At 47.2% G+C, this 238,449-nt stretch overlaps 6 protein-coding genes and 1 long non-coding RNA gene across 37 annotated transcripts in view; 4 read left to right on the top strand and 3 right to left on the bottom strand.

The window, feature by feature from the left end:
- The first annotated feature begins 697 nt into the window (after window positions 1-697).
- LOC111840183 (double-stranded RNA-specific editase B2-like) lies at window positions 698-78,732 on the top strand. The gene is made up of 10 exons (XM_023804730.2): window positions 698-1,051; window positions 42,630-42,704; window positions 44,340-45,196; window positions 60,255-60,369; window positions 64,279-64,447; window positions 64,972-65,120; window positions 66,442-66,610; window positions 70,377-70,558; window positions 74,062-74,243; window positions 74,942-78,732. Exons 1-10 carry the CDS (start codon window positions 949-951, stop codon window positions 75,116-75,118), a joined length of 2,178 nt encoding a protein of 725 aa, XP_023660498.2. The 5' UTR covers window positions 698-948; the 3' UTR covers window positions 75,119-78,732.
- LOC111840185 (uncharacterized) lies at window positions 37,789-42,732 on the bottom strand. Its single transcript, XR_002837330.2, has 4 exons — window positions 42,252-42,732; window positions 41,453-41,548; window positions 38,394-38,498; window positions 37,789-38,288 (listed from the first exon to the last, which is right to left on the bottom strand). It is a non-coding gene; the product is annotated as an uncharacterized lncRNA (long non-coding RNA).
- A 441-nt stretch (window positions 78,733-79,173) lies between the features above and the next one.
- On the bottom strand, window positions 79,174-97,743 carry LOC111840184 (WD repeat-containing protein 37-like). Of its 9 annotated transcripts, none has more exons than XM_023804731.2 (16): window positions 97,570-97,743; window positions 96,112-96,313; window positions 94,105-94,152; window positions 93,204-93,300; window positions 92,828-92,923; window positions 92,262-92,326; window positions 91,807-91,914; window positions 88,930-89,065; window positions 88,373-88,444; window positions 87,957-88,001; window positions 87,255-87,331; window positions 86,434-86,668; window positions 86,032-86,173; window positions 82,067-82,201; window positions 81,627-81,741; window positions 79,174-81,250 (listed from the first exon to the last, which is right to left on the bottom strand). In XM_023804731.2, exons 2-16 carry the CDS (start codon window positions 96,256-96,258, stop codon window positions 81,119-81,121), a joined length of 1,650 nt encoding a protein of 549 aa, XP_023660499.2. In that variant the 5' UTR covers window positions 96,259-96,313; window positions 97,570-97,743; the 3' UTR covers window positions 79,174-81,118. The 9 variants fall into 9 exon arrangements, with proteins under 9 accessions (XP_023660499.2, XP_023660500.2, XP_072566962.1 ...); XM_023804732.2 differs by having other exon boundaries at window positions 91,834-91,914; XM_072710861.1 differs by having other exon boundaries at window positions 96,112-96,245; window positions 97,570-97,742.
- A 1,370-nt stretch (window positions 97,744-99,113) lies between these two features.
- LOC111840234 (isopentenyl-diphosphate Delta-isomerase 1-like) lies at window positions 99,114-101,846 on the top strand. 2 transcript variants are annotated; one of them, XM_023804871.1, is made up of 5 exons: window positions 99,114-99,269; window positions 99,376-99,528; window positions 100,485-100,577; window positions 100,708-100,838; window positions 101,230-101,846. In XM_023804871.1, exons 2-5 carry the CDS (start codon window positions 99,387-99,389, stop codon window positions 101,545-101,547), a joined length of 684 nt encoding a protein of 227 aa, XP_023660639.1. In that variant the 5' UTR covers window positions 99,114-99,269; window positions 99,376-99,386; the 3' UTR covers window positions 101,548-101,846. The 2 variants fall into 2 exon arrangements, with proteins under 2 accessions (XP_023660639.1, XP_023660640.1); XM_023804872.1 differs by having other exon boundaries at window positions 99,167-99,183.
- Window positions 101,847-102,275: 429 nt separating this feature from the next.
- On the bottom strand, window positions 102,276-108,161 carry gtpbp4 (GTP binding protein 4). Its single transcript, XM_023804870.2, has 17 exons — window positions 108,024-108,161; window positions 107,524-107,694; window positions 107,247-107,350; window positions 106,980-107,116; window positions 106,430-106,530; window positions 106,099-106,191; window positions 105,390-105,581; window positions 105,237-105,302; window positions 105,037-105,126; window positions 104,842-104,952; window positions 104,648-104,725; window positions 104,433-104,484; window positions 104,245-104,345; window positions 103,832-104,029; window positions 103,646-103,711; window positions 103,414-103,557; window positions 102,276-102,813 (listed from the first exon to the last, which is right to left on the bottom strand). The coding sequence occupies exons 1-17, from the start codon at window positions 108,069-108,071 to the stop codon at window positions 102,661-102,663; spliced, it is 1,905 nt and encodes a 634-aa protein (XP_023660638.2). The 5' UTR covers window positions 108,072-108,161; the 3' UTR covers window positions 102,276-102,660.
- Window positions 108,162-109,902: 1,741 nt separating this feature from the next.
- larp4b (La ribonucleoprotein 4B) lies at window positions 109,903-139,083 on the top strand. 6 transcript variants are annotated; one of them, XM_023804864.2, is made up of 18 exons: window positions 109,905-110,270; window positions 110,357-110,397; window positions 117,094-117,211; window positions 126,529-126,676; window positions 127,009-127,182; window positions 127,631-127,712; window positions 128,458-128,594; window positions 129,957-130,060; window positions 131,050-131,160; window positions 131,425-131,478; window positions 131,771-131,983; window positions 132,106-132,212; window positions 132,313-132,576; window positions 132,947-132,992; window positions 133,281-133,448; window positions 134,176-134,312; window positions 134,398-134,509; window positions 134,767-139,083. In XM_023804864.2, exons 3-18 carry the CDS (start codon window positions 117,131-117,133, stop codon window positions 135,046-135,048), a joined length of 2,220 nt encoding a protein of 739 aa, XP_023660632.1. In that variant the 5' UTR covers window positions 109,905-110,270; window positions 110,357-110,397; window positions 117,094-117,130; the 3' UTR covers window positions 135,049-139,083. The 6 variants fall into 6 exon arrangements, with proteins under 6 accessions (XP_023660634.1, XP_023660632.1, XP_023660633.1 ...); XM_023804863.2 differs by having other exon boundaries at window positions 109,906-110,270; window positions 110,342-110,397; XM_023804866.2 differs by lacking the exon at window positions 110,357-110,397 and having other exon boundaries at window positions 109,903-110,059.
- An 8,868-nt stretch (window positions 139,084-147,951) lies between these two features.
- Window positions 147,952-238,449, top strand: part of LOC111840224 (disco-interacting protein 2 homolog C-like) — a 112,781-nt gene continuing 22,283 nt past the window's right edge. For 3 of the 17 annotated variants that reach the window (XM_072710851.1, XM_072710848.1, XM_072710843.1), the window contains exons 1-22: window positions 163,236-163,508; window positions 196,443-196,514; window positions 202,897-203,004; window positions 210,746-210,895; window positions 214,967-215,173; window positions 216,301-216,423; window positions 219,214-219,348; window positions 219,980-220,099; window positions 220,287-220,484; window positions 224,597-224,688; window positions 228,127-228,237; window positions 230,793-230,916; window positions 231,116-231,225; window positions 232,815-232,917; window positions 233,611-233,675; window positions 234,262-234,355; window positions 235,028-235,147; window positions 235,402-235,516; window positions 236,568-236,707; window positions 236,932-237,068; window positions 237,450-237,658; window positions 237,903-238,017. In XM_072710851.1, the coding sequence (XP_072566952.1) occupies window positions 163,385-163,508; window positions 196,443-196,514; window positions 202,897-203,004; window positions 210,746-210,895; window positions 214,967-215,173; window positions 216,301-216,423; window positions 219,214-219,348; window positions 219,980-220,099; window positions 220,287-220,484; window positions 224,597-224,688; window positions 228,127-228,237; window positions 230,793-230,916; window positions 231,116-231,225; window positions 232,815-232,917; window positions 233,611-233,675; window positions 234,262-234,355; window positions 235,028-235,147; window positions 235,402-235,516; window positions 236,568-236,707; window positions 236,932-237,068; window positions 237,450-237,658; window positions 237,903-238,017 (2,772 nt within the window). In that variant the 5' untranslated portion in view covers window positions 163,236-163,384. Of the gene's footprint in view, window positions 148,425-163,234; window positions 163,509-190,477; window positions 190,533-196,442; window positions 196,515-202,896; window positions 203,005-210,745; window positions 210,896-214,966; window positions 215,174-216,300; window positions 216,424-219,213; window positions 219,349-219,979; window positions 220,100-220,286; window positions 220,485-224,596; window positions 224,689-228,126; window positions 228,250-230,792; window positions 230,917-231,115; window positions 231,226-232,814; window positions 232,918-233,610; window positions 233,676-234,261; window positions 234,356-235,027; window positions 235,148-235,401; window positions 235,517-236,567; window positions 236,708-236,931; window positions 237,069-237,449; window positions 237,659-237,902; window positions 238,018-238,449 lie in introns of those variants that run through there. The other 14 variants (XM_072710847.1, XM_072710842.1, XM_072710841.1 and 11 more) reach the window with 11 other exon arrangements.

The following is a 238,449-nucleotide window of genomic DNA, read 5'->3' as shown; positions in this document are numbered from 1 at the left end:
GTGTTCCAGCCATCGCCTTGGATAAAAGCGTTTGCTAAATAAATAAATGCAAATCACGGAAAATGATGCCATATTGTTGCCAACTTAAGGACCTGGTTAACAGTGGTACTCAAGTTAGCGGTCCATCTTTGTATCCCATCCTATGTAGGCCTAAACACAGCCCTGGTAGTCAGCACATAAAGGTTTGTGGCTATTGGTTTACCAGCTATAAGTTACAAATGTTCATTACTCTCTGCTTTTGTGTAATATGTCTCCCTACATAACGGAACAACAACCTTCCTCATGAATAACCCATTAAAAACTTTTTTTTTCTTTTTTTGTAATTTAAAGTTATTGTAATATTGTTATTGTATGGCAGGGATACTGCAATATTGGATAACTTACTTTTACAGTGGGTTGGTGTGACATGCAGTACGTTTCATATCATGGATCGATTACATCTTACATTATACTGTAATAGCCTACATGAATACAAGACATTTCATTTAAGAAACATAATAGCAGATGTAATACTTTTTTATCCGTTCAATTTCGCGTATTTTCAGCCTCAGTGTAGGAGCTGAGTTTGCAAAGTGACGGTGGGAATCGAAGGGCTGGACGGGTGTGTGTGTGTGTCGGGGGGTTTGGCACGTGTGAGGGAGGGTGATGGCTCGGGTTGGTAGTACTGGTGCTGATGTCACAACTTGGAGCTCGTCATGATCTGGTCTAATTAGAATGAGCGGCGACGGGGAGATCGGCTCCCTGCATACCGGCGCTGAAGGAGCTCCGTGCGTCAAAAGAGATCCAAAGGCGAAAGAAAGGTCCGGGTAGGATCGCCGCGGAGAGAAAGTGCCCGACGGAGCGCTGACACTCCCCACACAGACTCCCAGGCAAGACAGACGCAGCTACACAACTCTTCGTGAGGAAAGGGGGGAAGCGGATCATCTGAATTCAAACAGTGCCGCTTGCATGGCATCCACTCTGGGAAACGGCACTCGCAGCCCGGGACATCCGGGCGCCCAGCTGAAACGGAGGCTGAAACGCAGAAGGAGAAGACGCTCTAAGAGAAAAGGTAACTTTTAGGCTAAAAATGAAACGTCGGCCCTATCGGTGCAAGACTTAAAGTGATCTTCCAATATTCTTATTGACATTGAGAAATGTGTTAGCTGAAAATCTGCTTATAGGCAAGTGGAATGAACCTATTGCTACTGTATACGTTTGGGAGTTTTTTTAACTAATCTTTTGAAGTATGGACTTAAATGATTTTTAAATTAAACTATGTACGGAATCAGGTGCGTTACAGCTGCTCGTGGAACCTGAATCCGAAGCGCTTTGCTGGATCGACGTATATCTGTTCTGCACATTGTTCACATACATACTGGGCTTTTTATACGAAATTGCGAAAAACAATTGGTGAAATACGGCCACTTTGTGTTTTTGTAGTACAGTCAAGAATGGGAAGTTCTGTCTAGAATCGTGTAATTTTATTTAAGAAATGACTGAGTTAGCGCAAGTAGCGCGAGACAGTACTTGATTGTTCTCCGTCATGTACTTCGCGTTGTTCTACCGTGTAATGTAAACTTTTCATTTCGCGACGACTCCGAAACGTATGAGATAAAGGACTTATGAATATTAATACGTGCATTTCGGTTCACATCTCCTTTATTTGTGTCAATTCTGTACTATATATCGGTCTTTATATTATGGTTTTTATATTGTGATGTCATATGAACGGGTTTATAAGTAACAGTCTTCATTTGCGTCCTCTTCTGCCCTACTGATTAGTTGTTCCTCAGTTATTAACCAGCGCTTATTGATTTGTTTGGAAAGGAATTTCTTTTCCTCTTTTTTAAGGAAATCGAAATTAGTTGCGCGAGAATGTTATTTGTGAAGCCGAGAGTAATATCGAGGTAAAGCAAAACCAGTATTGTTTAATCGTATGGTTATTTAACTTAATGCAGCGAACGGACGGAGCAGTCTCGGTAAAATATTCCTTGGCTATAAGGTATAGGTGCGTAACCGGGCGTTCGCAGGCATGAAAAATCTCACTCCTCTTCAAAGATTTGTTTGTAATGGAGATTTTTATTAATTCAGTTATAAACGGCAGCTAATTAGGTATACAAGTATTTTGTATCCACTTTTACAAAATCACCACCTGTGGTCTTGAAAACTGGTGAAATTAAGAACTGGTGAAATTAAGGTCGCGCAACAGAATGACTTTTTTTGTTGCTGGGGCTCCCAGTACACGAGAAACACCGCGCGCACGGATGGAAAACACCCAAAGGGCCGCAGTAATAATAATAATAACCGTTTAAGGACACTGAATAAGATATCGGCAAAATATTTTGAGTAAAAGAGACGAAGTGTTCGCATAGTATTAAGTCTGGATGTGAGTGTCAAAAGCGGCGTTTACGTGCAGTTTATTGGGCAATTTATCGGTGCATTCTGGTTTGTTTCAGAAGCAACTAAGTTGATTCGGGGGAAGTTTTTGAAGGGAAAGAAATTAGCTTCTTTTGTGAAATGATATTCGGAAATTCATATTCATATACGTGCAAGTGGCGGTTATGGCGGGCAACCAGGAGCGAAATATCCCAGGCCCGCCGAGTTTGAGCCATATAAAACACCTTCGCATCTCACACAGGTAGCCTTATTGAACAGTAAAATGTAGCATTCAGCTTGAATGCTACATGGGCGGCTCTGGGGCATGTATTTAGAGCTTTTCTGTGCATATCCCCGGCTTGCAAATGGTAATACGCAGTGCTGACTTTTCCTTTTCATGGATGAACACTAACCAGGCAGAAACAAACGCCATCAATTGTTACGGAACGCGGGGAACAAGGACCGAGGAAACAGGTGAACTCGGGGTTTAATCAAACAGGCAGACAAGCAGGACCAAACGACAACACAACGTCAATGACCAGACTGAGGAAACATACTCGAACGCGAACTGAAACACATCAGACTAATTAACAACAATGAGAAACAGCTGGTAACACGGGGATTCCACACGAGGTGACGTGGCACACGGGAGGATCGGGCGAGCAGGGCATGATAATTAATAACTCAAGGTAGCCTAATTTTAGATTAATTTCGCATTCTTCCTGATATGGGTAAATCCATTATTATTATTATCAAGAACGATCATTCCGAATACTGCGTCTTCCCACAAATAGGCCTATTTGTGACCGTGCTTTGCAAAATGTGAGTGTTAAAGTTCAACGCTGGATGTTACAGTAACACTCTCAGCGCTAAATTAAGGCATTCCTCCTTTGAGAACAGGGCAGCTTAGTGCATTCGAGGTTTTCAACAACTGTACGATGATTTTCCCATTGATTTCATTCGATTTACGTGAAGGCCCGTTCTTAATTGTCACGTAAAAAATAAGAAGGCGTAAAATCTGGGACATAGCTCATAAACGATGTATGCCTTCATCTTTGCAGCCTCTGTTTTCTCCTGGCATAAACATCAGCTCCTAAAAGGTCACGATGCGACGGGAGAGTCGCCGATGAAGAGGCGGAAAAGCCCGAGGGCGACGCGTGTTAACTGGCGCTGATTTATGTGGTGAATTTCAGACATCGTCAGCGTCCCCCAGAGGCCGTTTACTGCAAGCATGTTTCCAATAGCACAAGCCTATTTCTCTTGTGCAGCTTCAGAATGTGAGACTATATGGGGGACCGTAAACTTAATTGCAGGTTTTATGCAAACCCCGGAGCTGATTGGGCCAGTTAGCAATTATAGGGGGTATAATTCAGAAGACATATAGGTCTAACCATGCCATGTCGTCGGAAGGACAAAGAACGTATTTTAAGGACAAAGATTTAGCACAAATATAAATCTCTTCTTCGAAATCCCATAATAGATTAACTAAGGTTTGCGTAAGTGAATATGTGCTGTAAAATACTATAGGTTATATATTTATATATTTTTTAAATGCTGAAAATATGTTATCACGCGTTATTCATCTGCTCTGCTAAATTTGGAGTGGAAAATCATTTTTTGTGCATTAAATATCTATAGCATATAATTTGTGAGCTTGCTTTAAATTACGAGCCAAACTGATACACGCTTATTCTCCAGAGTTTCAGCCCAGACTGGTTTGCTGAAGCTTTGGTGCTTTCAGTACCAACCAGGCGTCCGCTGAGCCCCGCCTGCATCCCGTGGGCGCGCAGAGTATCACTCAGAGCCTGACAGTTTTGACAGCGGCGAGGAGCCGTTTTTCATTATCGTGATTATTATTACTACTGCCACCGAGGAAATAGATGTTCTACAGATCAGTTATGCTAATTTAGGTCAACAGCCCCCAAGGGGATCCAAGTCCAAATTGCTTCTGTTGGCTCTATAGCTATCATTCAGGAAAAACGGACGAAAACGAATGACTTTTGAAAGGTTTTTTTTTTTTGGAATTCCGCAGTTAACAAATACATTAATGAGAATATTGTTAGAAACAGGCGTTGGGCGAGAAAAGAAAACTTGAACCCATGATTTTGTATACTTTGGAGGATGATTTCCTAAATAATTTTTCGGTATTAGCTATTTCACAGATCGTTCATGTTGTGTTTTCAAACACCAGCTGGCGTTTTTGCGGATTTTCAGGAGAGCGGAGAGGTGGAAACATAAGAACATAAGAAATTTACAAACGAGAGACGCCTTTACCGTGGTGCGCCAGAGAACAAGGAGACCTCAGCTCACGGTCTGTTTAATTCCCCTTTTAACGTTCACACAGGCAATGCATCAAAGGGCTGGCAGGGGGGTCGCAGTGCGTCTCCCGAGTGCCACATAATTTATGTAGCAATTACGCTAACGGGGGTTCGCGGGACTCCCAGGAAGCTGGAGGTCCGGGGAATCGCGTTGCCAAGCAATCGTGCGGTAAAGCCCAGAATCGCGGTATCATCGTGCTGCAGCAAACAGCATCACACCCCCCACCCACCCCAAATGTGCTAAAGGGCGAACGGAAAATTCAGCCCAACCTTTAGTTTTCCTCACTTGATGATCTGCTTCTGCCTGATAGCAGCGCTTGCGGCTGAAATCATAAATCGCTCTTCTATTCATGCCGGGAGACGTTTGTGAACAGCTATAACTCAGATATGCAAAAAGAAAAAGGTTGGTATGTGGGAAGGGATGGATGTTTTGGGCAGCAGTCAGGTGGGAGATAAGCTCTTATATTTACCTGTAATTAACTGAGAATTGTTTAAAGTTGGGGAAGGGTTCAGAAGCGATGGGCCGGTTCTTGTGGGTTCTGTGCCTCTATTTCTTTTAAGTCCAGTTTCTCAGACAATAAAGGTGCCCAATAAAATCGCCCGGTTCCAACCTGCAAAGAGCAAGGTGTTTGACAGGCAGGCTGCAGAACTTTTAGGGCAAGTGAGACGGTGAAGAATAAGGACGCCCGAGGTGAAGTTGCGGCCCAGTCCAAGGAGAAACTCCGCAGCTGCACCATAAGAGAGGTACTTAACCTTGAACTGCTCCTGTAAAATGTCCAGCCATAAAAACGAGTAAAAAAAAAAAAAAAAAAAATGTAATTCACATAGGAGCAACCTGCCAACTGGAGAAGTAAAAATACTCCGAGTTTGAATCCTGTTGTGCAGAAGTATATGTTCTATATAAATCTGGCTTCAGGTTGTGTGGAAGGTAGCTGTGTGTTAGGGGTTTGACTGCAGGTCTCTGCCTATGCTCTGATTGTCTCCGTCAGCTCAAAGATGCCCCGTCCGGCACGTAATATGGAGGGGAGGGGAGGGGGGGGGTGGCTGAGGGTGCCTGAGCAGCTGCTCTTTTACCGTAAACAATTGAAATCCCCCCCCCTGCTCCCTTTTGAGGTTCTAAATGCCCCTTTTCAACAACTGATGGTCAGACAAAAATCCCCCCCCCCCACACACACACAGGCCGGCAAAACATACCTAGTGCCTGACCCTCGAAACATTTCTGCACGGCCCAGACGCCTGTAGTGTGTGATTATATATGATTGGGGGCCGTTTTATTAGTTGACCCAACCTCTTGTGCTCGGTGTCGCCTGGGACAAGATCCAACCCTGTACTGGAGAAACAGTTGGAATATGGATCGTAAAAAAAGTCTATTTCAGCTGTTTCTGTGAAATAACTTGCAAACACCCACTTAAACCCTTGAAAATACTGATATGTACTTATTGCTGAAGCTGATAAAGTTTTACCTTCCATTCTGACAACCAGCCCGGTAAGGTTTCTGCTAAAAACGACTAATTGAAGTCAAAGGTTGGCAGTGAGTGTCACGCTTGGCTCTAGCTCTGTATGGCGCCAGGCTGCATTGAGACTGGGAATGCCTGTTTCCGGTTTATTTCATTCACAACCAGAAAAATTGTAGCTGCGGGGGAAATATGGTTTATTAATACGAAGTGTTGACTGTTCTCCCAGGGCAGGGCGCTGCTGAAATGCCCTGAAATGGCATAACTTTATAAATTAGCATAATTTCTAATTATCTTCTAATAGCTCCTCTTGGCTGTTGGAGACTCTGCACTTGAATTCCCGCGTAAAGTTCAGTGGGGGAAAAACAAATTTCATGACTCAAATGCCTCAGACACGCAGATGTTCTGGTTGTCATGCTCCTCGTTTCAGAAAGGTCCACATCTCACCCAGAGAAACTAAGGGGAATTCAAACAGAATGAAATTAGATATTATGCGAAATATGTAAATATCAACTTTTATAGAGTTCTGAGTACTTCATTAACCCAACAGGAAATGTCGAGATTATATGTAATTACTCCTAATTATTCAATCAGAAGCACTTAATTGGTTTCTGGTGTGGGAAAGGTTTTCCAGTGAGGATTCCTTGTTATCAGTTTTCTTTGGAGAAACCTATTTTAAAAATATGATTTATGTAATCCTTAGTATACAGTCTTCCTTTGTATTTGTGGTGCCTTCCAAAAAATTCTCTTAGCCTGAAATACTTGGAAGGCATGTACCAAAGTGGGCCCATGTCACCCATAATGTGACATCATGGTAATAACCTTACGCCAGACGGAGAAATTTAAAAGCATTTTCAGCATTTTAATGAAGTGGCACTTCAAAAAACCTTGAGAACTTAAATTGCAGTGTCTGGTCTTTTGTGTTGGCAAAGATCAGGTGTGTGTGTGTGTGTGTGTGTGTGTGTGTATGTGTATGTGTGTGCGCGTGTGCACCCCTCTTGCATAGTCTCACGCAGCAATAAAAACACAGATCTTTCAAAAGATGTCATTAAATCCACACCTCTGAACCCTCTTCTGGATTAGCACAAAACAGTCTCCCTTTTTGCTTCTCGAGCGAGTACCAGCTCACTGACAGCCTTCCGAGGGTCCGTACGCATTTCTCGGGATAATTGAGTTTCCTCTTAGAGAGTGGTCTATTGTGAACTGAATTGAAGGCCATTACTGACAGGCGTGCGCGCAATGCAACCCACGCTTTATCCAACTATCATATTTAAATCGACAAGGAGTTCTGTTGCCATGACCCTGGGGTCCCAATTAAGGAGTCTGACACTTCTGGGCACTGTGGACTTTATTATAATTTAATCCCTTTGCCCTCAGAAAAAAAAAATAAAAAAAATGCAGGTGCTTCTCAGCAAATCAGAGCAATTGAAAACAGCCGGATTCCCTGATTCGCTTGAAACTCTCCGCGGGTAGTAGATACTACAATTTTTAATTGTAATCTGATTTTCCTTTCAGTGCTTTTGTTCCATTTAATGACCTGCTTCTCCGTCTTCAGGAGACATTTCTGAGCCTTGGATATCTGCTACAGTAAACCTGTATTCGGGGGAAACATTCATGCTAGAGTGTAAGACCAGATGCCCATAATGATCCGTGTAATCTGTGCCCCGGTCCCTCTTGGAGAGGTAGGCCTGGGGGTGGTTATTTGAACCCGGGCACAGCATGCATCCAGTGTTATCGCTAATCGTGCTCGAGTACGGAACACAAACATGACAGCAATGCAGCTGACACAGGCAGGCACACATGTACGCTATATCTCTATCGGACCCAGAAGGAACAGATCGGTTAGGCTGTACAGATTGCATCGTTTTTTTTTTTGTTGCAAAACTGCATTGTGAAAAATAATGACGCGTACAGATCTGGTAACGACAAACATGGCAGGATCACTTTGGTCTTCGGCTGAGGTGCAGCGTCTGGTGGAAATTTGCCTGACGAGAGTATCGGGGAACAACCGGGTGCAGCACACAAAATATTTGGTAAAATGTGGGACTGTCGTCTTATTTGTGCGGCAAGAATAAATAAAAATGGCTGTGCTTCATACTAAATGAATCTATAAGAGTGTTATGTGTTATCACACCCAAAACAACCCGAAATAAGCCACAAAATAGGGGCATTAATCATGAACTCCGTTTTGCAGAACGATGGTGCTTTTCTTCCTGTGTTTTCTTCACCACAAAAAGTCGAATGGGGGTGTGCATGAATGTTATGTGCAAGAATGCGAGGGCAGAATGTGAGCGCAGACCAACAGAGGCGAGGGGAGGGGGGACAATCGCGCTCAGGCACAGCATGAGGCAACCAGGCCAAGTGTGAGTATACAGTACATGAGTATGTGTGAGTATACATGAGTATGTGTGAGTATACGTGAGTATGTGTGAGTATACATGAGTATGTGTGAGTATACGTGAGTATGCCCTTAAACATCTACGCAGGTTATCACATGACCACCAATGTGTGACATGCCCCACCTCTGACACAAACAGCCTGGCAGAATTTCATTGGCTCTCTTTGAGTAGAACATTACAGTTTCGGCTATTCTTTCAGCCAGCTATGTAACGGTGCTTTTCCACTGGCGTACTAATAATAATGGATAATTCCATTTCTTCCTTGTCTCTGTGCGTTTCAACCATGTTGTCATATGACGGTGACGCAACCAGCTTGGTTTAGTCACACTTTTGGCCCTTGCTGGTTAGCAGGGCCATGCCAGCGTGGCTACGACTCGGTTCTTGGTGGTAGTGGAAATGCACCATAAGGGGTTAAGTTTCGAATAAGTTAGGAGCATATTACTGTAGAGATGCTCTTCGGGCCACAGAAGTATTTGAATCTTAGCTAATCCACTACAAACGGCAGTTATTTCCTGTCTGGAATAATTGTTCTGGGTGTGCAATAGATGGGGATTAACAGAGATCGATGGGAAGTGTTTAAACACTCACCGAAACGCCGATAGTGGTAAACGGAGGGAGCGTTTGAAAAATAATATCTGCAGACCAATAATCACTCGGCAGCCAGTAAAGTGCGTGGCGGATACCTTTCATTTCCAGCTATTTGCGGTCTGAAAAAATTTATTGACTGCTAAAAATGTCCTTTGCAGGCCCATGGAGGTCTTCAGATCGCTATCGCTGGAAAGAAGGCGAGTGCGTCAGACGAAAGCAAACAACTGGTGTCGTTTGTCGGCGTGGGGGTTTGTGGGGAGGTGGCTTCGGATAGTGCTGGGAGCCTCATGCCTCCATGGAGGGGGGTCTGCATCCAGTAGGGGTGGGGGTTTGTGCTTTCTCTCTCTCTCTGCCTGCATCGGTTTCTGTCTGCAGTCCCAAGACATATGGTTATGTGCAGGACCAGGTTTGTTGTTTCTGGGGGCCCGTTCAAAAAAAATCACTTCGGGGCCACTCCTAGTGTAGTGACTGCTTGTGGTCAACAGGGGGCCTCCACCTCTTGGGGGCCATACACAAATGCATGGTTTGAGTGGTGGTAAACTGGCTGTGCCCCATGATGGGCCGGTATTCCCTCCAGGTATTTGCCCGCCTCTCATCCTCAGCATTCTGGATTAGGCTTCTGTGATCCCGTGACGGAGTGATGTACATCAATGTCAGAGCTCGCCGCCTGTCCACGTGCGGATGAACACCCCACTCGAGATAAACGAGCAGGCAGCCTTTGATCGCACCCTGGTGTCTCACGCCTTGTTTACACCTTCTGCCAGGAGCTCTGAAGCGAGGCGCGCGTCTCACGTTGTCAACGCCGCAATTAGCAATTTTCTAATTAGGCAGACAATTGAGTAGACAAACAGCCTCTTTTTTTTTTTAAGCGGGATGCACTTGTGTTGAATGTAGTCCTCTTAGCAAGTATGCTAAGATCTTTTCAAGGCAATTGCTCCCCATTCACGGCGCAATTTTGTCCTTGAAAAGAAATATAATGAAAATATAATCATTGTGTGTTTCCATAGTGTTCACGTTTAACGAAACGCTGCTAAGCTTTGGTGTCTAAGTTAAAATGCATACTTCCGCATAATACAGAATTGGAAATTAATTAGCGGGTGGCTCGGTGGGTAGCATTTTAGCTTAATACCCAAAGTGTTGGCTGTTTGTGTGGCTCTCTATTTATGTTTCTTCACTGTGGTAAAACGTGTTACTTTTCAGCCTGTGGGGACATTTTTCAGGTCCTCACAATCCATCCATCCATTCATCCATCTTCTATACCTGCTTGTCTTATTCAGGGTCACGGCAGTCTGTAGCCTTTCCCAGAGGCTATTGGTACAAGGCAGGGGACAACAGTTTAACATTAGAACATATGCAAATTGTCAGGTCAGGTCAGGTTGGGGAGCAAGCGCTGATGCAGCGCGTTGCCGCACCCACCACACAGCGAAACTCCTTGGGATCCCAACTGGCGACCCCCCAAGGAGACACACAGTCCAGTCCCACCCTCCGGAAATACCCATCCATCTGCCACAGCCAGGTGTTACGTGGGCGTCCCCTCGGCCCGGTCCTGCCGCTCGGGTCCTCAGCAATGAGGGTCCTGCGACCCAGATCACCCTCAGGGAAACGCGCCACATGGCCGTAGTGCCGTAACTGACGCTCCCTCACAATGCAGGTAATGAGCCTCATTCGGGTCTCCTCTGCAACCGCTCGTTTGACACAAATTCACAAAAAATTAACAGTAACACAGTAAAAAATAAACAAGAATTTTTCTTGTTCTCCAAAAAGTTATTGCTACCTTGTTGGATCACTAGATGAACACCACTAATGTCCCCAAACCTCTCCTCAGGGGCACCGCAGCCATTCCATGGACTCCACCGGCTCAATCAATTAATTAACTTAATTTGTTAAATAACTCTTATAATTGATTAGTCACCCAAGGTGGGGTTGTAGTCGAGTCAAAAAGTACATGGGTATATTGAGTAGTTGCTACAATTACTGGCTTCACTTCAGGAGAGGTTTTGAAATTGCTAAGCTGACAACCTGTGACATGTTGTAATAAATAAATAATCATGAAATTTTTGTACAGTGTTGGACATGTGGTCCGTTGATTTGGCGCTTCTGAGCTGGCAGTAGAGTGCAGTGGTGAGTACCCTGCGATGGACTGGCTTCCTGTGTAGAGTGCAGTGGTGAGTACCCTGCGATGGACTGGCTTCCTGTGTAGAGTGCAGTGGTGAGTACCCTGCGATGGACTGGCTTCCTGTGTAGCGTGCAGTGGTGAGTACCCTGCGATGGACTGGCTTCCTGTGTAGAGTGCAGTGGTGAGTACCCTGCGATGGACTGGCTTCCTGTGTAGCGTGCAGTGGTGAGTACCCTGCGATGGACTGGCTTCCTGTGTAGAGTGCAGTGGTGAATACCCTGCGATGGTCTGGCTTCCTGTGTAGAGTGCAGTGGTGAGTACCCTGCGATGGACTGGCTTCCTGTGTAGCGTGCAGTGGTGAATACCCTGCGATGGACTGGCTTCCTGTGTAGCGTGCAGTGGTGAGTACCCTGCGATGGACTGGCTTCCTGTGTAGAGTGCAGTGGTGAGTACCCTGCGATGGACTGGCTTCCTGTGTAGAGTGCAGTGGTGAGTACCCTGCGATGGACTGGCTTCCTGTGTAGAGTGCAGTGGTGAGTACCCTGCGATGGACTGGCTTCCTGTGTAGAGTGCAGTGGTGAGTACCCTGCGATGGACTGGCTTCCTGTGTAGAGTGCAGTGGTGAGTACCCTGCGATGGACTGGCTTCCTGTGTAGCGTGCAGTGGTGAGTACCCTGCGATGGACTGGCTTCCTGTGTAGAGTGCAGTGGTGAGTACCCTGCGATGGACTGGCTTCCTGTGTAGCGTGCAGTGGTGAGTACCCTGCGATGGACTGGCTTCCTGTGTAGAGTGCAGTGGTGAGTACCCAGCGATGGTCTGGCTTCCTGTGTAGAGTGCAGTGGTGAATACCCTGCGATGGACTGGCTTCCTGTGTAGCGTGCAGTGGTGAGTACCCTGCGATGGACTGGCTTCCTGTGTAGCGTGCAGTGGTGAGTACCCTGCGATGGACTGGCTTCCTGTGTAGCGTGCAGTGGTGAGTACCCTGCGATGGACTGGCTTCCTGTGTAGAGTGCAGTGGTGAGTACCCTGCGATGGTCTGGCTTCCTGTGTAGAGTGCAGTGGTGAGTACCCTGCGATGGACTGGCTTCCTGTGTAGCGTGCAGTGGTGAATACCCTGCGATGGACTGGCTTCCTGTGTAGCGTGCAGTGGTGAGTACCCTGCGATGGACTGGCTTCCTGTGTAGCGTGCAGTGGTGAATACCCTGCGATGGACTGGCTTCCTGTGTAGCGTGCAGTGGTGAGTACCCTGCGATGGACTGGCTTCCTGTGTAGCGTGCAGTGGTGAATACCCTGCGATGGACTGGCTTCCTGTGTAGAGTGCAGTGGTGAGTACCCTGCGATGGACTGGCTTCCTGTGTAGCGTGCAGTGGTGAGTACCCTGCGATGGACTGGCTACCTGTGTAGCGTGCAGTGGTGAGTACCCTGCGATGGACTGGCTTCATCTGTAAATAACGGTAATTCTGCCGAACACAGGGGAATAGGGTGCGGTCGGGACGGGTGTGTTCACGGCCCTTCCTGCGGACTGTGTCTATCGCATCCTGGCTGGGCGGTCGGTCCAGTCCTGTGGTCCATCTCCCGTTTCTTCTCCACAGAGCCATCACTCGGCCGTGAGTTCCAGGTGAATGGGGGCTCTATTCAGTCAGTCCACAACCCCCCCCCCCCCCCCATGAGCACAAATGGCAAATTTCTTGTTAGGGCAAGAATGGGAGAGAGACACCAAACTGAGTGGGGACATCCCAGCAAGCTGGATGAGCTACACTGATGCAGGGCAACTTTCTCCAATTCAGGAGGGGCAACCACACAGCACAGATTGCCCCTCTTCACAGGGCACCCTGACGGACCACGTATTTTTGAAAGAGACCTGCAGGCACCACACATGCGGCGCCAGGGACGAGACTCAAACCCACAGCCTTGACAGTGCAAGCCTGCAGTGTTCGTTGCTGTGAGCCGCTGTGCTGCAGCAGCCAAGCGCTTCGCCGTCTAATCCCGACACTCCCAGGCTGATCCCTCCGCTCGTCTGCCCAGCTTAGACTAAGATCCTGCGATCCTCCCGTACAGACGGATCTGCCCCATGCGGCGGTTCAGAACAAATACCCCAAATCCCGAGCCTGCCTCTTTAACCAGCTCCCCCCCCCCCCCAAAATGTTTATGTAAAGAAATCTCCCCCCACCCTAGCCCCCCTTCACCATATGACATCCCCCTCATCCATCCAGTAGAGTTCACAGCAGCTTCAGGAACCAGGTCTGGTCCCAGATACGAGTGTTCCATCCTGGGGCCCCATGTTCTGGAGGGCCCCTCTTGCCGGGCCCCTGGTTTCTCCCGTGTAGCTGTCTGTCGCCGCCCCGCACGGAAGATGGTGGAATAAACGAAGAGCTTGACCGGGAATCCAAGGACAATCTATTTATTTTCACACTTCGGTTCCAGACCAAGACGCCGGGGGGGGTGGTTGGGCAGGCCTGGATCTCCGGAGCGGAAAGTGGGACAGGCAGGCCGACGGGGACCCAGATCCATGTCATAGCGCTTTACCTCCGGGCTCCAACGGGGGGGGGGGGGGGGGCTGCTGGACCCCCAGAAGGCACCTCAGTCTGACGTGACTCGCGGCCTGAGGGGTCACAGAGGTCACGGACCTCCCCCTGCTCAAGATGACCTACGACCTTTCACGACCACGCAAGCAGTGAGGAGGAGATGGCCGTCCCCCCTCAGCTGTTGCGGATCCCATTCTCTAGCACCTTCGGCCCAATGGGAGCAGCCCGTGACCAGGGCTATATCACATGATCTTCCACCGCTCATCTGCCGTTCCTGACCAGTGAGGACGAGCTGCAGCCCGTCGCTAACAAGGCACGAATCAACGTCTAGATTGCATTCGGCACCTGGAGAAAAGTTAGCTTACGTTTTGTGTTTATTTAGCTACAGGTACTTCTGTCCAAAGTGAAGGAAAGCAGATACTGTAGCATATGACAAGCTTACAGCTGTCAAGGGGCTGCTTGTAATTGAGTTTGGGGGGGGGGGGGGCAGACTGCAGCCTCGAGCTGAGCTTCCAGTGAGGGACGAGGGATTTGCTAAGCTGACAACCTGTGGCAGTACTAAATAAATAATCATGAAATAATCATAGTTTTGGACCAAGAGGAAGATCATGTAAACACCATTTTCTTTGACTGCCAATGATTTTTGCACAGTATTGGACATGTGGTTCATTGATGCAATGAGCATCTCACAGAAATGTAAGCTCCTTGTATTACAGCAAAGATAGGCAATCATATCCAGAAAGGGCTATTATGTGTATGTGGGTTTTTGCTGCAACTCCCTAATTATATCACTAAATAGAGGTCTGATTGGCTGAGGAGTCCTCACACCTGGGTTTGAACAGCAGACCTAAATGTTACCCCAAAAACCTGCATGCAATCTTCTCCTATGAGGAGAAGATTCCCCCCCTATATTACAGGATTCATTAAATATTCAGCATAATGATCAAATCCCACCCAGGATCAAATCAATGGACCAAACATGTAAGTTACAAGCAGTAGGGTTTGAACCATCACAAAAACACCCATTTGACCTCGAGTCCACTGCATTAACCCAGTGTTTCCCAATACGGTCCTTGGGGATCCACAGGCAGTGCATGTTTTTGCTCCCTTCCAGAGCAGGAAAGGAACAAAAACATGGACTGTCTGACAGGGAGCTGGGAGGGAGCAAAAATATGGACTGTATGGCAGGGAGCTGGAAGGGAGCAAAAACATGGACTGTCTGGGAGGGAGCAAAAACATGGACTGTCTGGCATGGAGCTGGAAGGGAGCAAAAACATGGACCGTCTGTGGATCCTCGAGGACCGGATTGGGAAACACTGACCTAAACACTCCACCATCCAGGAACACCACCACCCACAAAATCACACGCAGGCCCATGAGCGATGTGACGCTGACCACCTCTGGCCGTGGGACCCCCCCTTATGCTGTATCTGCTGCGGCCGCATCTAAGATCATGCAGTAAGGGATGAGCATATTCCTGAAGAATCTAATATGGACACCAGACTCAGCTGCCAGTGTTGGGCTCCGTAATGTTCTTCCACGGTCATTCTGGGGGGTGGTAAGAGCAGGATGGTCACACTGTCGGGCATCATCATCATATACCGCAGGGACAGTGACTGGGTCAGAGCCGCGCTCGGGACGGGCTGATCTGTGACGGCTCCCTGCACTCGGGATTCATTCCAGCGTCCGAGCTTTTGGAGAGAGCAGACTGTGAAGGTGCCCTCCGGTGCAGCTGAGAGAGCTGCCCTTGGCCTCAGTGTTCCCCCCCCCACACACACACACACACACACACACACACACTTTGATTAGCTAATATTTCAGTTGGGGGGGGGGGGGTTGCAAAGCAGCCTCAAGCTGAGAATTTGTCAGTGGTTGTGTCTGCAGCAGGAGGCCTGAAGTTTGGAAGAAGGTGATCCCCTACATCTCTCAGGTATCTGCCTGACCTATGACCTCCCTGTGATCCCCTACATCTCTCAGGTTTTCTGCCTGACCTATGACCTCCCTGTGATCCCCTACATCTCTCAGGTATCTGCCTGACCTATGACCTCCCTGTGATCCCCTACATCTCTCAGGTTTTCTGCCTGACCTATGACCTCCCTGTGATCCCCTACATCTCTCAGGTGTCTGCCTGACCTATGACCTCCCTGTGATCCCCTACATCTCTCAGGTTTTCTGCCTGACCTATGACCTCCCTGTGATCCCCTACATCTCTCAGGTGTCTGTCTGACCTATGACCTCCCTGTGATCCCCTACATCTCTCAGGTTTTCTGCCTGACCTATGACCTCCCTGTGATCCCCTACATCTCTCAGGTTTTCTGCCTGACCTATGACCTCCCTGTGATCCCCTACATCTCTCAGGTATCTGCCTGACCTATGACCTCCCTGTGATCCCCTACATCTCTCAGGTATCTGCCTGACCTATGACCTCCCTGTGATCCCCTACATCTCTCAGGTATCTGCCTGACCTATGACCTCCCTGTGATCCCCTACATCTCTCAGGTTTTCTGTCTGACCTATGACCTCCCTGTGATCCCCTACATCTCTCAGGTATCTGCCTGACCTATGACCTCCCTGTGATCCCCTACATCTCTCAGGTTTTCTGCCTGACCTATGACCTCCCTGTGATCCCCTACATCTCTCAGGTGTCTGTCTGACCTATGACCTCCCTGTGATCCCCTACATCTCTCAGGTTTTCTGCCTGACCTATGACCTCCCTGTGATCCCCTACATCTCTCAGGTGTCTGCCTGACCTATGACCTCCCTGTGATCCTCGCCCATACCAGGGTAGTTTCTCAGTACCAAGAACGCAAAGACCGTACTTGTAGTCTTGCCAAGACCGGTCTTGCTAACTCGCTTCCCAGTTACAAACTTGGGGTGCAATGAATCATGGGATTGGTCTGGTTCAGCAAGGATGCAGCTCATGCGAACTTGATATTTGGGGTGGGGGGGGTTTTACCATCCTCTGTGCTTCTATTCCTGAGTATTGAAACTAGTCTTCGGCAATGGAAGACAATGTAAAACAGATACAAGAGAACACAAGTACAGTCAAGTATGCATATATAGAAACGCCCCTAGCTCATCTTCTGACATCTTCCCAGCGGAAACTCAAGTCCTCTCCTCTTTCCTTCGCGAATCTGTTCGTGTCTCCCTCAACTCCAACGCATCCATGCTCAGGTAACCAAGGAGACGCATCCCTCCCATGCCTTCGATAAGCCTAGCGATGTCGCCTCTTCCCGGCAGCGATGCCGGGCAATCTGCATGTTTTCCATCACTCTCGGTTTGTTCAGGCCTTGACATTTCCATTCTCTTGGACTGAGTCCTGGTCAGCATCTCTGCCCCACCAGGATAAACGGCCCCCTCCAGGATGTACCCAGGACTTCTGGGAAAGTTTTTCCTGGTGGCATGAGGGAAAAGGGGACTAAGCACCAATCAAGCACAAGGGATTCAGTCACGCTGACCTGACACCTGCCCTCGCTCACCTCGACTCCAAACGGCGGCCAATCACCTGGGAGATGACGCAGCCAGGAGAGGGACCCGCCGGGGGAGGGGGCAGTAACTTAGCCAGCTAGGAGGAGGAAAACAAAGAGGGGCCAGTTGAACAGTCCCATTCTCTGGTACCTTCAGGCCTTCCCCGCCCAATCAGATCCCGAATTTAGGGGGGAGGCGGCCCGCAGGCTGAAGCCATTCATGAAAATGCTGCTATGGAAATGTAAGAACTCGGGCCGGAGCTGACGGGCGAGAGGTTACTCACTGAAGCAGAAGATGGGCCAATTGTGCAGGACTGGAGGCGGCCAGCAGGTTTCCAGGGTTGTGGGTTCAGAGCCCACCTTCTCCCCGTGTCACAGGGATTTCCTGCAGGAGCATTGGTCTTCTCTCACCGTCCAGGTTGATGCAGTCAGGGTAATTGGCTTTCCAGAGTTATATTCTCACACCCCATAGCAGAAGTTAGTAACAAAAAAAGTCATCTGGTACCGCATGTTATCTGATTTGTATTGGCGTACTTTTGCCCGCTGCGCTCCCAGCATCCAGAAACACGGTCCAGATTGCGAGAATCCACAGGTGTCCCGTGATTGTTGGGGGGGGTGTCAGGGTGGGCGGGGCACCACATCATTAGTGGGGAAGGGGTGAGATCCAAGCTTAGCGCCTTTCCGTTGACATGCCAAGTCACACCAGGGCGGGTGGTGATGTGCCACCCCGGTGACCCCCCCCCCCCGGGGGCCTGACGTGCTGACGCCCGCGGGGGGCCGTGTGAGGAATTCGCTTCACGCCGCCTCGACCCACCAGATATCCAGAGCGAGACTGTGGCTGCTCGGGAACCAATCGGAGACATTTAAGCTCAGTCCCTGACCAATTAGCACCCTCTCTGAAGCCTTTCCAAGGGGAGCGGTGACCCAGCCAGTTACATGGCACCAGTTCTGGCACTGCAAGTGGAAATTCGGTCCCAGCAGATTTGCATGATTTCTTGTAATTCCAGTTAACCACCCTTCCATCCATTCTCCACAGCTGCTTATCCAGTACAGGGTCACAGTCAATGCAGAGACTGTCCCAGGGAACCTGGGAAGGAGAGCAGCAGATTTCAGGGCATCTTCATTAGATGAGTGTGCAGCTGAACCTGCCATGTCCAGGTGCATTTTAGAGGCTAAACATCAGCTGCGTGATATTTCTGATTTTACATCCCTGGCAGGCTGCCACAGTCGAGTGGGATGGGGGAGGGGATCGGCAGGTGGAAGGATCCGAGTGGCTGAGGGCCTGCTGTGGTTATGACAACAAAAACAAATTGATGTGAAGATCTTGTTATGTTTCATAAGAGGCTTTCTGGCTCATGACACAGCATTCTGTTGGACACATAAAATGATGTAATCTAAAATGATTAAATTATGCCTTGATATCCTTTTATTTTAAATCGCAGCAAGTTCTGCGGACTGAATTTGATGGACATGAATGTGAAAAATGACAACAACAAAAAAAGTAAGACATCATGTCTACAAACCAACAGGGACGACTTAAAATATGTAGTTTTATTCCTCAGTGAACATCAAACACTGAGCGTTCAAAACAGCCCAAATTAATGTGCAAACAGCACTAAAAAAAAGCAAAGTGATGTGTAAAAATAGGAGCTGTGACGTTTGGCGTTTTTAGAAATGTTCCTCGAGTATAGAGCTGCTTGTGTGGTGCATGTCACAGCCTGGGGGGCATGGGTGGGTGGGGGCAGAGGGGGGCAATGGGCTGTCATATGCCATTAATCTTGACTGGCTCCCTCCCCGAGGACAGCAGTTCGCTATCATGCGAGTTGTGTGGGGTCAAGTGCGACCAGGCTTCGGTGTTGAAGCCCCCCTCCACCCCCTCCCAAAAGTGGGGAGCAGGAATTGTGCGTTTCAGAAGAGCTGTATGCAGAAGAAGCCAGCCCCCACCCACATCCTCTGAGCCTCAGGCCGTACATGTTGGGTGGGCGCCAAGTGACATCATCCTGTACCAAAACCCAGCGGGGGTGTTTACCACCAGTCAAACCACACATTTGGGTGGGCCCCTGGAGCCGACTCCCCCTTCTGGCCACAAACAGTCGCTACACTACATTTTAGTGTATTGTAAGTATTCCTTATTTAGGAGATGTAGAACCAGGAGGGTCTGCTAACAAATTAGCTAACTAAAATCTTCTGACTCTACTGTCTAGCTATTTATTTTGGGTCTGAAGCATCTTCTGTTGGCCTGGAGCCAGGTTTCAGTAAAGGCCAGGGGGTGTTTAGCTTCAGTGCACCCAACCCCTGTATCCCGCTTGGTATCTCTCTCTTTTCCCTGCTGTTTCCCCCCTGGCGTGTTAAAAAAAAAACTTCCCCATCCACTCCCCACATGCCCCTGTCAAACGGATTTGTGTTTGAGAGATACTGTAAAATTGCGTTTTTAAGAAGTTCCCTCGGAGCGGGAACGCGGTAATTAGCATTTCGGGCACCGCGCGGCCGCGATGGGCTGTGAAGAGGCATGCAGACGGTGTCTGCTCGGGGCTGATCCGGAACATTCCGCCTAGGGGCTCGCCTTCATTGGCACGCTGGGAGCCAGTTTTGTTAGCTTTTGGGGAGTCCGACCAGGATGCACCTCTCTGAATCAGACAGCCAGCCTCCATGCATCCTGACAAGTGACAGGAGTCCCTCAATTCTGGCTGATCAGGACACTTTCCCTGCATGGCTGGGCTATTGAAATAAATCGTCCTTTGTTGATTTTTTTCCCATCCTGTCTTCCAGCTTCAGACTTAATTCGTTATTGTTCTTCGCCATTCAAAGGACATAATTGTTCTGCAGACAGCGACAGTTATTGTTCCCCTGTCAACTTTTCTAGCTGTTCGATATTGGGGGGGTGTTTGGTTAAACCCCCTTTTCTAATGACAATGGGTGGATTCCTGTCACAACCAGCAGTCAAAGCCCATAAGTTAATACTTATTTATTGACTTTCAGAACTAGCCGAATCCAAAAGCGGGCCCCCTGAACAAGACCGTCCAACCACGATGCCAGCTTTTCTGACTGACGGTCCCTGACACCAATAGAAAGCACACTGCAGGAAACGGTAAACCAATCAGATTAGGGGCTGCTGACTGGATGGACAGCTCCAGGATGAGATGTATGACAAACAGACTCGACCATGGAATATGGGGGAGACCCAGGAAGAGGAACCAGAGCACAGTAAAAATGAAATATAGCTGAAATGCTAAGACAGCCACAACAAATCCAAAAAGGGGGCCAGTTGCACTCCACTCAAATCAGACGTTTGTGGCTAACCAAAGCTGCTAACTAACTAATCCAAGTTAACTAAAACCAGGAAACAAAAAACTCACACCCCAAACCTCAAAACCAGTGACAAAATACCAACAACCCTATGATATAACTCTGACAGACTGGGGTGTACCCAGAAATTTTGAGCCCCTTGACAAAATGTCCAATTTTTCCATATGATTTTACGTATTCAAGGGCACCTGTCAAGTGCTGGGCCCCCTGAATCTTCCAGGGAATCCCTGCCCCTCCAACACCCCTACTGAGAGGTAAAATTCCACAAACCCAGAAAATGGACTCCGAACCAAACAATACACTTAGGCTGCGTCCACATGCAAGCGGCGAGCCGTACGGCGCTGGACGGGTGAACATTACGTCGTGAAATGAATGAAGGAGAGCTTGCTCTAAAAGTAAGTGTGATTGTAAAGTGTTTTTCAGCTTGAAACAGAATGAGCTACGTTGTTGGTTTACACCAAAGAAGGCTCTTGCTCTTGGGTTGAAAACAAGCAAAGGTTAAAAAAGCTCACGATGGGTTCATGAGACTTTACTCTCAATAAACGACACTAAAGGTGAATTTAATTTGGTGAGGGAACTTCGTATGTATGGTGAGGGTTGGTGCATTTTTTCTGAATTAAGTCTCTATTTGACTTTAACCGTTTCATGCATGGCGTCCACATTTGTGGACAGTTAAATTAACTCCATTTTGGGTTATTTTCTCATGAAATAGTTCTCCAAAGCCATTGTGGGCAGTATCAGTATATCCATAGCAATATTGAAACAGTAATAGTAACTATCTTGTATAACAAATTTTCTTTGATTGCTGACACCCTGAAACCAAGATATCTGATGGTGGGATCCATGCATGTTATGCTTCAGGCATATCTGTGAAAAACTTCTATTCAAAGAGGACAAGTTGAGTAAAAAAAAAAATATTAGTATGCAAACATAACTGTGATGAACATTTGTGTCTAAATTTTAAGTAAAATAACATCTTTATAACTCAAAAACCAACTGTCTATGTATGTGGACGTCATACAACACTGGAATCACATTACTTTCATTCTTGTTTGTGTAACTTGGTATTTTATCTATTGTATTTTTCCAAATATGATTAACTTGTAAATTAGCCGGGCGGCATGGTGGTGTAGTGGTTCGCACTGTTGCTTCACACCTCTGGGACCTGGGTTCGAGTCTTTGCTTGGGTCACATGTGTGTGGAGTTTGCATGTTCTCCCCATGTCATCGTGGGGTTTTCTCTGGGTACCCTGGGTTCCCCCCACAGTCCAAAGACATGCTGAGGCTGATTGGAGTTACTAAGTTGCCCATAGGTGTGAATGTGTGAGTGAATGGTGTGTGAGTGTGCCCTGTGATGGGCTGGCCCCCCGTCCTGGGTTGTTTCCCACCTCGTGCCCATTGCTTCTGGGAGAGGCTCTGGACCCCCCCGTGACATAGAAGGATAAGTGGTTTGGAAAATGGATGGGTTTAAATTAGCTTATACTAAAATTAAACAGAGAATGTTTAAGTTTGAAAGTCTGTTAGAATGTTCATATTTGTATAACTCACTTCATTCAATCTGACCTGGGAACTTGTTTTTATTTTATCAGCAGTGGATGTGTTCTCACATTTACTTCACTGTTGCAAAGTTTCCACATACATTTCACCACACTTCAGAATATGATTTTGAGGTTGCCCTCTCTGTTGTCTTAGCACTGCTGCCTCATAGCAAGAAGGTCCTGGGTTGGGTGCCTGGGTTTGGTGCCTGGGTTGGGTGCCTGGGTTTGGTGCCTGGGTTTGGTGCCTGGGTTGGGTGCCTGGGTTTGGTGCCTGGGTTTGGTGCCTGGGTTTGGTGCCTGGGTTTGGTGCCTGGGTTTGGTGCCTGGGTTTGGTGCCTGGGTTGGGTGCCTGGGTTTGGTGCCTGGGTTTGGTGTAGGACCTTTCTGTGTGGAGTTTGCATGTTCTTCCCATTTCTGCCAGGCCCTTTGGTCTCCTCCCACAGTCTGAAAAGTGTGCACTAGGGGTGTGCAAAGCAGCCGGTATTTGTATCTGTATTTGTATTTGTTGAGGGGGGAAAATATTTGTATTTGTATTCAAGTAAAATTCAAAATAGGCGTAAAATTTACGTTATAGTGTAAGTATTCTTTAATTATATCCATTATAATAATTATGGATATGCAATAGACAGAGTAACTTAAACGTACCATATAACTCCTACAAGTGCATACAATTCGACACAACTACACAAGCATTGTTTTAACCTTTTTAACCGAACGTTAACGTTACTCTGTCAACAGCCTATTGTCTAAATTACCGAGCTAACAGAGCTACGTAAACAGAGCGAACATGAGAGCACCTGACTGCAGACGTCAATAATGCAGCGTAATGGAATAATCTCCCGATCAAACTCCGCTTCCCGAAAGTTATAAACTGCCTCCGGAACCCAGTTAAGGTACAAAAATCTGTTCAACAAAAATAGTGATAGTTAAGTCTTTTTTCGCTCAGCCGAGCCTTCTCTGTTGCTGTGTGGAGCAGCCTGTGTCAGTCACCTCTTTTCCTTCCCCCACCCCCGACTCCTGAACGTCACTCACTCACTCATCCGGGCATGCACTGCGGTCTCATGAGGAAACGCAGCTTTTTGATATAAAGTTTTTCTTGTTCCCGAATACAAATATTTTTTAAAGTATTAGTTCGAAATAAGTATTCGTAAAAAACACGTTACTTGTGCCTTTACGAATAGCGTATTCGGGTTCGGCTCCACCCCTAGTGTGCACGATAGGTTATTTGGCGACTCTAAGTTGGGCCCCGTGAGTGTGTGCACCCTGTGGTGTGTTGGTGACTGCCCAGGGGTGGTTCCTGCCTGCACCCGCGGTTTGGTTTCCAACTTGCTGAACCTACCCGCCCCAAACCGAAGATTATATCTGATTGGATGCTGCTTTTGCTAGAGGTCAAAGTTCAATCGATTTGAACTTTGAGCGGCACGCCGAAGTGGTAAAATCCGGGAAGCGCTGCTTTCCCCATTGACAATCGCCTGGGCAATGCCAGGTCACATGGGCCGCGCCCGTCTCCATGATGAAACGCAGTGCAGGCGTAACGCTTCCCACATGTGCTGGGGACCTGGGGCTGTGTGTCTAAGCACCAGCACAATGTAGAGGATCCCCTGTACTTCAGCACTAAGGCAAATCTCAGCCATTTCTGTCACATCCTGAACTGTTTGAGCTGATGGGGATTCTGCTTTCACATGTCATTATACAGTAAGTGCAGTGACATTAAGGGGCCAAGTAAGTCCAGGAGCAGGAGTTCATAGAGGAGGTTTCTGGGCTAGAAAACCTCAGTCAGAAACCTGATCGCATCCTCACGTGGCTCATTGGGACGGGGACCTGATCGCATCCTCACGTGGCTCATTGGGACGGGGACCTGATCGCATCCTCACGTGGCTCATTGGGACGGGGACCTGATCGCATCCTCACGTGGCTCATTGGGACGGGGACCTGATCGCATCCTCACGTGGCTCATTGGGACGGGGACCTGATCGCATCCTCACGTGGCTCATTGGGACGGGGACCTGATCGCATCCTCACGTGGCTCATTGGGACGGGGACCTGATCGCATCCTCACGTGGCTCATTGGGACGGGGACCTGATCGCATCCTCACGTGGCTCATTGGGACGGGGACCTGATCGCATCCTCACGTGGCTCATTGGGACGGGGACCTGATCGCATCCACACGTGGCCCATTGGGACGGGGACCTGATCGCATCCTCACGTGGCTCATTGGGACGGGGACCTGATCGCATCCTCACTTGGCCCATTGGGACGGGGACCTGATCGCATCCTCACGTGGCTCATTGGGACGGGGACCTGATCGCATCCTCACTTGGCCCATTGGGACGGGGACCTGATCATATCCTCACATGGCTCTGCAGGACTCTGTGGTTAATTAATACATAAGTAATACCATAATACTACATTATTTGTGTCCCGTCAAGTAAAGTGTTTCCGACATTTCATCAATAAAGTTACAACCACAGTTTCCCTGTTAGGTGCCTTAGTGACAGACACACTGGTGACAAAAAGTGACAGCAGACACATCATGAGGTGTTGACGCCTGATTGATGCCTCTTTTTCTTTCTCTCTCTCTCTCTCTCTCTCTCTCTCTCTCTCTCTCTCTCTCTCTCTCTCTCTCTCTCTCCCTCTTTCTCCAGAGGTGCGCCACTCTCGCATTTTGCCCCATAATTCTCCCGCCGGTTCTCACTCTCCTCGCACATTTCCGCCGACATTCCATTTTATCATGAAACGGCCCAACGATTCGCTCCGCTGTGGAATGCAATTTTTACTCCATCTTTTTTTTTTCCCCAGGAAACGGGAAATGTGCTGTAATTTATATTTTCAGTATACAATCAGCTTAGGGGAGAAATTCTATAAAGGAAACGGGGCAAGAAGAAATCTATTATCATGTTATGATGGGGGGCAGGGGCATGGGTGGGGGGGGGGGGGGCAGGTGACGATGTAGAGACATTACACACAAACTGCATTTTCATTTTCTGTACCTACGGACGGGTAGCTATTAAATAGCAGCACATTACATTATGCAAATAAAGCGAATAAATGAATCAGGTGCCATAAACCCGGTCCGTAGATCATTCCCCCCCGGACTCTCTGTCTCTCTGCCGTCTCTCGGCCTCCTTCCTTTTTATCGTCCTCTCCGCTTTCCACGCCTCGTAAACGTAATTAGCGCCTGACCCGCGCGCCTCCGACGCCAGCTGCGGAAAACAAACAATCAGATTAAAAATACGACGACGCGGCCCGCTTCGCCGTCCCGGGTCGGCTCATTAGCCAGCCCACCAAAGCGGGTCTCCCCGGCCTTCCCCTGTGCGGCGCTTGCCTGACCCCCCCGTTCCATCGCGCCGGTGCAGTCAGCGACCGGCTCACTGTCATAAACGGAAAGCAGGCCCTTAATTCGGTTTTGATCTGGCCGAATCTGCCACCGGGCTCCCTGCCATTTCTAACGACCCGCTCCCTAAAGACCTAAGACTCCGCGCTCACCTTCTGTTCCCAGCATGATGCTTTCTTCTTCCCACACTTCCCTCAGCAGCTCCTCAGACTCCATGCTAACATGCTAACAATGTGCTGATCCATGGGCGTCCTGGGGGGGGGGGTCGGAGCCCTGTGAAGCTTTACTTCTTTCCCTGTTCCACCACAAATGATTCGGCTCCAGAGCCGGCCCTCCGGGACTGGAGTTTGACACCCCTGCTAATCAGCCCATCAGCCCTGAAGAAGCTCAGCAATGGATAAGGAATTTGTGGTTGTACAGCCTCCTGAGATGTCAGGACACTCAGAGTCATTGCCGGTCAAAGTTCACGTAGGGTCGCCAACTCTCACGCATCTGGCGTGACGCATCTAAACCTAAAATTAGCTACATCAGAAGCATTGCGGTAGTTTGCAGACATTACAGACTATTTACAAGCCAATACAGCTGTTACATACACATAAATGCGTGTGCAGACTTGTCTCGAATTGAAAATCTCACACCAGCCAGCTGACCAAAGCTGGCGACTCTGCTCACGTGGAGAACCTCACCAATGCATAGCTGTTTTGAGAGGGCCCCAGGGCTTGTAGGGGTGCGAGGAGCATGTAGCAAAAATCGGGAACTAAGCGAAACTGGTTGGCTAAATCGGCGCCGTTCACCAGAAGGGCGAATGTGTGAGAATCGCTCTGGATGGTGAAAGAATGGGGGCAGATTTCCATTAGAAACTCGTGACAGGAATGGGAGAATGATTGGCTCTTTTATTTCAGACGGGATAAAAAGAACCAAGCATTCAACCAAGGAGTAAGTGAACTGAAAAAGCACAAGCCACCCAGTCACCTGACCTCCCCCACCAAGATGGCCACGCCCTCTGCCTCACGCCCTCCTACTTATTATCACAAATGCAGAAACTTCAGGATCGGACCAATGAAGAGGATCAGGAGGGGGGTTTCCAGCGGCAGTTCAGTCCGCCACTTTATGGCCACTCCCACCCTGCACCAGATCAGATACCTCCCCGACAGACAGTGTTTGAGGAGTGTGTGGGGGGGGGGGGGGGTGTGTATGTGCTGGAGGCAGCCCCCAGCGACCCTGGAGAATCCTCCAGGAGCTGAGTTTTATCTGCAGGGTGAGTTTCTGTGAGATGTTATTGAGGAATAATCCAGGTGGCATTACTGAGGCAGGGATCGCCTGTTCCATCCCATCTTATTGCACTTCATACTAGTATATACCCAAAGGGGTGCGTGTGGCCTGGTTTGGACCGTCGGAGCCCCAGCCACGGATCACGTCACCACGCCGCCGTCGACCCAACGTCCGTTCTTTTCCGGCCAGTTGCCGAGACAGTCGATCAGGCTGACCCACTCGGTGCCGAGAACAAACCGGCTTTTGTTTCCGGACAGGCGCTCGCTCGCTCTGCCGAACGAGGCGTCCCTTTTTTGTGCGACAAGAAAAGGGGTTTGACTGCTAGCTGCTCAATTGATGACGTCCCGGAGAGAAAAAAACAGAGGATTGTTAGAAGTGGCTTCTATAGCGAAACAGGCTGAATAACGCTCTTTTATAACAAGACAGCGTTTTTTACAGTCTTTTATTTGCGGGGGTGGATGTGCAGAGTGTAGCGATGGGGAGATAATGGTCCGCTAGCTTCGTATGAAAGCGGAACAGGTGTTTAAACAAGTAAGGAAGTAAATGTTATTCATCACGGCGCATTCACCCGTCCGTTCCGGAAAGCGGTAAACAGGTGGCCATAAAGAGAGGCCTAAACTGCTTAAACGTAACGGCTCGGGAATTAGAGGAGCCGATCTGCACAGGACGCGGAGTCGTGCCGTGTGGGGAAACACGCGGGGTGTGCTTTACGGGCGATTCGGGACGCCGGTACCCTACAGCGCTACTCTCCTAAAAACAGCCCTAGAATTATCGTCCGGAATTCCTCGCCACTATTTAATAAGCCGGAATCACCCCCTCCCCCCCTTTTTTTTTTTTTTTTTTAAACACAATTCAAATATTTAGTATCTGTGAGGATGTTCTGCAGAGGGTGCAATAAAACGAGATGAACGGCCTTCCGCGATGGCGCGTGGCCTCGACGTGACATAAATCCAGTGGATGCAGCCTTCGCCTGACGACAGGGCGCCACCCGATCTATCACAGGCCCGCTCCTTTATGGCGACTGCGTAACCTTGTAAAAAATGTAATTCGGGACGTTGATGGAGAGCGCCGAAACTCAATAATGTATGAGGTTTTCAAAATTTAGTAGAATTCGATGATGTGGCTGCAAGAAAAAAAATATATAACGGATGGTGTATATATGTCACCGGGAACATGGTACTTTTTCCTTATAATTGATTTGGTCGGCTGGTCCTGTTTTTTTCCTCAGGGGGGGCGGAGGGTGATTGATGATTTTGCCTCCACGTAGATCCCCTTTTCCGAAACGCCTTTCCCGGATTTTGTTTTGTTGCTTCCTTGCCGAAAGGACTTTTTAAATGCTTTTAATGTACTTTGAAACGTTATGTCATTACCAGAGGCAACATTAGCACGTCGCACCTAATGATGCCGACACTAACCAAACAGCTTGACATTACTATGTTTGTTCTGTACATGCATCTAAGTATGGAAAAGGAGCCGTTTCAGTCGCGGCGAGCGATTGATCAGCCTGAACCAGGCTAATGCTGTCCTAATCATCCCGGGTCGGCCGGGTCAGGGACGGTGCATTTATGCGATGCGTCGCAGTCCATCACATTAATTCAGGGCTGCCATTTCATTCTCATTAGCTGAAATCCCAACCGCTGCTAAATAACTCGGGTAAACAGTGACAGGCTGGCTTGTTTGTCCGTATAGCGTTTGAAGTCAGGTTATGTTTACCCATATGAAACGCCGGGCCTACTCTAACTGTGCGTCACTGGCAGATGTGTTTATAGAACTGGGGTTCGACTCTGTGGGTAGCGCTGTCAGCTTGCACCTGGGGGGGTTGAGATTTAAGTCCCGCCCCTACTCGAAGTGGGTGGAGTTTGCATGTTCTCCCTGAGATGGGCAGGACTCATTTAGGCACTTCTGTTTCCTCCAGTAATCCAAAAAAATGTAGCTTGGTGAATTCTAGAGCCAATCCCAGTCAGCATAGGGCACAAGGCTGAGGTATAGCCTGGATGGGAGTCCAGACATCTTGGTGAATTGATGTCTCTAAGTTGCTCTTTGTGTGTGTGTGTGTGTGTGTGTGTGTGTGTGTGTGTGTGTGTGTGTGTGTGTGTGTGTGTGTGTGTGTGTGTGTGTATGCGCGCACCCTGTGATGGACTGGCATCCTGTCCGGGGTCTCTCGTGCCCCGTGCTGCCGTGGATAGGTTCCAGGCTCACTGAATAAGAAGATGTGGAGGATGATGGATGGGTTCGAATCCTTCCATTTTGAAACTCTCTCGCACAGACACGGTGTTTAATTTAGGGACATTCATGCTGCTAATCGTCGTTTTCATGGATCCGTGGACAAAGTGTGACGATTAAGTCATAAATCTGCCTGAATTTTCTGACATTTCTTTCCATTTTTTTCATCACTTTGAAAATAGGTGGCTTTACATGCGCAGAAAATTATACATTTGGCTCAGGGACGCGTCGGCAGGCTCATCTTGCTACTCAAGCGTCCCGTCTCTGCAAACTCGTGTGAGGACAGCTCAAGGTGTCTTCAGATCTGAGCTTACTGTACTCATCAATATCTTTTAAACTTCAGTATAACTATCAATCCATCCGCCATACTGCTTTTCCAGTGCAAGGAACCTATCACAGAATTCACAGGGAACACCCTGTTCTGGATGCCAGCCCATCACAGATTTTCCATGCATTTTAGGTTGATTTTACTTTTCCAGTAAAAGTGATGGTCATTATAGTGACTGGTGAAAGGCTCCTTTTCATTTTGCATTCAGTCTTTTATGGGTTCATGGCCATTTAAATGTATAACCTGAATCTAGTATCCTCAGTCATGTAGAGAAATTCCTGGATTTTTAAGATGAAGTTATTGCAGTATGAACTGTAGCCACCAAAGCTCCTAGTCACTCAAGGACTGTCCAAATCACTTCTGGAGTGCTGGTTGGCCCCAGGCGGTCACATGGTCTGCCTCGGGGCCATGTGGGGAGTGCTGGTTGGCCCCAAGTGATCACATGGTCTGCTCAGGGGTCATGTGACTGCCTTTGGGAACTGCATGCAGTACTTTCATCTGAATGGCTGGGATGGCAAAATTAAAATCCGTAAATCAGAGGCGCACATCGTTCCCAGAGCGTCTCTGATATCGCCTGATGTCACCGTGGCCTGCCGATTCTAAAGCAGTCTCTCCTGACAGAACCCTGGAACATCACAAAACAACGATGAGGCTGCACTTCCAGAAGTTTCTGAGCAGCGTGTTCACACAATCACTATCCCAGTACTGATTATGCTTTAATAATGCTGTCAAAGGTACCTTTACCTATGATTTGCAATCTTGTGTCTCTCATGAAAGGTTCTTGTGTTTTTATCTTTAAGGGCTCACACAGATCACAGTATACAGCTGTATACAGATTTTACTGAACAGTTTAGGTTACAGTCCAACTGAGATATAGCTGGCAAGTCCAGTTCTCTTTATCACATACTGAAGAAGAGGAACAAACCATGACTGTCCCCAGCAGATTCAGTCCTCTACCCATCCATCCATCCATCCATCCATCCATCCACGCATGTTCTTATTTGTTTTATATTTGTAATGTTTCATATTATATCGCCCTTTTCTTTTTTTCTGCATTGTTTGTTTGTTTGTTTATTTGTGTTGTAAAGCACTTTTGCCGGCAAGCTCTATTCAAATAAATCATCATCATCATCATCATCTACCCTTCATCTATCATCTATCTGCCATCCATTCATCCATCTTCCACCCATCCATCCATCCATGTATGTATCCATATTCCAACCACTTACCCAGTACTCGGCAAGAATCAGGAGAGTTTGGAGTCTGTCCCGGCAAAGCACACAAGACAGAAGCAGATATTTAAACCAGTTAAAATATAGTGGAACAGAAGGCAGGGCTTGTAAAGGATTATATAGCGCCTTTCTGCCAGACACAAGCAGACCTTTCAGCTTAGAGAGCTGCGTGCCAGCAGTGGTCTGGTTTGGGTTTCGGCCGTCCTCCCCTTAACATCTCAGAAGCTCACAATCAAAGCCGCCGACCGGGAGCGTGAGGACTCCCGCGGCGCGCGGAGATGCAGCGCCCCATCGCCTCCGCTCATTTGGTCTCCTTAACGATCATCGGGAGTCCGGAGGAGAAGCCAGGCAGGCTCCTCGGTGTCCTGCCGAGACAGACGCCCACCCCCCTGCGGCCGCCCGCTTTGGCCTCGGGCAGGACAGACGCCCACGGCCCGCGAGCCACCCCGGGACCCGCGATACGCGTGATGAGCTCGGGTGCTTAGCCAGCCATGATCAAAGTATGAGGGGAGTCAGCATTGTGAGGTTTCTGGAAGTTTCTGGGGATGAACAGAAACCCAGTATAAAAAAACGCATTAATGTTTACTTGTCATGGCCCCACAGGATTGGGGAGGTAATTATTGGGACTGGAGGTGGAAATGTGATTGAAAGACTTGGGTGTGTATCTTATATAGGTCCTGATGTGGCCAAAACCCAGGCTGGTCAGTTCATTGTACTAGTGTTGGGGGTGGGAATTGGAAAGGGGGGGTGGAGTGTGGCCAATCTTCCCAAGGCCTGATGGGAGGCCGGCACGCTGTCATTCTGCGGGCCATATACAAGCGTAAAAACAAAAACATATCTTTTTTTCCCCACCATAAACGAAAAGGTCTCATTCATCTCCATGTCATGTAAAGGTCTTATGAAAGGAATACTCTTAAAATCCATTCAAAACACCCGATGACGTGATTTTTTCCAGACAGTAAGAAATATCAAAATGCATATTTTATGAAAGTCTATGGTGTTGATGAAGCGGTGACATGTGACCCAGAAGAGAGGCAGCCGATTGGACGATAGACACTGGACCCCTGTTCTCCATCCTGTCACTGCGCACAAGGCTGCAGTGCATAAACTGCAGTGCGTTTCCCACCAGAGCAACTTCTCTGCACGTCCCCCTGAAAACAGAAACAAAGCTTTGGGTCGTTTCACATGACACTTTTCATCCTGACTCATTTTATTAACAGATGTGACCTATTCATGTATATTTTATTAATGTTTACCTGCTTATAAAACATTAATAATACCCACACATGCATGAATTCTTACATCTACCAGAGGATCTGTGACAGCCATGTAAAATATTGATTGGAGGAGCCATATCTTCACATACGTGTTACTCCAATACATATTTAAACTGAATATATTCATTATATATACTTGTGTCTATTATTCAGTCATTTTAGCAGCGTGTAAGGTGCTACGGATCTCTCCGGACCTTTACTGTCCCCTTGACGTGATTTTTTTCCTGCCAGTAAGAAATATCAAAATGCATATTTTATGAAAGTCTATGATGTTGATGAAGCGGTGACATGTGACCCAGATAAGAGGCAGCCGATTGGACGATAGACACTGGACCCCTGTTCTACGGATATCTCCGGACCTTTACTGTCCCCTTGACCGTCTCGGTTCTTTTGAAGCAGACAGCGATATAGATGAAACGGCACGTTGTAAACACACAGTTTTTTCTAGGAGATTCCGCCTCTGTTTCCATTCCTGGCATAACCGTGGGCGATTTGCCTCAGTGCCAATCCCTTCTGGAAACCAGCCAGCTCGGCACACCTTGGGCGCCCGCCCCCATGATGCCCAATTATTATCCCGTTATCGGCGACATCGGAGAGTCGTATCGGTATTTTTGAGTGAATGCAGTGAAATTCCTCAACACTCTCACTGCTGTCATTTCGGCCCGATTGGATCTCGGAATAAGGAACCTCTGGGCTCTGGCCCAACTATAGTCATATCTTCTCTGTCTCAGGATTTCTGTCCGGCTGAGTGACGTATAGCGACTGTCAAAAATACTGGAGGATTTAAATTATATCCACAATACAGGCCTGCAAGGGTTAATATACAATACTGCAGCATCTATCTTTCCAGGGGGCCTAGGCTGGCCCGGTGGGAGGGGGTCCCCTTGATAGATTTTAGCGAATAAAGGATTGGGGTGGTGGGGGCTTCTCCTTTCATAGGGGTCACTGATCAGGCCTTAGGCAGCTGGTTTGCCTATGCCGAGATCCGGCTCCGACTGTGCAAGTCTCAGGCAGTCAAAGATAATGATGTTAAAATGATCTTCACGCTGGTGTAAAACTGCCATGTCTGTCAAAGTGTGTCAGCTTAGCCATTTCAAATCCTCCCCAAAAGTCACCCCAGCATCTGCAGCAGCCGTCCACATACACCTGCATACCGTGTTTGGCTAATCAATACCTCATTGACTTATTTAACTAAGTTGATTAATTGATTTAGCTGGTGGTGAAATTTAATGTGTGCATGCACTGGCTGAGGTGCCGCTGGGGAGAAGTTTGGGAACTGAGCAAATATACATAAATAGCCTTAAACATTTTACTTGACTCTGCCTAAGACTTTTTCATAGTATTCTACATTATTGGTGATGAAGGAAGGATCTATACAGTTTTTTATTGCTTTGATTTAGCTTGATTTATCTTCAGTTTACATCGCAAACCGTCTTCCTGCGTATTGGCTGTTACGGTATCTTGTGCGAGGGCTGACGGCCCCTGATTTGCTGTCAGATTGCTTCTCCTGCTGGTAACGCTGCAGGCACGCTCTCGGACAGCCGTGGCCCTCCGCCCGTCTCCTCCACATTGGGGCCTAATCCACACGCTAATGCCCGTGTAATCCGCGGGCTGTCGATTGGCATCCGGGCAGTAGCGTAGGCTCTGTCACCAGCTCAGGGGCGGTGAGGAGAGATGCAGGGCGAGGTCCGCGCTGCCTCTGACAGAGGAAACACGCTGTTTATCCAGGAGATCAGGGCAAAAGACGGCCTCTTTAGAGAGAGGTTACCGAGAGTGATGATGATGATACTGATGAAGCTCAATGTGGACATTCCACCTGAGTGTTAATAAAGCTGCTGTAGTCTTATTCAGTTCTTACTTTATTAAAAGCTGTTGTGTAGATGTGTAGTTGTTGTGTAGATGTGTAGTTGTTGTGTAGATGTGTAGTTGTGTAGCTCCAGCTCCAGGATGCTCACGGGAGTTTTACTTACACAAAAATGTTCTGAGGGTAGAACGAAATAAATGATTGGTTCAGAGAGATAACCAATCAGATTGTAGAGGAGGTGGGTCCAAGACTTCTGCCTCCTCTACTACAATCTGATTGATTATCTCTCAGAACCAAGCCTTTTTCGCTCATTCTTCAGAACATTTTTGTGTAAGTAAAACTGCCACAATCTCCAGTTCTACTTCCCCTTGTAACTGGGCATTCATTGGACGATCAACCCAGGCACACTTATATCCAGTTGAGCTATTTGCCTCATTTGTATGTTGCTGTGGACAAAAGCTTCTGCTTTATATGTAAATGCAAATGTAATGTAATGTGAATGTAAGTGTAACATAAATGGCATTGCAGGTGAGTTCTGGCCAGACCTAACTTGAGTGGGTTCTGACTAACACTAGAGCCCAAATCACGGCAGTTCCCTTGGACACCGGAATGAATCAGAGCAGGCCCGAGCCGTAAAAGAAAAATTGTAAAAATGCTCAAGGTTTAGATGATCCCTTTTCTCTTAACCTATGATTGCATGAAAAGCCACCATAAAGATTTACATAAAGTTATTTGTCAGCCAGCCCGAGCGACGCGATCGAGCGCTCTTGTTTACTTATATCATCTGCCGTGTGATTAATTTCCTTCTCCGGAGGCGCTGATGTCATCATTAAAGCGTGGCGTCTGATTAGCTGCCGCTCACTGGCATGGCTCTGCTTTGGGGGGGGGGGAGCGTGTCGTACCTCAGGGTTTTCAGGCGAACACTGGCAGCTTATTAGCCGTCGCATGTGTGAATCACACCTCAGGTCATTCTGCGACTGCGCCTTGTTGTACTAAAAAGGCTGTTTGGAGCGATACCACAGGTATGCATCCGACGTAGAATTTAGCAGGAAACGGAAGCTTAACGTAGGGAAAGATCCCGGCTGGGATCCCAGTGCATCACTTGGCACACAGGAGGAAATGCAGCGACATCGGTTCAGCTGACGGCATATTTTCCTGGATTGTGGAAGGAGACCAAGCTGCCCTGCAGTTTCCCTGCTCCACATACAGAGAGCAGAGGCGAGATTCGACCCCCCCAACCCTGGATACGTGAGATGATGGTGTCACCCACTGAGCAGTCCTTTAAGCAATCGGTCAAACACGAATCCATTCCCGTCTTTAAGAAATCCGGGTATTGTGGGACGTTAATGCTCTACCTCAGCCTCCTTCCTGGGAGTACAGGGCTGGCCGTTCCCCTCCCGCTCCTCCGCCAGCTGTCTGGACAGGGGGTCACATTCGGCAAAGTCACCCCAGGCTCCGTATCAGGGGCGGCCGATCGATCCGCGGAGCGAAGCACTAATAAAGCAAGTGTACGAGCGCCTGTGCTACTTCTGGGCCGGCGAGGAGAGCGGGGCGGGTCTCACCGGATGCGGGAGCGGCGAGGCAGGGGCACGGAGATCACATTCCATTAGTGCTGCACCACTGAGCTGATCTTTAAGGTGACGGGGAGAATGACATCATCTGCCGCGCATCTGCGCATGCCCGCAGCTCGTCGTTCTGGGTCGTAATTGAACCCCCCCGAGGTGCCCACTGAATCCTCACCCCCCCTCGTCGGTCTCGGGCTGTGCAGCATCTCTCTTATGCCCATTATATCTGCTGCCACACAGAGCTGGAGGGCGACGCTCCACCAGGGGGCATACTTGTGAAGTGGCAGCAAAGGGGAACCTAGCGTGAAGTATTTCGACGCAGCCCATCCCCCCCCCCCACTCCCCCCGCCAAACAGAATGGCCTGATCTGTGAGGACAGCATTTGTGGCTGGACACAGAGGTCACCGGCCACAGCTACCGATGCCAGGCTGTTTAGCGATGTAGCCTTTGACGGGGTCGCCGGGGCGCTAAGCCTGGCTTGATGTAATGAACTTAAGAACCAAAAGAATCCTTGGGGGTCTACCTTTGTGGTCTACCTTTGTGGTCTACCTCAAGGAGAAAACCATAGATAAAAAGCCACATCATGATGATATTACTGCTTTACTATAGATACACTGCATTTTCTAAGGAAATAAAGTATATTCTTCATATTAAGACACAGAGTGATCTCATTATATAGATACAATATATACATATTTTTACCAGTAGGTATATGCAGGGGCATTTCTGGCTATTGAAAAGATCAGGGGCCTAGTGAAGTTTACCTGGGACTTCATTTTTATTTATTAAAAAAATAAAATAAAATCAAATTTAAAAAAAGGACCCGTCTCCCTGTAAACTCGTGTACGGACAGTTCCTTGGTGGTGCGGCGTAATTGTTCCGCTGTCATTTTCATCCATCCAGCCCTCTGACCTGCATGTTTTGTATCGCTTCATTAGTACCTGCTTCTTCCATCCTGGTTTTGGACTTCAGGACGGCATTTGACTTCTTTATATCACCGGCTGAAAACAAACATCCACGTCGTTAATTGCCGCCGTCTCCGTCCGCATCTCCAGGGCTCATTAGACCCCCGCCGGTGTACATTCTGGTGCGTTTCTTTCTTTTGAAGCGTCTTCAAATCGTCGCATTTACTGTGAGATTTTGTAATCTGTATAAGCACAAATTGTGCTTATTGCCGTCGCTGGGTTCTCATGGCACTGTACCTGCCAATCAGAGCCTGCAGAAAGCTGCTTAGTCACATCCCTGCACTTTTTGATGCTGTAACTTATTTACTTCCCTTATTTACTTCCTTATCCTTGTCTGTGCCATGCTCTGCTGTTTTTGTGACCATCACAGACGGCTAAGTGGCAATCTGACCAGAAGGCCTATGGCAAAAGCCACCAGCGGGACACTAAGGTGCATTTCTCTCTCTCCACATTGAGCCAATTATTTTCACGGTTTAGGAAAGCTGTTTGTCTGGTCAAAGGTGTCAGGCAGACCTGCCTGTATGTGAGTGAGTCAGAGAGGAGGCTCTGCTTGTTATTTCCTCCTAACACTCAGCACCGGGTAGAAGTTCCTTTCTGCAGTTTTATTCTCATTTATGCGCCCGACACCTTGAGCACATCTCGATTAGGTGCAGTCATATTTATAGGATCCGTATTCGTTAGGGAGTCATATTAGTAATTAGTTAAAAATGGCGCTGAAGTGCCAAAACAGGAGAGGGATGTGCTCGACGGTCTGTGGAACAGTGAAAAAAGCAAGAGAGAGGGAAGTTAGTTTGTAAAATTGAGGAATCTGAGATCGTACCTTGGAGCTCAGGTTCCGCAGCGCCAGGTGTGAGGGTATGAGCTCCAGTATAGCTGCATCTCCACATCAGGAGCTCACAGCTCCAAATGAGCACCATCTGACGTGGTACCTGGACACGTTTTTAGGCAGACAGATTCTGGGTGAAACTTCACACTTACGATCGTTTCCACCTGCCTCACGTTTAGCAGAGAGCTCCCTCCAGTGACCGTGAGGTGCTCTTTAAGTTTGGAAACTGTTTCCAGAAACTTCTCCGACTTTAACGAGAAGCAGCTGGAATGAGATCGTCTTCTAGGGTTCCAGTTGTCTAAGCTGTGCCTGCATACCAATAGACCTCTGGCTTGTAGCATGTCTTCTGTGGACTTTGTGTGTGCCCACCTAATTTCCCTGCTATGGAATTTAGTTTGAAATTTCTATTTTTATATTCATTTTACATTTAACGGATTCATGGCAGACAGTCTGGGAAGCCGAGTGGTTTGGTAATGCTCTGGACTGCAATGGCTGCCCGGCGAGCAGGGACCTGGGTTCAGTTCCCAGTTTAGGAACTGAACTTGCAACCGGTCACCTCTGGCCTGCTGAATGCCTCGACCTGAGGGAGATCCCGGCGCTGGTTGAGGTTGGGGTGAGAGCTGACATCCTCCCACCCCCACCTGCACTTCTCAACCCAGATAAAGGTTGGGGTGGTGATCCGGAGACAGGCATCATGGCGTGTGGAGATTGGGGCAGGGTTTGTGGAGGTGGAGCTGTGGGTTTCATCCTCCCTCATAAGCTCTCATCCAGCAGAGACATTGGAGTTTGGGGGGAAAAGCACACAATGTATCTTATTATACCTAATTAATAACAGAGGAAGTTTAACAATAAGCCAGGGAGACTGACTAAGAAATATCATGAAGTGCCAGGAAGCTTCAGTTACAGTCATTGTTTAATCATTTCCGGCTGGGATACAGAACAGACCCACACACAGAGATGGGAGGGCTGATGGGCATTTTCTTTGGGATCTGGTGGTTTTTACCATACAGGGAGAGAGGGAGGAAGTCAAAGGACCGCCAGCCTGGCTAATGTGAAAGGGGAACAGGCAGGTAAGGTTTTGGAGGTATCGATGTGGTCAGAGAATCTGGGAGTGGTCTGAGCCACCAGGGCCACGATCAAAAGTCCTTTTCATATGGTCAGAAATTGTCTGCAGGTTAATGAAGGGCCTTGATCCCACCCCAAGCTGTCCACACCCTCCTAATGTCCTATGGATGAAGTGCGTGAATCCTTCCTGCGAGTTAACCCTTGCAAGGTTGCTGGACCGGATGGCGGATGGCATCCCCTCAGCTGGCTGGAGTGTTCATCGAAATTTTCAACCACTCCCTCACCCTGTCTGTTGTTCCTGCCTGCTTCAAGATGTATAACATTGTCTCTGTACCAAAGACCAGAAGGAAAACCTGTCTTAATGACTGCCGCCCCGTTGCCCTGTGACCCCCATCGTCAGCATGGGCTCCAAGAGACAGGTCAGAGACTTCACCTGCTTCCCCCTGCTGGCTACCTTGGACCCGTTACAGTTCGCCTATTTGCCGAACAGATCCGCGGTGAAGCCATAACTCTGTCTCTGCACACCGTCCTCTTCCACCTGGAAAGGAGGGACACGTGTGTAAGAATGCTGCTTGTGACCAGTTTCCTCCAAGCTCAACAGGAAGCTCCAAGCTCTCGGCCCGGAGAGCTGACTGTGCAGCTGGATCCTGGACTTCCAGTCAGATCGGTGCCAGGTGGTCAGATTGGGCGATATCACTTCCTCAACACGGGAGCCCCCCAGGGATGTGTGCTGAGTCCTCCCCTGTACACCCTGTATACCCACGATTGTGTGGCCACAAACAGCTCCAAAGTCATCGTAAAGTTTGCAGCTGACATGATGGTGGTGGATCTCATCTCCAACAGCGACAAGCCCGGTTACAGAGAGGATGGTGCCAGCAAAATTACCTCACAATCAACTTGTCAAGAGCTGATATCAGGAGCTGATAGTGGACTTCATGAAGCAGGGAGGAGTATACACCCCCATCTCCATCAACAGGACCACTGTGGAGAGGGTCAGCAGCTTTAAGATCCTTAGTGGATCTTAGAGGACCTCACATGGAAAGTGCACATCACCGAGGCAGTGAAGAAGGCACAGCAATGCTTCTATGACCTCAGGAGGCTGAAAAGGTTTGGCCTGAGCCCCCGCATCCTCAGGACGTTCTACACATGCACTATTGAGAGACTCATAACTGGATGCTTCACTGCCTGGTATTGATGCTGCACTGTTCTAGCTCCTCTAGCAACCGCTCATTCGACATCAGTGAATGTCAAACCAGTGGTACCCAAGGATTCTCTGAAGAGACACAATACTGAAGGAGTCCAGTCTTCATCTCAGCTCACTGGATAGCATCCATTTCTCACAGCCATACCGCAAGACAGTAGGAGCACCAGGGCTCTAAAGACTTGGACCTTCGTCCTCTTGCAAAGATATCGGGAGCGCTACACACCCCTTTCCGGTGACCTCATGACCCCCCATGCTCTTCAAATCCGTCTGCTGACTTCATAGGAAGAGTCACCAGAGACATGAATGTCGCTGCCGAGGTAAATAAGTCTCTCGACAAGGTCGACATTCTCCCTGCAGACAGACACACTACTGATGGCTGTGCCCAAGAAGTCATTAAATGCCTGGATCTTGGTCTTTATCCAGGACACCTGCAATCCCAGACACTCAGACTTCTCGCTCAGTCTCTCGAGAGCCCCAATCAGAGCCTCCACTGACTCCACTAAGATCACGGCATCGTCAGCAAAGTCAAGATCAGTAAATCCTTCTTCACCAAGCTGCCCAACGCATGAGCCCCACAGCCACTGTACCCCACGTCCCTGCCCAACACCCAGTCCATACAAGCACTGAACAGAGTAGGAGCAAGAACACATCCCTGGTGAACCCCAGAATCTACTGGGAAGAACCCAGAGGTTCTCCCTCCACTCTGCACAGCACTCACAGTACCAGTGTGCAGGCTGGCCATGACATCCAGTAACTTCGGGGGGATCCCTCGAAGTCTCAGAATGTCCCACAAGGCAACTCGAACAACTGATTTGAGCGCTTTACGTAAATCGACAAAGGCTGCAAAGAACCTCTGCCGATATTCACACTTGTGCTTGATGAGAACCCTCAGTGCAAAGATACGGTCGATGACTTCTTAGGTATAAAACCGGACTACTCCGGTCGCTGACAGGCAAGCAAGTGATCACAGATCCTGTTAAGGATGACCCTGGCAAGGACCTTACCCGGCACTATAAGCAGTGTTGTTCCCCTGTAGTTGCCGCAATCTAGGCGATCACCCTTCCCTTTCCAGATAGGGACCACAAGTCCCATTTTCCAGTCAGTTGGGATGACGCCTGACTCCCAAATGGAAGCAAAGATTGGCTGCAATGCCAGGAGGACAGCCTTACCACCAGCCTGGAGAAGTTCACCCTGGATACCACAGATCCCTGCGGCCTTCCCTACCCCCAGCTGATTCACCACCTCATTTCAGTGAGATTGAGTGGTTCACAGCTGATCCTCCAATCAGCTTTGAGAACCGTAGTACCCAAAGATGTCCAACATCCCTTAAACAACTGCTCAAAGTAGCCGGCCCAGCAGGTCACAACTGCAATGTCATCCGTAAGGACCGTCCCGGAGGAAACCCACTAAAATCATCAAAGACCCCAGTCAACCCAGCCACACTCTGCTCACCCTACTACCGTCAAGCAGATGCTACTGCATCATCAAGAGCCCGACCAGCAGACTCCGGAACAGTTTCTTCCACCAGGTCACCAGGATGCTGAACTCCAAATGATATCAGCCATCCCCAGGTCACCACCCCCACTCCCCTCTGCACTAGTGAATGCCTCTGGTTCACTAAACTGTAGTGCAGAATTACACCTACAGTCTGTCTGCCCCATGGCATACTGTATGCATACCATATTTATGCTGTGTTGCATGTGTGCGTTGTAGTGTGTATACTGTTGCATTTATGCATATGTCGAGTTGTATATTGTTGTACAGTTGTTGTGTGTAGTCTTTATGTACAGTACAGTTGCACAGATGTTTTTTGTACAGTATGCATTTATTTAATGTACTGTACTGCAAATAGGAATTTGTGACCGAAGACTTTCAGTCACTAGTTCAGCCATTCTAGTGATGTGACAATAAAAGTGATTTTATTGTAACAGATGATTGTTTCACTATTTTGCTGTAAAAAACATATTTTTAAAGTAAATATTACTTCCCACACGTTTGTGAAGCAGATGAAATGCTGATGACAAGTACTATTTTATTGCTGGAGTATTATTTCAGAGTATTTAATGTCCAGCTCTCTTTGGTTACTTTTAATTTAATTGTGCTTTTGCGTCTCCCCCTGAGAGAGACTCAGAAATTTGTAGCACAGGGTGGATGCCCCCCTCCCCTCCCCTGGCCAGAACAGCTGGACCTTTCCTGTCATTGGCTCAGTAAATGAAGCCCCATGTGACAGGGACAGGAACCATAAGGGTCTATAAAGTGTTTCAGAGAAACTCTGAGCCGCCACTTACCCGTACTTCTCACGCAAGTTCTTGGAGTGTGTTCATAATGACTCAAGTATAATAGATGGAGCAGGCTGATTTTTCTCAACATTTCATCTTTCCACACTGAGAAAGAGGTGAAGGTGATAATGCGTCAGTGATGTAGAAGGTTTTCTTTTGCATCTATTAGTGAAGCTGCTTGGTTTTCATTTCATTTTTTTTTTTTTTTTTACAGTTTAACGCTGAATTTCCCTCTAATTCGTATCCTTCTTTCGCACGAAAAGAGATGGTTTCAGGTGGAACCTGCATGAAACGCTGCTTGAATTATCTCTGAATAACACCCATGCTCTGCATGGGATTGGCTGAGGACAGTGCTGCCATTTAGCTCTGGGACTTTAGAAGGAATCTTTTTTACGGAAAATATATAGAAAACAGCATATAATGACTTTTAAAACCTGAAATATACCCTGGGCTAGCAGAGTAATTCTAAAACTGAGTTTATATAAAAACATACAGACACACGTGCACAGATGCACGAACATATCTATATATAGAGCGTATTTGCATTATTACACGTAATTTTTACATATAAATCCCGCAGGCGGTGTTACGTGTAGTCTTTACAGTTATTTCAGACAGTATTTTATGCAGTTTTATATGTAATTCCCACAGGCGATACTACATGTAGGGAGTATTACGTGTAGTTTTTACATGTTCCTGTTACAGGCAGCATCACATGTAGTTTAAACACGTAGTTCTCATAGGCAGTATTACCATAAGCGGAGTTTGGTGTTAGTGTTTGGGGGGGGGGGACCTGCATATTGCTTACCTTATGTGTTAACGCACGTAACTTAATATTTTGTCTACGTATAGCGTACCAACAAACTGCTTATGCAAAGGTGCAGAGCGCCAGCGCCAGTGTAATGCTGGTTTTGCAAAATTATTGCAATTTCGCTTCAGGCGACTGGGGGGGGCGGCAGTGCCCCAAACTCTGCCCATGAGTGTTACTGTTACATGCAGTTTTGCAGTCACAGTTTTTCGGTTAGAGTGACAGCTGGCAAGAGCCCGTGGTTAGCTCCACGTCGAGGTCGCTGTCCGTGCCCCTCGCGCCGTAACCATCACACTCCAAACCCTTCTCCAGCTGAATGGGATCCCATCAAGTTCAGCGTCCGGCTCACGGTCCTTCTTCACTCCTATTGACTTTCAGAAAAGATGGGCGGGGTTTCGGCTTTCAAGCTGCTGCTGACGGAAACAGCGCGCGCAGAGGACGAGGACAGTTTGAGTAAGTTCCTGTCCCGCCATTTCACACCGCGCCGAGGTAGCGAAGTGGCGCGCGACACCTTTCACGAGCCTTCTAAATTTTTTAATCTTATTAAAAACTGAGCTCGACGAAGTTCATTCGTGTGGAAAGTGTCCCCTGGCACTGTATTTGTATTGTATGTAATGTAATTACTGTTGCTTAAAGAAATTCCTTTTTTATTCAGTTTCAATTAAACCCAGTAAAAGCCCGTCACGGAGGCTGTGTAATTACTTTCACAAGCTGGTGAGGTTCACGGTCGACGTGCTTCATGTCGCTAATTTAATAGCGATTTTTAAAATCACGTGTGCTGTGTTTGTGTAGCTTTATGCGTCGTTTCGGAAGCAAACTCTTAAGGAAATGTTGTAGTTTGCCTTAAGGGCATAGAAAAATGTCTTCTCTGTGATAAAAAAAATATTTGTATTCTTGTTAAATTATCTACCTTTTTAGGTAATCCTTAATGTGTTACGTGTTGGATTTTCAGACATCCAACCTTAGGCATATTGATTTCAGAAAGGCGGATGAGGGACAACCGGGAGGCGGGGTGCTGGCTAGTCTCGGATGGTATTAGGGTAATAACGTTCAGGAATACCCCCTGGGTGACTGCCCCTTTCGAAAATACCCCGTCCCCTGGCAAATTTTATCTGGAAGTACCAGAATAGCTTTGATTTTTAAAATACCGTCAAAATATCGTATATCAGAGTATGAGGTCTGGACGGCATGACAGTATTTAAAAAAAAAAAACATGCTGCACAAGCCTTAATGCTGGCTGGGGGTGTTTCGATAAAATATGCCGGCAGGGGGGAGAGGGTACTGATGTCAAGATCTGCCGACCGGGGCTAGGGGGTGGAGGTAAAATTTGACGACCGGATGGGGTTGGGATGTGACAATAAAGTTTATTGTCGGCTAACATTACTGCTAACAGCTAGAGTTCTGGGACACTGAGCATCACTCTTGGGTGTCGGGGAGCTGCTGTCAATTTGCAGGAGACTCCTACTGCTTCCGAGAGAGGTGGGATGTCTCCATGATCCCATTTACTGACTTAGCACTTAGACAATGGATGGATAGATAGATAATTGGACTGAAGAATTAGTAGTACATTGATACTAGTTAAGTGCATTTCTATAGGTAACAGTCATTGTAGGGCCTCCCAAAACCTGCAACATTTTGCATTCATTTTTAAATACTAAATTAGCTTTTTACATCTGTGTGCCCTTCGTATAGTCCTGGAAGAAATAGAAATGCTGAACTCCTAGCATCTGAATTGTGTTCATCAAAGCTATGACCTCGTCACCGACCGAAAGTAAACAGTGCAGATTACAAACCAAGGACAGTACAGATGAGGCTGACCTCGGGATCTCTGCTCTGCCATTAATGGAATGGATACTTCACCTTTCCATCTATCCTTCATAAGTGCTTATTTAGTACAAGGTCGTGGTCGAGCCTGGAGCTTGTCCCAGGTGCAAGGTATGAGGCAAGGGACACCCTGGACAAGATGCCAGTACATCACTGGACACACTTTCACAGACTTATGCACATAATCTTGGGCAATTTTAGACACTGAAGTCACCAAATTGTGTGATTATTATAATCCTGTTTTTTTCCTGTTAATCCTAATAGGTACCAGCAGTGGGGAGGTGAAGGAGAACCGGGACACTGGAAACCTGGATGAGTGCCCCATTGGCCCAAGGTGCTGCCAGTCATTCTTCAGCCCTGACACTACCAGAGGCGGGACTTCCGGTTTGAAAAGGAAACAGCCTCTTGAGGAAGGAAATGGCCGGCGCCTGCGAAAGCCCGAGCCGGTCCGCAGGAAGCAGTCATGGTCCGTCTTGCCGAAGAATGCCTTGGTGCATCTGAATGAGCTCCGACCGGGCTTACAGTACCAGATGCTGGCCCAGACAGGTCCCCGGCATGCTCCTGTGTTCTCCGTCACCGTGGAGGTGAATGGGCTGGCATTCAAGGGCACTGGGGCCACGAAGAAGGCAGCCAAAATGCGGGCAGCTGAGCTGGCCCTCGGGTCGTTCATCCAGTTCCCCAATGCCTCCCAGGCCCACCTGACGATGGCCGGTGCGGAGCAGTCCCCGGTGGACTTCACCTCAGACCGGGCTGCAGACTACTTGGGCATCCTGTTCAAGGAGTTTGAGCCATCAGCTCACAGTGACAGGGCCCCCGAGCTCCGGAACCGGCAGGCAGCACCGCAGACGGGCTACAAGAGCCCAGTGGCACTGCTGAATGAGCTGCGGCCAGGCCTGCGGTACCTGTGCCTCGCGGGTGGTGCCGAGGCTGGCCGGGTCCACCGCCGCTTTGTCATGGCGCTCAGGGTGGACGGTAGAACGTTTGAGGGCTCGGGCCGCAGCAAGAGGCTGGCAAAGAGCCGGGCGGCCCTGTCAGCCCTTCGGAGCGTCTTTGGCTTGGGGCTGCCACCCAGCTGGGGGGGCATCGGGGAGCCTGGCAGGAAGCACCCCCACTTACCCCAGGTGAGCCCAGGAAACAGGCTGGACTACGGAGTTCAGAGGCAGGGCCAAATTAACGAGGACTCTCCTCCCAGAATCCTACTCTCAGTGCTGCCTTAGGGCTGGTTTCTACCTATTGCGTTCTTGGGCACTCATACCTCCTCTGCCACTGCACCTGGCCACTGCACCTGGCCACTGCATACTTTGACTCTGGGCTGCGGTAGCATTGTAGAGCAAAGGTGCTCTTTTTTTTAACTTTTTTTTTTAATTATTATGCAACCTAACACAGAAACAGGGTAAGTCATAGCAGTGGGAGACAGTGAAGGGGGAGGCAAAAATAGGGAGAGAAAAACATTCACACAATTAACCACAGTAAGAGGATTACTAAACATAAAATATAATAAAATCTAATGTATTTACCATATGCACACCTATATGCAAAGGTAAGGGTCATGTCATAAAGCAAGTGATTGTGAGTAAAATCAACAATGAGTCAATAAACAAACAAATAAGGACATAATAATAATCATAATAATGATATGTTTGTGAACTAATGTGTGAGCAAAGGTGCTCTTAAGTCACATTTATGAAGAATGGTATAGATGTTATATTAAAAACAGATATTTTACTAAAATTAACTGTGAATTATGTAGTTACATTTCTACATCCTTACAAATGTATGTGGCATTTCTATTACCAAAAGATGTATTTCATTTTAGTTTGTAGCCATCTGGGTGTCTTTTTATTCCCTGAGGAGGGAGAGAGGAACCATATTAATACCAGTATTTGCAGACTTCCTCGGCCATCCTCTCTTTGAATCTGCGAGCCATGTTTGCTGTCAGCCTGAGCAGAGAGGGTAGGAAAGGTGTTTGTCGTTCATGGTTTTGGTTTATTCACGCGTTGGCCCTGAACAAAATGGGAATATTTCTGGAGCTTGCCAAAAGAAACTCACCGAAACTTGCGCAAGACACATAAGCCAAAGCTGAAAATGATTTGGATCACATAAAATACTCTTTCTTTACAAGGGAGAAACAAAAAGTATAGGCAAGTTACCCTTTAATGTCGGTAACTATGAGCAAATGAGCATAACAGTTATTCTCTACATAGTCTTCCTGCAGATCAGTGCACTTCTTGTATCATTCCACTAACTTTTTTCATCTGCACCCGAATCCTGGTCTGCACTGCTTCTTTAACCTCATCATCAGAGGTGGACCTGTGGCCACGTAGAGCTTTTTTTTAAATGGACCAAACATGTGATAGTCGCATGGTGCTAGATCAAGGTTGTCAGGGTGATGTGGAGGATGTTCCAACCACAGCTGTTGCATTACCTCCACCGTTGCGTGAAAAGAGGCTCCACGCGGTTGCCGGTACTTCTCTGAAGATGAGGTTACGAAAGTGGACCTGGATTCTGGAGCAGCTGAAAAGCTTCTCCTCCCAAGGAATGAAGAAGTTGGTGGACGATGCAAGAAGCGCATCAACCTGCAGGGAACCTATGTGAAGAAGTGATGTAACTCATGTTTATTTGCTCACAGGTACCGGTATTGAAGACTAAGTTGCCTTTAATTTTTGATTCTCCTTCAGATTAAAAGTTATTCTTGGCAAATCAAAATGCGCATCTTTGTCACTGCAACCAGCCTCACTCACGTTATCTGTCTCTGACCACATTTCTCACAGTAACTTTTAAACCTTTCTTTTCCGTTAATGAATTCAAGCATTATTTACGAATTTTCACATTTGTGCGGATCATCTGTCCCTAACCCTTGTGAATATGAAGGCATGACTCTACAGTCTTTGGTCCAACCTCTTCTCTGATTTCCTGCTAGAGTTTTTTTCTTTAATGAACGATTGAGGTGTTCCACAGAATGGACTGTCCATGTTGTTTCGATTTCTGAGCAGCTGGCTCTCAGACATGGTTTTTGCACCTGACTTCTGTGACAATTGCGTCGCAACAGCTGTATATGCTGTGGTGTGTCCACATCCACAGTAGGTTTAAACCAGCCTTAAGGAAGTTTCGGGCATTGCTGGAGGGGTGGGGGGAGCAGCTAGTCAAACTGTTTAACCCCTCCTGAGACCAGTGACCAGTTAGCCCCAACCCCAGTGATCCCTATTTTAGGGTACAAGGATGAATAACAATGTCAGTCTGCTGTTTTGTTATTATAAATGCTGCAGTGTGTAGACTTCATGTGATGTCTCAGAGATGAACGTGATATGTAAAAATTTAAGAAAAGCCTATCATTTTTGGGAAAGTGTTTTATTAATAGAAAAAATTACCGTTCCATTGCACTAACCAAGAAAGAGAAGCCCTCAGATCAGATATATGTCGGCATGTTTATGAAGGAGCGCCACAGTTTGGCTGTGCTAAAGCGTCTCCCTCCTTGTGTGACTCCGCAGTCTATTAACATTCATTCACAGGAGGAGCACACGGCCGACAGCCCTGCAAACTAATGCCACCCTCCACTGAGAAGCATGCAGGGAAATAAACTAGCTCCCAACATTCAGAAATGACTCTCAAACTTCTCTGCGTTTCTTGGGAACTTCAGCAAGCCTTCATCTAAACTCCTAACTTTATGGCTAGCAAGCCAACATCAGGCTTTTGGTGTAATATATCAAATAACCAAGTTAATTGTTATAACTGTAAATGCAGCAATGGGTCTTTAGCACCACTCAAACCACGTATTTGCGTAGGGCCTCCTGTTGGCCACGGACAGCTACTACGCCACCCGAAAATTAAATAAATGCAATCCTCATCTAGGAGATTCCGAAGCAGCAGACTCACTAGCTATTTATTTAGTTTTTGAAACATCTGGGAGGAGTGGGGTGCAATTATGATTGGGGCCCCATAAAAATCAAATGTGCCCCTGAGTAAATGTAGACTTTTAAACAGAAAAGTTTCCCGGTCATTCTTATGTACGCCCTAAGACAGGGCTATTGAAATCGCAGTCCTTAAAGGCTGAGCACTGTAAATAATTACCAGATATAGCTTTCATTCACCTGTGAGCCAGGTGTGAAGCCTTTGTGCCGAATCAGAATCAGTAATTATTAAACTAACTAGCTGGGAGATCTGAAAACAAGGCCAAGATTTGGTATCGAGGACCAGATTTGAGGGGCCCTGCCCTAAGTGATACTAGATTGCATGAAAAATATCTGCGTTACTGGTTTTTGTGACGGGAACCCAAAGATCTTGCCCTTTTTCACTCGCAAATCTTCCATTTACTAGTCATTTTAAGACTTGTTGCCTTCTCTAGTTTGCCCAGGGGTTGCTCTGAAAAGAATTTCAAAAGCCAAACACAACAACAGCTGCTTCCTGGGGGCTGAGCCCCGAAAGGGGTTGTTGGGGGGCATGGGGGACTTGTCCTCCATTTCCGATTGTCTTTTTCGTGTTCTCCAGACCTTCAAACTCAAAGACAGTAAAACAGTAAGATACCATGAAATAACAGAAAGAAACAAATCAATTTCAGACAAGAGGGATTGTACCTGTATTGTGAAATAGGAGATCCAGTCTGTGATGGCGTAAAATTGCTAGGTAACTGGCGACGAGGATGTAAAAGATATCCCCTCATATCTGTTCCGTCTGCTGAACAGCTCGGCTCGGCTTTAAGTCACAGCAGAGTTATGCTCAGATTTAAGGCAGACAGGAAGTCAGACCAAAGAGAATTCTGTATTAAAGGTTCATACAGAGACTTACTGCTGCGAGGATGACAGTCTTTGATGGATTTTGATACATTTTAAAACCACTTGTGCCACAATTATTGTATAAAATGATGTGTACATGACATTAAATATACAGGCAGTGACTGAATAAGCTTCATATAGAATGAAGTGTTAAAGAATAAAGTGTTATAAAGGTCTTTGTACTGTAATACAAATGAGTCTTTCTGCAGCATAAGAGCCGTATTATACATTTTGTTCTAAGAAAAGCTGAGACAACAGCCCAGAGCGAATACTGATGAGGACATGGTAAGAGGAGCCAATCAGAGTCCCTCAGGCGACAGGCACACCATCAGAGATCATGCATTGAAATAGAGGCCACATTTAACAATCGTCACATATGAGCAAAGGAGACAAAGAAACAAAGAGAAATTATTTGTATTTATTATTATCACTACACATAGTCCCCAGGTTACAAAGGAGATCTGTTCCCTTTGACGCTTTTAAAGTTAAATTTGTAGGTAAGTCGGAATAATAATAATACAGTAGGACCTACATATCTGTAGTAGTAGTAGTAACAATAATAATATAATAATAATAAGGGTGGCATGTTGGTGCAGTGGGTAGTACTGTTGCCTCACACCTCTGGGGCCAAGTCAACACTATGTCTCCATGTGTGTGGAGTTTGCGGATTCTCCCCATGTCGCCGTGGGGTTTCCTCCAGGGGCCGGTTTACCCCACATAGTCCAAAAACATGCTGAGGTTAATCGCAGTTACCAGATTGCCCATAGGTGTGCATGTGGTTTTTGGTGGGGGTATCCCATAGTGGAAAAAATAACAAATAAATTATAAGGTGAGTAATGCAGTGCAGGTGGTTTAAATAAGGTAGGACTATGTCTTGTAAACATGAAAGCTGTGTGATTTATTGGGGGTGGAACAGCAGAATTATGAGTCAAAGACAGTGGGAGGAAGTGAAGTGTGCCAAGGCTGGCCTCCCATTTAGCTGGGTGAAAGTGCAGAATTCTAGCTCTTGTCATAGTAGCAGTAGCATTTAACATTAGTCTCTGTCTTTGTTTATTATCTTATGGTGGATTAGCGTTGCGATAACCTGAAGCAGCTTGCGTAGCTAGTTTTTCTGTCAGTCTTTTATACAGCTAGATTCCCTTACAGCTGATGAGAGCAGCCCAGCAGAGATGAACTGGCATACGGGCAGGTTCTCATCCTCCGTGCTAAGCGGGACACCTTCATTAAAAGGTGTAGTGCAGAGAGAGAGAGTTTTCCACAAAAAAGACATTTTCTTCCAAACAGATTGCAGTTGAAGTAAGTGAGAGGTTGAAGACTGTGATGCATTATTCAGATGTCTAGTCTGGGAGGTATGAATGTGATAAAAATGGAAGCAACAACATCCTTCGCTGGATGGAAACATTTTCTGTAGGTTTCTGTGTATATTGCAATTGTCTGTGTGGGTGAGTACATATTTAAAATCTCCATCATCCATTCAAGCCCTAGAAAAAATGTTCCCTTGTGTTTTTATTACAGAAGAACTGTCGGGGTATTGATAAAGGTAAGCTCTAGAAGCGTTTATGAAGTGTGTTTTTGGGTGCAGATTAACTATTTAAGATTGGAAGATGGAGGAGGATGATTTTATTAGCGCCCTGAGGTGAACTTAACAGATACTGGTCGTTTGGCTCTCTGACTTAAATGAGATCATACAGCTGTGAGAGGCAGGCCGTCTCTAATCCACACATCGAAGTTGGTTTAAATTCAATACAATTAGTTGTATTGTGTAGGGGGGGGGCTTTTCCCCTCGCCCGGCTTCACTCCTCCTCCAGAATGTCCATACCCTCCCCATCTCACAAAACCATGAACAGGTCATTGTTCATTTGATGCCGACCTAAACACAGTATCCTAAGCCTACAATCTAACCCCTCAACCCAAAGTGTCAATTAAAAACAAGGAGCGACCCCTGGCCCAATCAGAGAAGGCAACTAGTATTTATATCCTGGCACGTCAAGGTTGTAGTACTTTATGTGGGTGATTTGGTGGAAAACGGGAAATCTGACATGCACGTGTTAGGGACTTTGACACTGTGCTAGAATGACTGATTCCTCCATGTGCAAAATAATTACACAAGAGCTTAGTTAGCTGTGTGATTATAAGGAACAAGATGCTTTTCAGTCCCATCAAAAAGTTTGGCCAGAAGCTGTTTCGGCTTCTCTTTAAAGCCTTTTTTTTTTTTTTAAAGGAAATTTTCCATCTCCACCTAGCGCCCCACATGCTGTTTAATAGATACTGGCAAATTACAGAATCAAATTAAGTCATTCATTAGCAGGGGAAAACCAACAAATTATTGTAAACTGAGAGGTGTGGACCCATGATGAGCTTGCTAGTGGATGATTTGTTATTATGGAGCTCAGAGGTTGATTGTGAGGCTTTAGTTATGTTGAAATGGTAAGTGACCTCATGAAATGTAAATTCTGGGTACAGAGGCATCCTTCCATCTTTTAAATAAGCAGCAAAGTCTGATGTTGGTTTTATCAAAGTAATGTATGAGAATGACACCAAGGTGAGGCTGCATGGAAAAAATGCATGCATTTCAAATGAGGACATTACATAAGAACAGTCCTAGATAAACATGTGCCTCTGGTTTATCGCCTGTGGCCTATAGGCTGTGACCTGAGACTGGTCTGTAGGAATGCCACCTTTGGCTGTGGTTTGGCAAATGTGGCCTGAGTCTAAAGTCTGACGTGTGTCTACGGGTCCCAGAAATGTCACTTGGGTCAGTGGATTGTAGGATGTGACCTGTGTCAGTAGATTGTAGGATATGACCTGTGTCACTGGATTATAGGATGTGACATGTGTCAGAAGATTGGAGGATGTGACCTGTGTCAGTAGATTGTAGGATATGACCTGTGTCACTGGATTATAGGATGTGACCTGTGTCAGAAGATTGGAGGATGTGACCTGTGTCAGTAGATTGTAGGATATGACCTGTGTCAGTGGATTATAGGATATGACCTGTGTCACTGGATTATAGGATGTGACCTGTGTCAGAAGATTGGAGGATGTGACCTGTGTCAGTAGATTGTAGGATATGACCTGTGTCAGTGGATTATAGGATGTGACCTGTGTCAGTAGATTGTAGGATATGACCTGTGTCAGTCGTTTGTAGGATGTGACCTGTGTCAGAGGATTGGAGGATGTGACCTGTGTCAGTAGTTTGTAGGATGTGACCCGTGTCAGTAGTTTTTAGAAGGTCACCTGTGTCGGTGGTTAATAGGATGTCATCATAGCTTCATGGAAACACGCAGGATCCCTTCAGCTCTTCACTACATCCCAGGAGTAACCCCTACCTAGCCCTCTTGAATGCCCCTGAAATTTCAGGGATCTCAGAGGCAGACCAGAGAGACTGTGGTGACAAGGTGCGACTCTCTGCCTCGGCCTGCCGGCCCCTCAGCTACGCTCCACATGGCTCCACCTCCGGTTTGCTGCCCCCGTTAGCAGGGGCTGCTCCCAGATGGATCTGACAAAGTCAGATGTGGCCATTTTAGGTGCATCTATTTTTACTTGCACTCATGTCCCATGGAGTTTTCCTCTAAACAGGGCATTTAAAGGATTTTCTAATGTGAATGCTGAGGATGGACTAATTTATTGAGGCTGTTTTTTTTTTTTTTTTTTTTTCCTTTACGGACATCAAGGTGACCCTCAATCTGCAAGCAAGCAATTCTTCTGACTTCTTTCAGGTGGATACACGAGTGCCCTTTTTCCTGTTACGGGATCACATATATCGAGAAGAGGACTACCTTAAGCTGATATCCATAAGTGCATTGTCATGGGCTACACGACAGGCCTTCAACTGATAAAAACATCCAGATATTCTGCAATCTCTCAGCTGCTTATCCTGAATAGAGTCACAAGGAGGGCATGGGGCCTATCGTAGGCAGCATAAGGCACAAAGCAGGGGTACAGCCTGCATCACAGGGCACAGTCACTGTGGGCAACGCATGAACACAGGCTCCTCTATCGTCATGTCCTTGGGTGGCTTAAGCAAACCCATGCATTATGGGAAGAGTATGCAAGCTGCACACACACAGGGCAGCGGCAGGATTCAAACCACCGCCCCTGCAAGCGTGAGCTGACAGTGCCGCCCGTCACCTCTCAAAAACGCTGCCATAAAAATAAACATTTATAAGGATATCATTTTTGTTTATTTGGAATATTTAGCATTTTGTTCGTTTTTTATATACTGTACATGTTGTATACTGGATGCTGGAATCCAGAATGAGCCATAAGGCCAGTTACAGGAAGTGATGTCGCCATGAAAAGGGTAATGACACTCATAGAATCCCCTCTGTGTAGGGTCACGCTTTGGACCAGATGGGGAGAAGAGGCGGAGCACACATACGTGACTATCCCAATAGGAAGTCTCCCCCACCTCCAAAACAGCCCCACGGCGCCTGACGTTCCAGCCCTGATTTATGACTCATTACTTCTGCACCACTTTTTTTTTCTTAGGGCAGCTTATTTTGTAGGTTTTTCCCCTCAGGACCGTGTGATTTGAGCGTGTTCTTAAATGAATGTGCATCGCACTCACTTTTAAAAGCTGCTGTGTGTAAACGCCACACGCCAGCTGCTCCGGCGTCGGATCACGGACCAGGAACCCCTTCGGGTAGGGACACACAGTCATCACCCCCCTGTCTTTTGCATAGACGGCTAGGGGGCTGGGATTTTGGAGGCGAAGGTGATATTTTTCACCAAGTAATGCCCGAATCCAGCATTGGGACTGCTCCAATCAGAATCATGCCATCCTGAGATTTTTAGCACACAGTGAATCTGGCTAATGTCCGATTAGCTCTCGTGGGTCCATGGTGTCACTGTGTTCTTTGTGTATAGGGGTCAAAATTGAAGAAGTTTCCTCTTGGTGTTGTCAAAGGGCTGTGTCAGTAATTTACTGTGACATCTAGTCATATCAGCAAAATTTTAAAATATGACGGTGGGGGCGTAGATGTTCCCAGGTGGGTGACGGGTCCATCCATTCATCTGTCTCCAATTACCTTTAATACAAACCTGATTGCTGTTTTGTCTCTTAGCCAGAATACACACCAAGACATTGACACCCTTTACTCAAACCTGCCCTTTTCATCTTCCTGTGCTCATTTCTTCTGCTGCCTTCTGATGTCTTTCATTCACACTGTTTCCTTAAATCCAGCCGCACTCACAGATTCCCATTCCTGTGGCTCTTTTCTGAGTCTTAGCCAGAATAGCCTTCCCGATAAAGCTCTGTTAAGCTGGGGGAACAATGGCCGATGGCGCGGATTGCCGGTGGATCGTCTCGGAGCGCCAGCTGCACACAGGGAATCCTCGGCGTGCGTCGGCTGCCACGCGGAGTGCCTGATTGATTTTCCCACCGAGCACACTCTCGCTTGCTTCCTGCCGTCACACGGCACTCCCGAATCTGTCCTCGGCCCGAAACACACCCCGTAATCGAGTGGCGGTGACGGCACCGGGCAGAAAGAGCGATGCGCTCTCGCAAGGCGGAATGAATCATGGATGGGCGGTTGGGAGTCGGCGTTCTTCATCACTGCGTCCCAGGAATCTGTGCATGTGATGTGCAAGATTTAATCATTAACAGCTTGTCAGCTTGCATGGGAGCAGATTACATTTATAAGTGATACAAACCGTTAATCCTTACATCTCATTTGCATTAAGTTCTGTCAACAGAGCAAAAATAACACAGGGATAGTCATATATTTGCCGTAAAATTTCTGCAGTGTACGCTCACTTTTAGGATGGCGCCTCCATGGATTCTCGAACCTCCAGGTTTTGGGTTCGATTCCCTGTCTGTGGATTTTGTATGTTCTCCCTGGATTTGCACCAGTTTCCTCAGGCTACTCCATCTTTCTCCGGCTATCCAAAAACATGCAGTTAGATTAATTGGACTGGCATCCCATGCAGGGTGTCCCCCGCCTCATGTCCTGTGCTTCCTGGGCGTGGCTCCAGGCTCACCGTGACCCTGTACTACATAAACGTTTACTCAATGTCTTGCCATAAATTATTCCAAGTGCAGTAATAATGCTCATCTGCACAAGAGGAAAGCAGTACAGGAGAATGGCCGCACTCCAGCCAATAGAAATAAAATCTCTAGGGTTATGTGAACAGGAAGTGATGTCAGATGTAAAATGTGCTACATTCAGTACATTATTCCAACATGTGAGTCATCTTTCAGTCAAACAACTAAGAAGTTGGACTAATAAAGAGAAATATGGCTCATTTGCTCAGTGACTTGCAGATCTTCAGAAATAAACATGCAGTCAGCACTGTTAATGACGCATTAGTCTCATTACCTGCCAAACGGCATTCTGGGAGACGGAGGATAGGTTCCACTCCGCTCCCGTTGCATAGCCAGATGTCCTGTCCACTGAGACTCCAGGAGTGACGTGCTACGGCGGTCAGAGGCGACGCCAGACTGAGGCAGTGGCTCTTGTGCTTCTGATGGTTTTTAGAGATGTATCATGGCTGAAGAGGCAGCTGTTGCCTGGGAAGACTTTGAAAATATGATTCATACCAGCGTCCAGGTCCAGCGGAGTATAAAATTACTGTCTGAGACCTGCACACTTTCTAGAGGTGGATGGAAATAGCAAAACTAAAACCCTGAAAGAACGTGTATTTACATTTACAGTGGTACCTCAGAACTCGAACTTAATCCGTTCAGAACTCCGGATCGAATCCTAAAAAGTTCGAGTTCTGATCGAATTTTCCTCATAAGAAATAATGGAAAACCAATTAATTGGTTCCCCGCCCCAAAAAATTATATCGAAATATGTTTTTTTTTTTTAGCATTTAAACACTGTTTAAATGAACCGTATAAAACAAGAAGAGCATATACTGTACTAAACACATCTAAGCACATTTATCAAAACAGTAATTTTTAAAGTAAGAAGATAAATGTGTCCTGCCCCAATCGTCCGCTCCTTCCGTGTGCCACGCCCCCTCGTTAACCCCATGCGGAATCCCCATGTGATCAGCTGTTTCTGGTTGTTGTCATTAGTCCTCTGTATTTAGTCCGCATTTCAGTTTATTTCCCCAGTCCGGTCATTGTATTGTCCGTCTGCGTTTTGCCTGCCTTACCTGTAATTAAACCCCGTATTCCCCGATACCCTGACATCTGCGCCTTTTGTCTCCGTTCTGTCCCCGCTCGGCACGACAATATTATTATAATTAAATGTATTAATGGTTTATTATTAATACTAAAATAATTAATAAGAAATCTTTATTTTAAAATGTTTTTTATTATAATAATTACTGTTACTGTCTATCATTGTCTAAATGTATTTTTACTGTCTAAATATATGTATTCAGCTAGTGTAAACATGCACGATGCTATCACAGCGAATGCGAGGCTGAAACTGAAGCGTTACCCTTTGTTTCCGCTGAGAGACGTGCCACGTGACTCATTTCCCCATGTGTACAAGTTATCTTCGGTCGGCGTTCACGGTTTGACTTCTGAGATTCAGATCGAGTTCTAGGTTGGTTTGACTTTTAAGAAACTCGAGTTATAATGAGTTCGAGAACTGAGGTACCACTGTATTTTTTATTGTCCAAAGTGATGTATATGTGAGGCAAATAGCACATTACAAACATACATACTGTCACAGGGTCTACTAGAGATAAGTTTCTACTGAATACCCAGTTACATGTGTAAGCAGCACTGGAGCAGGACTATGCAAAATTAGTTAGGTGATAGAAAACGCTGATAATTCTGATCCAACAACTGGCATTATCTGGGTTCAACCGGGTTTATCATTGTGCCAGTTAATGAGCCCAGTATCACCAATGTTCATGGTATCACCACTAAGCTCTTGTTGGGGACCGTGTCACACTTCTTGCCTTATGGCGCTTTTCCACTGCCTCCAAGAACTGAGCCATACCTGAACCGTGCTAAGAACTGGCGGTTTTCCATTGTAAGAGCAGGGCCAAAAGCATGACCTAACCGACCTAGTTGCATCACCACCATCTGATTGGTCAAAATACACAGAGGTATCAGTGTTCTGCACGCAGATTATTTGAAGGAAAAAAGCGTGTATTCTGTGTACTATGTGTCTCACAGTGTCTGAGACATCATTAGGGCCCTCTGATCAGAGGTTAAGCAAGAGAATCGCATGGCTTTGTTATTTCGCAAGAGGGTATGATGGGTCATCCCACTGTCAAAATGAGACTTTGTTTTTTAATGTTTTTTTTACCACACTGATGTCAGTACCTGCAATAGCACTTAGCTCTTCTGTAGCTCCCTAATTAGTCCACAGTCCTAAATCCCTACAGCAGTTCACATGTCAAGAAGACAGAGTTATTCTGGCCTAACTAATTATTTACTTGCAGGAATGATTAAGTATTTTCAGCAACAGCTAATAAATAACTGACCAAACTCCTGATTTTCAACCACTGGGTGAGTTCTTCTGCAATCAGACGAGGCTGGAGGACGTGGTCGCCTGTGCGGGAATGATCTATCCTGTCAGATCTTCGCTCGTTCTGATCAGCCATAGCTCTGGTGGCCATCTCACTCTGCGAACGTGAAAAACGATGGGACTGACCACTTTCCAGCCCTTCACTCTGCCAGGGGGTGGGGGTTGTGGGGGGAAGAGATCAGAGACTCATTCCCTGAAGGGGCACTATTAAGAACGCGGAGAATTAATCGTTAAACGCCCCTACAAAGAGACGTGTGACCTGGCCTGGTTTTCATGCCAGCCCTGCAGCGCTGGTGAGCTGCGATAACGCCGCCGCAGCCAGAGGCTCACGACTGCATTTCCGGAGCTTTCCGAGAAGCGGTTAACTCAAGGCCCCAAATGCCACATTACTCGCTAGGAACAATAAATACTGTTAATTGGAAGTAAATCTTGCCATGCGCCATTTTATCCGCTGCCTGCAGGAGGGGCTGTTATGTATTTTTATACATTCTACCATGGTGTGAAGATTGTCTGCATATCTACAATGGCCCCTCATTTCCGTCTGTATAATGGCAGAAATCTTCATTCAATTCAGCAATGAGCCCTACTTAAAGCACAGTGTTATGGAAGCAGTTAATTCATATTAAATAAGAGAATGAAAATTAAATTTAGTGCGTAATAGCAGAGCATATTGTTAAATGAATCCTGGATTCAATTGTGTATAAAGTTTAAGGATTTCCTCTCAAAATGTGAATACCTTGCACTGTTCCACTAATGAAAAACATGCAGTTGGAGGAAGGAATTAACTGAGGAATTAATTCAGGTGTGGCTGTGTCCTGCTGGAAGATAGCCCCTTGTGCCAGGCTAGAATATGTTTGAAAGCCCCATCTGTGTTTTTCTCAGATCAGTTTGTACTCCATCTGCAATATTCCCGTTAACTCCGGGTCAGAGTTTGTCCAAGGACAGATCCTACCTGACATTTGCATCTGAGCAAAATATTGACTTTGTTGTGAAAGCAGAGCTGCTGCCTGTGATGTTTGGCTTCTAACATTACCCTAGAAATTAAGTCTGGGAGCTCCAGGGTTACCTTAGCAATAAACACCTATTTTCAGAGTCACTTAAGAAATTAATACAGAGTGGTTCAGAGTCTCTTTAGAAATAAACACTGAATTGCTCAGAGTCATTGTAGAAATGAACACAAGGGGTTCAGAGTCTCTTTAGAAAGAAACACTGAATTGTTCAGAGTCATTGTAGAAATGAACACAAGGGGTTCAGAGTCTCTTTAGAAATAAACACTGAATTGTTCAGAGTCATTGTAGAAATGAGCACAAGGGGTTCAGAGTCTCTTTAGAAATAAACACTGAATTGCTCAGAGTCATTGTAGAAATGAACACAAGGGGTTCAGAGTCTCTTTAGAAAATAAACACTGAATTGTTCAGAGTCATTGTAGAAATGAACACAAGGGGTTAAGAGTCTCTTTAGAAAATAAACACTGATGGGTTCAGGGTCCTTCACACATTCAAACTGAAGGGTTCAGAGTTACTTAAGAAATAAATACTGAATTGCTCAGAGTCACTTTAGAAATAAACACTGAGTGGGAGTCACTTTAGAAATAGACTCTGAGGGGGTCAGAGTCACTTTAGAAATAAACACTGTAGGGTTCAGGGTCACTTTAGAAATAAACACTCAGGGCTTTAAAAGCAATTTGGCAACGAACACAGAATAACCTTAGAAATTAACACAAAGTTTCTAACCCCTGGAGGTTGTCATTCTCTGTCTGACCTGTATGTGGATTGAATTTCATTTTCTTCCCCTTCCCTGCATTATTAAAAAGCAGAACAACAAATATGTACATAAGCTGCAGGGGCACACACAGCAATGCCGCGAGTGACCAATCACACGGCACAGCTCCGCCGCGAGTGACCAATCACACGGCACAGCTCAGCCGCGAGTGACCACGCGGCACAGCTCCGCCGCGAGTGACCAATCACGCGGGCACAGCTCCGCCGCGAGTGACCAATCACGCGGCACAGCTCCGCCGCGAGTGACCAATCACGCGGCATTCCTCCTTCCCCCACGACAGGACGGGGAAGATGCCACCTCTGCCGAATTGCCTTCCACTTAACGGACATCCAAACAAAGCAAATGACAGCAGCTGACACCTGGCCGAAAAGTCTTGGCCCACCACACCGAACGCGGCCCCAAATACAGCACTGAGCAGCTGAGCGAAATTCTCTCTCAGACAGACTCATACAAGCACATAGACAGTGATGGCACTTGGGTCTCTGTGTGCGTCGTTGCCTTGGAGATGTAGGGGAACCTCGGCCCACCTTATGGTCACCTGACAGTACCATGCCAGTCGTTAGAGAGACCAGACCCTGACTCACATTCAGATTCATCATCGCATCACAGTTTGCGCAACGTAGACAGTGAGTGAAGTGCTTATGTTCCGAGCTCCAAGCAGCGATTCACAGTCGGAGTACGCAGGAGTACACATTAATGATGCATTCTGACAAATGAGTAGGAACAGACAATACATATAAGTAGGATGTAGAAGAGGTACTGCTATCTTTTTACTGTTTCCATTTAAGAGCTCTGTGTGCATCAGAAGCGTGGCTCTGTCTACAACAAGGGTCACAAACTGCAGTCCTGGTGGGCCGGAGCCCTGTGTAGCTTAGTTCCTTCCCTGTTCCACCTCAAACGATTCAGCTCAAGAGCCGTGTGGTAATTAGCACAAGGAGCTGAATCAGGTGTGTTAAATGAGGGGAAACCCAAAAATGTGCAGGGCTCCGGCCCCCCAGGACTGGAGTTTGACACACCTGGTCTTGAACATAGAAATGCTCATAAAGTGGATGTAAAGGGAGCAGATGATCCTGCAGGGGGTGGGGGGGGGGATGGGAGGGGCCGAACACGGACAGACCGTGGGGGGGGGGGGTGGGGGTGTGAGTGTGTGATGAGGAGCGGAGGAGTAAAGGGCTGATTGTGTCTTGCAGGGCTTTGCCGAGTCAATATTCCACTTGGTGGCAGAGAAATACAGCGAGCTGGCAGGCAGCTGCACCCCCTTGCATGCGCCTCGCAAAGTCTTGGCAGGCATCGTACTGACCAGAGGTATGGGCTCATTTCATTCACTTTTCCATACAGCCAGAGGGGCGGCCGACAGGTTAGGGTCCCCTCCCTCGCCCCTCCCCCCACCCCTCCCGCTAACAGAGGGCGCAATACCTAATAAATATGTGTTTAAATGATCTTTTTAAAATCACGAAGGTGCAAACAGCTGCAAAAGTTTGCCCCTGCTGCACGCCTTCCCTCTGAACGCTGACCTTTGACCTTGGGGCGTCGAACGAGTAAATATTTCTCTGTGCGGCCTTGACATAACGTAAATATGAATGAGTGCTGCAAGGCCTTGTGTCGGTAGGTAGCATTGTGAATGGCGGGATTGAGTGTAGGCCTTTGAGAAGCGACTTTGGAACGCACTATGGTGTATCCATATCAGCCTGGAACAGGGTTTAGCCGTCCCTATAACTGATGCAAGCCTGGGTTTGAGAGCAAGTTAATCCTTGCAGTTTAACGCAGGCATGGGCAATCTTGCTAATTGGGGAGATTTGTCTTACTTCCATGCGGCTTGGCGGTGTCCTTGAGAATGGCCTTATCGTATGTTTTGGAATCGTTTTGGTTTTGGATGGCGCCCCCCCCTCCCCGCTCCTTTGAGAGAGAGAATTGACGGGTCCGCTCTGTCTTCAAACCGGCCAGGCCCGCCTTGATCTAACCCAGTTACTGATGTTCCCCCCGGCGGCCGCCGATTGGTCTGTTTGTTTCGGTAATGGGGGCGTTATCTTCACATAGCCAGCTGCGCGGCCGCCGGCGAACGCGGTGGGCGCCAGAACTCGACGGCAAGCGGGGTTCTGAGGAACGGGCCCCCCCCCCCCCCCAGGCTCCTGTGGCTGCTGATGGAATCAAAACGGAGTGATGCATCATGGGAAATAATTCATCTGGGAGATAAGGGCCTGTGCTTGTGCTGAGCTCTTTATCCACAATAAAATGGAATTAAACAGATAAGTTAAATATATAAGTACATAAAATGAAATAGGCCTACTTTAAGATACAAATCTGTAATAGATGGTAGAGACCGTGTTATTTCCAGTTAAATAGGCAGTTTTGTTCAGGCATAAATGTGTGTTTTGGTCTAGCTGCTGTTTTAATGTCTGATTCTTTACAATTGAACACCTTATATTTCAAAATGTAGCAATAAATTGGTTTGTGTTCAATGCCTAACAGTATGAAAGTGTCATAAAACAGCCCCCAGAGAGGTCAGGGAGCCATCATCTCAGGTCTCGTCAGCAGCAAATCAGCGGGGAGACAGAGGGCTTCTGTTCTCTCCAGAATATCTCCTGGGTCCCCGGCACAGCCTGGCGTTCACACCTGACCTCCACTTCACTTCCTATCCTCATCTTGTGAGCCAATCAGAAGTCTGCTTTCGGCTCCTCTAATCAGCATCGGCTCTGCTGAATACCAGCCTCTGCCTCCTGTAGGGTGCCCGGACCCCACCATTTACTGCATTTGAGAGTCTGATACTGCATCGGGATGTTGCAGAGCGCAGTGGCACTTCCGAGAGCCTCTTTTCCCTTTGAGAGTGACCTGAGAGGTCGACCAATCCCCTCGGTCTCTGCGTCCGAGGCTCCCCCTGTCTGTTCTCTATCTGGAACATCCAGGTTCTGTGTTTTTTAAGGATCGGCCCACACCAGAGCTGAATAATCTCAATTTCACGCAGAATTAAACAACTGGAATGTTTCCAGCTGGCATCCTGTCCCGAGTGTCCCCCGCCTTGCGCCCCGTGTTGTCTGGGACGGGCACCGGGCACCGGGCACCGGGCACCCGCAGTGACCTCACTGGATAAATGGTTAGAAGATAGATGGATCGGGTGGAAAATTTTCTCCTGCTCCTCAGCAAGCAACTTAGGAGACGACGGAAGGAGTTTCTGTTCCATTTGTCGGCCAGATGAATAAAACGGGCAGGGAATATCGAAGGGGGCGCCTTTGTTTACGGCTTTGCCGCGGAAAGGAAATCACTGCTTGGAGAAATAACAGGGGGGTGGTACTGGCATGGCTTTCAGCGGAGCCCCAGCAATGAATAAATCTTCCAGGCCCAGGCTTGCATCTTGGGGAGGGGGGGGGTTAGTCTCATTGTGAACTGGCACCCTGCTAAAGTCCCGCTGATGGATGGTGTTAGCGGGTCTCCTGGAGCAGCGTGCGCGGCCGCTACGCCCCGACTCGGGGCTCGTTACTCACAGCCTGTCACGCAGTTCATCCAGACCACAGGCAGGGGGCCTCGTTAAGCACACGTGCATTACGGGGCCGCGGAACCGCGCGAAAGGGCTAATGCCGCTGTCCCGACTCCTATCATAATGCAGCCTTTGTATTATCAAAAGGCATCAAGTGCCATGAAGAAGAATGTGACGAGTTGAATGGAATCAGAAATAGAATCGGAATGTGAAAAGTGGACGGAATCACAATAAGAAAGAATTTTGATTCGTGTGTTTCAGATTACTTGTTTTTCTGAGGTTTCCATTGTCCTTTGTTAATATCCAGGGTGAGACGTCCCTAGAGAGAGTGTCTAATGAAAGGTATCAGAGGAAAGGTATGAGAGGGTCTCACCTTTCACCTCAGCGCAGAACCCTCAGACAGAGCCTGCAGAAATTAAAGATCATAGGGTACATAACCCCCCGCAAGGTGTGACAGACTCCTGAACATTGAGTTCTGGGAGGAGATAGAAATCCTCACTAGAATTGAACTTGCTTAACAATGCTTGGTCCCACAGGATTTGCAATAAATCCTGCAGAAGTGGGTCTTCGCTTCGCTCATGCTGTGGCCTTTAATGCCAGTCAGACTCCACAAAAGGCCTCTTTCATATGAGTGTCTTACTTGCCGATAGTATATCAGAACCCTGGACCAGCCCGCCTAAGATAGTTAATCAGCTTAAACCAAAGAGAAGCAAGTGGGTAAATTAAACATTAAACCACGAGACTTTGGGTAAACAAAAGATTGGATTTTTCTCCCTAAACCTTTACGGTAATAAAATATTACACTGTTTGTAGTTTTACAGCGGAACAATTATTTACACACATTTTTTTTTCCAGTTACCCTGCAGATTTAACAAGGACTGAGTCGCCGTTCCTCTCTGAGGGCCGCGTGTCTTCATAAAAACATTAGTCTTCATTAGTGCCATGTCACTGCCAGACGGAGGTCAGCGGGCTAGATCCTGAAAAGCCTCAAATCTACAGGGTCCAGCTTTCAGAAATACAATTTAATTAATGTCTGGCCGACACCTGAGATATCAGGTGAGCTGAGTCACTGTCCAAATAATGACTCCAATAAACCAGCTGAAAAGAGCAGCACAGCCGGCCGCCCGGGGAGCAGCCAGTGTCCAGTGAATAAAAATAAGCCCAAACCCAGTTTGCAGTGCCTGCTGATATTACCACCCTTATAAACAGCCGCCTTCGCAAACACCAAGGAGCATGCTGCCTTCATTGAGTCCCCCCCCCCGCCTCACCACTGTATTACTCAGATTATGAGCAAATTGTTGTTCTTGGCGACGGACCTGTGAGCCTGCAATCATCCACTGAACCTTTTATACTGAACCTTTTATCCAGCCTGGGTCTAATCCAGCTGGTTTTTGTGTTCCTTCAGGATTGGTGAATCTTTCTGTCAGTCACTTGCTCTGAGCTGAGGCACACAAAGCTGACATACTCATTGTTTATGGTTTAGACTGGTCCCGGGGCTTTTGCCTCAATCGCGACTCAGGTCTCAGGTACCCCCCCCGTAGCCAGTCCATGATTTTGTTCTGTTTTTGTTCTGTTCCAGTGAGCTGGGATGTTGCTGCCCCCTTTAATAGGCAACTCTGGTGCAGAAAGCGAACAGTAGGGGGCTCCACTCATTCACCAGACCTATGAGACAAGGTCCTCACTCTGTCGCCGCATGTCACCACAATGCTTTTTTGGTGTCTTCGCTCCCGTGTACCTCTCAGGATTAGATCTCCGACGGGCCCAAGTGGTAGCCATAGCGACCGGCACAAAGTGCCTCAACGGTGAATACATCAGTGACCAGGGGCTCGTGGTGAACGACTGTCACGCCGAAATAGTCGCGCGGAGGGCGTTTCTCCGATTCTTGTACTCGCAGCTAGAGCTCCTTCTCAGGTAAGGCATACGTGTTCCCGAAGCACGTTACCTTTACTCATCCATGTAAATCACTCTTATTTCCATTTTGAAAGTTCAGCAAAGGTGTGTCAGGTAGAAAATTCATTAAGAGGCACCAGGCACGGGGACGTCAATCACTCTCTTATCATACACACCCTCGTCTTTCACCAATTTCTGTACGGCCTAATTATTCTTTAATTAAGACTACCACGTTAGGTTAATGAATCCAATGTGATATATTAATTAACCTACCTAAGTGAGGAAATCCAGCCCTTCAGGTGATTACAGGTGAAATTGCAGCAGATATTTACTATACAGTTTGCAGGACTGACAGAGAGAAGCAGCAATGCTTTACCACTTCTGACTGTGTTCTTAGCCACTGCACCCCCTGCTGCTGGTCCTTAGAGTATGCAGTTATCCATCCCAGGACAAGCAAGAATCACATCTAGTTAAAATCAGCTTGAATAAAATAAAATAAACACTGTACTCATTCTATCTTGTCTGTTTTTCTTGTATGCAAAAAGCAAGCGACAGGAGGACAAGGAGAGATCGATCTTCATGTGGCGTCAGGAGGGGTACCGGCTCCGGGAAAGCGTCATGTTCCATATGTACATCAGCACGTCACCCTGCGGCGATGCCCGGCTCAACTCGCCCTATGAGACCACGGCGGACCGTAAGGAGGGCGCAGGGGGTGTGTTGGGGGGGGCGCCGGGCCAACTCTCAGTGCGAAACCCCAGACCCCCTCAGTCTGGTGGTCCGTCACACGGGAATACTGTGTTTGCTGCATCGTTCACAAAGCAGAAACAGTCCTCATCTCTGTTCCCCGTTGCCGCTTTGCTCTCTGCGACTCACTGAGCTGCTCTTGTCATTTCTGTTTTCTTGTTGTCCCCATTTTTTTTGTGTGTTTGTTAGCGAGATCTTGACAGATCTCGTATCTTCGGCACGGCACCTTCTGCATCTTTTCCTGGGGAAAAAGGAACACGAAGTCTGTGGATAAGGATGTTTTGTAAAAGCCGGGCTTTACCTGTCTGGCAGTCACACTTTAAACACATCTTTGAATCGGCGAGGAGGCGTCGGAGATCTTCTCAGTCTCGCTAGAGCATTTGGGACCTAACTTTAGAGACGCATTCGGCCGCACAGTCAGCTCAGAACTGCATACGCGTTCACCGATTGATACAGCTGAATACTGTAGTGCAAAAAATCCAGGCTGAATTCCTATCTCGGAGCTTCAGCAGCAATACCCACTGGGATACAACTTAACAACCTTCAGGTCAGAAGTCCAAATGTTAAACCAGCTGGGCTTTACCAATAAGCTTCAGCATGTAGCTCCTCGGGTTTGTTTACCCTGAAGCAGATGAGGTGACCTTCCATCCCAGTATACCTTAGTGACCAGGCTTTGGTGTCCATGCTTGGTGTTCAACCCACCCCATTTACTTTGGGTTATACAGCCTCATTCCCTTCCTGCTCCGCCCCACAGCATTGCATTAGCTTACACATGAGAGCTTTTCAGTTCCGAAGAGCATTTGTTAAATCAGGGGTGTCCGACCCCGATTCTCAGGGGGCTGGTGCTCTCAGCCTTTCCTTCCAGCTGCACACCGGAGCACTTGACTGAATGAATTACCGCACTAATTGAACTAATTTCGCCTACTCTCTCTGCGCGGACATTGTTAGCACCCCGTGGCTCCTAAGGATGGAGACAGAGCACCAGAGGTGTATTCTAATATGTAGAAATATTAGTTCCTGAGCCTTAAAGTTAACGTGTTTCAATTGAACAAATTTTCGGCCTCGTATGTCGTATGTCGACGCAAAATGAAGATCTAATTTAAAATCCCCAGCTTACTGAATCTGGAAAACCATTTGTCAGGGATCAGTAGAGGGACATTTGGATGGTGCTTTTTCTCAAGACTGTAGGGCTGAAATGCTGCACCTGGCGTTTCTGATTGGACGATGCTCCTGTTCATGTCTCTTCATGTCATCCAATCCCCGGCCTGCAGCGCATCGGCAGCTGCGCCCGGTGAGGAGGTGCCGTGCCCATCTGCGGACAAAGGTGGAGTCCGGCGAGGGCACGCTGCCCGGGCGTTCCCGCCAGGCCGCCCAAACGTGGGACGGGGTCCTGCAGGGCGAACCTCTAGCCACCATGTCGTGCACCGACAAGATTGCAAGGTAAGCAGGCAGGATGGTGGGTGGAGCCAGTGCGGATGTGGAACGGGGTCAAGGAGCAGGCAACTTGACTAGTAACCAGATGACTGTGGGCTTTCAAATCCTGGGATATAGATGCAGAATCCTGGAAGAGAGACCACACCGTCTTTTGAAAATTACCGTAAATCCTCTAATCAAAGAGCATGGGCACATTTTCAGGATGTGTAGAATGTGACATTTTGTCTGGGGAAGGAATTTTCTAAGTAAATTCCAGGGAAAAATCCAGCACACTGTCCAAACTAACCAAGTGTCTCTCTGCGTGTTGGCATAGGGATGAACGATGTTTTCAGTACACATGCTGACCGCTTTCCCACCTCCCACCTCCCGGGGGGGGGGGTGAAATGGCTCTTTGTTGGAAAAAGATTTGACTTTTCAGTGACATTTCAGCAGTGGAAAGGCTGTAAAATGTATTGATCAAAGGTTTAGCTTTATTAAGGGATTTACCTTTTATTAAAGACTAGTCAGAGCTGATCTCTGTTTAAATAGTGCCTTATTATGAGGGACAGAGGGAATTAGGACAGGGTGTGGAAGGTGTCTGTGGGCCATATATGGACCAGAGGTGTTAGTATGGTGTTCTTAACTAGTTGGGAGGCTTTTAGAATCTTCATCTTATTGAAGTAACCCAATAATTCTAAGGGAAAGTCCTAAAATCCTGGTCTAATTAACTTGGGGGAAGTGCAACGTTTGGAAAACCACGTCAGCCTTTGTGTCGCATGGGGTTTGTGTCACTTAGGAACCTTCCTGTCCCAGAGTTTGGTGACAGGGAAACTTTAATTTTTTTCTTATTAGTTTTAGTTAGTTATAAAAGTGTTTTTTATTAATTTTTATTTGTATTTTAAATATATATTTCAATTTAGTTTTTATGTATTTTAGTTTCAGGTAAAGTTTTAGTAATTCTATTTCTAGGGATATACTAGCTATTTTAGAGAATCCTACATGAATACACAGTGCAGAGTATGTACTAATGTCTTCAAAATGTGCAGAACATGTTCCAGGTATTATTGATGGGCATTAAAGACAAGCACATCAGCTAAATTGTATTACGAAATGGCAACAGAAAGTGCTTTATGTTTGCTTTATTTAATTTGTTAGTTTCAGAAGTGATATTTATCATTTCAATCAGTTGTAGTTTTTTTTATGTTATTCTCGTATCTTATTTTATTTCAGTTTCGCAGAATGTTTTGTTGTAGTCGTAGTGTTGGTTTTCGTTAAAGCTAATAGCCCGGATGGTGATTCTCGGCACCGTGCAGCCCGACCGATGAGCGAGATGCTGCTGGGGCTGAGCCTAGGAGACTGGGGGGCAGGGGTGTGCTTCCCAAACTGTGGCCGCACGTCTCTGAACAGCAGGGTTCCGCTTTTAGGGTGCCATAGCTCTTCAAAGAGCCCTTATTGTGACGGACAAGCAGCGGCAGGTGGTGCAGCTAGTGCGTTTCAACTATGGTAGCCCTAAAACCAGAACTTAACATGTCCTGCTGCTGTGCCACCGTTTGTCCTGCCGTCCGAAGCAGCACCATCACCTGCCTGCCAGAACCTGCCTGCCATCACCTGCCTGCCAGCACCTGCCTGCCATCACCTGCCTGCCATCACCTGCCTGCCATCACCTGCCTACCAGCACCTGCCTACCATCACCTGCCTGCCAGCACCTGCCTGCCAGCACCTGCCTGCCATCACCTGCCTGCCATCACCCGCCTACCAGCACCCGCCTGCCATCACCCGCCTGCCATCACCCGCCTGCCATCACCTGCCTGCCATCACCTGCCTGCCAGCACCTGCCTGCCATCACCTACCTACCAGCACCTGCCTGCCATCACCTGCCTGCTCTCACCTGCCTACCAGCACCTGCCTACCAGCACCTGCCTGCCATCACCTGCCTGCCCTCACCTGCCTACCAGCACCTGCCTGCCATCACCTGCCTGCCAGCACCTTCCTGCCAGCGCCTGTCTGCCATCACCTGCCTACCATCACCTGCCTGCCATCACCTTCCTGCCATCACCTGCCTACCAGCACCTGCCTGCCAGCACCTGCCTGCCATCACCTGCCTGCCATCACCTGCCTGCCAGCACCTGCCTGCCATCACCTGCCTGCCATCACCTGCCTACCAGCACCTGCCTGCCATCACCTGCCTGCCATCACCTGCCTACCAGCACCTGCCTGCCATCACCCGCCTGCCATCACCAGCCTGCCATCACCCGCCTGCCATCACCCGCCTACCAACACCCGCCTGCCTTCACCTGCCTGCCAGCACCTACCTGCCATCGCCTGCCTGCCATCACCCGCCTGCCATCACCCGCCTACCAACACCCGCCTGCCCTCACCTGCCTGCCAGCACCTACCTGCCATCGCCTGCCTGCCAGCACCTGCCTGCCAGCACCTGCCTGCCATCACCTGCCTGCCAGCACCTGCCTGCCAGCACCTGCCTGCCATCACCCGCCTACCAACACCCGCCTGCCCTCACCTGCCTGCCAGCACCTACCTGCCATCGCCTGCCTGCTATCACCTGCCTGCCAGCACCTGCCTGCCAGCACCTGCCTGCCAGCACCTACCTGCCATCGCCTGCCTGCCAGCACCTGCCTGCCAGCACCTGCCTGCCAGCACCTGCCTGCCAGCACCTGCCTACAAGCACCTGCCTGCCATCACCTGCCTGCCATCACCTGCCTGCCAGCACCTGCCTGCCAGCACCTTCCTGCCATCACCTGCCTGCCATCACCTGCCTGCCCTCTATGTTTAAACTCACATCTTAAAAATTATGCTTTATAAATTAGGATTTTGCCATCTTTATCATTTGACTCCCTGCCAACCCCTGGAGGATGAGCTCCCCCTCTGAGTCTGGCTCCTCCCAAGGTCTCTTCCTTGCCACTGTCACCTCTGCCTTGCTCTCTGGGGACTTCGGGCAGGGATAATGTAAAGAGCTTTGAGACAGTGTAATGTTGTGAAAATGCACTATAAAAATGCAAATTAATTTGTTTTTCTTTAAACGGTTAAATCCATAGAAATATGTGAATAAATGTCAGCTGTTTTAGTGGCTATAAAATAGGATGTTGTATAGCTAATTAAACAAATCAGAAACCGACATGTTTTGTATTGTAGGTACAACATTGTTTAAAGGTTCTGCAAAACTAAACCGTAGGTTTAAGCAACACACAAACTAAGGATTTCATGTAGCCTTACAAAAACTCCACTCGGGGTACATCAGGCATGTTATCCGATAAGATACGGTACTCGCCAAAGGCAAGATGATCGGTTTTCCGCACAATAGAGTTTGACCGTCTAGATCAGGGGTCTCCAACTCCGGTCCTGGGGAGCTACCGTCCAGTAGGTTTTCTATCCTACCCGGCTTCTGATGAGCCACACCTGTTCTCAGGTAAATACCAGGAGCAGGTGTGGCTCATCAGAAGCCAAGTAGGATAGAAAACCTACTGGATAGTAGCTCTCCAGGACCGGAGTTGGAGACCCCTGGTCTAGATTATCTCAAAAATGCAGTTGGCAAGCAGATGGCCCCAAGTGTTCCTGGGTAATGTAGTATGTAAGTTCAGTAGCTGGACGGCCCTTTGATGGATTTTTTTTTTCTCCTACTGATGAATGCAGCACATGTTTGATGCTTTTAACTATAAATACCCTCTCAAGGGTATAAGTGCTGCTCCCTGTGCAGGTTGAACCTAGATCCATTTAATTTAAAGTAGAGCTCCTTGACTGCCAGCCTAAATACCCTGAGCCGTGGTTGTCTCCACAGGTGGAATGTTCTCGGCCTCCAGGGGGCGCTGCTCTCCCGTCTGGTGGAGCCAGTGTACCTGCACAGCCTGACGGTGGGCAGCCTACTGCACGTGGGCCACCTATCCCGTGCTACGGCTCAGCGGCAGGAGAGGCTCGGTCCCCTGGCCGCCCCGTACCGACGCCACCGGCCCCTTCTCAGCTGTGAGTCACCTGCTCCCCGCGCTGCCTCCTGCTTTGCCCAGCCTCAGTCCCCATGGCTATCAACCCCTGCTGACATTACTTTTGTTTCCAGCCTCAGCACTTAATCATTTCACTAAAGCAGTGCTTCCCAATCCGGTCCTTGGGAATCCACATCCAGTCCATGCTTTTGCTTGCTCCGAACTCCCTGCCAAACAGTGCACGTTTTTGTTCGGGAACTGGGAGGAGCAAAAACGTGGACTGCCTCTGTATCCCCAAGGACCGGATTGGGAAATACTGCAGTAAAGCCATTATTCAACTATTCAGCCATTTTATCCCATGTTAGTTGTTAAAGAGGACCAATAAAAATGTGTTTGCTAAATGCAAATGCAATAAGATTGTGGTTAGAGAAAACATCAGCACAAGTACACTCACATTGTATACTCGTGCTAGCATTTATATCCTCACACTAGCATACAAACATGTGCATTAGTATACATATACTCACAACAGCTTATACATTGTCCACTCACATTAGCATATGTGCCCTCTCAATAGCATATATATACTCACATCCACACGCTCACATTAGCGTATTTACAGCTGTGTTAGTATGAGTTCTTTTACTCTTACACTATACATATCAGTATAGGTACAGTTGCATTGTACATATCAGCATACATACACTGTACATATCAGCATACACATACACAGTACGTATTAGAATAGGCACACGTACACTGTACGTATTAGCATAGGTAGACTTACACTGTACGTGTCAGCATAAGTACACTTGCACTGTACGTCTCAGCATAAGTACACTTGCACTGTACGTCTCAGCATAAGTACACCTGCACTGTATGTATCAGCATATGTATATGTACAATGTGCGTTTAAGCATAAGCACACTTACACTGTACGTATTAGCACAGGTATACTTAAACTGTGCGTATCAGCTTATATATATGTACACTGTACGTATTAGCATAGGCACACTTACACTGTACGTATTAACATAGGCACACTTACACTGTACATATTAGCATAGGCACACTTACACTGTACGTATTAGCATAGGCACACTTACACTGTACGTATTAACATAGGCACACTTACACTGTACGTATTAGCACAGGTATACTTAAACTGTGCGTATCAGCTTATATATATGTACACTGTACGTATTAGCATAGGCACACTTACACTGTACGTATTAACATAGGCACACTTACACTGTACGTATTAACATAGGCACACTTACACTGTACGTATCAGCATAGGCACACTTACACTGTACGTATTAACATAGGCACACTTACACTGTACGTATTAGCACAGGTATACTTAAACTGTGCGTATCAGCTTATATATATGTACACTGTACGTATTAGCATAGGCACACTTACACTGTACGTATTAACATAGGCACACTTACACTGTACGTATTAACATAGGCACACTTACACTGTACGTATCAGCATAGGCACACTTACACTGTACGTATTAACATAGGCACACTTACACTGTACGTATTAGCACAGGTATACTTAAACTGTGCGTATCAGCTTATATATATGTACACTGTACGTATTAGCATAGGCACACTTACACTGTACGTATTAACATAGGCACACTTACACTGTACATATTAGCATAGGCACACTTACACTGTACGTATTAGCATAGGCACACTTACACTGTACGTATTAACATAGGCACACTTACACTGTACGTATTAGCACAGGTATACTTAAACTGTGCGTATCAGCTTATATATATGTACACTGTACGTATTAGCATAGGCACACTTACACTGTACGTATTAACATAGGCACACTTACACTGTACGTATTAACATAGGCACACTTACACTGTACGTATCAGCATAGGCACACTTACACTGTACGTATTAACATAGGCACACTTACACTGTACGTATTAGCACAGGTATACTTAAACTGTGCGTATCAGCTTATATATATGTACACTGTACGTATTAGCATAGGCACACTTACACTGTACGTATTAACATAGGCACACTTACACTGTACATATTAGCATAGGCACACTTACACTGTACGTATTAGCATAGGCACACTTACACTGTACGTATTAACATAGGCACACTTACACTATACGTATTAGCACAGGTATGCTTAAACTGTGCGTATCAGCTTATATATATGTACACTGTACGTATTAACATAGGCACACTTACACTGTACGTATTAGCATAGGCACACTTACACTGTACGTATTAACATAGGCACACTTACACTGTACGTATTAGCATAGGCACACTTACACTGTACGTATTAACATAGGCACACTTACACTGTACGTATTAGCATAGGCACACTTACACTGTACGTATTAACATAGGCACACTTACACTGTACGTATTAGCACAGGTATGCTTAAACTGTGCGTATCAGCTTATATATATGTACACTGTACGTATTAACATAGGCACACTTACACTGTACGTATTAGCATAGGCACACTTACACTGTACGTATTAACATAGGCACACTTACACTGTACGTATTAGCATAGGCACACTTACACTGTACGTATTAGCATAGGCACACTTACACTGTACGTATTAACATAGGCACACTTACACTGTACGTATTAGCATAGGCACACTTACACTGTACGTATTAACATAGGCACACTTACACTGTACGTATTAGCATAGGCACACTTACACTGTACGTATTAACATAGGCACACTTACACTGTACGTATTAGCATAGGCACACTTACACTGTACGTATTAGCATAGGCACACTTACACTGTACGTATTAGCATAGGCACACTTACACTGTACGTATTAACATAGGCACACTTACACTGTACGTATTAGCATAGGCACACTTGCACTGTACGTATCAGCACAGGTATACTTACATTGTACTCTCACCGCCATTGAAATGCCCAGCGTGACCCTAGCTATCTGAATGAAAATTTTTTTAAAATTCAGAGCAATTTTTGTGGACATTAGGCCCCCTTGCAGCAGAGGTGGGAGTTTGGTCACTGCACATGACCTCAGACGCAGATGCGGCCGGGGTGTCTGCCAGCGGCCTCCGCAATCAAAGCGCACTCCGTCAGGGGTGACGCGTGCTCAACTGGAGATACGAGTAATTGCATGGCAAGATAATCGCGATTAAAATTTAATTATCATCCTGATGAAGACTATTTAAAAAGCAGCATTAGACAGATTAAAATTGCCCAGTCGTCCGTAATCACACATTTTTGAATGAGGTAAAAACAACCACAGTAGAAATTAAGTCAATTTTAACCAAACTGTGCCACTCGTGCATAGAAATCAAATGATGCTCCCAGAATAACGAATGTCAAGACAGCAGGTGGCGACGTGGCTCAGGTGCTGTCAGAGATTGTGTCACACTTACCATGAAATCTCAACCACTGCTTGGTATTAGCCTTCTTATTAGCCTTTAGCGAGCTTTGGATATTAACGTCCGCTAACAATTAGTCAAGCTGACATAATCACGTCTCGCAGGTCTTGGCCGCAGCCCCCCCCGGCAGCCGGGGAAGCCTCCCAGTTCCAGCCTGAACTGGACGATCGGCGACACCCAGCCGGAGGTGCTGAATGCCTCCAGGGGCACCAGGGCCCCCTCGGGGGCCCCCTCTCGGATCTGTAAACGGGCCCTCTTCTCCCGCTGGGCGAGGTTGCTCCACAAGGTGAGATCACTGGGTTGATGCCACCTGAGCTGGCCATGCCCGGCCCAGCCCTCAGGTCCTGGAGCACCAAACCCAGCAGAGCTCGGCAGAATGCAGCACTCAGCCTTTACAGAACTTTGAGTCGAAACAATAAAATCAGTCATCCTAATCACCCCCCCCCCCCCCCCCCAGTGCTCGTACGATACACCCCCAGCCACAGGGATCACTACACCAAGTATTTTACAGAAAAATAGCAGGTCAACTCATTTCTAGTGACTTGCGGGCCTTTCGCGTCTTACATCTTAATCTCTGGCTGCTTTGAAGCCTATTATTAGAGTTTATTTTCTTAGCTGGAGAACAGTGTGCTTTAATTTGCATAATGGAAACATACGGTGCGGGCCGCAGATCCCCGCGGTCGCCAGCCATTCCCGCTTTGTGATGACGCCCGCCGAAAAGCCGTTTCCCACAGAAAAAACACTCCCTTCGCCCTGCACCGCACACCAGATTAAAGATGCTAATCATTTTCCATTCCTTTACCCATTTACCTTCTTCGTTGCTATGAGGGAAATGTGCTAAGGCAGATAGGCTGTTAATTTGCTGATGAAATTCAAATCGCAGCTGGGGGGAGGGGAGATCACGCAGGTCTGCCGTTTTCTTGCTCTGCTGTGTATTTAGTCGTTGATAGCTCGTCGGCTGCACTCTGTCCCCGCTCCTTGCAGCTGCCTGGACCTGGAGCAGGCGGAACGACGGAGCCGCTGGTGTATGGAGAGGCTAAGCAGAGGGCAGGCCTCTACCAGAAGGTCAAGCAGAGGTGGTTCAGGGTCCTGCATGAGGCTGGCCTCGGGACTTGGGTACGGAAGCCCCCGGAGCAGGACCACTTCCTGGTGTGCGTGTGAGCATGGATGGGGGGGGGGGGGGTGAAGGTTTACATTCAGCCAACCCCCCCCTACTTCTCCTACACCGCTGCCAGTCCAGTCTCCCATGGGCTGGTGAAGTATGAGCTAAGATGCGTGACAATTACCCGCAATTAGAAAGAAAACCCAGCGCCAACCAAGCAAACTGCACAGAATATGGGCTGCAGAGAAACTCTGAAATGAGATGGTGGAGACGGGGACATTGTGAGACAGGCTAACACTGAAATGAAATGGCATTAGAGGCTTTATGAGACAGGCTAACACTGAAATGAAATGACACATAGAGGCATTGTCAGACAGGCTAACACTGAAATGAAATGGCACATAGAGGCATTGTGAGACAGGCTAACACTGAAATGAAATGGCACATAGAGGCATTGTGAGACAGGCTAACACTGAAATGAAATGACACATAGATGCATTGTGAGACAGGCTAACACTGAAATGAACTGACACATAGAGGCATTGTGAGACAGGCTAATACTGAAATGAAATGACACATAGATGCATTGTGAGACAGGCTAATACTGAAATGAAATGACACACTGCATGAAATGAAATACTGAAATGAAATGACAATGCATTGTGAGACAGGCTAACACTGAAATGAAATGGCACATAGACACATTGTGAGACAGGCTAACACTGAAATAAAGTGACAGACGCATTGTGAGACAGGCTAACACAAATGAAATGACACATAGATGCATTGTGAGACAGGCTAACACTGAAATGAAATGACACATAGATGCATTGTGAGACAGGCTAACACTGAAATGAAATGACACATAGATGCATTGTGAGACAGGCTAACACTGAAATGAACTGACATATAGAGGCATTGTGAGACAGGCTAACAATGAAATGAAATAACACATAGAGGCATTGTGATACAGGCTAATACTGACAGGAAACAGTAGACACAAACAGGCATTGTGAGACAAGCTGACACTGAAATAACACTGATTAGTACACTATTATTGCACTGAACTACTTAGTGCAGGTAGACTAAAGCTGTGCTCAGTCAGCCAAGTGGCATGAAATGTGACATTCTGACATTCAATTTTCCCCTCACTGCTCCCCGCCCCAGTCTCACTCAGAAAATAGGGGCAGATCTTTGCACCAAGGAAACAAATTTTGCACCGGCCTTGTATCCAGAACAAAACCCAAGAGTATAAAATCACATCAACCCGGTGCATTAATGGCGCCATTCAGTGCCCCCGAAAGTCGAGCCACATCATCTGCCGTCATCGCCTTTCTGTGGTACACCATGTTTCTTTAGCAGAGAGCACTCTTGGGATGGCCGTTATTCACGGCCCCCCCGCCCCCCGCGCCGCTTCGCCTCTAAAAGATGAGTGGGTCTCCTTAAGCATGGAGCTTATAAAACACCCAGTGTCAGGCGAAGCGAGTGACTCTTTAGCGTGCAGATAATGGGTATTACATGACCTGTAACAGCTTTGCCCCGGGCATAACCCGCGAGCTGGCCCACAGTAGGCACTGCCAGATGGAGGCAGCCATTTTGCAATTACCGTTAGCAAAGCCTATAAAAGTATATGAAAATTTTAATTACAAACAGTCTCGACGGCGGGAGCAGTGTTGTGATACATGGGCAGTACTGCCACCCCCCATCCCCACCTTAAACTTGTGAGCGAGATTACTTTTCCACCAGAAGCCTCAGACTGGTGTGTGTTTAACATTTAGTGCCAGTGGGCCTGACGTCTGGGCTCAGCCAGGCGGCCCAGGCAGGTCGCTGCGAGAGGCTTTGGGAGTCGTCAGAATTCACGACCAAAGCTAAAAGCTAAGCGCGTCTTGGAGAGCAAGATGGGGTCGGCTAAAAGAGAAGTGTCACCGTCTCTGTAATAGTACAAATCACTGAAAGACAACTGGTAATGTCTGGGAATGTTTGTGTACTACAGAGATAGTCTCCAAATATTGTCTCAGTTAAACCGCTATCTCTATAGTAAACAAACATTCCCTGGCATTCCCAGTTATTTCAATATTCATCATCTTCATCCATCCATCTTCTGTAACCACTTGTCCTGTTCAGGGTCACAGGAGGTTCAGAGCCTATGGACACAAGGCGGGGAACAACCCAGGATGGGGTGTCGACCCATGTCAGAATGCACTCACACACCTATGGGCAATTTGGCAACTCCAGTGAACCTCAGCATGTTTTTGGATTGGGGGAGGGGAGATAATGCAAATTCCATACATGTGGAAATATGGCAAAGACTTGAACCCTGTTCCAAGAGGTGTAAGGGCACAGTGCTAACCACTGCACCACCATGCCATCATCGTCATTGTTATAATCAAACATCTATCCCAAGTTTTCTATGACAACTTTGACAAGTTTGAAGCTTTACATATTTAACATGGAAGCTTTTACTCATAAACTTTTCTCTTTATTAGGATCCACAAAAGCATATTTAAGGCACCTCAGCCATGTCAGTGGTAGATATTGCTCAAACAGGAGTAGGGTTTATGTTGGGTTTATAATTTTGTATCTTAAGGGACAGTGACATCTAGTGGTCAGAAATTACATCTGCACTCAGACAAGTGCTTAAATCAGGGGTGGGCAATCGTATCCGCAAAGGGCCAGTGTCTATGCAGGTTTTTGGGATAACCTGTAGGTCAGCTGTTCAAACCCAGGTGTGAGGACTCTTCAGCCAATCAGTCGAATTTAGTGACCTAATTAGGGAGTTGCAGCGAAAACCTGCATATCCAATGGCCCTTTCTGGATAAGATTGCCCACCCCTGGCTTAGATCCACAAAGCAACCCATCTGCCCAAGAGGCAACTTAGTCTTTTACCATGAGGATAAGGTCAGGTCCCTAAAGGTGGTTTATCAAGCATCCAGCCTAATAAATAACTAAACTAATGTGCCACGAAAAAATCTTCCACTGGCATTTTTTAAGGAAAAAGACGAGTGTCACAGGTGTCACTTGACTAGCTGAGAACAGACATATTTGTTCAACTTTGAAGTGTCATCCTCACTCTGTCTTAAAACGCAGGTAAACGTGTAACTTACCCCGAGAGTGCAGCTCTCCGAATTCAGCCATGAAAGGCCATTCATTTCGTGCGGGAAAAACAATCACCAAATCACATGTCTAGGAGATTTATTCTGAGAATGAGTACAGAAAACCACTTGTGTTTCAAGGTGAACTTGCCTCAGAAATTCATGTATATAATGTGGATCTTTCCACTTGGCACCAAACCAGTTTTCATGTCACCCACTACGCTGGAATCCGTTCCGGATTTCCGTTCCCGTTCTTGTATTTGGACACCATGCAGATAATAGTGCGCGGTGATGAAACTTCACCAGGATGACACCGGATTCCACTGCACTGAAACCCCGAATCACAAGTGACTTTGTCTGATCCAGCCTGGTTACAGCAAGCAGCCCCTCATGCTTTGTGCATGAAAGTAATATATGTGTAAATAATTACATTTGAACGGTCTAATCAGAGCTGTGTTCCTAGCATTTGTTTATAAGACATAAAAAAAGAATACAGATGTAAAATATGTATAGTGAACTTCTGTACATTATCAATTGTTTTTTTTTTTGTCCTAGTAAATAAAAATTGTGAATTTAGTGAATGCCTGCCGATTTCTGCCTGCGTTGATCATTTGCACTAAAACAGACATGTGAGCAGAACATCCATCCAGAGCAAACAGGAATGATTTTCTACAGATTCGTGTTGATAAGGTAAATAAAAGTCAACAAATATGTCAGACAAACTAGCAAGTCTCAACCACAATGGCTAAAGATCCGCGGAATCCAGGTCTTGGACTGATATTCTTATTAACACAGGGATGCTGGGCATGTCATAACTTTGTAGTAATAAATGTAAAATATCATACGTCTGATTTCTGATGAATTGCTGTCAAATATGCAAATGTGCAGGGAGACAGGGTAGTGGGGGCAAGCCCTTCTTATGTGGGACTGCTCATGATTATGTCATTTCCTGTCTTCCTAAAGATGTTTTCTTGCCTTAACTGGCTAAACGTAAGCTGGCCCAAGTACAAGAATCAAGAGACTTCAAGTGACATTTTATTTGATTAGCCAAGCTTCTGGTGATCATGTGATCCTTCCTCCTAAATGCTGTTCTTAAACTGACTGAGAGGCAAACAGCATAACATTCCCTGCACTCACAGACAGAACATTTCCAGGGGAAAATATTTAATGTGTCCAGAGACATACAGACATCCATGTGTTGCTGGACTGTGGCTACAATGGGAACAACACTGAACGGGCAGTCCAAACGAAATACACACGAAAACCTGAGTATGAAAATATCTTCACCCAGTCAGCATTCAACAGGGAACAAGGTAAATGTTCAGATTCACAACTGCTACAAGAGTATACAGCATGCAGAACTCACAGCTACAAACAGCAGCTTGTGAGAGACATAACCTTGTATCTAATGTCATCCTGATTACAAATACAATATAAAAGCACATTCCCAGACTCAAATACCTCCACACCCATCTTTCTTTAAAACATACAAGGCTTACAAAACACATTTTTTGTAACATTATAATGGAGCGGAGGAACTGTGCACATCATTGAAAAATGACAAAGATCAACTTAGACCTTGTAAAGTTTCATATAAATGGTCATAAAAATGCAGTAAACAGCACATAAACCCAATAAAATACTGACAGAAAATGACAGCAAACCAAACTTGTGAAATAAAACGTGTCTAAACACAAAAAAAAAAACAGCATTGAAAAGCCTCTGCGCGCTTTTCATTCAGCTCAAAGAGCAGATATTTACACAGCTGCTAATCCCGCAAAACCAGCGGAGATTTGATTACGAGGGACTGTCACAGCTCACCAAGACTACACTGACTGTCACCTTCACAAACACATGCATATATCAAGAGACGACAAAATTATTCCTAAGGCTAACTGATACGACAGGTGCGATGCATATTTGGGGCTTTTCCCCTTCAAACATTTTCTGTGTATTAAAAATAAATATATATTTATATATTGCCTCAGTGTCCGGTTAATATCTCTTCAGAATGTTACAGCAGAATATTACTACGTCTCCTTGAATGAGAACTGTACAAAGTGACCTCAGCGATGTTACTGTGACGGATGTGTTTAATACAGACCTCTCTTTACAGAAGCATGTTGAAAGACACTAAAGCTACACAGAAAAGTTCCGGCCGTCACCGCGACGATACCCAAGTACACTGTTCACAGGCGTAGCAGTGGGGGGGGGGCCCCAGTGAGTGGAGGGAGAAGAACAGGACTCACACCATCTGGTCAGAATGTCGCTGTGGTTCAGTTAGCATCCAAAGCATTTTTTTCCCTTTCAAGTAAATCAAAGATGTAACACCATAGACACACTCAGCAGCGGTGAGTCTGCTGAAGTAGTTGCATTATATACCACCCTGTTACGCCAAGGTGGGTCCTCACTAACTATCCACACCAGACCACACATTTGTTGGTTCCTCAACGCTTGAGCGAGGAGGTGACTACTAGCTATCCGGTCCAATTCTCCCCTGCAGGGGGAGCTGTGGAGTCTACCGCCACATAAGCTCAGGCCAGGCGTCTCGTAACAGAAGCCGCGTAACGGGTCGCCTACCATGAAACTGTGACGCCGATTGCTGCGATACTGTCGGGGACCCAGCGGCGAGCCCGGGATCCTGCTGGCACTGCGGTGCACAGTCTGGATGCACAGTGCGTGGAAATTCAGGACAGACTGTGCCGCACAGCACCAGCGCAACGAAGACCACGACTCTGTACAGAGCATCCGAGCCGTCGTTTAATGTCATCATCATCATCATCAGCTGATCTGCTTTCTAGAAAAATACACCCTCATACAACATTCTACCACTCTTTTCAACAGTAGACAAAGAAAAAAAAAAGATATTGAATGAAAACAAAGGTGCAGAAGTTCTCGCATTCGGGCAAGTTCTAATCAAGGCAGCGGGGCAGGGAGTCCTCTCTCCTGTGATCCCGGGCCAGCGTCTCACTTCTCCTGCAGCAGAGCCGGGATGTTGATGTTCCAGCCAATGGCCTGTCGGTCAAAGCCGCAGGTGAACAGGTTGCAGGAGGGGTTGTCCTCGCTCCAGGCGGTGCAGCACACCATGCGTCGGTGCCCCTGGGGGAGACAGCAGATTGTCAGAACCTGCCCTGATGCTGCACTCCATGCCCTACATGCCCTACATGCAAGCTCCAAAAGCTGGTCCTCTGTAAGACAGCACAAGAGGAACTGAGGACTTAGACAAGAGGTGTTTGTGTTCAGGAGGAATTTCCAGGGTCTGGAACGTTTCAGTGGATAAGTGGCTTTAAAACCTCAGCTGAAATCTTAAAACCTCTATCAGTGTTTCCCAATCCAGTCCTTGGAAACCCTCACACAGTCCACGTTTTTGTTCCCTCCCAGCTCCTGGTAGAGTCACCCCACCACGTGGGCACCGGCCAATGAGGAGTGAGCGTCTGACGGCATGTTTTATCTGCGCAGGGAAGGGCCCAGTTACCTGTCGGTTACTGCGGGGCAGGCGGGCCAATCGGACTCCAGCCATGTCGAAGAGCCTGACCTGCCGATTGTCGTGTGGGAGGGCAATGAGCCGCTGTCCCACAGAGACACTGATCCTGCAAACATAGGAGCATTTCAAAAAACCTGAACTACGCTAAAAAGCAGGACAATACTCAAGATGAAGCAAAAACACATTTAAATGTAAAAAAAAACATAGGGCATTTTATGGCATTGTTAAAATACCAAGAGCATCCTCACACACAGTGATCTGCATATGCACACTGGGATTATGTACACCGAGATTAACCCGGAATTATGCAAACCAAGATTAACCCAAGATTATGCACACCGGGATTAGGCATTCCAGGATTATGACACTGAGATTATGCACACCAGGATTAAGTACACCGGGATCACGCGCACTGGGAACGGTGTCCTCACCGGTTAACGGCGGAGTCAGTGCGGATGGTTGCTATTGGAGACCTCATGTTCTTCAGATCCCACACCTTCACGGTGCGATCATCGCTGCCTGAGACCACGTTGTCGCTCATTGTGAAGACGGCAGATGTCACAGTGCTGTGGCACAGACATAAAGCGTCGTGATTTGGCGCTGTGATTTCACAGAAAATAATCCCAAGAAACATTTACAAGATTGACATAGAACAGGGTTCATACACTTTTTGATCAACAAATCTCCATGACTTTTCCATGACTTCTCCAGGACTGCAAGCTAAATTTCAAAGAAACATTTTTTGTTCAACCCATTCAGGAAAGGTTATGTGATCATCATCGCATGATGCCATTAAAAACATTTACTTTGCGTAGAGGAACCAGCTGTTATGACCTCACATTAATCCTTTGGATATGGATGTACCTTCCACTGCTTCTCTCTTGTTCAGACACACGCTATCAAAAAAGTCAAGCATAGTTTAAATTTCCATCTGGTCTAATAATTGTGAGCTGAACAATTACTAACCAACTATACTATCTTTTCTAGCTAACACCAGATAGAAAGTCATTCATTTATTCCTTATATTTACAATAACAAGAAACAATCAATAGTTGTAAATGTTAGTGCGAAGACAAATTATTTGTGCGCATAAACGCGATTTTACGCATCATAAAAGTAAGAACAAAATAATGTTAACTTGAAGCATACCCAACATGTTATAGAATGTGTAAAGTTGAAATATCAGACATAATAATAATGCTATAAACCAGGAGTATTCAACTAAAATTTATAGAGGTCCAGTTAGAGAAAAAATCTTGAAGCAAAGGTCCGGAAGATCATAATGTCTAACTATTTAATAGTGTGATATATATTTAAGTAGCCTATTAGTTGCATCAACATTGTATGTAATCAGTACCTGACTGTCAATCAAATTAATTCAGTACAATTCAAAAACGTTTTGACATTATTTATTGTCACGTAAACTTCGGCCAGCTGGCTGGAGTGAGATTTTCAATTCGAGATGTCTGCACACACGTAAGTTCTTACCTTGTAAATAGTCTGGTTTTGTATTTAACCGTGTAAATACACCTTTGACGTAGTTAATTTTAGGTTTTATAATGGAATAATATAGATTTGCCGTAAGATTTCCAGCATGAGTCTGAAAGCGTGTCATGCCAGATGCTTGAGATTTGGCAACCCTGAAAACATAAATTTTTTGTTTCACATGAGTTTATTTATATAACAGATAACATTACTTTATACATATGTTAAAATGCAGAAACTTCAACGAACATGAAATCAACGATAAACTATGTTTATTTATCCAACTTGTTATATAATATATATTGTATTTGAAAACTTTTCAGCTTCACGATTTCAGGAGAGCGCAGCCACTCTGTTAGGAACATGAAAGGCACATTAGCGCAGACAAAGGCTGCATACGTCTTGCTTGGCGGTCAAAGGCGTTTGACGTTCATTGGCGTGGGAAACGGCGGTTCTACTGCTAAACCTCTACCCGAAAAGACTACAAACGCTGCGCCGGTTAAAATAAAAGCGCCCCGTCAGGTTTTAAATAATAACTAAATGTTTTGGCTGTCGGTCCGGGTCCGTATGGGACAGCTTCTGGGTCCGGACCCGGACCGCGGTCCGCCTGTTAGTGACCTCTGCTATAAACGAATAATGCCGCATGTAAACATGCAGCGAGGAAGGTGTGTGTCGTAACTGTTAGCACCTGCGTAGAAATCCATCCATCCATCCATCCATTTTCTGGAACTGCTCATCCTGGTCAGGGTCACGGGTGCAAGGCAGGGAACGACCCAGGACTGGGTGCCAACCCATCGCAGGGCACACTCACACACCAGTCACTCACACACTGGGAGAAACAGGAGCCCCCACACAGGGAGAACATGCAAACACCACACACATGGAACCCCAGCAGAGACTCGAACCCGGGTCCCAGAGGTGTGAGGCAACAGTGCTACCCACTGCACCACCACGCCGCCCATGTGGGGAACTATAAGATAATAAAGACTTTATACCTATTGTCAAAGTGTAATTTTATATATTAAATATGTTCCTTCCAGTAACCACTGGAATGACTCTCACCTATAAGATGTTGGGTACACTCCAAGATAATATTGTTTCTAACACAGGATATTTTGGCAGGCAGAGGTCTATAGCGTCTCCTAGAGGGCATCAGCTAGAAGAGGTAGTGAGCAGGGAGAGAGTTGTCAGAGATTTGTTTTCTTTGCCCTTCTCATAGTACGATTGTGATAAAGTGACTCAGCTAATGGTTGGGAGGGGCAATAATCGGATGATTTATTGCCAATACGCTGGAGCTTTTTGCATGCGACTGAGCTACAGTACCGAACTGTTATGGATGAAGTCAGCATGCTCTCAGTTATGCCAGTGTAAAACTGAAGGAGACGACTTCATTTTACTTTGAACTTTTTGAGCTGCCTCTGCTGACCTTATTTGGTAATGTGGCCCGCGCTGATGTTCCATTTAAGAGTATTGCCCACGCGAGTGCTAAGATATTTGAATGTGTCGGTGATAGTTATGGGCTATCTTGAAATGTATATGGGGCTTTTGGGGAGGGGAGGGGGGGGTCTATGACTGAAATCTATAATGATTTCTTGCGTTTCAGATGTGTTGAGCTGGAGGCTGTTGCTTGGCACCAGGAGACTGCTTGGGCTACCTAGACTACCTGGGCTATCATGTCTGCACACATACACACCAAAAGCAATGACATTTTGATCACATTTAAAGATTTTTACTCACTGTATACCATGCCAGATAAAAGCCTCCTTGGAGGACAATATTAGTTTAACAGGAACATGCGTGAACTTGTAAACTCCAAGGAGCCGTTTAATTTTCCTAGTTTATAAACTGTAATACTCCACATTTATAAACTTAATCTCTGGTTGTCTTCTTAAAAGCATTATTTGTTTATATATCAGTTTCTGGGCTGAAATGTCTTGAACAGGCCACCAACATGAACGATGACCTTCCATCACCACCCATTATGGGTAAAATGTATTTTTTTAATCTATGATAGTTTATCGCATTAAGGATAATATTTTGAATATTAAAAACCCCATGGCAAAAAAAGTATAATTAGCTTCAAAAAAGCTACACTGACATCCATGGAAAATAAACTACTTATACTTCAAAATATACTACTTATACTTCAAAAAAAAAAAAAAAAAACACTGTGATGAGATTACTACAATTTCACTTAGATCTTAATATAATCCTTCCATGGCATGTTTTAATAAATAAAATTGGAAGAAAATCATCTCTAAACTACCAAGGGAAAGAATGCTGTCACTCATTGCACTGATGGTTCCCAAGGTCACTGGCCCTGAACCTACGAGATGGTTTTTTTTCCATTCATCCATCTTGCATGACATCACATCCAGTACAAGGTCATGGAGAGCCTGGAACCCATTGTAGGGAACTCTGGGAACAAGGCTCTGGGTGGGAATGCCAGTCCATCACAGGGAACACACACACACACACACACACACACACACACAGGTTTGTAATTATAACTTTGTAGGGACTCTCCATTTGTTTCTATGGTGAAAACTAATAGATCTTTGTGGGGACCATTTTAAAATAACAGCTTTTTATTGCATTGTGGGGGACATTTGGTCCCCACAATGTCATATAAACCTAATCCACACACACACACACACACACACACACACACACCCTACAAACAATTCTGAGAGACAGACTCACCTAACCACATGCTTAGGAACCGTAAGAGGAAAAAACCGCAAAATATGCAAACTCCTCACAGAGAGGCAGGGTGGGTTTAAAACGCCCCACCCCGGGGGTGTGAAGTAACTGCCATCCAGCGAGGCAGCGTATTACGCCCTAAGAAGTCCCTCCCCCTTCCTAAACCGGTATGCAGTATCTACCAAGGTCCCGGGGGTGGTGAACTCACTCTGTGTGTCCCTGGAAGACGTTGACAGAGTGGATGGAAGGATCCCTGAAGTCCCACAGCCGGAAGGTGGTGTCCCGGGAGGAGGTGACTACCAGGCGCTGGGTAGGGTGGGTGCAGCAGTGCGTCAGCTCCTGGTCATGCCCTGGAACAAAGACACAAGCCCGAGAAGCTCTTTGGTTCCGTCAGCCTTAATCCCCTTCTCCATTCTCCTCTTACTTTTATGTTAATGGCTCAGCGGCACTTGAAGCTCCATTTTTCAAATTACCGCGATTCTGCCCTTACAGCCGCAAACTACCTTTTCCGGCTTTCCCAGAATCAGATAACGCTCCCGAACGCTTCCCTTGACCGCCCCCAGTTGCTAGGCGACGGCTCGCTCCATCGCGAGCCTGTCCCATCCCGTACCCGTCAGCGAGTGGACCAGCTCGGACGTTTCCACGTCGTACAGGTTGGCGGCCCGGTCCCAGGAGGCGGTGACCGCCTGCTTGCCCCCCACCAGCCAGTCGGCGCAGATCACCACGCCCTGGTGGCTCCTGAGCGTGGCGGAGGCCAGCCGCAGCGTGGGACACTCGCTGGGGCCGTCGGGGTCCCCCTCCACCTCATCTTTGTCTGAGAAGTCAACCTCCTCATCGCAGGGCGCCTGACAGAGGATGGAGTCCGCAATCAGAGGCCACATCACACAGCCACATCCACAATAATCCACATCCACAATAATCCACATCCACAATAATCCACATCCACATGCTGATAAATTCTGGGTGAATTTCAATACCAGGAACACAAAGGCATGGACATATTTTTCCTTTTTTAACTAGATTATGCTCGAAAGAGAGACTTCAGACTGTAGGGATTCCAAAAGCCCAGGGAACGTTTATATGCAGGCTCTGTTCCCTTCACCTACAGCCCATGACTGTGAAGATGTGGGGTTTCTTTAAAAAGATGGAAATTGCCCAGAGGGGCCCTGGAGACTGAAGCGTTGTACATCTGCTGGATCGGGTCCAGTGGATAGTTCAGGTCCAGGAAATATAAATCCAGACCAAGATTTAGTTTCAGCCAACTAGTTGAATCCTCTGGGACTGTGACTCTTTATACTCAAGTGGTCGGTCGAAACAAAACCTTGGTCTGGATTTGTACTCTCTGAACCTGAACTTTCAACCTCTGCTGGATGGTATCGTTTAGCACGGCGCCGTCGGCTTGGAAAAGGCCAGCCAGCCCCAGACACTCACGCTGACTTCCGGCACGGGGGCGGCCATGGGCAGCTGCACCATGTACCTCCAGATGTGAGCCGTCTGGTCCCCCGAGGCTGTGAAAGGAGGCACAGATGGGCCCAGAACCAAGGCAAAGGGGCAAGACCCAGCTCACAACTCCCTTATGGGCGTACGGCAGGTACAGGAGGGTACGGCAATCCTGAACACCAATATTAGCAGATTTTAGAACATAAACCACATAAACAGAATATTGCTAGAGATTAGAAATGTTTATTCTGAGGGCGAAGGGAGTCAGAAACACTGACAGTAATGGAGACAAACTCCACCACCGTTAAAAACCCAGAAGAACGAAAGGGACCAAACTTTTTCTTTAAATGGGGTTTACAGTAATGAGAGTGTTTCCTGACCGAAGGCGGGGCCTGTCGTTAGACGTGACTCATGACACTGGTATGACATATAAAACACAGCTGGGCAAAATGCCAACAAAACAGGTGGAGTCAGCTACAGAGAGAGCAACCTCGTTTGTGTAGCGGTGAAAATCTTTGCTTGTGTCCAGAAGGCCATGGGTTCGAATCCCATTACTGTTAGGCCCTGGGACGAAGCCTTCAATCCCAACTGCTGCAGTAGAGCTCAGCACTGGCCAATCCTACTCTCTGATCCCTCACCTGTACATTACTTTTTGTACAAAAGAATCTGCTAAATGCAGAAATGCTCTCATACCTGTTAGAGCCATCTGCTCAGTGGGATGAAACTTAATTGAGTTCACTGCAAGAAAAAAAAATCATAATATTATTAAATAAAATATAAACATATGTATTTTACAGTGGAAAAAATGACATGGGAACATTAAACATGAATTCAGAATACAGTGATTCTGGACATGATACATCTTCTAACAAAACAGGCGAGATCTGATGGAACCAAGTTGGACTGGATTCAAAGCTCCAATCACACTGGATTCAAAGCCCCGATAACACTGGATTCACTGGATTTAAAGCTCCGATGAATCTGGATTCACAGCTCTGATCACACTGGATTCTCCTTCGAAGATGTGTACCACCAAAGCGACATGATGCCGCGGCTTCAGACCAGATGGGGCCCTTGGTGTCGGCTGTCGCAGTGAGGCGGCGTCTCACCTGAGCCGGCGTGGCCGACGTATTTCAGGAGGCACTTCCCCGTCTCGATGCTCCACAGCATGGCACTGTGGTCTGAGAAGCAGCGCAACCAGATTTCAGACGGCATGTATTACAGAAACAGCTGTTGTCTTTGCCCTCAGTCAACATTTATGGATATTTAAAGCGACCATTACACAGCCTTCACATCTGTATTATATGCTTGTATATAATAAAAATAGATTCCATGCTTAATTTAAGCATTATATTCAAGTCATCACCAGCAAGGTCAAGGGACAAGAGAAAAAAAGCCACTTTATGGGAAACACGGTATTTTAAGAGATATTTTTAAACACTTTTTCTGTAATTCGTACAAGACATACACAATGAGTGTCGTTTTGTGTAACAGCAGGTATTCTTTGAGAATTGATATGTGGGATAGAAAATACCCTCCAGTTCTAGAATGTCCTATATCTATATTATATTTTATATATGGAAGAGAACTTATTGATCATCACTCACAAATATGGACACACACGGAGGGTTGTAGGGGGGGGGGGGGTGGAGGGCTGTCCTCCTACCTGCCGAGGCGGTGCCCAGGACCACGGGCGCAGTGCGGGTAACGCCGACATCCCAAATCCCGTCGCGGTGACCCACATACTCCCGCACCAGCTGACACACGGCCCGGCTGGTGGTGGCCTTGAAGCTGGACACGATCTGGGTGGTGGAGGGGGAAGAGAGAGATAATCAAGCCATCACACACAGACCTTCCAGGCTTGAAACAGAGCTGCGTGGAGGGTGGGGGGGGGGGGGGGGGGGTGACAGTGAGGGGACAAAAGCAGAGCCAGCAGTGACAGGGAGTGACTAAATCGCCTAGTGACGAATGCGGCCATCTATAAGCTTGCTAAAACGGAACAAACCAAAAATCTATAACATTCAAAAACAGCCTTAGTCTTTCCATTATAACCACAGCTTGACACAGTTGGAAATAAAGATCCTTTTATATTTCTGCAATCAAAAGAAACCACTTAAAAGTACTTTAGGCCGGAATATCGGTGCAGCTTCAAATCAATCTCACAGTAACGAAGGCCAGCGGAGGATCGAGAAAGATCATCTGCCAATCAGGTATCTTAACAAGACTTTAAGGCTTTATAACATATAAAAATGGGCCTTGCTTTACGGGAGCCCTGCTGCTTTCTGGGAGTGGCAGTACGGGAACAATTGGTGGCCATTTTCCCCTGGATCTTCTCATTCATATCACCTCACGTTCACCTCAGAAAACTATTACCCAATAATACAAATACCACGTTTTAAAATGTTTCTCTTTTTTTATTCCCCAAAATAAACATTAAGGCCAATCATACATTTTTATTTTTTATAAAGGAAAGTATTCATTTTGTTAATTATACTGAAGTAATCTGCAATTATGGACAATGGCTACAACTGCTAAGTAAACGGAGAGGGAAAACTACAAAACTACAAGCGACAAGCAATCAAACTGCCTACAAAACAACAACAATAATTTCCAACTTTGGAACTTGTGAATTTCCAGCTGTGATATTAAGGGGTGGGGGTGGGGTGGGGTGGGGAGCAGGTGGTTTACAGAAAAGCTTTTTAGCAGTCAGTCGTGTCTGTAAACAACAAAGCAAAATTTGCCAAAGTAAAATTAGAAAGCCAGTCTTGATTGGCAGCGAAAACATTTTAAATGGTCACGCAATCCCAAACCAGTAGCGCCCACTGGGATCTATCACTATTCCTGAGAAACTTACAAGAAAATTGGCTGATAATTATTCGCTTCTATTTTTTCACTGCGATTATTTTCACTGCAATCAACACATGAGGTGGTATTGCCTTCCAGAAATTTCCTCTGGCCCTTAGCCTCCCAGAGACTGTGGGCTGCGCGGCACTGGGCCTCTTGGCCAAATGCAGCTGTACAGTGTCAGGAAACCTTCGGACGAGGCAAGGAAACTCCACCCACGGATTCAGGGCCTCAGCCAGAAAGGGACTGTTAGCCTCAGATAACATACTGTTAGAAAATCTATTACGGAAATTAGATTAAAAAAATAATAATAATAAAAAAATACGTGTGTCATCATTATTCAGTGGTTGCGGTGCTTTAAGGTCACGTCATAATCCACACATCAATATCCTGTTTAATGCAGTCTGAAAATAACTAAATGAGTGTAAATACGTGTATCCTCAGAAAGACACTTCTCCCCGGAACTCTGCACAAACCGTTTCTCAACATTATGAAGTTTAGTTGGAGGACAATTTGGCTAAAATTCACATTGTGGGGGTGGTGGGTTGCAGAGGACACCATGTTTATGAAAGTGGAGGCAGACACAGAGATGATGTCAAAGAAAAGTGTTTATGGGCAGGAAATAGGTAAAAAATAAATAAATAAATAAAACAAACAAAAACTTTGGGCTTTGAATCAGATGGGGTCAGAGTAGTGTGACTGTACATATATGACCGTACAAATTGAAAATTACATTTTCAATTTAATACAACAATGCTTATTTTGCAAACTAAAAAGCAACCCCTCTTCTGACACATTTAAGTAAAAGACCCCCCCCCCCACTCTGAAAAACAACACCACCACACCCTTAAGACGCGAGTACGTCTCAAGCACTATGGGAGGACACCAGGACAGAGACACCACTTAGACACGTGGCGGATGCAGCGGACCCATTTCAATGTAACCGTGGCAACACGAGCTACATTAAGCTGCTGAAACGGACAGAAGGGTTAAACATGGCAAAGCACGACTAGCTCTGCTGCTAGTTATTCACGCTACCTATAACTGGCCCAGAGTTTGAGATCACCACATCAATAAGCCATATTCTTGCTTGTTTTGCACCAATGACAAGTTCAGCCGGAAAAATTAATAATATAATATAAATAATATTAATGCTAGACTTAATAGTTTCCTATGAAGATACTATTCAAACTTCCAGACAGAATAACATTTTGTTCCCTTGCATTCCCTTGGGTTCCTTTTAATGTATTAATAAACTCTCAGCAGAGGTGAAAACAGCAAAAATGTGACTCGTCTGGTCTGTTTCAAACAGCCGTCCAGAACAGACCCCGCTGTGCTAATTCACAGTGAGCTGCAGAGCTCCTCTCAGGGAACCGCGACCATGAGACGGGCACCCAAGCGCTTCCCCCGGAAACACGCCTGTCCCCGGGGGGCCGCGCCAGACCCCCGCTCCCAGGGTGAGCTTCCCCGAAGCCGTCCTCAATGTTCGGGGCCAGCTGCGAGTCTGAAAAAGCTGCGGATTCAGAAGCTACATATTGGCTAAGCTAGACAAATTCTGGATTAGAAGCTTTGGTTATGATCATTTTAAAATGTGTCAAAAAAAAAAATGTATTCAAAACATATAAATCTTCAAGAGTCTTAGATTAAAAAAAAAAAAAAGGAGTAACAACAAGCCCACTGTAGAGCCGGTCATGCATACTGGTACACGGGGAAGACGATCCGTTACCCATGAGTCACCCCACAACTCCCAGTTTCCCACACTGAAGTTGCGTGGTCCACCTACTTTGCCATGGAAAGAATGTGATCGCTATATCACGGGTGAAAGAAGAGAGCAGTGTAAATCCACAGGCAGCGTATAGCAGTTTAAATCCACATGCCCAGTGTATTTAAGTCATCAGTCATCAGTTCCGTGCGTATTCTCGCATTGTAGAGAGCTAGCTAACTCATCAACGATCTGGCAGCACTGCCAGACACGTCATTTCAGGAGGCGATATTTCTAAAGGCATCCAGAAACACAGTCCGCCTTCGTCTTTGCGAACGCAATGTTAATAATACCGATATTTTAAAGGAGACGCGATCGCAGACATATATCGACGGGGTCATTTCTAACTCGATTCAGTGCGCCGACTGACAGGCGATCACGGTCGTCTTTACCTTGCTTGTGGATGCTTTGTACGTGGTCTTCAGTTTCTGAGAGAGCTGGCTGGTGCTGTGACTCGCTGTGCGTTAGAAAAGTGTGAGAGAAAATCGACAAAAAAAGGGGGGGGGGGCAGGAGAAGACATTTAGCAGCAACTCAGGTAGTTTCCTAAGCCATAACTACACAAAGTACAGGAAATTGATACATACTGAAAAACAGGGAGGTATTCCACAAAGCAGGATTTCCCAGTTAGCTGGATAACTTAAGCCAAAACGTGAAAAACTATCCAATAGGAAGCACGGCAAGTGACATTCCTACTGGAAAATCCTAACATTTGGCTCAAGTTATCTGGTTAATGAAGATATCCTGGGTGGTGTTCCACAAAGCAGGATTTCTTGCTTAGTCTGATAACTTGTCAGATTTAAGGCAGTCTGAGCTAAATGTTAGTGAACAACGATAAAGTCAATTTAACCCCCCCTCCCCCCCCCCCGATGTTCTCTAACAAAAACATAGATACATGCTGAAGAAAATAATTCTTGTACTGAAATCAGCACAATACTTAAAAAGGTTTTCGTGTCAAACCTTTCGTTTTCAAAGCGCCCTTGGTCAGGTCTCCCCCATCGACAGTTTGTCCATCCGCTGACAGTCTGTCGTTCAGCGTATCGATTTCCCGGCGCACTGTGGGGCAAGAAAACTGTTGCTGTTAACCGCTAACTGCTAACCGCTAAGTATCACCCAACTGCAATCCAGCCGGAGGTGTCAACAAACAGAATGCAAGTCTGGAGTTTTGCGGTCAGACATTTCCACCCCTAAACGCAACAGAATATTCCCTCGCAGAGGTTCGGCAAAACTGGTCCCACGGCAGACCAAGCTCACAGACCCTCAACTGTCTAGTTCAGCTCACGGTTTAAAGATCAGAACCCAAATGAATGATGTGTGGCGTCACACTCGTACTCACACTCGATGTTTTCAATGTAGAGGTTTTCAAACTCTCTCTCGATCTGGCCGAAGAGATCCAGAAGATTGCTTCGGACAGACATGGGTAGCTTAGAATCCTAAAGACACCAAGATTCAAGTTGGTTCGTAAGACTGGCTTCTTTAGGTACCGGGACAGGTCAGGTAAAGTGGGTGATGAATAGATGTTAATATGTACGTATTAAGTGAAAAGATTAATAAAACATTCGAAATACATTCGGGTTGATTCCTGACTCGTCTGCAAAACATAATCTGCTTCAAACAATATGTGCTGTGCATCACATAGAGGGCAAAATATATATAATAACAGAAAGAAAAACTAACTCGGATACAAATATTAACATGCAAATACATAAGCCATAAATATGACAGTTATAACCCAACTGGAACACCAGAATCTATAAAGTCTCCCGGGAAAGAAAGATAAGCACAGGAAAACACGAAGCCTCTTAGTCGCCAAAGGTGAGCATTGACATGAGGAAAATGCACTGATCCATTTTCAATAACCACTGCAATTAGGGCTACAGACCCTCTCATGGATAGCTTTTCACAAAATTCAAAGTACACTTTAGACTAAAGGTCAGCCGTAGCAGTAGCAACCATATGATTTGACGGTCATAATTGTATGTATGGTTTTAGTATTTTAACTCAAATTAATCCGGAGGAAAATATACTCTGGATGTTTTCTTTCTCCATATTGAACAGCATACTGCATATAAATAAAATGTTCACCATTTGTAGACAAGAATAACACAAAAACTTGGATATGCCATTCTATCTTCTGCAAGGCCAAAAAGAAAAAAATAATATTAAATCATACCAACAAGTGCAAGAACAACTGACATTCAATGGGCAACTTCAGCTTTTCTGAAGACTCATCTTACCTCCATTCTGAGGGGTAAGTTGTTCCCGGAATATTGTATTCCAGTGGGCTAGAAATATTCAAAAAATATTTAAAAAGCCTGAATGACAATTGCAAAAAGAAATGGCAGACATTCGGGTTGACTCCTGAGTTTGCGCTGGGTTACAGGAAACCTGATTCAGGGACAGATGGCGAGACCTTATCCTAACCCTAACCCTAACCCTGTCTGAACCAAAACATAACCTGGCTGGCGGCAGTGAGAGCCCAGCTCGGGATTTCACAGAGGCATTTGTTCACGCCAAGTTTCGACTGCCACTGTGTTTAAAATGATGGCCAGAGACCTAATGCAGATGGAGAGCAGCAATTCGGGATACTGATCCGTCACAGAGATCAATACCATCCGACACTAAAAATACCACTTGATGAGTCTTGAATTTAAGGACAGTTTAAAGCTAATTTGGCAAAATTAACATTACACAAATCTGCAGGTGCCTCACATTCATTAACTACTCTAAATTTTACAAGTAAAGAAGCAGAAGATGGACTGCTACACTAATTAGTGTGCAACACTCAAAAATCAATACCTCCCCAAATAACTATAACATCATCCAACCGCGACACAAAATTATAATAAAACAGTTGTCAAACGATCACCCACAAGGTGAACTATTCCAACAAAGCCTTCTCTTCAGTAGGTAAAGATTCCAGTAAAACAAATATGGACAATAACCTGTAGAGACCACACACACAATCTCCAGTAATTCCTCTTCAGTATGTTTATAATTCCTTCTGAAGGAAGAGCTCATTTCAAGGTTACAGGGCGTTGAAAAGAGGATGAGAAGGATGAGCAGTTGTAAGCGGAAAAGCGAACAAACAAAGACACAAGAAAAAGGCTCCAGGCGATCTTTGGGGTGAAGTTTGAAGATTTGCAGTATTTGCGACATACAGCCATTTAAAAGTGACGCAATCCACGTCATGGGCTGGATTCTGAGCCGCCTCAGCCAGAAAATCACAGGTTTATTAATTACATTGACAGCTGGGTGTTTACTGAGCCATTAAATGGTAAATACCACAGCTGCGGGATCATCAGAAGCTGCCTCGCTGCCTTTTTAGTGACCTGGGACTAATTCTCTGCCACCCATCTAGGCATCATCCCCACTTATGCCAACCTTACCCATAACGACAATCAATGACTGCTTAAAATAACACATTTTATAATATGGTCAAAGAACGTTAGTATTATTGTTCTAGATTAATAAATATCATTACCTAAACACGTCCCAGAATGAGGGGCTTGCCTGGCTGAAAGTTATGATATTCAGAAATACAGATCAGTTCCATTTAGCAAGCGATACATCCCTTGTCCAAGGAAGTAAAACGGTTGCCATGGCCACAATAATGGACATGTCATCATTTTAGGGCAAGATGCAATCATTGTGAAAAGACCCAACTGTGCAATATCATGCCCCATTCCCGTCAATATGTTTGTAATTACAGCTTAATTCAGCTGCCATCTTACAAGAATTTAGAAAATAAAATAAACTGATCATACTTCTGATCGCATGCTTCATGATTTCATGGCTATTCCACTTCACAGAGGTTGATAAAAGACAATCTGAACTGAATCTAAAGAAAACTTTTGCATCAGTTCATGTATTTCAATCCATAACCTTTTTAAGATCAGGAATAATTTTCAAAGCGTATATGTGATTTTTCCAAGGCATTTGCAGCATCAGTCTCATTAGTACCCTGTACACAAAATGAGGTTTCTTCAAGTAGTTACCATTGCTTTTGGCAATCACTTCAGAATATAGCAGGGAGGCTATTCTGGGAACGCTTTTGGCTATTGATGACCAAATGTCCTGGCAGCCTTATCGCCAATGAGCCAGAGTCTATATAAAAAATAACGTTATAATAACCAGCTAACCAGTAACCGCTGTTGCTGGCAAATGCTCCAAATCCCTCTGATCCCAAAGCACATCTAAAAACACAATCATGTACCCCAGCGGCGCTGCGCTCAGGCTCCCACCTGCGCGTCCACGGCGTCCCTCAGCGTCCCCGGACGCTCCTGCTCCGTGCTGTTGGTCCTGCGGATGGAGAGGCTGTGCGACTTGCGCTTCTGCTTGGCTCTGCGGACGCCCCCGCCGCCCCCCGCGCTCCCACCTTCAACGGGCATAACTCCTCAGCGCCGGCCTCCGCAAAAAGCAGAGAAACAAACTCCTACGCCCAAACTACAACACATGACAATGTTCCGTCATCCTTCTTTCGTTTTGTCTAATGAACCAGTGACAAAAACAAAATCCTTCGCTTCTATTGAGAAGAGAATACAGCACATCTGTTAACGGAATTCAAATGCCCACCTACAGACAGGGATACATCACCTCTTACGACACAACTTTATACAGGTTTTCAGAAACACCGTTGCACAATTATATATAGTGATGATGATTACATATTTCCTTATATATTGCCAATGGTGATGGGAAACAAAGTTGCTATAACTATTCTGCTAATACTACCTCTAGATGAAATACAGTGATGATCTTCAGCATTACAGATCCAAATAAGGGGAAAAAACGTTTCCGTAGAAATCTTATTATACTATACTATAAAAAAAAGACTCCCTTTGTGTCCCGTGTTCCCTTCTCCTAGCCCTAGTTGTCCTGTCCTCCCCAATCCCTCCTTCCCTTTCACTTTGTTGCGCTCCAACCCTAGACTGGACCGTAACAGATGTGACAACCATTTTGTGACGCTGAATATCAGCGTCTGGGAGCGTATGCATATACCTGTCAGTAAATGTCAATTATCCAAGCAGTTCCATGGTTCCTAACGTATCACTGGGTAAATAAACGGATTACTCTCTTGCCTCATAAGACGCAACATGCAGCAATGTTTTCGGTAAATGTTGCTCACATTTGCTAATTAGCTTGGCTGTGGCTGGAAATGCTCTCATTTAAGGTCATAAAAGCTGCGCGATCAATTACTACATTAGAGCTCCCATTCTAATATCTAGCGGAGCTAAGTGGTAGAAACACACGTCAATGCTAACCCAATGTAAACACACACAGATCTAAGGCCATGTCATTTTAAATAATTCTCATATCACTGGTTGACTCGACTAAATATTCTACCAGTTAAACAGCTGACGTAACACAAATTGTACCGATGTATTAAATTAGTACACAACCGCTTAAACAATTAACAAGATGTGCCTTTCAACTTAGTGCACAAATGCATGGTTATTTTCAACATCACCAGGTTACAACAGTATGATTACCAAAAGTACTGTTAGGTTATATAATTCCACATAATAATTAACCATGAAACCGAATGTGCATGAAATGTGTCAGGAGGACGATCTGCAATTCAACAATGTCACCTGCAGTTTCAAAATCCGAGTCATCGTCTTCCATACCCCTTAAGTACATAATGTCCCACTAGGACACAGCAAAACAAAGGACGGGTCATCAGCAAATTACAACCTTACCGTTAAACCCCGATCTAAAATACTGTCTTGGTGGCTGCAGAAAAATAAAAAGTCAAGTGTGTCCTTCGGGTAGGCATTCTGCGATTGCAATGGTACGCCATCTCCCGTTTTGACGTTACTTTTCCACCCGTGTCAGCGCGACTTGCCCTCTATGTCACGTGACGTGCATCTGTGTCATGTGACCGGCCCTCCAGTCATCCGCGCACAGACGTCATAAATATATAAGTCGGCTGCGCGGCACTTGCGGTTTGTCTTTCAGTTTTAATGTGTGCGGTGAGGTTATGAAACGAAGACAGTGATTAAATGTAACAAATTGTATCCATGTATTTCTTATACATATGGATTAAACGTTTTATATATATGAAGGATATCGAGATTTGTTGAAATGTGGATGAAACTGCAGTCTCAAACTTTTATCGCTACCTTTTTAGAATCCTCTTGAATTCGAATTACCGTCACCTTTGATAAAGATTAACAGAAAGACCATGTTTACAGAAATGCACATTAAATCGTTAACATATTTGTACCGGCCGATATTTGTTGAAATCCTCATAGCGATCCGATATGGCAATTTTTTTGGTCGATGTTGACGTCCGCCATTTAAACTTAATACTGAAAGTTAGCAGCACCAGAGCTAATGACATATCTACTAAAATGACAGCGATAACTGCATAAGATGAAATGGCATTTTCCGTACTGAGGGACGAGGGATTTCGTCGGCTCATGCATCTCAAGGAACAGTGGAGCCCGATCCGAAAATAGAAATCAACTCGAGTCCAAAACAGGACGGCATCTACTAACTAGTTGTTTCACTGTGGTATGAAAAGTAACAAAGTTTACATATTTGACATTTTTCTGTAAAGCAAAATACAAGTGAGGAAACCATGAAGCCACCAGTATCCTTTGACCCGCAGATTGTATAGGTGTTAAACCCATGACCTTGCTTCTTAACCCGCCCGCTAAAGCTGGCCTGCATTGTCTGGACATCAACCCCAAGTCAGTTGTTTGGAATGCAACTTTGCTAGCCACTGGACAACAAAGATTATTAAGTAACATTAATCACCTTTGGGGCAGACAATCACCTCGACACTTGCAAATCGTTGTTAAATGTAAACCACCCAATAAAACACTCATCGTAGGAAACTCAATCCCGATTGACTACACACACGCTTGTTGTCCATATAACCTTGTCCACTGCTTATAGATCACAATCTATGGAGCACATGTTGGAAAGTGTATTCAAGAAAAGTTTTATGCAAGATACCACAATAATGATTATTTACGTTTGACAAGCTGTACATGATGTTGCTGCCTGACAGACAGGTTTTTCAAAGACGTTGAAATGAATCAAATTATATCTAAATGTGTTTTGCATGTTTGTTATATCTTCACAAATTGTATTGCATATCTGATTTCTGATACTGGTCCCGTTGTCAAAGAACAAGGGACGTTACCGACGATGGCGCCATCCGTAAGTGTCTATGGTCCGATGACGTGTTTTAAATCCTGTTCGGTTTGATTGGTGCGCTCTTTGGGTCTGACGATCCCACGCTGCGCGAAGGAGGTACTAGGTATGGTGTCCGACAAGGGACAAACCTAAAAACCATACCCGAGGTAAAACAGTTCACTTCGAGAAATTTAAAGATCGTGCACCAAAAGCATAGTTTACGTCGTGTCTTTAAATACGTACCCCTGCCCAGGTAATCAAGGAATCAGACGGAAATAAATTAATCAAAATTGCCTGTATTCTTTTACGACATCACGAAGTGTTTGCGTGACCATATTGGGATCCTGTTGTTTTGCAAGGACCGACAAAGATGCCAGAAACAAGCACAGATAACTTGGACGAGAAGCAGGTCCAGCTTCTCTCGGAGATGTGTATACTGATCGATGAAAACGACCACAAAATTGGAGCTGACACCAAGAAAAACTGCCACCTGAACTCAAACATTGAGAAAGGTAACGTCTTTTCCAAAATAAAGTTTAGTTTACTCGGTTGACGTGAATAATCACTTTATATTTTGTTTCCTGAAGAGGAAACAAAACTCGTATAGTATCCCGTAAAATTGATATCCGTGATCAAATAATAAAGAAATTCACAACCACTTTAATCATAACGACCGGTCAGAATAAATGCATGCACCAGACAAGAACCAATATACATTCTACATAATATCATTCTGGCTCAACTCAACAAATGGTCCACGCCATTTAACCGTTTTGTGGAATCTTGTTTGCCCCAGGGCCAATATTTAAAATCCATAATTCCTCCAGCCTTCCTCATATTCAGATCCTCATCCATCCAGTTCTAGGTTTCCTTTACAACATATAAAACACAAGTGTTTTCGGTTTTAAGGGTTTTGTTGAGTATACGGGTTTAGTATTTGGTTTAAGGGTTTTATTGACCATTTGAAGCTCAATAAATCCATTAAAACAGAAACCACTATTCTGTTTTTTTATATGTTGTAAAGGGAACCCAAAACTTTTAGATGACAATTATGAAAGTGACTATATTTACTACCCTTGAGATTCCGGGCCTCTTGGCAGTTTAAAGAGAATTTTGTTACATGCAACAACCTAATTAAATACATATTTGGAATTGGGCCAAAGACTTGTATATCCACGATTTTTTTCCCCCACGTGCCATCTGAAAATGGCCGACCAAGCATTTTTGCAAATGAAGGAAAATATTTAATTTCAAGCAAGTGCAACTCCTGACCTATATGAGATTGGCCAGAAAAAAAAATTTTTTTTCGTATTGGCCCAGGGGCAACCAGAATGCCACAAAATTGTTAAATTCTGAGATGGTCGAGTGTGGCCAATACCAAATACTTGAGTTAAGCCAGAGAACCCCGGGGAGGGTATTCTGAAAAAAGAAATCGAATGAATAAAACGAACGTTTGTTTCAATTTAAGGTTTATTGCATCGCGCATTTAGCGTGTTCCTGTTTAACAGTGAAGACAAACTGCTTCTCCAGCAAAGATCTGACGCCAAAATCACCTTTCCAGGTAGGTGCTTATACAATAAACACCGTTTATGGTGTCACCTGTATCACTTGTACTACAGTGCACTAAATCGAGGAGTGTATATCACCATTCTTGGTCTAAACAGCTTTTAATTACCTTATTTTTTTTACAGGGTTATTCACCAACACGTGTTGTAGCCACCCCCTGCACGACACTAGCGAGCTGGAAGAGCAGGACGCGATTGGCGTTCGGCGTGCCGCTCAGAGACGCCTCAACGCGGAGATGGGCATTCCCACGGACCAGGTAAAACGATCACGCTCGTGGGAGATCTCATTGGTTGGACCCACCTTCTCTACAATCGGACTGGTTATCTCTGAACCAATCATTTTTCATTCTGAGGGCAGAACATTTTTTTTTTGTTCAAGTAAAACTACCATGAGCAAAAAAGACACTGGTATTCAAGGTCAGAAGTGCCCCATCTTATTGCGGTGTGTGCGACAACACACTTAACACTTTTTTTAACAAAGCCAATATTACCATTAAAAGTGCAATTTCAGCCCGGTACGTAAATAGATCTGGAACAGAGCAATTGATTATAACCATGAGTAAGCTTTGACCAAATATGGTTTTTAAAGTATTTTCCATGTATATTTAGGCTTAATTTCTTTTCTTGACAAATTTCCGTTGCCTTTAGGTTCCTCCGGAATATATGTCCTACCTAACGAGAATACACTACAAGGCACAGTCAAATGGAATCTGGGGAGAGCATGAGATCGACTACATCTTGTTCATACAAAAGGACGTTGATCTGACGCCAGATCCCAATGAGGTTAAAAGCCACTGTTACGTCTCTAAGGAGGAGCTTAAAGACATGCTGGAGAAGGCAAAGAATGACAAACTGGAATTCACTCCCTGGTTTAAGCTTATTGCAGAGACTTTCCTATTCAAGTGGTGGGATAATCTTCATAATCTAAAGCAATTCATGGATCATGACACAATCCATCGTATGTAGTAAGGCTACAAACTGTGATATGGCTGCTGTCGTAATTGTACCAATGTGATCTTAATCTCATTTCTCGAAGTAAAGTGCCTGTAAGTGAAATCAAGACCAATTGTATAGAGAACTTTTTCAATAGATCAACAGGGTTAATTTGTTTTCCCCCTCCAAGAATAGAAAATGGACTACCCCAGGGCCGTCTTCCACAGCCTAAGACTCGAGGCTGGGGGAAGATCAATGTGCATCCCCTATATTTTCTGTAACTGTTTACCTTGGTACAAATTAAATGAACAAAAAGCTTGGTTTTGTGCAAAGCCATTGCCATCATCTTGGTTTTTTTTCCTCTACTTGAGTTTTTGGTTCCAGCTTTTTCATTTTCTGTGTTTTTGAATTATTCTGTCTTAATGTTGTAATGTATCACAAAGATTGTTAAACCACTTGGGGTTTCAGCCCCAATTGCCCAGGTTCATGACGCACCTGATCATGTGTCTTTCAGACCCATGAAACTGATTCCAGGTGACTCTAGAACCGTGTTTCTCAACCTGGTCGTCAGGGACCGCCTGATGGTCTACATTTGTGTCCCACCCCTGCTCCTGGAAACGGGGGCTAGCTGGGGGTCCCTGAGAATCAGTCTGAGAAACACCAATCTAACATCCTTCCCTTACACGTCTGGGTGCTCTTTCCACGTTTCAACCCCATTCACACGGTACCATGAGTCATACTGTCAGTTACTTGCAAGACTATTAAGGCAGTATAGGTTCTGATTTTAATACAGGGAGACCAGACAGTCTGATGGCCCACCGTTCAAAGGGAGAAGAGTCAAAGCAACCAGTGACAAAGAAACAAGACTGAATCTGGTGTAGGGCTAACATTAGCTCCAGGGCAGCTAAAGCAGAACTGCAGCAACGTCCTCACATCCTGTGCTATCACTGATAACGGTAAATATGTCTGTATTTACAAAAACACTTTTCCAACAGAGATCCCATTTCCACAAAACATCCACTAAAGAACAGTTAAATTGTATGCAAAGGACAGGCAAATGAGGTATAGGTTTGCCAGAGTGGGGCAGCCTTCGTTCAGCTAAGCTCTGCCCTTGGCCGTCGACAGTGGCTATCAGCGCCCCGGGGGTTAGCGGCGGTCGGTGGACCCAGACTTCCTCTTTCCAGCCAGAAGGTGTTTGGGCTTCAGGTCGAACACGTGACGGTCTGCCTCTCCCTTCTTCCCCATGCGGTTCATGTCTTTCTGGGAGTTTTTCATCATCATCTTCACCTTCTTCAACATCTAATAAGACACAAAATTGCCTCTAAAAATGTGTCTACGGCAGAGAAATTTAACTACAGTAAATGCAGCAAGTTCAATTGCCCGCTAGTTTGACAGTTACAATTTTTCATTGTAATGCTTTCACCCATATCAATTACCAAAAATGAATTAAACGTAAGAACATAAGTCATTTACAAACGAGCGGAGGCCATTCAGCCCATCAAGGTCGTTTAGGGAGAACGCAACTAATAGCTCGGAGTTGTTTAAATCAGAGCTAGATAAGATTTTAAGGAAGCCAAGGTTTTTAGCTTGCACTACATAAGACCTGTATGTCATATAGCTTGTGTTTACTGCATTTGATGTACTTTAATACTATTTTTAGATTTGGTAAAATTATTTACTGTAATCTGCCATTCAGGCTGGCCACAAGCCAATCACAGAAATGCTGACTTGTAAATCAGGAAGTAAACCACGAATAAGTAAACTGGCTCTGCAAGAAGATAGTTCATTAAAAACCCATCCGATTAATGATCACTAAAACCAACACTACACGGGTATTTTGGTGCATCCATCGTGAGCCCTTCACCAACCGGAGCGCCCGGGCAGAGCCCTGGAGCTTACCTTTGCGTCACGGACACCTGACGCATCCCGGGGGGGCCGGGAGGCACTCTGGCTGCGCGTGCGGGACAAGGGTGGAGCAGACGGCTCACGTTTACGCTTCCTGGTGGTGCTCCTGGACCGGCGAGCCTGGGCGACGTAATGGCTCTGAAAGGCGCCGGGAGAAGACGCGGCGGCGTTAGATCCCTGCTCGCGTCGACGCGGCAAACATCACGCCCGATTGTGAGGAACTTACATCGTCTTTGGCTTCCATCTCCAGGCCCAGGTCAGACATTTCCTTTTCAAGAGTTTTCCTTTCAACCTGGAATATCAAAATGTATTAATTGTGTGTGTGGGATGGGGGGTAATCAAATCAATCATAATAGAAAGGACTCCTTGGGTTGGGTTGGGTTGGGTTGGGTTGGGGTGGGTGGGGGCTGACCTTCTTAGCAGTCCTGGGCATCCTGGGTCCATGCACATCCTTCTCTATGGACTGCATGAACTTCAGCTTCTTCTTCTCCTTGATCTGCTTGGCCAGCTGCCGGATCTCCTTCATCTCGTCGTCCTCGCTCTCCTCATCGCTGTTATACTCCCCTGCCTGTACCTTCAGCTCCTCTTCCTTCTCCAGCTCCACCAGGTGCTGTTTGGGGACGGGGGGGGGGGGGAGGGAGGGTGACAGGGTTAGAAGGGAATGGAGATGCTGCCTTGTTCGGGGGAGGGGGGATGTTGTGCTGTCCAACCATGCATCTTGTGGTCTGGCTCACGCTCTAAGTGACACCATGCCTGAGTCATTGTACAACAGTCATCCAAGGTCACATACGGGGGAAAGCGGCATTCCCACTGCACTGGACTCACCTTCATTATTTCCGGATCGATGTAATCGGCTATGTTGTGTCCCTCCCATACCTCCGGGATCTTGTCGCTTTTCTCATCCTTATTCATCAGATCCCAGTATTCTGAAACAGAGATGAGTCGGCCATCATTACAGTTATAAAAACAAGGACTGAATAGCTTTTTAGGCATTTAATAGAAGCGATACTCACTTTGAAGGTCCAAGACATAGTCATCACCTAGTTCAACCTCCAGGTCCCTCTCCTGAGACAAAGCAATTGGCTACATGTCACATGGTGTCCTAAAAGCTTAATGATTCGCTCACCGAAGACTTAAACTACATACTATAGCACTGCAAGGCTGAGACGGCAGATCACATTTCTGGAGAATCTCTCCTTTCTAAATTCTTCGTTGTCGTTCATCTTACCAGCTTGCGTTTCGGAGCGTCCACTTCCATGGCCTTCCGGCGGGTCAGGGCTCCCTCGGGAATGAATGGAGGCCGATCCTGTAAGGTGACGGGAGATGTTTTAGCTCGTCGCAGAAAAGCTGCTTCACGCACAACCCAGACAACAAGTATCTGTCGCATTAACTGTCCACAGTTGAAGGTGTCGCAGGACTCACCTTTTCGTCCCTCTTGGCCGGCATGGCCAAATGGAGCCTGTTGAGGACGTCATGCACCTTCTTCCCCTTCATCTTCGTATCGACGCGATGGGCCAGCAGTCTGTCGCACGCCTGAAGGTTAAGAAGGGGTGGTTTGGATGGAGGTCTGTCTAATTAGCGCCAACTGACAAGACCTGGACGAAAACAGGGCCTGACCTCAGTTTTGACTTGCATGACGCCTTCCTCTGTGAGCGTGCTAGTCTCAATGACGGGAATGCCGTCCGCAACAAGGTCAGAAAAGATTTTCTGCAAAGAAAGAGGACGACGACAGTCAGTGACATCGTGATAAGAGCCATCAAAATGCAGGTAGCAAGGAAACTAGGACTGTTGTTGAAGACGACGATCAAAATACAGACCTGATTCTCCTCTGAGAGCTCAGTGATCTTCTTCACGTCACACTTATTGGCCACGATAGTCAAAGGCTGCAAGCCACACAAAATAAATGCGATTAAAAAAAGACCTTGAATTAGCCCTCAGAAGGACGACGCCAACAACACGCGGCAGGCCACCTTGTTGGCGAACAGCGGGCGAATGTTCTCGAACAGCTTGAGCTGCTGCTCCAGGTTGTGGCCGCACTGCTCCGACACGTCCATCACGTAGAGCACGGCCGAGCGCAGGTGGGCCAGCGCCGTGATGGCCTGCATCTCGATGGTGTTCCTCTCCTCCAATGGGTGATCCAGGATCCCAGGAGTGTCCACCACCTGCAATCACAGAACCAATGCAGAGCCTCCTAACACGTTCCCAGAACCAAAAAACCTCAATGTCTTGTGCAATTAAAAAAAAAAAAAACAGTATAGATATACACAGTAGCAGGGAATTCATTGCTTGTCAAACTGAAGGGTGAATCTCAACATGCATACTTGACTGTACTCATGTACCCATCTTACATCATCTTCCATTGCCGAAGACCAGTTCCAATACTAAGAACACAAGTACAGAGGACGGTAAAAATCCCCGGATGTTGGTCTTGCAACGCCCCAAATATCAAGGACACATTGGTTGCATCCTCAGCAAACGAGACCAATCCCATGATTCATTGTGGCCCAAGATTGCACTTAGAAGGCATGTTAGCAAGACCAGTCTTGCCAAGACCCCAAGTATGGTCCTTGCGTTCTTGGTAATGAGATTCACCCGAAGATCTCAGCCATTCAATAATTCTACTTTTGAGGAAGTCTAGTTTCATACTCTGAAATTTCTACGCTACTCTGCAACACAAACCTGCCAGCGTAGGTACTTGTAGTCCATGTGGCCAACAAACAGGGACTTGGTGGTGAAAGCATACGGCTGCACTTCCACGTCAGCTCTGGTGACCTGCTCAAGAAAAACCGACCATCAGCACAGAAACACCAACCGGCTTATGAGGCCGGATCTTTGCAGCGTTACTGGGGGCATCTACAGCCCAATGTGGGCAGGGCCCACTCAGCATTTCCCTCACAGTCTCTCAGGCTTGACACAGCCCCCCCCCCACAAACAGACAGGAAGCTTCACTGTATAACAGTGATGGATGGGCATCAACCAGAGAGAAAGAAGCTAGAGGAATCGTGCCCACCTTATTGATGAAGCTCGACTTGCCCACGTTGGGGTACCCGCACAGAAGCAGGGTCCTGGTGTTGGGGTCGATGGTGGGCAGGCGGGAGAGATGCTGCCGTACTGTGGGGAGGGGGGGGCAGAGGGAGAGCGGGGCAAAGCTGTTACCACCAAGGGGGCGGTGCCCTGACGGGACTCGGTTTTAAAGCTTGACTGAGGGAACCGCGCAGGAATTCCAAAGCACTCGCGCTTCCGTACGTGCGCAAATAGCAAAGTTTCACGTCAATTCAAGCGCATCACTTGTTTAATTCCAAACACAGCAACACGTGAAGTCAATAAACGACAGACAGGAAAGAATATAATAAAGGTAATCCCTCCATCATGCTGACGATGGAAAAATCATTCAAATAACTGGCAGCAATTCATGACAAATGTTTAAACGTAAATAGTATGAAAATGGGATCGTTAGACTGCAACCCTGAGCTGCTCCTCCAACCTGGACCACTGGCCACATGATGTGCTGTGTAAATCAGGGCAGCCCCCACGCCATGTGATCGCACTCAAACCCCCACCTTGCTCCAGGTACTCCAAACTCTGCTTCTGCCTCTTCATGATGGTGCACATGCGACCCAAGGCGGCCCGCTTCAGCTGCTTGCAGCGGTACAGGGAGTCTCCGTACTTCATGAGGCGAACATAGTCCTTGGCGACACTACGGACAAGATGTTTGGTCACGCCCGAAGACAAGCTTGGGTTTAAGAAAAACGAACCACGAAAATAACCAAGCTAAAGACACAGGGAGAAATTACAGGACTGGGCAAATAAATAAACATACTCCTTACTTGTCAATCAGGTTCTTGGCTATATTTATCTGTCCCAGGGCCAACTTGTAGTGGTCCTTGTCATACAAAACGTTCATCAGGTCTGCATAAAATGGGTGGACGTCCTGAGGGCAGAAACACAGAAAATCATCATGACAAAAGCTATTTTAAAAAGTACTATTACAGACACCAATTTAATTTTGTAATATTTAATCTGAACTTTTCAAAATCCAACTGCTTACACATACAATCTTCCAACTGCTCTTTCATACACAATTACATTTTTTTGTACACTTACATCAAGCTTTGGGAAGTCCGTCAAGATCTGAGAGAGTCGATCGTGGTAATTCTGCTGAGTAAATTTGACTTTTCTCATGTAAAAATGCCTGATGCGGTGGATCTGATAGTGCTTGTGGACGACTGTTGGCGTTTTCCTCTGGGTTTTGGATAATGTGAGGTCTATGAAGTCCTGGATGGGGGAAAACGTGCGTATTTATCCTAAATACGACAAAACGCTATATAATACAAAATCATAATTCTTCCTATGTACGCAAGCGTCTGTTGTCATGTCATGTAATTACCCTCCGCAATCTGTCATGAAAGAAGTACAACAGCATAATGTCAGCTGTTAAGCTAGACACCCTTTTAAAATCTGGCCGATCATAAACACGTGTTGAGGCAGCGGAGAGAGAAACGTCCACAAAGATTTTCTCCATTAGATAAAAACATTTTTTCACAAATTGAGTTACCCTTTCCATGACAAACACAAAAAACGCAACAATAGGACTGTATAGATACCTTTGCGGTGGGAACCACCATAATTTTCTTGAAATTGTAGAGTGCCATCTTTGCTGAGCACACTGATCAGCTCCACGGCGGCACGGGAAAGGATCGGTGAGCGGTGACGTCAGCATGAGTCGATGCGGCCAAGAAGGCATCCTGAGAAATCAGCACGGTCGGTAATTTTTATATACTGCCCCCTCCAGGTCAATGCCGGGGTGGTACATTCATACGCGAGGGGCAAAGGCAAAAGCTAATCCAATATCAAACGCATAAAAACTGTAAGAGATTTGTGTTTTTCAAAAGCGTGGACATTTTTTCGTGAATGTCAAAATTCTGTATTTTAAAACTTCTCATTTTTGTACACACGGTTTGCGGAAACAATTTACTATGCTTCCTGATAATGACTTGGTGTGGCTGCTTATAACCCAGTTCCGTAGGAGGAAGCAGACAGCCTGGCTGTCTTTTAATTCTTATCGTCCCCTAAAATATCCTGCCATGCATTAACTTTCTGTCTACCTCCCACTGCTTCTAGGGACATGCCTAAATTTCTTCCTAAGGTAATTAGATTTTGGGCGCTTTCTAATTCTAGAAGTGTCGCTCTACCAGATAGTTTATGTGAACTGATTGACTATTTACTATTTTTATATAATTCATTGAAAAGACATTGTACATAAGCACCCAGAGTCTAAATCTCGTTATTATATGCCGCAGCATTGTATTTTGAAATACCCCCGACTTATCGGACATAACGACTATGTGTGAAATTACAATACAGTATACGATATAAGATAAAGTGATAAATTACTGTACTGGTACTAGATCATAGAATATTGACAGATTAGCGGCATTATGACTCTACTCCCATCTTCATGACCAATGCTAAACTTTAATACCTGTTTCTTAATAATGTCCCTTTATTGTTGACCTGACCCACATAAGAGCTTTCAAGACATTAATGGTAGGTCTCCTTTGTATCCTTTTGTCTTGAGTATGGGGTACTTCCCATTTTGAGAGCCAGGGCGCAGGAACTCAAGGGACAGGACGCGCCCCCCACCTCAAAATCGGCAATTTTTAAATTGGCTTCATTTCCCCCGCCCCCAATAAACATGCCTTTGCATATAAATCATTAATTTGTGCTCCCCCACTATCAAACTGTCCCCAACGCCGTTGGTTGAAAGACTCATATAATACCCTTACTTATTTATTTAAAGCTTGCCTATGATGGAGCGTTCATGATTATTGCTTTCTACTTTTTCTGTTTAAAAGTTTGTTCCTTTATAAGCAACCTTTCACAATACCTGTAGATGTGTATTGTAGACGTTTGGTAAAACCCAACTAATGCTTTGAAGTAGGCTGAAAAATGGTGGCTTTAACACATGTTCCTATTTTTTAATTGCATGGATCATTCTACTGGAGACTTCAACCTATGCCTGGAAAAGTGACAGGTTTCCGCCAAAATTACAACGTAATAGAACAGATAATGTCGCGTACAGTCGGTGGAACAGCGCAATTCCATCAAGTACCATACTAACACTATCCTACGGTTAAAAATAAGGCAGTGTCGCCGAACATGATGTGTTACTCACAAAAGTCCCTTATTAGAATTAGCTGTAATTAAGAAAATTGACAGAACGGACGTACTATCGATGTTTCTAGTTTAGTGCAACCTTGTCACTAATGATAGTAAAAATGGAACAAAAATTAAAATTGCATATTTTATTCTAACTCCCAATGACTATGAAAATCGACCCACCGACTGAGAGTAGCGATGAATCTATTGGCTATATAACAATAAATAAAGTTTCGGACCCTAGAACGAGGTTTGGCGGCTGCAACCAATCATCAGTCGCGCTGCGGTCACGAGTGAGGGCGCAGTCCTGCAGTCTGAGCCAACCGGGAGGTCCGCTGTACGGGCAGGGAGGCGGGAGCTGCGCGAGACTCTGCTGTGACTGAACAAAGTGTGCGATGGTGGCCGCGCTCCGGGTGGGAGAGCAGTGCTACGATTCGCCCCCTTTTCGTTGGTCTTGCTAGTCGTTTCGCCGAGGCTGGTGGTACGTACGCGCGACGAGGAGACGGGTGGCCGGTCGTTGTGTTTGTTTTCGTTCTCTGACTCAAAGAAGAAGAGCAACAATAACAGCGACGGCGACGACGACGGCGGCGACGACGACACAGTCGTATTTTGGTTTTAACCGCGCTGAGGGAACAAACCCAAACTTCGTGTCCGTTGGCCGGTCGCCGTCTTAAAATCTGTTTTGCTTTTAGGTAAGAGCAGAAGTTAGTGATCCATTTCGAGGTGTTTATTTAACACGAATAAAGTAGGGTTTTTTTTTTAGCTGGTGTATTTTCAGCCCGGGAACCGTAAAGGCCCGGTCACTGCAGCGCTGTGCAGGTGAGTAAAGCGCCGTGTAGCATGTTAGCTAAGCTAAGCTAAGGGGGTATTTTCTGAGTATGTGGTTAAATTCTGGTGCCATGAATCTAGCCTTAGATATGGTGACTTATTTACTTAATCCGTAGTTAAATTCTCGAATTGTAAGGGTTGGCTAAGATAACGAAACGTTTTCACTTCGTTTGTAGTTAAATACTTGCGTTGTGAGGCTAGGCTAAGACCTCGAGATGTATTTGCTCAGTGTGTAGTTAAATACTGTTGTTATGAGGCTGGCCGAATATATATCGAGATGTATTTGCTCAGTAAGTAGTTAAATAACAGGATTGTGAGGCTAGGCTATTATTGATGAATTTATACAATATGTGGTTAAATATTGGCGTTAATGCTAAGATACTACGACGGATTTACTCCCTCAGTAATTAAATATTGGTGTTTTGTTGCTAAGATCAATGTAGATTTACTTAGCCTATAATTTAATACTGGTGATACGAGAATAAGATGTAGTTATAGTCGCGAGTGACAACCATATGGCTTGGGGACTGAGAAACACAGAGGTTGCCATCTTCCGAAGGGTGCTGTAGGCGTCTATATTCCAGATAGCCAGGACCGGAGGAGCATCGCAGGTGCAGTGTGAGCTGATGTGTGCTGCATCCTAGATTAATACCTCGTCACTTCGTGTCAAATAGTCTCGATGCGCAGGGTCATGCTTTCATTGATTACAGTTTATAATTAATTATCTTAGGAAGTTTCAGCTACCCACAGACCTGCACTGCGTCTCTGGCTTCTTAAAACTTTATTTATCTTGCTCTAAAATAGTTTTTGAATGGTTCGTAATGATCAGCAGCACTTTTTTTATTGATATTGCACGTCAATAGCATTTGTAATTCATAAAACTCCTCGGCATCATCTCGAAAGTGTCACCGTCACTCTTGAGACAGCTTCGATTTTTACATTTCCTTTAGCATAACACAGATTACTCAGATGCCTGGATAATCAGGTTAAGGCCAGTTGACTTAGCACATACTTTTAATCCATATGCTTATCTGGTTCGCAAGAGGCCTGGCCAGACTATTTACAGTTTATTAACAGCTGACTGCAGCTCTGTTCCATGATGTTCTTTAACGTAGTGTTTGTGTTCTAAGTAATTGAAGATTTTCTTTTCTCTAGGGTACCTGACCTCTTGCCTTTTGACATTTGAATGTGCTTAATCTTCATCCTTTCCTCTATACCAAAGCAGACTATACTTGCAGTTCAGGCAATATCATCATGCAGGATGCTAATAGACTGGTGTATTTGTGTGATTCTCTGTTCATGTATGTAGTTAAATCAGGGAAAGTTAGACATTTAGCTGTCAGTGTCAATTACTATATATTTTTCACAGTTACGGCAGGAAACTGCGGTTGTGGCAGTGTTTTTGGTCCCTTTGATGCACCACATTGTATGTGCCAACACTATACTTAAAGGCATGGTGAACTGTTGGAAGTATCACAGTTTTTGTCTGCAACTTTATATCCTATTTGTTGACTTTTTATTAACTTTTTGAAGTTATGTTTTTGTTTCATTTATCCTTTGTAGACAACATCATGACACTGTCTGATGTTTGTAATGAGGCTGGAACTTTTCCTGGTGTTTAAGAAACTTGTATTTGTGTCTCTATGTGTAATATATTTTTTAACCAACTGACTGCTAGGGTCCATACCATGCATAGGACAAGTGGGTATGGAAGTTGGATAGATGACTGCTTGGCATGTATAATCGGATTTGAGGTGTCTACATGGCTTCATCTTTCTTGCCCCCTTTAGCCATAAATCCGCAAAGCTAAACATAACCTGCTGTTTGTTTGTGATCTATACCTTGTTTCATGTGGGGATCTCTACTGCACCTTGCCAATAAATAATATCGCCAAGAATTAACCTTGTGCTGTATTGATCTGAGTTTCCCTGGCCTTCAGTCATGTACCCTGAATTGTGCTTTCTTAGTACTTCTCGTCATTTTCTGTAGCATTTCAAGATTTGTTTGTAGCATGTTAAATGTCAACAAAGAGCCAATTAATTTTAATTTCATGAATGCTTGGCAGTGCTTTAACATTTTATTCATATTGTGTGCATGTTGTAATGATCTTGGTTAGAGAAACTCAAACTAGGCCCTTTCCAGGAAAATATCGCTGTCACTGCCTTTCACGTAATGTACCAGCCCATTTAACTTTTTTCCATACTACAATTTTGGTGTCTTGTTAAACAAATGCACCCGTGCCCAGAGACAGGAGGGAAAAAAAGCTTTGTGACCAAGGATTGGAGTACTCATTTTCTGGATTGAGCCAATAAAATCATCGATAAGAACATGTTGGAGATTGATGGTCCATGATATTCCTCTACCATGGGCTGTCTGAGCCGCCTTTCTCCTATTGCTAGTTGATGAATTTAGACAGTTTGTTTTGGAAAGTATGAAGCAACATGCTCTTAACACGCTTGCACCCAGACTCCTGAATCTAGAGGACGCATTGAAGTTCTTAAAACTGACTAGTGACTGACAGTACCCACTAAAGTCATCCCCTGGGTTTCAAAACCCCATTTCTTTAGCGCTTACTTTGCTTAAGTGTTTGCTGCACAAATTTTGCAAGGAATTGGAAATACTGGGACAATTTTGAAGTGGCATAAACTAGGGCTGCACAATTGTTTTTTATGATTAATCTTGATTCATACCTCTTTCATTTCTATATTACGATGGTTCTTCTGCATTGTATTATATCAGTTGGATTAAATCAAAACTACTTTTCACCAGAGAGTCTCAAGAATCCCATAATTCTGCATTCTCTTTACAGGATGCTTTTCCACCACACCAGGTACCTTACTTTTGGTTCATCAAAAAGGTACCAAAAGTACGGTACTTCAAGGTGGTTTTCCACTGGCGTAAAAACCGGTGCCGGCACTGAATAACCTCACAATGCGTGGCGGGATATTTTGTATTAAATTCGAAAAATGGCTCTTGTATATTGTAGTGCTGGTCGTTGTGCGATATTAATAACAAGATTGTGCGTTGTGCACATGCAATTCTTCGTTCGCCTGTGAGCTAGATTAAGATAAGGCTCTTTCTTTCTTTCAGTTCTGTAAACGAACATTTAAAGTAGGGGGTGTTTAGGTTCCTCTGTTAAAGGAAAGAAAATTAAGTTTCACAATTTTAATTATTTTTCCTTTTCAAGATTATCTAGTATATGTTTAAAAATCAGTTTAAAGTTTACCTCTGCTGCGTTTGCATGAGCACTGTTTTGGTTACTCTAATTCAGCGGTGGCTAATCATATCCGCAAAGGGCCGGTGTGTGTGCAGGTTTTTGGGACAACCTCTAGGTCAGCTGTTCAAACCCAGTTGTGAGGACTCTTCAGCCAATCAGTCCTCTAATTAGTAATCTAATTAGGGAGTTGCAGCGAAAACCCGCACACACACCGGCCCTTTGTGGATATGATTGGCCACCACTGCCCTAATTGAATGGCCAGTTGAGCGTTTCCTTTCTGTTGTCAGAAGTTGATATGCCAGTCCTGGGTCAATCTTATGTTTGGCGCAGTCATGTTTTGTTGTTTCCCTTTGCCGTTTAATGAGTGAAATTTTTTTTTTTAAATTTAAGAAAAAAAAGTTTAGATAATTGCGATCTCAATTCTAAGCAAAAGAATTGCGATTCACACGCAGAATAACTGCAATGCAAATGTGTCTTAACGAAGACCTTTGGGTTTGACACTCAACCAATAATGCGAGGTTAGCCATACTTATGTGTGCCATTTAGCTTCTTGGAGTAGCCAGTCTGTTGTTGTCATGTGCGCTTAAATTATTTTGCTTAATTTACTTTCTACAATTCCTCTATGTCAAAATATTAATAATTGCTGCTAAAACAAAAGCTCGGCCTGCCATTTAACTGCATCATCTTACATAATACAAAACATATTCAACTTATTATTTTTGGGGAACGTGGTGTGTTTTGAGTGGCGCTCAACGCACCACATGGTCAATGAGTGAGTCAAACAGCAGGACAAGAATGATTTTCAGAGCGTGCTGGTAGAGCTCATGCAAAAGCAGTAAACTTTATAATTAACATTGCACATCATGCAAGTCTGTTAGGGCTGTTGCATGCAGCTGTTTTTGTGTGTGTGGAGTTTGAACATTCTTGCCATGTGGGTGTGGCTTTTTGAATATCTTTCACTCTTCAGGAACGTGAAATTTAAATGCTTTAAATTGACCGTATGAGTGATCCTGCTTTGCGCCGAAAGCAGTGTGTATTTTATATTATATTACATTAGATTAGTAATTGGTAGATTACTCGATTATTGATATAATCGAGAGTGACAGCCCTAGTTTGTTCATTTGCCCAGGTAAACATGTCACACATTCCCGGAGTATGAAGCTGTTTTTAAACTGAATTAATATACATTAAAATGAGTATTAGAACTGGCTGTATAATTTCCTTGATTTAAAAAAAAAATGATGTTAAATTCTCTTCTGGAAGGAATAAAATTACATTGGGGCAGAAGCTTGATAAATATCGTCCTGTTGTTATTCTTTTGGTACATGCACACCTGCAAAAAACTGAGAACTGAGGTCTATAAGTGCCCCTGTTTCTGTTGCGCTTCTACAACCTAATTGTGGTGAGCGCATTAAAACTCTTGGAGGCACTATTCAAGAACCAAAGGAAGGAAGGCCTGCCCAGTTTTGATTTAAATGAAATAAATGGGGTAGAATACAGTAAAAGTTCCTGATTGGTTTATTACAGTTCTGTGTAAAGAAGATCATAAACTGCAGCGTCATGCCCTACAAGGTCCATGACATAATCTGCCTTTTGCAGGTTTAAATTAGTTAGCTCCATTTCAGAGAAATGGGCATCTGTTCATGTATGGATTTACTTTTGCACACAAAATGCAGGTCATATTGTTTATCAAAATGGCTGCGATTAAAAGTTTAAAGTGCAAATCTGCATCCTGGGCGGCCTTTATGGGGTTTGATTGCTTGACACTGATTTACACTCTTGGCTCAAACACTGAATTTCTTCCATAAAAGGTACAACAGCAATTTCTTATTGCATGTTGGCTGCGGAGAACTTCACAGAAAACTTCTATAAACCATTTGTGTTATGTAAATATCTTGCCAAAGAGTACCAGAAATTTTTTAAATAAATATGTCTGGGAATGAAGTCGCAGATTCAGTGTCATAATCCGCATAGCCATGCTGTTCTTTTTTCTGCTTTGTGTCTAAACACAAAGCCTCATGTCAGAGACAGGCTTTCAATTGTGTGGGGATTATCACTTCACAAACGGGCCATGTGAAGGGGGGGGGGGCTCTTTTCAGTAGTGTGGTGTTGGGGAAAATATATCTGTGTGGCAAATTGTTGTCGACTGTTTTCTTCATGTACACACTATAATACTACTCAGAAATTAATTTGTTCACACCCTCCCATATGAATTTGAATTAATATGAACATATGAACTGCGGTGCCAAGTGGCATTCATTTCAGCTGGTTTATTTCGTTATGTAATGTAATACTACGACATCCTATATGGATTGCGGACCCAGTGAGAATGCTTACTTGCTTTGTAACTTGGGAGGCTGCGGTGTTTTTCAAGTATATTGACCCTCCGATTCAGAATAGGTCCTCAGTAGGTGAATGAATCACAAATTGATTAAAATAAATATTTAACAAAAACACAGTAGCCACTTACTACCACAAAAAAGGATCCGGATTTGGCTCTTTGTGACAAGCCTGTGCTTTTCCAAGAAATTAAGGTAGATTTTATTTTTTTATATACAGTGGTACCTCAGAACTCGAATTTAATCCGTTCAGAACTCTGGATCGAATCCTAAAAAGTTTGAGGTGTGATCGAATTTTCCCCATAAGAAATAATGGAAAACCAATTAATTGGTTCCCGGCCCCAAAAAATGACACCTAAATTTTTTTTTGCATTTAAACACAAAATGAACCGGATAAAACAAGAAGAGCATATACTGTACTAAACACATCTAAGCACGTTTATCAAAACAGTAATTTGTAAAGTAAGAAAATAAATGTATCCAAACAATGTGTAAAGTTAAAAAAAACAATGTGTCCTGCCCCGATCGTCCTCTCCTTCTGTGTGCCACGTGGAATCCCCATGTGATCAGCTGTTTCTGGTTGTTGTCATTAGTCCTCTGTATTTCGTTCGCGTTTCAGTTTGTTTCCCCAGTACGGTCATTGTATTGTCCATCTGCGTTTTGCATGCCTTACCTGTAATTAAACCCGTATTCCCCAATACCCTGACGCCTGCACCTTTGTCTCCGCTCCGTCCCCGCTCGGTATGGCAATATTATGATAATTAAATGTATAATGGTTTATTATTAATATTAAAATAATAAGAAATCTTTATTTAAAAATTATTTTATTATATATTACTGTTTCTGCTGAGAGACGTGCCACGTGACTCATTTCCCCGTGCATACAAGTTCTTAGGTCGGCATTTACGGTTTGAATTCTGAGATTCAGATTGAGCTCTAGGTAATTATTTCTAACTTTTAAGAATTCGAGTTCTAATGAGTTTGAGAACTGAGGTACCACTGTATATATAAAAAATAAGCATAACGCTGATTACTATATTGCCTAAACTGGTTAGTCATGAGTAGAATTCGTGTAGATGGATGAGCTCCTCTGTATTTGTTTCTCACGTTGTGGTCCTCTCTTTTTCACAGCTTGCTTCTCTCCAAGGAGCCAGGAAGCAGACGGCCCATGACTTCTGACCAGGACGCCAAAGTTGTAGCTGAACCACAGGTGCAGCGAGTCCAGGAAGCTAAAGAAAACGCTCATTTGGTGAGTTGGCTCTTCTGTCCTCTTTGGGTGCTAGATGCTTCTTGTAATCAGTCAGAAGACAGGGCTTGGAAGCGTTCTAGGCCCCCTTATCTAGTGTTTCAACAGGGCCCCCTTGGGGACATGATCCTATTTTGCAAGTAGTTTTGGCTGCTCTAAGATTGTGTAGAACAGCAGTCAGTCAAGAGCTTATTTCCTCCTTCAGAAGGTGATTTACTGCAGTTGGAAGCAGTCTTGCTCCAGGTCTTCTCTGGAACAATTATAGGTACCTAGAATGTATGAAAATTGCGCAAATCGGCACAGAGTATATTCACCTGTTTCTTTTAAATGATGGATGCATTTGTAGCTTTGCAGTGTCTAGTAGATATTTTTCCTTTTGTTTTGTGAAGCCTTAGATTTCTAAAGCCAATCCCTTGGTCATCAGTGTTAATAATTTTCAGATATCCAGTGATGAAAGTGCATTGGAGCAAATTCTTTGTACAAAATATGATTGATGCATTTTGTGATTTTTTTTTTTTTTTTTTTAAATGTGCTTTTCAGTTTTTTCTTCTGAAATGTTTTTCATTCAGGTTGAAGTATAATTCAGGCCTCATAAATATTTTAAGAATTTTAAGAAGGCAACTTTAAGAAGGAATGGACAGTAACTTTGTTACAAGCAGGTCCTTGTGCCAATCTGGGCACAGTCTTGTGACATCGCTGCCCATGTGAGTGCATGACTCTGGCATCAAGAATCAGAAGCCCTCTGTGGAAAGTCTTTGCTGTGAGGAACTAATATGGGTGGGTGGGGGGAGAAGACAAAAGCTTAGATACAAAAAATTTGATCAGCTTTTCCTTCCGGTAAGACGTTTATTATTGGAGCCCTGGACAGTCCACATGAGTGGACGAGTCCTGCCATGACCGCATTCCACAGCTGTTTTCTGCATGAAGGTCTTGCGTGTGGATGGGTGTCTCTTTCTGGAGGTGAGGCACTGTGACTTGAGTTTCAGCGCAGATTGTGAGGGACGCCTGCTTTCATGAAGCTGCTCTACCGGCAGTTTTTCAGAGAGCTGACCAATCACACGAGCATTATGAATGGAAGTTCATAGTTGTCCTGGAAATGCAGGCCAGAATCTGGGCTGTAATGTAAGAGTACCTGATCCTGCCAAAAAATGACGGAAAACAAATGTAGGTAATGGTGTAACTTTATTAAGGCTTAACACGAGGACGTCATTGTCTTCAATCAGGGATATTTAATATGATTATTAATCAAAATCAGAATCAGATTTCACTTTATTGGCCCGGTACAACTACAGACAACATATAAGAACAAAGAGCATAAATTAAGCAAAATAGGTAAGCAGAAATAAAGAATGAATGAATAAAATACACAGTGGACAGTGCAAGCTGTACAATTAAATATACAATTAATTAGTGACTAAAATGATGGAAATAGATGTGGAATAAGTGTCATGTCATGCTTTCAGACAGGATAAAGTGTCAGATAAGATAAAGTAAATGTCATTGTAACAAAACTACGGCATTAATGTTTGCACCGAATGCAACATCATATCTTGCCACTAGTTACTTGCATAAAATTTGAGTAGTACAATGATGTGCTCCAGTCCGCTTTAAGGTAGTATACTACATAGTCACTGTGGTTTAAAGGATTTCTGTGTCATGTCAGAGGCCATTAGAAAAACTGGTGTAATAATGGACACGTTTACGACGCCTAGCCCTGAGTTTTATTACGCAATACTTTTGACAGGCGATGTCAAATAAATGAAAAACTATACAATGGAGATTTGGAAACGGCATAGATCGCAACCAACGAACTCTATACACATTGTAGTAGTTCATTGGAATCTGATTGAGAGTGGATGGAAACGATTTGTGCAGGGTTGTTGATGTATAACACACAATAGGCACATATGACAGGCTCATCCTAAATTATCTTCAGTGTGACCGCATGGTGTTGCTGAGGACCTTCCCATTTACACAAAACACAACTAACTGTCCTAGAGGGGAAGTCCTCAGAACGTGACCGCTCATAACAAATCTGGAAGCACCGGTTATACAATCCTACTGTTGTTTCCTGTCGGGGAGGGATCTTCAACTGCAAGTCCTTTGGGAGGGTGTTGGCCTTCACAGGAGAATGTTATGAACTAGAATATACCAGATTCCCAAGGACTGACCAGATCAGCCTAGAGGAATGTTCTGGCTATTTTTAGATATGCTTTGTCTATATTTTGGTATGTTTCTATTGGGGCTGCTGCGATTAGTTGATGTAGTTGATGACGTCGACATTAAAAATGCGTCTCAATATTTTAAATGCTTCCACGCTTCGATTTATTATAGCAAATGTTTTCCTTTAATATCACTAAGTAATTATGGGGGTAGTTCAGAAAGGTGGTTTTACACAGTGAAAAGTGTGATGGCATATCACGGCGGTACTAGCGATATGCAGGAGCACCGCAAGAGAGAACGCAGGCGCTATTCTAGACCACCAGAATAGGCAAAACCACCATGTTGTCTATCCATGTTTATTAACCATTGGTACGGAGAGCTTTTTAATATCTTTTGTCCTTGTCGCTGCTAAGTACGCTCGTTAATAAAGCCATAACGTTGTCTGCTTGCTATATTAGAATCTCCAGTGAATTGGTGTTTATGAAAACGTATAGGCTAAAATCTGGTCATATTCTATGTTGCCAGTGTGTGCGTTCGCACATTTTGACTTGTTGGGACCAGTGTCATTATCGTAAACTAAAAAGGAAACGAAAACGGACACAAAAAAATAATCCGTGAACTGAGATAAAAATGAAAACCATATTTGCAAAAAAAAAAAATGTCGGACGTTAATCTGCAAAAGTACCGTCACACCACCAACATGTTTTTACTTTGTTTAACCACAGTAATTTCCTCTTTTGTCGTAACTTCAATGCTTATTGGTTGTGTTGCATGTGGTGTGTTGCAATAACCGAATTCATTAAGCATGAGGATCCGCCAAATTTATACAGATTACTAACTTATGGGCATCACAATACGCATCTCATTAATATTTTAAGGCATACTTCTAATCTGCTCATCGAATTGTGGGTAAAAAATAATATTCATATAGTGGCGAAAAAATGGCGTGCATTATCTAAATGGCATACAGTTTGTTAAAATTAATTTTTATTAAATGGTCAAATTGATTTTCTGGAGAAAAAATAAGATTAATCGACCAGTCAATAAAATAATCGATAGATTAATCTATAGAAGTTAGTGGCAGCCCAAGTTGCTATACATATTGTAACCGTTTTACTAATATTCCTTTACTATACAGTTTTACTAGTTACGTGTACTCGCATACATATTTCTATATTTTTCCGAAATTCAATACCAAAATTCAATGCCGTACCAGTCCTCCTTTCCTTCATGGCAAGTTTTGAAATAGAACACTGGCACTTAATCACAGATACCTGTGGGTAAAATGGAAAGCGGATCATTGACTTTTAGAGTACACGGTAGGCTGACTCCGCTCAGTCATGCAGCAGGTAACGTTAGCCCAAGTGTAAGAGGTGTATCTCTGAAGAAGAGCTGGTTTCTTGGAGAGTGGCCTAATTTGCTCCTACGCTTGTTTGATGGGGAAACGCGCAAGTTCCTCTGTATGCTTTGTACATGATACAGGTCCATTTGTGGGCAGACATCATGAAATGCCAACATTCATCAGACGACAGTGGCGGGCAGATAGGGAAGGATAAACCAGGCAAAGTTTCCTGAGTAACTCGTCCAACAGCTGCTGAGAATTTCTTTTATTGGGTCGACTAGTGCGGGGGAAAAAAATGTTTTTAAATAAATTCCATTGCCCATAGAAGAACTAAAATTTAACAGCACCTAATAAAAATGAAAACCATATTTACAAAAATAAAACAATAATCCAAAACATTATGACTACCCTCACGTGAAGTGAGTATATTTTGTAAAAACAGTGCGAGTGTCATGGTCTGGGATTAAATAGATGCAAGCTATCGTCCAGTACTCATGGTCGTCATGTTCACTGCAGAAGAAATGGGGCAAAGATGAAGATCTGAGTGACTTTGAAAAGGGCCAAATTATTATTGTCAGAGCATCTCCAAAGCAGTGAGTCTTGTAAGGTGCTCAGTCAGCCATGGTGAATTCCTACTGCCAAGACTCATCAATGTTAGACGTGAATTGAGTCTGTGCCTTGTGGTACAAACCAACAGAAAGGCCGCTGTGGCACAAATAGCAGATCATTTTGATGATCACAGGAGTAATGTATCCCAACACAATGCATCGAGCCCTGCTGTGTAAGGGGTTATGTAACCATGGATCGTACTTTTCAGTGCAACACATCCCAAAGATGCTCGACACATCTGGCCATTCATGCAATGCAACTGAAAACAGGGCCTTTAGGTCCAGTTTCAGCACTTCTGTGCCTATTGAAGGCGCTTACAGTGGTGGACAAGGGCACTGTATGGTCGGCTGCCCCATTGCCCACATAGCCCCATGTGCAGAGGGCTCCATGCCCTGTGTGTTCTGACACATCACTCCCATGTACCAGACGTGATAGTGATAGCCTTTGTCCACATCATGCCGAGTCGTGGCCAAAATGTGGTCAATTGGCTGAACATCACGCAGAAGAATTTCGAGGAATCCAACATGAAACCGAAGTAAATTTATTCCAGGGGAAAAACAGATCCATTCATGAATATGATTTAATGGGGAACTTGGGTGACCATGGCAATAGATTTGTTTTTTGTTTTTTTTGTCACTGAAACATGTTTGGATTATTGTCCTGCTAAATAATTAAACCACACCCGTTTTTGGCTATTTGGAAGCCAAATTTTGATTTTAAGTCTCCTTTTACTTTATGGAGTCCATGATACCATGTGCCAAGGTTCTTGGGACCTTCACACATCCACCATCGTACTTAACAGAGGAGATTCAGTTTCTTTTTTGAATAATTATCCATCTTTTTACACCAAGTCCTCCTTGACGGTTTGTTGCCAAAAAAGCCCAATTTTGGTCTCATCTAGAACCCAGTTCCAGTCAAAATTTCAGTAGTATCTAGAGAATTCCAGGTGCTTATGTTTATGGTGTAATGTAACACTTTCTCCTGACATAACATAATTGTAATTTTGGACATTTGGTTAACTCCAAGGTGTTACCATCTTGTGCAGTCTTCTCCAACTCTGATCTTTGCAGAAAATTTTGCTTCTGTGAAGAATTATTCATGTGTGTGGGAGTGAAGTACACTGACAGAATCATTATATATTATATGGACAAAAGTATTGGGACACACGTCTTAATCATTGAATTCATGTTTCATTCAGACCCATTGCCACAGGTCTATAAAATCAAGCGCCTAGTCATGCAGTCAGGTTAACAAACATGTGGGGAAGAATGGGTCATTCTGAAGAGCTCAGTGAATCCAAGTGTGGCACTGTCAATGATGCCTCCTTTGCAATAAGTCAGTTTGTGAAATTAGGCCTCTTAATTCCAGTGAAGGGAAGTCTTAATGCTTCAGCATACCAAGACATTTTGGACAATTCCATTTTTCTAACTTTGTGGGAACAATTTGGGGACTGATGCACAAAGCAAGGTCTGTAAAGACTTGGTTGGGTGAGTTTGGTGTGGAAGATATTGACTGGCTCGCACAGAACCCTGACCTCCACCCCGTCAAACACCTTCGCGATGAACTAGAGCGGAATTCACGGGCTTTACGTTTAACATCAGTGCCTGACCCCACAAATGGTTTTCTGGGTAAATGGGCAAAAATTCCCACAGACACACTCCATAATCTTGTGAAAAGCCTCCCCAGAATATTGGCAAGTGTTATAGCTGCAAAGGGGGGGGGGGCAACTCCATAATGATGGCTATGGATTTAGACTGGGGTGTCATAAAACTTCCTGTGGGTGTATTGGCCAGGTGCATTCATCCATTTATTGTATTTCCGATCATTTTGCACAAAATATTGCCCTTGTATTGGATTTGGACATTCTCAGGTGTATAGATGTTTGTTTTTTTCTTTCTTTCTTTAGCTGTTGCTTGGTTTATGAAGCTCAACGGTCTCATTGCATTTCTGTGTTCTCTACTCGTACTCATGTTGATGAATACAATAATCGAATTTGGCCTCCGTGTTACTTGATTCATACCGCAGCGAAGGAATGGACGATCACTCAAAAGTTCAGGTGAACACAATAAAGTAGTAAAGTAAATATAAATGGGAACATCCTTCAGTTACATTTTTTCATTAGGATTCCTAGGCGGAGCCGCTAATTGTGGAAATTTTGTTCAATCTTTTTTCCATAAGTGTACTTTTTTTCCTGGAAAGTTAATTCTGTAAAAATGATGGGAGCTGTATTTTGATTTGTATTGCTGACTTTTTTTGTGGATATATGCACTTTTCTGCACATGATGACACGGTAAAGACTAAAATTACATATGACTGCGTGTCAAACCATCGGGATGGAAAGTTCTAGTGATGGATTTGGGTTAGTGGTGTTTGGACACAAAAACATGTCTTTTGACCGTAAGACATCCTACACATGTGGGATGCATGAGAAATGCCCAGAGCCAATGTCGCGTTTAAGTTTGATAGGAATGCTACTGTCATCTGAATGCTTAGGGAGCAACCGTCCACCTTCTCAGGAAGGTGTTAAGACACTAAATGAAAACAGCAATGTCTGCATGTTGCGCAGGACTGCAGTTGAAATTAGATGTGTGTTTTATCCGTTAACATATCGGGATCAGCTAATGTTCGTAGAAAAAAAGAAATGAGTTGTGGGTCCGATGTGTCATTGTTGGTTGATATAGTCGGCCGATATTTCAACTTCATGAATATTAAAAGCTAGAGATGACAGAGCTAAAGACACATAATTACTAAAATGAGGGAGATGATTGCAATCGATCAGCCATTTTCCATAGTGGTGGACGAGCAATTCTGTCGCCTCATGCACCACTTAAAAACCACACTATAGTCGCCCAAGTGGGCATCATCTTGCTGATACCTCAGTATGTGATATGGTTGCCACATACATTCACGAGATCTCATGAAATGTTACCGACATCAGTTTCACTCCAGATCTGTGGAGCTCAGTGGTTGGCAGGTTATCGGTGTCGGTAATATTATACGAAAAGATATTGGCTATCGGTAACGGCCAAAATTTTCACATAATTGCACCACACTAAGTACAGGCTTGCTGAAGGTGTTGTGCGAGAGGTATTACTAGTTGGGAGGACTGGTGAGGTGATGCTGAAGTCTGCGTGTCTGGTGATAAGTTCCTGCTGTGAGTGTGAAGGCATCTTTTGAAACTGTGTAGCCATGCCGTACTGGGGACTCTCCTGCCCTCAGCCTCAGAGGAGGACAGGGAAAAACATTGACAGTAGGTGGCGCTGCTGAGCTTGCAGCTGAAGGGGAGACTGTATGCAGAGCTAGTCGGGAGGATAGCAGGTGATGGGGATGCCTGGTGAACTAATGGCACACATTCAGACAGGTCTCAGATGTTAGAATTAGTGTCAGAATATAACCAGGACTGAAAAGATAAGGAAGGAAGTCTCTACTTCTCTGTCAGAAAAGTGGTGGTTATTTAGGGGGGGGGGGGGTTCAGGAGTGGAGGTGTAGATAAGATGGGTAATACTTCCTACACAAGCATTGTCACATTGTCCTTTGTAGGTGAAATAGACCCCATGTTGATGGTAGTCTGATGTAGTCAGCAGTACTTTCTGTAGCTGAAATAGCTTTATACATACTCTGGCCATTAGGTGGTGCTGCTGAGCTCTGAAGGCATTGACTGGCAATAAGCCACTGCAAATACTGAGCCCAGCACAAAAGAATTAACTGCCCTTTAATTTCAGTATATTCAATGGGCATTAAACGAAATACGATCCTGACACACACAACGCAAATAAAAGCAGTCTTGCAAACTGGCATATACCGTCAGCATTCACTGTGGCGCACCACAGAATGTAAAGCGCTAGCAGTATTCCAGCCAGGCTGCCAGTCCTTCTCCTCTGTTCACACTGAGGCTCTGCTTGCTTTTCTCCAGCCAATGAAACTTTCGCATCAGGGTGTCCTCACAGTTACCTTTATTAGGAGGATCGTAACAATGAACAGAACTCGTACTATTGCCTTTATAGCTTTGGGTGCTGTATTTGGCCCCAGAAGCCATTGTATGCAAGGCTGACCAGTATTCCGACCAAACATCTCCAGTGTATTTTAACTGTCTAGTTCAGCTTTACCTCACTCTGGAATATGTCAGGGTATAACCATTGGAAATACAAGCCTAACTGCTTGTAAAATGTATTTTCATCCTCAGTTTTGGTGAGACAATTACATCAACATGCTAATTGTTTGCTCCTAGGTTTGCATGTGTGGTTAATATTACTGCCCAAGCCCTATTTAAAATTTTAATAACATGTTTACTAAGCTTTGCTGCATTCAGTCTTTTTTTGGTTGTTTCGCTATCTGATGGTCATATGACTGCTGCTTATCAAGCCATTTAACCTCAATCCCTTCCTGTTATATAAGTGGCTTATACATTTTTAAATGCTGTACATTTTGTGTAATCAGTGCCTTATGGTCTTTAGAGCTGTTATGTAGCGTAATGTTTCATGGTAGAGGTGGCTGACCTTTCCAAAAAAAATCGTATCTTTATATAATGCACACTCTGGATCCATGATCCAAATTGCAATCTTTGTTCCCAATTTTGAAATGTACTGTAAAAAATACCCAGACTCCAGCAAGTGTAAGGACTTGCCTATCGGTGCATTTAAAACACAGTATTGCATTAAAGACACCGTTTTCTAAATGGTCATTAATTTTGATTTTGAATTTAGTGATCAGTGGTCATTGTTGACACACCACAGCACACCGTGCACGACAACGAAAGGTGTCCTCTGCATTTAATCCATATGTGACATCGTGACATAGCAGGGGGCAGCTAAAAGTTATCCTAAGTTTTATATTATTTTAAATATTAAAGTTATCAGATGCTTCTTTTCAAAGCGGCTGAATAGATTTGCTGTATTACCTCTGGAAGCGCCGACTGTGGCCAAAGTTTACCGATAACTTTGCTTCCTCAGCCGCCGTGTCCAAAGCTCACAGGGAATTGTTTTTCAAATACATCACACATGAAAGGGATCTGAGGTAGACATGTGATGCAATTTGGCCAGTCAGCGCGGCCATCTAGTAGGAAGTCATTCATTTGTGAATGAAGCGCGATCCAAAGTGTAACTAACCCGGTCTGTGCTACCTGCCCAATTTCTACCTCACACATCTGCACCGCCTTGCATTTTACTGTATTGATTTGACTTTTTTCTGGTCTGTCTTGTTGTGACAGGAGTGCCCCAAGGTTTCTGATCTTAACCCCAATGCAAAAGTGTGGGCAAGTCATGTGCTTAACTTGGACGGCAGTGGGGCGGCGGACGCCGATGCTGTAAAGACATGGAAGGAGCCCCCCAGTAGAGCAGCGGACCCTCGTCCAGCAGGTATGCAGCATTTAAGGGTTTAACCATCGCCACCATGAGCCTGTGCACGTTCGTGATGAGGTCATCGATATGCTCTTCACAACCTTCATGATTTCTTTCAATTAGCTGTCACACAGAACCAGATACAATTAATTGGTTGATTTCAGCCCTGCACTCGGGCCTTCTAAATTGGACTGTGTTGCCAGCATGACATTTTCTAATCAGTAATCCTTTCTTCAGGGCTACTCTGTTGTCATTCCTCTAAATTCGCATTCGAGCTGCATCCGCACCGGGTACTCGCTCTTTCTTCATTGCTTGCTGCTTTGTCGATTGTGAACAGTGCAATGTTTTAGCAGGTTTTGACATGGGGGAGGACGGTTGCACGTGTGAAGAGCAGCTGTCACCGGAGCAGAAGGAGCCACCCCCCCGTGGCTTAACGGACACTACCGACGTTGCCCCTGTCCCATCCGAGTGCCCGGACTCTGTTTACACGGAGTTCCAGCCTGCTAGTAATCCAAGCATTATGGGTAAGGACATTCAGGATGAGCACTGTTGTGTCTTATGACAGTTATCTGGCCGTTAGGGCTTTTCCATTAATGCCTTCGATTAAGTGGTGAAATAGGCGACTTCATGGTGTATTGTGTGTATTTGAAGCACAAGTTTTCATGCTACAGAGTTTGTCAGGTGGGTGACTGTCACATCTGCTGACTTACTTTATGTTTTCACAGCGTGGCAGACATCCAGTACAAACAGTGTGTCCATTTTGTTGAAACGGGAGCTCAAAGCAAATAAGCCCAGCTCTATGTAAAGGGAGCCATAATTTAGCGGACCCTTATGCTAGCAGAACTTTAACCCACTTCGCCATCTAGTCAATATGAAAATAGTGAAGTTTAACTGCGTGACGTTTTGAGGTTCTCTTTGGGGAAGTGATTTATGAACAGGGTAAGTTGAGACTCTCGTCGTCTACTTGGTCAGGCGGGAACCATCCACACGATGAAGGCCAGCAGGAGGACCTTTTGGAGCAGCTGAAGAAGACCCTGGAGTTCTGCCTGTCTCGGCAAGTGACCCATCACCTACAGTCCCAGGATTTCCTGGGAGAGTTAGCAGAATAGACACAAACACGTCAGGTTTTTAGCTTGTGGTCAAAGGTGGATTCATAAGCCTCGTCGTCAGTGCAGCCAGACTAGTGCCGTATAATAGACTAAAAGAGATGCTTGTCATTAAAACCTCTGCTGCTCGTTCTGTCGGACTTGGGTGATGATTAGTTAGCCCTTTCTGCTCTTCGACGGGGTGGTGGGTGCCCACTTCAAAGCGGGCGTGTGTCGCACATGTGGGAGAATGTCGGTGCCCACATGCCAGGGCCTGGGGATGTGAAAGCAGCACAGTCACACGCCGGCAGCCAGCGACGGTGCTCACCTTAGCGTCGGCTACAGTCCTAACAGCGAGCGACGCCCCTTCACTTTCCTTCCTGCGATTGTATATCAATAACCTATATTTTAAAAGCCAAATATAGAGTACAGTTTGATCCAAGGGTTTTTACTCTCTCCTGAAAAAGAAATAGCTTCCAGTTTGAAGCGTTCAGACGCACAAAGGGGCTGTCTGGGCTGCGTTAACCTCCAGCTCTTGAGAAATGCGAAGTATAGCTGCACAACAATGCCACACTCATTGCGTCGGTCTTTTTGGCGTCTGTGGGAGGTGTTTTGTAAATGCGAGCTTTATTTAAACACTGAAGAATGTGGCAGTGGGTGTTATGGGGAGGGCTCGGAGGGTGAATTTTCTGTTCTGTATCCTGCTTACGGCAGAGAGAACCTGGCCAGCGACATGTACCTCATCTCCCAGATGGACAGTGACCAGTATGTGCCAATCATGACTGTAGCAAACCTGGACCAGGTGAAGAAGCTGAGCGCGGACACCGATCTGATCGTTCAGGTTCTAAGGTGTAAGTATGATCGCTTTGTTTTTCGAGCAGCCAACTCGAAAATACCATTTTACTGTGAATATTCTCGTACCTTATTGTGAATGCATTTTGCTGGAAAAAAAAAGTAATGATTTGCTGGGATCCCGCGTTCACTTTTGAATGGTACCAGTAGAGCTAGGTCCGGCACACAAGCAAAAATGTAGGCTCCCCTTTTGCACAAAGCTCTGTTTCAGAAATGCATGGGGTGCTCTCCTCCACCACCCAGCTGTAGCAGATTACGGTGGGCTTTCCGCAGTCAATAGCTAGCCGTTGTTTTCTCTATCAGCTTTGTGATATGGCCAGTATGGGGAAGGACACTCGCCATTCTGAAACCAGTGATGTGTTGGTCGTAACTGCCAAAGCTGTAATGATCAGCATGGAAGACATGAGAGAGCTGCGTGTCCTTTCAGCTTGGTCGCGGTACAACCAGTGCCGGTATACATTTGGGTGTGCCCAGTTTGTACAAGACTCCCAGGAAGCTATTTAGTGATAAGTCATTTTTTAGAGTCCAGGCTTATTTGTGGCATTATACTGCAAAACCTGTTTATCTGTTTAGGCGGAATAGTAATTAGCGTTAAAAGGGCAGTTCACACCAAAACCGAAAAAAAGATGTTTTAGAGGGGCTTTATTGCTATCTATCCATCTAGGATGTTCTGCTGGGAGTTGCCTAGTTTGGGAGATATTGGCTGTAGAAATGTTGAGCTTCTCTCGAATGTAATAGGAGAATTCTGTGGTAATTATAGCGCCAGAAAAATACATTTGAAAAATTCAACAGCAATATCTCTTACCAGAAATCATGACCCAGTTATTGAAGATACACATAGACTTTGTAGTGAGCGGTTTAATGTAGGAACTATTTTCTTCTACCAAACTCCAGTCGTATCACTGCACAGAAGACATCGCCCGGGATCTTCTGCGCAGTGATACGATCGGTGTGTGGAGTTTGGTAGAATAAAATAGTTCATATTTTAAACCGCTCACCACAAAGTCTGTGGATTCTCTCCAGTATCTGGGTCATGATTTCTGGTAAGAGACATTGCTGCTGAATTTTTTTAATGTATTTTTCTGGAGTTTTAATCAGCACAGAAAGAATGCCGTTCACTGCCATTATATTCAAGAGATGTCTGACGTCTGATGGCCGTTATCTTCAAAATTAACCAACTCCCAAAACAACATGCTAGAACGACAGATAGCACTAAATCCCCTCTAAAACGCACATTTTGTCAGTTTTGGGGCGAACTGCCACTTTAATAGCATCAGTCTTTCTCATGTCTGACTTCAGAGTGCATGCAAGGAGTGAATCATGGTGTAATTGATGATCTGCATTAACTCATCCAACTTTAGCTCTGCCTCTGGTCCAAGTGGACGAGAAGGGGGAGAGAGTTCGGCCTAACCAGAACCGCTGCATCGTCATCCTCAGAGAAGTCCCAGAGTCAACACCCATGGAGGCAAGTACCCCCCCCCACCCATACACTGGGCGTGTCCTTGATGATGCTGTGCTGGAAGGGAACCCCTGTGCCTCGGGCGCCCGGCTCGGGGGGGAACCCCTGTGCCTCGGGCGCCCGGCTCGGGGGGGAACCCCTGTGCCTCGCATTCCAGGCCTGTTCATATTCCCTTCTTGGTCACAACAGTTACTTATTTAATACATTTCTGGTGGTGTCGTTAATTCTCTGCTAGGTTCGTCATGCTGATCTTGTCGTAGCAGGTTGCTCTGTATCTAATCACTTTTATTGGCGCGTAGGACCATCTGTGGCTCCTGGATTAGATGGTTTCGCTGTTGTTCGATCAGCCCTTGCTTTGGTCTCATTTTTCTGCAGGCGCAGGGCACACATTGATTAACACAAGCTGAAAACATCTGATAATCTGACAGTAGTTATTTTCACTTCCATTTATTTATGGTTTTTAACATCCATTCATTCCTTAATGCAGAATAATCCTGATACTTGCGTATGTCTTGACGCATCATTTATTGGACAGTGTTTCATCAGCTGGACATCGTTGTTGTTTCGTTGTGATTGTTGTTCACCTCCATGGCTCAGTCACCCTAGTTCCGCTTCATTGGTGGCATTTTGCTGCTAGTCCCGCCTCTTTTTATTCGCGGTCCCTCATAGCAGCCATTTCCTGTCTGGCTTCCTGTTAATTTTGACCTTGTGGGATGAAATGTCCCCAAAGCTTTTGGTGCCTTGAATGAGGTTTCTGGGAACCAGATTCCTCGAGTATTGTAATTAAGCAGCTTGTCATGCACGCCGCACTGTAATTAAAGACCCCCGCCGTCATGTGGGGACAAGCTTGGATTTCACGACGAGCAGGATTTGTCTGAGATATTCTGCGCTGCTCTGGCTCACAGAGAGAGATAAAGATCAAAGATGAACCCGACTTAAAAGCAGAACTCTGTTCAATAGAAACCTTGCGTGTTACTCTTTTGTTTTTGTGACAGGAGGTCGAAGCTCTTTTCAAGGGCGAGAACTTGCCCAGATTCATCAACTGTGAGTTTGCCTACAACGACAACTGGTTCATTACCTTCGAGTCAGAAGCTGATGCCCAGCAGGTAGGTGTCCTGATCAGTCGTGGGCGTCGTGTCCCATGTGGCCATTGTAACTACAGCCACAGACAAGCATCCACCCATCCATCCACCCATCCACCCACCCACCCATCCATCCATCCATCCATCCATCCACCCATCTGTCAATCTTCCAACCACTTATCTTGGCCATAGTTGTTAGAAAGACACACAAACTATATAACAAAATAAATGCAATGTTAAGCTTGGGTGCTCAGGAAGTAATTACATGTTTATCATTTAATCATCTAGGCATATCGTTATCTACGAGAAGAAGTCAAAACGTTTCAAGGGAAGCCTATTAAGGTAAATTCAGCCCGACATTCACAGTGTTGTCGTTCACACAGTAAGCTACATTGTATTATTCATTTAGCATCACTAGTTAAACTGTAATAAGCTTCTCAAAATGATCAGATTTGTTTTTACGGATGTCTGTGGTTATCTGTTTAAGTCTGAGGAGGTCGATGACACTTTAAGTGTCGTCATTCGTGAGCATCTTTAGCGATGTATCTGGGAAGGGTCGTCTGGTCTGTTACCCCGTGTCCCACGTTTTGCCCGTGTCTCACGTTTTCCCCCGTGTCCCGTCTCACGCCCCCAGGCACGGATAAAAGCGAAGGCGATCGCCATCAACACTTTTGTGCCAAAGAATGGTTACCGACCCGTGGAGGTGAACCCTTACGTCCAGCAGCGCTACACCTCCTTCTACGTGCCTACAGTCTATGGTCCTCCCCCACACTTCCCTCTCTACAGCCTGATGACCCCCCAGGCGTGGGCCAGCGCTCACACACCCGGCTTCATAGACCCCACGCTGGTGGGTGCTTCTACCACTTCCTGACCCGTAGGGGGAAGGAGTTTTCCTTTACTGAAAGTCATTTATTCTCAGGACTAAGTGAATCGGATGAACTGCAGTTTTTGACGGTGTATGTTCTGTAGGTAACACCGTTCCATAATACCGGCTTCATCAACGGGTTCGCAGCCTCTCAGAGTTTCAAGCCGGCTGCGTCTCCCCTGTCGGTCAGACAGTACTCTCCCAGGAACAGGTCGGAGGACCGCATCCGCCATCCATTCTCTTTTAAAAAGACTTTTCTTTGGTTGTCCGGTATTGGTGATTGGTGACGGTGTTTTCCTCCTCACCGTCAGGGCCCACAGCAAGCCGCACTCTCGGCCAACGCTGGGGGGGATGGACCGCGGCACGGGGCTCCTCGACAGCCCCGCCGTCTTCGGCTTCCCCGGCGATCACGTCCTAAACGGGGCGCGCGCCCCCTCTGCCCGCTCGCCGATCCAGAGCCGCACGCGGCTGCAGCCAGGCTTCGGCTACCCACGGCGGGGCATCGGCACGGGCCGGGTGGAACCCGTCACCGCGGACTACTCCCTGGGCCTGGGCCTGGAGCTGGCCAGGGGCAGGTACGGGCCTAGGCACCAGGACCAAGCGGTGTTTGGAGGAGGGTTATGCGTGTTGAGTTTTTGTGCGTTCTTGGATTGCACAGCATGACTCAAAAATGAGGCTCTATTAAATTGTTGAGCTCCACATTAGACCCAGGAAACAAACACGAACAGCACGGCTATTAAATGCTTTTTAAATAAGTATCAATGGGCAGTTTGGTAGCAGGTTCCCTCCAAGCCGTTTCTGTGTTATTAGAGCTCTCATTACTATTAGTGTGTGTTTGGGCACACAGGAGCTTTACTGGGGGGCTGAATGCAAATAAACATTCTAAATGAGCTGAACTGCACATCAATGCATTATTAAAAATGTTTTTTTTTTTTTCCCTTAAAGGAAAAATATCTACGGTTATAGGAAAAAGAGGGACGACAAGTTTACAGTAAGTATGAAGCGTCTGGATTTTGTGTTCAAGTTTGCAGATTTGATTTTCCAAATTGTTTATGTCTAGTTTTCTCCTGAAAAATGTTCATCTGCTCCTCTGGCCAGTTAGGGATCATTTATGTATATGCAGCTGTGATGTGTACAGAGGCAGAGTAGGTGATTGTACGCCATGGGCTGCGAGGAGAGTCCGTCCGCTCCTGGGGTCTCCTCCTCCAGCCCTCGGGGGGGGGGCTTCTGTTAGGTCTTCCCTTAGGATTCAGTAGAGCTCTCACCCCTGTCCGTGCAGAGAGCGACGACTCTGTCGCCCCCACCTCCTCAGAAGCCGCCGTCGCCGAGCTTCGAGCTGGGCCTGTCCAGCTTCCCGCCCCTCCCTGGAGCCGCGGGACACCTCAAGGCTACAGAGACGCTGGAAGGCAGGCTGTCCGACTTGGGGATCGGCTCCACCAAGGACAAGGTCAGGCGCCGCGTCCTTTTCTATTGTGTTTAGGCTCACTGAGAGTGGAGCCATAGCAACCTTACCGTAATGTTTGGAAAAGATCTGGCCCCAATCCCCTCATTTATTTTTAACGACGTCATACATGATATATCCTCCTCATTAATCTCCACCGTTGCCCATCCTCATCCTAACAGGCCCATCCACAACTCCAGGCCTCTGCACAATCTTGGCCGTAAAAAGTTTATGATTGTTGCAACGCGCTATTTTTATATTTGATATTCGCCCATAAAACAGGCAAAATGGCAGCCAACAAAAGCTGTGTTGTAATTGGTCAGCACAGGTGGCCTGTGTAACCTGTGCATATTCAGTTAATGTGCACAGCAGGAAAACAGCTGGACTGTCAATGCTTGTGTGCTTTGAATTATTATTATTATTATTATTATTATTATTCTTATTGATCAATCCCAGTGGGGAAATTGTCTTTTTGCCTTCCCCCACCGGCCATGAGGGCCAGCCATCCATAGGGACACCCAGGGAGCTGGGGGTTAAGGGCCTTGCTCAAGCAGCTACCGATGTGTTGTGGTCGGGTTGGAACCAACAACCTTCCAATCACAGGCACCGAGGCTTATCCCACTGAGCCACACAGTGAGGTTCATATGTTGCCACCAGGGACCCCAGAGTGTCCCCCCCCCCCCCCCCGTCCTGGCCGCGACGGTGCCGTGATCCTGCCTCTGCTCTCTTTCAGATTGTGAACATCGATGCCGGTACCAACACTGTCCCGTCTGGCATTCCCAAAGACCCGCTGGAGGTGCCGGCCCCCTGCCCCCCGCTCAGCTTCCAGGGCTCGCCGCCCTCGCCGCCGCTGCCCCCGCACTCCCCCCAGTGAGTCCCCCTTCCACCCCGGATCTTTCCTCCCCGCCAGCTTCCGCTCCAGCGTAATGACGCCGCCAACCTCTGATCCCAACAGCGAGCTGAAGCCGCAGGAGGCGAAGCAGAAGGAAACGCTGCCCCCAGTGGAGAGACTGACTGCCACCCTCACCACGGCCAGCAAGTCTGTCCAAGTGAACGGAGCCGCGACTGTGAGTGTGTCACGCCGTCTGCAGGCCGCACGTCGATATCGATATTAATGTCAAAGCCTGGTGACCCATGTACGGTGACAGTGTCTCGTTAATTGTCACATACACTGTTTATTTGGGTTGATTACTATCCGCTTGCATGTGAAATTCCCGTCTTCCTCGCGATGTCCGAGTGCCACCTGCAGCTGGGGAATCCTGGGGGGGGGGGGCGCAAGGGCACGTGCCGTCCCTGACACTGCGCCCCTCCTGTACCGAAACAGGAGCTCCGAAAGCCAAGCTACGCTGAAATTTGCCAGAGGGCGAAAGACACTCAGACACTACAGCCTGCGAGGGATCCCAGGCCAGACGAGAAGAAGCTCCCCGACGCAGCCAGCGAGAGGGCGGAGCCCAGATACAAGGAGGGATGCCCCGCCAGGACGACGCCCAACCGGCCCAGAGACGCCAAGCGACCCGTGGGGTCACGCCCCCCTCTGCCCCCAGCATCTCAGGGTGGAGACGGAGTCCCGACCAAGACCTCCGCCCCGCCCCCGAAACCTCTGTAATGATGCTGACGGTGGGGCAGGGGGGGGGGTGTTTGTGGGGGCAGGAGGCGCTATTTGATGTGTCCCTGGGAACAGACAGGCAGACAGGAAGTGTTGCAAGAGTGTGTTACTGTAACGTTTTCCAGACCTTTTCTCTGTTCAGAGGTTAGCGGGATTCATCGCTGGGTGCTTTTTTTTCTTTTTTCCTCCTTCTGTAACTGTCCCCCCCCCTTTACCATCTCCCCTTCCTGTTCAGTCCTGGAGTTGAAAACTGGCACATCTCGCTGCCCCGCAAAGAGACAGGCCCCAAGGAAAGCAGAGCCTGCGGAGGTTAGTGAGGTGCCAGCAGCGGGCAGGCGGGTCGCTTGAGGGACGCCGGCCCTGGCTGAGCTCACATGGGCCCTGATTCCGCGCCAGTTACCGGGGCTTGTCTGGCGTCTCGTACTGTTTTTCTTACTGTTTTATGTGCAGCTTTGGCAGTGTAGTAGTTCTGGCTGACTTGGGTGATGATATTGTTATTATTATTATTGTTATTATTGCTCATCAGACCTTTTTGCCAGCTTAAGTCCCCTCATTCAGATGCCAGCAGAGGTTTGTTGCACTGGTTGTCTGTGGGATAACTGAGGGAAGCCCCCTGCTTTGTCATCGAACGCTGGTTGTTTTTAGAGCACCATGGGTGTGTCCGCCACGCCCCGCCCCCATCACATGCTCAGCAGGTGAGCGCACGTTTGCGTGGTCTCTGAGACTGATGATATCAGGTTCCGTAGAAACCAGCTGCATTTCCACTCGGCTAGGGCTCTGGCTCTCGGGGAGTGGGCATCGCTGAGCCGGCAGGTGTTCCTGGAGCCCGAAACACACCTTAGCTCAATGATGGTTTTACTCTTCGCTCTTTGAAGGGTTCATTAACATACGGTGGTTTTCTTCAGTTGCAGGACCCTAACTTTTATTTTTATTTAGATATGGTGCTAGTGGTAATCTCCAGAGATTACTCCAATTAGTCTGGTACTGTATTTAGAAACTTGATCTATGTTAACTAAACTTTTGCACTATTTAATTTCCGTGGTGATTTAATTTCCATTACAATTTCAGTAATTTTTTTTTTTTTTCCCAGCTCAAAAAGGGATTGACTGGTGAAATGTTTTCAGGGTGGTTGATGGCTTGAGGACATCTTGACCCTAATGTGCATCCCATGTGAGATACGGTGTCCTGCGAAAGCCATGTATCTAACTTATCTATTTACCAATTAAAGCAACCTGTTGACTCTCAATGCATAGATTTGAGACAGGAGGAAGTTGGCGAAAGGGTGCAGCTCTGTTTACCGACGGAGGTCCTGTTGTTGCCCTCTCAGCCTCCAGAAGACTTACACCGGTGTTCTGCTTCCACCTGCCGCATTAAAGTTCCGTCACTCTGCCTCCTAATTTCTCGCTTCCACATCTTAGTTCTGCTGTTAGGAATCATTCTGAAGGCAAATGCAAATGTAAAGCCCTGACATTGAGAGTGACTGATACGTTCTTCAGAAATGCCGCTTTTACACGCTCAGCTTGTCGACGAGCGTGTATCTTATAGGTAATTGTGGGTTTTCCTGCGCGCCCCGCCCCGCCCCTCTCGCCCGACTCTCATAGCTCCATGTTTTGCGGGTTTGCATAACGAGTGCTTCTCCATTGACGTTTTGTGCTTGGCATCACATTGACGTCTTCCTGAAATGAGGAAATCTGCTTTTGGAACATGAGGACGTCGTCCTAGAGAATCACAAGTCATAATTGTCATTGTTCATTGTTCATTATTCATTATTATATTAATTATTATTACTACAACTACTATTATTGTGGAATTCCTTGGGTTGCTAGAGCATAGAATTGAATTAAGTCTGAAGGACTGAAATGCACTAGGGGGAGCAGCGTAGCTGTGAATGTGTATTTGTATGGTGTTGGTCACTATCATACGCCACACGATTCACAGTCTTTTACTGCTTATTCCACTGAATATATCAGTTTTTTTTTCTTTTTAAGATGAAACGAGAAGCGCATCTAAATACATGTAAAACATAGTTTCCATCCAGTGTTTTGAAAACTTGAATTTTATTTAAACTTGAAAAACTTTGCCTTAACTTTTTTATATGAGAGAGCTTATAGTTCGGTTTTGAACCCCAAACGGGTTTCTGGGAGTGACATGGATGCTCTGTGAGGCTCACAAGTCTCACTTGGTCTCAAAAAAAAAAAAAGTACAAATCTAGCAGCAAATTACATTTTTGTAATATACATGAAAAAACATATTTGATTTTTTTTCTGTTTAGTTTCCAATATCTATTTTCAGTTTTTGAGAAATAAATCCTGTAAATGCAAGTAGTTAATACTGTATTAAATATGTGCACTTGAGTGTGTTTGCTTGTAAATTTGTAAATAATCAGAAAAATATGAGGTACCTTAAAGTGATTAAAAAATATATATATTGATATTGTTGAAATATTAATGTTGCTCTTCAGCTGGACGTAGATTAAAACGTAATGTTTTTTTTTCCCCTTTTGGTTTATTTGTTTTCGTTTTTCTGGAGGGTGGAGCCGTCTGCCTTCACGTTGTCATGTGCCCTGAAAGTATGATTGTAATTTTTAATTGGTGTTGCCATTCCACATTGTCAGTTCTCTGCACGCGGATTGCAGGAAGTACCCCGCTCCCCCATCATTGTAACTCTGAGGATTGTAATTTCTTTTTTTTCTTCAATTTTTATTATTTTTTTTTATTGCTATTATGATTTTTTTTTTTTTTTTTTTGCACGAGCTGAACTTTTATTTTTTGGACCTGGGGTCCGTGCCATACTGGACCTGCATCGCGATTGGCATCTGTACGTCACCGACTACCGGAAAGCACATCGTTAAAGCACAGCACTCTGAGATCGTCTCTCCTACCGTCTCCTAGCTTGCGTCCTGACAGCGCACACTGTACCAAACCTGTAACCTCATGGGAAAGTGAAAGGTAGTGATGCTGTAATCGTGTAACCATATGCCTGGGGAGAAGGCACGTCGCCCCGTGGCCGCCTGGACGACTGCCCCCTGTCCCTGTGCCATTCATTCCTCCACTGCGGCAGCTTGGTGCACGCACACTTAAAGCTGCCATGGTTTTGGGTATCCATCGTAATTCCAGCGCTGGATCAATGACAAGAGCAGAGCTGCTACCAGGACTAAGGAGGATGTGATCGTTGTGTGTGACTGGCAGGTGTCAGGCGGATGTCACCTCTGCCGACAGTTTGCCTGTCCTAAGAAGTAGATGTGGATTTTTTTTCTTTCCCCCCCCCCCCCCCCCCTGTTTGGTGCGTGTGGGTGTGTGCGTGTGCCTGTGTATGTGTAAGAAGGTGAACACTGAATTCCATATTATTTGTGTTAACTTACATGCAAAAAGTCACTGACAGAGTTGGGATACAAGTCAGCAGAAAAATAATTACATTTTTTATTGGCAAGAAGATTAAAGATGTGATATTTTTCCAGGAGCAATTTGCCTTGTAATGAAGCTGGTCTTGCGCTGGTTTAGTGCTCTCCCAGCGGTGGTCATGTAGGCCGCGGAATGGAGGGAGTCGGGTTGGTTTGTGATTGGCTTAAAGTTCGGGGGCATGTTTGGACTATGATTGGCAGCCTGGAGTCCCTCCCGATGACACTTGCCACTGGACCACTGGGATTTTTTTTCCACCTGGTTTCAGCACCATTCGGCCCATTAAAGGACCCTTTAAGTCAGTCTTACCGCAGGTCACGGTGCCACAGACGTACCTGCTGGTCAAAACTGCTGTCGGCCGTTTCATGCAGATGGGCTTCCTGTGTTCAGCGTAACATAGTACACTAACAGCAGTGGACAATCGACCAATGGGAGAAGCCGCAGCGGGCTTTTTGGTTTGTGTGTGTTTTTTTTTTTTTTGTTTTTTTTCCTCCCCCCTCACTACCCCTCCTCATCCACCAACTGGAATCAAGCATACATGTCTTAAGTTTCTTTTGTGTTATGATGTAAATTGTATAATTTCGGGGGGGAAAATGTAGCTTACTGAAAGAAATAAAGATTTAGGCACTGTTACCAACTCCTGTGTGTCTGCCTTGTCCATCATGTGCCGGATATTTGGTTATTGGAGTCTGTTGCCTCCGGGCCTGGATCCATAGGGGGAAAGCTGTTGGTCTGTTAGGGTCCTTGTCAGAAGGACTGTAGGATGTGGGTCTGCTCCCTGGGTCTAGGGGCAAGCTAGACATGCAGGTGATTCGCTTTAGCTTGGCCAAAAGGGGTAAAGGGAGGTAATTTCCAAATCGGCGGTGACTTCGTATTTATTCATGAAATTCATTAAGCTCATTTCTGCTCATTTCCTGAGAAAGTAATTGATCATTAATTATCCATCCCTCTCCCGAGGTAAGTATCCCAAAGCTGGCAGCCCCTCAACTCTGCGAGCCCCCAGAAGACGGAGATGTCCAGTTTGTCTTTTGTGTGGACTGGATTGATGTCCGGCTCTTCACTCGGGTGCAATGACAGCCCAGGTAAGCCTTGGGGATCTGAGTTGACTGACCCTAAGGAGATTGTGTGAGCTGCAGTTTGTGGGCTCCATTCCTGCTGGTTCAGAAACTGCAGGAGTCTGACTGGGCATGACTTTCAAATAAGGATGCTAACTGAAGGCTGCATTTGAACAGCACAACAGCATCCGAATACTTATTTTAATTTTATCTTTCCTAGCTCATGACTAGAACAGTGCCATTCAAACTTTTTCTTTTCTTGACAAGGCCACTCTAGGGCTGATATGTTTGGCCCTGAACACACACAGACAGACAGACCCCGAATAAACTTTAATTAAATAAAACAAAATAAAATTTTATCATATAATGTGTTTACATGTGTACTGTTTCTGGAGGTCGCGATTCTGAAATGGGTCTGTCTCTGCCTCAAGCCCACCCCCCTCCCCGATTCTCTCTCGTTTTTTATTTTTATTTTTCCTTCACCTGAATCCCCCCCCGCCCCTATTTTAACTGCCTGTTAAACTCATACTAAGTGGGGACATGTATCACAACACAGGATTTCTTGCTTCGCCAGAAAATTTGTCAGATTTAAGGTACCTCGGTTTAAATATACTTACTTCCTTCACTCACATTTGGCCCAGACTACCTTAAATTCGACAAGTTAACTGGCTAAACGAGAAATCCTGCTTTGTGATACAGGCCCCTGGTCAGTCTGATTCTCCCTATTCCAGGACTACCCATTATTTATGGTTGATTTTGGACAACAATGCTTATTCATGCTGAAAAACGAGTAAATAGATCTTTTCATTCAGGGAGCAGGAGAATAAAGGTGCGGTGTTGTGTTTCGCTTTAGGCCTGCCTGCAGGACGTCAGCAATGTTCTGAGAGACACGTGGGTCTTACACAAGTGATGTGATAAACCTTTTGCGTCACCAGAAGCTGTTGACATCCTAAATCTGTTGGTTACATGATACCATTTTCCATGGGCTAAGATAGAGCTTTTGGCCATTAAGCTTGTGACTTCTGAATGAGTGTAGAAATATCAACTGGCCAGTGGAAACGAAAGGCACAATAAGCTACGTGTACAGAAAATCGCTTATGCAATAATGTGGTTTGGCCACAAGATGGCAATATTAACATCCAGAGGAAAATTTGAACAGGTCGGTCGCATTCAGTGCATTTGCGTTGTTCTTCATTAATACTGCAGCATTGAGCAATAGCTTCGATCAAGTGCATAAGTGTACTTTTTTTTCTGGAACTCGTTCTGTTTTTTCCATTCATATACGGAAAATTCCGTTTGCACGCCAAATGGTGAAAGAACTAAGAAGCAAACAACCGATAATATTGCGTCATCTTACGGAAATAGTCATATTTAGGCCGCTGTTGGATTGGTTTTCTAGCTATTATATCAATGTGAAGACAAGACGGATACTTAATAGAATAAAAGTCTTCTGTGAGTAACCAATGATATGAGTCGATAGGAATCCAGACTGACGGGAGTCAGTGTTTTCCCCAGTCTGACAGCAGTGAGTTCTGTTTGCTTGTTTGTTCCTGGTGGCTCTGTGTGGATAACAGATGTTCCAGGTGCTCGGAGGATGTAGCTTTTTCATTTTTGTGGACAGATGGTTGCCACGGAGAGCGGAAGGGGTTAATGCTGAGGCAGGTTCACTAAAACTGCCGTGACACACGCGTCCTGGTCACCTGTGCATGACCTCATTTGGCGTCCTCGTTAAGGAATAATAGTGATCCTCAGTAGGTTCACCTTGACCTGCACTGGAACTCTACCCAGGGTGCACCGCGCTGCATGCCCCGCATCTCCCTCAGTCTCGCTCCATAACCAGATCCTGAAGTGTAATCTGAGCTGCAGGGTACGGACAAATAGTCACCTTCCATCTCACTCTTATATTCGTTGACATCAATCTAGAAGCAGGTGTCTTTAATAGGCACATCAGATCAATTAGTTAAACACAGCCAGATGTCGCGTGTATCAGGTGTCGGACGTCCAGCTGAGCAGAGGAGCGGGAAATGAACGCAGCTCGTAAACACGGTGCTGGACGCACTGTTCGCGACGCAGAATAATCAATAGCGGAGGATGTGGACATGCGATCTGGGTGTGCCATGTATACACAAATAAAGGTGTATAATATGTCTATTTTTCCGGTCCCGGTGGGGGGGGGGGGGGGCTGGCAGTGATACCTTTAAATAAGGGGCCTGTAAAATATCCAGCTCTATAATAAAGTGCAACTGAGTGAAAGTATTTCCTGAAGCAGGGGTTTGTTAACCTTTCATAAATCAGGTACCCCCCCCCCCCCCCCAAATTACAATAGACCACAGCTAGAGCCCCCTCCAACACTAATGAGACTTCTCATAAGTAGCTAACACGGAAAGGTTTTCGCATTGCAAAAACTGCACGATTATGCCGACATTTCATCAACCGACGATACATTTTTGCAGACCTCCCTGGGGCTACTGCTCAGACCCCAGGCTGAAAACCGCAACCCGAGGCAATTAAAGGTGAGTGCAAATCTGAATGTGGGGAGCTGGTCTGTGAGGAATAAAGGCCATTCAGATATCTACTAAATATTACTGGACATAACATTTCCACTGGACGCTACTATTTCTCACTAGGACCAATAAAGTCCATCTTAATCCTAACACAATGTTGAAAACAGCAGTGCTCATTTTATATGTTAATTTCTCATATTTCGCATTGCAAAAGTCTTAGGTAGTCAATATATATATATATATATATATATATATATATATATATGTTTAAGTCATCTTTATGTTGGTGTAAATCTTTGATGATATGAAAAGTGCGTCAGCTTAGCCATTTCAAAAGCTCTCGGAAGGTAACCCCGGTATTTACATTAGTCGTCCGATACACAAATGTTTTTTGTTTTTGTTTTTTTGATTACCGCTAGCACACCTTATTTGGCTAATCAATTTCTGATTGGCTTTTTAAACTAATTACTTAAGACAGCTGAGGAGATGTTTGGGACCTGAAGCAGTGACTTTTTGGAGAACAGAAGAAACTTTTCGTAGCTTTTTTTATTGTTACTGCTAATTTGCATATGTTCTAATGTTACATTGTGCATTTTTTGGGCGAATATGAACTTACTACCCAGATAAGCAGCTGTAACCTGCCCAAGACTAGTACAGTATTGTGTGTGTGTGTGTATAACTGTCTTTGTGTACGACATATGAGTTCATTAAATCTGTCACATCTATATAAAAAGCACAGAGGTGATGTGAACCTTCAGAAGCTCGCCTTTCACCTCAGCCGCCGTGTGTCTGTGTCGCGCACGGCACCTGCAGCAGCACCTGCTTATCATCGAGCGGTTTATTGACCATGAATATGGCCTCCAGCCACCCAATAGCGACGCTCCAGTTTTCCACATGGATTCTGGGTAATCCCATCATTACAATCCGGACACTGGGACCTGAGTCCATTACATTTTTGGAGTCATTTCTCGGTCTAGAGTCACTGGGAGGGTAGTTTTGCTTTAGCGTACGCTTAAATGTAATCTAAAATAGAATTAAACGGCTCCATTCTCCCACTCCTATACATTATCGTCAGATTACTCTCAGATGTTTTCCCTGAGGTTGAAGTCTATCTGTGGGCACAAGCAGCATCAGTCTTCCCATTGATAGTTTCTATAGCAACGTGAACATCTTTGGGATTTCTCTGGCTCCTTTGTTTTGCACTATTATATAGTGACTGTTCAGCCTCAGCTGCCGATTTTGTTTTTCCTTCCTCTCCCCTCCTGTCCTCATTTGAAGAGTAGAGCTTTGCTTCTATTTGATTTGACAGGTAGTATCTCTGCAATTTTGCTGAGCAGAAATTGAAAGCTTTTTCCACTGTAAAAAGTAGTATTGCTGACCTGCTATGTGGCATTATATCTCTGTTTAAAAAAAAAAATGGAAAAATTGTATCCATCTATCTTCCAACCAGTTATCCTAGTTAGCGTCACCGGGGGAGGGGGTGGGGCTGTTGCAGGTATATCCTCGATGGGATGCCAGTCCATCGCAGAGCACACACACCTACATGCTCACACGCCACAGTTATGCACTATGGAGAGCTGGATGCCCCCACCCTGAATGGGAGTATATAAGTCCCCCTTACCATGTGTATTTCTGCATCCAGTGGTGCTTAAGAGACCCACCCAGTATCCCCCTGCTTCCCCTCCCCTGTCCTCTCCTTCCTGTGCCAGGCATCTGCTAATCCACAGTCCCCTGAATGGGTTTGTAGCCACTCTGTGTGGAACGCAGGACTAACGGCCCTTCAGCCAGCTAGGAGATGAGACCAGGAGGCTTGATGTAAGGAGATCCCCCGAACCTGTAATCCTGGGTATGTACAAACATGCACCAATGCAACGTTTAAGAAAGCTCAAAACTGTCTTGAAATCTCGAATTCCTCGAAATAGCTGCTGTATTCCTCCTCTAACAAGGTTACAGCCGGAAATCACCCAACACGTCCTGCCAGCGCTTCTGCAGTGATTGCCGTAGCTGTAGGGCGCCATGCGCCTGCTTTGTCTTTCAATCTCCCGTTTGGTTCATCACAGTCGAGTTTTAAGGGCAGGTCAGGTCTTTAGTTTGCCTCCTTCGCCTTCCTTCTGTGGCAGGTAGTTCTTGCACAATTTTCAGGCGTGTTTTGTTTTTAAATTTCTGAAGAATGCGGGACTGGCGTGCCTCTGAATCATGCTGCGACAGCAACACTGGCTGAGGTCCCCATGGGTTTGGTCAGGATCACCACCTCTGTCGCCAGGAAAACAGCCTGAGACCAAGACACTGCTTCCCTCATGCCGAACACGTGTGAACCACACATGCCGAACACGTGTGCACGCAAACAAACAGCAGCTGGACTTAAATATTCCAAGTGTTGAGTCATTAAGCCATAAATCAGATTCTACTTCCACAAGCATGTATGGTTTACAACATAGATAATTATGGTTTCAAGCAGACACACTCAAACGTTTGCCTAGTTTTGTACATATTAATATTTAATATACAGTTAAAATCTGGACACATTTGCATTCATGCATTTCTCTCTATTTTAGCTGTGTTATTCACCTTATAGTACAAGACCTCGAGATAATGTAGTAATACATATAAAATATTACAACGACCAAGAGAAGTGTTTCAACATCTCAAAATTTTCACAAATTTTAGCCCCCTTTTGGCTTTGATGACAGCATTGCAGACTCTTGGCGTTCTTTCAAGCAGCTTCCAGATGTAGCCACCTGGGATGCTTCTCCTACCGTCCTGAAGGAGTTTCCACAAGTTATGGGCTCGCGTTGGCTACCTTACTCTTCTACTTCGATCCAACTCATCCCTAACCTGCTGTGTAGGGTTTAGGTCGGGGGATTGTGGGGTGGGACATCTGTCACAGAACCCCATCAATTTCCTCGCTCACAGGATAATAGTTATACTCCATAGATACTACCACATAAACAAATTATTATGAAAAACAAATTATTTTCAGTAGGCGTGTCCAGACTTTTGACTGTTACTGTGTGTATGATGTCTGTGTGTGTAAATCAAAATTAGATATAAGCAACTTTTTAAAAACTACTTTTAGGTGAAGGGATTTGTAGTAGATAAAATATAAAGTAGGTCTCTGCTGTCATTTTAAACAAAATCGGCAGATTCCATCAGTAGATATGGAACATTCTCTGTCACGCTCTGTAAATCGCTTCTGAGCTGAAGGTGCGAGTCACATGTGAGGAGGGGGGCCTCCTGTCGTGATCTGAGGGCAAAGTGGTGCCCTCAGATAATGCCTGCATAAAAATAGGTGCCTGCTCCCTCAGAGGCAACCGCTAACTGGGGGGGGGGAGAAAGATCAGCAGGCCCACACCCCCCAGAAGGTGACTGTTTATTACCCTATGCGTAGGAGGGGGGGGGCTCTGGGCTGCCTGCTGTCCCAAGGGATCCGCTCCCAGTTCATAAAGAAAGGCTCCCTGTTCACCGTGTCTGAGGAACAAGCATCTGGCCAGATGTTACCCTAAATACTGTTAGTGTATTTTATTTAGACTAACTGCTCTTCAAAGTTGAGTATTATAGGGAAGAAAATCAAAAGAGACTCCTGGATCTTCTGACATATGGTGGAAACCATTCACAAATCTCAGTCTGAATACTCAGATCTCAATATAAAGTTCTTTTTTCCACTATATGTTATGCACAATATTTGAACCCTATTTTATTTATTTATTTTTAAATCAATGCTAGTCCATCCCTTGAGATTTATACGAACGTTCTGCACATCTTTTCCAGCCTGTCTGGTTATGGTCCCGTTTCCCTTCACCTAATCCTCTTAGTCGCGCGTGTTGTAGCGGCTACTGCTAATCCAGATTTGGTCCTGTTGCGAGCCCCCGACAGAGACGGGGAGAGAGCTTGTATCGCATTAGTAACGCCGGTGGCGTCCAGGGGATTTCAGCGCAGCAGCTCTATCGATGCTGACAATGCACAAAGCTCGTGGTTTTGCCAAGGTGTGCGCGAACAATCACCATGGCAGCGATATAGTTTTCGAAGGAAGATTTAAAGTCCACATCTGCACACTTCCTGCTGGCGCGGTGTTGAATATTGTTTGAGAAACGCAGCTTTTAGAATGAGCTGCGTCGAAAATGCTTCAATATACTTTGTATCAGTTATGTTTACTATTTCGATCTCTGCAAATAATATCTTACTTTTATTACAGTATACAAGATACCGTTGAAACACAATAGCAGTTCCACCCAGTGTTTATAACGTGAAATCTTACTGCCAGCGGCCGAGCCCATTAGATCACACGTACTTCCATGTTTCTGTTCAGCTTCTGCTTTTACCATCACTCATCTCACCTGCGGCGATGCCGGCCCGGTCACACATTTTACACGCTAAGCCTGACGGCTCACGCCTCATTAATAAAAGCCCGATCTTTGTGGAACACGGCCTCTCGAATGTACTGGTTTGGACTGGAAAAACCCGGTGCCCGATGAGGTGATCTGGGTGAAGAGATGCCAAGGTCAGGGGCCAAACAAACATATCAGAGAAGCTTTTTCCAAAAAGCCAAACTGTGGTCAGGGCACATTGATTCACAGACATTTTACGATTACCTGCACAAACCTGAGCTTAACCCAGGAGCACTCACTCCTGCCTCATGCATTCTAGAACAGCATGAAAGCAAGGTTTGCCTAACAAGGGTGAGAAACTAGTCCAGACATTAGTCCTTCGATAGCTCCTTAATCGGTACACTGAGCCTGCAGCCCATCCCAGGAGGAACGGGGAATGAAGCCATAGACACCCAGGATGGGATGCCAATCCACCCCAGGGCTCATGCGGACTCAATCCATCCATCCATCGCCTCTACCTGCTTGTCCTATGCATGAGCACCGGGTCCAGAGCCTGTCCCAGAAGCTACAGCTAGATGCAAGGGAATAACCCAAGATGGGACACCAATCCATCTCAGGGCGCAAGTGCACTCACACTATATGCACAATATAGAGGCACCAATTTACCTGCACTGCATGCATTTGGACTAAAGGCCGCAACCTGTGATCTAGAACACTGTTTCCCGATCCGGTTCTTGGGGAGCCACAGACGGTCCGCGTTTTTGCTCCCTCCCAGCTGCTGGTAGGGAGCAAAAATGTGGGCTGTCTGGCAGGGAGCTCAGAGGTAACAAAAACGCGGACCAACTGAGGACCGGACTGGGAAACACTGATGCAGAGAAAAGCCCTATGAACATGGTAAGAACATGGAAGCTACACACGCAGAGCCAAAGGCAGGGATCGATCCCTGGAGGTCTGAAGCTGGAACACAGAGCCAATCAAATGTAACCAAATTATTTAGCTGGGTAATGAATGAGGAGGTTTGGATAAATCTCAAGGTGCTCAATAATGTGAAACCTACCGCATCTACAGTCCCAGCAAATAAGCTAATAAATGCAAAGGCTTGTCCACGAGAAAGCTTGTTATTTGAATATATAGTATATTAAGCAGTGTGTGTCATCCAAAGGGCCATAAATAGTTTATATTTGACATTTTATTCTTTCACCCATTTACAATACGTCAACCGTACATCTACCGACCATTTGGGACCATAGAAAAATCGATTAATTGAACCATTAATTGTTCTTAAAGTACATAATCATTCAATCAATAACAAAATCCAACAGAAGCTCAATAATAAGTTAATATGAATGCAAATACCCATACTAAGCAATCATCTGGACTTCTGCTGTGAAAAGGGGCAGTAAATGTTTCGTGTATTATGTCAGAGTTTGACAATGAATAGTCCAATTAAACATAAAAAAATCCTTCGAAAAGGGAGCCACACAGTAAACCAGACTGGGCTGGAAGAAAGACACGGGCTTTTTAGTCAGAAGGGTTTCTTTTGTATTCACGCATCCCCGCACAGCCTGTAGTACCCAAAGAGCGTTTATACCCTGGCGTAAGCCGCCTTAAAGCCAAGTGGACGGCGTCGTCCTGCCCCTCCCGACGGGGCAAGCGAGAGGGAATAACTAGCGCCCCCTTGTGGTCGTGGAGGAGGCGTGTGGACGCGATCACGTGAGTGGGATCGAGGGACAAAAAAGAAAAAAAAAGGCAGAGGCAAAGATGTAGCGGCGAGTCTCTCCGCGGCACTGACAGCCTGGGATTACAGCAGCGCTCCTCACGGAGGGACACAGTCATGGCGGGGCTCCACTGACGGGCGGCAAGACGACCCTCCGCCTTCTTCGCTTCCGTCAGTCCGAGCGCCGATCTTCGGTTCGCCCCTTAACACAGCAGCCCAGCGGGGGAAAGACAGGACCGAAGGACTGGGCTCTGAATAAAAGGAAAATCTCTCTCAGTTGAGTGATTTCTTTAAGAGAATGGCGGACCGTGATACATTACCCCTTCCACTGGAGGTGAGAGCCAGACTTGCCGAGCTCGAACTGGAATTATCAGAAGGTAAGGATCAAACACATCTTAATTATTTCCCTTTTTCCTCTTTCATTGCTTCTCTTTCTGGGAATATTAAAGGGACGCCTGTATGCGCGGCTCTTTCATTGCCGTGCGCAGTAAACCGGAGATCTGCAGCGATTTTTTTTTGTTGTATTATGTGCATGATCTCAAACCCGCCGTCGTGTTGCTCATGTCTTGACGCCTTGAAATCAGATCATTGGCGGTGAGCATGAGAGCAATCGGTGCTGTGCGTGACCTTGAATGTAACGCCGGTTGCCGCCGATCGGATCCCCGTTACGCGCTGACTGATGGGGCGACAGTGCGGGGTCGCGACGCGGAAAAGTGCCCGCCTTGATGTTTCAGTCGCGATTGGCGACCGGGACCTGTGCTTAACCCTAAATTATAAACTGACCGTAGTCCAGGAATCAGAAGTACACTCTGAGGCTCGGGGATACAGCCTTTTATCCGATCCCTTATTTCTATCTCTCTCTTTGTTTCTTTTTTAAAAGCAAAGCCCGAAATAAAATGTAACAAAACCCAGGCGTGTTATTTGCGATGCGTGATCCGCGGGGGATTTCTGCAGTTACTTTTTCCCAGAGCCGTTTTAAGGCTGTGGGCGTGCGGGGCGCTCCGCTGGTTCTCTGCAGAACTGGACCATTTAAGGGAAAAAAGTACTTTCATCAACACGGCCAGTGGCACCGGTACTGGCCACTGAGCCGTCTGATCCATGAGCGCTGGTTGTCCTCGCAAAGCCGGAAAATTTGTTTTTGAGTCAAAAAGGGGGATCAGAAAAAGTCTCCCACTCGTTAGCGAATGTACGTGCGGCGGGGTGGCGTGGCTGTTAACGCGGGGGGACCGAGTCCGATCGGCCGCGCTTCTCATTCCGGTGCTGGGGCTTCGGCTTCAGTGAGCCGGGGTCAACTTCCTTTGAAAGTGAAAAATTGCCATTAAAATCCAGGACGGCGCGCTCCGTTTCTGCAAGTTAAGAACCCATTCGCGTCGGTTTTTGTGGATTGCAGGATTTTTTTTTTTATTATTTGTTTTTGTTTGTTGTCGCTTTTCCCTTCCTGTGCTTGTTTTTAAGACACTAATGTTTGACGGCACGGTCACTCATAGATAAATCACACAGCAATGACTGTGAAGTTATAGTCAAATCGCTGTAAAACGTAGCACAAAGGCTCGGATTTTTCTGTAATCAAAGCGGTAATGAGGTGATTGTCATGGTGAGACTCACTAGATTTAAATGATGCTTCTAGCCGACTTTGGATGATGACCCGATACCTTTCCAGGTCTGGATGCAGAGCCGGTACCCTGTGTAACTGTACCTGTTACCTGCACCGTTTCCTGCACGAGGCTCCATCGTGCTTCTCGTACCATGGATTCCATTAATGCCACCATGTCCTGAAGTAGAGAGGCTCGGACACCTGTTATGCTGGATTGACCATGAGGAATGTTGTCCTGGGTGCAGAAGAACCCTGTGATTCATCACACCTCACCTGCAGTAACAGCCATGCTTAATGGCTGCAATTTACCCTGAAACCTATGAGTAGAATATAGTAACAGCTAATCAAGGAGGTGTCTGTTGGAAAGTCAGACAAAGTCAGCTGGTTGAAAAGGTGTGCAACCACTTTCAATTCTTCAAATTTAGGATTTCATGCTAAGCTTATGGCTGTGTCGAAACCATGGCAGTGACATCATCGCCTCAGTATTAATCTCCTGACCAGTGGCGACTCGCCGGTCTGATTTATTCACACGCAGGACAAGCGTTCTCGTTGTCATGTGGACCCCTGCTGATCTGTGCTGACCCCCCCCCCCCCCCCGCAGACTCCTCATTTGACGCCTTAAATATGGCTCCACGCCACAGCTTTCCATCGCCGTTACGAGGAAGACCGTCATCCTCTGTCGTGCGCGGGGCCTGGGATGCGGCGGTAATGGACACGGGCTGATTGAATACTTAGGACTAGGAGGGGAAAAGGCCAAGCGGAAGTTTCCGGGTTCTTGCCGAAGTCGCCGAGACTGACGGCTTACTGTGGCCTGGCAGGAAGCCACACATCAAACGTGAAATGTGTTGGTGAGCAAACGGGCACATATGCAGTGACGAAAAGATGATTTTGAATCCCCCTAAAAATCTGCTTCCACCCCCTGGTCGGCCAAATATAATGACCCCCCCCCACCGATCAGCGAAGTCCACCAAAGAGGACCACCCCCCAATCCACCCTGCCTCCAGCCCCCTTGGTTGACAAGAACTTCAGAAGTGGGCCCCTCCATGTTCGGGGCCCTGTCTCCGGCAGAGCGCGGCCCCCACGTTTAAGCGCGGCCATGTGCGCGGAGACACACGGCCTCCCGTTGCTGTTTACGATCTGCGGCCCCGGGGCAGGGCAGGTTTTCCCAACGCTTCGCTTGAAGTACACGTCCTTGGCCGAAGCGGTCTTTGACAAGGTAGTCTGAAACAGGAGACGGCCTGTTTTCATCTGACGATGGGTTCCTTTATAAAAAGGCCCAGATGTAAAATTATCCTCCCTCCCCCGCAAACTCCCAGGCTGGGGAACATTCTGGCCAGCACCTTGGGGTATTATACTACAAGAGCTGCTAGCCTTAAGACTGCTAGTATTTATTTGGAGAAATTAAGTCTCATTGGATTAGATAAAAAACACAGGATGTGATGTACCGGTGAGGCAGTGGCCAGGTCCCCCGTCCAGCTCCTGTCACTCCCTGCCCCTCGATTCCTGTCCATGTTAAATGAGCGCCACCAACAGGTCGGGATATGGAACTGCACCATTTTGTTTGCTAGAAGGCAAACATAACCTCAAATGATCCCAATCCACAATTGCACTACCCTCGATTGACGTTACCGGCAGGACATTAGTTCATTCTCTGTTGCCTGTGCTCTGGGATTTTGACAGATCGCCATTGTTTTTTTTTTAATCATTATTTTTTTTTAAGAGGTAAAGCGCGTCCAAATCCCAGCGCGGTGTGCGGAAGTGTCAGCAGCACAGCATATGGCAGCGTGGACATTCGGGGCCCTTAGGATGCTGGAGCGCGGGGCCCCTGGAGCCGGCCTGGCCGACGGCCACGATCAGGGGGTCTGTGCCGACCCCCGTGCCAAATGTGACCGAGTTTGTGTCAGAAGCCTGTCGCTTTAAAGCTTCATTTACTGACGTCCTCGTGTCTGCGCACGGCGGAACGCGAGAACCGGCCTCTCTATAAGAGCTTATAAATTTAACCTTTTAAAACAAAATCACAGATCACGCCATCCTTTTATTTCTGAAACTGTCTGAATTTGACACAATAGCGCAGGGTCAATAACAAACATCAATCAGAATAAATACAAATCCGTATACATATTCGCAGCATCAGTAATTCTGTAATTTCATTAACTGGAATGAGGTCGTCTTGTCTTTGTTACCAATAGTAACAGCTCCCCCAAAAAGCATGAATATGAAAATGGGATGTGTGTAATGTTATACTTTTTGGTCCATACAGTGCTGGCATCTGTTAAAGTGCGTGAAGTATGATGTGTAAATCGAGATTTGTGTAATGTGAGGTGTCTGACCTGCAGTCGGGGGGAATCCTGGGATGTTGTCCAGGCTGACCTGGTACGTACAGTGGAAGGTCACACCTGAGGTCTGGCTATGACAGTAATGGAACGATGTCCTCCCCCCTCCCACGGCACGGCGATGCCATGCCGTCGCTCGGCCGCTGCGTCCGCAGTGACCTTCGCGCGCCATCCGTCTCCGTGTCGGACGCAGTGACGTTCCGCGGGATCTGCTGGAAGTGCCAGTCTGGATGTGTTAAAGCGATCAGCCAGTCTCAGGCCGCCGGGGGATGGATAGTTATACCGCTTTCCTTTCCGTTTGATTGCCTTTTTTGTTTCTTTAATTGCTCTCCACGCTAATGGGAGGCGTACAGACTACAGCTGGTTGTTGGTTCCATTTTATCTCCTCCTCCTTTTTGAAGCTACCACGTTTCACCTTAAAATACCGCGGTTATGCCCTGATCTCCAGTGTCCGCTCGCAGCTCTTTCTCGTTCCTGGAATAGCAGTCCCTTCCGCTGTCCCTCTCACGCACCCGGGGGCCACACGCGCCGGTGCCAGCGATAGCTGACGCTCTCTGAGAACTCCCGTGACCTTGCTTCCTGTGGGGGCCCTGTGGCAGGGGGGGGGCACGCTCGTCACATGTTGGCTTGCCGGGGTGCCGTTAGCATTTAGGGTCTGTTCCAGCCAGCTCCAAACCCCCCAGTCCCCTAGGAGAGGGCATATGTACAGTTGCAAAGCCACCCCTGGTGTCCCACGTGCCTTGGCCAGAGATCACAGGAAGCCGACCGCTAGCTATGACCTAGTAGTTTGCTGTCATTGGCTCGAGCTGGGATCTAGCGGCTCACTGTCGTTGGCTGGAGTTGGGATCTAGTGGCTTGCTGTCATTGGGCGAAGCTAACAGTTAGCGGTTCGCTATCATTGGCCGGAGCTTGGAGCTAGCGGCTCGCCGTCATTGGTCAGAGCTGGGAGGTAGCGGCTTGCCGTCATTGGTCGGAGCTGGGAGCTAGCGGCTCGCCGTCATTGGTCGGAGCTGATATGAAGGGGCTGCTATTGGCCTTAGCTGGCAGGGAGTTCATCGCTTTCATTCATGGGCACGGCAGCAGATAATACCAGCTTTACTCCTGTTTAGATAAAAGACCTTTTATTAGTTAAATGTAACATTCAACATGCCCTGTACAGTTCATGTCCAGCTCACTAATCTTCCAGAACGACGTTCCTCATAGTCTTGCAGTGTGGGTGTTACGGACTGTCGGATGTCTGGGTCGCTGGAAACCCGGAGCGTGTTTGTGGAACCCCGCTGTCCTGTCTCAGAACATTCAGGGGATCAGTGCTGCCAACGAGGACGTTTGAGGTGTTTCAAGACGCCATTCCTTTAATTTTTGTTGTCCTCGGTATGCCGGTTCTTCGTGTGTGTGTGTGTGTGTATATTTTTTGCTGATTGGGCCCTATGTGTGGATCCAGCCCAGCCAATCACAGGCTGACTTATTAGCATGTTTGCTGTAAATCAAGTTGACAGATGTGGGAAGCGACAAGCAGACAGCAGAACATGTTAAATATGAAGGCCGGTGATAAACTATTTATAAAGACAGGCTGCTGTTTCACTGTTGGGATGTGTGCCCCCCCCTCCCTGGGTGTGGCTCCTAGTGCATGATGGGTACCAAGACCAGAAAACCAGACAGAATGTTCTAACCCTGGTGCCAAATATGATTTATTATTCTACTGCGTTACATTATTAATTTAACAGATGCTCGTGCCCAGAGGAACTGACATGTTTTACAGCCTAACCCATTGTCAAAATTGGTTATTACAAGAATAGGGTGGCTTTTTCAGATATCTATAGACAGTCCTAAATTTCAAATGAATCCGGATTCTGCCGCTGTAGGTGTGGCTTTCGCACGAACGTTTTAATTGGCTGGGAGGGCATCACATGACAGTCAGGACCACATTCAGTTATAGCCCAGTTATTCAATGGAGGAAGCAGGAAATATTTACCAAGTCAAATCATATTAACTCATAATCCCTTTATAAATTTTTTTTTAGGTTAATCGTTGACAGTTTTTTTTTTTCTCCAAATCCAAAGTTGACACATAGTAGCAGAGAATCTCTATCCTGAGAAGTTCTCCAGCACGCAGGCTGGGCCGAGCCGGCCCGGGAGTTTGGCCAGGACACCACCGGTGCCATCTGCCCAGAGCAGCTTGCAAACGTGGCCTGGAGCTGCTGACATCATCGCCGGGCGGCGCCGAGGGAGGCGGCCGGGGTGGGTGGCGTTTCGCTGAGCTTGCGTCATGATGCCAGGCGGGCGGGCAGATAGACGCCGTAGCCTGCTTTTCGGCGGATCGTTCTTATGAATAAATAAATCAGTCCGACCCAAATCGAATTTATCGGGGGCTTTCGGGCGTGCAGACGGCAGGCCTTCACTAACTCTGACCCGGGAAATAGACGATGTACGCGGAGGGTTTTAATATGATGTTATGATGCTTTTAAATCGGACGTTGCGCGGAAGGGGGTGGCGGAGGGTTCCGGGCTTCATAAGGACAGGTGGACGGTCCATGTCGAGGGAGGGAGAAGGGACATATCTGCCCCCCCGGCTCATATTTCGACCCCCCCCTCCTGCTGGATCTAGGACTCTCCCGATGTCCTCACGGTCAATGACACTCTCTCGTGTTATGGTGTCCCGTAGCCCTCGCGGCGCACGGCCTAATGAATACTGACCCCGCCCTCTATTTAACTGCTTTGTTGACTGTGTCTTTTTTACAAGGTGTTGGACTTGCTAACCTCCCTGGGGGCCGGGGGGGGGGGGGGGGAGGGGAGGAGATGCTCAGTCCAGGTCCGGTTGGGCTGGTTGGATCATAAAACACCTCGGGTGGTCTTTGTCATGTGTTGTGCAGTAATTAACCACTTAAACACAAGTTCTGATGTCAGGTTTAAGGATCAGAATTTTCTGACTCCAGGCTGTGGACTATAACACCCAGTGCAGTGCAGTGCAGTGCAGTGCAGTGTATATAATCTGCTTTCCTAATGCAGCTGCATTCAGCTGAAAGACTGCCAGTCTGTATCGCTGATTGAACCTTATTGAGTGTTTATTCTGCAGCTTTTATGGAAGTTATTGCTTATTGATGCAATGCCGACGCACGCGGTCCCCTGTCAGCAGCCATTGTGTCTGAATGAACTGAACCGACGCAAACGAGGTGGAGGCTAATCAAATGCAGTTTCCTGTTTTCCCTCACATAGGCGGTGGAGTGCGACTCAGGTGTGTCTGAGTGCTTAAAGATTTCAGAAAGTGTTGGCTTTCTTATTTGTGGAAACTCAGTCCAACTGTTTACTCCAGCACATAAGAGTTCCAGGATTCTTACTGGGAGCCCTCACCTAGCGTGTGCCCTGCCTGGCGTGTCCTGGTGTGAGCCTGCCGTGTGCCTGGTGTGTCCTGGTGTGAGCCCCGGGCCCAACGTTGTCCTGTATTTGATATGCGACTATGCGGTCACTGTTTTCCAACGAGGGGAATCCTTAGAGCTGCCTTCATACCCCTAGTCAAACAGTTAGACTGCGGATGTGAAGATGATTTTAATAGCACCGTACGGCTCCGTCGGCCATGTTCTTGTTTGCTTTGGCTTTGTTTGCATAGAGGTGTATTTCGTGACTGACGGTTGGTTAGGAATATGCGTGCGGTTAAGGGGAGATTGCCGCACGAAACTGTCATCACACACCCTGTGTGGCTTGCAAAATTTTCACAGGTCAATGCCAACCAGTGTAGGCCGACCTAAGCCTGAGTGTGGGATTGATGGATTTATGCGGTTTTCCCTGTTTTAAAATTCACTTTCCACCTCAGGTGAGAAACGCCAGATAAAGCCGATGATGGACAGTTGTATGAATCCACCTCCGTGCTTTCGGCAGAGACCTGGGCCTGAACCCAGGCTGATGCGGACCTCTTAAGAGGCAGACCCCGTCTGTCAGTAAGCGAGAGCCTGTCGTTTTGCTGTTCCTCCGCATTCATGTGATATAGACAATGAAAACAATGCTGAGTGCATTAAGATGAACGTTTCTGGCAGATCCAGGCTGGTGCGGGCGGGGAGGAGAGCGACGGCCGGCCGGCCGGCCGGCCGGATCGGAAGCTTGTCTCTGGGGGAGGGCCGGGAGTCACTTGCCTGAGGGTGGCGAGTTTTGAGCTTTTCGGGGTTTACATTAAGACCTGCGGGCAGGCTCTCTGTTAGTAAACAGTCAGAGTAGGGAGATGGCGGTAGTGATGGTCCTTTGTGACTGTACGCCTGTAAAGCTTGCAGGAACATATTACTGGCTCGAGACAGACAATGTAAAAGAGATCTTCCTGTTCCTTGTAAGGGACACTTGTCTGTCCGTGCTGAAGGTGTGAAATTTTGGAGACGTGGGGCTGTCTTGGGTAAATCAAAAGTTACGGACCTAGCCTGAAGTGACCTTTGTCACTCTGGGGTTTGTCGCCGTGCCAGGCAGGAACGTTAAGATCTGGTTTTACAGTATGCAAGATAGTATCTTCACCTGTGTAAACAGTGGGGAGAATGCTAGCGTTGTGGTTGGGGGGGGGAGGAAGTCCAGAGGTGGAAAGTTCAGGTCCAGAAAGTAAAACTCCAGACCAAGATTCTGTTTCAACCAACTAGATGAGTTTAAAGAGTCTCAGTCACAGTCACAGTCACAGAGAACTCAACTGGTTCTGTCAAATCTAACCCCCACAGTCATGGTCCCAAGCAGCAACTAGCATTGTAATACAGCAGAAGGTCTTGTATTGTTAATATAGTCTTATTGCCATCAGACGTCTGATGTTTGAGTTTGATGAAAAAAGCAGGATGAAATCGCTGGCCTGTCTGTATGTGACACTCCAGAAAGATCACTCTCGATGTGTTGATATATGGTGTGTTTTATGAAGCGTAGTGACAACAGATGGAAATACTTAGATATTGAGAGTATCTTGTGGCCTACTCTTGTTTTTTTTTGTTTTGTTTTGATGGTGGGATCTACACAAGCTTTAGGGTTGTTACATCTCAGAGATGTAGTTGTGATTTAAGTCCCTGCTGTGGTGGTGGCTCTGACATGGAGTCCGGAAGTCAGTGATTTGACTGATTGGCATTGTGCCTTTCAGTTAATTGTCATTTCATGTGATTGCGTTAGTTTATAACAGATGAGAGATAATTAATCAGTTGCATACATTTAGACTTGAGTAAAAAAAAAAAAACACCTCTATTGCTGATGAGCAGAAGTTAAGGGGGATATCGTAGCGACAGGAGGTGAAATCCACTAATCCGCGGATAAAATGGAGTATAATACTTCTGTAGGAACAGCCGCTTTTGATCTGCAAAATGTCCTTTGAAAGGAGTTCAGCAGAATCCGGGAGACTTTGCGTTTGAGCGTCGCGGATTTCGCTCATCCGGGAGAAGCCCTCGTCCCACTGAAATGTAACCGGCCAGGTTTCCGGTCCCGATCCCACCGGGATAGAGACCCGATCGTGCGCTGGCTTTGATGGGGAGCGGATCCGTTGTGTGAGGACGGGGCTGCGAACCCGACGGCGAACTACCTTACCGTGCTGCACGACCCGGGTCACAAACCTCTACCAGAGTGCTTCCTTTGTACCAGAGAACCATGACGGGAGATCGAACACATCTTGGGGAAGAAAACGTGTCTCAGGCAGGCGAAGGGAGCCGCAGAGAGCGCCCTGCTCAGGTGACCGTGATGGACCTTTTGAGACTTATCTAGGTGTGATAAACCGTATAAGACACACCAGTATGACAAAGGTTAGGGCTGCAGTGGTGCAGTTTAGGATTAGGGGGGAGCGACCCAGAAACAGGACTGATAATCATGCGTGACAGGTGCGTAAGATGCCGTAATATGAGGGAAACGCTCAATCCTGAAGGGATTCTGTCTCTATGTATAAAAACCCAAAGCTGTGATCGATGCAGGTACCCAGGAGTAACTGGGACGAGATGGTTTAATAACTGACCTTTGCCTTTTACTGAACGTACGCACAATACGGACATTTTTAAAAGGAACACTTCACCTGTACACCTGTGTTTAAGTACTTTTGCTTATATATAACGTGCATTCAGAACACGATCTCCGGCTCGATTACCCGGCCAGTTATGTTTGCGCTCACATGGTCCCAGCAAACCGCATTTTATTCGCTTTCTTTCCGCGAAAGCGGCTGTTTGGGCGGCTTTTCCAGCGGCTCGCCTCGGACCCGAGGCTTCCCAGGCTCTGTAAGTACACAGGTGTGAATTAATGCCGGTGAATCCGTCTTCACACTTTAATGGATTTGCTGTTTCCCCCTTGGCTTCTCTAATCCCTAGAGGATTCTCATAATTATACATTATTTCATTTTGGCTTTGTGCCCCCAAACTGTGTAACTATCCTCCCTTCAAACCTTATATGTACTTTTATACCGTCCCACATGACACACGAGGATATAATGGCGTATTTCAAAATCATTCAATGAAAAATTAACATCATGTTCATTATTTACACGCGGAATAACTTTGAAATCGGCTAATATTACCGGATCTTCTAGATTCTTGTTTCCAAAAGCAAAAAAGAGGTAACTGATGATACTCTGAGTCACGGTAAATGGGGAAATTTCATCTCTAGTATGCGATGAACAACGTCTCATTTAATCTTCACCATCAATGCCACACAAAATTGTTTTTGATAAGAAATGTTACGTCAGGCTTTTAGTGTCCTGCGTTCAGGGGAAATTCAATTTGACCCCTCAGCTGCTTTTGCTATCAGTTGTGAGGTTTGTCAGAAATTCTCCGTCTTTCTTCCCATTTGCACTCTTTCTTTTCCTTGCTAGTGTCTCACCACTCTGACTGTTATGTATGATCCGCCCTCAGACGGCAGCTGTAAAACCTGCATTGACAGATTTATCTTTTAACAATGTCACTCTTCTGCTGTTTGTAACCTAACCTCAGTTAAAATTAATTTGCTTTGCTTAAAGCAATAAGACGGGCAATTTTGCCTTTTCTTGACAATAATGAATAGAGCATTTTTACACTGCAAAAAATTTTCAGGGACAATCTCAGCCCAGCCGTGGTTTTTGGGCTGTAATTATTTGACGGCCGCATGTTTTGTGCATCTTTTTAATGGGTGCATTGATTATATGTTTAATAGATACACAAGCAGGAGGTGGTCTGGGCCGGGGAGCAATGGTGGTCCTTTGTGATGTTTATAATCCTGTCCTTGGGCAGACGTTCACTGACTGTTTTGTATTCGCTATGAAATTCACAAGCCGCTCTGGAACGAACAGGATGAACTGGAGCCAATCAGAGGCAGGCTGGGCATGTGTGTGGGCGGAGCTTGCTTACAGCGATCCCGGATGGTCACCATGACGACCCCCTCGTACCGACTTCTGGCTTTTTGGGTTTGCGTTTGGTTGGGGAGCAGAGGTAGAACCTTTCGAGGTTCGACGACGGGCAGGATCCCGGCTGTTAAGCAGTTAATCGGCCGCTTATTAAGCCGCTATTGGTTAACTGCCAGTTATTATTTATAGATGGAGGGCTGTGGGCAGTCAATAACGTAATTTCCCGTGGAGACATTCCCATTCTCACGCAGCAACCCTGGGATCGCGCTCCGGCCAGGCGCCGCGCCCCCAAATCGGGAGCGCAATTAAAAAAATGTGCTGCGAGAAGAGCGTTTGCACGGCATCTGCAAGCCCCGGGTCCTTCGTCTTTCCAGTGAGGCGGCGTGATTCGCCTGCTTTCATTCCCCCCCCCCCACCACCACTTCGCTGCCCCTCAGAAGAAAACAGATGTTTGGTTATGAGCGAATCCAAAGAATGAATCACAGTTTTGTCATGGGCCTGCATGCGAGCCAGAAATGCCTGTTTATTTCTCTCTTGGTTCCCTTTCTTGTTTTGTCCCCCCCCCCCCCCCCTTTTTTTTTCTCTGAGCTTATCGTCTGGGACTTGGTGTGTAGGTCTTGGTCCTGGAGTTAGCGTTTCCCTCCCCAGCAGCTGGCAAATCCTCCAGGGTCGGCTTCTTCCTCTCTTTATGGAGACAGCTCTTTGATGTTGGATTCTGGCCGGCTAATTATTTGATCTAATTTACGTTTTCAGCCCTCGTGCGATAATGGCAGACTGAAGCTGTCGTGTTTTGGCAGAGGAGGTGTTTCGCTGGTGCTGGATTGTGGGGGTGGGGTGGGGGGGGGGGGAGGAGCCAATTCTGGCAGATTATGACGGCTGTGATTTCATAATTGCTTAGCGGGCCGTGAGTATTTTTAGCTTCTCCTTAATCATGTGACCTTCTGTGGCTGTCCAGTGGAGGGCTGGAGCGAGCAGACGTGGTTATAGCAGCTTATTGGCTGTGACACAGGTGTACGGGCGGGGGGCAGGGGGCGGGGGGCGGACCCCTCTACACAGTCACAGTGTTGCATGCTTTCCCTGGCTGGATGTTTTTAATGAAGGCATTTGGCTCTAGGGTACAACAGCAGGCCGCCAGCGGGCCCGGCCTCTCGCATTTCTTTTTTTATTCGGGAGTAAACACATGCCGAGGTCTGCGCTGAGGGCATTCGGCGGACTCGGTCCCCTTCAGCTCTCCGTTCTTACTGTACTGTTTGTTATTACAGTGGATTTTTTATGTTTATGGATTTGAGTGTGGACTCATTACTTTAAAGTGTATTTATTGCCTTCTGCTGGATGAGCCGGCGTGTGTTTGACTGTCCTTCCTCTAGGCAGCTGAGTAACGGTTGGGGGGGGGGGGGTGCTATTCGAGTGACCTTAATGACATTAAGCCGAGTCATTGCCTTCAGACCTCTCTGTGCTAAATCTTCACCCGGGTTGACAGCCTCCTTGATGTCACCGACTCTCCCGGCAACGCGACACCGTGAGGCCTGCGGTTGCCACGGCGCCCACCCCTGACCCAAACTCAGTCACGGTTGGATGTTGACCCGGCGCTTGCCTTGAAAGTTCAGAGGTTACGAGTTGACAGCAGGAGAAGAGAAACCGCTACATGCTAAAAATGATTTTGTTTGCCTTGCCCGGTAGCCCGGGGATCCAGCACAGTCATGCGGCATGTGGTGAACGGGACAGTCGGGCAGATAAATGGGCGCAGGGGAGATGGTTTCTCGATCCGGGAAAGACCCTCTTTGGGCAGAAAGCGCAGGGTGGGCGGGAAGGCGGAGCGCTAACGCATGTCTAACCTGCCGCAGTGCTGTGCCTAGCGTGACGAAATTGCCGACGTGTTCGTCCGCCGGGACACAAATCCCAAAGGATCCCTCTCTCTTCCTGCCATCTTCATCGCTCTGTACTCTCCCACAGACCAGAATAAATATGTCGTATCAGGGGTTTGCAGCCTACATGGAGCTGCTGTTTCTCTTTGTATGTCAGCTTGCCGCGGCACACGCTGGCGTCACCGGTCCCCGAAATCACCACGGCGACTTCATGGGAATGTGACCCGGTGCCTTCGGTAAACCGTGAAAGGCCTCTCGGCTGGTTCAGAGGCCGCCGGACGCTTTGCTGTGCACGGTGGAGGATTTGTGGTGACGGCTCTTCTCGCGTTCCTCCATGGTCTGTCTGACCTTCTGCTGGAGACGCGGCCCGGCTGTGTGCGAATGACTCTTCTTATCCAATATGGCCGCCTGCTGCTTTGCGCCTGAGCACAGAAAGGGAAGAAAACCAGGGGGTGTATACAGGGGCTGAGCTGGAGGCCCATCCGAAAGCTGATTGGCCCCTGGAGTTCCCCTCCCCCTGCCACTCACAGATTCAAAGCATATCATTGGGTAAGGATTTGGTTGACCACTCTATGTGAAATATGGCCCCTTTTAGGCCCCCCACCTTAAAAAAATCCTCGAATGCTCCATGCTGTATGATAACGGCTAATCTTTAGGAGCGTAGAGCTGGTGTCATTTGCCCTGGGGAGCTGGGGTTAGCATTGTGGCTAGCCGTGGAGGACTTGTGGATTAGCTGTGTCTTGTCATTGGAGCCAGTGGGGTTGCAGAGGTGCCTCTAGCCATTGAGAGCTGAGGGTTAGCGCCACTGCTAAAGAGCTGAATGCTAGCAGTATAGCTCCTTGTTGAGGGGTCGAAGTGGTTATTGTAGGCCGAAAGTTAACGGTGTGGCTAGTTGAAATGAGGGTTAGTTCTGTGACTAGTCTTTCGAGGGATACTGCTAGTGGCACTTCGCTTGGGCCGCTTGGTTACCCGGCCGCCCCTCTGGTCACATGGCCCAGTGACACTTGTTGGGCTAATGCTAATATCCCCCCTTCAGCTGTGTGGGAATGGTACGGTCCAGGGGATGGTGACTTTTTGTTAAGGGGTAGCTTGGGATAGGAATGTACCATTCGCTGACAAAATGAAAGGATAATAAAAGAGAGAGAAAAGTAACCAAATCTTTCCTGCCTTCTGGTAATCTGGTTATATATTGTGCACGCGGCTCAACCGGACATAAATGTCAGCGGCTGCGGCACAGATTCTAAAATTTAATTATTTTGCATTTTCCACATTCTTCCGTCGTGGCGTCACAGCTGCATTCCCCCCCCCGGTGACCGTCAGGAGCAGCTGTCACCGACACTGCCTTTCCCGCCGCGGCGGACTGGGTGGATCCCAGCGTGTGTGCGGGGTGACCGTGTCCCTGTGAGCGTGTGCGGGGCTGGTGAATAACCGCGTCGTGACGACTTCCTCTTTTGGGTATTCGGCGTGTTTAATTATTGAGCCGAGACCGCCCGGGGCAGTGGCCGGACCCGCGCACCCTTTGATGACCTGGCTGACAATGCCGCCTATTCATAAACGCTCCTATATGAAAATGCGGCAGAGGGAGGGGCCTAGTTAAAGAGTGACCTTGTGAGTCTCGCGCCCCGTCGCTTTGCGAGTGTCTTTGGCCTAAACTCTGTGGGTCGATGTCCCATTGATTTCAGGAAGATTTAAAATATATCTTTAATAGACTTGTTAACACTTTTGTAAAGAATTTTCTGGGTATTTATATATATTATGTTCTTAAATTTTATTTCTTCCTGCATGTTATTCATTTTCACCCTTGTATTTTTTTGTCTATACATATATTTCGTATTTGTGATTTGTTGATAGTATTTAATCTGTGTAATTAGCTAATATGGCCTGTTTCATTGAATAAGCAAATGACTTTTGATTACAGAAAGCTTGCTGGACTTTACTTTAGGTGGTAATATTTACTTTATCTTTTTGTCAAATTTGGTGATGGAACTTTTTTGGATGTACAAGTGGCTTTTAACCTCGGCAGCTGAACCTTGGGGGAAATGGGATGATTGGATGTAATTGAGTAAATTATAATTTAAAAAAACCGGGTGGAATCCGCTGGTGGTTCTGGGGCGGATGTTTTGGGACTGAGAAGGTCGTGAGTGATTTCTCAGGATTGGTGTTGTTCGTCAGAGGACCTTCAGGCCAGAGGAGCTGGTACAGGGATCGAACTGGAGAGGATCAGATATTATTACTGTCATTTAAAGCCTAATGGTTAAATCTGCCAAGAAGTTAGCAGATATTTATTATGGTGCAGCGCGGTCGGGGATTAGAGTGTGTTACAGAGTTCGTTTACTGAGGTCTGAGCATCGATGTCAGAGTTTAGGGACTAAAGGTGGGTGTAAATAATGACAATGTCAGAAATGACCTTTCTGGTGTTTAGTAGTCTTCTGTATAAAGTTGTGTTTACCGTCTAGCTGAGTATGAATCTCTGTGGGCTATTGTAGAGTGTGTGTTAATGTACAGCGAACGTACCGTAGTATTACCGTGCGGCAGGAGAGTGGCGATGCGTTTCTTCACGTGGGGGGGCTAGCTATCTGCCTGCCAGCCATCCACGGCTCTGGGTTTGCATGCGGCTAATATCTCATAGCACGCGGCTAATAGTTCGTAGCGCGTAGCATTGCTGATTAATGTATCTGCGATGTGTTCAGGAGGACCAATTAGGGGTGTCCTCCTGCCATCGAACGCTTCCCCAGGTGTGTTCCTCTGTAACGGAGCCAGGTTTGAATGTGCCGGGGTTCCCCCTGGATGGGGGATGCCCCATCTACCGATGCGGGGGCCGCAGCGCCATGTTGGCTGAGGGTTGCCTTTTGTGGCTTTCCGTAGCAGATTGATTTTATTGGCAGGCTAGCATGGTGAGAAGTCTAACTATCCGCAATTACTGCTGACTTATGGGCTCAAGTCAAATCTGTTATCGCAGAACATCAGGGACGGAATGACTTTCGGCGGTGTTTCGTGGTGCGCGTGGGCCACTTTTATCATTTGAGTTGTTGTTGAAAATATTCATAAATATTTAAAAAAAAAAAAAATGCTTATTTTCACTAGCTGCCGTTGCCTTGGTGACAGCAGGAGTCATTCTGCCCCGAAAATTCCACACTGGGACGGGCTCAGGAAAGTCCCTTGCTGTCTGCCAGCTCCGGGCTTCGGTCGCGTGTCAGCTGAGCGCATTTTTGGACGGGGTGCTCAGGTCTTGTCCTGGATACTTCCTGCTCCCGATGTACCTGTTGCGAAAACTCGAGTCCCGGCAGCGTTCAGGCTCCAGAGTGCTTCATGCTCCCACTTTGCAAAGCCTGCCGATCGGAAACCGCTCTGCGCCGCCATAAATTCACCTCTGACGTCAATAAGATTTTTAAGGGACTTCCAGAATACCAATCCCATACCGGTCCGCAGCCAGAATTCTACGGGGCTGAAGAACGCTGGGGCTTTGGGGGAGGGGTTAGAAAATTTATATATTTTAAAGTCAGACCCCCACCCCTCTCGGTTGCCAGTTTTTCCACGTGTGTGAAATTTTTGCCGGTCCACGGTCATCGATGGTTGCTGAGCCGCTACTCTAGTTGCCGACATCCGTGTTTAAAGGTTTTGTTTGTGCTCAGGGGTTTGGCTTCCATGCCCTGGTTTAGTCCCATTAAGACGTTCTCAGTCAGATGCTCTCTTGGGTTTTTCTCTCCGCTACTCCTGCTTGGATGCTCTTTCGGGACTTGGTCCCAAGACGCAAGCTACTTGTCACTGTAGAATATATGTAACGACAAGTAATTCTCTGTTGCTTGTGATGAAAAGAAACTAAGTAGCGTATTAACGTTAATCATTTCCGCGCCGTCACTGGGGGAAACCCAGTCTGTCTGTGTAGCACGGGGGCGACCAAGACAAGGAGGAGCGTTGGGTCGTGTCCAGCAATGAGCCGTGTCTTCTCCCCAATATTTAAGGTGTACACTATGTGATGGACCTTCGTCATGTGACTAGGGTCACAATGAATTGGTGGAATTAGAAAGAGACCCCCTGGAAGCACCAAATGAGACATTCTGGAAGTGGATGGTCAATCACGGGGCTCCAGACCAGAACTTTGTTTCAACCGACCAGTTGAGTTCTCTGTGACTGTGGCTCTTTATACTCAATTGGTTGGTTGAAACAAAACCTTGGTCTGGATTTTTACTTTGCTGGACCTGAAATCTCCACCTCTGGTCCATGGCTTGGTTTGTCATTTCATGCTTGGCTAATTTTATAATGAACAGTCTCCACATATGTTAGTGGTGCCCCCCTCCCTTGCCGTGGAGGCAGGGTGTGGCTGTTTGATTGACAGAGGACAATCCTGCTTAGCAATTATTAGTCTGTCTGTAAATAGAAAGTTAGAAAAGGGTTCACTCGGCCGGAAGGTGCTAGAGAAGGTTCTGGGCAACTGCTGGCTCTGCTTTGTGGCTGCTCTGGATCCCCCCCCCCACACCAATCCCGGCGACTAAAGTTCATCTTCTCACGACCCCTGAAGGGTTGGGGTTTGGAGGGGGCAGCCAGGGGTCAGCACTTGCATCCCGAATCCGTGGTGGCCGCATCTCCCTTAGCATGTACCGAGCGAGACATTCCTGAAGCCGGTGACACCCCGGCGTGGCTGGAACCGAACCGCTGACCTTAGTGTGGCCCCCGGAAAGCCCCCAGTGAAGCTTCCAGCAAGCTTTAAATGGCTCAGTGTTGCAGACCCTCTGAGATGTGGCCGTTCGTCAGTCGGACTCACAGGCTGTCATTCATTACATTAGCATATGCTTTCCTCTTTCTCTCTGTAAGTGTTTGGTTGAGGGCGACGGTTGGTTCATGGCTTTTTTTTTTGAAGGACTAAATTGTGCTCTGCAGAGGAGCCAAATGGAATAAACCTCCTGATGTCTGTTTTTCCCTGTGGGTAATTTGCTAATGCCCGCACATCTCCTGAAAATGCTTTTCGCAGGAGTGCGGTAAACTACTCAAGGTCTAAATTTGGGTTTCCATCATCCTTCATTTTTGGGTCACTCGTCCTGTTCCCTGAAAGGTTCTTGGTCGAAATCGCGACTGACCCCAGGTCAATGTGAACGTTGAGCCTCTCAGAAAGTTGTTTTGGGGGTTGGCAGACATAAGAGGCGAGGAGGATTGACACAGCAACTGAATTGGAAATTGCTGTTTCAATGCCAGAAATACCAGGATGACTAGAGAGAGCTTCTTAGCCTCTCTTTTCCAGCTATGCCTTCATTATCAGTGTAGAAGTGCCGTGTCAGTCTGTCTCCCGGCGGCTTGATGGATGTTCTAGGTTTTTTTTCCAGCCGCTAGCTCCTAATTCCTCAGGCTCCTCGGACGTAAGATGGATGGTGGAGCCAATTTTACAATCCGCAAAGAACATTTATACCTCAGCTCTCCTGATTTACGACAATAAGACCCCTTCAATTCCTGCTTTACTCATCCCTAGCAACAGGTGACAGGGTGGATAAAGACATAGACGTGGCCCAAGCATACTATGCAGCTAGCTAAAATCGTCTGCATATAAAATTGTTGCAAAAAAAAAAAATTTAATTGAACGATTTTCAAATTAATGAAAAATTTGTAGCAGAATCCCTCTTGAATTGGGATCATTGTAGTTATCCCTGTTCTGACTTTATTCTCAGTTTTTGCTGGTGTCTCTTAATTATTAATTACGCGCAATTTGTGAAATGATATGAAATGTGGAAATTAAGAACGACACCTTCCGTAGCCGTAAATGCAGTTGCTAGGCGACCTCATCGTTCTGTAATTGGGGGGGGGGGGAGTTGCACTTTCAGGTTCCTAGCAAAGTACTGGGCAGTGTCGTTCTCCGCAAGTGTGCCGGTTTGTCCTCTGCTGCCGTTTGTGGGCTCTGATTGGTGGATGGGGGTTTCTCTCGTCTCCATGGCTGCGGTGTCCTGCCGGCTGCGCAGATTTGCTAGTTAACTCCTGGGCTAATTAAGTGATCCCGTGTGCTTCTCATTTTCTTTTGCAAATGACCGTCTCTTGTATTTAATGCACGTCTCTCGCGCTCGCGGCGGGTTTCCGCACGCACCCCCCCCCCGCCTGCGTCTGGTGCCGCCTGCTTTATCCACTCTTCTCTTTATAGGGCGACTCGTCTGCTGAATTTCAATCTGCCGCTTGGGGAGTCGGCCTTCAGTCGCGCGTGTTGGGGACCTGCGTGCTCTGCGAACAGCGCGAAGGCCGTGAATGGGTGGGTCTCTCTGATCGCGTTGCGACGGCTCCGCTTCTGCTCTGCGTGCGGAATTTGCACTCGCTCCCTATCGTGGGTTTTCTCCAGGTTGTCCTAGAGTCGTAAGATATACAGCTAGCGCCCCTTGTGTGTGTGAGTGTCTCCATGTATGTGTCCTGCAATGGACGGCCCCCCCCCCCCCCGTTCAGAATGTTCCCCAGCCCCGCGTTGCCTGGGATGGGCTCCAGACCCGGTTCAGGATAAGCAGCTGGAAGCTGTTTCATGCAGTTGTGAAATGGGGTTTTCATACAGATTCCTGTAAAGCGGCGTCTCTCAATCCGGTCCATGTTTTCCTCCCTCCCAGCATCTCTGTCTGTGGGTCCCCAAGGACTGGATTGGGAAACACAATGGTCGTAGTGTTTGTCTCTTGCTTTCTAGAGCTCACCAATCCCTGTTACTAAGATGTCGAGTAAATTGCTTGATATTCTGTAATTCCTCCCCGGTCTCCAGTGGATGCCTGAAGGGCTGATTACTCGCCCCCCCCCATCAGACCATCCGCTGACTCGGACTCCTGCGGAGGTCGATCAGTCAGTCAGGCTGAACATCTAGCTGCTTCAAGAATGTTTCGGCCCAACTCCCCCTCGCAAGCCCCCCCATATCACCCTGTATCCGACCTCTCCGTCAAACATCCATCGTAAACCCCGCCCGGCTTCTGTGCTTCACGACACCGGTACCCATCCCTGGAACGGCTCTCCTCACACACCTCAGCTAACCGTCCGTCAGTACGCCGCTAATACTAACTAATGCTCAAATAACAGTTCTTCTCAGAACCCAGCGTCACTGTTTTGAGGCCACTCTCATTAATTGGATTATTTCCGAAGCTTCATTTTCGAAATCGCGGAGAGCCTTTTCATGGTAATAGACACTCGTACACGGCGTGCTCCAAACCCACGCCCTGGCCCTGTCTGATCTACCCCATAATAAGCCACAGCTGGCATGTATACTAACTTTTTCTTTTTTTTGAGTGATCCCTACACTTCCATCGGCGTGACAACAGCCATTCACGCCTCCCTCCACCCTTTGTTAATCCTGACGCTTATCAGCGCTCGGCATAATGGCCGCTGGTCCTTTCTAACATTCAGGCTGGAGCCGTCAAGAGGTTTATTTGAAGATGGTGATATTGGATTGAATTGCCACCGCTGACATGGGGGTGGGGGTTGCGGGGGATTGTTATAGAACAGTCAGACTGCCTCCGCTGTGTTGTGTTTCGGCGTCAATACGGAAAATCATGTGGAAGCCCCCCCCCCCGAGTAACAAGCAGTATTCAGTACTTTACCAAGCATCTCTGTGATGTTCCTAGTGCACACCGACATTTGCATGGCTGGGGGGGGGGGAGGTTAATGTGTGACATCCCAGAAGGTCCCTGGGGATGTTACATTTCGGTAAGGGACATGAGCCCCTTTCTCCCCGTGACCCCCGGCCCTTGTTGGGTCTTGTGCAGAATCGATATCAGCCCCTTATCAGCCATGCCCTCCTGCCTCCAGCGAATCGGGCCTCGGAAGGTCAACGCGGCTGCCGGACTGGCTCTGCTCCGATGTCACGCTCACCTTCGGCTTGGTGCAGGATCAGCCCCCGTGGGGGGGGGGGGGGGGGCTGAATTAATGAGCGGGATGGTTCTCGGTCCGCTTCATCGTTCTATTTTGTCTTTTGCTGAATGTTCCATCGCCTCAGCCCATTTTATCTCTCCGTGTTCAGGATGCTTTTCCAGCTTTGCATTAAGATTCTGAAGAAAACAAAGCTCCTCCTCTTTTTTTAATATGTTTTATTTTTAACAACGCTGTGTGTATCCTATTGATCACGCATCCACGCCCCCATGTTAACAGGAAGTGCTGCTGGGTGTTTTCTGTCCTCTGATAGGCTCGCTCCCATGTGACGCCCCCCCCCCCCCCCCCTTTGCCGGGAGTGTTAAGGAATCACAGATCGCATCGCCTTCTGGAGTTCCCCCCTGCCCCACCCCGAAGAGATGAACATTCCATCGTTTCGACTCCGGACCTTCTAAAAATACCCCCCCCACTTGTGATAATGGTGCTTTATTTATAGGAGAGTGCCGTTTTCGGGGGGCAAAGAATGCCTTGTCGCCTGGTCGCTTCCTGTTGGTATTGGTGACCTGAAGTGACACTGTGTGGTGTATGTGTGATTAAAATCGGAGGCTGTCTGTTTTACTGCGTGACCTTACCTTGTTCTCCCCGTGTTTCGCTTGTCGTCCCCCCCCCCCCCCCCGTTTCCAAGGAAACTCACTGTTGAGGTTCGCCAGTGGCTGTATGTTGCCTTTGGTGGATGAGCGTGTAGATGTCAGGGTCTATGATGGACTGGTTCTGGGTTATTCTGGCCATGAACACAGGCCAGTGATGATCTGGTATCCAGTGAAGCTGAGTACGGTAGAAACCTGGATCGCTCGTCCCGATTTCTACCCCCTCCCCCCCAATCTGGAATGGACCAGTCCACAATCCCCCCCCATCAGCAGTTTAAAGGAATAACCCTCATTCTGATTTCTAAACGACATAGCCTATAACGGGACGAAGGTTATTCAGTACAAATGAGCATCATTTGTAAACGTGGTCACTCTGCTCTTTGGCTGAACCTCGGCAAACCCGCACTGGTCTATATTAAACCACCCTGCACTGCTTTGTTGTAAATCCCCCGCTAATTATGGCAACACAGTTAATTGTAGAAACGTATGATTGTGACTTGCAGGATTAATGGGGCTTTCAAACATGTCTGTTCAGCGATTTTCCAGTACAGTAGCTAATTAAGTATGACATTAAAATAGACTTACGGAGTGGAATTCAGAATCTGTGGTGGGCGGGGCTACTGGGTGCTGTCAATCACTGTCAGATGTTACCTATTGGCTGTTACTTTGGTTCCTGTTTGCAGTGATTGACAGCACTAAAACCCACCCACTAGGCCCCGTCGCCCCATTTCTCCCATCAACGGTTCTGAAAATGAATGAGCAACATTTATTTATTTCATGGTGAGATGTAAGATGCAAAATCGTGTTTCGTGTTTGTTCGATTCTGGCTGAAGAGTGTTTCTTTGGTCGTCTGAAAAAGTAGTCGGGTCTCGTGACTGCTCATGGGACCGGCGCGGTCCTGCCCCACGAGCGAGACTGCCGGCGCATTTGGGCCTTGTGACTCAGCTGTTCCCATATTTCATTTTCAACACCTCGTCTGTGTCCTGGTAACAAATAAAAGAGAAACACTCTGGGCCTCTCGGTCCGCAGCTCGGGGAGTCTGAGTTACGTAGCTAGACAGCTGAATCCGCTAGGAGTAGCGGCAGGCCTCCAACCATCAAGCCTCCGTCCTGTGGAAGGATCTGCACTGTGACCTACACTGAGGACTGACTGCTCCAGCCACCCCAGTAGGCGCTTGCTCCCGGTGGACTAAAATGGGCAAAATGGCTGGCTGGTCTCACTCTTGCCAGATCGGACTCGAGATTTGAGGGATGGTGGAAATCCGCCTAACAGAAACAGAGTTATGCATAGGGGTGGGGTTTCTAGGACGATGTTAGCTTGGCAAAGGGAGCCAGTTTCAAATATTTCCAAAGGTTTTATGGATGCTTTTAATATATATATTTGACCTGAAGCTGAACTTCACTAAACTTTATAAGGCTTAGGGATTAGAGGCAGGGATGACGAGCCACATAGATTTGTATTAAATTTGAAATTAATAAATGGAATTAATAAGTGTTTAACGTCCCGGGGGATGAAATGTGCCCGGCCTTCGTTGAGCTGTGGGAGCCGCTGCCAGGCCTGGCCTGGATCATGGCTGCCGCTGCTGGTTCTGAACCTCGGCCTGTTTGTATGCCTGCTTTCAATGGGCGTATGTCCAAATACTGTGAGGGCGAATCTACAGGTCTGAGGAACCGTGGTGTTAGATCGCTAACCATATACAGTGTCAGTCAAAACCCCGCCTAACCCTAACCCCCCCCCCCCCAGTTAGCCATTGAGGAAGGTCCTTAACCCCAACTGCCCCAGGGGCTGGCTGACCCTACTGTCTCCTCCATGCCAGGTCCATGAGGTGCCTCCTGGGATGCTCTTCTAGCTGTCCTGAAGGAGCTCCCACACATGCTGAGCAATCATTGGCCGCTTTTCCACCACTCTCTGGTCAGACTCCTCCAAAACCATCTCTGCCATGTTTAGGTCAGGTGGCCCGGTCATGTGATGCGACACTATCATTTCCTTTGTAGGCGCCTTGGCGTGTCCAAACTCTTCACTGGTACTGTAGATCCTTGAAACTGTTGTCAGTCCATTTGAGCGGCCAGCTTGGTTGGCTGCCTCTGAAGCTAGGTCCCTCCTACCCTGGGGCTCCCACAGTGCCAGTGGCCAGGAACTGCTTGGCATGTGTCGAGTGCTTGGGCAGGCATGACGGATGGACCCTCATTCCAGACTGCAGCCGGATCGGCTGGGGGTCTTTGTCTGCAGCGAAAAGACGTTTAGACCCAGGCTCAGATCCACACCAACGCCTTTCAGGAAGGTTCCACCATCTGCCTTTTTTCCATTCTTTCCAAAACGCTCCCTTTGGAAGACTCGTAGGCTTGTGCTTAATTGATTCCCATTCCCCTAGCACGGCAGCTGCAGATATCTTACGGAAATGAAGACCCGTGTGAAGCCTCGAGCGTGTCCCACTCTTGCTCTGGCTGCTCTGCGGTCTTGTCCGGCGTGTCGGGCGTCTGCCTCGACCTGGCTGACCTTTATGCTCCTAATTCCCGCCTTTGCGAGGGTGCCAGGGAAGAGGCTTTTCTGACGGCACCATGCACCAATCGACTGATCCTTCTCCTAAACCAGTCCCGGGTTCCGGCCTGATCTGTAAGGCGTTTTCGGATGAGATGGAGTCCGGCGAGGTCCTGTGGTGCACCGAGTTATTTTTAGTAGAGGGAGGCCAGCAGAGTTTGCGTTTATTCCCTCGCAGGTCTAGGTGGAAAATGTGCTGTAGGAATGTGATAAACGGAACAGAAGCCAAAATAATGGCAAGTTAGTCTGTGGAGTTTGGTGATTAAGAAAGACTTGTTTAACTGTAGCATTGAATTGATAAAATTCTGAACGTGTTTGCTTTCCATTTGTGGTCTATCCCCATATGATTACCGCGCGAATAAGAATCCCAGACAAATCTCAGAATTGCCGTTAGGTGTTACCGAAGGAAATTTTCGAATTTCGTCCGCCGAGGCCAGGCAGTGTGCCGGTTGCCTGGGCAACTGTTGCCGAGTGTTTGCGCAAGCTGAGTGAAGGGCTCGCGTTCACCTGACGGTAAGGGCGGCGCCGGGACGGCCCTTTGTGCGGCGGAAGCCGGAACCACCGCAGGAGGCGAGGTCTCCGTCGAAGCCTCCAGACCTCCCTTTCAGGCTGAACACCAGGAGCTGAATGTCAGTGGGAAAGATATCTGACCTCTCATCAGGAAAGAGAGGAAGGAACTCTGTCTTTTCCCCCTGCGGAGCAACCTAGAGACTGGCACGGTTCCTGAAGCAGCTGGGTACCTAAATTAACATCCATCCATGCACTCATCCATCCATCATCTATCTTCTAAGCGCTTTATTATTATTATTATTATTATTATTATTATTATTTATTAACGACACTCCGCTATAAATGCTCTTTCCTCCACCAGCATCTCCTCCAGGCTGCCTCCTCCCTCCTGCCGTGTTCCCTGTTTTCTGGGACAGACTCCAGGCCCCTCATGACTAGATAAACGGTTATGGAAGATGGACAGGAGATACACAAGTATCTGTGTTTTACATAACCAGACGGGGCGCACTTTGAAGACCAGGGGGGCTGTGCCGTGGGGGGGGGGGGGGGCGGCAGCAGTTAAATGGCCCCGTGTCGTTCAGCACAGGGCATGGGTGTGAACAGCAGATGATGGGGTGGGGGGGTGCTTCCGGAGCGCCCTGTGCATAGTAACGGCGCAGGTTAATAGCCGCGTCTGTGTGATGGACACGGGAATTAAAAGTGCTTCACCTTCAGCCGGGTGGATAAAGCGTTTGTGTGTGTGTGTGTGTGTGTGTGTGTGTGTGTGTGTGTGTGTGTGTGTGTGCAGCGGCGTCGGAGCCCACGGAGAGCCAGGCTCCTGCCAGCGCTGTCAGAATCGCCACACTTTCCCGAGTCGAATGAAAAGTTGCAGATTCTCTCTTTTTTTTTTCTCCTTTGTTTTTCCTTTTGAGACCTTTTTCACTTTCTGACAGGATTCAGGTTCGTGAAATAACAATGTGGTGGAAGTACCTTTCAGATGAAAGGTCGGGGGGGGGGGGGGGGGGGGGGCAAATGCCTTCCTTAAAGTTGTAGGCGGTGGGTGTGTTGGTGGTAGTGGGGGGGGAGGGGGGGTCACACTTTTCCAGTGATGAGCAGGAAGAGCGATGACATCACTGAGGCTGTAATGACACCCACATCACGTGACGGGCGTCAGAAGAGTTTAGCTGCCCTGTTAAAGGCCAGGGTGGTGCTCAATTAGCCAAACCACAGGGAGTCTGCTTTGGGGTTAAAGGTCGTCCGGCTCTGAGCCTGTTAAAGTCTCCCCAGTTACCATTTCGTACTACCCGGGGGGCTTAATTCTCCCTCACACTTTGTAAGAGACACGTGTTTCGGAGATATTTACTGTGACTAAGCATGAATTTCATGTCTGCTTTAGAACAGTGAGACTTACAATAGCACAATCATTAGTTACAATTATTTAGGCAGAATTACTAGGGTTTGCTGTGGGTTTAGAAACTAGATATCAAGTCGCTTCATGGATTAGGAGATCTACAACATATTTCAGGCCATCTTGAATGGTCCAAAACAGAGTTGCAGATATCTTGAAATGATTCACGGATATCAGCGTATTTAAGGGAATCTTAAATATTTACGCGCTTTAAATGGACCAGAAGAGCTTCCCAAACATCTCGAAGTAAGAATAGATGTCTTATAGGGTACGCCCCTTTATCACAAAAATAGCACAAAATGAGATTGTAATTTGCATAGATGCCTCTGGGTCTTTTTCATGAAATTGCGAGTGACTCTTCGAGTTTACGTGCTGCATGAGTGATGTAGAAAAAAATAGTTGACCGGCTTCTGTGAGGCGTCTACGTGCCCGTGCTGATTATCGCTAAAGCCTCCCAGCTGTGTTGGGGCATTCTCTTTCAGGTTTTTTTTCCAATGTTTGCCTTTTTATTTATTTATTTTTTAATCTCAGCCTTTGATTTTTTTTTTTCCCCCCATCCGGGGCTCCTCATCAGGGGTACTTGATGTTTAACAAGATGTAGGAATACAAGAGAACGAACCACCTCTGAAGGAGCCTTTGAAGTGGGCGGGTCTCTCACACACATGCACCCATAGGTCGGGACCACCTCGGCTCACCCATGTCAGCTGACCTGGCGTAAGCCAATCACGGGAAAGTTGGTTGCTCCTGTTTGTGGCTGCTGGTTCTGAACTGGGATAGTGTGTATCAGAAGCAGGTGCCCCGTTCTTCACCTTCTCATTGGAAATGGCAGTTTTGTGTCAATTTTCCAGTTTTCAACTATCAGTTTAATTGTCTCTTACTATGTTTGCTTGTTGGTTTCTGAAGTGCGACCTGTGAATTTTTATCATTTGTATTGTATGTATATTTCTTTCTTGCTTTTTGCCAAAACATTGTGACTATGTTTGTTTTAGATAGATAGATAGATAGATAGATAGATACTTTATTAATCCTGGAGGAATTTTTAATGGTTTAGTGAATATTTGACTGTCTAAATAAACTACAGAATATAAAATATAACTTTTTCTAGTGTATAATCACTATATACTTACAGTTTAGGGGTCAGGTAAAAATTCTATGCTTCAAGCTTTAGGGATCTGAAATCCATTAAGTAAACCGTGTTTACACAGATCTTATAGGCTGTACTCAGTCGGTTTACCTTAAATTTGCCTTGTTTCAATGACTTCAAGCGAGCCAAGTCTCTCTGTATCATTCACAGATGTCTCAACATGGCCGCCTGACCCCGTGAGCCAGATCGGCACTTTGCCCAACCGTGGCCCCTCTGTGTTTGGGTCTTAGTCACGTTCCGACCCGACTTGATCTCCGAAACGCTTGCTGTGCCGTGTGGGGTCCTATGGGACAGACTGCGAGGCCACACTGGAAGCATGGTGATTTCGGACCTCCGGAGCCCCCACGGGGAGACATGGTTGCTGTTGCCATAGCAATCATGTCGTTTGGACGCGATCCGAATCTCTGTGAGGAGGCTGCCTGACCCATGTGTGCTTAGGGGTTGGATCCTTCTGGGGTCTGCGTGACTGGTCAATGGTGTCACGGTCGGCGTCGGTTCTGGCCCCAGCTTCCACATACGTGTGTGTGTGTGTGGTTGGTGGTACTCTGGGTGTGGGGGATGCAACATGACACTAGAGGTCCATGGTGAGTATGAGTTTTATGTAACAGAACTGCTTTGGTTGAATCTACAATTTTAGAAAAGTAAGCACACGTCAGCAAATCCTGTGTCCCTCGGTCTGCGTTGTTGGTTCTTGTGATGTCTGTGCTTGGTTGCCGGGTGTCTTGGAGGGGGTGTGTCTGGTCTGAGCTGAGCAGACAACACGCAGATTGGGGGAGTGGAGGTTTTCGGAGGGCAGTACTTTGTGGATGTTCTAACTGGTTCTAAATCGGGGTCCGTCTTTGCTCAGTGCCTGTTGTTGCAGGGCCATTGACCTTCGGCGACCTTGAACACTGGCAGCTGGTACCAGATCCGTTAATGTAAAACTCTTTCGTTGGCCACGGTTTGCCACGCGGGCGGCGACCTTTAAAGGCCAAGCACTGGCCCCCGCGGCCGCTGACGGTCAGCCGTCAGCCTGCGTCGCGAGCCTCGTGGGCACGGAACCACCTCACCCCGTAGCCGGCCGGGCCTCCGCATCTCTCCGACTCCATCCCATCATCGCCGCGACCTTTAAACTCCTCCCGTCACCTGCCGATTGGCCGCCCTCTCTTACTAAATGTTACTGGCACTGTGTAATTACAGCTCGGGGAAGTATGACTGGGTGGCTTTGATTGGCGTGGGGTTTCCGGGGGATTCCTCCTCCCCTTTGGGCGCCGCTGCTGCCGGTGGACGGACTCATTCCTCCGCTTGGGGGCCCGGAGCATCCATCTTGTCTTCTATTATTCAGTTGGCAAAGGTGACATGGGGGGGGGGGGGGTGGAGTTTAACATCTGCAGCCCATTTCATGGACAGCTGCGGGGGGGGGTGGGTGGAATTATACCCATAGGCTCGCTGCTTTTGTTCAAGAAGAGAGCGGCAGCTCAGATTGACATTGTCTCTTTTTTTTTAAATTTTTTTTTTTTAGCAATGTAGCTAATGCTACCTGACAGCCTGGATTACTGTAGGGAGTCACTTGTGCATCGAAGCGACAGGGGGGGGGGGGGCTCCCGAAGGTCACCATGGCATGAGGAGGCAGCTGGAGATGGCGGTGGGGGGAATGGATCCTTTTTCATCCATAACTGAGTCCTCTCTGTCTGCCCAGCCTGGCTGCTGCCCTCGGCTGTCCCGGGGGAGGGGGGGAGGGGTGAGGTGGCATGAAGGGGGCGGGGCAAGGCCTGATGACAGCTGCTAACGACTACAATCTGGTGATTGTAGGACAGGGGATTGCCAGGGGCTTTGGTGTCATGTGACGTGACAGTCGCCCTGTGACGCCAGACTTCTAAAGACACCCCAGTGTGAAGGAGCCACCCTCGCTGGTCATGTGACTCCAGAATGCCTCAGATTATCGGAATGCTGCTGGTTGAGCCAGAGGGTCTTTTTGATATTTTTTTTTTTTATGTTTTTATACTGATCTTAAACATCTTATTTAGATTTTTGACTGTTTGTAGCAATTCATAATTATTAATGAACTTTTAACATTTTTAATTGCTCAGTCTGTTTTACTGTCCATCCGCTCACCATTAATATAGCCCACGTTGCTGTCATAGCATTAAAGGTCAATGTAACTAACTGCTGTTGAACATAGTCTTTTCCCTGAATTATCATGAGACATTGGACACTAGGGGCAAAACACAAGGACTCTGTGTAGCCCTGCCACCCCCTGGGTGTGAAATGGTGAGTTTTGAGTCAGTTTGGAAGTGGGTTGGATGCCCTCAGACCTTCAGGTCAGACATATGACCTCCAGATGTCTACCATCAACTTGGAAAGGTAGACGGACAAGCTGCCTTTAACTCCGGATCCCTTTTCTCACTAAGGAGAAACACACTCTCACACACGCATAAGGGAGACAGAACGGTAACCCCCCCCCCCCCACACACACACACTAAAAATAGCATGCCTCATCCCCAGTGAAAGATTGATGGCGCCGTGGTTTGGCCGCACTCCTCTGGCAGACTGTTGCGTGAGATTCGGTTCGTCTTTCCGGAGCAGGGGTCGGCTCTTCCAGCAGTGGCGGGTGTCGGGGGCTTGGACCCGTTTATTTTGAAGGACTTGCTCCGGGATCGTTCCTCTAGCGAGCGGAATCGATATCCCGGGAAGCCAAACCGCGGGTCATAACTCTCGTCGCGCTACCTCTCGTCCGAATGCAGAATTCTGAGGGCCAATTACACGTGAAACTGTTTCATGTTCATTAACCCGTGCGAGTAATGCATCCATGGTCTCCATCTCGAATAAAATGTAACTGAATGTCAGTGCTACATTTTAACACCTGATTCTCAATTTGTTTTCTAGCGTCGAGGTTCTATTCCCTGATTGGCAGACAAATTAAAAAGAGAATAGTTTAAAAGTCCTGATTGGTGCCTCACTGTGATGTACAGTATATAGGACGACAGGAGGCTGTAGTTCCATTCTTATTCATGCCAGTGACTCATAGGCCATTAGAGAGCAGAAAACGCAGGGATGTCGGACTCCTCCAAACATTCCCCAATGCGTTTTTCTTTAAACTGCTCCTGAGCAATTTGTCAGAGAGGTCATATAAATTACTCACCCGAGCAGGATAGTTATATCAGATGAGAGGCACATGAAGAAGGAAATTGTTATGTGGGAATAGATTTGTTGTCGGTGCCACTGAGCTCTGCCAGCATGAAGAGATAAAACGGGAAATTTATTTTAATATAATTTATTGATGTTTCAGGGAGATTTTTTTTCTCCGCTCGGATGTTCTCCACATCTTAAGCAGCGACTCGCAGGTGACTGGTCCTGGTGTAGAAGACTTTTCAGCCAGTGTGGTCAGTCGGCTCAATGCAGTTTTACTTGTACAAATGCACAGTGACAGTGCAGAATGAAAAAATTATTCAACCAATCGGATGTCTTGGTCCTGCCTGCTCTAGTTGCTTGGACCCATCTCTTCTACAATCTGATTGGTTATCTCTCCGCACCAGTCATTTTTCATTCTGCCCTCAGGACATCTTTGTGTAAGTAAAACTCCCACGAGCAGTTAGTCGCATTTTTATGCTGTTTTAGGTTCACATGCTTGGGTATCGCCACCATGGAATATACAGGAGTGCTAATCTGGCCTTCAGCGTTTGAGTTATGGTCTGCTTTCTTGTTTGGCTTTGTCGAAATCGTTACCATTTTTAATTGCTTCCCCTGTTGTTTTAAGCACATGTCATATATTGAGTTAAATGTACCCCAGGACTAGCAAGATCAACATCACTTGATCCTACCTTGTAGACTTCAGACTTTATTGCTCTCAGGAGCCCATCTGTTCTTATTGGCCACGGCCAAGAGGAATGTTAGTGCTGTCGATCAACACTTGCGCCACCTTTGTGGATCTGTAATGGACTGTATCTGTAACTCCTGCATGTGTCACACCCTACCTGTGTTACCTGAATCCACCTTGGCACCAGGAGCAGCAGCCCCCCAACTTCATGCAATATCACACAATCGCAGTATCGCACAATCGCAGTATCGCACAATCGCAGTATCGCACAATCGCAGTATCGCACAATCGCAGTATCGCACAATCGCAGTATCACACAATCGCAATTAAAATATTCATTGCTGTTCTTGGATGAGGATAAGATGTTGTGTAAAGTGTTTCCTAGCGTCGGTCTGGAGCAGTTTAGGGTTTTATTCAGGTACTAGAGCAGGTTCTGTGGTCACAAGTTCAGGTTCTTCATTGAATTCATTGAGCTGCACCTATGAGGTGGTAGAACCTGGATTGACAGAGCTCTTTTTTCCAACACTTATCAAATCCTATGAAATCGCTTTTGTCCCTCCCCCAGTCCCACCCACTCTGCTCCATGGGAGCCAGGCCACGCCTCCCAGCTGACCTGCAGGATATCCAATCATCTACAGCCTTTTGTTTGTTTTCGGGCTTGCCGGCCAATGGCATCGGCAGAGGTGCCTTTCCAGCGAGAGTCTTCATTTTCATTCCTGTCAAACAGCCCTCAGTTACTGGATTTAGTCCTGGCTGCTCTGAGACATGGAAGACCAGCCTTTAACCTTTGCTGGCAGAGTGGGAAACGCATATGGAGATAGATTCGGGTTTTATTTTATCAGCAGAAAATCCTTAGGGATGATAAGGGTGTATGTGACATACTGCGTGTTTGTTTTTGTGGTTTTGCTCATGTCTGCCTGTTCAATGTTTACATACTTCTTGAATCGGGATGACTGTGCTGCCCATATAAATGAGTCGTTTTCTGTGTAAATGCAGTCTCCTGTTCGTACCGTTTTTTTTTTTGAGGCGACATGGTTTTGACAAGACCCCTCACTCGCATTCCGACTTCCTCCTGCTCTTGTTCTTCGAACCTGGAGAAGTCCCGGTTAGATGGATCGAGTCCTCGTACCGCTCCTCATCGAGTCCAGATGTGCGACTTAAAGCGTGTCTCTCTGCAGCGGGACATCTGGAAAAGCTCATGCGGACCTGGCAGATGTTGCACGGGGCGGAGCGTTTAGCAGAGTGCACGACTGGGCCTTCTGAGCGTGAGACGTTGCCCTCTTTGCTGTTTTTGATGTCCCTGCCGTCGTTCTTGGTTATCCCATCACACCGACACGCTGCCCCGGTCTTCTACCGCTCACCCTTTCTGTTGCGTGTCCCGGAATGTCTGCAAGTGCAGCGGGGCGTGAATGATGCTGATCTGCTCGTATTCCCTGGGGCTCTACGCTGGCATGCTGCTTGACTGCGAGTCAGGAGGTTTTTGTCACAAGTGTTGGGGACAGAGTCGCGGACATGGGACAGGTGCTGGAGTGCAGCGTGCATCTGGTGTCTGCGGACACCCTCAGGATTCAGATATGAGTCGAAAGATGACGGTGAAATGTGGGTTTAATTATTAAAGGGATCGCTGCATTCAGGCACCATGCTTTTGGGACTCTCCGTATGTCTGATAACAACAGTTTAATAAAGTTTAATATAATATGAGGGCTTTCGAATGTGGAGGTGACATCGATGGGATCGTGACACAACTTATGCTGCCACAAGGGGTTTTATTTGCCTATTGTTCTCAAAGTGACTGCAGCACTGCAGTCATGAGTGGAATGAAATATGACCCCTTCCAATATGGTGTAAGTATCCAGCAGCCATCGGGCTGCAGAGGGGTGGTCGTTGGGGGTCAGCTGACCTAACCTCGTGTGTTCTAGGGGGTGACGTGGGCAGTCGGGGAATTCATGGCACGGGGTCTGAGATGCCCCCCTGCGGGTACTTCCCCCTGGGTGAGACCCTCCCGACTGCTGGCTTCCTGTTCTGGCTGTGAAGCAGGACTCGATACAGCGAGAGTAGGGCCCCCCCCCCCCCACCCTGAAGGTGTGTTCCTGAGTGCGGGGGGCAGGCAGCTGTGGGCTTTCTGAATAATAACTATCAGTGGGAGCAATTTTTTTATTTTTTTTTTCTCTTCAGTCTAGGTTTCAGGGTTTTATGACGATTTGCTCTGTCCTGAAAGTGAATCCCTCATCTGTAATGCAAGGCGGGGGGGCTTGAGAGCATATGTGCATAGGGAGGAGCATGGGAGTGAACAGCTGAAGTTCTTCAGGAATTGCTCCGGTAATCCCGTTATTTAACCCGAGTGAAAGCTTTTATGGCTGCGCCAGTGGCCCTAATGACCATGCAGCTAGGGGGCTCCAACCCCGCCCCCCCACGATCGATGGAGGTGGTACGCTCCGCAGACAGATTAAACCTGCCAGCTCTGGTGCTCTAAGTGACAGAGCTTCTCTCAATTTTAAGTGGGGTTGGTCTGAAACACTTACAGTCATTGCCTCAGAGTGACAAGGTGGTTTTCTTTACATGGTAGCAAGGCTGCTCGACATCACATTGCGATGTAACCGCAGTTATATGGCGCATGTGCAATAATCACCAGGGCTTTAGATGACGGGTGAAACATTTGTCCGGATGCCGGCTTTTCAGAACCTTACGGATGTTTACTTATGCCCACAGTTTGGTAAGCAGATTAGTAGTGTGTCGGAAAGATTAACGAGATGCATATTGTAATGCCCAAAAATGAACAATCTGTATGAATTCCGCATATCCTTATGTTTATTAAATTCGGTTCGCAGAGCATGCAACATGCTACTGTCTCGGTAAATCGTTGAAGTGTTGAAGTGTTGGTGAAGGAAGGGACAGCTCAGCAGCTATATCTTTTGAAAGAGGAGATATTGTGGATAAACAAGGTTAAAAAGGATATTGGTGTTGTGGCGGTACTTTTTGCAGTTTAAAGTTCGACGCATTTATTCAACATAATGATACACCGAATTTATACAGATTGCTAACTTCTGGCTGTCACCATACATTATTACACATTAATATACATTAATATTTTGCACGTACTAATCTGCTTGCCAGATTGTGGGTGTAAGTAAATGTCCGTATAGTACTGAAAATATGGCATCCGGACAAATGTTTCACCAGACATCTAAAGCCCTGATGATTATTGTGCATGCACCATATAATCGCGGGTACAGAGCGATGTGATATAGGTCAGAGTACGGAGCTCAATTTGTCAAAATATGGGACACTTAGCATGGAGGAATGTGGTTTGGGTTGTGGTTGATGACTGATTCTGCTGCTTTGTTTGTGGGATCAGCCTTCACCCCCGATCCTGCCGTTCGAGCCGTTCATGTTTTCTCCAGCGGACCTGCTACGCTATTCCCGTGCCAGTCTTTGTTGCTCAGTGACAGAAGTGTTAGTCCAAGGCGATGCCATCCCATGTGAACCTAGAGGTAATAATGGAACATCACATGGGGCAAGAATAGCTGACAGGATGGCAATGAGTTACACCAAGCAGCTGCTGTTAGGCGGACTGATCTGCTACATAGACTCACCATACAGGGGTATATTTCCCAAAAGCGTAGTTGCTAATAACATTAGCAACTTACATAGTTGTAACCATGCAAATGAATGGTTCCACCTATGTAAGTTGCTATTGGCAGCATTTGGGAAATGTACACCAGTTTGGGAGTCGTCATAGAGACCAGGTATACAGATGGATACCTGTCAAAAAGACCTGCCATTGAGATCAAGGGCTTTTATAGTTACCTGCCATACAGATGGATACCTGCCACTGAGGCCAAGAACTTTCATAGAGATCAACCTTACATATAGTTATTGGTCATTGAGGCTGGGAACTTTCAGAGAAACCGGCCTTACAGATAGATACCTGTCAGAAAGACCTGCCATTGAAGCAGAGACCTGCTGGGGAATGGTATAAGTACCAACCATGCCATACAGACAAAGACCTGTTGTGATGGCCACAGCCATAAAGTGAGGATTCTTTTTGGTCAGTGTTCTTCCAGGTAGGTGGGAACTCTCACCCTCCCCAGACTGAGTAGACATGGTGGCCTGCATGTCCCGATGTGACGAGGCCTGTCCCCAAAACCTTGTGGAAGTGAGCAGATTGACTAGAGCCCTGTTCAGCATTGTGCCGTGATGAAAGCTGGGCCCAGAATCGCCCGTGTACAGATCCGCACGATGAGAACCTGCCGATCTACTTTCATTCGTTCTGTGAGTCTCAAGATACTTTTGAATATGGAGGATACTGGTTTCTTCCCTATCGGTCATGCCTTACATTGCTTCTAACGATGGGGGTGGTCACTCTGGATTGGGGACGGGGGGGGGGGGGGGTTCTGCGTTCCCCAGGGGCCTGATCCGTGACCCGTCACACAAATTGAGCCTTTGCTGGCGAAACCCAACCTCCATTATTTTAAGGGGCATCCGACAAGGGCTTGTCTCTCTCAGTGGGGGGGGGACACTCGCTCTGGCAGCCTGGCAGCTCCGTCGCTGTGGTTGTGGGTCACGTGACCAGTTTAATGTAATTTATGAGCTTAGCAGATGCATTTGTCATAAAGCCCCTGGGGGGGGATGGAAGGTCAGCAAGCTGTGCAAGTTCCTGTCTAGAGTTTAGGGCCTTGTTTGTTTTGCTAAAGGAGTCTATCTATCTATCTCTCTATCTATCTATCTCTCTATCTATCTCTCTATCTATCTATCTCTCTATCTATCTATCTCTCTATCTATCTATCTATCTCTCTATCTATCTATCTATCTCTCTATCTCTCTCTCTCTCATCTTTTTGCGTCCTGCGGGAGACTAACCTGTCTGGTGTCTTACTGACAATGGTCACCTAATCCATTTTCCCTGCTGCTTTTAGAGTGGAGGGTCACCATGAGTCTGGGGGTCATCTCCGCTAGGGCCAGGGGACGCCCTGGAAAATGTCAGACCATTGCAGAGAGCACACACATGCATGCAAACTATGGATGGTGTAGGAGCACCAGCTGATCTAAACACATGGGAAACCGGAGTACCTGGAGAAATCTTACACGAGCACAGACTCTACACACGCAGAGCCAGCGGTGGGAATCGAACCCCCAGCCTTGGGGACGTGCAGCTATAGTGCCGCCTGTTATACATCCTTGGACGCCTTGTCATTTCGGCAGTATGTGTGGATTATTTCCCAACCATAAATTGCACTGCCTCAACCCCCTCCCCACTCCCCCCACATACACACACAGAGAACTGTGTAGCATGACGAGTGTGATTGAAAAGAGAATATACGACTTTTAAATCACCGTAATGTCGCTCTAGGCTGCCGGGGGGAGTCGAGCAAGAAGTATATCCTGGTGAGCGAGAAAATGGTCTGAGAGAAACGCTGGAAGAGGTGCAGATACTGGGGAGATGGAGAAAGCCCTGAATTCTGTCCAAGATACGTAGCGTGAGGAGGCGACGGGTCGAACTTAGATGCAGTCACTTCAGTTCCTGGGGGCTTCTTGAAATCATTCACCTTTTGTGCGTGTTCCACATGCCGTTTTTACATGCAACGTTCCAGTGAGCTCTGCAATGGGAATGGCCAGTGGGCTGGGTGATGAGGCCTGGATCGGGGAGGGGGGGGAGTGGGAAGGGAGGGGTAGCAAAAACCTCAAGGATATTCGAGGTATTTCCTATTCTGTAGCTCTGATGGCAGGACCTCGAGGAAGTCATCTGACAGATGCACGGTGCCTAAAAAGAGAGAAAAACACTTGTCACAGTTGGATAATGACATTGGGGGGGGGGGGGGGGGGGGTTGCTTCTTGTTTGTAGTATTTTAAACAGCGTGGTAGCACAGTCTCCCCCCACCACATCCCAAACGGACCGAGGGGAAGCACGTTTAGTCGCAGTTGATTTTGTCAACATCGATCACCCCGACTGCAAGCTATAAAAGCAGGAGTGGCGGTCTTTGGCTGATTTGAAGTCCAGTGCTGAGAAGGTTTCTCATGGAAACCTTCTGGTTGTCAAGCCAAATAGAATAAAGGTGCTCAAAATATCAGCACTTTGTGATACTTTTGTCAGGGTGGCGGCAAATTCTTGACTACGTGTTTATGTTTAAAGTCCATTTTCAGCAGGTTTGCTAAAGTCGACTTTTTTGAGGATCATTTTGTGGAAACATTTTCCCTTTAGGGGTTCGTGGTTATTTGTGGGCCAAACAAACAGATGCTCCTAGTTAAATAAAATCAGACTCCACTTCTGGTAATCTGACTGCCAACTGGTTTCTCTTCATGGACATGTTTTATTCTTTTAATTTTGTTTTTAATTGAGTAGATTCTTTTGTTGTGTGGCGCTTTAAAGCAATAACAACATGTATATTTTTCCAAAGTGGCGTTGAATCCCCATAAAGCTGTTACCCCATCTCCCAAGCTTCCAGAGCCCCCCTGAAACCCCGACCCCTCTGAACTAACCCACTCTGCAGTTCTATGCTTTGACCCTAATTTTTGGGAACTGATCTCCTCTACATATTTTTTGTTACCCTTTTGCAGGCCTGTGCAAGGGAACTATCAATATGTGAAAGATTAGAACGGGAGTTTTTGAAGGGATGTTGGGAATCGTACTGATGCACCTGGAACCTAATCCCATATAACCTCTCAGCTCTGTTTCTGAACTTACCGCGTCTGTCGCTCCTCGTTGCCACCTGCTGGTCAGGTTTGACTCGCGGGTTAATCTCCCTAATGGAAAGCTCTTTTAATCCAGGGGATCATTTGCGATTTGAATGTGGACTAGAAAGGCAATCCCTCGAACAACACTGTTGAATTGTCACGATGGGCGGGTCCTCGCATTTTGCCAGCAGGGGGGCGGTCCCTCATCGCCGAGGGGTGTGGCTGCAGGTCACTGATTGACATTGCGCCGCAGGGTTAGCCGGTTCACCGGAAAAGAGAGGGGTTTGGATCAGCGGTGGCAGGTTTCTCTTCTTACAAGCAGGTCATGTTCATAAAAATAAATTACCAAACAGATGCTTGGAACCTTGTGACAGGAAGGGAGCCTTAGCAGGGACTGGTGCCAAATGCTTTGCTCGATGTCACTTCCTGTAACCCCAGTGGCATTTCCTAGGTTTCATTCGTGAGGAACTCTTTGGAAAAGGAAGTGATATTTTTTTCAGGTCCTCACATACCAAGCATAGTTGTCCTGAAATGATCCGGTGCTCGCGTTCTGGTCCCAGTTGCTGGCCCATATGGTCTTAGCAGCACCCGGCTCTGTGTGCTGAAAGCTCATGACTGTGGGGCCCAGCCCTGCCTGCTGGTCATATCATACATTATGAGGGATGGTGTTCCTTTTCACATGACTCCGGGGCGCCGCCCTGCTGGTGACATTAGACATTACATGGGGTGGTTTTCCTTTTCACTTTTTCCCTTTTGCTCTCCCTCTGTCACTCTCTCCATCTCACTCTCTCTCCCTCTCTCTGACTCTTTCTCTCCCTCATTGTCTCTTCTTCTTTCTCTGCTTTTCTGTCACTCTCTCTCCCTCTCGTCTCTCACGCTCTTTTTCTCTCCCTCCCTCCTTTCTTTTTTGTTTAAATGGATCATCTCAAATGCCAAATCTGCAATGATAAATATTGTGCGGGCTGAGCCCCCTGGTGCCTTCCTGAGCTCCTGCCTGCCCAGATCACACTTCCTGCACGCGCGCCCCCCGTGCAATGTGTGTGCGTACCCCGTCCTCTCCCCATCTGCATTAAACTCGACATCCCTCCTCCCCAGCATGCGGCCGCTTCCCGTTCAGAGAGGGCTTTCTGAGGGCTTCCTACAGTCACTTCCTCATGGCGCTCAGGTGTTTACAAAGCCAGCGTCGCCAGACGGGGTCCTGTCTGCAGGAGCGGACGCCCAAGCTGGCCACGAGTATCCCTGTGCGATGCATAATGGCCCATTGCAGCATGTAATAATTAAAGTATGCATAATTAATACAGCTGACATGCAAGAATTATGGAACTGATTATTTTGGGTTAGTAAATGAACACCGATGCAAAGCCGCTTGTATTATTTCTGTTGGAGTGTTTGGATTAGGCTAGTTTCAGAGGTTCTTGATAGTTATTATATAATGATTTTGCCCAAGAAATCATATGACTGGGAAAAATAGGAGAATAACTCTGTAACCTGTTAGCCTTTATGTTCAATACAAGCACCAAAACAACAGTTGACCTAGAGCAATATTTGAATAGTCTCGATTGTTTCTGATTGGATGGCTGACTGGAGCTCTCCACTCTGATTGGACCTGTAGCTTAATAATGCTTATATTTAAAGCAGAGCTTGATTTCCTTCAGTTCGCTCTGTGGAATAGGGCTGAAACGGCCCTGGGCTGATGGAAACCAGGCAAAACAATTAACTTAAAACAACAAAGGATACCTCCGGGACACCTGCCGTAAAACACGACAAATTTTACGCTTTCCCTTTGCCGTGTTTTCTGTGTCGTTAAACTGTTTCACTTAATTAATGCTACATTTTCTATATAAGGATGGAATATGTTTTAAAATATTAATGATCACTATTTAAAAACAGATTAACGACATCTGGAAGTGATACAGATGCGAATGGGACAAGGCATTCGTTAAAGAGCGTAGCTAATGTGTCTGTTTTTATTTAAATGAGAGCAGGCCTTCCACACGTTGGACTGTGAGCGTTAATATACGTCATTAGCCATGTGTTAAAACATGTACAGAGACCTGTTATTCTTCACTTTGGATGTGTGTTATAATATATATAATAATATTTACACAAATTCACCTCTGGAGGCAGATCTTCTGCCAGCCGCTCGCGTAGCATTGCGCTTCGCCCATCAGCAGTAAGGCTTCATGTTTACAGCCGAAGCCCCAGGACCTGCTATCCTGTTAGTGGGTTTCAGTTTTGCTGTCTTTGAGAGCTTTCCAAGCATTTCGCTCACCAAAACACATCTGTAGCTGACTTCCTCCACGAACCATGTTGTGTCCCCCTGGGTAGCACTGTGGCTTCATGACTCCAGATTTGAGGGTCTAAAGTTTGTCTCCTTTTTGTCTTTGAGCATCGAATATATGTGTGTGTGTGGCTTATGTATGTACTATCTAATGTCCCTACAATGTAGTAAAAACTTGCCATGTTGGTGTTATGGAGACAAGTTTTTCAGTCCCCTTAAGGGGAAAATGAATTGTATAAAAATCTGTGACTAAAAAACTAAAAATGCCCAAAGTCTTGTGTTTTGTTTGGTTACTTATGGTTAAGGTTAGGGCTGGGTAGGGGTTAAGGTTGTCATTTTGGAATATTAGGGTTTTTCCCATAGAAATGAATGGAGAGTCCCCACAAAGAACTGAATGCAAATGTGTGTGTGTGTGTGTATCTGTGTGTGTGTGTCTGTCTGTCTGTGTGTATGTGTGTCTGTCTGTGTATGGTGTGTGTGTGTCACTCTGTCTGTGTGTGTGTGTGTGTCACTCTGTCTGCCTGTCTGTCTGTGTATGGTGTGTGTGTGTGTGTGTGTGTGTGTGTCTGTCTATCTGTGTATGGTGTCTGTGTATGGTGTGTGTGTGTGTGTGTCACTCTCTGTCTGTGTGTGTGTGTCTGTCTGTATGTGTGTGTGTGTGTGTGTGTGTGGTATCACTAAATCGGCAATAGTGTGACTGTGTATCCTTTGATGGACTGGGATTTTGTTCAGGCTGTTCCCTAACTTCCCGGCCCCTGTACTGGATAAGCAATTCTGCAGGTGTTACTCAGGCAGGGCAGGCCTTCCCTCCCAAGTACAGCAGCAGTGTATCTGCTTGCCCTGAGGGCTCAGCCCAGTACTCAAAGGTTGCTTGGATCTTTTGCATATTTTTGCATTGAAGTTGCTGATTATAGCACCTAAAATTTGCTTCCACTTCCATCTGGCTCTATGGCGTTGGACCTCAGCACCTATATGACTCATAGTAGGTTATCACGTCCACCTGCTATTTCCCATAACTGCGTTCCCTGAGGCAGGGGACCCACAGGCTGGGCTGCCTGTCCATCACAGGGCTCAGGCAACACTAAGCAGTTCATAGATTACAGCCGAACGAGTGTTTTTGGGCCACAGAGTGAAACTGAAGTTATTGCATTAAGCCCAGTTGACATGTGAAGAGTATGCAGACTCCACACATACAGGTGGGATTCGAACCCACAACTCTGTAGGCCGGGTCTGCAGTGTCACCACACCACCCTTTGGTTAATACTAGAGGTCGATCAATGTGGGTTTTTTGTGACCCATACTGTTTTTTTTTTGGGGGGGGGGGTGGATTTGAGGAAGAGCGGAAAAATAACAAATGAGCAACACAGCTGCTTAGCTTCAAATATTTAACATTAATAACACGCAAAAACAATCATTGAAGTGTTACACTTCAAACAAGGACATGCAGCATTTTAAAAGCGATTTGATGGTATCTCTGGCATTTTATGTTTCAGCTTCTGACAAAAGTAACAATGTTTCGAAAGTGAGATCGTTTCAGCTCTGGCGATGATATTCATCAACTGAAACTGATGTTACGCGGGTAATATTTAGGACTCTTACATTTTGGTTGCCGTGCAGGTTCACCACTGTCGTCGCTGATAAGACACGCTACGGCACCGAGGAAGTGAGTAATCCACGAGGCCGTGCCCAACCATCACTATATCGGCCGTGTAATCTCATTAACTGGCCGATGCCGTAAAATGCTTAAAAATCTGCAGTTTTTTTTTCTTTTTCATTTCAGGCCGATTTATTGGTCGACCTCTACAAGGTAATATCCTACCTCCCATTTGTGGCCTGTGGTCCTGCTTTTCAGCTCTGGCTTGTGTTTAAATAAAAGCACAGATCAGAGCTTGTTAAGTCTTCTCCTAGCTGTAGTGTGTTTCAGTAAGATGTGACTGAACTATGGGCATCTTAAATTTGTTTCTACGGGTGGTTAATATTCAGCAGCAGATGCTCACTAATGATCGAGGCCACCTTAGTGTCTCTCGCTGGTTTTTGTGGCCCCTGTGCCCTCCGGGAAGATGAGACAGTCCACGCATCCCCCTGACTGTCAAATAATGAAATAAATAAAGCAGACCGCTGGTTTCTTTGTTTCCCCAGTATCCATAAGCGACGTGTTCGGGCATGTTGGGCGGACCGTTCCACTTCTCTGCTGTTGGGGGTGACGCTTGTTATAACCCAAGCATGTGACCTAATGGTTTATTCCAAAGAAAGGCAACGGGGAGGCAGCATCCAGTTTAATTAGCAGGCCAGAGTCGGGGGGGGGAGCGGGACAGGGGCGAGGGAGGATGTCGCTTTCAGATCCTCTGCTAGGAATCCGTGGGTGTGTCTTTGCGAATGCAAATCAGCCCGTTATCCTCTGACACGTTGCCCACGCGCTGGGATCGCTGCCATTCGCCCTAAAGCGCAAGAGGACAACGGCAGCGAGCCGCAGCTAGGAAGGCCTTCCTGCATTGTTTTTTTTTATTATTATATATATATATATATAAAAAGAAGTTGTGTTAATTCCAGGGGAGCATTGGCACACGTGTGACCAGGAGCTCTCGCCTTACCACCGTGGGAACCAGACGTGCTCGGTGAGTTTTGGGGCGAGGAGATGTTTCAGTTGTATGATACATGGATACAGAAGGAACCATGATGCGAGATCAGAGGTGGATGTTTCAGGTCCAGAATGTAAAAATACAGAGTAAGATTTTGTTTAAGTCAACTAGTTGTGTAAAAAGAGTCAGAGGACTCAACTGGTTGGTTATAACAAAATCTTGTTCTGGATTTTTACTTTCTGGACCTGAACTGTCCATCTCTGCTGTTGATGCATGTTTGGCTGTCCTGGATGTCTTCAAACGTCCTTGGGTTTGGACGTGCTTTGCAGGGAATAGCGGAGAACTTGTTTACTGAATGACGCTCCCGTCCTGATAGCGTACCTTTCGCAACCGGCCGATCTGTGGTACCCCGGTGGCTAGTTGACCAGAAGTCAGTTCCTTAGGAAGATTCATTGAGTGTACGGCATGGTCACATTTCCCCCCCAGAACCGGATGAAGTTCCGAATCGGATCGGGTTTCCCGTCGCTTGCGGTTTGCAGGAATTGGACGACTCCTCCAGCCGCACTGTCCATCAGCACCAGCGCCCTGGACATCCGTTGGCCTGAATTAGAGGGAATATTGTCATCTGGGTGGAATTGAGTATTTTTGGCATCAGCTTCTCAGATTAGAGCGGACGGGGCCTGTCCAGACAAGCTCGGTCCCAGATGTCCCAAGTGGGCCCTAGTGTATCTGGGACCCGTCCCAGCAGGTTTGGATCCAACACTTTTCAGCCAGTGCCGCTGCTATGGACGGTCTCTCCACCCCTCTGTGCCGAGGGAGAAGGGAAACGCGAGTGTTTATACAACAACACCCATCCACCTGCAACACAAGTGTTCATTTTCTAGATTGATTTATCAGGTTCTGAAATGGGGGGGGGGGGGTCCTGTTTCTTTCAGCCCGTGTGGCACCTTAATCTGGGTGACAGCGATGTGGGCGGGAGTGTGACTGAAATGGAGTCGCTGAATTTGCATTTTGTAATATGCAAAGAGAACATTGTTTAGATCCGGGGTATATTATGATGGACTGCGGCTGTCGCGCCTAAGAAAACAGCCGCATTGCTCGCCGTCGGCTGCACAAAGGCGACGCTGAAATCTCACACATCTGTCAGTCTTCGGTGCCATTTTCTTCACATCCTCTTTTCAGATTTGATTGAAATCGCTGTGGATTGATTTTAAATAGACTATTTATCTATTTTGGTGTCAGCTGTCAACCATCAGTCTTTATTTGGAGCTCCACCCTAATGTAATTTTTCTTTTTTTTCGTCCTTTCCCCCACCCCGTTTAATTACAAATTAGCCTGTTGGTGACAAAATTGAATTGAATGACAAAAACCTAAAGGATTCACAACACGATGTAGTTTGTGCAAATCCAGATAAGCTTGCAAAAGGCACAAGATCACAGAAACTCACAATACCTGTAATTTGCAAGCTTAAATTAGTGTATTAATGCATTGTTACCATTGTCATAATTACAGGTGTGTGAATTATTCATCTTATAATAAAAAAATAAAGAATAGAATCCCTTAGGCAGGTTTTAAAAGCATATGCGTGCTAATCAACGCAAGCACAGTTAAAACCTTGGATTATCACATAAACCCGGGGAATATGATGGAGGAAGGGTTTAAACTGCCTCTCATTTACTCCCCTACCCATTATAATCAGCAGGGAGGCACAGTCTTCCCTCCTGTTTTTAATGGGTTTTACTTTCTAGCTGCCCACAGTAGAAGCCCATTCGCTGTAGGGGTGCTCCGCAGAGAATTAAGAAATGGAATTCTGGAAGTTTCGCATTCCGCAGGAAAGAAGTGGATGGAATTTTAGGGGCAAAGTACTCTACGGGGAAGAAAGGAACAGAATTTTGGGGAGCGGAGTCGCTCCACGGAGCAGAAAGGAACAGAATTTTGGGGAGCGGAGTCGCTCCACGGAGCAGAAAGGAACAGAATTCTCGGGAGCGGAGTCGCTCCACAGAGCAGAAAGGAACAGAATTCTCGGGAGTAGAGTCGCTCCACAGAGCAGAAAGGAACAGAACTCTGGGAGTTGGTGTACCATGTAGAAGAAAGGAACAGGATTCTGTAAGCTTTGGGGCAAAAGTAAAAGGCAAAAGCAGCCCTGCACAGAATCTTCCCGAGTTCACAGCTGAACTTCCATACACTTCATCATCTTCTTTACCATAGCAACCCGAACGTCCTTCTCAGCGGTACAGCAGTGATTTTTCTCCTTTGGGATTTGAGGGGACCATCTCTTGGTGTGAAGTCTGCTTCTGCCCCCAGGATAGCCCACAGTGTTGCTGGGTAACAGCTGTACCTTCGGGTATTTTAGCCCAGCAGCAGAAGAGGTCAGGCAGAAAGGTGTTTCATCACCGCAAATCTGAATGTCGTAATCTGTCCCTCCGTATTTCACGCCATCCTTTGCATATTCTGTATGTTGTTGTGAATGTTGTTTACTTGTGGTCACATGGTCTGATCCCCTTTTGGTTCTGCATTACAGCGCAGGTATCACGATTATAGAATCGCGGTAATCGTGTAGCAACCGTGGGGATTAAGTCTAAAAAGGTGTGATCAGGTGAAGACTTTAAAAACGACTTGTCAGGTTTAAGTACAGATGGGTCCAGCATGTCTGTGATCGAGGCATTAAATCATTTACATCATGCAGAAATCTCTCGCTTACGAGGGTCTGCCTGGTCATGCATATTTTAATATTAAGCACTTAAGTACTCAGCTCTTCAATATTGTGCTAATTATTACTTAAAGTGCTTCTGAGGCATGAACGTTGTTGAGTGGCGCATGTACATGCTGATAGACGTTACAGAGCTACCTTTTAATGACTTTTTAATAAATTAAAATGTTTAACTTCTGATTATTGTGCCAGTTAAATCCATTTTTTTTCCCCCCTGGGTCCAATGTTCTGTTACAGAGAACCTAAAGCCAGAGGAAACTCAGTCAGGGATGTCTGACACGCACAGGTGCGACTTCCTGCGGCGCTAGTGATCACGTCATGTGACCAGCCCCCCCCCCCCGCTGGCCCCAGGTGTCCGTCTGCGTTTTTAATCACGGATGATGTGTCATTTTTAAATTAGGCCGTGCTTTGAGAGATCCACGTCCTACGGGTTTCAGATGTTTTACTGCTTTCAATTTTGTAGTAAGATGAAGTGCTGTTAGGGGTGATTCTGAGGGACTTGGCGTCCTGCAAAATGTTCTTTAGCCCCTTCCCTCCCAAAATAAATATGCTAATAGATGTATTAGTGTTCCTCTTCATTTTCATTAAAATCAGACCCCCCCCCCCCAGGAAAGCCTTAGCCCCCTCTCTTTCATAAATCTCTAGTGATGCGGCCTTTGAGTCCACATCAGAAGGAGTGATTCACTCCTTCCGGCTCCTTCCGTCTTGTTTTTGGAACTCCACCCGCATTCTAGGGCGCCGTTCCACGCACGGGTTCAAGATACGGTGACTGGACCCTGCGTGTCAGATTTGGGTGGGCTCCCGTGGGGGGGTGGGGGCTTGTCGCATGGGGCTGCGGCCCAGCGGCGTAGGAGGGAAGCGTGAACCATCCTTACTTCTTCTCATTCCCCCCCCCCCCCCCCCCCCCCCAACCCTCTCGGAGGCTGTACGGCAGTTGCAGGCTTTACGCAGAAGCCAAGCCCCCCCTGTTGCTGACAGAAAGCTAAATAAACGCCCGAGAGAGGTAACAACAGGCGATTCCTGTTTGTAGGATGGCACCCCCGGTATTTGCTGTTACTCAGAGATTGAGAGTATAAGTCATTGGGTTTCTTGGTGGGGTGGGGGCATGGTTACCATCCAAACACTAAAACTGTGGAAACGGTGGTGCCCCCCCCCAACACTCCTGCAGCTGCTTAAATAAAGTTTTCAGGCCCCCGCTAAGCCCCAGCCTCCGTGGCCCTGGCTGGGTGCCGGCTCTCCTGCCCGCGACTCTAATTAACTCCGTGACACTCGTCACCTCTTCCTCACCACCGGCGGCCTCTGTTTTGCAGACATGCATCTATTGGAGTTATTTTCATTTATTTCAAAGGACACTTTTACCCAGAGTGACTTTCACGATACATCAGCCTTTACCCACTTATACAATGGGATCTTCACTGACGCATATTAATGTGCAATTGCAGGATATACTTGGGACTGAACCAAAAACCTCCTGCAGCGTTGCACTCATTGGGAGGGCGGGGGGGGGGGGTCACACTCTGCCTCTTCACATTTACTGGGGGGTGGGGGGGCGGACAGGTGCTTTTAGCGGGCAAAGGGTAATTTAGCGATATGAGGGATTGTAAGTTACAATAAATAAGTACATTTCCATTTAAAAAATACCCCAAATTCATGAACCTAGTTGGCCTCAGGTACTGTGGTCTGTTGCAGAGTATAAAGAGTTACAGTCACAGAGTACTCAGCTGGGTGGTTGAAACGAAACCTTGGTCTGGATTTATGCTTTCTGGACCTGAACTTACCACCTCTGTCTGTAATGGATTACTTTTGTGAGTAACTTCCCCAACACTGGAAATAACACATATATTGTGTGTGTGCGTGTTCAGCAGTTCTGTGGTCTGCCATGTCTCCAGTTAAATCTGTCCCTGCATTCAGCGCCAACCTGGAAAACGCAGCTCAAAGTTTCCAGCGGGAAGATCGTTTGCGGCCTTTTTTAATGACATAAAGCCCTGAGTTCAGCTGTCGCCTGAACGCGGGAAGGGGGTCAGCCGATGATCTCAGAGCCACGTGCCATTTAAGTGGTGCTTTGGAAGCATTCAGGAATGTTTCAGTCTGGCTCTGCCTCTGTCCTGCAGCGCTGCGGCCAACACTGCGCGGCTTTTGTGTTACTTCTGCTGTTGTTGCTTCGGTAATTACCTGACTTGGTTATCACCTCACCTGTAAACCAGGCGCTAATTACTAACTGCACTCTGACAGACGGCACTGTGGCGCCTGAGGGCCAGAGCTGCTGATTGGTTGGCCGTAGAAGCTTCTAGAATATCCTAAGCTCTTTGGGAATTCGTGCGGGCTGATCTGTACCTACTTTGGGCTCCACCTAAACCCCCACCTGCAGGGGTCCTTGTTCTCCCCGGTTTTTCCACCCCAGGCCAGTTTGGGCTGACTCTCCACTGGGGTTGCAAAATTCTGGGAATTTTCCCATTAATTCTTATATATTCCTGTTAATTCTCATGGAAAGTTGCCAATATAAAATAGTTCCAAAATTTTCCATCTTAACTTCCCACGGAATGGAAAGTTTCTGGGAACTTTCCTCAAGTTTTCTACCCCTCTGAAACCCTACTCTTCACCCTGTGAGGTCACTTCCTCTTTGTCCTGACAGTCCGGCAGGAGGGGGCAGAGCATACCCACTCCCCAGCAGTGATGGCGGAATAATGGCTACCTCAGCGTACACTGACCATCCCCGCCAACTCCCACCGTTAATGATCCATCACTAGCAGTTAACCTCCGACTCCCATCTTTGTTTCACGTTTCAGGAACAAGTTTGAATTTTTTTATTTATTTGCTATCTCACACCCAGCGCCAAGAGTAATTATGATCAGTTATTTCATTACCTAGAGCAATTTACAGCCATGAAATGATTAGGGGGGGAAATGAATGATTCATTAATCCTAATTAGTATTATGGATATGAATTCATACTGTTATCTGAGAGGCACAAATGAACCAAGTTAGCATCAGTATATCTAGTTTATTTGAAGAAGTGTAAAACAGTTGTGTGTCTTATAACCGTTTGGAGGTCCCCTGTGTGGGTTAGAGCCCGTCTTGGGCATGAGAAGGGTTTCGGGACCAGGTGTGTATGGGGTGGGGCCACAAGGGCACTGGGCCCAAGTTTATTGGCCTTAAAAAGTGAGGGGTGGGTCCTCCTGCCGTGCGACACTGGCTTCCTGCCTCTAATGGCACTTTTCTTTTGTCTCTCTGTACCAGGTGACATCACACAGAAAGGCTATGAGAAGAAGAGGGCGAAATTAATCGGGGCTTATCTGCCACACCCTCCAGGTAAGGTGTCAGGGGGGGTGTTCTGTCATCGTGGGCCAGAGAGAGTGGGCCAGCTCCCATATCCAGTGATACACCTGGGACCTCTCCAGGCTGGGGGGCCAGATCGAAGGGGGGGCTACTTAGGTCAGCGCAGTAGTTCTCAGTCCTGTTCCTGCCCCCCCTGCCAGGATGTTTTCATTCCAACCCACACTGCTTTCAACCTGCCACATTAATTATTGGCCTATTAGGACCATATAAGCCTGATCCAGGTGGGGTTGGAATGAAAACATTCTGGTAGGAGGGGCAGCAGGAACAGGACTGAGAACCACTGGATCAGAGGAAGATCAGGGTTTAGCCTGAGAAAACATAATGGTAATGTTTGATTTTCGAAGTGATGTAATTAAAGAGGCCGGGCTCTGTCCGCCTGCCCATCTTCATTCAAGTAAGAGAGGTTTTTTTTTAATTCCTTTTCAGGGGTATAATTTGGTTCGCTTTTTAGGCCTTGGGCAGATTGTCACAGGGTAGATTCTTGTCTCCTCAGCTTAGGAATTTATTAACCTAATAAGTTAATAAGTAAAGGTCTATGACTGTGGCTATTATTGCATTTCCTGTTTCGGTGCCGTTTCAGTCCCCTGGACAGGATGGATGTCAGACTGGACTCTATAGCGTGTCTATTTGCAGCTCAGAGGCTTTACTGTTTTGACGAGGATTATTTTTAAAAGTCCTATAGTTGGGGACAGGAGAATCTGAGTTTGACCTCGACTAGCCGCCTGAAATGGGGCCTGGTGATTTTGCCGTGTTGTTTACATTAAGAGTGGGTTCTCTGGGTACATCCAGGGAGTTTTTAAGAAATTAGATATCCGGTTGTCTGAATGGGTAAAATTAAGTTGCTTTGCATGAAAGCGCAGGCTGATCGGGAGATGAATATTCATTGGGTCTTAATTACATAGTCCCTCTCCAAGTGGGCAGATTTTTTCCCAGAATCCTCGAGGCTGTCTAAAGCTCCTTTGTGTAGGAACTACAATGAAAAGCGCATTCGAGAGCTTTTGTAAGGGGTGGGTGGTTCTGTCAAGGCGCATTTGCTGCGAGATTACTCTAAGGTTTCAGTCCTGGTGGGGGGAGGAATACAGGTCTGCGTGGAGGCAGCTCCCTCGTGGTCAGAGAACATTCTGGAAGCGAGGGTGCTTGTAGCTGCTTGGCCTTCTGACTTCTCAGGATGCACCAAGGGGGGGTTTGTGTTGATGGTCCCCCCCCCCAGAGGATTTCCAAACGCACGGGACCGACAGCTTGTGTCACCAGTTTAACTTGCATGCCTCGCATTATTTGGCTGCTGCATGCAACAGGGAGGTGGTGAGTCAAAACAAACCTGTTAGCTACTGATGCAGATCGCCATAGCAACCGTGTACAATATGTCTAGCAGTTACAACAGCGGCAGAGTTGCCACTACCCCTCCCATTCCGATACGGAACCCGCCGAGCCGAGGCCTTCTGCCATCTTAGTGTGGCGTCATGCCGCGCCAACAGATGCTGTCGAGCATCTCCGTGGTGAAGGACTTTCTCAGTCGCCTGTGGTTTACCTCGACTGTGTGTCACGCCGTTCTGGCACCGTGGGTGGGCGCGCGTGGCCCAAATTAACGGGCGTCTGATTAAAAGCCTGTTAAATGTTAAATGTCACATCTTTGAAGGCTGGATTTCCAACATTGTGTATCATATCAAAGAATTAACTGGGAATAGGCTCAAGGAAAATTTAAATAGCCTTTGAGAGCATGGTCTGTTGTTCTTAATGAGGAAGAATGTAATATTGTCAGATAAAATGTGTAGTTAAAATTATGACTTTGGGCCATAAATACAATTATTATAGTAATGACTGGTATGAACGGGTCATTTTTTATTTGGAAGGGAATGTTTGAAAGGTTCTCCCAGGTGCCATCAGAGAATGTACCAGAATTCTGTTATATGAATCAGTAACCCAGCAACCATCCAAAAGTTTCAGCATCAGCATATCTCAGAGTAAATTCAATAACACTGCAGTTTTTATGGGGATATTCAGCTCTGTTTCAGCTGAGCGGAAACCCTCGATTATTAAAATGAAAAATTCAGATTAATAAAAGGAACGGCTGGCTTTATTTCCGGTACCCGCTGCACCGTAGCACCCTGTTTCTGAAGTCGTAAGACATCGATCACAGAAACTTTGTCTACCTGAACTTCATATGCGTCTCCAGGGAGAGACATTTGTCAGCCTCCGTCGGCATAACGACTTGGTAGCTAGACGTCACGCAAGCGGGTAGGATTCAGGGTCCCGGGAAGCTGCTGCCAGATGTGAAGGAGGCATGTTGGAGAAAATATTAGGCATGGGCTCACCATGGGGTCTTCATTATTTAGAACCTGAGTTGAGGAACAAGGTGGAATTCTAGAATGTACACAAGCAGAATGTGGTTACACAGGGAGGAGAGGCACTCTAAAGATAAATACATTAACATGCATCGATATGGATCAATCCGAGTGTTTATGCTCAGCTTAAGGCTGCATATTATAGGATGGTGGATTTAAAGAAGAAACCTAATGCATCATGTAATCGTTTAATACGCCAGAAAGCCAGGTATTAGCCAGGTGTTGGCTCGTTTTGTTTTGCTTCTTCTGTTAATACCGTAAATGGGATCCATCCTCTGAATCAATAAATGCTGCAGGAATTGTTATTACTTTTTGAAGGCAGGGAGCCGGCACATGAGTGTCCTGGGTCGACTTGAGAGTGTCAGCCACGTTCGAGGACCGAGCCGAATACCGTCTCGTCATCCTCTTACTGCTGTAATTAATAAAAATCCTCAAGAACTGGGTTCTCCAGGAGGGAGAGTGTTTTTTTATTTTTTAAATCCGGTTGTCTTATAAGAAGCACTTCCGGAAAGTGGTAACCTCATTCTAGGGCTGGACGACGTCACACCGCGACGTAACCGCGATTATATGCCGCATGCGCGATAATCACCAGGGCTTTAGGTGATGAACAAAACGTTTGTCTGCCTGTCTGCTTTTCGGCACTATACGACTCGTTATACTTACACCCACAGTTTGGTAAGCTGATTAGTAGTGCAACTAATTAGGAATATTAGTAATCTGTATAAAGTCTGCGTATCCTTATGTTTAATCAACGTGTCGGATTTTAAACTGCAAAAAGTACCTACACACCGCCGACGTCTTTTTTTTACTCCGTTTATCCGCAATATTGTTGTTGTGGCTGCTTATAGCTTCCATGATTTACCAAAACAGTAGCATGTGATGCGCTCCGCTAATCGAATTTGATACATATAAGGATACGCTGAATTTATGCAGATTTCTAACTTTCTGGGTGTCACAATATGCATTGCATTAATATTTTAGACGTACTACTAATCTGCTTACCAAATTGTGGCTATAAGTAAATAGTACTGAAAAGCCGGCATCCGGACATCACCTGTCATCTAAAGCCCTGGTGATTATTGCACATGCACCATATAATCGCGAGTACATCAAGATTTGATATGGTGCAGCGGCTGCAGCCCTACCTCATACGGGACACTGTGTTAGGATGATTCCAGCCACCTCCCGGCATGCCATAGCTGTGGGTATCACCCCCTGCTTTCGGCTGACGGTACCACAGAAACACTAATAACGGCAAAATTGAATCGGATTGGTGGGGTCCTGTAGTGTAATTCTGCACGTGGCCTGGGGGTGTGCTCTACTGTTCCCATTCCAGTCTCTTGATTGGTCGATTTCGATCAGTGCCAGTCCAGATGACAGGAGAGTGACTGATGTTTTGCCAGGGGCAGATTGGCCAAGGTGGGTGTCCGACGCCTTCACCGGCGTGTTGTGTGAAATTGCTGAAAATGAAGAAGAGGGCTTTCGGAGGAACAGGAGGTTGCATGATTAACCCTCCTGTTAGTGGTTTGCGTGTGTTTCGACCTCCGTGGGTGGAAATGGGGTAATTTCTATTAAAGTGGAAGGTCAGCGGGAACATCACGCCATCTTGTCCCTGACTCAGCGTGGTTGTCACGGTGACCTTGTCATTGGGCTCTAACTAGGGAGTGGCAGCTAGATTGTTTGGCCAGTAAGAGATGCTTACTGTTGCTTGGACCCACCTTCTCTGCAATCTGATTGGTTATCTCTCTGAACCAATCATTTTTCGTTCTGCCCTCAGAACACTTTTGTGTAAGTTAAACTCCCATGAGCTGCTCATCCCCGAATCGACACAGTGGCTGCTGCCGTACCGAGGCCCCATGCGAACGGCGCTCTTGGAGTTCGATGTCCAGAATCACTCCCAGCCTTCAGGGAGAAGGTTTAATTAATACCCCCGGGAGATTGGCCCGTAAGCCTCAGATAGGTTTAATGCAAGGTCCAGATGGTTTTTGGCTGCATGCTCCTCAGAGTGAAATCAAAGTTGTGTAGCTGCCTTTGTTTTTCTCTCATCAAACAGTATTTATTGATGCTACAAATGGATGTCCCCTTCTGGGACGCAAACCAACAACCTACATGTTCAGGTCGACATCTTTAGCCACCCTGCTGCTGGCGATGAGTAAAGTCTGGGATGTAAGGGCCTTTTTGCCGAGGTGTAGCTGTGCTTCTCCGCGAGTGGAGTTGCGGTTGCGATCCGTCTCGCGTCGGTTAGCTAAGAGGCTGTCATGGTGGTTCTGCAGCTGGAGTGTGGTGAATGCGGCACATCTGTTTGGAGGGGTGTGGAAAGACAGCTCACCTGTCACTGAGCTTTGATGGCCAGCAGCCAACCCCCCCCCCCCCCACCCCAAACACTGGTGTGTGGAGCACATGACCCCCAGGTCACACGATCCTTCATCTGTTTTATTGAATCGACGCAGCTCTCCTCCCTCCACACATGAGCACCTGAGACTAAAATCGATTTTCTACCTCATTTACCTGGATGAGCTGGTCTCCGTGTGCTGCTGCCTGGGCTCGGGGGGGCGTTTGGGGGGGGGGGCGGTTTGTGGGTGGCATGGTGGCTTTTTCTTTTTCTTTTTTTGTTATTTATTTTCCTTCTTAATCAAGCGAACCTGCAAGTTAAATATTTGTGGTAACATTTTCCATGAATGCCGTGTCTAAGAATCTATGAACACATTCATAACACATTACAATGCATTCGTTAAGCATTGTAAAGTTGGTAATAAATATTTCTCAAATGGCGTAACACATTATAATCATGTTTATTATGCATTATGAGTGCTTTATGAAGCTGTCATCTATAATGCACTATAGATACCTTCATAATCCAGTACAAAGCATCCTTAATTTTTATACCGACCATTATAATGCATTATGAAGGTATCTGTTGTGTGTTATAGATGAGAGCTTCATTGGAGCTTATGAAGTATTATAATCAACACTATAATGCCATATTACTGTCAATAGAAGATGATGTAATGCTTTATTAATTCTTATACCGGCCATTTCAATGCATTTTTAAGGAATCTATAATGTATTATAGATGACAGTTTCAAGAAAAATGTTACCATATTTTTAATATCTTTTTTATTTTTCCTTTTTATGTATTTTCATGTTTCTACATTTTAGTACTTATTCTGTGAACTTTCATCGTTTTAGTTTTGTAATCCTTCTCACGTGTTTGAGTATCAGCATTTTCACGGCACTGCTGGTGTGCCAGTGCATTCACACACGTAACTGATAAAGTTCTTCAGTCTTGAATCTTGAATCCGGCCCGCCTTCCTGCGACGGCCACAATCCCACGTGCCGTTGATGTGGTCTCTGCCCTCTCTCCCTCTCCCCATCGCTTTGACCACCTCACCCCCGGCCCCCCCGCCTCTACAGACACCGGCCCCCACTCCCGCCTCTCTCTGCCGGGTGCGGTGCTTTAACTAAATAAGCGTCGGGGGGGCCCTTTCGGATCGATGGTAACGAGATTGGTCAGGCATGCTTTTCCGGATGTGCCGTAATGCAGGTGGTGGCCCGGGGATTGGGGGGGTGTATGGTGTATGTTCTTGCCCAGAGAGCATGGTGGGAGCTGTAATGGTCCAATAGACAGCCTGAGGCCCACAGTGCTGGGGCAGCTTGGTCCGACAGGCAGGATGTCATCAAGCAGCTGATCATGTGATCTGTCCCCACCAATAGTGTGAAGGCAGTGTGTTTGACAGGAGGCCCTGTACCCCTCTGAAGCGTACAGACCCGGCGGCATGCTCAGCGGCTACCGTCTGATGTTTCACGCTGTCCATATGCCGTTCTCAGGCGCTCAGTGTTCAGGTCGTTCTGTAGTGTTCAGGTTTACTGGGCTCGGGTATGCAGCTCAGCTTTTCAGGCCGTCGAGTCGAACGTTGAAGTATGTAGGACTCGGACGCCGTGTTCAGAAGCATATGACTGTGTTCAGGCTTTCCGATTTTCCATGTGTGATGATGTCACCTGCCCCCCCCCAGGCATGGAGCCCTCAGGCCAGGCAGAGCGGAGACCCCCCGTGACGCCGTCGTCCTCTCGCTACCACCGGCGCCGCTCCTCTGGGACTCGGGACGAGCGCTACAGATCAGGTACGTCCCGGCCGGCCACACGGGGGCGCACAGGAGATGGTGTGTGACACCTACGTGGGTGCTGATCCCATTCTGGGCTTTACTTTCACTGTTGGCTGCCCCTTTCAACTCCCCTGTGGAGCAACATGCTGTTGGGTTGAGCCCCAAAACCACCAGGTTACCCAAGGACTTCAAGTATTAATTACAATTAATTAAAGTCTTAATTATGCTTAGTTATTCGGCCAGATGAAATTTATATAGTAATTTATATAGTTATTCTCCCAGATTTTTTTTTTTTTACTCAATCAGTTTAGGGACTTGAACCCATAACCCTTTGGACAATAGCTTGGCACATTGATCGCCATGCCATCCACTGCACACCCCATGCTCTGTATCAGGGGTTTTCAAACTATGTTGAACCACGGAAAACAGACGCTAATGTGCGATGACGAGAGTGACTAAGAACTGAGCCCCCTGTCTTATTTGCACGTTGTGTGAATTGGAGGATGATGCCGGCATTTCGTCAGTTTATTAAATGTCTCTGCGGACCCCCTGCGACTGCAGCAGGGAAAACTCGGCGCCGGTGTTGGGGAAGTTACTCACAGAAGTAATCCATTAAAGACAGAGTTGGAAAGTTGAGGTCCAGGAAGTACCAATCCAGACCAAGGTCACAGTCACAGAGTCACAGTCACAGAGTCACAGTCACAGAGAACTCAACTGGCACAATCATCAATGGGCTCCCTATAGAAATGGCACGAGGTCATGCGGTATTTTGGGAACTAATTATTGGGGGAGGGGGTCATCTGAATAAGCCACAGACGTATGAGGTCCCGGATTGGCTAGTTTATGGCATACCAAGCATTCCTCAACATTTGGGCCAGTTGGTATGTGGGCTACAATTGGCCCTGCTCCCCCACTCAGTAGAATTTACCTTGGGGGGAACCCCAGCATCCAGTTTGTAGGTTTGATTTTGTGGCTGTTTCTCAGCATCTCAATATCTGTGCATGAAGAAAAAGGAAAAAAAACAGGAAAAAAAAAAATTATCATTTGCCTCATTCTGGTTTGATGGCTTATTGGCTGCTTGTGTCTGTTGGGGCTGTAACTGAAAGAATGTGCCGGAATGCTGGAATCGAGTTGTGTACACTTTGTTTGTTGACAGGACACAGACACACACCACACTGTGGTAACATATACTGTAAATAGGATGATATGGGGCTGAGATCGGTGTGCGAGGGGGAGCACCTGGCCCCCGGCCCCCACTGTGTCTTGCGGCACCGACCTGCCGCTTGTGGGAGCCGTTATTTACCGGCCGGGAGTCTGCACAGGCGTGGGGGAGTCTGCACAGGCGTGGGGGAGTCTGCACAGGCGTGGGGGAGTCTGCACAGGCGAGAGGGAGTCTGCACAGGCGAGGGGGCTGCTATTTACCCACGAGCTCATATGCGGCGATGAGACTGGAGGGTTAGAGTTAGGGTTAGGTTAGGGTTAGGGTTAGGGTTAGAGTTAGGGTTAGGGTTAGGGTTAGCCTAGGGTTAGGGTTAGGGTTAGCCAAGCGTGACGGCCGCTCGCTCGGACCACAGCCTGTGCCGCCTGGCTCGGCTTTCATGAGTTTCTGCCAAACCTTGTTTTTCCTTATTTATATCTTAAATGCGCATTTAAGCTGCTGGCTTTATCCTGTGCTTATTTTCACTGAATCGTTAACTTTGCTGCTGTACAGACACTGGCTCAGAGGGTAGGATGCTGCGCTTGTGATCGGATGGTTGCAGGTTCTAATCCGGTGGTGAGCTGGGCCCTTATCCCCCCCCTGCTCATTTTTCTCAAAAATGATCACTTTGGATAAAAGCATTAGTTAATATAAGGTAACATTCTATCCCTGGGTGAATTTATACAGCTCTGTGCTTCTGTGGAATCAGCTTGGGCTGCCCCCCCCACTCCCCACCCCCCACCAAGGATTAGTTTATTAACCTTTAACTCCATTTCCAGACTACATCCCATGCAATGGTACCTATGTATCGTTAAGACCTACTATGTTAAATCTGTTTGGCGACCGGAGCAGAGCTCCATATTTCAATCTCGAAAACCTCTGATGGTCCATCGTGCGCCAAGCGACCTGCTTTGATCTGCCGCCATGATGGCGCCTTGATGTTTATTCAGTTAGCTTTATGTGACCCGAAGCAGAGAGCTGCCGCGAGGTGTCCTTCCCTGCCAGGCCTGCTGAAATGACGATGTACACTGAAATGACGATGTACACTGAAATGACGATGTACACTGAAATGACGATGTACACTGAAATGATGATGTACACTGAAATGATGATGTACACTGAAATGACGATGTACACTGAAATGATGATGTACACTGAAATGAGGGGTTATAGCCATTTAGGTGGAAGGAATGTAACTTAGTTAACTGAAATGTGGGATACTTTCTAAAAAAAAAAAACAAACTAAAAAAACAAACTAGAAATGTAGCTTCCATCGCCAGGATTGGTTATTAAATCCCTGATCGAACATGAAATTGCGGGCCGGCTGAGGCCAGCTGGACCCCGACTGGGGCTGACCGCTTTCCAGAAAAGCTGCCGGATCAGTGCTGATACTGTTGTAGTAGGCTTTGTCTGCTTGGGTCTCGCTTTCTTTTGTTTTGGTTTCTGGTTTAGTTACTGTGCTCTGGTTTCCAGGAGGTTGCTGGTTTTAGTCCCCTATGGGGCTGTGTTCAGCTACCCTGGGTAAAATTACTGACGCAGTTACTTAGTGCAAGGAAGGGGGCCTTTGAATAGCATTTTTGCCTTTTTTGATAATATCGGAATTTATTGTGATTTAACGGACTTTTGCATATTCTCCTTTGTTTTTCTTGGTTTATGTACAGTTAAGTGCATTAGTGGCTGTAATTTAGCCATAGTATTTAAATCCCATCGTGGGCGGAATAAAGAGAGACTCCAGGGTCACTATGGATAAGTGGATGGATGGAGCGATGCATGGAGGAGTGGTTGGATTGAAGCTTATTCTTTCTAGACGTAGTTTAAACAATTTGAAGAAGAGTCATTCCCTTGTCTGGGGGTCAGTGTGTGGCTCAGGGGGTTATGACACCCTGTGATCAGAAGGTTGCTGGTTTAAATCCCAATCTCAGCAGAGTGATTTCACTGTTGGGCGCTTGAGCCCCCAGTAACTCCAGCGACTATCTGACCCTGCTTTCTGTTACCCAGTTGCACGTTGCTTTGGGTAAAAGCATCTGATATAAAAAAAATGCAAATGTAAAATGTAAATGAACTGGTGCCTCATTATTCCGACACACTCTGTAAGTGACCCGTCGGGCATTTCGGAACATCAGTAAGGCCTTTGTCTCCCAGTCATTATGAGTTATGCTGCTTTCTACTGGCTTTTTTTTTCCTCCTGGGCCTCCTCATGTGGGACATCCCATAATAATCCGATTACAGCGTGCACAGGCCAGCAAGCTGCTGTGCTTTTCTCCTGCACCGGGTTGCTCCCTCATTCAGGTTCCTGCTGTTGTACCTTTGAACTGTGGCTGTTGGCTTTCAAATGACGAATGCGCTGTAATAAATGGTATAATAATTATAACAATGATACTTTATCTATTCCCATGGGGAAATTCTCTTTCCACTTTGCCCCATCTTGCTTTCCATACAGGTGAGAGGAAGCTGGGGGGGGGGGTGGTCACAGCGAAGGGGCAGCCAGCTTGCGGCGCCCAGGGAGCTGGGGGTTAAGGGCCTAGCTTAAGGGCCCACAGACATGTGACTATTTTCCCAAGGCCGGGCTCGAACCGGCGACCTTCTGATCATAGGCACAAAGGCTGAGCCACACACAACCTCTGAATGTATATATTTTTCTGGGCGGAATCAAAGCCATCATAGATGTTCCACAGAGAGGGCAGCGTGGTCATAACAATCTTCAGCTGTTTTGTTGACCCGCTAGAGGAACCATGTGATCACTAGCTAAGTGCTACTACTGCTGCGTTTGCTGTTTATAGTAGTAAGGTGTACACTCTGTGTCTGATTTATTAGGTACCCTTGCTTGTTAATACAAACAGCCAGCTCTTCCCTGCAGCCAATCACATTGCTGCAATTCCATATATGGGTCATACTGTCCTCCGCCTTAAGGAGGCGACAGTGAACGGGCTGTGATTGTCGATGCCAGACGCGGTGATTCCGGGATCTCAGCGGCAGACGCCCTCCGGGGATTTTCACGTGCTGAAGTGTCTAGACTTCATGGTGTGGTGAACAGAAAGCATACAGTCAGGGGCATTTCTGTGGTGCAAAAAACAGCCCGTTAATAAAAGAGGTCAGAGGAGAGCGGCCCAGACTCATTACAGCTAACAGGAAGGCCGCGGGTGCAATTCCAGCTCGATATGAGAGTGCTGTGCAGAATGATGCAACTCATGTAACCTCGAGGTGATTCCAGAAGCGAATGGGTTCCTACCTGATGGCCAGCAGCTCTGTGTGCCTGAGAGTGGTCACTCGGCGCACATTGATGATGTCACCCTTGAGAAACAATGGGACTTGCGGGATGAACTGTGGAGCAACACACTTGCAACAGATTCAAATCTGATTGCATGGTTTTACTCAGATACACTAAATCCCCCTTGTTCAGATTGGCTGTCACTCCAAATTAACAATATTTTAGTCTGCTGTTTGCACGATTTCTTGTGCTTATATTGTTTTATTTATTATTTGCAAGTATTGTACAACACTTCGGTAGACTTTGATGGTTTTTAATGAAACCTTAATAAAAATATCGTTATTTTACGGCCAGAAGGAGATACGGGGAATCCTACGGCTAGCTGGCTTTCTCGTGTCGGCGCAACTGAACTTCTTGATCGTACAAAGATGGCACCTCGAGTCAAAACCCAGCAGACTGTGTGTAGATGTTGTTGCCATGAAAGCAGTTAGTAATGGGTTTGACATTTGTTTGGATGGTTTCAGTGGATGTGTAGAATGTTCTATAGGGACAATGTGTCTGTAATGATTAAGTATATCTGCCTCCCTCACAGTCTCCCCTTAATTACTGTGTGTCTGAAGGGTTAGAAGGTGATCGTCGCACACAGGGGCGCAGATGGTGGGGGGGGGTGGGCAGCATGGCTGGATAAGCTTAAAGGTGGAGACTTTTTGCTCATTGCCTTGTCATACCCCCCCCAACTTCGAAAATCTGTCCTGCTCCCCTGCCTGCACAGAATAGCTCTGTGGGGTGACTGTGTGGGGACACCGGACCGGACGTGCGGGTGTCTGACCAGGGGGCTCCTCTGCTTATGTCCTACAGTGCAGGTGTCTGATCAGGGGGCTCCTCTGCTTATGTCCCACAGTGCAGGTGTCTGATCAGGGGGCTCCTCTGCTTATGTCCCACAGTGCAGGTGTCTAACCAGGGGGCTCCTCTGCTTATGTCCTACAGTGCAGGTGTTTGGACCAGGGGGCTCCTCTGCTTATGTCCCACAGTGCAGGTGTCTGACCAGGGGGCTCCTCTGCTTATGTCCCACAGTGCAGGTGTTTGACCAGGGGGCTCCTCTGCTTATGTCCCACAGTGCAGGTGTTTGACCAGGGGGCTCCTCTGCTTATGTCCCACAGTGCAGGTGTTTGACCAGGGGGCTCCTCTGCTTATGTCCCACAGTGCAGGTGTCTGACCAGGGGGCTCCTCTGCTTATGTCCCACAGTGCAGGTGTCTGACCAGGGGGCTCCTCTGCTTATGTCCCACAGTGCAGGTGTCTGACCAGGGGGCTCCTCTGCTTATGTCCTACAGTGCAGGTGTTTGACCAGGGGGCTCCTCTGCTTATGTCACACAGTGCAGGTGTCTGACCAGGGGGCTCCTCTGCTTATGTCCCACAGTGCAGGTGTCTGACCAGGGGGCTCCTCTGCTTATGTCCCACAGTGCAGGTGTCTGACCAGGGGGCTCCTCTGCTTATGTCCCACAGTGCAGGTGTCTGACCAGGGGGCTCCTCTGCTTATGTCCTACAGTGCAGGTGTCTGACCAGGGGGCTCCTCTGCTTATGTCCTACAGTGCAGGTGTTTGACCAGGGGGCTCCTCTGCTTATGTCACACAGTGCAGGTGTTTGACCAGGGGGCTCCTCTGCTTATGTCCCACAGTGCAGGTGTCTGACCAGGGGGCTCCTCTGCTTATGTCCCACAGTGCAGGTGTCTGACCAGGGGGCTCCTCTGCTTATGTCCCACAGTGCAGGTGTCTGACCAGGGGGCTCCTCTGCTTATGTCCCACAGTGCAGGTGTCTGACCAGGGGGCTCCTCTGCTTATGTCCTACAGTGCAGGTGTTTGACCAGGGGGCTCCTCTGCTTATGTCACACAGTGCAGGTGTTTGACCAGGGGGCTCCTCTGCTTATGTCCCACAGTGCAGGTGTCTGACCAGGGGGCTCCTCTGCTTATGTCCTACAGTGCAGGTGTTTGACCAGGGGGCTCCTCTGCTTATGTCCCACAGTGCAGGTGTTTGACCAGGGGGCTCCTCTGCTTATGTCCCACAGTGCAGGTGTCTGACCAGGGGGCTCCTCTGCTTATGTCCCACAGTGCAGGTGTCTGACCAGGGGGCTCCTCTGCTTATGTCCCACAGTGCAGGTGTTTGACCAGGGGGCTCCTCTGCTTATGTCCCACAGTGCAGGTGTCTGACCAGGGGGCTCCTCTGCTTATGTCCCACAGTGCAGGTGTTTGACCAGGGGGCTCCTCTGCTTATGTCCCACAGTGCAGGTGTCTGACCAGGGGGCTCCTCTGCTTATGTCCCACAGTGCAGGTGTTTGACCAGGGGGCTCCTCTGCTTATGTCCCACAGTGCAGGTGTTTGACCAGGGGGCTCCTCTGCTTATGTCCCACAGTGCAGGTGTTTGACCAGGGGGCTCCTCTGCTTATGTCCCACAGTGCAGGTGTCTGACCAGGGGGCTCCTCTGCTTATGTCCCACAGTGCAGGTGTTTGACCAGGGGGCTCCTCTGCTTATGTCCCACAGTGCAGGTGTCTGACCAGGGGGCTCCTCTGCTTATGTCCCACAGTGCAGGTGTTTGACCAGGGGGCTCCTCTGCTTATGTCCCACAGTGCGGGTGTTTGACCAGGGGGCTCCTCTGCTTATGTCCCACAGTGCAGGTGTTTGACCAGGGGGCTCCTCTGCTTATGTCCCACAGTGCAGGTGTTTGACCAGGGGGCTCCTCTGCTTATGTCCCACAGTGCAGGTGTTTGACCAGGGGGCTCCTCTGCTTATGTCCCACAGTGCAGGTGTTTGACCAGGGGGCTCCTCTGCTTATGTCCCACAGTGCAGGTGTCTGACCAGGGGGCTCCTCTGCTTATGTCCCACAGTGCAGGTGTTTGACCAGGGGGCTCCTCTGCTTATGTCCCACAGTGCAGGTGTCTGACCAGGGGGCTCCTCTGCTTATGTCCCACAGTGCGGGTGTTTGACCAGGGGGCTCCTCTGCTTATGTCCCACAGTGCGGGTGTTTGACCAGGGGGCTCCTCTGCTTATGTCCCACAGTGCAGGTGTTTGACCAGGGGGCTCCTCTGCTTATGTCCCACAGTGCAGGTGTTTGACCAGGGGGCTCCTCTGCTTATGTCCCACAGTGCAGGTGTCTGACCAGGGGGCTCCTCTGCTTATGTCCCACAGTGCGGGTGTTTGACCAGGGGGCTCCTCTGCTTATGTCCCACAGTGCGGGTGTTTGACCAGGGGGCTCCTCTGCTTATGTCCCACAGTGCGGGTGTTTGACCAGGGGGCTCCTCTGCTTATGTCCCACAGTGCGGGTGTTTGACCAGGGGGCTCCTCTGCTTATGTCCCACAGATGTGCACACAGAGGCAGTGCAGGCGGCACTGGCCAAGCACAAGGAACGCAAGATGGCCGTGCCCATGCCGTCCAAGCGGCGCTCCCTGGTGGTGCAGAGCTCCATGGACGCCTACACCCCCCCAGGTGAGCGACATGTGACCATCCAAGGTAAAGTAACGGCTGTGAGTACGCCTAGCCCGTGTGCCCGTGTGCCCGTGTGGCACCACTCACCTGCATGCTTCATGCCACCCGTCCAGCCCTAATGTATGTGCGTGTCAGTGCCCCCACCCCGGCAGGTAACTGGATAGGCTCCGCCCACTGTCCACCTGCACAGAACAGCCATTTAAAGAAGCTCTCTGTGTTTTTGTGGGGGGGGGGGGAGTCAGGGGATGCCAGATTTTGACTGATAAAGTAAACCTATAGCCATGTACCACATGTCCATCATGCCTTTAATCGTATTATTGGCCAAAGTAAAATATCATTGTAATTCTGATATATTAATGATTATCACCTACACAGTCAAAAATAGCTGTATACTTTGCCTTTGAGTACTTAAAAGTAAGTTTATGTGAGACCTCGGTGTCATTCATGACTCACAGCTGTATGACTAATAAAGTTTAATTCAAAACTTCAGTGCTGACCGTATGTCATGCAGCACGCACAGTCTGCTTCCCCGTCCGAATCAGGGAACGCGGCCTTCCGGAAAACACAGAGAGGCCGCCCTCCTTTGGCAGGTGGGCGGGGGAGGGGGGGAGTGATTCCTCAGATGGTTGTCGCTGTGGATTACGCCTCGTTAGAGCCGTACACAAACCACATGAGACGGCTCTCTGTAATGCTTTCCCGCCCCGCCCCCCCCCACACCATGTTCTCCATAAACCCTCAAAGCGCACTCAGCTCTGATGGTCCTGCTGGAGCGGCCTCATTACGCGCTCGCCGTCGTGCTGACTCAGATGAAAGCGGCTTACACCCTTGGGCTCCTGAGGGACGGCTGTGGAGTAGGTGGCATGTAAGGGTCGCGCCCCCCCTCCCCCTCCCCCGGGCTTCCAGCGAGACACTCTGCGCCGCTGATTCCTAGTTTCTCATTGACCTTAGAAATCAGTCGTTTCTGTGGATTATGGGAGGCAGGTGGATAATTTGCCCTTTGATGCTGTGTTTTATATATGAGCTTTAACCATGAAGCCCGACGTTTGGTCTGAGTGCTCATCCATCCTACTCCTCTTAGGGTCACACCGTCCTCCTACTCTTAGGGTCACACCGTCCTCCTCCTCTTAGGGTCACACCGTCCTCCTCCTCTTAGGGTCACACCGTCCTCCTCCTCTTAGGGTCACACCGTCCTCCTCCTCTTAGAGGCACACCGTCCTCCTCCTCTTAGGGTCACACCGTCCTCCTCCTCTTAGAGGCACACCGTCCTCCTCCTCTTAGGGTCACACCGTCCTCCTCCTCTTAGAGGCACACCGTCCTCTTCCTCTTAGGGGCACACCGTCCTCTTCCTCTTAGAGGCACACCGTCCTCTTCCTCTTAGGGGCACACCGTCCTCCTCCTCTTAGGGGCACACCATCCTCCTCCTCTTAGAGGCACACCATCAGATACTACCTGGTCATGCGACACAAGGCCTTGGCTCCTGTTTCGTTGTTTCATCAGGAGGTCAGGTTGGCCCCTCCCACTGGGCACCTCTGGGAGTGCTGACTTTGGGTGTGCCCGTGTGTGGCAGACACAGAGGACCTGCAGTCAGTGGAAAAGTGACCTGGTGCATTCTGGGATGCTGGTGGACTGGACTAGACTAGCTTGTCTGAGGGGGTTTGTGTCCCAGTCGTGTGTCCACAGCTTGGCTCTGGAAACTCGGGGATGAAATTGCTTGGGTTTCATTGAACTTGAGACCTCTAAATTACTACCAGAGATTATCACCGTAAGTTCTGCTTGTTTATATTCATATATACAGTACATATGTTTTTGTGGACTAAGATTATGCCTCAGAGCTACGAAGTTTTCAGAATGTAGCTTCTGCTTATATCCCTAGTTATCGAAATTAATACAAATATTTTTAGCTAATGATATTAATTTCAAAATGAATAAAAATATCTAGGAAACAATTAAGAGACTCTTAAAATTATCAATTATGAATGATCAATTTTGAAAGAATGTTACAATTATCACTGGAAAAATATGAGAGGTATGTTTTTAGGTGTAAAATGTATATGATACATTTGTGATAGACGTCCACTTAAATACCTACGATCTGCATCGCTATTAGGATGTTATTGAACATCTTACCAACGTAATGTGATTTTAATGGGCTTAACAACATAATGTGATTATGGATCGGTACCAAACACTACTGTCATCATTACTGTTTATCCTTCATCATAAAGGGGAAAAAAGCAGGCGGTACTTCGGGATGCACCGGTGGTCTGTGTTTCGGGATGCACCGGAGGTCTGTGTTTCGGGATGCACCGGAGGTCTGTGTTTTGCGATGCACCGGTGGTCTGTGTTTTGCGATGCACTGGTGGTCTGTGTTTCTGCGTACTCTGTGATCTGTTAGGTCTGGCGCAGGGCTTAATCCACCAGGGATCACGGCGGACCTGGGAGATTCGTGGCGGGCAATGTGACCTAGGGGTTGCTAGGCAACGGCTGATCCAGTGATCGGCAGACACAGCAAGGCGGACGCACGGGTCAGACCTAGACCTCCTGCTTCGGGGGTTGGGTGGCACAGTCGGGAATGGAAAGCTGGTTTTCCAGATTGTCTTCGGGAATGAAAGTTCCACATTTCCTTGCTTTCTTCATCGCCCTGACAATCCCTCTCTCCTCTTTGCAGAGCGAATACAAAATTAACCTGGATGCACTATAAGCAGTAATTATTGGGATAAAGTTTGTGCCAGTTTATTTTCTCCACTGTCGATTTTTGATGCTCTGCACCTGGCACTTCACTGCATTTCCAGAACATCTTTCGAGCGTTTTGGTGTTTTGTCCTGTTTGATGCTGTCTCAACACAAAGCATCCCCTTCTTATTCTCCGTTATCCGCCGGCAACGTGCTAGGCTGACATGGAAGAATGGTGGACATTGGATGCCTGGACAGGAATTTGTGCTTATGATTCAGGAGATGCCTGTTAATGGGTGAGGGGGTGGGGTCTGGGGGGGGGGGGGGGATGCTCGACATGGCGCATAAAGGCACCCCACGCGCCTCATTTCAGGGTTCAGAGAAAACGCTCATGCCCACTGGCTCAGTTCAGTTGCAGCGGCAGGCGTGTGAACCGTTTGGAAAAACCGCAGATTCCCCATGGAGTACAATTCTGGCTGATATGTGAGGCCATCATTTCTCAAGACGTGCCCAGTCTTTTCTGGAGCTCGCCTGCGACATGTTTCCCCGGTGGGGGGGGGGGGGGGGGGGGGTACTGGTCCTCATGAGGCTTAACACCTCACAGTGTGTAATAACTGCCTGGTCTGTTCCACATCCAGACTGCTGTTTTGTTTTTCACCATCTTCCTGCACTTCTGCAGTGGAAACGCTCTGTATGACCATGCCATCTTGCTTTATGCTGTGTCCTGTGTCTCAGCGACGTGCATGTGCTGTGTTAATGTTTGTCGTTTGTGTGAAGTTGGCCCTTTGACGGAGCGTCTCAGGGCGCCTCATGTATCAGAGCACTTGGGCAGGTTCTGGGAACACAGAGGTGCTCTGAACCTGACCATGTAAAGACACCTCCGTCAGCCACATAGCTTAGTGTGATTTAACCACCTGGAAACAGAACGTCCACCGGAGCTCTGGTAGTGCTGTGCTAGAACAGTTTCCGGTGTATATAACGGAGATGCATGTAAAGGAGATGGAACGTGCGCTGTCTTGCTTATGGAGTGCATTGTTCTAACATTGTGTGTCTTCAGCACGACAGAATGCATCTTCTCACTTACTGTTTGCATTGAATGGCGGAGAGAGCTCCCGGAATGTCCCAGTGTTCCATAATGTTTGGTTTCCATTTGCTCTCAGCATTCTGGGAGGTCTGGGATATTTGACTTCCATTTAGTCTGTGTTCTAGGTTATTTGATGTCCATTTAGTCTCAGTGTTCTAGGTTATTCGATGGCCATTTAGTCTCAGTGTTCTAGGTTATTCGATGTCCATTTAGTCTGTGTTCTAGATCGTTTGCTTTCCCCTTAGTCTCAGTTGTCTAGAATGTTTGTTTGTGTGCCGTTGTGGTTCTAACCTAGCTTTTGTCTGTTTTTGTTTTCCTCCTGGCCCCTCCCACTTTCAGACACATCATCGGGTTCCGACGGGGAGGGTTCCCTGCACGGCGAGGGCACGCCCACCTCCAGCCACGGCAGCATCAGCATGGAGCACTGGATCAGTCGTGCCATCCACGGCTCCACCACCTCCTCCACCACCTCCTCGTCCTCCACGCAGAGCGGGGGCAGCGGCGCGGCCGGCCGGCTGGCCGACGTTCTGGCCCAGACGCACGTTGGTGAGTTGGGGGACGCCCCCCATCCCCGCCCCCCCACTCGGGCCCCTTTGGCCCTTCAGTGACTGTGGCCCCGCTTATGTCCTCCCTCCCAGTTCTGCTTTCACGAGGCTGAAAGCCCGACCCCATCGGAGGATCACTGTCACTCTCAGCCTGCCTGCGCTCACGTGCGACACTCGGATAGTTTTACTCCTTCCTTTCAATAGGAGATTATCTCTAAAAATAACAACCCTAAAGCCCTTTATACCCCAGACCATTTTAGTATATTTGTATTAGTGTATAACTATGTATGTTTATGTTTGTATGTGGATTTTTGTTTAGTTCATCACGTCACCGATTACTGCTGCAGTTTTCCGGAAACATTTACAGTTGACAGCACTGTTTGGCAGTATTGTACTGCGGCAAAAATATATCTGGGGTATAATTGGTTTTGTGCTTTAATGTTGCTTCTGGCTGTCTAACAACAGAAACACACTGAAACAAGAGCCCCACTCCCACCAGTTTGCCCCTAAGCCATGTGGCAAACATTTGACACAACTATCATAATGCCTATTCCGTGAGCTACATCCAAGCTATATTATTTATTTATCCCACAGGTAAGAAAGTGACTGGATCCTGTCGTATGTTAGTCTCTGCAAAAGTGGTTGACAGACGAATTCGGTTTAACCCTAACAATGTACTTTCTAACTCTTTTGCGCCTCTTCGTAATTCTGTCACCCAGAAGCAGACAGTCTGGGAATAAACATGGATTATTCATTTTTACAAACCTGGTTACTAGTAGCTGATTTATAGGCTTGATGTTAGTGTTTGTTGGTGCTCTTTGCCAGTTCTTTGTTGAAGGTTGTTCTGTCTGCACCGAAACAGCCAGTCCCCAGTGTATCATTCTGAGCTTCAAAGACAAACATATTTAATTGCCCCTTATTTCTCTACTGCCCTGCAGCGGTTATGTCTGTCTGTGTAGATAAGTCACTTTTGTTTAAGATGAGTCCCGCGCGGTATCGGGCTGGCCGGCGCTGTTTGCCAGGTGCCCCGTGACCCCGTGACCCGTTCTGGTGCGCCGTCAAGGCCCCGTCCAGTGGCCGTGGCCCGGGACTCTGTCAAACACGGTTCTGGTTCTTCCTCGTGTCCAGGACCCATAGCTTACCTCTCGCTGAAGAGGAAATCCGCGCCTGGGCCAGTCGAGAACGGGAACTCGTTGCGCCGGTCCTGCGAATTTGGATCAGAACTCGTCTGGCCGCCCCTGGAGCCAGAGGGTCAGTATCCTGGCACCAAACCCCCCCCCCCCCACCCCCTCCATCCACCCCACCCTCCCATTGGTGTGGCGTCACTGTCCTGTGTTCTTCACGCGTTCGTTAGAACCATTTCAGGAATGATAAGCCCAGCTGGGGCTGTTTGGCCCTTCGTGCGTCCTGCTGTCATCCATTCACCCTTTCTGAGTAAGACTCCACATCCAGCCCATCCCTGAGAAGTGTGTCCCTGTGCGTGTTTGCGTGTGTGTCGGTGTGTGAACATGTGCACGGACGTGCAGCCGTTCTATCCCAGCCTCGTGCTGGACTCGAGTCCTGCCTCGCGTTTGATCTTTGGCAGCTTGCCGGCGGATCCCTGCTCGGCCCCCCCCCCCCACCTGATAGCCCGCTTTTACGCACTCCTTATCCTCTTAAAATGCGCCCTTGCCCACCCTGGGGCAGTGAGCGTTGCGATGCCCGCCAGCGTCCCAGTGACGCTGGCGGGCAGAGTAGCGTTTATATTTGCATTTGCTGCTCTAATGAGGCATGTGCTCACCTCACTTGGGTTTGTTTATAAGCTTGGGGGCCACGACACTGCGTACAGTGTGAGGTTTTGCTCATTCTGGGGAAACGTGTTTGGGTCTGTTGCCCTGTTGCCCTGTTTTTATCTTTTTTTTTTTTAATTGCCCTTTCCTGCCTCGGTGTGATTGCGTACAACGTCTGTATTTTGTTATTTACGGTCCAGCGGGATTCTCTGAACAATCTGCATCGGGGCGGAACATTCAGCGTGTTCCGGGAAACCGAACCTGTGTCTTTTCTGTCGGCCCCTCGACCACCAGGATGGAAAGGATCCATTAAAAGCCGCATCGTGTTATTTTTTCAGACTCTTCCAACTCCCAAGTCCGGCAGCCCACCGGGTCTCAGAGTGTCAACTTTGCACTGCGTTTCGGGCTATTTAGTATCTCGAGTATGTCTGGCATCTCGTCCCCCGTTATTCCTGACGGCTGGCTACACGCTCGCCACGGCAAATACGTCACCAAAAAGTCTCCCGCAGACCTCACCAGCCTCGAAAACAGAGGCAGATGCTACAGAAAATAATAGACACTCCGCTTCTTCCCATCGTGCGTTTTCCTCTCTTGCCAAATTATTAAGGGTAACGATATCGAGCCGTGGGGCCTCCTGCCGTGGCGACACACGTGTTGCTTATTAAAACCCCATGAAGATGGCGTGTGATTATGCACTGGGGTGGAAGCCAGATCAGGGATCCGTGGCCTGAGGGGTCTGTGACTGCACTCTGTGAGCAGGGCCGGCCAAGCCGGCCGCCTTTCGTAAACAGGCGCGGCCGTTTTCCCTGCCCATGACATCGAGGAGATCCCACAGCCCGGCCGCTCTGCTGCGATCTTCAAAGGGCCTCCTATTCATAACCGTACACCTGCCTCATTATCAGATTTTATATATTTTTTCCCTTCCCACAGTTGCCGTTTTAATCAAACAGTTGTTGGGCGTTTCAGTTGGTGTTTCCCCGCAAGAACGCTCTTCCCAGCATAATCTGGTTGTAATTTAGCTTACTGTTATTTATCAGGATTACGCCGCTTAAGTTTATGGGTAAAACGTGCGCTTCTGATGTGCTTTTTTTGTTTTATTTTAAAGATTTCAGAGAAACTGACCAAATGAGGAGCGTATGCACAAAAATTAAAAATTACAAAATGAATTGATCACTTTTTTAATTTCATAAGCAAAAGAGCTGTATTAAGAGCATCTAAGGCACATTCGCTGGATATTGCCGTGATCTGTATGAATATAAAACCAGAGAATTCTTGCTCTTGGTATCGCTAAGCCTTAGCTTCTGTGAGCTGGTTGTGCTTGATCACTCTAAAGACTCTTATATTCAGCTTTGGTGTAAGGACTCATATTCAGCTTCAGTGTAAGGACTATCAGCTTCAGTGTAAGGACCCATATTCAGCTTCAGTGTAAGGACTCATATTCAGCTTCGGTGTAAGGACTCTCACATTCGACTTCAGTGTAAAGACTCTCAAATTTAGCTTCGGCGTAGGGATTCTCGTATTCAGCTTCAGAATGAAATGTTCGTTTCCTTAGAGCCTCTCAGTAAAATTCAGGCCCCTCACTCCACCATCCAAAACATCTTGAATACGTTACACATTCCAAAACTGAAGAATGTTGAGTAGATGCTCTAGAAATATGCGCAGACAGACCGTTAGCCCTTAACTCTATGCTGGGAAATTGCAGCATACAGCAGAGAGTGGAGGCCATCGCAAGGAGCACGTTGGACATTTAGTAATATAGAATCACCAGAGTCTACTCACGTGTTGATGCTGTTTTCTGTTCATAAAGCTCTCTATCATTTCTTCATGCTCATTGTTTCCATGTTGATTCACTCATATGTTGTAGTTTAGGACTGCAGTGTGCAGAGAGAGTCTTAATAAGTATCATGCGTCATTTAGGCTGTAGATTGTGGGTTTTCTGTTCCTCAGTCTTTATTGTCCCTGTTTATCTGGCTTGTCTTGTATGGAATAAGACATGCTCATAGAAGGATCTGATTTTTGCATCTGCTGGTTAATGGGTAGCAGGCTGTTGTACTGAGAGGTGCATTGTGGGACATTTAGTTCCAGTGGGTATTTTGTTTAATCCTCAGAAGCAGTGCTCCTGTCTGGAGCCCCGTCCCATTTTCCCATCCATTACACACGTTTCGCACACATGCTACTTGGCTGATTTCCCTTCCCCCTTCCCTAACCCCCCCCCCCCACACACACACTGTCACGCTGTGATTAACAAGGTTCCCTCCATGACCCTGCCCAGAAAACCACTCGGCGCCCCCAGATGTCACCAGCTACGCATCAGAGCACAGCGCCCAGGTGGAGAGACCACAGGTGTCCACCACTCCCCGGCCCGTCACCAAATACGGCAACGCCGAGCTCATGGAGACTGGAGATGGTGAGGCTCGGGGGAGGGGGTCTGGGGAGGGGCAGAGGCGAGGGGAGGGGCAGGGCCATGGGCCGAGGGCTGGTGTCTGTTGGCCCCCACGCCTGCCTGAATGTTAGTGTATTTTTAACCTATTAATGTCGTCTGTGAGCATATGGTTTCCAGGGAAACACCAATGGGAGGGACTCTGGGAGATCAACACAGGGGCATCGACTTTCATGCGAATACGTCTGCACTTTGACCCGGGGCGTCTTCCCTCTGTTCACGCTCACCGACGTAATTGACAGTGAGGATGAGAAACGGCGCGCGGAGGCCGGCTGGCGCTGGTACAGAGCCGCGGTAACTCTAGACGTAACGGTTTTGCCTGGGGATGCTTCCGTTGCATCACCTGGCGGTAGTTATCTCCGACACCCCACTCCGAGGAAAACGACGCCTGGATATTTAAGCACCGGGTCCTTTTTTTTATTGCATTTCATCTCTCCCGGGAAGCACATCTCTGTTATTACGGCGAGCCCATCAGACGTTTTAGTCGATAATGTTGTGAGCGGGATGCGTTTTCTGCCGTTCAAAAAGTGTTTCTAAAAAAAGACACGGTCCTGCTGGGTTCCTGCCAATGGCGGCTTTGCCCGCTCCTCTTCCGCAGGAGTCCCCGTCAGCAGCCGTGTCTCAGCCAAGATCCAGCAGCTGGTGAACACCCTGAAGAGGCCGAAGAGGCCGCCGCTGAGGGAGTTCTTCGTGGATGACTTCGAGGAGCTCCTGGAGGGTATGTGTGATGCGTACGTGGGTCGACACGCCCTGTCTGGGGGTGGCTGGATGGGATGACGGAGAAGGGGCAGGTAGGGCCACTTGGCCCCAAAACGTGGGCGGGTCATTGATCCAGAACTCCCACCCTGGCCTGCTGAGCTCACAGTGTTGATCCAGGGCGAGATCATTCACAGCGTATCTGGCAGTCCAACAGCCGGACCCCAACCAGCCGCGGCCCGAAGGTGCCCAGATGCTGGCCATCCGCGGCGAGCAGATGGGAGTGGTGACCAACTGGCCGCCGTCCCTGGAGGCGGCCCTGCAGCGGTGGGGCACCATCTCGCCCAAGGCGCCCTGTCTGACCACCATGGACACCAACGGCAAAGCACTTTACGTCCTCACCTACGGTGAGTGCAGTCAGCTCACAGCCAGGGTGGGGAGAAAGGGACAGGTAAACAGGCTGGAGGAATTCCAGTTAAACTGCAGGGTCTTCAGGTTTGGGCAGTCATATGACCCTACCCTGGATGGATGGATGGATGGATGGCTTGCATAATATGACCAGCTTTGTTTTTTCTGGGTTTTAGTTAATTCAGTTGAACGTAATAATATAAAATAAATGACAGTGGCTGTGGCGGAGGGGGGGGGGGGGGGTCACATTACGGTTTATCTGTGATTTCAGTCATTAGTTAATTGGTTCTTCGGCGCATACATTCCCTTGTTGCCAGGTGACTGGTTTTCAGCTATAAGCCTCTGAGTGACCCCTGTGGGGTCACCCTGCCCCCCCCCCCCCCCCCCCCCCCCAATAAGAAACAAAGCATCGACCATGGCATCTGTCACTAATCTAATTATTCATAAACCAGAAGCATTTGTTATTTCTAGGGATAATCGCTTGAGCTGCACAGCGAAACTCACCCCAGGCCTAATCTGATTTAGTTCTGTGATTTTGTTTTGGTAAATTCCCTGTTCTGCTGTCTTGATATTCTTACCAGTGGCCCTGTGACATATTGTATGTGCAGTGTGCATTTTCTTCTCTTAAATATCTATATTACTGGAAGTCAGTTGGGGGCAGGGGGGCCAGCTTATATGGAGGGACAGAAGGTAATCCTGTCATCTAAGAGTCAGGTGTTCCTGTTCCTGTTCCTGTTCCTGTTCCGCACCCAGAGGTGGAAAAGCGCTACTGTGTGCCATTGTTTGATTTCCTGCTGTTTTCATTGAAGCACATTGTGTGGCTTTAACAAGCAGCTCTTAAAATCACCTGTTTTTTTAGGGGGAGAGGATTGTTTCAGAGTGATGGACAAGGCAAACAATTTACGGCTCATAATTGGATTCCGGCTTTCTCAATTATTATGTTAAAAACCTTAATTAGATCTCGTTTCTGATAATTCTGTTTCTGTACACGGAATATGAAGAGACATAATTGTTTGTGGTGTTTGTTTATTCTTGGATCCATGCGAAGACTGACAGCTCAATCGGCTAGATTTGATTTTATGGAAACTGAGCCGACGGGCCCGGAGGACGTAGCATCTGAGTCCCAGCCTTGGCGGCTGTTCTCCCTCTGACCTTGCTCTTAATTAATAGCGTTTGCAGACATTTTATGACAGTTTTTTTCCAATCCGGGACCCACACACAGTCCAGGTTTTCGCTCCCTCCGAGCCCCCTTCCAGGCAATCCACATTTTTGCTCCCTCCCAGCTCCTGGTCGGGAGTAAACGTGTGGACCGTCTGTGGCTCCCCGGGGCCCGGATTGGGAAACACTGTGTTACACAGATGGGTACCATCACCTTTCTCTCCCAGGTGTCTTTTTTTAAACCCCCACTCCCCGAGAGAGATTCCGTAGGCAGCCACTCTATCATGGAGGTGAATGTCTGTAATGTGATCACCTCCCAGGCTGTGTGATGCTATTATTGCATAGCGCTGGCTGGTATGAGCAGGCCTGCCTTTGTGGAGGATGGCACCCCAACTGTTCATGCGATGACCTTTTGGGTGCGGCTGCATCCACCATATATGGATGTCAGGGAGTCACATGTTCCTCAAGCGCCCAATCACGTTTCAGTTCATCACCTTGTATGTTCTAAATTCGTTCATTGTATGTCTCCGCTGTGCTTCTCCTCATCCCCAGCTCCCATGTTCCTCATCATGAGTTCTTCACCATCCTTCTCCCCCATGAACCTTAGAGGACCACCTACTTATTGCGCTTTTATTGTTCCACTTCCTGTATCGCTCTCTTTTGTCTTGTCCTGAATTGCATCGCTGTTTTGTCCTTTATCACACAGATTTTTGCCCCATTGCCCGCCCCCCCCCCCCCCCCATGCACTTTTCCCCTCCTCTGCATCTGTGGCAGAAGAATTTCTCTGCGTTCCTCCGAACACGTGACAATAAAAACTTGAAACACGAACTGCGGGAAATCCGATCGCACCCGAAATTTGATTTCCTTGACTCCCAGATTATCTGCTGCTTTTATTGCTCAGGGAAGAGCTTACGTTAGCGTCTGTCCTCTGGAGTGCGCGTGCGTCTTTCACGGGGATGGCTGCCGCGGCAGAGGGAGAATGGCCCATTACGTCCGCAGGCGATGAGAAAGTGCATTTCTGTTCGCCGGTGGGAGCGTATTGATTTTGCTCGTCAGACTGTGAAATGCTGCTGAGGCAGGGCTGGACCGCCGCGGGCTCCTGTGCCGGGGCCCCTGTGCCGGGGCCCCTGAGCCGGGGCCTCTGGTGTCACACGCCGTCTCTCTCATTCCCCTCTCCAGCTCCAGCTTCTGAGGAGGGATCCACACTCCCGCTGACTGTTTTATAAAAGCTGCCTCACACCAGATTACATTTCTTGCCGCTCGCAGCAACATAAATGTAAATGTAGCGCGTCCTACGGTTTCGGTGGTTTAGGTCACGTCAGCTTCTGCGTCTCTCTGGCTGACGGGGTCCTTGATACGAGGCGCTGCCCTGGTCATCACTGCGGTTCTGCAGATGTAAAAGGCATTGTCTAGGATTTACATATTCTGACTGGGAAGTTACTGGTATGAAAAATCAGGCGCGTGTCTTATTTTAGCTTGCACTCCTGAACAAAAGGTCCTTTATGATGATTCGGTCATTGTTTGGAAGGACTTGCTTAGAAGGAGGTAAGACCTTGTCAACCCATTCATGAGAAGGACGTGACTGAGGGTGCACCGAGCTCCGAATGACCGAAGGAAGCTTGGTGTCTTGTTGCACGGCCGGCTTAAAACAGACCCCCCTCACCCCCCAGCTGCCCGCTTCCACCAGCTTTCATCCATCCCATTAGATGGTCTGTCGGGGTGTTGCTGGCAGATGACATCATGTGGTCATGTGACACGGCCTTTTAGGTCATGAGCTCCTTGAGGAGGTAGAGGGAGCCACAGAAAACCCATCCCCTCTGTGAGCAGACTTGGACGCAGACTTAGATTATTACACATCGCCGGACAGTTATTGGGTCGCTCAGTGGGGTAGCGTGCTTGCCTCATGCTTCCAGGGTTGGGGGTTCGAATCCCCCACCCCCCATTTTACAGTCTCAATAAACAGTCCAAAGGCATGCAGTTAGGCTAATTGGTGTCTCTGTAATGCCCGTGGTGAATTAATGGCACCCCATGCATGGTGTGCCCCTGCCTTGTGCCCGTTGTTGCCAGGGATTGGCTCCAGGCCACCATGTGACCCTAACCAGGATAAACAGTTGCAAAATGGATGGATGAATGCACTGTTGTCATATTAGAATTGATTAATCTTGTCTTTAATTGCATTTAAACTGCTCCGGCTTCTCATGTGTTTGTGTTTTGGCTGTTTCTCCTGTTTGAGTCTGCTGGGATGCGATAGGGCGGCAAACCGCAGCCGGGAGCCCTGCTCTTCATCGCGTACTTAATGCCCATTGACATAAAATTGGCCATTGAGTGCTCAGGCTGCCATCACGGTGAGCGGAATTGTGTCATGCGGCGTCGCGCAAACAGCCCGCTTCCCTTTATGCCGACAGAGCGCTTATTTGTTTGTACGCCGAGCCTCTGGTAGTTACCGATGTTCCCTCGCGGCTGAGGGGAGACGGTCACGCCCACGGGCGGCGAGCGCGGCACGCCGTTCACCGGCGCTCCTGTGAAAAGGCGGTTGTCATGGTTACCGTCTTCGGAAACCCTGGCCTGCGGGCAAAGTGCCGACGGGGATGATTTGGTGACGGGCGACTGACACATGCCAGGACGCGGGCGGAGCGCCGCGCCGCTCTGTTATTCCTCGTCGTTCCGCTTGATTCCCTCCTGGCTGGGATCAACGTGCCTTTTGATGTCTGACTGCACTTGTAGCGGTTAAGTCAACTCTGGTCACTGCCCTGTTTTTTTTTTTACGTCTCCCCACCTGTCTGGTAAGTTTATGCACAAACTCTCCAAGTATTTATTTGTGCTTTGAATGCTGACTAAGGATGGATCGACGGCAGCCGTTCGCATGGAAAAGCCCCTTTGCTGTCGGAATGCTTCTCAACGAGACACCCGGAAGCTTCTAGCTGCTCACTGTCTGCCGTGTTTTCTGCTGCAGGCAAACTGTGGACACGGAGCATGAAGGTAGCCTACAACATCCTCCACAAGCTGGGAACCAAACAGGAGCCTATGCTTAGGCCAGGAGATCGGGTGAGTGAGCGTGCCGGGGCCACACTCAGCCAGCAGGGGGTGCTCCTTCCTGACGGCAGGCAGCATGGGCCTGGGGTCTGCACCTAGTTAATTGTTAATGCAAAAATGATGGAGTAGTTGTCAGAAAATGGAACCATTATAGTATCTCAAAAGGGTTATGGACCACCCTGAGCTCCAGAACAATTTCTGAGCCCTTTTGGTGCCTAGAAGGATGGTGCTTCATTCTTCTCTAGAAAATTGAATAATTAGCTCATGATGCTGGTGTCATGGAACCATAGTGACTTCTGTTACTTTCATTATGGACGACTCCTTCCACATCAGAGTAGAAAAGCATCATCATTCTGAGGCACTTCCGTTGACGTTAGCTTGTCCTGTAAGGATCCAACCTGAGCCGTGAAGGGTCACCCTGAGCAGAGCAGGGCCTCCAGAACCTCCCCTCCAGGGAGACGAAGGTCCAGGCCGCGGATGTGTGTCGGCTTCGTGAGGAGGGCGTGAGGATGGGTTGACTCCCCTCGCCGTATGGCTTTCCTCCTATTCTCTGAAGACCAAAAAAGTCGTGAGGCATCCATGCAGTTCGGCTGCAGCACGTCGTCCTTCTCTGAGCTTCTCTGTACTCGCCAGAACCGCCTGCAAGCGCCTTTGACTGGCATCTGCGGTCCTCTGGTTCCGAGCCGCTCCTGTTCCGCCCCGGATCGTCACGCAAGGCGGGGATCCCCACGCGACGAGTTGCACCTTCACGCGGAGCTGAAGTTCAATTTGCTGTTAGCTCATGTTGTCGTGCTATCAGACTTCTGTGTGTGCGTCGCCTGTGTCAGCTACCGTCCCTTGTGGAACCCACAGTGATGGTATTTGAAGCTGCCAGACCTGCCCCAGAAATCACCCCCCCTCTCTGTCACTGAGACTCTTCCAGTCAAAATAATGCAAAACTGGTGCTGCCCCACATTCCTCAACTTTAAACTTGATGAAATGTCGATTGATTAATTTTACACCTATGAGGCAGCAGCTGCTTTCAGTACTCTGTGTAATACTCATTAATACTTGAAGTGTTTCTCTTGTTCCGGTGGTATTCAGGCTTTTGTATTCATTTGGTGACACTTTACTAAACGGGTCACAAAAACTTAGTAATATTACAGTTACTACTGAAGGTACAGATTATGAACAAATCATTAACAAATATAGTTACTCCTTAAGATAAAATATGCATCACGATTCATTAACGATGAACAAACATGAGGTCAGTGTTTCACTTGTGTTATTCAATACTTGTTCCTTCAGTGGTTCCTTATGTAGTTCCTTTGGTAGTTCACTAAGATTTACGGAATTAGATAAGGTAACTTACAGTACGTAACTGTATTCCAAGCGTAACGCGACGTCATCCAGAGCAGAAGCTTCATAAGTAGACGTAAAGAAGACCTCAGCCCTTGGACACGGGAACCATCAGGAGCCCGTCAGTATGAGCTCCGTTCATCCCTTACAGCCTCTTAGACTGTGACTCTGGCCTGTGATCACAGTGTTATTTACTGGGCTCTGGAGATCCATGCTCACTGGTGGTCTTGTACACTTTAGATTCCAGCCGTTGTTTTGGCCGAGTCCTCCCGGTCTTGGGCTGGATGGAAGCCACGGTTTTGTAGTCTGTGGTTAGCAAGTGTTACTACAACAAAAGGATTCCCAAGACCAGCATAGACGGGATATTTTTGTTTTGAAATCTTTGTTGCTGGAAATTGACCTTGCGTTCTGTGTAGCACACGCCTTTTCTTTTTTTCAAACTCTAGATAAAAGCTGGAGATGTAATCAGAATGGGAGATCTTAGTGAAGAGTGTGAAAATAGAGCCAAGAGGCCAAGAGCAGGTTGCATCAAAAAGCCCCTTTAAAGGAGAGCGATAAGGGCTTGGGAGTCCATGGTGGGCGGGGGATGGTTTGTGTAGTAAATGATTGGTCCAGCCCACTTCTCATCAGTGGCTTTATTGATTCCCATTCGGTGATTGACAGCACAACTGTAACCCCACCCACCATGGGTCTAGAAGCCTCATTTCACCTCTTTCTGATATAAACTGGTGCCAGCCGGAGTAGAAGTGGTTTATCCCCCCCCCCCACCGCCCTCACACGCTGTCTCTGCCCTGTCTATGGTCTTAGCACCAAGCCTCCGACACGGGCTGGGGAGTCAGCTGCACTTCAGCCCGTATTACCGTAATGGTTTCCTGCGTGCGATTGACCCGTGTCTGAGCCAGCATGGCCCCCACTCACCTGTGTCAGCGGAGCCTGGGCTTAGGCACGCCTTCTGCGATGTGATTGGCTCGCCTGCGTCAGCGGAGCCTGGGCTTAGGCACGCCTTCTGCGATGTGATTGGCTCGCCTGCGTCAGCGGAGCCTGGGCGTAGGCACTCCTTCTGCGATGTGATTGGCTCGCCTGCTTGGGGGTAGAGGCAAGACCCGGAGAATGAACATTTCAGAAAGTATCACAGGGACAAAAACCCCAACAGCTCCGGGGGAGCCTGGAGCCCATGCCAGCAAGCACACGGCAGGGCACACCCTGGATGGGATGCCCGTCCATCACAGGGCACACGGCAGGGCACACCCTGGATGGGATGCCCGTCCATCACAGGGCACACGGCAGGGCACACCCTGGATGGGATGCCCGTCCATCACAGGGCACGCGGCAGGGCACACCCTGGATGGGATGCCCGTCCATCCCAGGGCACACGGCAGGGCACACCCTGGATGGGATGCCCGTCCATCACAGGGCACACGAACACACATATCCACCCAGGCTCTCACACACTCAGTCACACGATATGGGCAATTTCGAGCCATGACTTGGCATAAGAGCATGTTTCTGGGCTGTGGGTGGAATCAGAATTAGCAGGATCCAGTCCCTGGAGGCGTGAGTCAATATTCCTCCGGAAGAACAACAAAAACAAATGGTGGAATCCTGTGCTGGATAAGGGGTCGGAGGACGGCTGAGTGGGCAATCGCCGTCATCGCTGTGGGGACAAGTGGGCAGCCCCTATCTGCAAGGTGGAGCCCAATCCCAAGCTGCCAGCTCCGTCTTCCCGGTCGAGGGTCACGGCGCCTCAGCGACGCACGTACACCTAATTGCTGTCTTTAAAGTCGCACTCGCGGAGTGGAATTCCCGATAAACCCGCCGCAAAATCGCGCGGCGCATGCAGGTGCTTATCTCCAGCACGTTGCGCTTGCAGAGAGATGCGACGCGCTGCGGGTTTTGCATGCGGCCGTGAAGGATTCGCCAGGGCTTCTTTAAACAGATGAAAGGTATCCGACAACAGCGATTGGGTAATCAGGTTTCCGTGGCCTGATTTCAGATTAAAAAGCCCTCTTATCAAGCTGCTGTAATAGCAGTTTCCCTTTAATGATCTGTGAGGGCCCCTTTAATGGGAACCTCCTGAATGCCTGAATGTGTGTTTAATCGCTCTGCCTACAGGTGGCGCTGGTCTTCCCCAACAATGACCCAGCCGCCTTTATGGTGGCGTTCTACGGCTGTCTGCTGGCTGAGGTGGTCCCTGTGCCCATCGAGGTGCCCCTGACGAGGAAGGTAAGAGCCCAGGTGTGGATCCTATTGAGGGTGTATAGGGGCTGGGTTTCTCTGTCTGTGGCATCTCAGGATAGCTAAAACCAGAGAGGGTGGAGCCTTATGATTAGCCACGCCTCTTTGACCCCTGACCCTGACAGTGTCCAGTCACCTGTTCAGAGGCTTGCTTGATAGGTGCATGCAGGTGTGTTTGAGGACCTCTCAGCGCTGGGAGTGAACACTCTGTCAGAGTTGCTTTTAGACAACAGATTTTTTTTTCTTTTTTTTCTGTCGTCTATTTTTTTCTTTTTTTTTCTTCCTGTTTCCAAGGGGAGATTGTTTTTGCAGGCGGCTCATCCTTAACCGTGGCGACTGTGAGTCGTCTTTCTTTGTTAATGCTGAAACGTCCTGATGTGAGTGGGGGCCGGTGCCCATGTGCCGGAATAAATCACCAAAACGCCCCCTCGCGGAGCCGGTTGCACTCACTTGGCATCGCCTGCCCTCTCCCACTCTCGGGGACGGCTAAGGCCGCTCTAATCCCTGCCTTCTCTCAGAATGACTTTCTTTAGTGTGAAAACCACAGCAGGTATGTCAGGGGTGATCTATTTAGGGACTAGCTGTGCTTTTTTTTTCCCACTCTCCAGAAGATCCTTTGTCCCACGGAAAACTGCGGGTCACTCGTTTGTGCTGTGCTTTGCCTATTTGCTTGAAGCTGGTGTGAAAGGTGCTTACGGAACTTAAGACCCTTAACCGAATTAAAACTTGCTGAATCTGTTTCTCTTCCAAAACGAAGGAAGAACAGGCTTATAGGTAAAACACCTGCTGGTGTCAAGACTTGCTGTCTTGCAGAGTCTTTTTCATTCTGACGCACTTTTGCTCGGAGCGCCCAGGAGCAGCTCGGTCTGTGGGGCTCGGGGCCCTGCCCTCCCTCCAGAGGCGTTCCGGAATGTCACAATCTTTCCCAGATTTTGTGAAATAACCTAGAGGCTGCCGGAACATTCTTTGGCCTCCTGGACTTTGGGCCCCTCTCCCCCTCTGTTCAGAAGCGAAGGGAAAGGGAATGCTCTCTCCGTAAAATTCTCGATCTTTTAGCAGATTCCACGAATCCAAGGCTTAAAAAAAAAAAAAACCTAATTACTGCGAAAAGAGTCAGTGCTTTTGTCCTGGAGTGTTTTGAGTGGAGTAATTACAGATGTGTAAGAATAATTAAGAACAATCCCTGAGGGCCTGTTGTGTCTGTGCTGAGTGTCTGTCTGAGATGAGTCTGCTCTCCTTATCTGCCTGTCGGGCTGTGCTGTCGTCCGTCAGGGTAGCTTTGGTTCTGCCCCTGATCTCATTAAACCTGCAGAGAGCTGGAGCTCAGCAGCATGGAGCCTGGGAGCCCAGGGCTGAGTCTGTCTGCCTGTCTCCCTCTATCGCTCCCTCTGTCACTGTCTGTCTCTCTCTATCGCTCCAACTGTCACTGCCTGTCTCCCTCTATCGCTCCAACTGCCTGTCTCCTTCTATCGCTCCAACTGTCACTGCCTGTCTGTCTCTATCGCTCCCTCTGTCACTGTCTGTCTCTCTCTATCGCTCCAACTGTCACTGCCTGTCTCCCTCTATCGCTCCAACTGCCACTGCCTGTCTGTCTCTATCGCTCCCTCTGTCACTGTCTGTCTCTCTCTATCGCTCCAACTGCCACTGCCTGTCTCTCTCTATCGCTCCAACTGTCACTGCCTGTCTCTCTCTGTCGCTCCCTCTGTCACTGCCTGTCTCCCTCTATCGCTCCCTCTGTCACTGCCTGTCTCCCTCTATCGCTTCCTCTGTCACTGCCTGTCTCTCTATTGCTTCATCTGTCCTGCCTGTCTCTCTCAATCTGTCCCTCTGTCACTGCCTGTCTCCCCCTCTCTCTCTGTCACTGCCTGTCTCCCTCTATCGCTCCCTCTGTCACTGTCTGTCTCTATCGCTCCCTCTGTCACTGTCTGTCTGTCTCTATCTCCCCCTCTGTCAGTGCCTGTCTCTATCGAGCTCTCCTTCTGTCTCTTTGCCCCTCTCTATCGGTTCCTTTGTCATTTTCTGTCTATCCCTATCACTCCCTCTGTCACTACCTGTCTCTCCCTCTCTTGCCCTCTGTCAATGCCTGTCTCTCTCGATCTCTCCCTCTGTCACTGTCTGTCTCCCTCTATCGCTCCCTCTGTCACTGCCTGTCTCTCTCGATCTCTCCGTCTGTCACTGCCTGTCTCCCTCTATCGCTCCAACTGTCACTGTCTGTCTCCCTCTATCTCTCCCTCTGTCACTGCCTGTCTCTCTATTGCTTCCTCTGTCACTGCCTGTCTCTCTCAATCTGTCCCTCTGTCACTGCCTGTCTCCCCCTCTCTCTCTGTCACTGTCTGTCTCTTTCGCTTCCTGTCACTGTCCGTTTCTCCTTAATCCCTCCCTTTTGTAAAGGCCTATATGACCTTTACATGACCCACAGGTAGCATTAAATCTTCTGAATAATTACGCTACCCATCTGATAAAGCTGCTGCCACATATCTGATGGCTATACACCCTGCTCCATTGTGACCCCCCCCCTCCCCCCACCCATGTTCTTTTTTCAGGATGCAGGAAGCCAGCAGATCGGTTTTCTTCTGGGTAGCTGTGGGGTCACCGTTGCCCTTACGAGCGACGCCTGCCACAAGGGGCTGCCCAAGAGCCCTACCGGAGAGATACCTCAGTTCAAAGGTCAGCCCCGCCCTTTAGCGGGTCCCTAACGAGGCCGTGTCGCGTGCCGATACTCCATCGCATTTTCGCATCTCCCAGCTCCATGCAAAGCACACGTCACAGAGGAGGAATTCATTTCTTGGGGGGGGGGTGCACATGCACTCGCGATCACGCGTTCGCCCCCCTTCCCTGACGCTCCCTTTTTAACACCCCCCCCTAGGGTGGCCCAAGCTGCTGTGGTTCGTCACGGAGTCCAAGCACCTATCCAAGCCCCCCCGGGATTGGTACCCCCACATTAAGGACGCCAACAACGACACGGCCTACATCGAGGTAACAGCACAGCTCTTGCAACACGACGGGCTGAAATCTAACCTCAGAAGTGAGATTAAAAGAGAAAAGATCCCCCTCGACGGAGCGAAATCATTACGTTTCGGATCGAAATAGAAGCTGTTTTAAGAAGGAGAGGAGATGGTATCGCCAAAGCTGAAATAAAATCCATTTGATGGAGCCACCCGAGATGTTCTTAGGGAACACGCTGGTGCACTGCATGTGCTGTTTGTGCGTTTTTCCCCGTCTCTGGTTTGATGTATTAAACAGATGCGGCACCCAAATGAGGTTCAATCACTGGCTGGTTCGTTATCTGGACGGCCGCAGGCCGCACTGTAATCTTTTTGTGAGGATACGGACGCCGTTTACGTCACTTAAACACCCGGGGTAATAAACTGAAGAGTGAACGAAATAGGGCAGATGTTTTTAGGAGACCAAATTAAAAATACTGCTGCGTTAGACTCCTGAGCGCGATTACAATCCACGGGTTTTCCTCTTCATTTAGCGTCAACGTCGTAAGTCGGGTCTTCAGAAGCCACCTCAAAGGGAAACAAACACCTACTTCCTGTCAGCTTTCATATCCCTAGACCTTAAATGCCTTTGAAGTCTAATTTTACATCCAAAGCGCCAGTTTATGGGGGGGCGTTTGGGTTTACGGCAGGCCGGCCTGCTGTTTTTTTTGTCATTTTCACCGCTCACCGCACACGTCGGTCTCAGAGGCAGTGCGAGAGCCAGCCCGTGTGACAGCGAACGGGGTCGCCGCGTGGAACCGCGAGGCGTGGAGGCGTGACAGCGCCCCGACACCCACTGACGCGCGTTTATCGGCCCATCCTCTTCCTCTCGTTACTCCTCGTTCCCTGACAGCCGGGGAAGATCGACGCGTTCCCAGAGTACGGACTACCCCTGGCTTCTACGGAAGGCTGTGTGATCCTGCCTCCAGAATAACACATTGCTGTGTTTTATGGTTTAACAGCTGCTGACTGGCTCTGTCATTGTTTTTCTCTTTGCCGTCCATGTCCGTTTGTCCTGTGGCTCTTGTAAAGACAGTATAGGAGCATGTCTGCAGTCTGCAATCTCTGTGCCCTGTTCCATTTCTATGGTTAAAATCACTGAACTGCTTAGAATCTTCTAGAATCTTCATCTACGTGCTACTTTGTCCTTTTCGCTTTCAGTTAACGAGCTTTTATCAGAGCCTTAATTTAGATGCTTACCCAATAATCGGCGGCATTTCCAGACTCATTGTCATGCCGTCTTTTATGCAGTTTAACTCAAGGTACTTAAAGTTCTTTTTGCTAAGCTATGCCCCGATCGATTCCCAGCTCCTGAACCACGCAGGTACCTTAATGGTTTGTCCATTTTACATGAGGTTGACTGCTGATCCATAAAATTTTTATGAAGGAGACAATTTAACAACAACAAAAAAAAAAAACAATTTGTTAGCTGGAGGTTTTGGCTTTTTTTAATAGCACGGATGCACTAGTCGCTCTCCAGCTTGCACAACTGCCCTGGGCAGTAGAGAGTACCTCTGTCACTAACGTACGTTCTCCTGGCCCGGTCCGGCTCGACTCTGCTCCACCCGGCTCACGGGACAGTACAAGACGTGCAAGGACGGCAGTGTGCTGGGTGTGACGGTGATGCGGATCGCGATGCTGACCCACTGCCAGGGGCTGACCCAGTCCTGTGGCTATGCTGAAGGTAGGTCCCTAGGGACATGCATTTGAATGTGTTAACCCACCATGCTATGAAAACACCAGCCCTGTAGGGGGCGCTAGTTGCATTCTACCTCTATTAACCCCTGTAATTCAAAGGTCATTGTCTCCAGGCCTTAAGAGTTTATAATAGAGTTTTATTAGTTCTGCATAATGCTGTTACATTCAGTTTTACCTGCTTATAGAGCCGTGCGTTTCAGCAGAGCAGGTTAAGTACGGGGGTCAAGGTGTAATACTGCAGTATCCCTCTCGGGACTCCAGCGCTCAGTTGGTAAATCACTGTCCCGAATCACGGTGCCCCCTTGTTCTGCTTACGGGATGCATGCCTTATGAGGGCATGTTCAGAGAGTTTAAGGACGGCGGTTAAAATCTCAGTGGAGCTGCCCGTGTTCAGAATATAACCAGAATTGTAAAGGCTTTCAAAGCAACAGCATAAATCATAATATATTGTATCCAAATTTAAGTTTTGGAGTCATAGTCGGGAAGGACTCCATGTTACTAGGACTCCATGTCACCCAGCTTTGTGAGTGTGACTCCCAGTGAAGGGGAACTCCATGGCACCCCCTCCTCTCCATCCATCCCTCGGAGACCCTCATCCCAGGAGGGCTGTTACCATGGCGACGGGGTGACGCTCGTGCTCCGTCCTCCTCGCTGACCTATCTCTGCGTGTCCCTTCCAGCTGAGACCATCGTGAATGTGTTGGACTTCAAGAAGGACGTCGGCCTGTGGCACGGTATTCTCACGGTAAGAGCCGCCCCGCCCGACCCCTGCTCTCCCTCAGGTCCTCCCTCTGCGGCCGTACTGATTACAGCCTTTACTCGGAAATAGAGGTTGGAGTTCAAGTCCGTCTCCGTTACCTCAAAGTGCTGGTTTTGTGTAAAACTTTAAAGTTCAGAAGGGAGAAGGTCAAACTATGTGGTCCATGTAACCAAATATTTGCAGATTCCCATAACTCAGACTGTCACTTTTATTTACTTCGCTTAAGGGAAATGAAGTGGCACTTTTTAGTCTGGGACGGGTGCTTTGTCCTCTAAGCCCCCAGTGGTCTGAGTGTCCCCTGCAATGCCCCCCCCCCCATAATGGAGGATGCGTCGTTCACTCTCCTCTCGTCTGGGTTATAGCCTGTCAGCGTACAGCCGACCTGCCTGGGCAGTCATGTCCTCCTCGCTACGTTTAAACTGCGCTCAACGCCCAGGAAGCAAATGTTTGGCGGTGCCGAATCTGGGGATCTTTCTGTCAGATGATGTCTGCAGTGTTCTGGTTGTAAATGGAGCCTTGCGTTCTGGACTTTCACCCCCACCACCCCCCCCGCCTCGCCCGTCTCCACCAGAGCGTGATGAACATGATGCACGTCATCAGCATCCCCTACTCGCTGATGAAGGTCAACCCATTGTCATGGATACAGAAGGTGTGCCAGTACAAAGGTATCAGTTTTTTCGATGTAAGATTTTTTATTTTTTTTGCAAGACCAGTTTCTCTCTTTCCCATTCATCCACCACTTTTTTAATTTTTTTTACCTTCTTGACAAATTTATCCAGATTGAACATCATCATTGTAAATAATGCTGTCATTAAGCCATGCTGTTTATCTCTCTCCCTCCCTCCCTCCCTCTCTCTCTCCCTCTCTCTCCCTCCCTCCCTCCCTCCCTCCCTCTCTCTCTCTCTCCCTCCCTCTCTCTCTCCCTCTCTCTCCCTCTCTCTCTCCCTCTCTCTCCCTCTCTCTCCCTCTCTCTCTCTCCCTCTCCCTCTCTCTCTCCCTCTCTCCCTCTCTCTCTCTCTCCCTCTCTCTCTCTCTCTCTCTCCCTCTCCCTCCTTCTCTCCCTCCCTCTCCCTCCCTCTCTCTCCCTCTCCCTCCCTCTCTCTCCCTCTCCCTCCCTCTCTCTCCCTCCCTCTCTTTCTCCCTCCCTCCCTCTCTCCCTCCCCCTCCCTCCCTCTCTCTCTCTCTCTCTCTCTCTCTCCCTCCCTCTCTCTCCCTCTCTCTCTCCCTCCCCCTCCCTCCCTCTCTCTCTCTCTCTCTCTCTCTCTCTCTCCCTCCCTCCCTCCCTCTCTCTCCCTCCCTCCCTCTCCCCCTCTCTCTCTGTGCTCCTCACCCCCCAGCGAGAGTGGCATGTGTGAAGTCTCGGGACATGCACTGGGCTTTGGTCGCCCATCGCGACCAGCGGGACATCGACCTCAGCTCGCTGCGTATGCTCCTGGTGGCCGACGGCTCCAACCCCTGTAAGCCTGACTCCCTTTCCTCTTTAGACTTGACTCGTGATTTGACTCGCTCCGCCTGAAGCTCTGTGCTCCGCGGGGTGCCTGGTTCTGTAGGCTTGGGCACTGCTGACTTTTTGTTCCTTTGATTTCTAAAGTCTTTCCATCTCTAAGTACAGTAACATATCATGCACAGTTTACTGCTGTTTGGACCAGGAAGCTTGTGATGACCTTTGTCTTGGGATTCCTTCATGATATCTACCTGGTCTTCATCCCAGGGTCCATCTCGTCCTGCGATGCGTTTCTCAACGTCTTCCAGGGCAAAGGCCTTCGTGCTGAGGTCATCTGTCCATGCGCCAGCTCTCCTGAGGCCCTCACTGTAGCCATCCGGAGGTACGCCCCCTAGAGGCCGTCGTCCCACCAGCACCTTCTTCTCCAGTATTCATATAGATCCCAGCTGCCGAGTGTCTATGCATCAAAATTCTCTTTTAATAATTAATGTAACTGTCATTTTGATACCGATGATATTTAAATTGCATTTAGTGTGTGACTGTCAAAGTATTTCAATGAGTGCTCCCCCCCCCCCCCCCAATACACCCTCTGCTTCCTGGGGGAGTCACCCCTTGGATGGATGGATGGATGGATTTTACTATTACTTTACTACTGATGTTTCTAATGATAAAGAACTTCTTTTAATATGAGATCTGCAGCCATATATTAAGAAAATACTGTGACATTGCTGCATTCGCAGGGAATGCTTCTGCATGCACTAGCATAATTCATTTATTAGCATCTGGCAGACGAGTGCAGTAGGTTGGCATGAGATCCAGCTGACCCATTCTGACAGGAGCGTCGCCTGTCGCTCCTGATGCGTAACCCGACAGCAGATGAATTATCCCAGAGGTGGGGGGGACGCTCGTTACAGTGCAAAATGCGGGTCATTAACTTTTCTGCAGTTTTTTTTTCCCCGAGCTGTTTTTAAACATCTGCTTTGCGTTGCGCAACCCAGCCTTGTAACCGACTATTAAGATTGCGTCGATATTAATTGCCTTTGACTTCCTCTAACACTAATTGTTCCTTGTCAGTTTTTCTTCCTGCGTGTGATTTTAAGTGCTTCGCTGAATGGAGATCGGTATTAAGATGAATGAAGTTCAACTAGCATTAGAAACTGAATATTAGTAAACTAGGTGGTGTTCTTCATTACACAGTCCCTCCACCTGCTCCCTACGGGTGATTCATTTTGAAGGAAGCCGTCTCCGCCTAGTTAAAAGCACCTTTATTGTTGTTGTTCTTTTTTTCATTTTTTATTACGTTGTTTATTTGTGTAATTCCTGACCTACATTTCACCAGAGGTCCCCGGGGATCCAGGAAGATTTGATATCGGTCCTTCCTGATTGGTTGGTTTTTCCTGTTTTGTTTCCCTTTTGTTGCCCTCTCGGGGCAGACCTACAGATGACTGCAATCTGCCCCCGGGAAGAGGTGTTCTCTCCATGCACGGCCTGAGCCATGGCGTGATCCGTGTTGACACTGAGGAGAAGCTGTCCGTGCTGACGGTGCAGGACGTGGGCACGGTCATGCCAGGAGGTGTGTCGCTGTACTCTGAATCGGGCTGGGGTGACAGGTGCCGTAAAACGTGTGACACGCCCCCGTCCGGCTGTCATTAAGTGCCACGCCTCAGCTGTAGCCGTCCCGACAATGTGCCCGATGTTTTAGGCCGTGACACTAAAGGTGGTGGCTTCCGAGCTCCGCCTGCCTAAATGTGGTCTGGCATAGAACATTCTAGAAGAACGCTGGCGTGTTGCCCACAGCGCTCATGTGCGTGGTGAGGCCGGACGGGGTGCCCCAGCTGTGCAAGACGGACGAGATCGGGGAGGTGTGCGTGTGCTCCATCGCGACCGGGACATCCTACTACGGCCTGTCGGGCATGACCAAGAACACCTTTGAGGTGAGGGCTCACCACAGCCCGACGCTGTGCGTCTCTCTTCTATCTGCCGGCGTCCACCATTATCAGTGAGCGGCTTGGCGGAATAGGACACTGTGATCAGAAGGTCACTGGTTCAAATCCCAGGGTCAGCAGAGCAATGTTGCCGTTGGGCCACTGAGCCCTGATCCCCCATTACTGCAGAGACAGTCTAACCCTGTGTTCTGAATTGTACATCACTTTAGATAGAAAGATCTGCTAAATGAATTAAAATTAAAAAATGTCTGTTGGTCTGGGCCTGGAGGTAGGCTAGTTTTTCCACTAGGGTTTCAGATGACTAAAACTGACAATATACTGTATAATCCACGTAAAACGTAAACTCCGCTGTGTGTTGGGTCATGGCAGGTCTTCCCCATGAGCAGTTCCGGTGCCCCCATCAGTGAATATCCCTTTACCCGGACCGGCCTGCTGGGCTTTATCGGCCCCGGCGGCCTGGTCTTCATCGCGGGCAAGATGGACGGTCTGATGGTGGTGGCTGGGCGGAGGCACAATGCGGATGACATCGTGGCCACGGCGCTGGCAGTGGAGCCCATGAAGTTCGTCTACCGGGGGAGGTGGGTGGCACCACGGGGGTGTTGACGTGCTTGGTACAGTCCAGGGGCTTGGATCAAACCATGTGCAAAGCCGGGGGTCTCTGGCAGTATCGGAAAAGGAGGCGTTACAAAACGCCCCTTACATTTATCATACCAGGAAATGATGTATGCGCTACACATCAAGATTGAATGTCATGCTTACTGTGGCTCCAGCCATCCTGGCCTCCAGACCACAGATTCAGCTCTGCCCTTCGGCCCCCCACAGGATCGCTGTGTTCTCCATCACTGTGCTGCACGACGAGCGCATTGTGGTTGTAGCTGAGCAGAGGCCGGACTCCACCGAGGAGGACAGCTTCCAGTGGATGAGTCGCGTGCTGCAGGTACGTGGGGGCGGGACTCTCATAGTCACGTGACATCATTAAGATATGCGGGGGCGGGACTCTCATAGAGTCACGTGACATCATTAAGATATGCGGGGGCGGTTCTCTCAGAGTCACATGACATCATTAAGATATGCGGGGGCGGTTCTCTCATAGAGTCACATGACATCATTAAGATATGCGGGGGCGGTTCTCTCAGAGTCACATGACATCATTAAGATATGCGGGGGCGGGACTCTCATAGAGTCACGTGACATCATTAGTATCAAGTTATTTACCCCACGGTCAAAGGTTGGGCTGTCTTTTTCGAAAGGTTGTTTCTTTGCATCGATTTGTTTTTTCAGTCCTGTTTCACTACCCATTCCCCCAAACATGCTAATTACCCAGTTGGTTCTTTTTGAAGCTGTACTGAAAAGCTATAATCTGCAATGT

The sequence above is a fragment of the Paramormyrops kingsleyae genome, chromosome 4 (assembly GCF_048594095.1).
Source record: "Paramormyrops kingsleyae isolate MSU_618 chromosome 4, PKINGS_0.4, whole genome shotgun sequence".
Classification (NCBI taxonomy): Eukaryota; Metazoa; Chordata; class Actinopteri; order Osteoglossiformes; family Mormyridae; genus Paramormyrops; species Paramormyrops kingsleyae.
The sequence above is the reverse complement of the archived record's forward strand: the minus strand, read 5'-3'. Positions and strand labels throughout refer to the sequence as shown.

What these genes read in the sequence shown, in the direction of transcription:
- LOC111840184 (XM_023804731.2), bottom strand. Translation starts at nt 96,258, where the DNA reads ATGCCCGTTGAAGGTGGGAGCGCGGGGGGCGGCGGGGGCGTCCGCAGA. An exon ending in CCTGGGCACCGCCTCGGCAG is followed by an intron (nt 88,445 to 88,929) that starts GTAGGAGGACAG and finishes GCTGCTTCTCAG; the next exon opens with ACCACAGTGCCATGCTGTGG. An exon ending in ACTGACTCCGCCGTTAACCG is followed by an intron (nt 81,742 to 82,066) that starts GTGAGGACACCG and finishes CTATGTTTGCAG; the next exon opens with GATCAGTGTCTCTGTGGGAC.
- gtpbp4 (XM_023804870.2), bottom strand. Translation starts at nt 108,071, where the DNA reads ATGGCACTCTACAATTTCAAGAAAATTATGGTGGTTCCCACCGCAAAG. An exon ending in CGGCCAAGAGGGACGAAAAG is followed by an intron (nt 104,726 to 104,841) that starts GTGAGTCCTGCG and finishes GTCACCTTACAG; the next exon opens with GATCGGCCTCCATTCATTCC. An exon ending in ACGCTCCGAAACGCAAGCTG is followed by an intron (nt 104,485 to 104,647) that starts GTAAGATGAACG and finishes GCTTTGTCTCAG; the next exon opens with GAGAGGGACCTGGAGGTTGA.
- LOC111840234 (XM_023804871.1), top strand. Translation starts at nt 99,387, where the DNA reads ATGCCAGAAACAAGCACAGATAACTTGGACGAGAAGCAGGTCCAGCTT. An exon ending in CGCCAAAATCACCTTTCCAG is followed by an intron (nt 100,578 to 100,707) that starts GTAGGTGCTTAT and finishes TTTTTTTTACAG; the next exon opens with GGTTATTCACCAACACGTGT. An exon ending in TGGGCATTCCCACGGACCAG is followed by an intron (nt 100,839 to 101,229) that starts GTAAAACGATCA and finishes CGTTGCCTTTAG; the next exon opens with GTTCCTCCGGAATATATGTC.
- larp4b (XM_023804866.2), top strand. Translation starts at nt 117,131, where the DNA reads ATGACTTCTGACCAGGACGCCAAAGTTGTAGCTGAACCACAGGTGCAG. An exon ending in TAGTAATCCAAGCATTATGG is followed by an intron (nt 127,183 to 127,630) that starts GTAAGGACATTC and finishes CTACTTGGTCAG; the next exon opens with GCGGGAACCATCCACACGAT. An exon ending in CAGTACTCTCCCAGGAACAG is followed by an intron (nt 132,213 to 132,312) that starts GTCGGAGGACCG and finishes CCTCACCGTCAG; the next exon opens with GGCCCACAGCAAGCCGCACT.
- LOC111840183 (XM_023804730.2), top strand. Translation starts at nt 949, where the DNA reads ATGGCATCCACTCTGGGAAACGGCACTCGCAGCCCGGGACATCCGGGC. An exon ending in AGCACCCCCACTTACCCCAG is followed by an intron (nt 45,197 to 60,254) that starts GTGAGCCCAGGA and finishes TGTGTCTTGCAG; the next exon opens with GGCTTTGCCGAGTCAATATT. An exon ending in CCACCGGCCCCTTCTCAGCT is followed by an intron (nt 70,559 to 74,061) that starts GTGAGTCACCTG and finishes CACGTCTCGCAG; the next exon opens with GTCTTGGCCGCAGCCCCCCC.